Source organism: Trematomus bernacchii, unplaced genomic scaffold (genome assembly GCF_902827165.1).
Source record: "Trematomus bernacchii unplaced genomic scaffold, fTreBer1.1, whole genome shotgun sequence".
Lineage (NCBI taxonomy): Eukaryota > Metazoa > Chordata > Actinopteri > Perciformes > Nototheniidae > Trematomus > Trematomus bernacchii.
This window is the reverse complement of record NW_022988050.1, coordinates 13,835,387-14,092,439: the sequence shown is the minus strand read 5'-3', so window position 1 is coordinate 14,092,439 and position 257,053 is coordinate 13,835,387. Positions and strand designations below refer to the sequence as shown.

At 39.8% G+C, this 257,053-nt stretch overlaps 7 protein-coding genes across 10 annotated transcripts; 5 read left to right on the top strand and 2 right to left on the bottom strand.

The window, feature by feature from the left end:
* Window positions 1-14,874: 14,874 nt before the first annotated feature.
* Window positions 14,875-21,913, top strand: pdk2a (pyruvate dehydrogenase kinase 2a). The gene is made up of 11 exons (XM_034119437.1): window positions 14,875-15,059; window positions 15,548-15,689; window positions 16,154-16,225; window positions 16,919-17,103; window positions 17,895-17,984; window positions 18,083-18,160; window positions 18,572-18,648; window positions 18,746-18,844; window positions 19,647-19,757; window positions 20,398-20,511; window positions 20,684-21,913. Exons 1-11 carry the CDS (start codon window positions 14,942-14,944, stop codon window positions 20,825-20,827), a joined length of 1,230 nt encoding a protein of 409 aa, XP_033975328.1. The 5' UTR covers window positions 14,875-14,941; the 3' UTR covers window positions 20,828-21,913.
* A 9,762-nt stretch (window positions 21,914-31,675) lies between these two features.
* Window positions 31,676-132,098, top strand: myo1d (myosin 1D). 2 transcript variants are annotated; one of them, XR_004555053.1, is made up of 23 exons: window positions 31,676-32,170; window positions 50,412-50,620; window positions 51,817-51,910; window positions 53,700-53,865; window positions 53,995-54,048; window positions 54,400-54,495; window positions 55,213-55,329; window positions 56,312-56,515; window positions 56,925-57,070; window positions 57,259-57,373; window positions 58,061-58,231; window positions 71,813-71,883; window positions 74,530-74,604; window positions 75,283-75,415; window positions 75,569-75,735; window positions 79,174-79,381; window positions 92,548-92,771; window positions 93,489-93,627; window positions 94,831-94,935; window positions 95,119-95,232; window positions 103,551-103,705; window positions 130,707-130,914; window positions 130,945-132,098. XR_004555053.1 is itself a non-coding variant. In XM_034119436.1 (22 exons), the coding sequence occupies exons 1-22, from the start codon at window positions 32,076-32,078 to the stop codon at window positions 130,861-130,863; spliced, it is 3,015 nt and encodes a 1,004-aa protein (XP_033975327.1). In that variant the 5' UTR covers window positions 31,676-32,075; the 3' UTR covers window positions 130,864-132,098. The 2 variants fall into 2 exon arrangements, 1 of the variants encoding a protein (XP_033975327.1); XM_034119436.1 differs by having other exon boundaries at window positions 130,707-132,098.
* A 4,687-nt stretch (window positions 132,099-136,785) lies between these two features.
* cdk5r1b (cyclin-dependent kinase 5, regulatory subunit 1b (p35)) lies at window positions 136,786-142,118 on the bottom strand. Its single transcript, XM_034118916.1, has 2 exons — window positions 141,875-142,118; window positions 136,786-140,678 (listed from the first exon to the last, which is right to left on the bottom strand). Exon 2 carries the CDS (start codon window positions 140,439-140,441, stop codon window positions 139,533-139,535), a length of 909 nt encoding a protein of 302 aa, XP_033974807.1. The 5' UTR covers window positions 140,442-140,678; window positions 141,875-142,118; the 3' UTR covers window positions 136,786-139,532.
* A 1,233-nt stretch (window positions 142,119-143,351) lies between these two features.
* On the top strand, window positions 143,352-153,716 carry psmd11b (proteasome 26S subunit, non-ATPase 11b). Of its 2 annotated transcripts, none has more exons than XM_034119726.1 (13): window positions 143,352-143,487; window positions 144,897-144,998; window positions 145,119-145,315; window positions 146,844-146,901; window positions 147,807-148,001; window positions 149,216-149,360; window positions 149,473-149,533; window positions 149,875-149,937; window positions 151,916-152,041; window positions 152,239-152,274; window positions 152,378-152,429; window positions 152,530-152,672; window positions 152,766-153,716. In XM_034119726.1, exons 1-12 carry the CDS (start codon window positions 143,397-143,399, stop codon window positions 152,670-152,672), a joined length of 1,269 nt encoding a protein of 422 aa, XP_033975617.1. In that variant the 5' UTR covers window positions 143,352-143,396; the 3' UTR covers window positions 152,766-153,716. The 2 variants fall into 2 exon arrangements, with proteins under 2 accessions (XP_033975617.1, XP_033975616.1); XM_034119725.1 differs by having other exon boundaries at window positions 152,761-153,716.
* Window positions 153,717-154,725: 1,009 nt separating this feature from the next.
* On the top strand, window positions 154,726-185,320 carry LOC117473722 (vesicle-fusing ATPase-like). Its single transcript, XM_034119490.1, has 22 exons — window positions 154,726-154,850; window positions 158,704-158,789; window positions 158,885-158,981; window positions 160,377-160,416; window positions 166,667-166,833; window positions 167,186-167,293; window positions 167,502-167,577; window positions 168,314-168,469; window positions 171,202-171,401; window positions 173,113-173,278; window positions 173,451-173,525; window positions 174,004-174,191; window positions 175,269-175,364; window positions 176,007-176,163; window positions 176,307-176,440; window positions 177,077-177,143; window positions 177,243-177,322; window positions 178,524-178,658; window positions 178,946-179,059; window positions 182,848-182,903; window positions 183,109-183,181; window positions 184,839-185,320. The coding sequence occupies exons 1-21, from the start codon at window positions 154,839-154,841 to the stop codon at window positions 183,137-183,139; spliced, it is 2,241 nt and encodes a 746-aa protein (XP_033975381.1). The 5' UTR covers window positions 154,726-154,838; the 3' UTR covers window positions 183,140-183,181; window positions 184,839-185,320.
* Window positions 185,321-187,099: 1,779 nt separating this feature from the next.
* Window positions 187,100-209,791, bottom strand: wnt3 (wingless-type MMTV integration site family, member 3). Its single transcript, XM_034119489.1, has 4 exons — window positions 209,712-209,791; window positions 196,009-196,250; window positions 192,717-192,982; window positions 187,100-189,825 (listed from the first exon to the last, which is right to left on the bottom strand). Exons 1-4 carry the CDS (start codon window positions 209,789-209,791, stop codon window positions 189,346-189,348), a joined length of 1,068 nt encoding a protein of 355 aa, XP_033975380.1. The 3' UTR covers window positions 187,100-189,345.
* Window positions 209,792-224,505: 14,714 nt separating this feature from the next.
* Window positions 224,506-233,978, top strand: ormdl3 (ORMDL sphingolipid biosynthesis regulator 3). Of its 2 annotated transcripts, none has more exons than XM_034120057.1 (4): window positions 224,506-224,774; window positions 225,648-225,907; window positions 226,451-226,602; window positions 231,505-233,978. In XM_034120057.1, exons 2-4 carry the CDS (start codon window positions 225,734-225,736, stop codon window positions 231,638-231,640), a joined length of 462 nt encoding a protein of 153 aa, XP_033975948.1. In that variant the 5' UTR covers window positions 224,506-224,774; window positions 225,648-225,733; the 3' UTR covers window positions 231,641-233,978. The 2 variants fall into 2 exon arrangements, with proteins under 2 accessions (XP_033975948.1, XP_033975947.1); XM_034120056.1 differs by having other exon boundaries at window positions 224,506-224,802.
* Window positions 233,979-257,053: the final 23,075 nt, after the last annotated feature.

Here is a 257,053-nt window from a genome sequence, read left to right as displayed (position 1 = left end):
CAGATATGTTAAGTGGCATGTAATTCAACACAATGCTGCTCACCTCCTTCAGTTGGGAGAAAAGCTGGTTCAGGTTCAGCATTATGGGGGGACAGGGCTGGTGAGCCTAAGGATATATATATACCTAATATATATATATCATTCCAATAACTTGTATATAGACTCATACTGCACTATTCCACATCATAACTTTATTTCATTTTTATAACTATTATTATTTTTGTATTGCTCTTGCTCTTATTGTTATTATGTTATGTTATTATGTTGCATTGTTGGAGAAGCCTGTGACATAAGATTTTCAACTGCATAATTACTCTGTAGCTATGTCAGATTGACAATAAAGAACCTTGAACCTTGAACCTTGAACCTTGGATGGATCTGTTGGTCCTGGCACCAGGGGGAGGGACAACTGATTTAGTATGAATAGCTGCAAAAAATCTACCTGCATTTGTTAAAGCATTGAAATTAAAAACCTCTGCATTTTCTTTATAATTATTAACAGTACTTAAAGGTAGGGTAGGTAAGTTTGAGAAACCGGCTCGAGATACACTTTTTGTTATATTCCATGGAATGCTCTTAACATCCCGATAGCAATGAATATCTTAAGTGCTTTGACAAAAAATCCATAAAAAAATGTCATCTGTGGAAGCCGTAATACTGTAAAAAGCAAGACCAATCATTTTAGCCGGCCCGGCTAAAATAACTGGATGGCCTACCTGCCTGTCAGCCTTCCATCTGTGCACAAACTTATCTCGTGCCCTCATTGGTCATGTGCGCGTTCGTGTGTGTTGGAGGAGGGGCTCTATAAGGAAGTGGCAGATTTTCTCCGGTCGTGTTATTTCAAATTCTAGCGATCTCGAGCCGGTTTCTCAAACTTACCTACCCCACCTTTAATGTCAGCTTAATAAAAAAAACTACATAAAAATTATTATTTACAATGGACTACGCTTAGCTAACAGACTAATTTCCACCACTCATGGACCACACCCACCTTTTCTCTTGAAAAACTGGGTGACATACTGTCGCCCTTTAGTCCCTCTCTCTTTTCTTTCTCTCCTTTCTTTTCTTTTTGAAAGCCTGACTTTGTGAGTCGTTGAGACATGGCACACAGCCACACACGTAAGTACTAGCATCCCTACTCACATGCTCTCACTCTCTGCTAGAAAGTGCCGTTTGGAGGCGGAGGCGGGACCAAACCATTACATGTAAATAGAAGGTTGTGTCCAGAGGCTTTGGATAATTAACTTTTGGAAGAAAATAAGTTAAATGAATTGTAAGTTTAGTGAGTACATTATCAATATAACGTTATATTAATGTTAATTATTGATGAATGATGTTTGGGCCACCGTGTTTGGGGTGGCCAAAAGGGTGGCCAGGATTCAGCTAGGGGTGGCCACGGCCACCCCCAGCCACCCCCCAGCTCCGCCACTGTATATCTGACTTGTACTGCCTTGCTTGACCCTAATTAGGGCAATGCCAAGAATGAGACAGTGTTTCTTCATTTATAAGTCATAATTCAATAAACTCTTTATTTAATTTGGTTAAAATGTTTGCAAATAGTTGTCTAAACCAAAACATTTTTTGTATTTTCTTTACTGGTGGACTCGGAGGGGGATTACGGTGAGTGACACTCCTGTTGTGCCCTGTAGTTTGAAATAAAAGCCACACAAGTGCCCCAGTGATGGAAAAGATGTGATGAAGTGCCCTCTAGAGTGCCCTTCAATAGAAGAAAATGAGATGCAGTATAATATAGGCTGTCCTGCTGTATATGCAAGAAATACTGTGATGCTCCAAATGCTCTGTGCAAGTCAGTCCACTTCTTCATGGGACATTTATTAATGGAGAGGATATTGTCTAAGGGGATCGTCATATTGAAACAGATACGGGACAAACGCAAACTGTTAATATGACAAAGAGCCCAAAAACATCTTCATTTATAGTCTAAATAATTGTATTACTATGTTGCCCACAGAGCAATTGAACATACAATACATACAGAACAATCTTGGAAATTGTCAATTTTAGATGTTTTTTCATGCTAAAATGTCAGAAAATGCTGTTTTCAGCCTCTAAAATGTTGAGATGTCCTGCTTTTCTCTGTTTTATATCATGATGAAGTGAATATCTTTTAGATTTTTGGAAAATAAAAAAACATCATCGTGGACTGGGAAGGACACTTCACTGTTTTCTGAATTTTTTTAAACCAAACGATTAGATTAATATATCTCATAAATCAATAATGAAGTAATCCTTTGTTTTAGCCCTATATACAATTGCATTTAACACTGCAGGTTACTGTACTGTTTGTAATCATATTGCACTGAACCCTAGGGCATTTGTTCCACATACTGCTCTACCCAATATGACCTTTATTTCCACTGCCTAGATGGCATAAAATATTATTTCAACCAATAAAAACTATCCCAAAGCCTGCTGGGAAAATGGGATATTTTGGGCGCAGGATATGAGCTTGGTCAGAGTTACCAGCCTGTCGTAAAAACTCCTGCTCAGCTCATATAATCTTATCTGTCTGCTTAAAAGTACTTAGACTTACAACTGCACAGGAAGCTGGCCAACTCGGACTGATATACTGAATATTATGATATGGACTGTGCAGCTCCATAAACCTTTATGTGTAAGAAATACCATCTTTACTGAAATTGGGAGTAAAATATCTCAATGTGAGCCCCCCAGTGGCGTGCTGTCACTGTTAACTCAGGGGCACTCAGGAGCAGGAGTGATGTCAGCGATAGATTCATGATGGATACTCACCAAGGGTTTTGCCTTTGGGAGACAGCTCTTATCACACCGTTTCACAACTCTCCCTTTGTAAGGATGTGGTGCTATTCTTGTGCATTAAGCTCCAGATAGCTGCGTCATCTGAGAATTTGATGACACTTCTATCTGGGTTCAAGCTTTTGCAGCTGTGTGTATAGCTCGAGCAGGACAAGGAAGCTAGCACTCTTTTAAATCACATGTATGATGACCATTTTTTATTTAAAGAGGACATATTATACTAATGTTCAACTTTCACATTTTTATTTTTTGCCTCTACTGTGACATGTTTCCATTCATGTTAGCAAAGAGGAATGACAAAAGACAACAACAACAACAAGGGGGGATGACAAATGACAAAAATTAAAACAATAAGAAAGAAGGTTCCAGCTATGATCTCACAAAAACAGTTTTCAACATTTATTTTCATTTAGTAAACTCGTTTGCCCTTTGAAAATAGAAGTAAAAACTGTTCCAAGAAATTCTGACATTTTAGGAAGTTCCCTTATTCCATTTCTTGCTTGGTGTGATATGTAAAGATCAATACTAATTTCATATAAGTACAGAGTTGGAGTCTTTAGGAGGTGATTAGTTAAAGGGGCCCATTATACTAATTTTCAGGTTCATATTTATATGTTGTTCCGCTACTGTGACATGTTTTCATGCTTTAATGTTCAAAAAGGTCTTTATTTTTCTCATACTGCTGCAGCACCTCTTTTCCCCCTCAACCCTAAACAAAGGAGTCCATAGCGGCGGATTTTAGCCTTTGCAGACCATTTAAATGCACAAAAACCTATAACACACTACAGGAAAGGCAAAATCCAAAAAGCATAACAGGGCATAAAGTTTAGCTCTAAATATGAAGAAGAAACTGTGGTGGGAGAAGTTTTTAAGTGAGTGTCACATATGCAATTTAAGTAACTCTAATAGTTTTTATGCAGAATTGTACCTTTCAGATCTTTTATATGTTAGATTGATATATTCATTAGTAAAGTGACTGTTAAAATGTGGCTCACATAGGCTAAAACATTTCACTTGTATTGATAACATCTTGTTGTTTGGGGATGTCAGTTTAACTGAATACCAATGCTTTCACATTTAGTGCAATGACATACTGACTGAGCACAAACGCTATGCTGCTCTGGAAATGTCAAGAATTAGCATTATATTAAGAAATGGCTTCTTTTAGAGCATATAGTGCATAGGCCTTCTGTTGAAGAGCCCAGAAACACAACTCCCAGATTAAAATGTGATGCAAAGACATTTACCTGGTTTAGTTTGAAAATCCAGAGAGTCCTGAATATAAATGATTCAGCTTACGAGAATCTCAATGAATACTCGTCTACGTCATCCATTAAATAACATTCTTGTGGGTGTTCCTTATATAACATAACCTACATTTTTTATATTGGGATTTCTTCACATGCATTTCATTCATTCTCCCATGAGGGACTGACATCAATCCTGCACACAGTGGGCAGAAGAGAAGGTAAAACACGTTTTAAAACATCGTTTTGAGCTTATGGGTAAAAACAAAGTAGCAAACAAGCATCTTCAGGTTAAAACATATTTGACAGGTGAAAGCAATTGGTATAGATTTAAGCCTGAACTAAATATGTTTTATTTATTTTAATGTTCGATTGTTGATTTTTTCAAAGATAATAAGCGGTTATGAGAAGTAAATTATTAATAATGGATAACTCCGCTGCAGCCTGTTTTTTTTGTATGCAACGCAACCCCACATTAGTTCAAAATAGAATAGAAATAGATTGAATTTGAAAATAACCATTTATGTTAAGGGAAATAACATTTCAATCTTATTAATGCAGCAGTATGGCATGTTGATGCAAGTTTATAGCTGAATACCAACCTTTCATCTTTTTGGAAAAATATACAACATTTTTATTTTCTGGTCCTTGACATGGGTTTTTATACAGTACGGCCAATATCCATAATTAAATATCAGGAAGCATGCCCTCTTAAATGTCTTATATGTGACATATTTAAACATAACAAATTACTTTTAAATCTCTGGCAATCATTGAAGAAACATGTTGTGTTCATTTTAAATAAGAACTTCTTTAATAACCTGGTCAGGACACATGTAATGTCCATATTTGCATAGTTTTGCGTCCTCACAGTAAAGGTGCCAAGTCTTCTTTTAGATGTTCTTTCACTCATAATTAAATATTAATCCGATGTCAAATCCTTCACATCACCAAGGCGACCTCAATGCTCCTCAATGTGTGACACACTAAGGTGCTGTTTACACGAGAACGCAAACGGTTGTATCCGCTACTTTTCTCTTTCGTATATAGCCCGTTCGTTCACACGAGGCCGTAACGGAAACGCGCAAATGGACCCCGCAAACGATAACGGGTCCCAAGGTGGATAGATCTGCAAACGGAACGCTCTGGGGGGCCAAACGGCTCCGTGTGTACGCCCTATACGATCATTTCCTGATAACGATGAAGCCATAGCCCCACCTCTCCAAACCTCTGCTGCTCACTGCTGTAGCCTGGTCAGTAGCTACTGCTAGTGCTACTGCAACTGACCATGCTACAGATGTTAATGCAAAATCTACAGCTCCTCTACCACAACCATCAGCAACAAGTGGACATGGAGAATTACATGAACTACATGTTGCTAAATTGTTTGTTTGTAGCCTTTATTTAACCAGGTGAAAGCCCCTTGAGATCAAAATATCTATTTTTCAAGGGTGACCTAGCACATTGGTTACACATCTAACATAAAAACAACAGAACAACAATAAGGACGACATACAACATAAATTACAGGGTACAGTTTACAAACTCTATTCACAGTGACGGGTACCATGAGTAGCTATCAAACAGCATGTCACCCAGCCAAGTCTGTTCCAAGTTAGTGGAGCTGCACAACTAAAAGCTTTCTTCCCTAAGACAGTCCTAGCACTTGGCACATTTAATAAAACCACATCATGAGATCTCAGGCAATAAGTACTTTCAATTCGTCGAGAGATCAGAAAGCAGATATAAGAAGGTAGTTTACCCAACATGGCTTTATAGATGAACATGTACCAATGACTGAGCCTCCGTACAGTTAGTGAAGGCAGACCTGCCCTGGCATACAGGGTACAGTGATGAGTAAGTGCTTTACAGTTAGTAACAAATCTCAGAGCACTGTGATACGCGGCATCTAACATCTAATATGATACATATGAATGCAGGTGCATTCATATGTATCAAATCACCATAGTCCAGCACAGGTAAAAAGGTCACAGTGACTAGCCTTTTCCTGGCCTCAAGTGAGAAACAGGACTTGTTTCTGAAAAAGAAACCTAGTCTAACCCTCAGCTTTTTAAGCAGATTAATGACCTGAAGTTTAAAAGTAAGACAATCATCAAGCCAGATACCAAGGTATTTATAACAGATAACCACTTCGAGTACTTGTCCTTGCATAGTAACAATATCCAAAGCAGTCTCTGGAGTCTTTTTAGCTTTTGAAAAGAGCATTACCTCACATTACATTTTAAATCCACCGCGGGGCCTAAACAGAAGGGCAACCATGGCAACCATGCTCGGGGGTCTTCTTCGCTGCTTTTGGTGTATTTTGTGGCCGAAGTACAGCACCACTTACAGGCCCGGCAGATGTACTACAGCGTCTCCAGCGCTCCTGTGGAGGCTATTTTTATATAACATTAGAAAGACTGATTCTTATTATTACATTATAAGCTTATTGTGCTCATTTATGTAGCTGTGACTTTGGAATAAATAGACTCAATCACCCTCCCCCCAAGTTTTGATGGGGAGGATAGGAACGAAGGGAAAAGTCACATGAGAAAGTGTTTGGCTTGCAATATTGAAAGTAGCAAGGTCGAGTGCAGAGACTGAGAGAATACAAAGAGGTAGTCAGAACAGCACATCACACCGGCCTTGAATTGTATGGGAGCCGCGCTCCCACGCAAAGCTAGGAAGCAACATTATGGTTTTCCACTATATCTGAAGAAACGTTGGCGAAAACAAATTACGTATGATGGTGCCAGAGTAGGGAGGGACTTCCACAGGCCGGCCGAATGCTGATTGGAAGGTCGTGTTGCCAAGAGACTCTATCTGAGTCTGTGCACCAACCAAAGAGAACCAAGTCTAAACCATGGTATCTCTTCATCTAGTCTTGACCAATCATAAATGTACGGGCAACGCCCTGTGTAATAAAATGTATTGTCGCACGAAGTTCGAGGCTCTTTACGGATATGGTGGTTACAGATTACAGCTTTGCTGTCTGTGATTGCTATGACGTGACGGAGTCCTTGGCCAAGTGATATATATATTTTGCTCTCTTTACAATAAATAGTTAAACTTAGAAGTTGTCTGTCTTTTCTGGAATTCTGAACCCAACACTCCCGAGCGGTCTCGTGTGAACGGAAGACTTTTTTGATATCGTATTCGTTTCGTTTGCGTTTGCAAAGTGCTTTGAATGCCTAAAAATAAACTTTTAAATGATTTAATCAGGCTTATGAGAAGACACTTGGTAGGAGTGGATTTTGTAAAACAAAATCATCTTTGTCCTTAATTGTTTTGCAGATATTTTCTGGAATTTATCCACCAAAGATCTCCTTTTAGTTTTTTTTAATGTTTGCACTCAAGTGAATAGAAATCAAGCTGGTGTTGAATTATTCATTATAAGAATGGCTTTTATCTGTTTCTGGAAATGAATTCTTCTATTTCCTTATTTTGGTAATAAATACTTAAAGGGGTCCTATTATTCTGTTTTAGAGTTTCCCTTTCCTGTGGTGTGTTATATATAGGTATATATAGGTTTTTGTATCTAAGAATCCCTGTGTTCCCTTCAGAGGGAGTTACTCTCCCACACACTCAACCCTGACCCCCCCCCCCCCCCTGTCTGAAACACCTCCATTGGACTCTCTTGTTTACTTTCGTAACATAGTGACATCAATAAGTAACACTTGCGCTTCTATTGGATAGCGCCCCAACACACTGTACGTGATAGGCTAAGGGGCGGGACATCTTTAAGCGGGCAGTATGAGAAACATTGAATATCTTTTTAACATTGAAGTATTCAAACAGTAAAAACACAACAAACGAATATGAACCGGAAAATGAGCATAATTGGGCCCCTTTAATACGGAATGCCATACGTTTCTTCCTCAATGTCTTTGCGATTATAATTTAGGATTAATAAATATAAATGAAATTCATAGGGGGTCAGAAGAATATAATGGAATTCCTTTATTATCATTTCTCAAAAGACAGCCCAATTAAGTACCAATCCTTATGGTGATAAAATGGTTTGTTCACTCCAAAGTTTTCTTTCCTTTGTTATTTTTTCACAGTCAGCAGTTCCCTTCAATATGACTATAATTACCCTCTAAATGCTCCATTCAAATGCTTGATTAGAGGAACGTTTTCTCTCATTTGCATTCTTGTAGCGCTGCCTTTATTAGTTGCTTCATGAATAGGAACTAAACATATTCTGAATGTTGCAATGATTACGCTCTATAAAAAGTGGGTTTGATTTGAACTTTAATCAGGCAAAATCTTTTGTGATGATGTTTCACCCTGTGAAGTGACTCATTTGTATTTAAATGGAGTTTCTAACTGAAGTGACCCCAGTTCTGCCTAACAGGCCATCAGCAAACCCCCCCCCCCGGAAATTTCCACTGGAGTTGTTGTTGTCTAGTTTCTCACTCTTCTACAAATACGCCACTGACGGACAGAATGCCTAACATTAAGCCTGATACGCCCTGCTGTTTGTTGACAGTGGGGAATTGGAGCTGACTACTGGCAGGAATGCATGATGGAGAGCGGAAAAGTACCAGGGGCCGCCGACAACTGCCCCCACTACACCCCCCTCCCCCCTGCTGACCAGTTAAGCACTCTCCACTAGATGTGTCTCCAGGGTCAGTTTTAAGGCCAGCCTCAGTTTCAGGCTACCACGGAATAACATGTAACGTTTAACTGGAAAGGGTTATTATCTGTCATAGATTCATAATGGGACTTCATATTTGGGGGGGATTGCATTTACTGTTATTCATCAAGGATAACATTCAAAACGTTTTCCTTCCAAATTCAAGAATAATTGATATACAAATGGCCCTTTGGGGGTTGAACGTATCAAAAGTGAAAGTGCTCATTATACAATGCTGAAAATGGCCCTTGGGACTGATATTTAGGAACGCATCGCTGAGTCTTATTCTTGTATGAAATCAATTGTGAGAAAAGTAAACATGCAATGAACTTGCCTGAAAAGCTTTTTAAAAATAAAGAAAAGCCATGTTTTCTGATTTTCTTTACTTTACTGCCCTCAATTTCCTGTGGACCAACACAACTTGATCTCCCCAGGTAATAACTCTAGTGATGACTCAGCAGGAGCTCCTGTATTTGACTGACACATGTTGGCCTCTTGTTCTCTTTCAGAGGACACATCTGCTCGAGAGAAGACATGTTTTTCTGTGCCGAGACAAATTATTCAGTTGCAGACTCAAAGGTATTAAAATCTGGTCTAGACTCCTAGAAAAACATAAAGAAACACCTGGATATAAAAGATGCTGATATTTTGTATCACAGGTGTCCAGCTCTAAATACGGTGAGCTTTAACAGAACATGTTGTAGCTGATATATTACAACATTACTAAACAGCCAAACACCTGACATTTGAAAACAATATGACTAATAATTGTTTTGATATTGTAGCGGGCATCAGCATATTATCTGCTATGAGCTGGCAACAACTGAAATTAACTGTGGTATTTTGAGGTGCAGATTCACTCTCTAATATTGCTTCCATTTGTCATTGCCTCCCACATGCAAGAACAAAAGGTGTAAACCCCTGTTTTGATGGAGAGGCAGGACAGGCTGTCTTTATAAGGACAATCCACACTGTACTGCCGCTGCTGCTTATGTAACGGGAGATTTGACCCAGACACTGTGTTCCCTGACAAAGGCATTTCTATTCAAAACCTGAGGTGGCACGCTTCCAGCGAAACATTCACTGAGGGGGAATTTCTGCCCATCAGGAGAGGAGACAGTAAACAAGGAGCAGAGGGCACTTGGCTGTGTTAACACCCTCATAGGGATGGACGTTTATAATCAACTTTAAACTGCATTACCTCCTAAATCTGTTAGCCAAAGTGACTCCTGAATAAACCCATTACAACTTTATTCAATTGAATGAGGATCTTCAAAAGGCCTTTACAAACTTTCTTTGAACAGCAGAAGTCACTCCATTGATTGATTGATAGCAAATTGACCTATTCAGTGTATATTTGATAATCCATTCATGAATTAATCTAAATTTAGTATCAAATGCAATGTAACTAAATAAAAGAGAAAATAAATATCAATAAGTGTCGTATGTAAGTCAACGGAACAATGTGAACTTAGAAGAAGAAGAAACCAAGATATTTAGTATCTTATTCAGGCAATGAAAACACATACTGTAGTTTAAAAAAGCAGAAATAAAGTCTGAGCTAACAGAAGATGCTCCGTTTTGGTTTATTTAATACATACAGTTAAACTCACACACACTATTTTATGAATATAGGTTCACCTACTGAATTTAAAAAGAACAAATGAACCAAAGACAGTGAGAACCATAAAGCAGATTCAGGCATAGGCGTTTAGACTCACACAAAGTATTAGCCTACAGAAAGTTCAGTTTACAAAGAAGAAATACAATCTGCTCCTTTAACAACAAACACTATACTCTTTTAGTTTTTAGTAACATTGTAATACTTCTACTAAAACTGTAATTTATTGTGTGGGCCCTTAAGGGAGTATATCTTTCCTAGTTTGGTGTTAAAGAACTTGACCGGCCTGCACAGAGCTCTGACCTTAGCCAAATGGTAAACTTTGGGATGAACTTGAACACCAACTGTGAGTCAGACCTGAGGCCTGTACTACGAAGCTGGTTCAACCTAACCTGGATATGTTTGAGTTAGCCGGTTGGCCCAAGCTCTCGCTAAGCTGTACTACGACGCTGGTTATCAAGTGGATCGCTCAAGCCAGCCGTGTCCTATCTAGTTAGGTGCGCGTTCACATGAAAGGGGTGGTATTTGCAGCGATCGACCAATCACAAACATGGACAAGCGTACTGACAGCGCAGCACGTCATACTTCCTGAATGAAAAGTGAACTTTAATATTAGTCAAATATGAAGAAGTTAAACTTTAAACATCCATGACTTAAACACTTTATCCAGGATAAAAGCCACATAGCTGCACCTGCAAGGTGAATACAGCTGGTAAAAGAAAAAGCGTTTGAATGCGTACATTAACAGGTTTATGAAATCACTGCCCCGTCCAAGACACGAGTGGATCTGACTTTAATTACATTTGACTCGAGTGTTTCGTCAACTTAAAGGTGGGGTAGGTATGTTTGAGAAACCGGCTCGAGATACACTTTTTGTTATATTCCATGGAATGCTCTTAACATCCCGATAGCAATGAATATCTTAAGTGCTTTGACAAAAAATCCCTAAAAAAATATCATCTGTGGAAGCCGTAATACTGTAAAAAGCACGACCAATCATTTTAGCCGGCCCGGCTAAAATAACTGGATGGCCTACCTGCCTGTCAGCCTTCCATCTGTGCACAAACTTATCTCGTGCCCTCATTGGTCATGTGCACGTTCGTGTCTGTTGGAGGAGGGGCTCTGTAAGGAAGTGGCAGATTTTTTCCGGCTGTGTATATTCAAATTCTAGCACACTCGAGCTGGTTTCTCCAAAATGACCTACCCCACCTTTAATGTGTTGCTTAAAATAATACTTCTGCATACAGTATGTGACACTGTAAGTGTTGCATGGCTCAAGAAGCTGACTCAAATAAGGAAATATATGATACATTATGATGTGATATGATATGAATGATAATGGGACACATCGACGTCTGCACTCACAGTGCCGCGGACTGTACTTAAAGTGGACCTATCATGCTATATTTGAATAATATAGTGTAGGACCATACCTATATAAGGCATATTTATACTTTTTTTTTTTCAAAATACCAAACAGATCATGCATTTTAGCCATGCCTCATTTTGCTCAATTTGACAATTTATAGCTCTGTTTGTGCAGGGGCAGATTCAGTGAGAACAGCACCATCTACTGGCCTGGCATATGTACTACAGCGTCTCCAGCGCTTTCGAATGGCAATGGCCGTGGCGGTCTCCTCCTGATTGGTGGAGTTGGCCCAATAGCCGTAGCGCCACCGTCCTGACGTCAGGACAGTGTTCAAATCTGGATCAGTTTTTATCAGATCCGTTGCAGCCCCTTTTTTAGAGATTTGGTTATGGAGGAAAATAGAGAGGGTTGTGTTTTCTGACACTTGGTGAGTTCCCTGGAACACCGGGGACACATATTCATGTATAAAAGACGTACAAAAGTGCATTTTGCATGATAGGTCCCCTTTAATGTTACTTTGATCCGGTTACTTATGTTGTGGCAGATATTTAAGTAAGCTTTCTTAACGCTAATGTTATAATAGTAAGATTGCTCTGAAGATGGGAGGGGATATTCTATGAATTTTCACGTTCACACAGTCAGTTGATTTTTGCCGGCCGTCTTTCCTGCAACGGAATTGGAAGAGATCACAGCTGAAATATGCAAACTAAAGTCATGGCTAAACAGTAATAAGTTATCATTAAACTTGAATTAAACAACATTAATCATATTTGGAAATAGCAATACACAAGCATCCATTAAGATAGATGGGATTTTCATTGAGAGAGTTAAAGAACATAAATTCCTTGGAATCACAATTGATGAGAAACTGAGCTGGAAACCACACATAAAACATATTCATTCCAAAGTCTCAAGAAGTATTGCAATATTAAACAAGGCAAAACAGATTCTTGATCAAAATTCCCTCTACATTCTTTACTGTTCATTGGTTTTACCTTATTTAAGTTACTGTGCAGAGGTTTGGGGCAGTAATTATAAAACTACAACACAATCCCTATTTATTCTACAAAAAAGAGCAATAAGAATTATTAAAAATGTCGGCTATAGGGATCATACAAACCCATTATTTTTAGAGCTAAAATTATTAAAACTGTCAGATCTTGTTGAATTCCAAATCGCACAAATCATGTTTAAGGCAAAAAATGTTCAATTACCTGGGAATATTCAGATATTGTTCAATGAAAGACAAGGGAATCATTATTTACGGGGTTCATTTATATTCACTAATGTTAGGGTGCGCACAACAAAGAGAAGTTTTTGTGTTTCTGTTTGTGGGGTGAAGATCTGGAACAATTTGAGTGAAGAGCTAAAGGGATGTCCAAACATAAAACTATTCAAAAAGAGGTATAAAGACACAATTCTCACAAGGTACAGGGATAAAACTGCTAAACCATAACTGTTTGTATTCTTGTTTTGTATTTTATTTATGAATTTGTGTTTGTATGAATTTGTGTATGTATATATATATATATATGTATATATATATAAATATATAGAGACCATTGTCCTAACTTGCCTGTAAATATTATATGAATGATTATATAAATTATTCAAAATTATAAGTATACGTTTATATTGTATGTTAACATATATTAAGATGTAAAAAAATAAAAATAAAAATAAAAATAAAAAAGGGAGAAGGGGTCGGATTAAATAAGTGTAAACTTCTTCCGACCCCTTTTCGGACGTGTAATTAGCTAAAGCTTTATTGTTTATTGTTATTGATATCAGACAATGATACTGCAGATTATTCAATTATTATTTAAATGTTTCGTTTTGTTATTGCATTCATTTGTATTGTACTGTATCATGTCTGTATCACCTTTTGTTTCATTTGTATTTTCTTTGGTTTTACACGCTCGAAAAAAATAAATAAACTAAACTAAACTAAACGGCAGTTTTTCTGTATTTCCTCTATCCTGTAATATGACTTGATAGCTTTAAACTCCGCACACGGAGCTCTGATTGGTCAGCAGGCGGTGCTTTCACTGAGTTGATCTCTTAGCCTGCAACCTAACCTGCTCCGGAGCAGGCTAGCCATTCAGCATAAGTTATCTAGCCCGCTAAAAAGAGAACCAGCTTCGTAGGACCGGAAATCCCTGAAGTTAGCTTGCTAAACGAAAATCCTGATTCGTAGTATAGGCCCCAGGTTAGCCGCTCAGCATAAGTTACCATGGAGATCTAGCCCGCTAAAAAGAGAACCAGCGTCGTAGGACCGGAAAGCCTGAGTTTTCCCTGAAGTTAGCCGGCTAAGCGAAAATCCAGCTTCGTAGTACAGGCCTCAGATCTCCAACACCTCACTAAAGCTCTTTTGGCTGAATTGGATTAAACCCCTGCAGCAGGTTCAACATGTGGTGGAAGACTGAAAACAGAGGAGTGAATCTTGTTACAGCAGCAGATTAATGCTTAGGTTACTTTTGGCCGGTAGTGTTGTTGACCAATTAGCACGCACAGGTAAATAATAAACAAATGTATTCAGAAATAAATGAATTGAAGTAAAATAATAATTGGTTATTAGCAATGAAGCTCCCTCAAACAGCAATCATACACTTTTATATTAAAACATCAGCTAGGAGCTAGATTATAGGAATAAATAATATAGTTTAACATAATATACATATTAAAGCGTTAAAAAGGCTGTTACAAAAAAGGTCCCACACTCAACATCAAACTAAAGTTAAATTCCAAAATGATTAGGCTACTTAAATAATCAAAAGTAAATGTATTTATTTATCCAGAATGGACCTATTTAATATATATTTTTGGATAACAATTAGTGATGCATTAATGCGTACATCCCTTTAAAGTTGCAACTGGTAAAGTAGGAGCTATTTTTAATAACTTGCCGTGTAGTTTCATGTATTTTAATACATCATTGTTAATAAGTTGAATGATTCCTTGTATTAATAATAGAACTGTGAGTACACAGGAACATCTTGTATTGTGTGATGTGTTCATTCATTGAGCTGGTTGTTTTGTACTCCAAGTAGAAACTGAAGGAGTTTCCTGTGATCACCACTAACCCCGCCCCCTGCACTTCCTATTGGCCAGTGTGGAACGTAAATAACCAAGCCCGCACTCCTATTGGCTGGAGCTCGGGGTTACCTCCTCTGTTTTTGATAAGAGGTCCGCGGCGGTCAGTTTACTAGCATAACATCGACGTTGTGGACACTTTATAGCAACAAAGGTTTGGACCATTCAAAGCAATAATGAAGTTCGTAAGGTTTATAATGAAACACGCCGCCTTGGCCAGTGTGCCCAAACACATCGAGCATTTCTCGAAATTCTCTCCTTCACCGCTCTCTATGAAGCAGTTTCTGGATTTCGGTGAGTATTGATAGCCTAACTGACAAGGGAGCCGTGTGCAAAGGGATTGCTCTATTTAACATGATCAGAAATGTGCTGGGATTCAGATACAGACTATAATGCATGTTTGTGTGAACTAGCATCTGCAGCAGCACAGTGCTCATAGTGCAGAGTGTTCCATCAGATGTATTCACTTCTGTCAAGTCAGTGTTATTTGAAAAGTCGGATTAAATCATCACTATATTAGGAAACTAATGATCATTTTTTTAAAAGTGCATATTTTTCATATAGTCAATAAAATGTCAGAATATTGTGAAAAAGGACCAATCAAGAGCAAAAACATATCATTTTTAAATGTATTACCATATGTGTTAAACAAAAGCATAAGCAGCTGGAAAGGGGATTTTTGGCACATCAATTATTCAAATAGTTATTCATTCAGTGTTCTGCCATCAACTATTTAGAAAGTGGTGTCAGCTCTTAAAATTGTTCACTCTACTTTGCTTCAGGTTCCATCAACGCATGTGAGAAGACTTCCTTTGTGTTTTTGAGGCAGGAGCTCCCTGTAAGACTCTCAAACATCATGAAGGAAATTAACCTGTTGCCTGACAGGCTGCTCACAACTCCATCTGTACAGACAGTGCAGAGCTGGTAAGTCAAACCAGAAAAACTGCTTCTTGTGTTTTTAAGATCCAAGTTACGCTACCCTTCAACTGTGACACTTATTATTCCAAAACAAAGGAACAACATGAGACTCTTTCTGCATCTTTTCTAACTCTTTAACACTTTATTTGCTACCAGATGTCCCGCCCCCCTTACAGTCACAGCTGTTGACCGTTAATGTCTAAATAGCAGAACAGTTTGCCAAGTTGAAGTCCTTCCAACTGTGTACAGAGGGGAGGCTCTCAGCTGTGAACTTTACCCTACTTTCTCCTCACATGTCACGTGACTTTGTTTCAGGCTCTGCTTTTCTTCCCTCTGAAAGGAGTCCGCTAAGGCGAAAACAGACTTGCCTTTTTGACTATGAGCTAATAAGATTCCAGCAGACTCACTCAACTGTTTTAAAACATATGTTTATGTGTGTGTGAACATCTTTATTTATTATTTTTTCCCAGGTACATCCAGAGTTTATTAGAAATCCTTGAATTTCTAGACAAGAGTCCTGATGACCACAAAGTTCTTGGAGAGTAAGTTCCTAAAATTCCCAACAATCTCACCTTTTTTCTTGAATTGTGTTCCAGTGACTAGTCAACATATCAATAAGTTAATAATCTGCCACTATTTTATATATTCTATTAAACATTCTTAAAAATGTCACAAAAATGCTGTTTTTCACCTTCAAATATGGAGATATTCTGCTTTTTTCTGTTTTATATTATTAAAGTTAGTATTTTGTGTTTTTCGACTGACAAAACATGACAATCAAAGTCTAACTTTATTTAATATCTGACTTCTTATAGACCTATAATTACTGACAATAATCAGTAGAATTTTCTAGTGAAACAAATGTTATAGATTAGAAGAATTCATTATAAAATGTTTATTAATTAAGAAGAAATGCTTATTAACTATGCACATATCCAGTTTGCATAATTGTTTTTAGGGCTTGAGCTAATTGTAATTTTAATTATTTATTGACATTTTATAGACCAATAATACATTGAAACAATAATTTACAGAGTTATCGATAATATAAATAATCATAAATTGCAGCCCTTATCTGATCCTTCGCTTTTTTGTATTAATAAAGCCATACGTTATTGAAGTTATTTTAGGATGCTTGTTTATGTCAAAAATGTTAAAAATACAATTGTGATTTTTTTGTAATGCTCTTATTACGCGTATTTCCCACTCACTTCTTTATTGTTCTTCCTCCCCAGGTTTGTTGACACCTTGGTCTCCATCAGGAACAGGCACAACGACGTGGTGCCCACCATGGCTCAGGGGATCATAGAGTACAAAGAGGCCTTCTCCCATGACACAGTCACCAACCTGAACATCCAATACTTTCTGGACCGCTTCTACATGAGCCGCATCTCCATCCGCATGCTCATCAACCAGCACAGTGAGTAGGCTTTCACATTTCCCAGGATTTTGAAAACTTAATCTAATTTGTTTTTATACCAGCTTTGTGTCTGAAATGTATATTTTAGTACCAGTGTGAGGTTACTATAAAACTCACTTTGAGCTCTGTCACTCTCTTGTTAGTCAGAGGGAAAAATAAGTCTTTACCCTGCAAAAACATGCAGTCCGCTTTATTGCCACGTTAAAGCTTACAGATTTCCCTTCAGTCACTAATAACAATTAAACAAATATTTATTGCAGTGATTTCCGTTTTTTTGTATTCATATCAATAAATCATATCATCATAAAGGACTCCTTTTACAGCAGATTGCCCGCTCCAGAATGATGACAATATGTTTGTTTTTGCGAGTCCTGTGGAACTAAGATTGCTGAGGGATATCATGTTCTGATAGTGTAATCTCTCTCAACACCAGCTACACGCAGGGGAAACCATGAAGCTTTAATGAATCTACTGTAGAGGCTCATATCGGTTTTATGACTTGTTTTGGTTTTATGACTTACTTAGTATTTATTGTGTTATCACATGACCTTTACAAATGTTGGGTATGAGCTGTAATGGGTCGCAAATACCAAAATTCCGATCAAAAGTCTGGTTTGTTTTGTTGATTTAAATGTAGGAAAAGGATTTTCTACAATGTTTTTCTATAAAGAGTTTCAAACACAAGGATTTTAGTATATAAAATATAATATATTCCAAGGGATCTATTTTAAAAAGTATTAAAGAAATCGAATATAACGTAATTTGTGCTTTATGTCCTTTCTTTCCTGCAGCTCTTATTTTTGATGGTACCCTCAACCCTATCCATCCAACTACCATTGGGTGCATCGACCCTCACTGTGAAGTCGGAGATATAGTCCAGGGTAATTATGCCTTAATATTGGAAAACACATTTAAAAAAATCTATCGATTTTATATTGTTATAACAATTTCTAAATGTATCATCATCCCTTTTTTTCAGATGCATTCCATAGTGCCAAGATGCTGTGTGAGCAGTACTACCTCCGCTCCCCCGACCTGATCCTGCAGGAGATGTGCAGTAAGCTTACATTAATTACATCTGGCAGTTTCAGTACAAACCAAGATCCACTCTTAATGCAGACACCTCAAAGGCCACAAGTCCTTGTTCTTAAAGAGATTTAAAGAAAGAACAAATAAAGCCGTGTCCTCTGTTTGTACACACAGACTGAGTGTTTGTTGGCAAATTAACATACGGCCTGATGGACCTGAGAGGCCCCTCATTATAGCATGGAAGCTAAAGTAAAGGCTAAATGAGCCCCGGCTCACTGCATCAGACAATATTGACACACGGTCCCTTTTCGTCATTATCTTCTTGAAAAGATAATAGCTTAGCAGAATAGTTGCCACAAATGGAAAACATTGAGAGGATAATGGATTTTAAATGAAGTGGGAAGACTTATAAACACTTTTTTGTTTGTTTTCCGTGCAGGCAAGAAGAAGAACCATCCGACGAGCATCGTATACGTGCCCTCTCACCTTTATCACATGCTGTTTGAGCTCTTTAAGGTGCGACACACTCTTAGATAAGAATTATATCCAATGGGAAGTTGATTTAAATACCACTTTAAGATATATGTTATAATATTATATTTCCTTTTTGTAGAATGCCATGAGAGCCACTATTGAGACCCATGACGACAGCAACAACCTCCCACCCATCAAAGTCCTGGTGTCCCTTGGAGACGAGGACATGTCAATCAAGGTAGGGTTGCAAATTAAAATACAGCTTCTTGAAATGGTCAAATAATATACTGTCTTCTTTGTGTGAAATGTTCATATCATTCTTAATAGCAGGTGGATTAGAACTTTAAATGTGTCTTGGTTGTGTTGTTATGTTTGTAAGCTCTGTGTGAACCAGCACATTTTTAACAAGTTCAATTGAGCCTGTTAAGATGAAAAGCTCTCACTAAGCTAATCAGTTAATGACATTAATATCTATAATAATAATTAATTAAACAGCTTGTTGAAAACAGAATTGTTTGCCGTTTTTGTATGAAAAATTACTTCAACGATTGAATTACTAAAATAGTTGGAGTTTATAATTTTGGAGATTATCTTATTGATTGCTCAACTAATCGCTGCCGTTTTAATCTCCATTTTAATTTGATTTCACACACTTTTTACAAAGTTCTTTGAGGGTTTAAACAGGAGGGATAAAGCGTGCATTTGTTTGGTTCGTAATCTCCTTTCAATGCACCCTTATTGTCTGCACTCAGATTTCTATTATTCTATACTTTCTCCAATGTGCATCCTCTAGCTGTGACCTCTTGCACATTTACCATGATGATATGTGCAGTGGACGAACAGAAGGCCACTTAGCTTCTAGTGTTAAGTGGAGGGCATGTGTTGGTGGCAGGCGGGCTCTCGTCTGCCGCATCACCTCTGTCTTTAAAATGTCTCCGTCAGCTCTGTTCAAGGACCTCATGTCACCCTGTCCCTCCTTTATCTGCCTGTCTCATCACTCTGTATCTGCCCCCCCACTCTGTATCTGCCCCCGTCTGCAGGTCAGCGACAAGGGTGGCGGTGTCCCCTTTCGCAAGATGGAGAACCTTTTCAGCTACATGTACTCCACCGCTCCTGCTCCACAGATAGGAGAGCGCACACGGCCCCCACTGGTAAGGAGATAATAGAGATATATTGACTCAATGACACTCCTACATTTATTGGAAAACACTTTTTTCTTTTTATGGTTGTTGGGTTCTTTAATCATCCCATTCTCTCTTATTAATGTCTAGTGGGAATTTCTTCAAATTTGGCAAAAATCACATTCACTTGGACTCAATGATGAACTGGATGAATTTGGTGGACGAAGGACAAAGTCAATTTGACCTTGCAAATTATATATTTGGCTATAAATCCAGAAGTTGGACACTAATTATGACAATTATACTCAAGATAATAGTAGGAGGAAATTATGTAATAATATCATTTTGTACAGGCATATAATGAACTGCAACTTGAGGCATTTATTCCTTTCTAAATACTTTTACAGGTGTAAAGTTGCTGCTTATGCACCAAAAAGCCTACACACATTGAAATGCTCATTTGGCCTTTTCTTTAAACTCTCTTCCCTATTCAAAGATTGAAATCCTGGCATCATTTAGATTCTCCCAAACCGAGTGACTTCTAAAGCAAACTTGACAAAGGACCCGTTTGTTCTGCAGTGATAGAAGGACGCTGCTGCTTGCAGTGTGACAGGGAACAAAGCCTTCTCAAACCCTTCATCCCTCTCTCTCTCTCTCTGTCTGTGTGCAGGCTGGCTTTGGCTACGGTCTGCCCATCTCTCGTCTCTACGCCAAGTACTTCCAGGGGGACCTGCAGCTCTACTCCATGGAGGGTCACGGCACGGAGGCTGTCATCTACTTGAAGGTGAGCCAGACGCGGTGATCATGCATGAAACTGCGACAGGACGCCAACAGTGTGAAAGTCTGCAGCACAGAGAGAAAAACTGCGCTGTGGCACAAGCGCCAAACTCTGCAAACCTGTCGAGCCAGGTATGACAGGATATTTGTAATTACATGTTGTCTTCCTGTCCCTCCAGGCGCTGTCCACTGACTCCATCGAGAGGCTGCCGGTGTACAACAAAACCGCTCTGAAGAACTACAAAGTGAGCCAGGAGGCGGACGACTGGTGCATACCCAGTAAAGAGCCTCTAGATCTGAGCAGATATAAAGTTCCCAAGTGAAAATGTCCCTCAAGCTCACATGTAGTACCATGAAGCCTTCTTCATATTCCCATGGCAACATTTTCCTGCTAAGAGGGTCCTCGCCAGACTAAAGGAGGCAGACTACCCTTTTATCTTTAGTTTTAGAAGTAGCATGACATCCTGAAATGATGTTGCTTTCAATCCCATCGCTCCTTTTTGGGTTCATAGGAAAATACAAACCAATGCATCATAGATCAGGTGCAGGTAGAGACATAGGAAGCACTTGCGACTAAAAACAGTTGGAATAAAAGTGGAGCGACGTAAAGGAGGCTTCAAATATTCCAGTTTAGGACAAAACAAGTGCTGCATGTTTATCACAGCAGGTGTTTGAGGAGCAAGATAAGGAAGTTAAACAGGGCGGACCTGTTGTTGAACAATGTAAGAGTGGGAAATGTCACCCATGCCTTAAAGTAGCTATTTCACCCAAAGGTTCATTTTATTTAAATAACTTAAGTATTTAAAATAATACTTATGCCGCACCGTGTTACATTTACCGTCTGTAGATTTGACAAAATGTATGACTCTGAAAGTGTTTATTGTGCTTATGCATGGGTATTTGTTTGGAGCTTTTGACCTGTAAAGGTTAAGTGACAGTTTTGCGTTAACTGATAAGATACACGGTTATCTTACCATCAGTTTTCTGGACCAGACCGACTCTCTTCTGTGCAATAATTAACATGTTTTACATATGAGAAAGTACAGCACTATAGGGCCCAAGTTCTATTTAATATAGCTTTTACCGCAGACTTGCTTTTTGTTTGGAGTTGCAAAGCTTTTAGCTGAGTTCCATAGAGGCTGGTGTTATTAAACCCCAGAAGGCAATGCATGGGCTCTCTACCAGTCTGTGTTCCAATAACGCAAGGCCAGTCTCAGATTGTTCATCTGTGCCTTGTGAGGAAAGAAATGTGTTTTTGAAAATGTTTTATTTTGTATTAAATGAATCCTTCCTAATCGTACTATAATTTAAAGGTTATTATATTTTATTATAGGCTACACTTTTTGCGACTGAAATGATTGTACATAGTGTGAATAAGTCCAGATAATAAAAAGACAACTTAAATACAACATGCTTCTCCTGTGTTATTTAATACTGCATACTGAGTGTGAGACTAGACTGTTGATTAGCTCTAAAGAGGGATTGATTGTATCAGTCAGTGGAGTCCCTGTGGTCTTCTCTCGCAGCTGTGTTAGAAGAAAGGGAGAGCAAAGTGTGGAGTAAGGCTGTGAATCTGGTGATAAAGAAGGTACCATAATACAGGGGTTATTAAAATGTCTTATATTGTAAGCAAAGTGATATGTTGGAATTTTTGTAATCAAATTTTAGCAGAACATGTAATATGGAAAACACACCGGCATGTGCATTTCATATAAGTTAACTAAGTGAATATAAGTGAATTTTTCTTTTTTGTGCTTTTCCAAGTACTCAAAGACACCTTGCAATTAAAACAACGTTTCATACAAACACATACATACATACATACATGAAAACACAAGTTGCAATAAAATGGATAAGAAAGAAAATATATAGAACAGAATGCAGATAAACCCGCAAAGTCATAAAATGGTGGAGTAGGAGTTTATCAGGAGAAGCAAGTTTGAACAGGTATGTATGGTCATTTGCTCTGATAGTGAGGGGTAGGGCATTCCAAAGGGAGGTGCATTAATTGTAGAGCACAGTACAACAAATATATATAAAAAATACAATTGTTTTACAATCGAGTATCATGAAACTATTACCAAACTGATCTGTGTCGATATGTTTTTAATGTATACCCCAGTTGCTTCCCGTCAGTGTTACTGGATCTGATCTGAAGCTGCTGATGACATCACGTTTTCTTCCCTGTATCCATTCCAGCAGCAGACCGTCAGGCACTAAATACACCTCTTACCGAATACATGGCCGCTGACTGATTTATTTTAGTAAAAGTTTCCACCCCGCTTATGTTCTTCTGCCTGTGGGTACAGTGTGACAAGGTGGGTCACACTTATGATTTTCTTTGGCCCAGAGCCCAATAGGACAGAGGTCCTCATGTGGAGTGTGTGTATCAAAATTATAATATACATTTAAATAAGCTATAACTAAACAAGCCACAACATTAAAATGCTGCTTTATTAATTGATAATTCATGATTTTATTCATATTTACAAGCAAGTCTCAAAGGGGGTATCCTGTTAAAAGAATATTTTGACGTGAGTTTCAGTATTTTAACAGGTAATACTTCTTCGAGGGAAATTTGGGATGTTGTGGTTGTTTTCTTGTCTTTTTTACATTTTCACATAAGTATAGTTTCAGAATCCTTCCACCACTGACCAATGGCATGTACTTAAAGGGAATAATACAATTATACATGAGAAGGATCAGCAATAAACTGTATTTGGTTTAAACTTTTAGTTAACTGTATAATTTTTACTTCTTAAATTCAGTGCCCTTTTCCACCCTAACATTTGAGAGTTATATAAAGTACACACACTATTTCAAGTAGCTTTGACGACTAGAGCATACCAATGACATACTCAATTTCTCTGGGGATGCCCTTCTGTTTTCGTTGATTAATAAAATATCCGTCATGTGGCACACGTCAAGTGAGGATCATTTTACAGTCAGTCTTATGTTTTTACAGGCCAATAAGCTGTCAACAACTGCTCTAGATACAGCCGTACATGTTCACCTCTAGGCTACTACAGCTACATCGAGGAGTGGAAAGAATCCAGAAGTGCCCTTCTCCGTATCTCATACAAATAAAAAAGGCTGATTACCTCTCCATAGCAACAGGAACAACTACTGTACTACAGTACAGTGACAGGAACATCATGTTCAAATCTGCATGTTCGTGTGAACTGTACACAAATATGTTTCATACACAAGGTGGGCAAAGGAACAAATTCAAAGCAATGTTGGTCTCACATCAGTCAGATATCTGGGGGATACTTGTGGAAAATAAAAGTTATGATTTAATAAAAAATCAGTCAGATGTTATGGACAAACCAGGTGTTAAGCAAGCGCACAAAGAAGTTGAGACGGGTTGGCTCAAACAGACTAATAAATGGTTACATTTAGGATCAGTTTAAATAGTTAGCTAATAGTAGGCTAATGAATTAACAAATACAAAATAGGCTAAATTTAAAGGATTATTAGCAAATGGTAATGGATAAGCAGGTGAAAAAGTTATCTAACGTTGTTGAGTTAACAGTAGAAATAGTTAGTATGTCTGTAAAATTGATAGTTAAATAGTTACATTTCATTTTTTTAAAGTGAAGACATTTGAACATAACGGGTAGTGTCGATAGGACGTTCTAACATTTATGTAAGGAGCAGTGGGTGTAGGCCTACGTTGGACAAAACATCTTGGAAACCACCACAATTCAAATAAGAACAGCCAACAGGTTACCTACTCTGATGTATGAGGACAGACAGCTCAGTGAAATCCCTTAATGACCTATGGCCTGGTGTTCCTTGTTACTGATACCAAATATCACAACCTGCCAACAAACTAACTGCCATGCCAAGAATGTGTTTAATTTTGCTGCAAATATCTGTATTGAAGCATGTGTTTGATTTTCCCTTTACTCCTATTTCTCTCAGTCTTCCTGTCTTGAAATCTTTGCTGAAGCTCTGAATAACTATCTTACTCTTTCAAATGTAAAGAGAACTAGATCATTTTTAATGACTTTGGTCAAGTTGGTTTGCGGTAACCTTAAAGTGGTCTACTTGGCAGAGAGAACCACTTTTCCAGGTGGACTAATGAGGGGAATTAGCTGTTTATGAGCTGTGTGGGTGCATATAAGGTAAAGGAAAGACGGAAATAGCATTTGGATTTAAAAGCATACTGTGTGATAAGAATTCAGAGGTCAAAGGAAAGATCATTAAAAGTAATTATTGTTAGTCTCATACAGAATGTAAAATCACACTTTTGCATAATTCTAAAGACAATACACATGTTAACGGCTGATTTACTCTTCACTTTTGTGTGTTTGTTGAGTATTCATTTTGATAATAGAGGCTGTTTATTATAATGGTAACCCTTGCTTTTCACACCTCCTCCCTCCTGTGGACAGTGTGTAGTAACTGTACTAGCAACTTTGACCACTTTGAGCTGACCATACAGAATAAAAACTGCCAATGCCGTTTTAATTTCATGTCTTTATTTGCAACTTGTCCAACAAAAGTAACACCTAAACTAAGTGAGAAAGATGCTGTTAAACGAAAGTATGCAAATTCCCCTGTCTGTGCTTTTACTGAATTTAAGGCTGAGTTCTCATCATGCTGATAAGTAACTACTAACTATGAAGATTATGTTATGAGTGAAATGTTTGCTAACATTTGCATATGATAATATACTTGGAAGATGTCCAGTATTTAACGAGGCTAGTCAGCCAAAATTCATCATTTAAATAATGTATTAGCACTTTCATAGTCTATACCCTGTGAGCTGCTCTACACATGCCCTGGTTAGCACAGGCTGTCAAATAAATTCAAGGTTAGGGGATGATTGGCTCAAATTAATACTGCAGAGAGAAACCTAATATATTCCCCGAATGTAGGCCACAGATTATCCAGGACTAAATGAAAAAAAAGACTTCAGTTCTTTTTATGTAGTTGCTCTCTTCACATGGCCTGGCTGCTGAAAATGAGGATGTAATGTTATAATATATTTATAATTTCACTGTCTTGTTATCTATATATTCATGCTGTCCTATTTGATTATTTTTTCTTGCTATCTTGTTCTTCCTTCTACGCATGTTGGAGGAGCCATCTAGTGGTCACACTTTGCATTTGCCACTGGTGAGTTTATTGCTTTTTTGTTCAGATGGTTGCTATTAACATGTGTTTGCTTTCCCCTTGTGTCAACAGAAGGGGGAACTTAAGAAGGCTGTTAGTGTAGCTACACATGGGTTGTAAGCTCAGCTCTATTTAAACGTGTATAAACAGCCTATGTTTTTAACATTGTACTATGAAATAGCTGTTTAAATGTATGTTTTTTACTGTTTGTCAGAAAAGTGCTTTAGACCTTTCTTCTTTTATAAAGTGTTTATCTTATCCTAACTCATCCGTTCATCTGAGCACTCCTTTAATTTTGTTGTATTTTTTTTGCACCAGGCATTGTTACATAAATGACAAATAATCATCGAAACATGCAGATATTAAAACACAATTGTTCTGTGATTATACAATGAGTAAGCACAAACTATTGTGCAACTGTGTTTTCCTCCCAGATGGTTGTCTTAGCTGTGGCTGTGTTTGTAGCATTGTCATCTTGTGCAATTGGCTGCTCGGGGAACACACATTCAGTGAGCATGAGCAGCTTTGTTCACGGGCTAGAAGGCAGATGGAACTTTAAGATGACAACGCTACAAACACAGCCACAGCTACATTATGCAACAACATGTTCTTATTTTTTCCCAGATGTTATTTAGCACAGACAGAACTGTGCTGAGCTTTTGTCATACTGAACTTTCATAAAGAGAATAGAACATTACATTATACTATATTAAAGCCGTGCACACAAAGTCAGTGACAGACATTTTTTCACACATAGTTCTATTTTTTTTTTCTTCCAGACTGAGCTGCAGCTTTGGAGCATGGCAATCAACCCATGGCTGTTCAACTGTGTTCAAGGTAATATGATATACTCAGTTTAAATAGAGATTAACCCTCCTATTACTTTGGTGTTCGCGGTCAAATTTGACCGGTCCTGTTTTAACTGCTATTACATTAACACAAAAACCATTAATCATCACCAAATTTAATTTAACACCCTTTCAAACTGTAAATATTGTATCAGACTACTGGTATACATGAAAAACTGCAGTAAATATACAAAGAATAGACACTGAACATGTATTGCGTGTGCCAGGTGTGATCCATGTGGGGGGATGGGCACATAAGAGCGGGAAATGTGTCAAATTGTTCTGTGTGTGTGTGTGTGTGTGTGTGTGTGTGTGTGTGTGTGTGTGTGTGTTTGTGTGTGTGTGTGTGTGTGTGTGTGTGTGTGTGTTTGTGTGTGCCAGGTGTGATTCACATGGGGGGATTGGGCACATAAGGGGGGGAACACATCTAGAGTATGTGTGTGTGTGTGGGTGGGTGTTTGTGTGTGTGTTTTTATCCAACCCGGTATCACGGCAAGACGTGAACATGTGACGATCTACCATGCTGGGAGACGTGAATATGTCACGGTTTCGTGCCTTCAAACGTGACAGTTACACGGTATTGTTAACATGGCCCAACCAGTGGAGAAATACCCGGAAGTGCCAAGCAAATGGTCTACCGCGCCTATTGGTCGGTTTTTATTGTCAAAATTAGATGTTTTTAATTTATTTTTTAATCGTCACACTCGATTTCACCGATTTTCTTGTTGCCCTAGCTGGTCGACACCTCTTTTAGCAGAAACAAAGGCTACATTAATGTATTAAATCGATGTTAATCCATGTGTGTGGATCATAGAGTGGCGAAGTCACGCCCATCTACTTCCGCCCCATGGGACCTTATTTCGGAAAAATAATGTATTGAAGTCAATGGAGAGAGAAAACGTATCTTTCGATCCCGTTTGAATTGTGCCATGAATTACACATATGATGTTTGTCAATCTTAAAAAAATAATTTCCATGTCAAAAAAGTCACAGTTTGTCGTAAAACTGTTGAAATAAAAGACTATGAAAAATACGCAACTAGAAAGACTACAAATCCCAGAGTCGCGTAAGTGATGTCACAATTGTTTTCCTCCACTAAGAGATAGCTAAGATCAGCGCCATATAGATATAATCTATCTATATGGCGCTGGCTAAGATAAGATAACTTTAACAAGATGCCTGTGTGCTTAGTACCAGGTTGTTATTATACCAGCAATGGGTCTTGCTCGTTCTTTCGCTTCCCGTCTGATGAAAGGACCAGGAGTACTCTGGATCATGCTAGCTAGTAGCTAGCACGTTAGTTAGCATTACAGCCTTGTCATTTGTATTAGCCTTAACATGAAGTAACATTAAGTAACCCAAAATGTTAAACAGTAAGAGTAATAGTCATATTTCGTGAACCCTTTGAAGAGTACTGTCACCGGTGTGATCATTCTATAATACACCATTTAAGCCCGGGGGAGAAATGCTAACGCTAACACTAGCGATCTTCTCTACTTCATGCTATCTGCACAAATGGTTGACATTAAACATTAAAACGACCAGGCAGTTCAGAGAGAATCAAAGGAAGGCAGGCAGGCAGCTTTGCATGACATTCTTCAGGACGTGTTTCATTGTGGTGATAGTGAGGGTAGTCAATCGTTTTGTTGACAAGACAGTAGTGACGGCCATCTTGGTGACGTGTGTTGTTGACCAGAGATGTAGTTCATTGAGCGTTTCACACAAACAAATGTGTTACTACACAGTTTTACGACACATTTTATTTTTTTTGACTTGCAAAATTATCTTTTAAATTGACAAACATCATATGTGTAATTCGTGGCACAATTCAAACGGGATCGAAAGATAATCTTTCGCTCTCCATTGACTTCAATACATAATTTTTCCGAAATAAGGTCCCATGGAGGTCCACCGGAAAGGGAGGGGAGGGACTTCGCCACTCTATAGAGCGAAGTCCCGCGTTAGCGTTAGCATTTCTCCCCCGGGCTTAAATTGTGTATTATAGAATGATCACACCGGTGACAGTACTCTTCAAAGAGTTCACGAAATATGACTACTACTCTTACTGTTTAACATTTTGGGTTACTTAATGTTACTTCATGTTAAGGCTAATAAAAATGACAAGGCTGTAATGCTAACTAACGTGCTAGCTACTAGCTTCCTTTCATCAGACGGGAAGCGAAAGAACGAGCAAGACCCATTGCTGGTATAATAACAACCTGGTACTAAGCACACAGGCATCTTGTTAAAGTTATCTTATCTTAGCCAGCGCCATATAGATAGATTATATCTATATGGCGCTGATCTTAGCTATCTCTTAGTGGAGGAAAACAATTGTGACATCACTTACGCGACTCTGGGATTTGTAGTCTTTCTAGTTACGTATTTTTCATAGTCTTTTATTTCAACAGTTTTACGACAAACTGTGACTTTTTTGACATGGAAATGATTTTTTAAGATTGACAAACATCATGTGTAATTCATGAATCATGGCACAATTCAAACGGGATCGAAAGATAAGTTTTCTCTCTCCATTGACTTCAATATATTATTTTTCCGAAATAACGTCCCATGGGGCGGAAGTAGATGGGCGTGACTTCGCCACTCTATAACATCTGAAGATGTGTAGTTTTATTCATGTTTGCCTGGCAACGCAATCGCACAACGTCACGTCCGTTAATTCCACATCCACACCAGTCTATGATCCACACACATGGATTAACATCGATTTAATACATTAATGTAGCCTTTGTTTCTGCTAAAAGAGGTGTCGACCAGCTAGGGCAACAAGAAAATCGGCGAAATCGAGTGTGACGATTAAAAAATAAATTAAAAACATCTAATTTTGAAAATAAAAACCGACCAATAGGCGCGGTAGACCATTTGCTTGGCACTTCCGGGTATTTCTCCACTGGTTGGGCCCATGGTTGGGCCATGTTAACAATACCGTGTAACTGTCACGTTTGAAGGCACGAAACCGTGACATATTCACGTCTCCCAGCATGGTAGATCGTCACATGTTCACGTCTTGCCGTGATACCGGGTTGGTTTTATCTGATCCGGATGGTTACTGATTCCTTTTCTTTATGGCGGTCATTTTTGACTGGGAACACCATGGGTGTTACAAAGTTGACTAAGTCATCCAAAATGCAATGAAAGTGGTGATCAGCAATTTTATATGTTCAAATGTCTAATGTGAAGGATATCATAAAGCCTTAATGCAATCGAATCTAAAACAAAAAAGTTAGGATTGATGAAAGTAGTAAATCGGTCAGATTTGACCCGAAGACAACAGGAGGGTTAATCAACCTGCAGAAATTAAATAAAACAGGTAATCTTTCAAGGTCCTTTTTAAGAAATTAAATGAAAACAAATATCTTGTGTCTTGTGTGCCAGAACACTTAAGACATTTTTACATATTTTAGATAACTGGGATTGGTAATTTATAGGCGAAACATTTCCGAAACGATTGCATGAATCGAGAAAACAATTGTCCAATTTGGCAATAATAGACATTGTTGTTGCAAACTTGAGTGGATGGATGATTTGCAAATGTAATTTATTTATGAGGCACATTAGGCTTCACACTTACACAACACCTCGGCCCAGGGCTATAGCAAAAACTATGAAAATCCTGTAAACAAATAGACCAAAAGTGTCTAAGGCCCCTCGAGTGCAACCCAACCCACAAAATGTATGTTTGAAAAGTCACTAAGAAAATCTATTTTTCCGTTTAATATGATTTATTTTTATATTGTATACAGTATGCTGCCAAGGTTATTTCTAGACATTATGTCCTTTTAAAGATTATTATAATAAATATATTATACTTCTAAAGCAATGAAAACACACTTTTTAAAGACACCTGTCAGTTCTAGACTTTACAGTAAAGCTGCACCATCTGAATCACTCATTGTTATGTTAATCTTAAAATATTAAAAGTGTGCCAGAATGTGCTGGCTTTTTTAATGACATTGCAAAATGTAAATCTTATTTCCTTCCAATGGCTGGTACTTCTTCTTTCCCAAAGGTAAGAGTCCCCAGTTGTCTTGGCACCCACTCCCCACTGTGGCATGCAGGGTTTCAGCCAAACAGAAGGGTCGCTGGAAGAACTGCTGCACTTTCTGTTCCACACCTAAGATAAGATAAGATAAGATAAGAAGTACTTTATTGATTCCAATTTGGGAAATGTTTGCGTTGCAGCAGCATAAAAAGACAAGGCATTGTACAAAAGAGAAATTAAAAGAGTCGAAATAAACATCCAAAATGTACCTATCCAAGACAAGAGGTATCAGGGCAGCTGTACTTCTACAAATTCCCAGAATCCTCATGGGGTTATTTGGCTTACTGTGGAGGTTTTAAACAAGAATTGTGTCACTCGTAAAATGTACTATTGATGTGCATTGGTTGGGGTTCTGGGGGCGGCTCTCATGACTCCTCCATATGTGCCTTTTTGTCAGGACAAAAACATATACATACAACATATTCAAGTCTGAATGTTGTACTTATTTTTCTCCAAATTATATTCTATGTAGGATCCAGATAAAATATAAATGCAAATTACAAGCCCACACCTAACCAAACTCATTTTCAGAAAATACCCTTATATGCCAGCCATGCCCCTGATAAATATACAAATGCAAAATCAATCCATCCATCCATCAAACCATCCAAGTTATTCAACCCTATATTTTTAGAGAAGGCATGTGCAGTGCCTGTGTTTTACACAAGGTGGCGCACTGACATCAGTGTAAGCCTGGTGGCAGTGTGTTAATGGTGTTCAGCTTCTTGTACAGTTGTTTTAAAAGAGGAGGACAGGCCTCATCAGAGTGAACATGGGCAGGTCAAATGAACTGATCCCTGAAAGTGTAATTGTTAGTAGTTAGCAGGCTATTTTGCTGCAGTTTCACTGTATCTAATCCATACCTTTCATTCATATCCCACTGAATACATTCTGATGAGACCTTATTTTTCCTTTTATGGTAACAGAGGGCATCCTAAAAGTGAGGCCAAAACATTACGTATTTTTCTCCCTGTGTTTTACAACTTAGAGGTGGCGCGTCATCGCTGAAATATGTATCAGAAACAGTGGGGCTGTGGTCTTTAGAAATATTTCACCAGTCTGACCAACACCTCTCCACAGGAGGGGCGTGGTTAGGAAGAGGCGGCTGCAATCCTATTGGTGGATGGTCGGCCGGGACGACAGGAGAGAAACTCCAGGAAAACGTACGGAGCTCGCGCACGATGTAACGGGAAAGGTTACATTTTTGAGTTAAGAGGAAACTTTGCATGGACATGAGGAATATTTCGGGATAACTTGTTATTTCTAACAGAAAAGCCGGATCTATAAGGAAATATCCAGCATTGTATTCCTCTATTTGAAGCGACAAGGTCTTTTTTAAACAGTTTTTGACCTTACTAAAACATGACTGAATGACAATTTGACGAATGAAAATGCGAATTGAGCACACAGCTGTCCACTGAGGAGAGGAGGTGCTCAGAGAAGCCCGCCAATGCTTACCTTTTGTCGGCACTTCAAAGCAAGTTATTAAAACGTTTTTTTTTTTCGCGAGCTTCAATTAGAAAATAAGGTAACAACATGGCAGAGCACGAGAGCCTGGAGTTTGGAAAAGCAGATTTTGTGCTTTTGGACAACGTGTCTCTGGAAGAATTCATGACTAACTTAAAACTCAGGTAAGCAAACCGCACTGCGGTCATTAACCTTTGTAAATCCACACATGCCCAGGAAAATAGTTTGAACTAAAGAAAACACGTTCAGGTGAGGACAAACATAGCTTGTAGCGTAATTTTAGCCCAAAATGTGTCTAGTTGTTACATTATAGCCGCTCAACAGGTGCAACTTGGCTCATTCAGAGTGTAGTATTCTCTTATATTGTTCGGCATAATATATATGACTGAACAAATCTTGACAAACAATATAGCCTGCCTTTTATGCTAATGTTGTTGTCACTGCACCTGTCACGATACTGCAGTCTTTTTAATTACAATCGTTGGAGTAATGCCACTGCATTCATTTGATGCCTTCTTTCGATCAAACCGGTAATATTCTTGCTGTGTGAGACTCCACCCAAACAACAACAACACACACACACACACACACACACACACACACACACACACACACACACACACACACACACACACACACACACACACACACACACACACACAGGTTTCCATCAGCTGTGTTGTCAGTGGCTCAGTGTCAAGTATGCATTGTGAATGAAGAGAGCTGTTGTGGGTTAACGTGGACTGTGGCTTCACTTTCACCATCTCGGTTCCTCACCTCTGCCATCTGTAATGAAAGTGCAAAAATGATCCCTGATGGCAGTTTGAGAGAGCCTAGAATGACTAGGTGGTTGTGTGGAAAGTCGTGGTACAGTAGATGTCCAAAAGAACATTATAAGTGTAGCTTTCCACAATAGGAAACACATTTGCAATGAGAGAAAGTTTTCTATTTCTGTTTGACAGCAAAGTAAAATGTGATTTAAAAGTAACTAGTTAAGGTGTGAAATTGACATCAATAAAAGAAAGGTATTGTACACATTTGGCAGAAGATATCCTGTCAAAAACACATTTACGGAGATGCGTAGAAAACTAAATTGTCCCTGAATCTTATTACATCTCTCTAATCTAGGAGCCAAAGATATTTTAGGCATTGAGCTGCTTTGCTTTGTGGGAATTGAGTACTATTTTTCTCTGAGCTATGTGGTGAGTTTATAATTACATGGCTTCACCCCAAAATATTCTGGTATAGAGATCATCACAAATTGGAATGGTTGATATATTTTGATATGTTTTAGTTTGCTAAGCTTGTCTCAAAAGCCTGGAAAAGGGCAGGATGGACTATTGACTAAATCATCTTTCTTATATTTTCAAGCTACACTGCTTTATCAGTAATCTATTAGATAAAATCAGACTTGATTCCTGGAGGGGAAAATAACATTACCACAGTACAAGAAAGAGTGATAAGACACAGATAAAGAGCTATACAATAATAAATGACATTCAAGAGCTATGTACATTACAATACCAAGGCCTTAACAGGACTTGAACTGTGTGTATGGAGCTTGGAAGTTGTGGTATGAATCTTATTGTGGACATGATGTTATTCTTTTTATATTTGTATTAGATCTGCTATAGCTTTTTGTTGCAGTGTATTGTAAGCCAATGCAGGCTGGGCATACTGTAGGTGAATGCATGACACACTTGGTGGAGCTCACTTTGTTGATTTTTAAGCCAGTCCCAGTACAACATTCTCGACACACTGCCAGCAGTGAGTTGTAGAATAAATATTTATAGGATTTTAAGGATGCAGGTTTCTCTTTATTGGTTCGTATACTGAATGGTTTCCCTTCTATGGCCAATACAGTGAGCCACAAGGCTTACTTAACTCTTCAAGAAGGATCTCCACACCAACATTTTTGTGATTCTCTTTCAGCCATCAGGGTGATAAATGTAGACGCTATCCATCACCTTGTTTCAAGCCAGTTCCTTCTGCACTGTGGTCATTGCAAGTCTTTTCTTGATACCCTTAAGTTGCACCCCCTGTGTTTCTCCTGGCTCCAGATAGTTTGTGTCCTCTTTTAAAAAATGGTCATACTTTATTTGCATCAAGCTTGTTCGTCATAGTCCCTTTGCTAATGTTTGAGTGTTTAATTAATGCTTAGTAATGTAGAACATCTAGGTCAACAGCAAGGTCTGCCCGTAGGGACATTTTGAAGAGTATATTATGTCCTAAAATGCCATTACACAACAGAAAGGAGGGCTAAGTGTGAATTGGTTCTTGTTTTTGTAAGAACAGATAGTACTTTGTTGACAGTAGGGCTGCTTGTCTTACAGTACAATACATTAAATATATTTTGTGTTTTGGATTGTTGATTAGAAAAAAATACATTTTATTAATGAAATAAATAGTGATAGCCCATTTTCAATCCATCAATATATGTAGAAAGTTATCAGCAGATGATTTGATAATACAAATTATATTAAGTTGTTCCCCTACACTTCTATGCACACATCTAACACATTTAACTGCAGTGTTTCCCCTATATACCATTAGCGGCGGCGCAGCTAAAAATGATTTTTTAAATTTATTTATTTTTATTAAAATAATAATAAGTGGGCGACCATTTTCGATTGTTTGTTATGTGTATTTGTAGTATTTGTGTTACTGTATGTTCAATAAAGGTGTATTTTGCTAAACCTTGAGACATTGCCACTGTATGTAGGCCTCAAGAGCCTTTCTTGTGCTGGCAGACACACAGAAACATATTGGCGGGGCCAGAGTTCCCGTTAGCCGGTAATTACCGGACAATGACCGGTAAAATATGCTGAAGTCCGGCAAATCTAAATCTCTCCGGTCAAAATGTCCGGTCAAAATAATTTTCCCTTAGCGCAATACCGCATCAGTTGCGCCACTTATGTGACAGACAAGAATAGTATGTGACAGACAAAAGAGTATGTGACAGACAAAAATTGTCAATTCTAATGTCTAACACTTAATGTGGAGAAAGAGATGTCCTGTATGGGTTGATTGTGCGTTGATCTGTTGGTAATGCCTCGGGGTTCCGGTGGGCATGTAAACAAATGCATAATGCTGCGCTATACTTTGTGGCCTCATCCGGTTGCATAGCGACGCTTATTGTTTAGGTGTCTTTTAACAAGCAGGTAGTCATATCATTAGCTAGAACTAGCTAGATCTGATCGATATGGACATAAATGCGAGTAAAGTCTAATCTGACAGGAGAGAGAGATCGGCTGCTGCTGACGAGTCGACACGCAGCTCTGCATGATCCCCTGCAGCGGCGAGCAGAGCAAAACACACTTCAGGTTAGAAAATCACACGTAGCTATTTTAATTACCTCTCAAACTACCTAAACTAGTTATAGATATGTTTAGTTTTACTGTCGGGTCACTCATTACTGGATCCGCGAGCTGCATGATACTGACGGGCTGTCAGGAGAAGGAGAGAGCGCTCCGTTTATTATTCCCGCGTTTTTGTAAATTACTGTACACTTTTGAATAATGTAGTTAATCTACTATAATTAGTTTGTTTAATGTCGAATCATATCAATTTGTTTTAAAGCTCAATAAATAACAAAGAAGACCTTTAACCGGCACTTATCTAATTTTGTCCGGAAGATTTCAACTTTAACGGACATGTTGACCGGCAAAAAAATATTCTAACGGGAACTCTGGGCGGGGCGCACTTCGCCCGCGCACACACTAAAGAATTCCACGCGCTCCACGCTCACATTTTGCTGGGTGCCTTAGCACCGCTGCTATGACTCCATCCTAGGGGAAACAATTAACTGTATTAATATGAAGCAGAAAATGTATAAGAGAAAAGAGTTCCAGGTGTGTCTATGTGTCATAGAGGATAAGGCAGTTCTGGTTAACAGTGTTTTTGAGAAAAAAGAGATGAGTTTCTGTGGTGTGCACGGGAGCTCTGGCAGCCAAGCAAGAAGACCTGAGAGCTAGCAGACAGCATGAGGCCCCTTCTCCCATCTCTCTCCCATTTTCTGCATGTTTGTTTTTCTCTTCAGCTAGACAGCTCTGTGCGGACATGGCGTGTGCAGATGCAGTTGAGGGTGTGACCAGCCAGGAGTGCTTCCTTTTTGCTCCTTTGTGGGAGTGGACCACTTGAAGGAGGGGTCCAAAGAGCATGAGGCATCTAATGGTCTCCATTTGTCCTGGTGCAGTTATACAAAACAAGTGAGCTGGCTGGAGCACGTCTGCACATCTCTCCTGGGTGTATTTTACGCTAAATGGGGGAACTGAGTCTTACAGTTAACTGCCTGGCCTAATTAAAGAGACTTTTTGCACACAAAGGTTCTGCTTAACAATATAAATGTATATGATTTTTTTAACAAGTATAATAGATCAATAATAAACCCTCATTGGATTTGGATATTGAAAAGCAGAACTTCCAAAGTAAAGTATTTGAATTTGAAGTGGGTCAAAGGCTGAGCTTTGGTTAGCAGCTATTCATCATGTAGTGACTCCCATTGCCTGAGTTTGATTAGCAACCAACTAAATGATATTGTTGTGCAGGGGATTTCTACTTGTGCCATTAAGTGCTTGCCACGTTGAGAATGTAATCAAGTTCCCAAATGGAGCATGGTTTGGAAAGGTTTGCTGGTTTCCCTAGTTGACATTGACTTTGTTTGACTTGAGGTTGAACTGTGTGGCCTGTTCCCTGTTATGTAGCCTCCCAATCTCTAAATAGAGCCCAGCAGATGCCCAGTTTCTTTATAAAGATGTCTGGTAGGATAAAAGTTCAAGCCAAATTCCTCTAGGGTCTTGGGAATTTGCCTGAATTGACCAGTCGCAGATAAGAATGTTTGGGCTGAAACGGTGCGGACCAAAGAGTATTTATGGAGGGGAATAAACTGATTCAAAATGACGGGAATGGTTTAGAGACTGAAGTCAATTATAGTATCAAAATTCATGTTTTAAAGGTGATTGCTCTCTTGGTTCTCTAAATTGATTTGTAATTGATTCCCCCTGGGATGCCACAAGCCAGACATGGCATCAGAGGAGTTTCGCTAAAAATAGTTCTTGCAGGATGGATGCAAAGAGGGCTTCAGCCACGATGTCCTAATACTAACAGCAGTGAGTGAAGGAAGCTCTCTGTATGTGTGATGGTACTCCAAGCTTACACGTGTGCCAGGCACAGTTTACTGCAGCTAAATGTCTTCATAAGGCAGCGTTGTTTTGACTGTCCCTTGGAATCCAGAATTCCAAATGAATGTCTAATATTCCTGAAAAAACTGACAAGCTCTAGACAACATTTTGACATGTTAAAGTGAAGATGAATAAGAATTGGTAAAAAAAAGAAATGTTGAGGGTCTGAGCTTCACAGGTCTGGATGTTTGTTTCAGTCTTGTTGACATATGATGGGAGGGGCTACTGTCCCATAGCAAAAGACAATAACATCCCAAATATGTGCACTATTTGAAAATTATTTTAGCACACAACAAAGTCTGAATTGCCCAGATAAATATTCAACCAGAGGCTAAGAATTCTTTGCTCAGGAACCCTCTTGTTTTCCCAGTGAGCTATAGATAGAGATTTCAAGATGAATATCTATAGAATATCATGTTTGAATAAGTGATAACATATTCTGAAAGCTCCTGTTTGTTTGACTGTATGAACTGCGCAGAGTGATTTGACCTTTGAACCCATCTATGGGGAGTTAAAGAGGACTTTGAACAGGAAGTCTCCAATAATATGGAGCAGACCAACGGAGCAGGAAAGCTGGCATTTCCCCTCGCCTTTGCTCCTCACATTTCATTGTTTCCTGCCGCTGCTCTTCATAGCCGAGTTGGGAACCCTATGTGCAGACATGTTCTTCAGAGTTATATAACTCACAATTCAGGCCTTCAGATGTAAAGCTGTCACTCTATTTCTGGTGTTTCCTGGATTTGGCGATCAAATTACAGTCAAATTCTTCTCATCTGCTGTTTTAGGGAACAATGGTTCTCCTGTTTTAACTGGTTAACTTGAAGAGGTGTGGTGCAGAAACTCTTTTCTCTCTTTTTCCCGCAGTATAATCGGAGGGATCAAAGTACCCATGTGGCTCAGGTAGAGCTTGTCAGGCAGAGAAACCCAAGGTCAAGGGTCAGACTTTGTACTCTGAGATACGGCTCAATAGCTAAGTCATGTCTTTCTTTTCTGTTTAGCACATTTGGTACTAAACACTTTTTTTTATGTCATAGGATCCTTTAAAGTTTTAGCACTTGCCATCAAAGCCTTTTTTGCCTAGGGTTCTCTCCTTAGTTTCATCTCACATATTGTATTTGTTTATTTGTATCTATCTGTTCATTCCTCACCGATAAAACCATGGGGAGAAGTTCTGAAATACTCTTACCCTGCAGCAAAGATGAAAATGGGTGATACTGTGCAGCAAATGCCTCTAAGAATATTTAATCCCAACCCGCTTATTAAAGTGTTTTCCTCTTAGCGGTGGTCAGGACTGGAAGAGAAATATTTATAGATGATCACTAAGATAGACAGTGTTCGCTCTAAGCTTCCTGCTCATTTGCCCAGTAGCTCTTTTTCTTGGATAGCAGAGTATAATGTCAATTACAATCATAGGCTTAGGGACAGCATCTGGTCAATTGTGCAAGTAAAATATGCTTCTTTCATAACGTACTACTCAAAACTTCAAGAGAACTCTTTATGCTAGTGTTTTTTCAGTTCCTTAGTCTGTCACTCCCAGGAGATTCTGTGCTTATCACAGAAAAAGAGTCTCCCCTGAACTGGCGGACTCATAGAAGGCTTTTTGAGAAATGCCTTGTGGGCCCGCTCCCCTGCAATCCACCAGTGAAAAGTCCAGTCTCGCCACAAGAATTTCCATACGACCGTCTGTAATCTGAAACACATTACCATCCTTATATAAACAGAGGCTGTGCTTGTGTAGCTTCAATACCCTCTAAAATAAGTTCAGCAGCTCCCATAGACGTCTCATTAGTGGACTGCCTGAGCTGGCAGGCAGTGTCAGGACCAAGCCGTTTAGCAGAAGCTCCCGTTATTCTTCTTCTTTTGGTGCCTTTGTGTTTCTTGACTTTCTATTTTGGCACATTCATTTTAGCAGATTACTGAATTGTATTCCTGCTTCCCCATATTAGTTCAAGAGCACATACAAAACGTGTTAATGTGCCTTGTGATGAGACTGTATCTTTGCTAATTCAATATTTTTTAATTTTGGCAAAGTTCTTATACATCTGATTTTGTTAAGACAACATAGATTGTTGCAAGTTTGCCATATTATATTAAAGGCTTAGTGCCCTGATAATATGTACACATCAACATCTGTGTACAGGTGTTGTGTAGTATCACTGCATTTGTGAAATAATCCTATGTAAGTCTTTTTATGGTTCCAGAAATATCAGTTAACAGTGGTTTGGGATGAAGTTGAAGTTTTGAAATCAAAATAAATCTGATGGTGTGGTGTTATGGAACTGAGTTCACCAGAACACTGCTGCAGACTAGGGGCTCCAGGCCCAAAGGTTGCTGTTAAATGACCCTGAGTGGACTAAGGTCAGTTTTTTAATACACTGGAATTGATAATGATTAACCTAAAAGATTCATCTTCACCCATGCTGTTGTTACTGTGTCCATAGAACATTTAGTACTGTTAGGTGACTAACTATCATATCTCATGATTTAACAAGAAACCGCATCCTTTGTTTGCGACATTACCCCAGACACAACACACACACACACACACTCACACACACACACACACACACACACACACACACACACACACTCACACTCACACTCACGCGTTCATGTGGCACGCTTATCTCCTATCTGAACCTCATTTAAGCTTTAACCATTTACTGAGGCAATGAGTGTTTCGTTTTTGGTCAGCCTGCATGAAATCATGTGTGGGAATACCTCATGACGCATGTGACTCAGAAGGCTGACAAATGTGTGTGAGCAAAGGGATGTTTTCTTTGTGTATCCTGAGCTGTGCTTGCTCCAGTGTTGCATTGTGCTCTTGTCCACCTGTTGGAGCTGTGCCCTGAGCCGCGGTGGGGGTGGAGCAGCTTACTCACTTTCACAGCCAGCGCCTCACATCACTTCACACACACACACACACGCACACGCACGCACACACACACACACGCACACGCACACACACGCACACACTGGGCTATATAATTCACTGACACTATCAGGAGCACCATTGTTCCCTTTTAACCATCTTCAGGCACAGGCAAAAGTAACTAAGTGCAATTACAATTTGTAGGTACTTCTACTTTACTTACCTTATTTCAATTTCATGCTTCTTTATACTTCTACTTTACCACATTTCTGAGATAAATGTTGTACTTTCCACTCCATTACGTTTACCTGACAGCTAAAGTTAGCTTATTCTGTTATTATTTTGTTGTTATTTTTACTTAAAAAAATTATAATCTTATACAATCCTTCACAAAACCCCTTACAAATAAAGTGTTTTCTTTCAGTTTGATAAATTGTTAGCGGTTCCAGCGTAGGGTGGTCTTAATATAAATATATATATTTTTTTTCTACAGTATATTCCTCCTTCAGGTGTTCAAATCAAAGTTTCTTACATTGCCAGTGTAAGCCTATCCTTATAAAATAGCATGTTCTGCATATTTTTAATATGCAGAAAATGCTATTTATCTTATATGATAATTTACTTTACATTTTTCCCAAAATAGCTATTTACTGTCAGTGTTTCCCCTAGGATGGAGTCATAGCAGCGGTGCTAAGGCACACAGGCCCAGCAAAATGTGAGGCTCTACAGGTGTATTTGGCTAAATCACCTTTATTGAACATACAGTAACACAAATACTACACATCCACATAACAAACAAAATAAAATGTATGCAATTTAATTATTTTAACCTGCTTTATTTCGGGATGGACCTCACATCCTCTAGGGGGGTCCGGGGGCATGCACCCCCGGGGAGATTTTTTTTTAAATGTTGAAGTTAAATGCATCAATCTGGTGCACTTTGAGCACAAAATGAATTTATGGATACAGCTCTCAACACTCATATGAAAGGGAGCTGTGTACTTTTCAATAATCCAAACATCTTTAGAATATGATCACAACCAATAACAAATCATTTAAACTTGTTTATTCTCATCTTATGTTACCTAGTTAGTATTCTTTATTTTTCTTTATGCATATTTTACTAATCACTCCCCTTTTAAACTGTTTTTTGTACTGTCCTATAGTACACATTGGAATGATTTCTTACTTTATTTTTTACGACTAGGCTATATTAAATAGATAAAGGTGTGCTCTCTCTCGCTCTCTCTCTGTCTCGCTCGCTCACAGAGGCTGGGTGCTCCTCCGTGGCGATGACACGAGCGCCACGTATTATTATTTTAATGTAGAAAAAAAAATTAAATTATTTTTTTGTTACCTGGCTGGCGCCCCGTAGCAGCGGCGCGCATACATGTATATAGGGGAAACACTGACTGTTACCTAATTTGACCTATGGGTATTAAAACATCCAATTGTTTTCTATCCCTTTCCTCTCTGTATTCCATTCTTTGTCCATCTGTCTGTTTTTGTCTTCTTCCCTGCCCTTCTTTTAGCCCCGATTAAAAACATAGTGCCTTCCTGAAATAGCATGTTGAGTAATGTCTGGTTCCTTTGGATAGGTTTCTCTTTATTTCTCTCTCACTCTCTGTTTCTCCACTTATTCCCTTTTTACATGAGCCACTGCTGGTCCATGTGTAAAAGCATAAACAAGTTCTGCTTCAGGCTATCAGCCAGGCCTCAAAACCCCACCACTCCTCCCGTCTTCATTCAACCCGAGAGACATTTTTATTGAATTTTGGAAATGTAATCAGATTGAAATCCTCTCAAATGCGTGTTTCAGTAACAGCTTGGTGGCAGCACTGTTTGTGTGTCTGTGTGTAAAGGGGTGGGGTGGAAGACTGCCATCCCAGTTAGCAAAGAAAGGAGGGTCAGCCACCTGATCTGCAGCCAGGCTGTTTACACATGGCTCCCATTTCCCATAAGTACCTAGACCGGCCATCCTCATGGGAACATCCTGTAGTGTGAATGGTGAACACATGCTGCTCAGTTCTATTCAAGCATGGCCTTATGACTAAGTCTTTGAGTGTGCTTGCTGCAGAGGATTGCTGCACAGTGCAAGATACATGTAATCTTAGCTTAATAATTTTCTTTCACCATTAATGGCTGCAATTATTTTTTTTAAACCATATATATAGATGAATGATACATCTCCCCTTCCTCACACCATACAAAAGTGAAGCCTAACTATTCCAGGTCCCAGAAGACATTTTTTTTACAAACCTATCTCTGCAAGGATGAATCATAATTAAGAAGTTTTCAAGTTCTGGTTAGATATTAAAATGAACGAACACACTATGGTCTAAATAATAATTAGTGACAACACCATTAGTTATTAGACAATAGAGGATTATTCATGTCTCTGTAATCAGGAAATAACTTATATCCATTTTCAAATGCATATTCAGAATTGTTTTAACTTTAGTGTGAGCACAGCAATATGTCTTACATCATGTTACATAATCTTCCTCCATGCTCCATCCTCAGTGCAGAGCAGCTGTGTCGGTAGCAGGGAAACTACCTCTTCTGATTTTGGAAGGAGATTGATGTGGGCCTGAGGGAGGGTGGATGTGTTGTGTTGATGGGCTGCGTCTCCTACGAACAGTCTGGGAGCTGCTGTTTAGCAGTAAGCAGGCGTTACAAAGCAGCGGAAAATCCCCCAATGCAGAGCCCAGATGTCTGATGGCTGCAGACCATGAAGGAGGCCTCTGTCACACTGTACAGTGCATACATGAGTGGAGTAGAGCAACAGTTTTGACTTATTTCTGGTGGGTCCTCAAAATAGAAACAAGAGTGATATGTCGACGACAAAAGCCCAGAGGGATGTTAAACCTCAGCTTTGTTCATACAGCATCTTTACTAGCCTCTCAGGAGCAATAGCTGTCATAAAGAGTTGAAGAATGGATGCAAGGACAAGCCAAGTTTACCCATGATTCAGCAAGACTTCATCTTAATGTCCTTCATGAGCATGTCACAGCTGCTACTGCTCACCTTCGCAGGCAAATCAGTGGGCTTCACTAGAATAACTAACTTCTCGTTGTTTTAAGAATATCTGCATACACCTTTCTCTGACCTCAATCCTTTTTTCTTGTGAGAAATACGTCAAACTTTCTCCACTTCAGGCACCTAGAATGTATTTATATAAAACAATCTAACAAGAAAATAATGTATGATTAAACTGTCATACATCATGTAATGATATTTTTAGGAACCTCTGATTTAAGACAATAGTGAGCTTCTAGCATTGTGTCAACAGTTTGTGTGTTTCCCTTTCCTGTTTGAACATAACAATGCCCCCCTGCCTGCACAAGGTGAATTACATGAGGAAAGGTCCCAGTTTGGAGCTGAAGAATTTGACTGGCCTGCAAAGAGCTCTGACCTCAACCCCATCCAACACCTTAATGATCAAATACAACATTGACTGTCTTCTCTGATATTGTTTTGGACAAAATCCCTGCAGATCAATATATGGGTGTTATGTACACGGAGGTGTGTGGCGCAATGGGTTGTGCGTTTGTGTTCGGATCACGGGGTCACAGGTTCAAACCCCACTGCAGTCAGCATGTCGTTGTGTCCCTGGGTAAGACACTTCACCCCAAATTGCTCCTGTGGGGATTGTCCACAGTATTGAGTATGTAAGTCGCTTTGGATAAAAGTGTCTAACAAGTGACATGTAATGTTTGGTTTGGCTATGTTATATAGGCCATATATGTTTTTTAGACGTCTTTAACAGCCATGTTCAGTGTGCTTTGGCATTGTTTATGCCAATTGTCTGACTTTCAGAATTTTAAAACGTATTATTGCATCTGCCAAAATGCCTAATCCAGTATTTTCTGGCTTCTACTAATCTTTCCCATCCTCAGTGAGTTTATTTGCTGTGACTATAAACTCTTAATCCCTTTAGGATAGAGTGGTGAATAATTAAATTACTCCAGAAAGATGGGTTAAAAAGACAAGTTATTGTGAAACAATTTCATTATAAAATAATCTTTCATCTGCTGCAAGGCATGTTTTGCATATAATGCACAGTATTTCCTTAAAATGTTTTTAATTATAACATTAGAAAAAGAATAAAGCATATTTCAGTCCTGCAGATGAGATGAATAAAAGCACAGAAAAACAAAATGGTATCTAATTAATCTGCTAGTTATTTCTCCAATTAGATATATGTTTTGTCTTTAAAATATCATAGAATTGCTATAAAAACACATTTCGTTATGTTATTCTGGGCGCCTAGGTGGAGTCATGTTTATTTGACCACCCCAACTCTCAGAAATCAAATAATGCTTTTTTTCATATATTTTGAAGACAAGTTAAAAATGCTCCCATATCTAAAGTCGAAAGCAGTCAATATTTTTGCTTGAAAAGTTAATATAACTACATTTGAAATAATAAAAATGCTTAATGATCTGCTTGCTATGTTGCAGTGCTAAAACATTTTTTTGTCATGTTTCATGAGCTTTTCAAAACAACACTTAAGAAAGACTACAGACGAGATGTCCTTTACCCAGCAGCCATGTGGATAAGCCCTCCTGCACATTGCTGTCAATCTAAACAAGAGCAGTGATGGCAATAAACTCCGAGATCAAAGTAGAACAGACACAGATTAACTCCCTTTATAATTCCTACATTGACCCTAAAGTTCAAACCTATAATGATGAGAACACGTGCCGGCTGGATATGGGCCACATATTGCTCCATATAACACATACTACTGATACACAGATTTCTTTATAACCCCAACTTGTATGGGACTGTGTTTAAGTCTAGATACACTTTCTCTGTTGCCTTGAATATCTGCTTTGAATTCAACTTTACTAGCAGAAGCTAACAGTCAGATTTCTTTACGAGGGTTCATCGAGCAGCACTTTTCATTTAGAATTGCTCAGCATAAGTAAGTGAAACATTTTGGTGTTAGAGACAGACAATTATGTTAAATGTCGTAATTACACCAGCGTGTCCAGCCTCAGGGTAGAGATGTTGTGAGGGGAATTTTCATGGGATTATTTGAATCACACTTACCTCTATTCTTTTCTGAAGTTTATTTTCAGTCGGGAATAGGGGAGAGATTGTTGGTGAGAAAATGTCATAAATGGCTCCCGCTCCTCCCTCAGTTAACCATAAAAAAGACCCACCCAAACAAGATTGGAGACAGTGGTTGTGCTCGGCTGTGCTCTGTAATTCACTTCTGAGGGGAGTGTGTTGAATGTTGTGTGGCATTAGGGTTCCTCTGGTATTTTTGGGGCAGAAAAAGTTCCTTGGTAAAACATTTTTCCACTGTATGGCAAGTCTTTGGAGTCACTTTTTAACATGTTTGCATAGTCAGATGTTGGTAGAGATAATAACAGTACTGACAACTTTTAGGAATATAAACAACTCAAGAGTATCAAGAAAAAAACAACAAATCTTAGAGTATAATACTTAAAAGTGTTATTTCCAAACATGGACACAGCTCCCCAGACTCCATTAGCAGCTTCATTTTGATACACTGCAACTAGTTCCTATTGGTCAGACAGTCACACCAGGACCAGATAAACAGGCTAGTTGTCTGTCATGCTCAAATCTCCTATGAGCAAGTATGCTAACATTAGCTGGTTGACCTGATGGAGCTTGTGTATTTTATGAGTACACATGCTCTTATGTTGGCTTTTTAACTATTGCAAAATATAAAAGCGCAAACTTTGTTCAGTTTCTAAAGGCTTAAATATAGGCAGGTCTGAGCATAGACTTGAGTCATTAAAAGATTACAATCAAATTCAATCCTCAATTTAACAACAAATAAACTGAGTATGAATGATCAACAATGTGCAGGATTTTCTGTTTTGTTTTCAGAGCTATTAACAGCCAGAAGATACGGAAAACATGAATGGGTTCATTTTTGGGAAATTCCAGGGACTGTCTTAAACCTCAAACAACGAACAAGCTTTGTTTCTGTTGTAGTATGCAGAGTTCAGAATCTAACAAGCTGCACATAAATAGTCTCATCATCATTTCACACCAGCAGGTCCCTCAGTGGGAGTCAGACTATACATAAATCATCACAGGTCTCACAATATCTGATGTTTCTTGCACGTATGATCTTTCTATCCCCTTTTCTCTACACGCCTACCTCCTCTCTCTGTTTCTGTCTCATTTCCTGGCATCTTTTGGGATGGGTCCTTTCGGAAATAGATCACAGGGCTGCCGGTCAGATCAGTTCGGACACACTTCCCCTCACAGCTGGACAGACAGAAAGATGAAGGAGGGGGGGGGGGATGATGAAGTAAGAGTTGTGCTGTTATACCTCAAAGGATTAATGGACTGGTAAACCTTCCCTCTAGTTTTATGTACTTTCAAACTTAAATTTACATCTCAATCTTAATCTAACATGAAGCTTCAAATTGCCCAATTTATGCTGAAGGTCAAAAAATAACCAAAAGTGTTACTACATTGAAATCTGATTCAGTCTCCATGCAACTATAAATAGCGTTTCTAGGAGACTACTATGACTCATACAGTCCTCTAATCCTGCGTCTATTAAATCCCCTAAATGAGAGTGGAGCAGATGGATCAGCCAACGCTCAATCTCAGTTGACACGCACAAACTGATTGATTCTTCTCTTTTCTCCTCGACGTGGAACCTTTTTTGTCACAAAAATGATGCGATTGTAAATTTAGAGGTGGGGGTAAAAATCCCGGGCACCTCTAGATCTAGATTGTCAGTGATTTGATGATTTAATGTCTGCCTGTGTTGTTCTAAGCTGTGCAGCTTCACAGAGAATCCACACTTTGTGGTATAGTCTGATGCGGTTTGGTTTGTCTAGTGTGTAATGTTTTGTTATTGGGTGGAAAAAATGAAAATTACAATACCAGACTGACACTCCCAATGATAATATTTGTTCAAAAACCCCTTGATGTGTATTTGAATGATGTAATGGTTTGCCTGAACTTCTTGTCCTTTTGGAAACAATTTAGCAACATTGCCTAACTTCAAATAAGTGATAGTTTTTGCACATTTGTGAAAGTGAAAGCCATTCCTTTGATATAAATGAGTCTCTACCTGTCACCTTGTTCAGGGGTGTTTATTAAATCAGCTTGCATTAATTAACATTCAAGTAGTTAACTTTTTGAACTCATGGGGCTGCAGAGTTTGACATAAAATGCAAGCCTTAACATAAATAAACATATTTTAGTCACACAGATTATGTACAAGGGCAACAATACTCCCTTGAGACTGGTTTGCTTTATAATGGTATATTCACGTTGTTAGACATTTTATACCGGTAATGTACAGATAAGAAGAGTTCAACCAATGTCACTTATCATTATTCATCAATAAAGATCTGGATATACAGATGGGTGACACATCTCAATCAAATCCCACAATGGTGAAATACAATCACATATTTGGTATTAACAGTATAGCGGAATGTTTACGTCTCCTTTTATCACTAAACATGAGTGGATTATTTTAATATCTTGCATTTAAACAATATTATTAGGTGTTTATGAGCTTTCCTTTCGTCTGGTTTGGAACCATATAAATTCCCAAGATGAAAAATACCTCCAGATGTTTTCATTTTGGACAGCATACGCCATCACCTCCTTTCTATACATACAGTACGCAGCTGGGACTCCACATACACCCCCCTCCCTTCACCTCAACCATTGTTGAAGATCCCCCAGCAGCTATTGTACATGTACGTTGAGTGGGCAGCTCTCCGTGTTGGCCCATGCAGGGGGCGACGTCTGAGACAAAGACCTCCGATTGACATTTGAACAATGGAGCGGGCACACAGCAGCCTCCTGACTGGGGGGGGGGGGGGGGGGACAATGGCTTTTTCTGTGGCATCAGGATCCGAAGAGCCAGCTAGTTAGCTTAGCTTTTACATTTTCATTATTAATTAATCTGACAAATATTTTCAGAGAAAAGTAAGAACTGTCCATCCCAGTACGTCAAAATCCAAGTGAATGTCTTTTTTAGTCAGTCCTTAACCCAAAGCTTTTTTGGATGATGATATGATATAAAACGGAGTAAATCAGGAAAACGGCATTTTCTGTTTCTTTTGAATATTATTATTTCTCTGCCGATAACAGAAAGTGGCATTATTTACACAAAAGCCTCTTATTCTGCATCTTTATTCTGCCGTCTTCATATCGTCCCATCCTGACCAGGACCATTGGACATCCCAGGTCATTGCCAGCCAGCCGTGCCAGTTTGTGCATGGCCTGACATACAGTAAGATTACTGACATGCAGTATGAACACATAAGGATGAGCTAATCCAGCATGTGTAGTGTGTGTACTGCTGTGGAAAAGCATTGTTGTACCTAGCTGCAACATGAGTCATGTGTTATCCCACCCTATAGCGTTGTGATGTGTACTCAGTATTTCACTTGTAAATTCGATGATAATATTGAGCACTAATTTATTTGACGTTGCCATGCTCAACAATTGGTTACTGTTTTTTTGTTCCCACTAAAATGCACTATTAACATACCTTTTTAAAAGTTCAGTGCGGATAGGATTTATACAAAATGATTGAAAAATGCAAGGTTTAGAAACACTGATAAACAAGAAGAATGTCATGGACATCCATCAACAGCCAGTTGGATGTATGTTAAGGTTGTTTAAGCTGAGTAATAATGCTCTCGTCATTCAGCGCTTGATTTGTAATTCTACCAGTGACTCAGCAATTTCATTCAAATATATGGTAACTCAATATCTGGCAAGTCGTTTTAGCAAATATGAGAGCTTGATTGATTTTTAATCTGGCAATCGCTTCAAACCCACAATCACAAACACTTTACGTGGGCCTGTTAGGACCGTTTTGGAATAATCTGCTTTTGGCTCTGTTTGCAAGGCAGCGGCAGAGGTTTGGCAGCTGTGAAGAAAGAGGCCATTCTTCTGTTGAGAGAAACTGGGCTCCTAGTTCTCTTTGGAGAGGAAGGAAGTCAGGCCTGAGGCTGGGGGAGAGAGACAGAGATCAAAAGATTGTGTGATTTAGAGAGAGATGGGCACAGAAAGTGAGATAGAGCTACTCTGTACCTTTGAAAAATATGTCGATGTCAGAAAAATACGACCATATAAAAAGTTGTAATGACTATGGAAGTTTATTGATATAGCACTCGTCACACAAACCAACCTGCATTCTGCACACATGCAGGAAGGGGTAATTTGTTATACCATCCTTAACAATAGGCATTCATCTGCTGCTGTAATAAACGACACTCCTCTGGTTACAGTCTTTGCACAATATATTGGAACCTGGCTGCAGGGTTTATCCTCCATTCAGCCACACTAGCATCATCAGGTCCAACACTGCTGTTTGGTAATCAGGTTTTGCTCACAGTTGGTGTTTAAAATGCATCTTAGCCATGTTGGATTGGGTTGAAGTCCAAACTTTTCGGGCCAGTCAAGTTCTTCCTGACCAAACAGGAAAACCATGTCTTTATAGAACTGGCTTTGTGCATGGAGGACATTGTCATTTGAAACCGGAAAGGGACAACAAACTCATACTGTTGACATAAAGTTGGAAGCTCACTATTGTTTAGATCTCATTGTATGTTGCAGCACTAACACAATTGAAGGAGGAAGAGAAGCAGAGAGTTGATGTTGTCCCTCAATACAGCATCGGTGACAGATATATTGACTCCCTTATTGACAGTGATAGAGGTTTTGAAAAAGGCTTTGAGCTAGTAACATGCAAACTGAAAGATTGTAACATGCAAACTGAAAGATTGTAACATGCAAAATTGTGCCGCTGGACAGATTGAAAACATCAACTCACAATATATATGGCTTATTTACAGTTTACCAATGTAAATGTCAGATACATTTATTTAAAGTGGCAAATGTTAAGCTGGTTATACAGTTATTGAAATACAATTTCACTTGTGATACAATTAATTTGTTTCCTTTTAGGAAGTTGCTGCATAATGATTGTCATTGTGTGAGTTTGAGTGACAGGCCTTCCCAATCAGTGTGATGTTGCTTTGTATCGGAATGATTTTTAATGCATTGACATTTTTTATTAGAATTTCCTTTTTTCAAATAGTTTCTGGTAATTGCTTGATGCTGGATTCTACAAAAGTATTGACTGATGCAAAACGTTTTAAAGCAGTAGTTTTGTAAATAAAAACACTAGAAAAAAAGTATTTTATTCCTTCTCTGGCAGAGTTTGATTATAAATTCATCCCAAAATATAAATGCTTATAAATGAAGACAGAAAACTCAATGAGTAAATTCGCCTGCTTCACACAAACACAAGATGGGGACAAGTAGAAGGATATTGAACATTTGATAAAACTACTAAAAAGCCACGTTTTGTTCCCTCAGGTTTGAGAAGGGGAGGATCTACACCTACATCGGGGAGGTGGTGGTGTCCGTCAACCCTTACCGTGCCATGAACATCTACGGCCGCGACATGGTGGAGCAGTATAAGGGCCGCGAGCTGTACGAGAGGCCCCCCCACCTGTTCGCCATCGCTGACGCTGCTTACAAGGCCATGAAGAGGAGGAACAAAGACACTTGTATTGTCATCTCAGGTAACACAGAAAGCCCCCCTGCATGGGCCACACCAAGAGAACAAAGATGTTTTACTCTCTCTACATTTCACAAGAAACGACAAGTCAAGGAACACATTTCTTCTGAGAACCTGTTTTTCTTGTCTTTATTTTACAAAATAAATATAAAAAAACACTGTAATCCTCCTTTATTTCCTCTTCTACTCCGGTGTTATCTCTCCTGACCGATGTTCTGGGGCAAATGTCCAGAAAATATTAATATAACCTCTGACCTTTGTTAAGTTAATAAAAGTAATTAATACAAAAGATGTTCTTATGTGGATATAAGCTGTGTGACATGCTGGAGAAGCCATGCAGAGGATGAAGCACCACTTAGTGGTCAGAAGGGGGAACTGAGCATCTTAAAACCATGGTGTCATGAATCCATACTAGGGCTGTACCCGAATATCCGAATATTCGTTCGTTGGAGTACTATTCGGGTTTCAATTTCGTTATTCGGCTATTCGTATTAATTTTTTTTTTTCTCGTATTTTTGTTTTGTACAAATTGAATTGATTGAAATCTCCAATATCAACGTAAGAGCTTGTGCCTCTTCGGGGGGTGCTAACACTTAACCATAAACTTTATCGTTTACTTTCTCCGTCTTTATATGTAGATATGACTTTTCTCCGTTAATCTCCGTCACGTTGTTTCCATAGCAACAACAACTTCCTGTCAACAGCGCTAACATCACTCCCACCCTCATCCACCTACACTGGTTGCCGGTCAAGTCCCGTATATCCTACAAAGTCCTCCTCCTTACCTACAAGTCCCTCCATGCCCTTGCCCCCCAGTACCTATCGGACATCCTTCACCCACATGCCCCACAAAATGAACGCCGTGAATAAAACCGAAATACACGTGTTGAAGCGGTTCGCGCGGGCCGAATATCCGATTATTCGCTACTGATTACTACAGAATATCTGGAGCCCGAAAAATGGTATTCGGGACAGCCCTAATCCATACCCAGACAAAAATATAGTTTGGTCTATTAACTCACTTCAAAATAAAAGTGATGTTGTATACTGAAACATGTTTGTGCAATAAAGTTTCGTTTTTAAAGTATGAAACAGGTTTATTATTCATTTATTTATAAAGCAAACTGCCTAAAAATGACTACTGAAATAAAAATGGATACTTTTAAAGACTCACTGCACTGTGTATTGTTTTCATTGCAGGGGAAAGTGGAGCCGGAAAGACAGAAGCCAGCAAGTACATAATGCAATACATTGCTGCTATCACCAATCCCAATCAGAGGGCTGAAGTTGAAAGGTGAGCTGCTGCTATTGACCCGGTTAACTCGCACTGAAAAGACCGTACACAGGCTTGGTTTGGTGACTAAAACTGCAAATATTATGGGATGGGGAGTGGGTACGGAGGAGTTTTTCTTTGAATTCTTAAAATGGAGTTGTTATGCATGGTTAACCACAAAAACAGTCATACAAATCAAAGAAGTCGCGATACATTGGATAATAACAAATAAAAAGTCATTTAAAACCTGTCTCAAAATCCACCAAAGAATGTTCAGCAATAATCCTCTTCCTCAAATGAGAGTTTCTAGCTGCAGCGAAAGGTCTATTTTAATACGTACATATAAAAGAGCTTCATATCTCATTCTTAATGATCTATTCTCTAGGTCACATTTCTTATCTCGCAGTTATGGTTGATAGAAGCAAGTCATATTCCACAAATGATTACTGCCACAAATCAAAGTCTCAGCTATTAAACCATATGATCCATAACTGACAGCCCACACAAAGTTAAGGTCAGGAATAAAGGTATTTATTTTCATAAATCCTATGTCATCTGGGTATCATTTGGGTCACAGGTCAGTCAGTCTTTATGTGACAGGAGCAATATGTGTTATGTATGTTTTTATTCTTAACAGTACTGCAATATCCATGTCACTGTATAATATATTTGAAACAATAAAAAACCTCTATTAAATGTTCTATACTCCTACCAGCTAAGTCTAAACTTTACAGCTATTCGGACAAAAGCAATACAGTGTTATCTAGGTTCAATAGAGTTTTTAGATTAGGTCATATAGTTTCAATGGTATCATTAGCCCTCAAGTTATGAAACCTGGTAAATAAAAAGCCAGACGTTTCTGAGCAAAAAACGCCTCTTTGAAAAGAGGTTTTTAACAAAATGACAGATTGTAGATATTCGTTTGAAATGATGAATTGATTCTCCTGCAAGAATGTAGCACAGGGTCAAGTCCTACATTGTGTACATGGAGGCAGATCAATCAGTCTTTCTAACTTCTACTGACTGCTCCCAGTTTATTGTCCGTTATCTTTGTGAGTTAGGTATCAGCTAAGATTGTTGCTCTTCCCTCTCAGTTATTAGTGGGTCTCAGGGGAAAGCTTTGCCACGGTTTGCGAGTGGAAACACATTTAAAAACTCCAGCTGCACCTGGTCAAATATCACATACAAACACTGACACAACACATCTGTCTGAATTTATACATGTGGTTTTCTGTTTTAATAATTCTGTACATGGTGATATCTTTTTAACCTGCATTATTCTATTTTTTGTCCACTTGAGGGCAGCAGAACAAGCTATTAACACAACAATGGCACATCATTCACACTTGCATCACTTTATTGTCCACCAATTACATGAAATGGAAATGTGTCTTTGGCCCTGGCATATAAGGCCACACATACCATAAACAAACATACAGTAGGGAACATACAAAGTGCAACACAATTATGTATTTAAAAAGTGGAGGTGACCATGTGGCTTTTATGCAATTAAGTCACATTAGTGCCTATGCTTTCCAGCAGTATTTAAAAATAAATTAGTAAATGTACATGGTTTTCATAATTGTGTCCTGAAATGTGCTTAGGGATAGGTTTCGATCAGATGTGCATGTGGAAGGATCATCATGTTATAAAGTTGATATTGTTAACAAGCTGTTTCCTATTAACTTATTTTAAATGTACTAAGAAGATTTAAAGTAAAAGGCTGTAATGAAACATGTGGGTTTGCTAATTTGACCTGATATATACCCAGCCGACGTCTTAACCTGTTCTATCGTCCTGCCTTACACAGGGTGAAAAACATGCTGCTTAAATCCAACTGTGTCTTGGAGGCCTTCGGGAACGCCAAGACCAGCCGCAACGACAACTCCAGCCGCTTCGGCAAATACATGGACATCAACTTCGACTTCAAGGGAGACCCCATCGGAGGCCACATCAACAACTACCTTCTGGAAAAGGTATTGGAGTAGACATACAGTAGCTCTAATTTAAAGTGTCATAATCCCAACAAATGGGAATAACTGGCTTGTTTGATGCTCCGGGTGGCTTTAAAACTGCTGTTATGTAATGCTCCACTTTTTCCACAGTCCAGGGTCATTTTCCAACAGGAAGGAGAGAGGAGCTTTCATTCATTCTACCAGGTACATATGTAAAGAGCATTTGTACAGTATGTGTTTGTTAATAATGTAAATGACTGAACTCACAACCAGGGAATATGAATCCATGCAGAGTCATCAAGGGGCCTTTTGTACCTACATGTACAGTCGGAGCTCATTGAATTGAAAATGAATAAGCCATATTTATTGGATGTACAGTCATTAAATTCAAATAACATGGACATGCCAATGACTGTAATAAATGATATATGAGTTAAAATGTCATAAATGACAGTTGGTAGAAGTTTGCATAATGACCGTTTAATGATTCAAAAACTCAAGAAGGGGGCTGTGTGTATGTTGTCAGTAATAATGTATGTTTTGTTCCCCCCCTAGCTGCTCAAAGGAGCTCCAGATTCCCTGTTACGTTCTATTCACATCAAAAAGGACGCGACAGCCTACAACTACATCAAAGTTGGAGGCCAAATCAAGGTACTTCTTAAAGTTTAACTTACATTCTAACAAAAGTAGAAGTAGCAAAGAATGAAAACCAGAGAACAAAGGTCTGAGAGAGCATCAGTGTGAGTTTGTCTTCAGTGATATGGATGCAATCAAACACACCACTTACACACAGATGTGTTTCCTCACCACAGTTTACAGATTGTATTAAACAAAACAGTACAAAAGTAATGTATTGCATGTAAAGAGAGTATTGCAGTAATCATCATCCCTGTTACTGTACAGAGGAGTGTTTTTTTATGTAGACCTCAGCTTCGTGCCACAGTCTTTGCATGAGTTAATGAGTTGGAACAAATCCACTTGACAGCAACACAACAACAGCCTGACGTAATGGAATACAACTCAACCAAACAGCTGAGGTAGCGGTTTATACACTGTGTGCCTCAGCGGCTCCTATTTTATAGCCAAACAAAACAGTGGAGCAGCAGTTTTTAATGTCATTAACTGTGGGAAAATTATACCCCTGCTAGTTTAATTGAAAGGGACAGGAAAAGACTGGCTCCGGGACAAAACACTTGTGAAAAATGTATTTGATCCATGTTTATATTTGTTTAAGCAAGATACATTTTTTAAAAGACAAAATGTTCTTAATTTTGAATTACAATGATAAATCCAATCAACTTTAACACTGTTTACTTTCAGTATTTTGTTTGAATCCTTCTCCCAACATTTCCCGTTCTCTCTCTCTAGTCTTCTATCAATGATGGCGCTGATTTCAAAGCTGTGGCTGATGCCATGAAAGTGATCGGTTTCACAGGGGATGAGATTCAGACTGTTTACAAGATCCTGGCCACCATCCTACATCTGGTAATACCCGATAATATCAAAATCCCCGCTCAAGTCTCACGCCAGCTGAGTCCCAATATGGGAGATACTGTGTATAGATTTGAGAGAAATGAGAGCCATATTGGCAAAGTGGGCCAGTATGCTTGCCAGGATAGTAAGTGTATGGATTTGAAATAGCACACATTTGTTTACTCTTTTGTTTGTTTTTGACACTGGGTACTATTTCCAATGCAAAAGCAGCTCATTAAAAAAAAATATATATATATATATATATATACGGTCTATAAGGGTCTATAATTTCCTGAGAATTTCCTAGGCTATTTCTGGTATATAACTATATTATTTCGTACTGACTATAGAGAAACTAGAAGGAAACGATTGGAGTATTATTAGTCATTTTGAGTTTATAAACAGTTTTCAAAGGATAAGTGATATGTAGAAAACTAAGTGAACAGTCATTATTTGTTCATTTGATGTTTGCCTGCAGTAATAAAAAATGCAGCTAAACAGGTGTTCACTGTATAAAATACTCTCTTGTTTAATTTTATTTTTATTATTTATTTGCAATTTTAACTGTCTAAAGAATTTCCGCTGTTACTGTATCGTTATCCTTTTCCAGGAACCTTCCTTTTGGTGAAATGTTCCTATTCTCTTTGTTTGTGTTGAGAAGATGGATATCCCTCTTGTATCTGTATCTTTATGCTTTTCTAAGCTGGAACAGAAGCACCTAGCCTTACATCATTTGTTCACAGACAACAATGTCAAAGTTACACATTTGCTATTATGGATATTCACAAATGGCTACAGCCAGTCATGCCGTTTCCCGGCTACATGCTAAGCTTAGCTAATCACTGCCTCATATTTAGTGACATACATTAAATACATTAAACTGGTATCAATCTTTTCATCAAACTCTTGGCAAGAACGCACATTTGTGTTTTCCAAAATGATGAACTATACCTTATGCACTGCCGAATAATCCATGCATTGTCTTCTCTTCTAGGGCAACCTGACATTCGGGGTGGACGGAGATGTGACTTTGATAGAGAACACAAAGCTGGTGGCTGTGTTTAGCGACCTGCTGTCCACCAAAGAAGAAAATGTGGAGAAGGCCATGCTCTACCGTACCGTGGCCACGGGCCGGGACGTTATTGAGAAGCAGCACACGATGCAGGAGGCCAGCTACGGACGGGACGCTTTAGCCAAGGTAACTGTTTGATAGTTAATTACATGTTGTTGGCCTTTTGTCCAGCAGTACTGCACACAACACTTTCTCTGTATTTGGCCGCACACAAAGAGGGAAAAACACAACCAGCAGATGGCGAGGGGTTGTGACATTTCACCAAGCGCTTGGCGATAGTTTCACTGCAATTCACACTAATTCACACAAGCATGAGTCACAATGTTGTGACTCCAGACAGAGGCTGGAGACTGTGGAGGAGGAAATGTATGTAGGCAGTTTCTAAACCAGCACTGTGGGCTGTGAACAAAGGTCTGACTCACATGTTATGACTCAATGACCCATCTGTGCTGTAATCCTCTCTGCCCTTGAGCAATGCACTTGTTCACCAGCCAATTAGTCTAATGAACCTGTTTTCATATTTTGTCGTCTTTAGGCCATGTACGAGCGACTGTTCTGCTGGATAGTGGGACGAATCAATGACATCATCGAGGTGAAAAACTACGACGCCAGAGTCCACGGGAAGAACACCGTCATCGGGGTGCTGGACATCTACGGGTTTGAGATTTTCCAGAACAACAGGTTAGCATGAGACACAATGTTCCACCAAAACAAAAAGCATCAAAACATCTGCATCCTTTCTAACAGAATGTTACGTTTCTGTCTGTATTTATTAGATTTTCTTGGTTGTAACAAAAACAACAAAGATTACATTTCTCCATATATAATTAAAATGTATGCATAACATTCAATCCCCTCTATTTCTTTAGCTTTGAACAGTTCTGCATCAACTACTGTAATGAAAAGCTGCAGCAACTGTTCATCCAGCTGGTGCTAAAGCAGGAACAGGAAGAGTATCAACGAGAAGGCATCCCATGGAAACATGTAAGGGGGATTGTTGTTTCTGTTTTGTTATGCTTAGTTGCATCATTTTGCATTTCCAATGCCAAATATTTAAAGACAGAGACACAGAGCGGTGGAGTGGAGGGACTTTTGTTAGCCGACCTGGAAATTTGCTTCACAAGGGCTTCCTCATCAAAAAGCAATTGGATTTTTTCATTGGATTTAAGAATATTTCAGAAGATCAGAACATGTGTGGCAATGATGCATGTTTTGTTTAGCTAAACACCAACGTTATGATTTTTTAAGAGTAACTGCAACTGGCAGGACTAAAAAGCTAACGTTAGGAACTTAGGATATAAACTACATCATGGTACCATGGCTGCGCATCACTTACGCTAAGCTAAAGACGGCTAATGTTGGACATGATTACGTCTCATTAGGCCACTTGTTAGCATCTGCCGTTTTCTAGGAAGCTTCCAACATTTATGAGTGGTGTTTTACTGATAGCTTGTGTTTATCAAATGTATTATGTCAGGCGTTTAACCCTAACATGTTTCACCACTTTATTGTCTTATTCTTTCCAAAAAGCTTTGACTTTCTCGAGTCCCAAAGATTTCAGGAGATTAGTTTCACTGCTTCTTTTATTACCTTGTCAAAGTGTACAGCCTGCAGTATATTTCTGTCACTTTGACACAGTGTGACTTTTATTCTCCTGTCTTCTGTTGTCAGATTGATTACTTCAATAATCAGATCATAGTGGACTTGGTGGAGCAGCAGCATAAGGGCATCTTCTCTGTGCTGGACGAGGCCTGTATGAATGTGGGCAAAGTCACAGACGAGGTTTTCCTCCAGGGACTCAACGGCAAGCTGGCCAAACACGCCCACTACACCAGCCGCAAGGTAGGAATCACTATTACAACATGACCCTATATACTATAGAGGACTTGACTTGAGCTAAACAGTCTCTGCTTCTTTAGCTCAAGCACAAGACTCAAATGCTGCTTAGCCTTCTTACCTTGTTATAATGTTTTTTTTAATGTTTTCTTTATATTTATCTGTATCACACAACATACTAATTTCTTCATATTCCCTTTAACTTTCACCATGTACACTTAACCACTTTACAATACTTCTGACACTGATGACAGACACATCTAGAAAACCCCAGTGTTTCAATTGGAGCTGCAGCAATATGTCAATTCATTTGTCCTTTGGTGGAAAATAAATGAGGAACTTTGTCAGTAATAAATCAGCTGTTTAGTGATTTACTATCCAAATAACCCAAATAAGGTTTTAGTTCCACAGATGTGAGAATGTGCTGCTTGTTTAATTCTTGACAACAATATAAACACATTTAATCTGAAACATCACCCATCTATTTTATTTGCAGCCCTAGTCGCACATATCATATTTGTTAAGTCTCTTACAGTCAAAGCTTTGATTCACAGTTGAATTTATCACACATTCATGGCCATCATTTGCAAATATAATGAAACAAGCAAAACAATAAAATGAACAAAAACCTTAATACAGACTTCAAGCAGTATATCATATTCTGCTGGTGCAGGATGTGTCTGCAGTAATTTGAGAACACCAGAGGGCAGATTACAACGTGCAGTAAGTAACCATTAGAGCCTGAACATGATCCTGTTAGTTTTAATAATCAGGAAGGCTTACAGTCTAATTCACTCTAATGGTCTGTAAGCTAGACAAAACATAAGCCAATTTACTCTACACAGCTTCTGTCTGGGATCAGATGACTCGGATAAGGTGAAAGTCACTTGTCATCACCGATCTGGGGTCAGTGTATTTCAGTCTCTCGGCAGATGTTAAACATGTAAATAGGTCATCAGTAGACTTTAAAACCCAAGTTTTAAAATGACTGCTGTTTCCTGTACGACCATAAGGGGGCATCATCTGTCAGAGAGAGCGAGAGTGTGTCTGACTCGACACTTTGCGATGATGTGATGTCACTTCCAGCCAATGGGAGTGTGTGGAGCTGCTGGGTTCATAACGGGTGTTGTAAGGAGGCAGGGAGGTGAAAGGGAATGTATTTACTAATTTACGAGGATAACCAAGCAGAGAGCTGGGGAAAAGAGAAGGAGATGGTTATGCAGTGAAAAGTAAAAAATACTTAAAGCAACAGGCCACAGAGTGAGGCTTCCAGGAAAAGTACACCAACCCATGCAAAATTAAAGAGACCCTATTATGCTTTTTAGGGGCATCCCTTTCCTGTAGTGTGTTATATAGGTTTTTCTGCATGTAAATGGTCTGCAAAGGCTAAACTCCCCAAATCCCCCCCCCCCCCTCCCACCCCACCTGCCTGAAACGCCTTAATTGGACTCCTTTGTTTACTTCTGCAACATAGTGACATCACTATGTAACAATCGCACTTCTTTTGGATAATACTCCAACACATTGTAGAAAAAAGCAGCCTGGGCTCTGGTTTCAGACAGAGGGTGAAAAAGGTGCTGCAGCACAGGCAGTATGAGAAAAATAAAGAGCTTTTTGAACATTAAAGCATGGACACATAACAGTAGATGCACACAAAAAAAGAGTTTGCTCAATGATAATGAACCTGTGAATAAAGCAAGGTTGAGTGGAGATGAGGAAGACAGATTGTAAATGTGCTGCAGGGTTTATTGATCCATAAGGTTCCCTTTCACTTCTATCATCTGTGTGCCGTTATGTTCCTTGCAGCCCCCCCCCCCCCCCCCCCCAATCTGCCCTGCTCCCCTTGAGTCTAAAACACTTCTGGCTTTTAGCTTGAAACTTACAGTGTTCCAGCTGCTACTTCCTGAAACCAATATCAGTTTGAATCAATATTAACCCAAGACCCTTTTTCCCTGTACTGTCTGGAGTCCTGTTGCCAGGCAACATTAACATAATGGACTTTTTTGTCAAGAAGTAGTGTGGATTATTGGGGGCTTTAGTGGATCTCCAGGGTTTTTTGGGGGGTGGAACAGACGTTGTATTACCATTTAAAATAAACAGTCAGGGTTAATTGCGCTGAAGCTTAAGTGCAACGTGTATGTTGTCATTGTTTCAACAGACAGAGAAAGCTCTTATAGGCACTCAATAAAGGTAATACAGGGTTTCTAACACACAGTCATGTGGTTGTAAGCAGCTATAAGAACATCTTTTAACATTAAATGATGCACAGTATTTGTCAATTTTGATAACCTTTCTACAATATCATTATTTGTGGTTTTACTTACACTAGCTTTTATTACAAAATACTAAAAGTAATACAATATATGTGTTGCATGAGAGAAACTATTATTTATGTTTTTTGTTATGAACTACAGGGGAACTGAGTTTTTCATAAAACCTGAAACGATACTGTTGACTTTCATCATGAGAAACAGAGTTATAGCTAACAATGCAGAGTATACATTATCATATCATACATATCATCCAATCATTTGCTTTCCTTATTTTATTGGAATATAAAGAATCCTAGCATCAATGGCACACTGGATTCATACCATTAACACAAAGGAGCCACATGGGTTGAATGAAGCCTTCGACTTGAGCTTTTTTCTTTTTCTTTATTTCTTTATTTTCTCCTTCAGTTCCTTTTTTGTCTGAAGACCTTTGAATATTGTATTGAGATATTGATTGATATTAAGGTAATTCATTTTGATTGAAACAGTGTAGCAAGCGGACTGTCTTGTCTAATTAGACATGGTGTTATCAGCAACACCTAGTGGTCATCATATTATCTGCAGTCGTTTAACCTACCCTATCATTTTTATTTGTGTGCGCTCCTCTTGAGAACAATATGTTTTACACGGTTGTATGTGAAGAATCTAATTTGTGTCACTTGGTTTTGTTTTTAATCATATATTCTATATATTTTGATAGGACTTCTTTCATTTCAGGAGTGCATTGAAGCCTTGAGATTTTGTGAATTACTTTCAGCCAAGGCCAAATATATTCCTCCTCTGTATATTTGGTTAACCCAAAATAGACACCATATCCACCCTCATGATGCAAATAAGGTCTTCGGAAATGTTCTGAAAGTGTGCACGAGCTCTACAGACTTTAAACACACCCATACTGTAGCTCACATCTCTTCATGTCTGTCTGCCAGGATGAAAGTGTGAAGGGTGGAAAAAAGGTGTAGTACCAGAGAGAGAGAGAGAGAGAGAGAGAGAGAGCACAGGGAGGGACTGTGAATTACAATGTGAGAGGAAGAAAACTAAGCACATCAAGGGACAGAAAAGGATTGAGGCAGCATGAAGAAAGAAAGTGTGAAATAAGGGCTAGAATACAGTAATGATGATCGATGTAGCACCTGTATAAGTATATTTTAATGTTTCAAAAATCAATACTTCTTATATTGGCAATGGATTGAAGGACTATGATGTAAACTAGTTCCCTTTTAAGTGAAAGAATCACAGCTTCCCTTGTTCCTTCATTTTGGAGTAATGTACAGTAGCTTATTATTTCTGTTTTCCGATCCAAACTCACCAACCTCATTTCCAGCAGCAGCAGCCAGACGTTTTCAGTGAAAAAGCTCCAATGATCCCACCTTGCATTACCTTCCCAGCACAAAAGGGCACGTATTTTATAGGCCAGAAACATAATTCTAAATGGAAGTCAATGTTATTCCATGTCTTCTAAATGCAAATAAGAAGTATATAGCTTCACCGAAGCTTTCTTTTGAGTGGATTTGTACTTCTCAGTTTTTTCTCAGAGAGTGATGAAACAGTGCTACATACCGAATTATAGATTTAAACATACATTTTGTGAAAATGAAAATGATCAGAACTGCACATGTTATGTAAGTTAGTGGCGTATCAGTATCAGAAAAAACTGTACCATGTTGTTTTGAACCTAGACTGGAAGGTAACTTTGCACGCTGATATCTTCACAAATAGTTGGCACGAATGTGTGATTTTAAACCATGAGAACAATTCTAAAGTTATAAATATATATAATTCTAATCGATAAAATATCTTCACATGGTGACTTTAATGAAAGAAAAAAAAAATCTCTAAATCCTTCAAAAAGATCTCATCACAAGGTCCATCTCAGTTGCCGAGCAACTTCGTTTTCGAGAAAGGATGCAAGCTAGTTGGAAACGAGTACTTTAAATCAAACCTTGAGAGGATTTTTTTTGTAAAGTTGATAAAACTCAGAACAATGAAGCAGAAATTGATTCGAGTATCACTGCCGAGAAAAAGGAGAGATGCATAGGAAGAGTCTGAGTCAGAGTCTATTCTCGGAGATGTTCCTGTAACGCAATCTGAGCTGTGTGTCTCCAGTACTGAAATACTCCTTTTACTTTCAACCGTTCACTAGCCACTGCATGTGCACAGTTAATCACACATGCAGGTTTAATGCACAGCGGACACACTGAGGCACATGTTGCCACAGGCCGGACAAACACTTGATAACAGATCAAACGCAGAAGCAGTACGCTTTAGATTGCTAACACATGCCCTCTGATGTGGCTGCTTCTCTGAGCTTCCTCATCTCCATATGTCATGTTGCTTTGCAGTCTGGTGATGAGAAATTATTTGTACTGGCTTCCAGGCTTCTCAGCCTTGTTAGAAATGAATCCGAAGCTTTTGATGCATGGGAGCCACGGGTTTGTTTACAGAGATGTCTTACCTAAAGGAAAGCTAGAAACTGATGTGGATGATATTTTTTTCGATGGTGCAATTAAATCCAGCTGTTCCCAGATGTATTTCATCAGGTTGTGTATTCCAGACCCTTTACTTTAATCACACTGAAATGTAACATGTTTCATAAATGTTTTATTCTTGGTGACTGCAAGCAAACTGTACTTGTTTTTGATGTCCTTTTTAATTCTCTTTTCGTCTTGTTGCATGATTATAGATTTTTTTTCTCTATGCCATAGAGCTCTATTGTGTTCCAAAAGCAACTGCACAGAAAGCCTGATACATATAGTTAAATACATTAAATATTCAATCATGTTGATAACAAATCCTAAAAAGAGAGACTTTTATAATATAAAATATCAAGATTTTGTCACAATGAATTGCTACTGCAACAAGAAACCTGTAACCTCTCAAGTATAGGCTAGCTCAAATGCATGTTAACTGGGTCCCTTCTGCCTCAAAGTATTGTCTTTAGAGAACATCATTAAGTCCACTATAACACAGTAACAGTATAAAGCGTCTGTAATCCACATTTCTATATTGACAGTCAAACAAAGTACGATTATATGCAATGGGGTCGCTGGTAATCTCATCGGAGTTAATTATCAGCTGATAATTGATAATTGTGTCTTTTAGCTCTTTGTTTTGGTTTCACGTCCCGTAGCTTAACTGTTTTGGTTCTTTCTTGCTACTCTGAACAGCAACAGAATTCATGATATCATTTTTTCTATTTACAGCTTGTTTTGGCTGCCCTTAAGGGGTCAATATTCATATAAATCTAAAAGATTCTTGTAGGACCTAGTAAGCTTGGGATTGCCAGAGAAGGGAAGTATTGAGTGATTGAATGGGATTTGTTTATTGTGCAGTATAACAGTCTTATCCTTTAATCGAAGATTAGCCGTAGCATCAACGTATGTTCGAGCTGACTGTAAAATCTTAAAAATAAATGATTAGATGGTTGCAATTGTCTATTTGCTCATGTTATTTTTATTTGACTCTGCCTTCCTGGCGTCCGTCATCCCGAACACTCTTCATGTTTATATTGCTTTGTTCTTACCAGATGTGCTTTAAACTTTATTTTTGATCATTTACTGACACAGAAGTTTCTTTTATAGCAGCATCTCAGCAGCTTCATTTCCTGCCCTTTGTTTCTCTCTCTTAAGATGTTCCTGTTTCACATACCCTGCCTAGTAGCTCTCTGTTATCTTTGCCTCCTTTTCCACTTTTTATCTGACTCCAAATAAACGTTTCTAACACGTCTAAGCATGTGGCATGTACAGGTGCAGAATTATAATGGATTGGGAAGTCTGTGCACGTGTTTGCTCAGCCTCCTGCCACACGTGCTGCATGTAGGGGGGTTTGCACTCAGTGGTTAAGCTTTTAAGAGCTGTGTGTTGGCAATGCTAATTATTACCAACATATTCTTTTCATTAAATCCTGGAAGGCACGAGGTCAGCAGTGCAGTAGCAGCAAAGAAAAGCCTGGAAGTCTAATGGAGGCAGTAGATAAAGGCTAAAGCAGTAAAGTGCTAAGATGGACAAGTGTTATGTTAGTTTGACTCATAAGCAATGGCTAAATGTAATGTATTATTATTAACCCTATGTACTTAAAGGGGCCCTGTTATACATGTTGGGGGTTTCCCTCTCCTGTAGTGTGTTGTATGTTTTTGTGCATGTAAATGGTCTGCAAAGGCTAAAATCTTCCAGAGGGAGTTTATCTCTTTTTACAACTTGTTATTGCTGCTTTTACTTTAAGTAAAGTGAGTACTTCGTCCACCAATGCCCATACAATAAGGGTGTAGCTCGATATTTAGTGTGTTAATATCCTGACAGCTGCCTCTTTGTGAATCCATCTCCTCATCTGTCGCCTGGATTTGTTCCTGTGGTAACTGCTGTGATTCTGATTCGGTTATGAGACTGTCAGACGCTGCTCATCAGGAGGTCTGGCTCTAGCCCTCGGACTGTAGATGGCTGTTTACTCCAGGGAATGGGGAGCAGGAGGGCACAGGTGACAAACAGGGTTTTTGGAGAAGTGATTACAGGGTCAGATTGATGTGGGAGTGTCTAAATAATACAATATACAACCATTTGATCCACCAGTGAGAAGTCTACAAAGTAACATGTTTGGTTCTGTCTGGAGGGACAGCTGAAGTGTCAGAGACAGTTTTGTGTGTCCTGTAAAGCTGTCTGCACACATTGGAAATGAGAAATTGAGTGGTACACTAAACAGTCAAATACGAGGCCTAGTTCATGGAGTAATAAAGCGATGCAGGGATGATATATTTTGTTAGGCTATTCCGTAAATTTGCTTCACGGTGATTCTCTTAAAGAAGACATATTAAGCTCATTTACAGGTCGGTATTTGTGTTTTGTGCCTTTACTGTGAAATGTTCACATGCTTCAATGTTCAGTGCTTTATTTTTCTCATACTCCATGTGATGCAGCACCTCTTTTCACCCTCTGTCTGAAACCAGAGCCTAGTCTGCTCTGATTGGTTAGGTGGCCAGCCCTGTGATTGGTCAACCCCTTAGAGATCACATACAGCGCGTTGGAGCGCTAGCTAATAGAAGCGCTAGTGTTACATAGAACATTTAAGAGCAAAGAAACCTATACAACACAATACAGGATAGGGCCTCTTTAACGAAAAGCCGATGGGACTTTTCAGATAGACTTTGGATTATTGTAGAAAAGGTGGCAAATAAGACATTTTGTTCAGCAATATAATCTTCACAAATGAACACTTCTGTTGTGATTTTTTTTAAGAACTACACCATTGTTCAAGTTTTTCAGTTGAGAAACCCTCTAGACAATATAACCAGATGGATTTTTCCCTAATCCAATACATAAATGACCTAACAAATGAGGAGGTTTTTCCAACAATGATTCTTTTTTTTAAAGATTTATTTGGGCAACCAGTGCCTTTATTGTGGAGACAGAATTGAAACGGAGAGACAGAGAGGATGACATGCGGCACATGATCCCAGGCTGGATTCAAACCTAGGTCCTCTGCTTGGGACCCAAGCCCCAGTACATGGGCTGCCAGCTCATCCAATTTCTTCAGAAATGTTTTTAGAGATTTGGCGGTTTCAATGCCACAAACAAACTCCACAATTGCTAATATGAAGTTTGCCTGTCCCCTGGTTTCTGTGCTCTCTTTGCTGGTGTTAATATTCAGACAACTATTGTTAAAAAATGTCAGACTGTACAGCTTCCAGTGGACTGATCCGCTGATCACCTCACCTCAACTTCAGAATCTCACAAGTTTACCTTTGAATCCCATCATATCTACTTTTTATTCAGATATTTTTTCTTTAAACATTTGAATCAGGATGTTCAGACAGTATTTGAAGTGGAGGTTACACCTGGCTGCCACTGTCGTGTTCTGCTTCTCAGCCAACAAAGGCGATTTGACATTGAACAGTGGGTATTTTTAGCCTTCAGTTACTTACAAATGTTTGAAGGTTTTTGATTCAATAAGTACATTGTGTACTTGGCCACTGCTGCAGCTTTTGTAGAACTTCATAGCCACACATGTCCTGAACACGCAGCTATTGCTTGAACAAAAGAATAGTCAAAGCAGAGTGCTTCAATTACTATAGTTAAAGTGGGTAGTGGCTGTGGAAGCCTGTTTTTTTATCTGCAAATGTAATCTTAAGACAGGTCACAGTACTGAAAGCTGAAGGGGGAAATGCACAGAAGCATGTTATCATCACCTCTTGTCACTTTAACACCGGGTGCTGCTACACTGTGTACCTGAGACAGTCAGCTCATCATGTTCCTGTTCATTTCTCTCTTCAGTCTCTCGCCTTCTCACCCCTCTTCTCCCTCTCTTCACATTTTTTTCCCCGATTGTTCTCTGCCAATTTCTAAATCACATGTTCCTATCTCCACCCTACCTGCTCGGTCTTGCCTTTGTCTTTATTATATGCATTCAAATGAACACCCTTGTTTTGTAACTACATATTTTACTCAAGCCAATTCCCTTTTTCCAAATGTGTCACCTTACCCTTTTTCTGACTTACATCAGTCTAGTGTCAGTGTGTCATTGTGCCTTAAATGTATTTCTACTTCCTTAATTAATCTGTTGATTTGGCTTTCAGTAATGTGAAGCTATGAAAATAGTCCAACTGAGTTTTTCAAAGTCTAAAGTGATGTCTTGTTTGTCAGCCATAAAATATAGGATATTCTGTTAAATGTGATATCAAACAGAGAAAAGCAGGACATCTCCAAGTAGGACTAAGAAAGGCATTTACTGCCTTATTTCTTGAATGATTACTGTAGTTGAAAATGTAATCGATTATCAATCTATCTATCTATAGGATTTAAGAGAGTCTAAAACATTATTTGATGTGTCCACCAAACAGCCAGAAACCAAGAGATATTTAATAACAATGATTAAAAAAACTGAAAAAGCAACTTATTTAAGAGGCTGGTTACAAATCAAGTTCTGGCTTGTTTAGCTTAATAAAGGACATGTTTATTGAAATTATTTTACATTTCTGAGATTAATAAACATTAACCAGTCAAATCTGGAATAAATGTGTCCATGCTGTACACTATAATATCTGTGAGGAATACATTCTCTCATATAAATAAGCTTGATACATATTAGTAAACGTTTATTGATCAATTATTTATCCTGAATTGTAATGCAATTATCATACAAGTGTCTCTGTCTGTTGGCACATCCTTATTTCCCTCCCTTTCTCATTCATTCTGACCTTGTTCTGTTTCTATTAGTGTGCCCTCCCTCCACACATTCACACACCAACACACACACCACCATCTCCATCACACCCTTGGACTTAACACTAGGCTGAATCCCAAACACAGAGGAGGTGCTAACATTAAAGCTGCCAAGATGTGTGTGTGTGTGTGTGTGTGTGTGTGTGTGTGTGTGTGTGTGTGTGTGTGTGTGTGTGTGTGTGTGTGTGTGTGTGTGTGTGTGTGTGTGTGTGTGTGTGTGTGTGTGTGTGTGTGTGTGTGTGTGTGTGTGTGTGTGTGTGTGTGTGTGTGTGTGTGTGTGTGTGTGTGTGTGTGTGTGTGTGTGTGTGTGTGTGTGTGTGTGTGTGTGTGTGTGTGTGTGTGTGTGTGTGTGTGTGTGTGGTGTGTGTGTGGTGTGTGTGTGTGTGTGTGTGTGTGTGTGTGTGTGTGTGTGTGTGTGTGTGTGTGTGTGTGTGTGTGTGTGTGTGTGTGTGTGTGTGTGTGTTGTGTGTGGGGGTGGTGGGTGGGTGGGTGTATGTGTGTGTGTGTGTGTGTTAGAGTGTGACTGATTGTGATGGATGAGGGTCTGTGTGGCTTCCAGCAGATGCAGGCTGTCTGTCTGACGGTGCATCTGTTTATCTCGCTCTGTGTTTGTTTGTGTGCATTCATGTATTTGTTTTGCTGCAAGTGTGAGCCATATTTCTCCTCTGAAAATGTGATTGTGTTCTTCATTTCCACTTTAGTTATCTCCCTAATCTTGCCACAGTCAAATCTCCATACAGGCTGGAAATACAAATCTTGAGTATTGAGACATTATCCCCATCATTATCTCTAAAGCTAAATTATAACATTATAAATAATCTCACAAATAACATTTTCTCGTTATGTTTGCACATATCTGATGGCAAAACGTCAGGGAATATTACTGGAAGCACTTCAATGCTTCAGTAGGTTTCTAGACTTCCAGAAAGGTACATATTTATTCTCTTGGATCTGCCACAGATTTACTGTGGGGCCCGGTGTGGTTTGGATCCAGGCTTTGGATCTGGATCAAGGCTGACTGATTGATTTAGCTCTCTGATGTAAATCTGTCTGTTTCTAGGAGGCTTTTATTATGTTTGCCATATTCCCTCTTATGCAGAATTGTTCCTTCTGTCACTCTGTTTGTCTTAGAGTCCTCCGATGAGTCACTCAATATTTCAACCAAAAGAGAGAGCAAACGTACTGTGATGGCTGATGGAAATAGCATTTAGATGGAGAGGAATGTTGCTCTAAAAGTTTTGATTGTTGGCTTTGTTTTTTCTTTCTTCTCAACAGTTTTTCGGGTTGATGCAATACTCTGTGGCCAAATGTATGTGGACACCAACACATTTCAACATTATGTTATTGTAGTAACGTCTTGTTCTAAAACCTTGATCATTATTCTGCTGTAATTCCGGCCTCCAAATATTTACAGTAGGAAGACTGTTCATGAGGTTTTCTTAAATGTAGCCAAACAAAATATATTAGGGTGTTATCCAAAGGATGTTGGATGGGTTTAAGGTCAGGATTTCTTATTGAAGCTATGGTATTGTCATGGTTGAAACAAGAACAAATCCAAACAAACTGTTGCAAAAGTCGTATGGTCACTATTGTCTGACATATACTTGTCTGCTGTAGCGTTGGAGAAATAATAAGTGGTGAGACTAGCTTAGCATACACACTAGAGACTTGGGAAAAACTAGCCTAGCTTTGTTTTAAAGTAAAAAACACCTGACCCTACCAGCACCTCTTAACAGCCTCACAACATTACAGGTCTGTTTCGTTGCAGTGAGGTTGCCAGGTTTGATGTCACTCTGTCTGTTCAGAGACTAAACCTTCGTATAGCAGCCTGTGCTATAACAGGCTCATAAATGATGACCGGATGGAAAAATTGTTGTTCATCGGGAAACAATTTAAATGATGTTTACCAACTAGATACACTATGTTAAATTGTCAAGTTAGTAGCTAGACAAAGCTAGGCTAGCTGTTTGCCACCACTTCCAGTCTCTATGCTAATTATCAGTCTTTTTCTCCTCTGCTGCCCTCTGCTATGATATGCTAATCACGTCTCTCTCATTGGGATTGTTATGAGAGTACTGGATCCCCTTTACACTTCTGTCTCCCTCTAATGATACAGTATCTGATGTCTGTATAATTCATTTAGTGAAACACACACACACACACCCACTTTACGACGCTGCACAACACGTCACAAACGTACATGTCATTGGCAGGTTTGCAGATGTGGATGCTCATGAGAACCTGTGATACTCTTTTTCATTCATGCTTCTCTCCTCCCAGTGCTCCTACTAACTGACCTACATACGGGGATCACTATCACACACACACACACTTTATCTGTTAATGTCTCTTCCCATCACAATTCATTCATCTCTCTTCCCTTTTACTCTCCCTCGTCGCTTCATCTCTTCTGTGATACTTTAGCCACCCTGACAGTGTTTTCTGCCCCACTGCATCTGGCCTGCAGTTGCCCTTGCAGTTTTGCAAATCATGAACCAGGATAGAGAAATGACAAGTGGATGCTTAAGAATCTGGATTTTTTGTTTGCGTTTCCATATTTTAACATACTTTTTTCAGAAGGACAATTCACCCAATCGATCCAAGCAAGACGATTCTGAAACTTATGACGGTTCCTTCCAAATAGTAATAACAACACAGTTAAAGCTACATTGGTTACTGACTACAAGGTCATGCTTTTCCTCCTCTACTACAGTGTAGCGGTCCTATTGTCACATTTGTTTAGAAACTACTACCTACTCTTGATCAAACACCATTCTTATGATATTGCTAGAACTGAAAACTTTTTCCAGATGAGCTATCATCTTTGAATGTCAACATAAGAAAAGATAACACCTTAAATACACCCAAATTACAATTATTTTACAAATCATTTTTCTTAGTTTAATATATCCATTAGGGATGGGAACGATTAATCGAATATTCAAAATTATTCAGGTATTCGGTATTTATTTTTTATTTTTTTATTTTTGAGAGGGGTGCCTAAGTTGATTACATATTATCAAATGGAATAATTCAATGTATACAACAGTGCCATAGCTAAATGTGTTAGGTCTAAAGGTGTGTTTTGCTCCGCTCACCGGTCCCTCACAGCGGGCAGAGCTGCAGGTGCTGATCTCTCTCTCTCTCGTGTCCGGTTATACTTCACTCGCGTTTATGTCCAAATCCATCAGAAAACCAAGTTATGTATGTATGTTATGTAAGCATGAAAGCTGTAGGCCTATAGCTGTCAACTGTTCAAACTGTGATCACCAGTTCAATACATTTGACAAATTCGACTTGGTTTCTAAACTTATTTGAACATGTATTTATTAAATATATATATATTTTTTTTTATTTATTTATTTTTTTTTGTAAATTTCTTTCCCACATTTTTTTTTTTTTTAGAAGATATGTACATTTTGGTTAATCGGTTAACCGTTTTTTCGGGGGTCGAATATTCGTATATACATTTGCTTTCAAATTCCCATCCCTAATATCCATCTCTTCTGGCTGAATTGCACATATCGTTGCTTTTGCGTTATAATCATTGTTTGTACAGTCATTTTACTTGCTAAACACCTACTGTATAAACAGCTTGTAATGAAGAAATGATGACATAACTTTAAATAAGATGTTATGCATAATCATGACATTCATACAAGAAACCTCAAAACAGCATGCAGGCTCTAAGGTAATACTTTGGAAACTTGTGTAAATGATTCATAGATCTGTCTAAATATGGAAGTACCTTTTTATCTACAGCACATAAATAATACTATTGACGTAACTTTAATGGTCAACATTTAGAAACCAGATGTGGTTTCTCGTCCTTTATTCATCATACAGCAAAAGGAAGTTTGCTGGAAGATGCGTCATATTTATATGTATTTATTATAAATGACATTCATGGTTGGACATTATTCAGTTCGAAGTGATCAGTACAAGAAAACATCAGGCAAAGGAGGAACATTTTTGTTATTGAAAAAGCAGAACAAGTGAAAAAAATGTGTTGTTAAGTATACAGTATCTCTTTGCTCTTTTCATACTTTATTCTGAGATGTTTTATAATAGCTGACTCACTCTCTTTGTCTTTCTCTTTGCAGCTTTCACCCACGGACAAGAGTCTGGAGTTTGACCGCGACTTCCGCATCCGCCACTACGCAGGAGATGTGGTGTAAGTTAGAAACTACTACCTACTCTTGTAATTCCGTAAAAGCTTTTAACGGTGATTCATGCTCTTTTCCTACATCCATACCCCTTTGAATTGTTCCACCTAACTGCCTACTGAAATCACAGTCATGTACTTTGGCAGCTTAGAGAGCAGATGGGAGTTTGGCTTCCTAATTAAACTTCATGGTTTTTTGGGGATGTGGGAGAACCACTCATTCACAAACATATTTGTTTTCAAAAGGATGGTTTTGAAAAAAACTCTTTACCCTCAGTACACCATGACATCATCGTTTGCTGTAGTTACAGTTGCATTATAGCACAAGTAAGTAGTAAAACACACTTTTGGTGGAACACGGTTTTTCCAACAGATGTTTTAAAAATGCTTACTTGAAGTCTGAAGTATATTGTCTGATATGAAACGATAAACTGAATACATTCTATCAAAGCATCAACATTTTAGAAGCAAACCATTTCTGCCATAGGTATAAACAACATCAAAACACCTACTTCCCACATGGTAAGAGTTTTACAAAAGCATGGGTCGGTGTGTGGATGATGTTTCTATAATTGATTGATGTTATATTCTTGTATTTTTGTATTTATGTATATATTTATTTTATTTTTGTTTGAAAGAAATGAAACTTTGTAACATGTTGAAATGCTTAATGTAGAGTCATCCTAGCATCCTAGCACACACATGTGACAAAAATAGGTTGGCATTGTATTCTGAACAGTAGCAATAAAACACAATTGAATTTCATTAAAATGACCACCATCAATGCCAACAATTGGCCCCCACTTAACATTCACAACTGGAGCACACATGCACACATTTTAACATCATCTTCATAGCAGGCTGTCTCCCAAAATGACAGCACCACTTCCCAATGCCCCAAAGTACTTGGGTACCATTCAAATGAATAAATAACACACGATAAGCCTCCAAAAAGTGCTCTCAGGGAAACGTGTTGAGCCCATTTGTGAGGGCTAGTGTCTGCTGCCCAGGGGAGGACTCAGCCAGAGGAGCCTGACTGGCAGTGTGATTGATCCCTGAGCTACTTATAGCAGGCAGAGGGCTGCTCACAACACACAGCATGGGCTGCTGCAGCTCTGCTTTTATAGCTTAACAGCACACATTAACGTTTACAGGAGGCTGTAAGGTCCAACTTATATTTAGATTAACGGAAACCACAATTTACACATCTAGTGGCCACTTTATTAGGTGTAGTTGTACACCTAGCTGTTTTGTTATGCTATTATATGATCATGTGTCAGACACTCAATGCATGTAGTAATCATACCTGGACAAGAAGTTTACTTGTTAATGCCAGACCTCAGAATCTACTGTAATACCACATTTTCCCTGGGTGTTACGGCATGCAGCTATACTGAACTTATTTTTTTGAATATTTTTTTCGACATGCAAAAGTTGAGGAAAGTACATGATACTGTATGTTTTTGTTCCACCTCAGTGGAAGTTCCAAGCGAGTTTAGACAGTATTAGGGGGTGAAGTTAAAACACTGCAGACCAATGATTGGTCAGAGAAATGCACCAATGCAACACAGGACAATACGTTCCTTTGTAACGCAGCGTGTTACCAGTTGTAGATGGTGTCACAGTATTTCATAAATATATAAATATATAAATAAATAAATACCTCTTCCTCAAAATAAGTCGTGCAAAGCAGAGCCTTACCATGAAGTGGAAACACGGCTTAAATCACTTTGACTTTGCTATGATCTTTGGTGCCACACAAAGGGGTTTGAGTGTCTCAGAAACTCATCTGAGATGTCCTCAGATGTTCACGTACAACGGTCTTCAGAGGAGAAATCAGGGCAGAATAGCCTGACCAGACCAGTTTAAGTTGACCGGAAGGCGATGGTAACTCAAAAAGCATGGCAGCAGTACAACATCATTGAACACACAACACATTAAACCTTGAAGTGATGGACTACAGCCGCTGAAAACCACCACCAGTTCCTCTCCTTTCAAATAAAAAAAGCAATGCTACAGTCTGAACTAGCTCGCACTGGCAACAATTGTTGCCTTGTTTGGTGAATTTCACATTTTCTTTATTGGTCTTATGGTGAAGAAGACATTTTCTTGGCACACCCTTAATACCAATCAAGCCTTATTTTAAAATGCACAGCCTCCTCTGAGTTTTGTTGCTTGCCATGTGCATCCCTTTATGCACACATACTGCCCATCTTTAATGGACATTTTACAACAGTCGTAATGCACCACGCAGTGAATAACGTCTCACAGGTACATCTTATCTCAATCTGATTCCACCAACATGGCACTGAGTTCAAGGTACTCCAATGGCCTCCATAGCCACTAGATCTCAATCTGATAAGGCAGCACTTTTAGTTGTGTTGCAGGAGATTCACAGCATGAATAAGCAGCCGTCAAATCTCCATCAAATGTGTAATGCTATCACCTCAGCACGGAGAAAATAAACATTTCCGGTTCTTCTGGTAGCAGGATTGGAAAAATGTACCTAAAAAGTGGCCAAGTGTAAATAAAAAAATAATCTATAGATAGAATAAGGTAAAAATAATCATCATAGTAATGCTGTTACTTGTCAGAACAATAAGCAAGACATGTGTTTTTGCGAACATTTATTCACCTGCCTCCCTCTCTCCACAGGTACTCAGTGGTGGGTTTCATTGATAAGAACAAAGACACTCTGTTCCAGGATTTCAAGAGGCTGCTGTACAACAGGTGACACACTCAAAAAAACACACACAGAGTAATACACACCTCTTCAATCACCTCTGCACACTTTATTCTCTGTATTCCTGGCAGCACTGTACATGACTATGCTCTGGAACGAACAGTGCAGCACAAGTACAACTAATCTCCTTTCAGCAGGCTTATATCCTGCTCCTCTCCCTGATGTTTTTCCTCCGCTGAAAATAAATGTGAGGTCTAGTAACTGTCTAATGTGCATTTTATGATACTCTTTACTCCTAAGGAGACAATGTGGATAGCAGCCAAAAATGTTTTAACGTGGGTGCTAATAGCCTAATGGGAACACCTACAGTATTTGGGTTGGTGCTGTATTAAGAGTACATTTTTAAAACCAAGGGAATATATTATATTAATGAACTATTGCAGTGCTAGTTTTACGTTAACGATACACTCACATTTTGTCTCCATTTTTGGCGATGTATCTCCTTCTTGCATGTTGTTGTTGTCTGACATAAACTCGTCACTCTTCAAGAGCAAACTTTTTGTCCGACTTTAGGATACACATTTTAATCTTAATAGGTTTTAACCACATTGATAACAATCAGAGAAACAATCTTAGAAACACTGATTATTTTTTTATTTTGTTACTCAATGCTCATTAAAGTGTTTTAATATCTACTTATACAACTCTTCCTTTCATGTTCACAGTTCTAACCCAGTACTGAAGGGCATGTGGCCTGAAGGCAAACTGAGAATCAATGAGGTCACCAAACGGCCACTAACTGCTGCAACGCTCTTCAAAAACTCCATGATCATGTTGGTGGAGAACCTGGCCTGCAAGGTGAGCAGTCTGGATGATAAACCCTTTGTTTTAAACACACACGAACCCTTACATTTTAAAATAACATGCCTGAGAGTTTCAGCACAAAGTCTTGAATGGTGGATCAGAAATAAAACGTGTTCAGTTAGTTATTAACACCGTTTCCCACTCTAGGAACCCTACTATGTGCGCTGCATCAAGCCCAACGAGGTGAAGTCGCCTCTCCTGTTCGAGCAGGAGCGCTGCCGCCACCAGGTGGAGTACCTCGGGCTGCTGGAGAACGTCAGAGTGCGGCGTGCCGGCTTCGCCTACAGACAGACCTACCCTCGCTTCCTACAGAGGTACCTGCCACATATTAATCACTCTTAGCACCTTGGACATGTGATATACCTTGTTTCTGTGATATATAACGTGCTTTTTCTTTTACTTATAACTTGACAAGCTGCAACTGCAAATCATTTATTTGATATTTTTTTTATTGTTTTTTATTTAATCGTTTATTTGGCAGGGACAATGCACAATAATGAACACTTAAAACATTCAAATGTATCAAGCGTAACAGTGCCAGATTTAGCTTTGAGCTAATTTCCATCTAAAAAGCAGATTCTTTAAAAAGAAATTTGTCAATAAAACGTTGAGAAACTACCATTTCAAATCACCAGAGCCCATACTGACATCTTCAAATGCCTCCATTTCTGCATTCAACCTGACAGTACAAAACCCAAATTGATTAACATTACTATCATAAATGACAGAGAAAAGACAAATTCTCACATTTTGGAGTTCATTTCCTTGAAAGATTACCTTGTTTTGTAAAACTTTTACCCAGGACTTGCCTTGCAGTCCTGCAGTAGATTAATGAGATCCTCAGTCGGGCCTTTGAGGAAAAACTACAAATTATTCACATATTTCATAATGTTAGGGTTGTGATTTGAAGTTTTAATGGGTGCTCTGGGACTAACTTTGAAATGTGGGTAGAAGACGTGACTGAGTAACACTTCTTCCCTCACCTCACACACTCTGATCAGACATGCTGAATCCCTGAAGCTGTCCACTCTGCCGCTGTGAAGGATTCCATCTGACAGTTCCTAACTGTGGGGTGTAAAATGTGTTGTGTAACTCCAATCAGCTCACATCCAATCTAATCTCACAGCTAATCAGTTAAATCTCCAGCAGCCATCATAAAAAAACCTTTTTAGTAGTTTGTCAGCTTGCTACAAGCATAATATGACTGTCCTCTGACCTTGAATTAAAAGCTGTCTGCACTCTAATTACTAGGAAAAGACTTTGTTGTGAAACATTTTCAATGTGCTGCAAAACGTACCCTGATTTAATGTGTTGTCGCAAACCCCTAGTAGTCAATGACCTGCGTCAACATCTCATGTTTTATTCAGAAAGACGCTTGACATTAAAAGTCTGTTTGCATAGCAATTAGCACTAATTTGGTTGCAAGCCGAGTGCTGAGAATGGAGTTCTAAGGCTAATGCCAATATTGATATTTAGGAGTTACAAAAATCAGGGCCAATATTTTAAATGTTGGCCCTGAAACACGTAATATAAACAGACATTTCTGATAAGGGTTCCTTCCTTTTGAAAGATGAACTGGACATGACATTAAAACATACCAGAAAAACAACAGCAAACATAACATTAAACAGAATAATTAATAACCAATTAGATGAGTTGATATTAACAGATGAGACTTGAATTTATAAAAGGCAAGTTAAATCATTTCATAATATAACACATTTTTATAAATAAAGGCAATTCAAGGTGCTTTGGATAATGCACTAGAACAAACAGGAAATACATTATTTAACAGGCATACACCATATGAGTAAATACAAGCTAGCTCAACGGGTATCTGTACTGAATTACTTTGAAATGTACTTATTTAATATACTTTTCATGTTCAAGATGTTTTTCATCCAACTAATCATTTATTGATCGTTCATTCAAAGGGTCCTTTTTATGCTCTTTTTCGGGTTCATATTTGTATTTTGTGCCTCGAAATGTTATTCTAATAGAATATTCAATGGAGGGTTGCTCTTGTGTTAGAGTACTGTAACAGTGTGGTTATTATACTTTTAATTAAAGTATCTGATACACTTCATCCCAAACTGATATTCTGGGAGCTTTCCCAGCCCCGGGGTGCAAAACTCCATGCTGCATGTGTTGTCTCGTTAAGACTCTATTCTTCACATTTTAAAAAGAAATCCCCAGGTGGAACTCTTGATATCTTCAATTGTGAACCTGTAGTTTTGCACACAATATGTTTCATAAGACATTCTGTCTCGATAGAGGCTAATATAAAAGGGAAGCAGAAGATAAAGAGTGAGGACAGATGTCAAACAGATCAGGGTTAGGCTTTAGAGACTAGAAATGAACACACATGCATCCTTGGAGTCAAAATGTCACCTCATGTCTCCCTGCAGAGGATGAGTGGCAGTGACTCTGATGTCAATGCACATTATATTAGACCTGGAAAGCTCCACTCACTACATTTTACAAAACTCATCACTCTCTCCATATTTTCCTATGCCCTCGTAGTAAGGGTGGTTGAGGATGCAGGATTAGGCAATGAGTCTTTTGCATAAAATGCTAACAAGCTAATAATTTCGTAAATAAAACGTTTTCCTCTTGAGATTTTTACTGTCAAAACAACTCACACAAATTACAGAAACCTTGCTTTTGTTTAACGCATTCTAATAAAGAAGGGAATTTGATTGCAACTTTGTGCTGTTTTGAAAAATGCATTCTATAATTCATCAGTGTATGACTGAATTTAGACCAAATGCTATTACTTTTAAGGCTTCCACAGGACCTTACAATCCAAACTCTGATCGTTTAGAGAAGGCATATGAAGTCTCATATTTCCATCCAATTATAGCAGTGTAATTTGACCTCTTACCCCATGTAGGTACACTATACAGTAATTACTCCCCTTGTTCATGTCTTGGAGCAGCTGTGGCGTCCAGCCATGGCATCTCCAGTCCACAGGAACAGTTTCACGCTCACATAGCAATTAAGAAGATCTGTACAGCTTCAGCTTTCTTTCTTAAGATATAATATGATGTGAGGGGAAATAAAACACAGAGGACAAACTACAAATATTCAATTACAAAGAATCTGCGCAGTGTCTAGATTTGAAATGGTCCTGTATCAGTATCATTTCTTCCTCGCTGACAGTGTTTGTATGTTTAAATGTTTTATTAACAGAGTAAAAAGCAATACAAGTTTATTAGTGCAACTATTGCTCTGTGAGGTAAATGATAACATTAGCACAAATACAATGTTGACATGCTGATGTTTAGCAGGTTGAATGTTAGCATGCTAACATCTTCTAATTAGCACTAAGCACAAAGTAGCTAAATGCTAATGCTGATGTTAATATCATCAGTTTTGCAGGTCATATACCAAAGTGTTGGACACATTTGATCTGTGGATGGTGCTGGATGATAATTGAAGGGATGAACACGTTTCTGACCATTTATCATAAGGGGAACATGAATGTGATTACCAAATGTTATTGTCATCTAACTAATATTTGTTGAGATATTTTATTAAAAAAAAGAGTTAACTTCAGGGTAACATCAAGAAAGATCAGGATCCCCAAGGTCTGGAGGTTGGGGAACATTTATATATTTGTACTGTTTGCAGAGTGGTAACAAGATAATTGAGTGTAGAAGGATCTACGCAATCTAAATAATCATTTCTTTTTTCTTTTGTTGAGCGATACACTTCAGCATGTTCTGACACGACCTCTGTCCCTCTTCCAGATACAAGATGATCTCAGAGTTTACGTGGCCAAACCATGACTTGCCCTCCGACAAAGAGGCCGTGAAGAAGCTCATGCAGGGGTGTGGATTCGACCACGACGCGGCCTACGGCAAAACCAAGGTCTTCATCCGCACTCCACGTACGCTCTTCAGCCTGGAGGAGCAGCGGGTGGAAATGGTCCAGAGGATCGTCCTCTTCCTCCAGAAGGTGAGACCACCTCACATTCGCTTATGAACCCAGATACTGACAGCTTGAAACTGCAAATTACTGATGCAGTATCGCTCTGAGCTCATGGGAAATGCAGAATTTAGGAAATGTGTTTCGACTTAAATATCAAAAGCATTAAGAAGCTTCTGATTCATTACATTTCTCCCTTTTTTAAAAACATGGTTATCCTCTCCCTGATTTTCCCTTAAATGTAAACCAGGGAACCAAATTAACAACATCCTTTTTTATAGCTCTCATTGAAATTCACTAGCCCTGGCTATGCATATGAATAACCTTGGAGACTAGAACAACTCTACTCAACTCTTTACACAAGTTTTACAGGCGCTGAGGTATTTTTGGAGCTGATATAATCTTGTATTATTAACGGTGGAATGTTATATCTCTCATGGCAAATGTCTCTGCCTCTCCTTCTTTCTGAGTTTCTCCCACGCAGCTCCTGTAAAGTTGTTATGTAGGATAAGTTGAATTTAAATTTAAAAAATGCTCTTTGTAAGTGATTTAAAAAGCTGCAGAGTAACATCATCATCCCAAATCAGTTGATGTCCTTGATTTGACGCCCATTAGGTTAAGCACTCAGACTTCACCTGTTGTGAAAGGATTGTAAATATGATGGTACGAGATAACCTGAGCATATTTTCATTTAAACTAGTAACTGTCAGTGTGGTTAAAGTACAGCATGACTGTGTTTCTTGTATTAATTAGAACAACTGACTAATTCTGATTAAATGTATATATTTGTTTACATCACATCACTTACAGTAAATATGGCTACTGACTTCTATCCAAAGTGACTTAAGATAAGCACATTTAACCTTTTTTAGGGACAACTTAACTATCAAAACAGTGTAGTGTTTACCATTTAATCTTCTCTTCTCATGCTCCAAGAGGCTTGCATTTATGAATATCGAATCAGATTTCTTGTCCAGCCATTTGTAAACTGCGTTTTGGTTTAGAAGCACCAACATCCTGTTCAGCAGAACAGCAAGAATTTGAAATAATGTGTTTAGGCCACGGAATAAACAACGAAGATCTTAAATTATTCATATTTCAACATTATATAAATATAATATGTATTTGTTAACAGTCACGTTTGTGCCTGCTTGCATACTGCCCCCTCCCTTTTGTCTTTGCTCTCCAAAAATAGCTTTTAAAAAAGTGTAATCATCAAGTGTCTCAGTAAGGTGTTCCATCATAAGCATCCAGGACAATTTAGGTTCTCAACTTTTGTGATTTGGAATCATGTTTTTTCTTGATTTTGGTGGGATTTCTTTTATGATCTTTTGATGATTTAAAGATATGGAAATGTTCACGATTCATACAAAGAATGTTTTTTGAGATGATGGCACTTTTTCCTCTGAGTTAATATTGTGTTGGGTGTGGCGGCGGCCACATGCTGTGCATTTTCATACGAGTCCCCCGCTGGATGCTTGTTCTGCTATGAATATCTATCACTCTTTGTGTGTCTCTGTCTTCAGTATTTGGTAACCCCATCATGCATCAGTGGTACGACGACACCTTCAGGCGACAATGTCAGTGTCTCGGTGTGATTATGGTGCATGCTCTGAGATGTGTTGTACTGGCGTGCAGAGCAGACTTGTGTTACTTTGAATAGATGGAGAGAGTGGTTTGTAAACATAGTGTACGCTGTGCCTGCCTGTCACATTTGAAATGCAAGACGCCTGGAAGCTTTAAAATGGCTGACTGACATGCAGTTCTTTCAAAAACATCAACGCTTGTGCATACATCATCTGCTGCGGCTCCTGAGGACTATATTCTACCCCCAGGACCCATATGATTGACACTTTTATAAACCATTATTATTTTAGAATCATGTTTGCACATTCCTCCACACTAAGTCTACCTTTCTCAGGGAGTATCTCCAAGCTCTCGGACATGAAAGGGTTTTCCAGCCAAATTAACTCCTGCAGCAGATTGATTGCTCGACCTTTGTATTGATCTGTGTGACCCGTTGCGGGCTCTTCACACGGACATGTTCCCTCCACCTCTCCCTCAGGAGAATCCTATCTTGCATCTACCAGAATGAGCAGGCATCAATAACCAAGGGAAAGCCCAGAGGAATTTGACGCTTTTCCACCAAAACAAACATCACAGCAGCAGCAGAGGTCTCAGGAGGCAGCGTGTTTTATTTTTCGGTCAATGTTAAGGCCAAACACAAAGTATAGCTTCTCACACATGCTATATATGCACTCACTGACCTGCATTCTTGCAAATGTCCAACAGGGGGCTTCTCCCCTGATGTAAACATTCAAATGTTTAACCCTTGTGTTGTGTTCGAAAGCTGTTACCGTTCATGGTGTTCGCGTGTCAATTTTGACCCATGATTTATCTCAGTCCAAAACACTCAACAATAATGACTATCATCCAATATTGTTTTAGCTACATCATAACTAACTTATTATGCATTCATAACCGTACAATCCTGTTGTAATTTTAATTTATGGCCCCAAAAAACATTACACCACATATTTAAGTAAAACATGTGATTCAATTCACTCATTATATTTCCTATAGTGAAGACAGTGGATCATTACGTTATCTGACTATAATAGACTAATATTAGAATACAATCTCCCCAAAAAAGTTTTAAATGATTGTTACAGTGGATGGGGTGGGGGTGGGGTGTCTAAAGTCAAAGTCACCCCACTTTGGGCCAAATTTGATCCAGAGTCACCCCCAACAATGCTGCAGGGTCTTCACAGACCCGAACACCAAATTATACACTTTTTTTTAGAGACCTTCAGACTTGGCTAAAATGGTCAAAATCAGTTGTTCAGTGTTTATATAGCTGATGTGGAGGATATCATGAAGCCTTGTTCCGTTAAAAAAAAACTAGAGCGTGTTATTATATAATTTGAACTTGAAACGGATCACGGGAGACCCGAACACAACATAAGGGTTAAGTCTACCAACAATTGACCCTACTTCTCAGTGGAATAATTTCCACAGTTTACATTCTTCTGAGGATTTTAGGGTCTCAATCACTAGTTCCAAGTATTCTTCCATGTTTGTAAATTATGACCCAGCTATCTTGTGATTGACAAGTTGCTTCCATGGTTTTGTCAAGTGTGGGTGCCTTGTTTTTGTTTTCCAACTGTTACCCTTTTCAAAGGCAATTGTGGTTTCCTAAAAATGTCTTGTTTATGGCTCAGTTATACTTTACTCCACGCTATAGTCGCTTCTGGTTCCAAAAAGACGTCCATAACGCCAAACTTGAGGCTTCAAAACTGTGTCAGTGACTCTGTCTATTTACTAAATACTGCCTTTAGGTCCCTGACCCACAACATTAAATAGTGGTGTTACGGTAACACTGACTCCTATATCTATTAAACTGTTACTCAAACAAACATCCCAGTGCGAGTCTGAGCTGCTACGCCAAGCAATCCCCTTATCAGCACCTGGCACACCACACAGCATTATGCCAGTTTGGGACCTGCAGTGCCAGGACTGTCAGCCTGTGACTGAAGCTCAGACACACTTCTTGGCCCTCCGTCTGCCTCATGGATTAATAATAATACCACTTAGTTTGCCCCATCAAACAACAAAAAAAACAGATTGAGAATACACTCCCTTCCATAAAGACACATGGAGTTGCCCTTGTAGTGCCACTGTCCACTGCTTGTCTAAAAATAAAACACTGTCCTATTTAACCCGTTTATATTACCATAACCTCTCCTCCTTTGAGAAGGGGTGGAGTAGCTGGGGGCATGGAGAGGATGAGTGTCCTTCACAGCTCCATTTAATCCTGCCATTCTCTCCTTCCTTCAATCACTTCTTCATGTTTATTCCTGATGCGCTATAGCCACGTTCAAATCTCTTAAAGCTCTCTAAATCATTGCCCCTTAAAGAACATTTCAACGGGAAGAATGGCTGAAAAAAGGCACACAATCCAACATAAATACAGATGTTATAAAATATACATAAGCCACCCCCACCTTCGTTCTGTGTTAAAATGAATATTTCATAAATCCAAGCTCAGCCATCCACATCACGAGAAGTGTCGGCGCTTGTCAAAGTAGGTACGATGACGAGAAGATAACCCCCCCCCCCATCCCCTCTCTCGCGTATTCTCAGCCGCCACCTTAATTGCTTTCCAAAGCTTTACATAGTCTCCCTGTAGCGGTGCGTTTAATAGACATGGCGAGTGTCCTTTCACAGCGTGGCCACGTGGGGTTTTGTCTTAAAGGATAAAGAGCATTATTGTTTTTTGTATTGTGTCTTGAGGCAATACAATGTGCAGTAAATCTTGCTTTTGTAGAGTCTGACTGACATGCAAAGGGTGTAGTCTGTGGGTATCTGTGCAGCCTTTTTGTGAGTAGCAGGATACTTAATGCGAGGCCAGCAGTGCTCTTCTCTGCTTAACAGTCCAGGACTGATCTGTCTCCGGCTACACCTCAGCAGAAACATGATCTGTAATCCTCTGATCCCCCTCTGAACCTGCAGAGTTTAAGCTTTCATCTCCTCAAAAAAACTTCAGTAAGAACACGGCCGCAGATCAGAGAGCGGTTTAACTTCTTTGTAACAATTATGCCGCTGGATTTGAACAGAGGAAATGTGCTTCCTCTGTTCTGAGAGAAACTTGTGATGTGATGTTGAAACTAATATATATATATCTTTTTTAAATAATTAAATGAATAAATGTAAAAAATATATTTAAAAGAAAACATAATTATTGGGATAGCTCAGTGGTTAGAGCGGTAACTGCTTCCTAGTAGGCCGGTTCGAATCCATACCCGGCCGAACGATCAGCCAATGTCCTCTCCTCTGTCTCCACTTTTCAACTCTAAGAATCTCTTATAAAGGCCTTCTCTGGCCCAAAAAGACCTTAAACAAATGAACTAAAACATAATTCTAGTCATTTAAAGGGTAGGAAATGTATGATTCTTTTAACGAACGATAAATGTGCTTGTTGGTGATAAAACCTTACACCTGAATGAATAATAAACAACATGGAGAATGAATAAATCCAACAAGTATTCACAAATTAAAGCCCCGGCCACACGAGGACGATAACGCAAACGGACCACAATCGCTATCAAAAAAGTCTTCCGTCCACACGCAATAGGCACCAGAAACGTGTCCGTTCACACGAGACCGCTCGAAAGCGCTGGAGACGCTGTAGTACATATGCCAGGCCTGTAAGTGGCGCTGTAGTCCTGCCACAAAAGCAGCGAAGAAGACTTCCCACACATGGTTGCCATGGTTGCCCTTCTGTTTAGTCTCCGCTGTGGACGCTCTGGCTCTTTTTCTCCCTCCCCGAGGCAAGCGTTTGCTCCTGATGTAAATCTCTCCGGTAGTCCACCAGCAGATGACAAACACCCACCTCTCCGCTTCTTCCAGGGGACGAGGGGACCGTGCAGCAGAGTTTCAGTTAGATTTGTTGCCGCCGGTCAACATGTCCGTTAAAGTTGAAATCTTCCGGACAAAATTAGAAAAGTGCCGGTCAAAGGTCTTCTTTGTTATTTATTGAGCTTTAAAACAAACTCTATATAATAATATAAGAATAAAAAACAGAGCCTCTCTTTTCCTCCCCCTCTTCTGACAGCCCAGCAGCTGATCTCTGAGCAGGACAGGTGGGAGAGGCGGGGCTATTGCTTCAACGTTATCAGGAAATGATCGTATAGGCGTAAACACGGAGCCGTTTGCCCCCCCCAGAGCATTTAGTTTGCAGATCTACCCACCTTGGGACCCGTTATCGTTTTCTGCGTTTCCATGTCGGCCTCGTGTGGCCGAACCGTCTATCTGATAGTGAACTGTAGCAGATACGACCGTTATCGTCCTCGTGTGGCCGGGGCTTAGGAAGCTGGACCTTTTTTTCATGATTAGCTATTCAAATAGTTACAGTTTTTTGGGTTCATATAGGGGTACTGAACACAGGTAGTGCTCTTCAGCAATGTTTAAAAGACTGGGTCCCTGGTTTGAATGGTATCCTGCAACATTTTAAAAGGTTTTCTTTCTTTTAATGCAAATGTTCTACGAGGTACGAAATGCCTCAAGTATACACACAATGCATTGTTGTCTAAAACTCAGAGTATAAATGTTCAGCCCTTCATTTTCTGTCCATCACCTTATCAATGAATCGACTGTTTCAGCTCATGTCAGTTCCTACTTCTTAGTCATTCTTATTCTTAGTCATTAGGTAAAGCAGGACACTCAATAAAGTCAATCATGTATAGACTGTATTGTACAGCACTAATACTAATCTATAAACTAGCTATGCTGATATTTAGAAGCTTATATTTCATGTACATAATACTATGCGCAAGAGATACAGATTCTGCAATGACTAGCTCTTTTACTTTACGGATTTATAGGTTGGATAGTATTCTGTATTCATGCTTTACTTCCTCAATAAGTTGATTTTATTGTGCCATTCAAACATGTTTCTTTAGTGTTTGTTACTTCCAGCATATACTGCTTACGATCACACATTTTCTTCCAATCTATTTTGTCCAGTCTCATCTAATGATGGATGGGCTTCGAGAGTCATCCAACGTTCAATACTGTCCCTTCTCATTGCTGTTGATTGTTCAAGACCATTTTAAGCGCATTCGTTTAACATTATTGAGAGTATTAGCCCAGTGCTAAGGTTTTAAAGTGACATAACACCAGGCGCTATGATTAAAATACTCTTTGTATAGTGGGGCTAGTGTTACTGGTGAGTGTGCTTGGACTTTATTGATTTATGATAATGACTGCTGGCCCGTGCCTGGGCCCAATGTCCCCCTATGACAGGCTGTGGTCAGAGCACGTTGCAGCCCCCCCCCCCCCTCTGCCCACCGCGTGCATCGAGCATGTCACTGGAAAAGCAGCTCAATATCCCCAGAGGATGTGGAAACTCAGGCGTTCAGCAGCGGGCTGCAGTCGAGTGTGTCCATGCTGCAGACCGGCCTATCTGTCACTTCATGGAGGAATTACGTCATGCCTCCACCCCCAACTCCCTATAGGTGACATCAAGGTGAAGGATTGTTTTAGTGTTACAAGGCTCAACAATAATGCTTTCCTGGGGCGAGTAAAATTCCACGAGTAAATCCACCCTTTGTCCCATCGTACACACGTCATTTCTTTCAAGATGATATTTATGCAGTTAGGAGCAAGTATGAGAGCAGGGCAGATACATCATCATCATTTTATAATAACAACTTATAAATAACACCATTTCCATAGGGGCAAGTTTACTTTGTGAAAAGCAGATTTCTAATGTAAACCAGATAAGAATGAACCCTATAAGAACTTTTAAATTGCCAACACTGCAGTTCAGGTAATGGCCTTTAATTAGACATGCAGTCCCAATACTTTTCAGATTAAAAAGATAGCCAGTAATAGGATTTTCTCTCTTTCTCTGCTCTGCTGAACATCGCAACCAACCCAGCTATCACCAGTTGTCCTGGCTCCGGTAATATATGAATGCTTTTACTCAGTGTGCATTTCAAAACCAGCCCCAGCAATCTGTCCCGCTTTGTTGCGACAAAGGATTCCCGATCTGGCTTTGATGAGCTCGTAAATCCTGGGGCCAGGAGCACGGCGAGGGCAGGCTCCATGATGGCAGAGTCTCTAAAAGGATGATCAGATGGCTTTATTGGCCAGGAGAGTGAGGGGGCAGACCGTCAGGGGCCCTGTTATTGGCTTGATTTACGCACATTCCCCCGAGTGTCATCTTCATCAGCTCACCAGCGTCATCGCAGTCTGCTCCACTGGTTGAGAAGCACAAACTGTGTTTATGGTGTGTTTATGCGCCTGTGTGGGCGGTTGGATGGCTAACCTCTCCACCTGTCACACACCTTAATGAGGCTCCAAAGACAGCCGAGACATTTTCTCTGCTCTCATTGTTGCTTTATGGTCTTTTTATTTTATTTTGTGCTCCAGCCCCTGTAGTTCACAGTGTAATTAGTGATTTGTTGCTTAGATCAACACAGTTCTTGATCTGGCAAAGGCCTGTGCACCATGTGGGTATGATCCTGGCAGCATCTTAACCAAGCTCTCACTGAAAATCTAATTTGGCTTCTTTTTGCTTTGTGTATCATATAAGCACATATGGGTTGGGACCGGTTGGGACATTAGGTCTGTGTGAATGGGAAGAGTGTTGGAGAGGGAAGAGGAGTCATTCACTGCTTCAGATACACAGGAATTGGATGCATGTTTGTGACATGTTATGAGTTTTTTACAGATAAGATCTTTGGGAAAGACAGGTCTGGATTCACATGCTTCACGGATGGTACTATTTCCCGAATTAGGAAGTCTATTTTCCGGCCCGCAGTGTAGTATAATGTGTGAACAACATGGAATATATATGTTGTGTTGTATTAGTGCTAAACATTGATTGCTGTTTCTAAGTTGTTTTGACTTTCGAGAAGTCGAGAAGCACATTTTTCAGATTAATTCAGCAAAATGAGGGCAGCCCGGAAGGCCTATATCACAATGTTAACGAAAGGGAAACAAACATTTTGTTTCTGCCCTGTGATTCGTCGAAGGCTCTCCCTTACACCATGTTTCATAAAAGTTGGGCCTCCAGTTTTTTCGTAATCCTGCTAAAAATCAGACAAACCGAAAACATTAAACTCTTGTAGGTAATGAGACAAAAATCGATAGAATGCAAATAAGCAATTTCTTCAACAAGTTGAAATGGAGGTCGGGAATGCAAAAATACCTTGAAGAGAAATCATACACAATTGCAAATCCATCGACATTGTAACCTGCTCAGCTCAACCTCTGCTTTCTATCACAATAATGCAAACAAGAATAATTCAGCTGCTGACATCATGAAGATAAACACAAATCCTGTGAGCTTCACTTTGTACTCAAAGCAAGATTCGGCCGAATAATACGACACTCACATCTCTGTTAATATGCTAGTGCTAAATTGATTGCTAATACTAGTCACGTCCTCCTGTGACACACAAATCCTGTTCCTCCTCATCAACTTACAACCACTATCCATAACTTTAAATGTCCGCTCAGCATAATAGAAATTGGATTTATTTCAGTGTCTGACTTCCCCACACAAATCACATTTTATTCAAGGTTTGCTACAGCTATATTTTTGTTGCATTAAATTATACACTGTAGGTTATCAGCTATCCACTTTTGTTTTCACTCACGCCATAAAACAGGACATTTAGTTTTTAAAGTATGTGAGAAGAATCCTGGATGAAAGTGTAATAAAAAAGCACAATATAAAAACAAGTTAAGTATTAAATAGTAGAGTGTAAAGAGGAGCTCAATCACATAAAAGAGACATAAACAGTATGTTCACTCAAAAATAAAATTATGTATAAATCAGAATGGATGGACATTTCTACAACATGTCTATCTACTATCTTTAAATTGTTTAAATCCCAATTTAAATGCTCTCAAAGTCCAGCATTTACACCAGGGCCATTTTGACAGTTATATTCGAATCCTGCCTGCTCTTGAAGCTCTGCCTAATTTGCCGTAACACTCTGAATACTGTCTGAATTTAAATGAAAGTAGCTTTTAACCTCGCTCACAGAGAAAACTGATTTAGCTGAAGCCTGGGCTGACAGTAAAACCCATTTATTCCTCTCATCGCTGTCACCCTGACCATGTGGGACAGTCATCTCAGGGGTCGATTAGTGATGAATATGTAGTTGCTCCTTCTTTCTCACTCTCATCCATGAAGTATTAAAGAGAGAGCAGTGCGGGGGAAACGTCGCATAAGGTCCTTTCTTTTCACAGGCACATCAAAAATAACACAGGATTAGACAAGCTTATTTTGTTTCTGAATAGATGCTGGTTGCTTTGCATAAACACAAAGAAATCAAAAAGAGCGTGTAGATATAAATGCAGTATGTGCTTTTGTTTGTAGGACGAAGCGCGGTAAATAGAAAAAGGTGATATTAAAGCATGAACTAAAAGAAAACAGCCCTTTTGTCAGCTGTAAGACAGTGTATGCTCAATTGTGTTTTTAAATAGATGGTTTAGCTTTCTGAGTGGCTGAATATCCTCAAGGAGATGCTTCATCCTTAAGAATTGTGTGAAATTGAGTTGGAGCATGTTTTTCAAGAGATAAATGGGGCAGAAAATGCAAACAGTGGGACTTTGGAAAAGGATAGAGCTATGCTATTACTGTCTTATGTTGAATGATCTTTTTTTAACCCTTAGATGCACGAGTGACTGGACCCTACACTCTTCCATAAGTGGGTCTAAAAGGACCCGTATTAGAATAATATGTGTTTTTATGCCATTTTTGTCATTTTGGTTAAGAAAAATCACTTTTTGAACATATTGTCCCAAAGATCTCCGTTATTCTGAGACCCTCACAGTATTCCAGTCCATTTTCAAAACTCATCTCTTCTCCTCTTGTCTACTCATAGCCCCCCCCCCCATCAATCCATGCCGGTTGATCAAGTTTGATAGTCCTATACCCCCCACCCTAACCTTCCCTTATATTGTAAAGCGATTTTGAGTCCTTGAAAAGCCCTATACAAATATAATGTATTATTATTATTATTATTATTATTATTATACTGACGGGTATCAGATCTTGCTGTGTAAAATAATCTTCCTGAGAGGTGTCACTTGTGATGTAGTCTGTGTGGTCTACAGTGAATGTATTCCTGACAGCCACAGTGATAAGAATCAAAGGTTCCCATAGGATTCCATAGAAAATGCATGCGGGTCATTTTTGACCCACTTATGGAAGCTTGGGGTAGAAATACAAAAACTACAATTTCTTAACATTTAAATTTAAAATGTGAATGGCATGATATCCAAAACATGTTTTTTGAGGAATAGCTGGAATATGAAATGATAAAAAAATGTAATTACAAAGATACTTCAAGAAAACCACCTCACCGGGTCCAAAAAGACCCACTTATGCATCTAAGGGTTAAGGTCTCTTCTTAAAAATTATGCGGAAAAATACTATTCTCAGAAGAGTAGAGATGATTTATACCAGATTTAGCTATTGGCTCATTTCTCGCAACTAATCTGCACTCCCTGTAAAGGCACATGCTTTAAAAACTTTATTTTCCTTTACACAATTTTTAACACGGTTCAAAACATGGATCAAAATACTGTATAAATACCAGCACATTTATCAACTTTAAAAATACAATTAATGTCCAATGAAACACTTAAAGTGGACCTATCATGCTATATTTGAATAATAATATGTATACCATACCTATATAAGGCATATTTATACTTTTTTTTTTTCAAAATACCAAACAGATCATGCATTTTAGCCATGCCTCATTTTGCTCAATTTGACATTTTTTAGCTCTGTTTTTGCAAGGGCTGATTCTGTGAGAACAGCACCATCTAGAGGCCTGGCATATGTACTACAGCGTCTCCAGCGCTTGATAGGTCCCCTTTAAATCACTGTCAAAATAATGTTAGCAATACTTTTTCTGTGACCGTTTAGGTTTTAAGCATATTCCAACGCTTTTAGCTGTAAATGAAAAATCAGTTTGTGCAAACACAGTTGGCCTGATGGGATGTTTAAGTCTGTGCTTAATAATGCAGATCATCTAATTCTACTCTTGTAGTAAAATAACGTTTACTTTTTCTTATACAACATTTTCTGCCAATAAAGTTGAAAATAACACTAAAAATATCTAAAATAATAAGAAATAATTTATAAAAAATGCCGAAAAGGGATTACTTAGATAAATGGTTTTAGAACATGATTCAAAAAAGTTTATGGTTTAAAAAGAATCCAGATTAAACTGTCTTTATCTGAGTAACACGGTGACAAGCCTGGCAAGAAGATGAAATGGCTGACTGGCCTTCTTGCTTTGATCTCAGTGTGATTCGGCTGTCCTCTTTCAAGTTCAGAATAAATGCTGTCGAATCAGTTCTCTGGGAAGTATTCAGTTATGTCTCCAGTGTACTCCATATCAAATTCCTTTAGTTAAAAAGTGACGCTTCAAGTTATAACAGAATGCCATAGTGCAACTTGCAGACACGTGTGCGGCTGATATGGTTGCATCATCTTAAAGGATATGAATACAAATGCTGCTTCCATATCCCAGCAGTGCATGACTTATCTCCTTCTTTGCCAATTATTACAGTGGCAGTCTCATCAGGTGAACCTGCCTCTTTTTAGTTTTATTATGCAAATGCAGGAAATCCTTTTCTGTGCCTTGGGCCACCCCCACACTTTGAAGGATTCAATATTCATGATCTCCATCGTTCTATTATATTTGGGAGTGAGCCTATTTTGCTGTACTGCCTTTCATTTGGGACTGTGATGCTCAAACACTGATTATTGAGGATTATTTAGGTTCCATATAGGAAAACAAATGTAAACATAGTGGAGAGAACATACAGCAATAGGGGAGCATATGGTGGTGACTGTAGTGAGGGGGAATCAGGAGTTATGGTTCCCTGGGGACCCACTTACATCTATTATTCATGTTTTAAAGGGTCTGATAGCCTCTCAACCTATGTTTAGTTACAGCCAGGCTTGGGGGTCCTTATTTTAGCCCTTGTTTACATCTGAACCCATGTTTATTCAAACAGTGGATTACAAAAAAACATGTAGGAACAATACGTTCTAATTATGTATGTGAAATGTACATTTCTAAGTTAAGAAACTGGCAGTATGACGGGTTGAAACGCACATTAATATATCAGCTTTAACAGCATAATCTATATTTAGATTTTAATGCACAGTTCGTACTTTTTTATGATGAGCTTTTCACCACCGGAGCAGAAGAGCTTTAAATAGACCAAGTGTTGGATATTCTAGATTCAGCACTTCTAAATGTCCCCTCATAATATATTTATTAGTTAAGATCCTCCAGTGCTAAAGGGGATATTTCTTTGGCACATTAAGGTCAGTTTAAGGAATTGTGTGTAGAAGTGATTTATAAGTATTCTTATTTAAGTTCATATGCTGATTTTCTTTCAGTCAGAATACCTCCAAGCATTGCACGTACACAACGACTTACGTTAACAAAAAACATGGCTGTGTCAAACTGATTTTTTCATGCAAATGTACACACAACTCTTAGCAGAGCAGTTTCCGTTCATAAATAATTTAAACAGTGGAAGGAGAAGACGCATGGGGTAAAGGCTCCATTACCACATTTTATTTTTAATGCACAATATTTAGAAGTTGTAGTTAAATAGATTGTCATGATGTTAATCTGTGTCTCCAGGTGTGGAGGGGCACCATAGCCAGAATGCGGTACCGGCGAATGAGAGCGGCCCTCGTCATCCTGCGGGCGTACCGACGCTACAAGGTGAAGTCGTACATCCGCGAGGTCAACCGCCGCTTCAAAAATGTCCGATCCATGAAGGATCATGGCAGGCACGTGAAGTGGCCAACGCCCCCCAAAGTCCTGCGCAAGTTTGAAGAGGCCCTTAGGAGCATCTATAACAGGTACACTTCTTACATAAGATGACTTCCTCTATTCTGTATATCTGCTGCCTTTTCAAGATTCTAAAAAAAGGTTATTACTTATATTTGTTGCTAATTTGTATCTTTTACAGAACTTATGTAAACAGTTTGCAATACAAGAGAATTGACCCTAAACATAAAGTAAATCTGTAGTTAAATGTTTAAAAATGCATCCATACTGAATGATGTTCTTCAAAACAAAGGCAGATAATGAACCCTATATACAGTATATTGCTTCCTTTTGAAGAAAACCGTTTTCTTGAATAGCCTCAACAAAAACTGGATTTGACCCTAACTGCAGGAGAGAGCGCATGGCCTCCAGTGCTTTCTCCCATCCAGATGAGACCGTTTGAAGCAACTTACACATGTTTCCTTCTGCTTTGGGCTCACACTGGACATTGATTTTCTTCCTCCATCAAACACACATCACCGCCTTTCATCTCAATGTCTGTTTGTTTGCTTTTTTTATTTGAAGCAAGGCACAGTAAGAAAATAGCCTTCCTAGAAAATGATGTTGCCTGTCAGTATGTGTGAGTGAAAGGCCAATAACTGCACTACAGCTGGGGTCTGCTGCAGTCCTGCCTCATCGCCCCGCTGACCCACATATCAAGGCCCAATGCTGCAGTCGCAACGAAGAGAGTCGATATTTCTCTGCTCTTACTTCTCTCTGTGTGTGTGTTTGGATGTGTTTATCTCCAGGTGGTGGGCATGGACCCTGATCAAAGGCCTCTCTCCAGAAGAGACCCTGCAGGTGAGGGCTAAGGTAGCCAGTCTGGAGGCCCTGAAGGGACACAGGGCCGACCTGGGGCTACAGAGAGCCTGGGAAGGAAACTACCTGGTGAGTAGGTGGGAGGAAGTACAGTTATGTACAGTTGTAATATGTTTAAAGAAGAAAACTAAACACAAGAACAGAGAAAACTTGAGAGAATAAACCATGACAACACTTGAAAGGCACATATCTCCAACAAGCTCAATGCTGAATTCACATACGGACTATCCCATTCCTGAGTTGGGAAGCTGTTATCCAGACTTTGGTTTGTTTTTTGGCTGTTATTTGGAAACAACATGTACACTACAAAGAAAATGTTGATTTGATATCCATCCGAGTTGTTGTTTCAACCTAAGGGAGATTTGATCAGTGAGTTAAGTGAATCCTAGTTGGGACCTAATACATTTCTTGAATGCAGTACAAATGCCCTATATTTAAATGCAAATGAAAGTGAATCATCATTTCCAAGTTTCATAAGTAGTTTTTCCGTAGTCTCAATCAGTCAGACAAATAAATCCAGCGGAGATTTGCTAATGCGTGTTTGTTTTTTAATGCAGGCTTATGTTTCCTGTAACTGTGTAGCATGCATGAGCTGTTACTCTCTGGTATTGTGCTTTTAAAATCTATATTAGGGCTGCGTGTCAAACATCAATAAGTCTTTGGTAACTCGTGAAATGTTGTCATCAAATATCTGCTATTAAAACCATTTGTTACCAGTTGCCAGGCAACCAGTGGAGAGTCCAGGAAGTCACTGCTCCTAGCCAACAAATAGTCTGCGACATAGACCAAAGTAAATGAGCAAATTGTCCCACTGCAGTTTGTTCAGGTTAAACAAACAAGGTGCAATAATAGATGAAGGATTATTTTTGTATTTAGACAGAGCCTAGCTTGTAGTTCCCCATGTTTCCAGCCTTATTGCTCAGCCAAACAAACCTGCTTCATATTTACTATACAGACACAAAAGTTTTGATCTTCCAAAAAGCATATTTCCCATAATATTGCATTTTTTAAGTTGCATGGGATTTGAAAAATGTATAAATTGAAAAAAGTAAATTTGGTAGAAGATATTAGATTTATATATGCGCTGTTCAGCTGAAACGCAACGTCAGTGTACAGTAGCTGAGTAATGCTGAGTGCAGCTTTACAGTCTGTATAAAAAAGGATAAATGTCACAACAACCTAATTTCATTTGATGAATACTATACTGTCTTCGAATACTTTAAGATTAGACGAGTGTTCTAACAAGTTTTCTGTGTTTTTCTTGTCCGGCAGAAGCGAGACAGCCCTGACATCGCCTCATCCTTCACACTGGTTTCAAGCGAGCTGCAGCGGAAAGACAAATTCATGAGAGTGTTGTTCTCCTGCAACGTGCGCAAGGTATGAGCCTTTAGCGCATTTATCCTCTAGTAACCACATGCACACACAGTCCCAACATGCATCTGTCTGTACAAACAAACAAACAAACCCAACGGCTCGGGGTTGGAGCCATCGCCCTGCAGGGTGTTTGGATGTGCGCTCTCATCCTGTGGGGTGACTAATGAGGAGCTTTGTGTTTCTCAGATCAACCGTTTCCACAAGGCGGAGGACCGAGCTGTGCTCCTCACTGACCGCCACCTGTACAAGATGGACCCCCTGAAGCAGTACAAGCCCATGAAGAGCATCCCCCTCTACAACGTACGGCACACTCCACTCCTTAAGCAGCACCCTTTATCACAAACACATTAGACACAGGCGTAATAGGATTTAGGTGCAGATTACAAAAGAAGATTAATATAATGGCTGAATACAAGAGGTATCTTCTAGGTGCAATTCAATAAAGCATATAGTTTACATTTATAAGTTCAGGATGAGAAGATGAGCTGAATTTCTTTTGATTTTAATTATATTACATGTTACACACTTGAAATTGAAATGGCTCAAATCTTATTTCCTCAACATCCTTTAACCAAACATAGTCTTGTTGTGATTCACCTAAAATGTAGCCTTATTCATATATGTATAAGAAATACATACGAATAATGTGAATGAAGTAAAAAAAACATAATCTTTTCTATCCCACTTTTGGAAACACAGTCCACTCCATTTTAATGAAACGTAACAATTATCTGATTTTGAAACAATGAAGAATTGCAGGCCTTCTTTACGCAGCGTCCACACGGCGGCGTGCGTTGAAGCTAGAGCTTGTACTGGCATATGATTTGATTGGCTGACGCTTCCGTCGAAGCTTCCAAAGTTGAACATTGCTCAACTTTTGAAGCGAGCAACGCGAGCAAAGCGAAGCGACGGAACCACAATGCAGTTCGGCAAAGCGTGACGTCACCCCATTCAAAGTGGCAGAAGCGTTGAAGCTTTGCACGCCGCCGTGTGGACGGGCCGTTAGACTTCTTGTAGGACAGATTCATTTTATACAACAGCATAACATGAACGATATGGTATTCTTGCTCTGCTGTAAATACTGCTGCCTGTGATAGCAGCTTTGGCAGAGGTGACTGTATTATCTATTATATTATAGTATTCACACATCTCTCCAGTCCTATTGCAACATGTCAATATGTCAAAATCTCATCCAGCTCGACAATTGGCTGCTTTAACTCATGTTCCCACTGTGATAGGCCCATTAAGGCTGCTCAATGCACACAGCTCATGCAGCTGTTTCCATGGCAAGTGTGTCCTTTGTTTGGCTATGTGTTTACTTCATGCTACTTGTTTGCTTCGAGCATTGACACACATTGATTCATCTAAGGTTGCCTTTTTTTTTCATTTCTCGCTCAAATGTATTTTATTTGTTGTCAACCTTTCTCTGCGACATGCTCAGAAGAACACAGTTTTGGGAAATGTGCTTTTTATTTGGCTGTCATCAAAGATGACAACAATGCTAACAATTGATCACCTTTCGTTATGGTACAGATTAAACAAACAGACCGATAACCTACGATTCAGATGGGCAAAGACTAAAATCCTTTGTTGACTTAAAATGTATATAATAACAACCAAGATCCAAAAAGGCATTGTGAAAATATAGCAACAAACTCAATAAAAAGTCTATAAATAACAGCTTCTTTCAAAGAGGATATGTTGCCATTATAGGTGACCAAATAAGCATTTCCTTATTCAAAGTTTCTTATTTCTCGTGGTTTGAAAAAACGTATAAGAAAACGACTTGACAATATCTATAACATAGGTCTATCCTTTTTCCGACATTGTAATGCATAAATGTTACAAATGATGCATTAAAATGTGTAAAAGTCGTAAATATCCTCAAAAATATCATGCACCAACATATTTATGCAGTTGAAGAAACATTTACTGTTCAGGAAAACAAAAAGAGAATAGAAAACAGCATAACACTGAATGCGTGAACAAATTACTCGTGATATTTCTGAGTTAACCACCTCTCCTTGTGCTATTGAGCTATCATACATGCATTGTATTGGACGTGGGGCAGAAACGATACAGGAAGTGAAGGTGTTATGCATTCATCTCCGAGGCTCATACACCCCCGGCATCTAGTGAAATGAGTGAGATATGAGGCTGGTGTGCAGTGACAATTGTGACGAGACACCCCAGTGTTCAATCTGACAAAGTGACAAGAGGGAATTAGAGAGCTGGAGATGGACAACTGGAGCCTGTATCGCTGCACCTGGGGGTGAAATGTGGAGATGGATTTGAGGCAGATGGTGGCAGAGGGAGAGCAGCATGAGTTAAGGAGGTTTTTAGTTATTGTTCATTCAGAGAGAGTGATACACACACACACACGCACACACACACACTGAGCTGATGAGATGAAGCTCAGTCTCATAAACATGGCATATGGAGGGCCTTCAGCGTTGTAGAAGGACATGGAGGGGAGGTACTATGGTTTGCAGCTTTCACACATTGGAAGTGACAGAACAAGAGTCCTACAGCACACACACATTATAGCCAAATGTGTACTTGAGGCAAGATGCATTAACAGCTATTTTAATCCCCTCTTTTTAGCCACAAAACCATATGTTTGTTCCTGCTTTTGTTTTATAAATTAGGAATGTGTTGAATTCTAAAAGTAAAGGTCTGGTAATGATTTAGATTTTTGTTATTTGCAACAAATCCGTTAGAAACTCCTAAAAACGACAGGGAATTAATCCTAGCAACATCCTTGTGTATATCCAAAGCCTGATATAAAACCATTCAAATCACATAAATGTAACACCTTCATTACCATGAAAACAAAAACTCTGTAGTTTGGACCTGCAACCATCAGTCAATGAAATTATAAAATGATTGGCATTGAAATAAAAGCCTAGTATTTGATTAACTGTTAGAAAAATATCACTGGTCACTGGCTTGAGCTTCAATATCAGGATACATGTATTTATTATCCTCTCAAGAATGGAAGTAGTCATCACATACAGAGCATTTGGTACGACTAGTTCCTGAACAGTGTCCTTCACATGCTTATATACAAGAGAGTGTGTATCACAGTCACAAGATGGAGGAATACCTGTTCAAAGCAGTATTCAATGTTTAGTTTAGCTAAGACCCACGTCAGAAAGGATCATGCTTGTCATATCTTTATCTCCATAGAGGCTGAATCATCATGTTAATCGTTGTCACATAGCTATCATATTCCTAAAACAGTGTGTCCTGACGCTCTTCTAGGTAATCATACATCCTGTTACGTACACAGCTACGTAGGGCCTTTGTTATCATGTGCTACTCTGATATTGAAAGAGTACATTCAGTATTTTTCCAACATTAACCAATTAATATTATTTTCATGCAAAAATATATTTGGTTACCATCATATTTTGTAAATATCTTTAGGTTTTGGACTGATAAGACATGTAAAGGCTTTGAAACTGGGGCCCTTTTTTCAGACATTATATAGACTAAGCGATAAATCAAGAAAATAATCGGCATAATAACATCTTCAAATGCAGCCATACTGTAGTTTTTTCCTCAATCCCACATACTGTATTTATGCTGTAGAAACGCAATCGAGCTTAAAATGTGTGTTTATCCACAAAATAAGCCATGTTGTTTCTATACAGGAAAGTGCTTTTGGTTTAGTTATTTCATTGGATTTATTAACTGTGAGAAGTATAGGAAATGGCCGGCCTTATCGTTTAACATCATTTAGTTGTCAGCCCCAAGGTGCCATTCAATCTTCTAGTCACCATCCCTTCAGTGATTAGAACCACTCCCCTGCTGTATCCATAACCCCGGGCCATTTTAAATGTCAAGTATGTTGGTGAGTGAATTGGTCAAGGTGAAAACTTGTTAAGGCAGGTGAGAAGAAGTGTAAAGAGAGAAATGGGGGTGAGAAGGGCGAGATAGAGATGCATAGTAGCCTGAGACCCACGGCAGCGTGACGCGGAGCTATCGATCTGAGAAGGTCAAACGGAGGGGAAAGCAGTTAGCTCGTTGTTGATTAGCATTGATAAGCTAACACCGCTGCATCCCCTCTGCCTGCCCTGTTATTTACTGCTCCTCCCGCAGGGCAGCATAACAGCTGATAGATGGTTACACTGAAGGGCCAACTACTGTCTACCAAATGACTTAAAAGCGAATTAATCCCTGTGCAGCAAAAGTGAGATCATTAAACAAATTCTGGTGAAGAAATGGTGAAAAATCCATTCTGCATCAGTGACTCATCCCACCATCTTTCACTTCCTATTCTTTTCCTACACCCACCCACCCCCACCTCACCCCTCTCCCTATCTAGTGCTGTCTTTCCCCTCTCCCCTCTCCCCTCTCCCCTCTCTCTTCTCCACTTCTCTCCTCCCGCGGTTGTCATGCCGACTTCCCAGGAGACAGCGTTGTCATGGATACCGAGCGGCAGGGCAGATCAGCTGATGTCTGGTGTTGTTCAGGCATGTGCACAAATCGCTCTCCTGCATGTGCGCTCTTTTCCTCCCCTGTTTCCCTGTTTGTGATCCCTGCGGCTCTCCATTTCCTCGCACTCTTTCTCGCCTCGTAGGCTGTTTTTTTTCCTTCATCCGTTGATCCCTTTCACTTCAGCCTGGTTTTTCAGCACCTACAAACCCCACGGCTGCAATGTGGTTGTATAGACTTTGTTTATAAAGACAATATTTCTGATGCAGCCATGACATGTAATTCTTAGGCATATGCTACAGAAATGTAGGTGTCTGTTGTCTGTAATATACAGTCAAATAATGCAAAACATTTGACACAAGATCACAGAGATAACATGGTGAGGCATAATCCTGTTAATAAATTCATACAGAGGCAGGGGGGACAATATTTCTAGGGCTGCAACAAAAATGTCTTCATTATCGATCAATGTGCAGATTATATGTCTCGATTAATAGATTAAAGGGCTCAATTATGCTCATTTTCAGGTTTGTATTTGTATTTTGTGCCTCTACTGTGACATGTTTCCATGCTTTAAAAAGGCACAACAACCTATATAACACACTACAGGAAAGGGGAAACCCCTAAAAGCATAATAGGTCCTTTTTTAATCACTTTGGTCATTAACATGTTCATCCCAGTTTCTCAAGGGCTCAAGTAATGTCTTTAAATGTCGTTTTGTCCGTCCTACAGCTAAATATATTTAATTTAATATGAAATTAAAACATCAAAATGCTGGACATATTCATATTTTAGTGGCCCTTTTTGTGTCAAATTAGTTTCAAGAGTAATCGATTGCTGCAGCTCTGCAGTTGCCTCGTAAACATCCCTTGCTGATGCCCTCATAGCCTTACAAAATGAATAGCTACAGACACTGAAGCTTATTTTCTTATTTTAATTTAATGACCCCACCCTTTGTACCTGCTGCTTTTCTCCCCTTTTATCTTTACAGTACTGTTGGGATGTGTTATATAACCAATAAGCTCTCCCCATAGTAAGTATGCACTGGGAGAACCTGCCGTTTAAATGATGTCTTCAGAGCACTTCACTAAAACATTGTGGTCCAGTCCGCACATTGACAACTCAATTTGCTCATAAGTGCTTTCACCAAAACACACCCTCAGGTGTTGCTGTTTGGGAACATGACATTTATGAATGCAAACGAGACATTAGCAAACTATTTAGTGAAGTCCTCCTGTGTAACACTAACTTGTCCCTTTGTAATAGGGACAAGTTAGCCATTCAGTGTGATTCAAAGAAAGAGCTAGGATAGGATATGCATAGTATTTCCAGATTTTTCATAAATATTTAGAAGTGTAAAAGACTTGTAGAAATCAGAAAACATGTTGCTTTACAACTTTAGAGCATATGACACTTTTTGTCTTAAGAGCCGTGATTTAAGGAAGGAAAACTCTCCCCAAATGTTTTTAAACTAAATAAAGTGCACTAAAGTAATAGGTTGCTAACATACTGTTGGAGTATACGGATCACGGATGACGTAAAGTAAATGAACCATACAACCTGAGTCATACAACCTCCTTTCCATCATGTAGACCTTGAAAGATAAGAGACTACTGAAACACATAACAGGCTAAACATATCCATTCAAACATTTATTAAAAAGGAGAGATAAAAGATCAAAACATGAATTTCCTAAAGGACAATGATCCAAATCTAATCTACTCGTACTCATCCAAAGAATAAACAAATCAAATCATTGAGCTTTGGAAAATAATATTGTATTCTTACATTGTAAGGCTTCTTTCCTGATATCTAGTAATATCTCTAAAAGCCCTTTATAAACTATATTAAAACATTTCAAATCTGTTGGCGGTAATCCCAATCTGTGATCTTTGATGCGTCACGTCATTTCAAAACGTGAAGCTGCCCCTAACCAAGCCAATGTCTTCTAGGTAAACCCTGTGGTCTATAAACTGTCACATCCCATCACTGCAGTAGTAATGTACTAAATTCTAATGTGATGTACACAATTAGCTTTTTTGCCCGCCCAACAGCAAATAACCCAAAGATATTATGTTTAACAGGAGGCAAAGAAAAGCAAAACAATTTTACAGTAAAATGTTCCACCGAAAAAAGGCCTCAAATTTGATATAGTATCGAAAAACACAGATTGGCACCAAGATGTCCTTTTACCCATGTTGCTCAGAGTTGCATGCAATAGGGCTGCAAGATCCCTATTACCTCAGTGTAGGAGTCTTTAGTTATCAACACAAATTACCCCTAATAAGGTGGGCTGCAGTAATGAAATGTATCTTTCTGAAGTTTTCTCAAATTGTGGCTCGGATAGACGCTTGAGCAGATGGCCTGGCAGATAAATGCCTCTAACACGTCTCATACTCAGAGTAAAACTGATTTGGTGAAACAAGACCAAAAATTAGACAAGGAAACGCATCTGAATGTATCATTACCCAACTAATTAACGCTGACTGTGGTTCCAATCAATTAAGCCTTTAATATAAATGTAAATGTAATCGGCTCCATGTAATTAACTGCGGGTGGATTGCTAGACAGAGAGGCATGGCTTTAGGCTTTAATTCATGATGATTGCGTGAAGTGTTTGTTTCCGAAGTCACATGCTTCACGTCGGAGCTAAATCAGCTAGCTTGTTGTTTAGCCGCAGGAAGCATCCTGTCCTCCCCTGATGGAGGAATTTCTCTCAGCTTTGCAGTCTGCTGAGTGGATATTAATGCACCTGACTGGCTGCCCTGCGGCTGTTTCCTCAACATGCCTTAGCTTAGAAAGACAAATTAAGAGAGAAATAAATGGCTGGAAATCTAAGGCAGGGGATGATAAAAGACATGGAGGAAAGCTAGGGAAAAAGGAAGTGAGATAATAGTATAACAGAGAAAGGAATGAGGGTTTAATGAGCTCCACTTTCTCGTGAGATGCGTTTACCTATGAGGATATTGGTTTCTTCCTGTTGTGTCTACTTTGAAGACCTGTAAAGCTAAACAACCCAACCGCAAAACTGGGATTCCCCTCTGAGCCCGGCTGCTTTCCATTCCTACGTCATTTGGGGGTCTGAGTAGGAAAATTCGATTGGACCTTTGGGATTCTGATCAATAAATCTTTACTGCAAGTGCTGATTTAAGCCTTGAGTGGGAGACACCGACAGACACCAGATACTGAGAACACCTCAGCAGTCTTTGCTTCGGTACAGTTTTTACAAGAGCTTCAAAAGCTCTTAACACAAAACGGTATACCGAGACTTAATGTAGCATGCAAATTAGAAACAAATGCATCCTTAAGTAGGTAATCCATGATACGTTAAGTTAAGTTACAATTTATTGTTAGATTTGAATATTGTGGGTGGGTTTTAAAAGGCCCACTGTATGAGATCTATGTTGTTTTGTTTGTGATTTTAACGCCCCTTATTGTGAATTGCCCAGTGCTGTCAACCAATCTTATATCTAAATATATCTAAATGACTTTAAAACGAGGTACGCAATGGTCCTTTTTTTAAAGGATGTACTAAAACAACATGAACTTATAAATAATGGACATAAATATGTACAAATCAATATTTACTGTTGATATCAAACTGTAAAGTCTTACTAACTTGTACTTGCCTATTTTAAGTCGAAATGTATCTGTATCCATTATAAAACAAACTAAATATTTGGCTATATTTAATATGGAAAATTAAGCCTATTGTAAAACGGGAAACCACAGTTTACATTAATTAACTTTAGCTTAAAAGCCTTTATGGAAAATGTAAGAATTAATAAACAATATCCATCAAGTTTAGCATAACCACACTGTTTGGATGACCATCAGTACCTTTTCGTCATGAAGGTTTTTCTTCTCATACTAAAACGAGATGTGCTGAATACTGAAGTTCAGGTTCTCCCTTTAGTTCCAGTAGAGGTTAAATGTGATGAATTATAGCCTGGTTCTTCCTCCCCAGTGAATTCACGTCCTCTGGGGTGCACCAACTTGAATTCCCTGATATGCATCTGCGTCTGTATATGCTCTTCATTTGTGTGTATAGTACAGATGGTTATGTGATCTATTTCTCGACACACATTGCTGCCTTTTCACATGTTTGTGTTCCTCTGTACAGTATGTACATGTTTATCTGTGTTTAATTGTGTGTCCTCTGCCTCTCTTTGTCCCAGGTGACCGGGGTGAGCGTGTCCCCGGGGAAGGACCAGCTGGTGGTGTTCCACACTAAGGACAGCAGGGACCTGGTGGTGTGCCTGCAGGGCATGGTGCCCGCCAATGAGAGCCGCATCGGGGAGCTGGTTGGCACCCTACTTAGCCACTTCAAGAGGTACGTGCTGGGGCAGCAAAGGGCAACAAGCGGTTAAAGGAGCTACATCGGTAGTTTATCGAGAGGTAGCTTGATATTCGTAACTGCTGAAATGATGCTCAAGGTCTTAAATAGCTGGTTCAAGTTGAGGTTAACACAACCTTTTGTTTTTCTAGTTTTGCTCAGATAACCACTTTGACTTAGTAATCATTTTATTTCTCAACTTAAACCAATGCGCTGTATTTAGTTCAGCCTCCAGCAGTATTGCAGATCAAAGGTAGTCTAAAATGACAATTACTTATTTCTGAAGGCAACAGCGCTAGGATTAAGATAAGATAAGATAGTACTTTATTGATCCCAATTTGGGAAATGTTTGCGTTGCAGCAGCATATTACATATATTACATATTACATTATACAGTATATCGCTAATTGACTGAATGATTTTCTTTTCTTTCTTTTCTACATCGCTATTAGGGCACTTCAAACTACATTGCTATAATAAACAATATGTTATTTAGCTCTCCAGAATTATTTAGAGATGTTTGACGTGAAGTGGTATGTCCGCGAACCTTCTCTATAATTCTAACATCACGCATCTCCATTATCTCGCCTTTTGCAGCAGGATTATGAGTCAGATGTAGTGCACGTCACAGATGTCCTCACTTGATTTCCAACATTTAAACTAAGCTTGAGAGTCTCTTAAGGACAGGACATTGTGAAGACTAATGTTCATTATGTTCTCTACCTCTTCAGCAGAGAAAATCATAAATATAGATTCAATCTTTTCATCGTACAGGCACCTTCTCTTACGGTCTATTCACTGAGGTTCACTTCATTCAAATGAACATTAGGTGTGTGAAAAAAGTATTGCATCGTGAACACGAGGTACCATCTCAGTATCTCCTCCTGTGTTTATTGAATTTTAGCTCGGTTCACATGAGGTCTTTCTTACTGCAGCAAATCTACTTGTCATCACCACTTACATCAGAAAGAAATCAAGCACCATCTTCCTTTAACACCAGACTTGTGGTCCTCACTTCACTCTTTTCCCTACATTTTACTAAATGAACCACTCGTCAAGTAAAAGTTTAAGCTTTTGTTTATGTTATAAAATGAGTAGCTGTCACGTGTTATTAATTGTGTAGTATTACAATCTTCAGCCAATGTTAACAAGCACTCTATCCCTGTCATTACAAGCTGCTTACACATGGTTAAGTATCACATCAGCCGGCACTCTTTACTCCTTGAGCTGCTTCTTATTTCAAGCTCCAGCAAAACATTTCTGAATAAAATACATTGAATTCATTCCCACTTTCATCCTGTAATTTAATCCCAGGAGAGGTTGACACTGTCACCTTAGTTTACATTGATGTACACACACAGAAATGGAGGGAAACGGAAATGCTGCTGAAATGTTAGAAAACCCTCACATCAGGAGGCATTTCAAAGCTATGGGGCTGGCTGATGTATTGTAGAGAACTGCATCAGTCCTTCAGGGTCATGTTTGTTGGCAGACATGTCCTGTGTGGAGGTCAGACAAGTCTAGATGTTTGTTTCCATTTACTGCATAGAGAACATCTGCAAGTCCAACCTTTTGTCCCTAGTTTAGCCCAGAGCACTTTGTTTTAATCATTGGAATGTATTGGTGATTAAATCAATCTCTACTGCTAAAATAGCTCCATGTTGTTGGGATTTCTCCTCATTGCCCTCTTGGTTTGTTCTGTGAGCAATACAAGATTTGATTTAGGTCTGTCTAGTGTATTAGTTGGTGCAAAATGTGTTTGCACCAAGCAGGAATCACCATAGTTGAATACCAAAGTCAATGCTAAAGCGGAAGTTCCTCTAATGACTGATAGATGCTCTGATTACCAGGGGTGACAGGGAAAGCGTTGTTCATTTGAAATAGTCATTTGAAAGTAAAGACAGTAAGTTGGGGCAAAGAGGCTATTTCCATCACTGCTTGTGGGATTCAATTACTAGATGGTGTAAAGTTATGGTGTGTTGAAGTGGCTAAATCATTTCTCTCTAATCTTTTGAAAAAATGACGCAACAAATGTTTTGTTTTGGACATTATAGTTTTTATAGCCAATTGCAATTACTTCTAATGTGGATTGTTGTTCTTTCTAGAATACAGTTGTATTAACAGAGGCTGTACTTCACACATTAGCATGCTAACATGCTGATGTTGCATGCTCACCATCTTAGTACCTAGTACTATCTATCGTGCTAAATGTGTGCTAATTATTACTAAACAGAAAGGTGAATTTGGTTTTTGGTATTTAAATACAATTTTGATCAAATTGTTGTGCTGGATGAAAAGTCAGGAACCACAGTGGTAGAATGTACCCTTAGGGGATCATCAATATATATAACAGTTTGTGACAATTCATCCAATAGTTGTTTAAACTGATAATGTCACCTTCATGGTAACGTTAGAAGCAAAGACAGGGGACCACTAAAGTCAATTCATCCTCTGGGGAGCATGAAACATTTCATTGTAATCCATCTCATAGTTGTTGAGAGATACTACCCATCTCTACCAAAATATAGATTTCTGGCTCCTATAGAACAGCACCCATTTCTAAACATCCCTTTAAAAAGAAAATGTCAACAACAAAACTCGAAATGCAAAATAAGAGTTTAATTATACCAAAACAAAATCAAAGAGTAAAACACATTGTAGTCCTTTCAGATATTTTGATGACTATACATCTGCTGTGATTGCTGTTTTGATGAAGCTTTTCACTGATTATTAAATTGACTTCTCCACGATAGTCTGGCACATGTATTGATTCACGTGTTCGTCTTTACCTCTCTTTGTGTGTATAATTATGTGAGAGAGACAGACGGGGTGTGTGCATGCAGACAGATGTGTGTATGCGCGTGCTGCTTCACCTGTGTGTAGGGGAGTTGTGCCTCTGCTCCATCTTTGCCAGTCTGTGATGCTATCTTGTTCCATTGTGGAGCCCATTTTCTCTGTAGGTGTCTGGCTTTGAAAGGCCCCCTGTAATGACCCTCCATGTGCTCCGCATGCCGACTCATCCATCACTCCACAACACCGACAGAACAAAGAGCACATGAGCAAAAATGTGTGTGTTATCCTGATTGGTGAATGTGTGTGTGCATTGGGAGGAATTCCTGCAGGGCTCTCTGCACTCATGCAACTGTGTTTGTGCATCGTGTGCGTGCAGCGTCCGCGCCGCTGCAGCTCCCTGCAGATGAGGCTTTAACCTTTATCTCCCCTTCAGCATGCTGCAGAGTGCAGAATATGCACAATGGCGAGCAGGGAGAAGGGCAGCTTACAGCAGCAACAAAGCAACACGTTATCCTCCTCAAAGTGACAGCGAGGCCAACGCAGAGTGACACCGCTGCTGGGAATAAACCCTTAGCTTTGTGCAGAAACCTCACATTTCTGTGAGGCTGGATTTGTTTTTGACAGTTTCTAAATCCGTATGGCATTAATCTGTTTGTTTTTTTAATGTTATTCTGAATTTTGAGAGTTAGACCAGGCTGTTAGAAAGCAGTAACTTATCAATACCTCAACAAGTTGCCTCATTCTGTAGTGATTCATAGATTTTGGCGACACATACATAAGAAGATAACCTCCTTATGGACCATGACGCTTCAGTTGTCTGAAGAAATCCAGAAATACTTCTTCTTATTTTGCATAAAAGAGTGGGGGGGGGATTAGATTCCCATGCCTTCAGCCTCCCTCCTCCACACTCCATCCTTCCTTCTCCCCTCTCTCTTCTTCGTGCCTTTTTCCTATTTTAGACTACATCCCTTTTGTACTGATCTCAGTCTCAAGAACCCCTCGCAGCCCCCCCTCTCCACTCTCTCCCAATCTTCCCCTTCTTCTCTCCTGGCTCCCCCTTCTTCATTTCTGGAGAGGAGAGGAGGCAATGAAATATTTAAGGCTGTGCTGCTGTGGTCCTATATTTAGATGAGACAGAGCTACCCTCTCTCTCTCTCTCTGACTTGTGTGTGTGTGTGTGTGTGTGTGTGTGTGTGTGTGTGTGTGTGTGTGTGTGTGTGTGTGTGTGTGTGTGTGTGTGTGTGTGTGTGTGTGTGTGTGTGTGTGTGTGTGTGTGTGTGTGTGTGTGTGTGTGTGTGTGTGTGGTGTGTGTGTGTGTGTGTGTGTGTGTGTGTGTGTGTGTGTGTGTGTGTGTGTGTGTGTGTGTGTGTGTGTGTGTGTGTGTGTGTGTGTGTGTGTGTGTGTGTGTGTGTGTGTGTGTGTGTGTGTGTGTGTGTGTGCGTGCGTGCGTGCGTGCGTGCGTGCGTGCGTGCGTGCGTGCGTGCGTGCGTGCGTGCGTGCGTGCGTGCGTGCGTGCGTGCGTGCGTGCGTGCGTGCGTGCGTGCGTGCGTGCGTGCGTGCGTGCGTGCGTGCGTGCGTGCGTGGACATGCGGCCCACGCTGCAGCGACTGCAGCATTCCCACCGTCCGCTGCCAGGATAGCAGAGCAGACACTCTGCATCTGTCACACACACTCAAAATCAATGAGACATTCAGGGGATCCGAAAGACCTTACTATACGTTTCACAAGTTTTCATGCCTGTTGAAAGTATATTTGATATATATTCATATATACTATATTAGACAAGCATTTATTCTTAACCCTGAATCAGATCAGAAATCCTTTATTTGATCGAGAATGTTGAAATGTACATTGTCTCAGCAAAAGGAACAGTGCAGATAAAAGGTTAAATAAAAAGGGTACATTATTATTTGAATAGGCAAGCACTCGTTGATACAAATAAAAATCAAAAAAGGTAAAAAATCCATGGTAAAAAAAATATATATATATAATAAGCAGCACCATAATAAAAATGAACAAATAAAGAGAAAGATTTTAAATGTGAACTATGTATATTTCACCCCCATATTATTAGTAGATGTATTAGGTTAAAATAGGGAAGGTCTCTCTGGTTTCTAATATGTTGGTATTTGAATTAGCTGTTGATACTTTGTGCTGTTTATCAAACTTGTCCCTCCCGACATGTTGTCATTTAAATGTAGGATCATCTCAATTTCGACGGCACGAATTCCATCAGTACAACAACAGACTGAGGTCAGAGTTTCTGTTTTTCTGCTTTCATTATTTATATACTTATCACTTTTACCTTTCCCTTTTATAATCACGGTTAAGCTAATGTCAATGACAACACTTACTGCATAATTGTTAACATTCAAAACTACCCTCAAATATGTGCAGCAAGGGATGTCATGGACACCAGCTTAACACAATTCAAAAAAGGGCAAAGTATGAATGATTTGAATTAATTGATGAATGAAAAACATTATTTCTGTTCAGAAACTCAGAGCAGCAGAATGGTGAGTGTTATTATACTGACTTTTATTTAACTAAAGATTTGCTGTTGTACAAAGACCTTTTTTGCAAGGGAGAGTCCAAAAATACTGAAACAGACATGTAGTCAAATGTAATTGCTGTAAAATATGTTCTGTAGTTGTTTGAATTCCAGTTATCAGCCTGCTTCACTAAATTGTTTCTTTGGACCAATCACATTTTTTAATATTAATATTATACTTAAAGTTAATACATTTTCTTGAAATGTCTTACAATTTATTAGGGCAGCGTTTGTTTGAAGAGACACTTTCATCCCTTTGTGAGTTTAAAATAATGCCTTTATACATACTGGTTATACTCTCTAGTGCTTAGCAAGTAAACATGTATTTATGTACACTTTTCAAAAAAGCACATACAGAAAGTATGCTACCTTCCAATGCCAGATATGCTCTCCCCACACTGTGAGAGCGTGAACAGTTTAAACCTGAGGGCAGACAGGAAAAGTACATTTCTCCACAACAACTGCTGCGCCATCTACTCCGGTAGCAGAGTTGACTGTGGAAACAGTTGAAAAGTGTCACACTGAGGTGTAATACACAACATCTTCAAATGTCTTGCATCTTTACGAAAGCATTTCATTTATTCATCATTCTATTTCTTATTGCTTATTTCTCTATCACATACTTCAACTCTGCTTCACACCTACCCCACTGAGATCTGAATGCAAAAATAGCTTAGTGTTGAATTATTCATCCTCATCCTCGACGCTCTCAGGTGGTACGCTCCATCAAATGTAACAAAACATCACTCTGACGCAGAAATGTTCTTGGTTCTGAGGAAAAGTGGGATGTTTTGACAGGTCAAAGAGATGTGAGGTGTTTTATATCTTGTTATTACAGTATATTTTCTCTCTCCTGTTCTCTCTTTGTGTCAGTCAGGACAAAATGAAACATTTGCCCCATGACCAACACGTGTAAATCCCTGCCCTTTTATAATCTGCTCTGTCTTCCGGTCATTGTAGTGTCTGTGTTGTGTAAGCAGCTGGAATTGGTTTCTTTGAAAAGCACTGTGAATGTTTCTGTAGCAACAGCTTAGGTCAGTCTCCTCCGACTGCTACCACTGCTGTCAGTGTCCACAGCCACAAAGGAAAAACCCTGTGTGTGTGTGTGTGTGTGTGTGTGTGTGTGTGTGTGTGTGTGTGTGTGTGTGTGTGTGTGTGTGTGTGTGTGTGTGTGTGTGTGTGTGTGTGTGTGTGTGTGTGTGTGTGTGTGTGTGTGTGTGTGTGTGTGTGTGTGTGTGTGTGTGTGTGTGTGTGTGTGTGTGTGTGTGTGTGTGTGTGTGTGTGTGTGTGTGTGTGTGTGTGTGTGTGTGTGTGTGTGTGTGTGTGTGTGTGTGTGTGTGTGTGTGTGTGTGTGTGTGTGTGTGTAGTCATTGACAGGATTATATTAACACAAGAGTGCTTTCGTCTGTGTGTGTTTTGGTGCATCGAGTAGATTGATGGTTTTAAAGCTTAATTGGTTAATTGATTAATTGATGGTCAGAAAACAACCATTTTGAAGGTTGACAAATGTTGACTGTGGCAAAATAAAACTTGACGTTAAGTTAAACACCTTGTTTTGAGAAATGTTATAAACCTTTTCTTTTCATATATCAAAAAGAAAAGCAAAAGCCAGAAATTGCAGATTTTTCACATTAATAGTCACATTTTAGTCATTACCAAAAGCATTCAGAGGGTCAGGACCCAGCTTTGATTTTGATGTCAAGATGTCCGCTCAGTTCCCTGTTGTCCCACTGGAGGGAATGTGGCTGCAGCAGAGCTCAGATAAACAATAACAGTACGGACACACAACAAAGGACCACAAGAAGCTCCATACAAAGTTTTAAACAATGTCGAATATATGTTAAATACAATGGACTTTTTTCTTGGTTTCATTACCTTTTAAAGAAAATATTGGATATTCACAGAATATTAACAAATGACTAAGTTGTGAGCCGTAACAATCAACAAGCGATTTCTCTCCATACTTTGTGGCCCTGGAGTTGTAAAACTATGAGGAAACAAAAGTGAGTCTCCAGTCATGTTAGCACTCTGTGAGGCTATACAAAGGCACAGTGGTGTAGGAGAAGGTGTAAGGTTTACTATACTCACCTGCATGTAAGCATGCTAATAGTACATAAAGAGTTATTTTTTGAAAATTGCCTGAGATAAAAAGTCAGGGGATTGTCAAAATATTTACAATTCTTCCTGAGGGCAATATGAATGCCTCTTTAAAATGTTATGGAAATGTATCTAAAACGTATTGAGGTATTACAGTTTGGAATAAAAGGGTGGACTGATGGACAGATACTACCATTTAAAAAAAGTAAATCGTATAATTCTTTGGAGCATTTCTCCTTTTTGAGAATTGTGTTGATTAGAGCGTGTAGCAATTGATTCCAATGAAAACATTCTGTCCCATCCGGCCGTCTTGAGAAATAGCGGCCCGCCCAGCGTCTTTTTCCCTACTATCTGAAGGCGGTGAGTGTGTGACTTTTATTTGATCGTCCTCCTCCCTCACTCTATGGCTGTCAGACTGAGTGGAGAAGCTCATTCATAAAAAGTGTGAGTGCAAGAATGTTCTGGGTGGTGCACACAGTGAAAAAACACTGTCAAGCAAATATATAGTAGCACAAACAGATGATCAAATCCAAGGGGGCGATGATGCTTGTCTGTCTCACTAAAGCAATGATATGTTGTGGAAATATCGTTGGCATAGAAACAATAAAAAAGGTCTAGGAGCGCTTTTCTCATGAAACACTTGGAGGAAACAAGTCATCATTTTGCAACCCCTGACATTCATTTTGTGACCTTGTCCATCATGCCAACCCCAAGTTTGTGGACCGCTGCATTAATCGATTGTTTTTTCTGCCCTCCTGGTGCTTGAGGCCTTCAGTGAGCACATCCTCCCCTTAGCTTCCTTCCTCTTTGTAAACTGTCCACATCTGTCTCCGTGACACACAATAGAGGTTTCTCAATACTCTAATTTCCCCTCCTCGACTCCTATCCTCGAGACTTAGTGCCGCCCACAGGAGATGCGAGCGGAGGACTGAGGAGGGGAACCGAGGAGAGAGGAGGGGAAGCAGCAGGCGGTTAGAGAAATAAGAACTCCTCTCCTCTGAGCGGTCATTTTAAAGAGACGTCCATTAATGATGACAGGAGGCACAGCAGCCCTCTGTCTGATGGACAGATGTGTTCATGACGACTTATATATTTACTTTTAATTCATTGACAGTGCGGTATAATGAGACAATAACAGGCTACAGATGCGGACATATACACACACATATATTTATATAAATATATACAATGTCAGAATCAAACAAGTATGAGAGCACTCTCATAATAACGTAACACAATCAGAGACCCTCCCCCCTCTCTCTGGTCGCTGAAATGGGGAATTGAAATTACGGGCCAAAAGTTGTATTTACAAGTATTAAAAGTAAGCATAGGACACCAAACCAACTGAGACCCGTCTGTCCGCCGCATCAACGCACTATACAACACACACACCTACACACTGTACCACACACACACCTACACACTGTACCACACACACCTACAGCTCCTAAAGCATAATCAGACTACAGCCGTTGTGTATTTTATTATGTGAAGCACTAAATGGTCTTAGAAAAATATCGACTCTTTGTTTGTAGATATCTACTAAACTACAGCATACAAATACAGAGAGTAGTGTAGGCCTGTTATACTGAGTGATATATATTTTACACACTGCTCTGCTTTCTGCACGGACCTCACAGCTGTTCTCACTGGAAACATAGCGTCGCGATGAAAGCAGTTACTAAAATAATATCCAGGGGATGCATGCAGAGCTGTCATTGGCTGAGATAAGTCCGGCCGTGCGTAACGCCTCCACCGTTCCCGGAAATGCATCCGCGGAGGAGCCGTGGAGGACCCATCAGTGTCTCCTCGGTTAGAGCTCCTCCAGAGAGCCTCCTCGATGCTCGATGCTCGGTCCTCGATGTGCATTTAGAGAAATGAGATGTCCTTCAACATGGCGCGCTGAAATTCATTTCCGGGTCACTACCGGAGGACCGAGGAGTCGAGGAGGGGAAATTAGAGTATTGAGAAACCTCTAATGTACCTCATATCCATCTTCAAGCATGGCTACATCCATTCATACTTTCTCTCTCTTACTCTCGCTAACCTCCATCACCGCCTTTTGTCCTTTCCTGCCTCCCTCCCACTCACTCCTTCTCTCCTTGTCCTTCAGCCCCCCCCTCCTCACCCCCCCTACAGTATGAGTCAGCAGGAGTGTGCGTGGTACACAGTCCTTCATTGATCTGTCAGAGTGATGCACTTATATTCTGTTGCTGCCTCCTGCCCCTCTTTCCCTTAAGACCTGAGCGTTTAGCCTCCCACTGTCTGCTCCTGACACTGCAGAAGGGATTTGGGGAAGCGCTAAGCCACACTGCTTCAGGGGATCAAAAAATTGGAGGAAAAAGTGTTAGTAGTGAGTGTGTGTGTCAGGACTAATGTTCTACTGTAAGAGGGGGGAGGTGAGATCAGAGTGGAAGGACAATACTGTAAAACATGCAAACATTGAGAAGGACATCGAGATGTAGAAGGTGTTGTGTTTAGAAAAAGTACTCTTCAGCCAAATGTGATTTACTTCCATAGTCACAGTAGTAAGCTGTTGACTCACTGCAGACATGTTGGCGTCAGTGTGCTCTGCTCACTATCTTCCTTTCAGTTAGTGTTTGAAAAATATGGATGTTTAGTCACATTGTCTGCGTATGTCTTCATCATCTCCTTCCAAAGATTTATTAAAGCACCAGTGTTAGCTTAACTGATGACTGAATGATCGGTTGGTATGTGTGGTATAATTACAAGTTATAGAGATGATTTGGTGTTCTTTCTGTCATACCATGAATATGCAACAAAAAGCACAACAACTCAAATGTGTGATTCCAGTCTGCTCTGATTGGTCAACCGCTTAGAGATGTCCCGCCCCTGAGAGTACAATCATGTACAATAGGTTGGAGCACTAGCCAATAGAAGCGACAGTGTTACATAGTGATGTCAGTTTGTTACTGAAGTAAACAAACTAGTCTAATGGAGGCGTTTCAGGTTAGTGTGGGGGAGACAAACTCTCTCTGGAGGGAACTTTTAGATTGTAGCCTTTGCAGACCATTTACATGCACAAAAACCTATATAACTCACTACAGGAAAAAGAAAACACAAAAAAACACAATAGGGCCCCTTTAATTTAAGATATGTTTACTTTGATGGGTGAAACAAATTGGAATAATTGTATTTTAGGATGGCAGGGACAACTGTGGAACTCATCATGACACAGACAAAAATGTATTTAATGTCGATTGGTCACTTATTGATTGGTGGTTACCTAATCCTCTTTGAAAGGTGTTGGCATCGGTACAGTGTAGATACCTGGAAATGTGGTTTAAAAAACATGTTTCTAGTGGCAAATTGTGATAAGCATGTATTCAACAGGGGCGGTGGTGGCGAAGTCCATAGGGACTTGGCTTGGCAACTGGAAGGTGACCAGTTCAAGTCCCGGAAAGACCAAGTGCTACCGAGGTGTCCCTGAGCAAGGCACTGCTCCCCGGGCGCCGTACATAATGGCAGCCCCCTGCTCCTAACACTAGGATGGGTTAAATGCAGAGAAATCATCGTTACATAGTACCTGTACTACGTAATGACAATAAGTTGAATCTTCAATCTTCTTCTTCTTCAATCTTCTTCAAAAAACATTGGTATGGTCCTTTAATCAAAATAAGCTCATTTATTCATGTCGTTGTTCTCTTCAAAAAGTTAACATCTGTTGCTGAATACTTTAACCACAGAGAGGTGTGAATATTTAATAACAAAAACATGTATTAAATGTGTCAAAGTGTATTTTTTGGTAATAGCTGGAGGTGGCACTAACATCATTTAAAGCAGTGGGATAAGAGGAGGATACAAAAGGGAGAAGAGAAAGCCATGCTGCCTTTGTCTTCCTCTCCAAGGTCACCTTTTCTGCTGAATCAAATGTTTCCCACTGATAGAAGTGGGCTCCTCTCTTCTCCTCTTTCCCTCCATCCCTCCTTCTCTATTTCCTCTTTCTCCATTAATCACCCTCCCCTCTGCAGCCCCCTCCCCCACTTGTTTTTCACTTTATACATTCCTCCTCTCCTCATCCTCCTCCCTCCCTCTCTCTCTGCCTCCCTCCTTTCTGGGGTGCTGCGGATGCAGTTCCCATGGCAACCATTGGATCCATGTTTGTCTGATACAAATGCGATCCATTAATCACCCTGCTGGCTGGAGATAATAGTGGCACATCTCATCCCAGACCGCAGACACAAGAACAAAAGCTAACAGTGTAGAAGAGAGACAATGTGAGAGGAATATGAAGATTAGACGGGATAGAACAGAAGAGGAAGGATGGAATGTGTGTCAGGGAAAATCAGCAACAAGCTTTTGTTAAAGCTTACTGTAGAAAGAAAGACAAAGAGCCAGATATCAGTCCTCTAAACAGGACTATACTTATCTTTTTGTTATTGACTGAAATGTGTTTACAGCATTAAAAACCAAATTGTCTGTAGTTATTTCACATTAAAAACCTCAATTAAGGTTTTTGAATAAAGCTTCAAATGTCATATTTTGATATCAGAACCTTAAGAACTATCCTCAAACAAAACCTTCAATTTTAAATAAAGTATTATTTTGTGATTAAATCAACTTTCTTTAATGAATATAACTTGTCTCTGCGTGCCTCCCTTTGCGTGGGAATCTAGAAAGAAAACAAATGTTTTGATCACAAAGAACTAAACATCAATAAAAGAAGTGGAATATTTCCATGGATGAAAACATATGAATTTTTGAAATTATGACATCAATCTTTTTGATAAATGTTAAAGAATACGTTTGCATCACACAAGTCAAAACAATCTTACACAGCCACCAATGGAATTGAATTCTACAAATAGTATAATACCTATAACATCAGTGTGGCGTAATTTTCAACTTTATCTGGAACAGAGCAGATTTATTACCAGCAAAATACATTACATTACATTTTCAATAAAGCTTTAAAGGTTTGTTAGATTTAGCATTAAGGACTTGGCTTCTTTTGTTTTATGTATATTTTTGGTATAGAATAATAAGTATTGTCTCTGCAAAAGTAATTTATCTTCTTTGTGTAAAACTTGTGCTGCCTTTTGTTTAGTCACCAAAGTGTCTTAAAGGATAATCTAACTGCTTTGTTGTTATATAACTTCCAATTTGGAAAGTCAAATTGTAATTTAAGTTCACAAATTCTCTCACATGCATGAAAGGGACTCTCACTCATGCGGCTTTCACACCAGCGCTTTTCCCTTTCTAGCTCCTAGCTAGAGCTTTTCTGGTTCAGCTCCGGTTTCCCTTTTCAGCTCCCGCTCTGTTCACACCGCCCAGAGCTGCCGCTGCTGCGTCATGACGTCACAGTTTACATCACTGATTTTCTCCCCAACGGAGCTCACAACAACAACAACAACGGGTCGATGATCGTGTTGCTTTTAATCATACGAAGCCAGATTAAATTAAATAACGACTTCTCCAACCTTATACTTTTCTCCAGAGTGCCGTGGTTCATTGTTTATTAATGTGTTTCAGCGGCATTTACCGACCGCTGCAGTGCTGGCTGCTCTTCCACGGGAGTTTATTCTCCCGTTAGCTCCGGGTTAGCTCACACGGCTCTAAAGTATTCACTGTCTGACTGTCACACAAGCAGCTGATACATATCCCCAGTTCCCCTTAAGTGAATGTGTGTCAGTCTGAATTGACGCTGTTTGGCATCACAACGCTGTTATGAAAGTTTCTCTGGTATAACATGGGTGATGTTAGCATAGCAACCGAAGCTAAACTGACTACTTGCTAAGCCGTTTTCTACAGGCACATTTTACCGGCGTATTTTTCATTATGATTCTACTTGTGATAGTCGGACATGACAACCTGTGCAGCCCATGTATTGATTCCATCCGATAGCTGCTATAATAACAAACAAAACTAGAGATGATCCGATCACGTGATCGGGGATCGGAGCCGATCACGTGATTTTGAAAAGATCGGAATCGGGAGAAAAAAATCGGGGATCGGGATTTTTTTTAAATTTTTCTTATAAAATATTTTTATTTTATTTAATGTTACAAAACAAAAATGACCATGTTCACGTCTTAAAGTAATCCTGAGGCCTTAGTTTTGGTTTAAAATTACACATCATGTATGTGTTGCTTCTTTTGGGCTTGTTTTCATAGACCTGGTTGCTTATTTCTCTCAAAACTGGCAACAGAGTGGGCGCAGTGTCTAATAGTAGCAGTAAGCTAACAAGAGGCTACGTTCAGCTGGTGCCTCGGGAGTCGGGACAGAGAAAATGTCAGGAGTTTGGAAGTATTATAAAATTGAAAGCGAAGGCAGTGTAACAGCCAGATGCAATGTTTGCAAGGCGGAGGTTCCGCGTGGTGGAAAGAACAGAGCTACGTTCAACACGACCAATCTAATACAAACACCAACAACAACACGACGAGTACACAGCGGCCACTCAGGTAACGGCACTGAAACAACCGACACTTTCAGAGACTTTTAAAAGGAAAGAGAAACTGCCCCAGAACAGTGAAAAGGCCAAAAAAATAACAGCCAAGATGGTTGAATTCATCGCATTGGATGACCAGCCGTTATCTGTTACCTTTTTTTTCTCTTAATGCATTGCATAAAGATCGGATCGGGAAAAATCTGTATCGGCAGATTGTCAAAATCAAATGATCGGAATCGGATCGGGAGCAAAAAAAGGTGATCGGGACATCCCTAAACAAAACGTCTGCCTGCTCTCCACAATGACCAATAACAGCGAACGGATGGTCAAAGTAAGGTACAAATAAACAGAATCACACGAAGCCTGGTTAGTGTTGCCTGACTTTATAAAGTGTTTTTTTTTTTATAAGTGTGTGGTTGCCTTCTAGTCACTTTGCTCAGCGCTACTGCTTGTAGGCAGGCATGACGAGACTCTTCAGTCGACCCATGTTCAGGGGAGGTGGGTTTAGTTTCCTGCACGCCTCGATGTAAGAGAGACGTAAGCGACGCCGCCTCTAGCTCCGAAGCTCTTGCCTCTAGACCGACAATTTTTTGGAGCTGGAAGTGAACCGCATTCCGGAGCTAAGAGGCGGCGCCGCTGCGGTGTGAACAGGAAAAAACTGTACTTTTCAGGCTCCAGCTCCGAGCCGGAGCTGAAAAAGCGCCGGTGTCATTGTTATGTGGGCCAGCAGGGAGTCCTGCTCCACTCTCTGGCACGCTGCTGCAGCCTGAGGGGGGGAGGCTGGCCGGTGGAGGGATGGATGGAGAGGGGCCAGGCCAGTGTGTGTGTGAGACAGTGAGGATGTGTTTATGTGTAAGCAAACACTAGAGATAAAAAATGTAAAGGCGTGAAAACGTGCAGAGTGCGTCAGAGGCTTTGTATGAATGAAACAGTGTGAATGTGTGACTTGGTCTGACCTAATTTTCCTCAGTAGCCAGCCCTAATCACTGCCAAACAGCCTTACTCAACAATAATTTCTCTCACACTCAGTAAAGTGTGTAAACCATGCTAATAGTTGTGTTTTTAAAGTGTAGCATAACCACACATGCTTAGTGGACAGGTGGAATATAAAGCTTAAACTAACTGAAACTATTACTTTATTAGTCTATTGACAATTTTGTATTGATTCATCCTTTAATCCTAATGCAATTTCACTCTGGGACATAGTGACATCACTATGTAACACTTGTGCTTCTATTGGCTAGCGCTCCAACACATTGTACGTGATAGGCTAAGACCCCATTTACACGCAAATGCATACGAAACGCAAACGAACCGAATACGATATCAAAAAAGTCTTCCGTTCACACGAGACCGCTCGGGAGTGCTGGAGACGCTGTAGTACTTATGCCGGGCCTGTAAGTGGCGCTGCACTTCCGCACGAGACCGCTCGAAAGTGCTGGAGACGCTGTAGTAAGTGGCTGTACTTTCGCCACAAAATACACCAAAAGCAGCGAAGAAGACCCCCGACTATGGTTGCCCTTCTGTTTATGCCCCGCGGTGGATTTAGCAACATGTAGTTCATGTAATTCTCCATGTCCACTTGTTGCTGATGGTTGTGGTAGAGGAGCTGTAGATTTTGCACTAACATCTGTAGCATGGTCAGTAGCAGTAGCACTAGCAGTAGCTACTGACCATGCTACAGCAGTGAGCAGCAGAGGTGGGGAGAGGTGGGGCTATGGCTTCATGGCTTCATCGTTATCAGGAAATGATCGTATAGGGCGTACACACGGAGCTGTTTGGCCCCCCAGAGCGTTCCGTTTGCAGATCTATCCACCTTGGGACCCGTTATCGTTTGCGGGGTCCGTTTCCGCGTTTCCGTTACGGCCTCGTGTGAACGAACGGGCTATACGAAAGAGAAAAGTAGCGGATACAACTGTTTGCGTTCTCGTGTTAACAGCACCTAAGTGACAGGTCATCTCTAAGCATTTGACCAATCACAACAGAGCCAGCCAGCTAACCAATCAGAGCAGACTGGGCTCTGGTTTCAGACAGAGGGTGAAAAGAGGTGCTGCAGCACAGGCAGTTTGAGAAACATAAAGAGCTTTTTGAACATTATGTACACATGTCTCAGTAGAGGCACAAAATACAAATATGAAAATGAGCATAATAGGGTCACTTTAAGTCATTTCGAATTTCAACTTGTCTGCTTCTCTATGAATTTTAAATGTTGTTTAGGTAACTTCAATACATCACCTTGGGTTCTGAGAAATGTAGAATGAGCATTTGACGCTATTTTCTTAGATAAATTGTAAGTGTTACCAAGAAATTGCGAGTAGTTCAGTAGTATCATCTTTCCAGCTGACTCTTCTGAAGATCATAACAACCTACAGAAACGCAATAATGCACCCAATCTCATAATACATACGAACAAAAGTGCTCTCTTGTAATTAGCTCTCACAAATTGGCATATTCTGCCCTCTGTGAGACCTTTATTAAGCCTAATTTCAAATGCGTTCTAATAGAAAGAGATAAAACTGGCCCTGGGTTTACTAAAGTTCACACTCTTTACGAGGATCAGTTTTGCATGGACACTTCTCTGCCTCTGAAGTTTAATTGCAGCCTCTGTCATTATTATAAATATTTGGAAGGCGTTTACTTTTTTAATGAGCATTTCCATTTCAGGATCATTAGGATTTCCTGAGCTTGTTGATCTCAGACAAATCCCATCTGTGAACTTTGCCTTTCAGCCTCTCCCTCAAAAATGCTCAACGCTTTAAAGCAACAGTCCCAGACGCTGATGGTGTAATTAGTTTACGTCTTAGTAAATCAGACACTAATTACAAACAGATTGTGAGCGCAAATTGAATGAAAGGCTCAGCACAAATCTGCCCTGTGCTTTCACGTCAGAGATTAGGCTTTCCTTGTTGTTGTAACTATTACTTTGAATTGTTTTATATTTTATTTTTGCGTGACTGTTTTAAAATGACTATATAGTGAACGGTTTTGTATATCTATATAAATTAAAGGGTATGTATTACTTTTTTATTGATGCAGCTATTTGTGATGGTGTTATTTAGTCTCTTAATTGGTCAACATATTCACAGAGAAATAAATAGTATTGGTTACGTGCCTGCATGGGGGAAAGTACTAAGAGCTGAAACAATTAATACAAATGTGCTAATTCTTTGTCACTTTTCAAGCAAAAAAAAATCTGATTACAGTTTGTGAGGAATGTTAGGATTTTCTAAAAGATGTATGTATTATTAGCTACTCCTGATTTTTTTTTAACACACAGTTTATTGGCTTATTTCAGAACAATATTTATCCAAGTATATATACGTATTTAAATTAGAGGTTGAATAAACTGGTAGAAATAGGAAAATCTACATTATCGACCATCTGACGCTGTGAGCTATACTTAATATGCTCCTCACAGCAGGGTAGGTTTATCTACGTTCCCATAGGATCTTCCCGCATGCTGAGTGTGTGTACAGTATATAATGTATGCACTCTCTGTCATCTACCATCTTACTGTCACTTTAGATAAGAGCTTTAGTTAAGTGCTGTACAGTGAGGTTGATAGGAGCCTTGATATCAGACTGCATCTCTTCAGTGACCTCTACATTTACCACATAACCCCCCCCCCCCCCCCCCCTCCCCCAACACACATGTTCCACCCAGCAACAGCACCACACCATCTCCCGCTGTCAGGCCAATTATGATTAGCCTCAGCACACTCCCTCCTCCATCTCTCTTCTCTTTCTCCCTCCCCTGGTTTTCTGTCCCTACTTCCTTTCTTCATTTCCCACCTGCTATTAATCTTCACACCTAACGTCTTTTCATCATGCTTTTGTAGTCTGCTCCCCACTCCCCATCTCTTCATCTCCTTTACACCCACACTGTAATCTCCTTCACGCCACTCATTCATTACACCTCCTTCCCTGCTTTCTCCCCATATCCTTCCATTCATTAATCCGTCCTTATGTAACACCCAGATCTTAGTCAAATCAACTCTACTGACCAAAGGCGTCTTTTCACAAAGAGATACTTTGATCCAACAAATAGTAAAACCTGTCACTGGACTTCAGACACCATTACAGATTGACTTCAAAGGGACAGTTTATAAATGTCTAAAGGACATTTAGGAAGGCTTTAAAGGCTACCTTTCTGTCTTTAGGAAAGTAGTAGAGAAATAGAAACAATATTTTAGTTTATGCATAGACCTGTTTGGTAGCAGAGTAGAGTCAAACTGATTCACTGTGATTCTGGGTGAAATAAAACTTTATATAAAAGCTATAAATCATGATCAAAAGAGACAATAGCTCAAAAGTACAAACAACACAGTTGAACAGTTGAAATAATATTGCATACAAAGAAATGTTTTGTTGATTATTATTTGTTTTGAGATTGAGGATAGACCCCTCTGTGAATACTTTGACTGACAATGCCTGAAAAAAGCTGATCTATAGTTACATTTATCATGATAATGTAACTTTGGTTGGTCTTAGCACTGGCTCTGAAAGCTCTACATCTCACCACAGCTGTATCGGAGAATGTAAAAGCATGAATTTGTCTTATTTTTATAAAACAGTTTAACAATTTAAACTCGTCAAAACCTAGACCCTCCCAACACAGAAGACGCAGGTCCCTGATGGTGACTCACATCCGAACCTTCCTACCACTGAATAAAAAAGCAGTAAAATGTCAACAGATGAAAACAAATGACCCTTTGATTGACATATTGATTGCCTTTAACAAACAGAATAGGAGGCGCAGCCACTTGAGCAGTAAGTGCAGTCCCTTCAGTAATGAGCAACTAATTGTGGCAGCCTGGCATTGTTTTCTCTTTTGACTCATTGTGCTCCAGCATATTGATTTACCTAATGTGTACTCCATTCAGCCATGAGAGTCCTTCTGAAAGGCTAAACGCACAGCTGATCAGTGAGTAAGGTTTGTCTCACTGGTTACAACACACACACGTACACACGCTTGTTTAACCCCCCTGCTGTGTGGCCATTATGGCTCTGCAGTGCGAGGTAGCCCCCACCATCTGTGGAGCCCCCAGAGGCGGAGGGCTCTGCTTTGTACATTTCCGGTGGTGCTTCATCTCCCACAGATCTCTTAAACAGAGAGGTGTAGAGGTGGGAAGTGTGTCCTTTTGTTTAAGCAGAGCATCTGTCTGCGCTGCACTCCTCAGAGCAGCTTGCATAAGGAGCACTTATTGACCATCATTCACTCTCTGTCCTCTGGGACAAGGGAGAGTTCACCTCCAGATGCCATGCGGACAGACTACCAGTGGTCCGCTCACATGTTGCCGTCCGCTGCATCTTCTGCTTTCCTCAAGGGTATTGCAAGGAACTATGGGTCACAGGAGGTTAATCTTGGCCAGAACAGTGATGTTGGGTAAAGTGGCCACACTTTGTAGTGTCAGAATCAGAATACCTTTATTAGTCTCACAGAGGGGACATTTACGTTGTTACAGCAGAGAAAGAGCCACAGACAGCTTAATGTTACATATGTTACATACTGTATGTTACATGCATCAAAAAGTATTAAAGTAAAAAAAAAAAGTTATGATATAATAAATAAATATATATAATAAAAAAAAATGTAAAAGTTACACAATTTACAAAATACACATCCTGTAACAGTTATTAGGAAAGGAATGGCTTTAACCTATTAATAGTGTATATATAATATATATTACATCACAAACACCCCAATATGTCTCATGTATTTTTATTTGATCCATGAGTTCCATTAGAATTTGAAAAGTAAATAAACCATGGCAATTATTTTATCCCATCACAAGATTGCTCAGATGAAAGCCTTATATACTTGTTTGTGTTATGTGTCTTTTGAGAATCTGTATACAGTCAAGTGGCAATCTGTAAGATTTCAGTCCTGGTGGATTTGGGGATTTTCTATAAATGTAACAAGAACGCGATGTTGCTTGGTACTAAAAGGCCAAAGAATACCTGGGGGAGCTAAACTAATTATTGCTCACCATCACAGTGGAGTTACGAGGAAACTGACCTGACGTGAAGCTTTTACCTATTAAGAACTATTGAGCTGCCATCGCTGAGCATGTTTGTTTTCAGTTTGAGAGATTTTAACTAAAACCTTTAAGCTGGGGAATGTAAAATATTATGCTGTCACATTTAAGGATCACAAAATACATTTAATTCAAAACACCTCAGGGGCCCTCAGAGGCACTTTATAGGCAGCTTCTGCAGCAGCCTGGTTCTTGCTTTCTGTGCATTAAGAAGTGGAAATCCAAGCTAAGCATGTTAACAAAAAGAGCTTATGTTGACTGTTCATGTGAGTTCCAGCTTCAAATGGAGCCTCTTGGGAGTTTAGGAGCCTCATAATATTGTGAAATGGAATGTGTCTTCGGGGAACATGTTTTAGATGGTGATGAATAAGATGTTTTTCAGTGTTTTCCATGGCTCCTGACCTTTTTTCCAGTAGTTTGGGCCTGCAGCAGCATAGATGCTCAGACTCCTATAGCCTCCTTTTGATGTAAGCCTCGCTTAGGCAGCTCGACCTCTGACCTCCACTTCTCCATGGATACTAAAGACCGACCTCTCCCTTTTCTTTTGCTCCTTTCTATTCCTTTCAATACACTTTTTAATCAATACCAGTTTTTGCTGTCAGCGCATTTTCACCCCGTTCTTTAAAATGACCTACTTAGTAATCCCTCCCGTTGTGAGTACGGCTTTTTCTGCTCTGCAGCGAGAAGAAAAGATAACGACTGAGAAAGGGAGCCGACAATTAGAGACGGGGTGAAGCGATATCTATACCCGGATTCACTGCTCTTTCACAGCTTAGTAAATACTGCAAGCAAAAGCTGCCTTTAGGTATAAATGAATGCAGAGTATCTTCTGAAATAACCAAACACGGCTGCTGCAGAAGGGTTTCAGTGCTGCTCTTCATTTGCTCTTTTGGGGCATTGCCTCGAAACATTTTATTCTCTGCAGTTTGCCGCCGTCTTGTCGAGCTCTATAACACTTTATAGGATGCCTTTGGGCAAACTATAAAGGGAAATTGGAAATATGGAGATAGTAAGTTATTAGAAAAGTGTTTATGATACCCTTTTCCACAAACGTAAGTTAAAGGTAGGGTAGGTAAGAATGGAGAAACCAGCTTGAGTGCGCTATATAATTTGAAAGTACGCAGCCGAAAGAAATCTGCCCCTTCCTCCAGACATCCTTACAGAGCCCCTCCTCCAATACACACGAACGCGCACATGACCAATGAGGGCACGAGATAAGTTTGTGCACAGATGGAAGGCTGACAGGCAGGTAGGCCATCCAGTTATTTTAGCCGGGCCGGCTCAGATGATTGGTTGTGCTTTTTACAGCGCCACGGCTTCCACAGATGACATTTTTGTATGTATTTATTGTCAAAGCATTTAATGTATTCATTGCTATCGGGATGTTAAGAGCATTCCATGGAATATAACAAAAAGTGTTTCTGAAGTGAATTACCTACCCTACCTTTAATGCAGTCTTTTTAAACACGGGAAAACCAGCTAAAAATAGGTTAGGTGTAGTTGAGTCAATTCCAAAATGTCAAAAGAGACTGAAACGTTTTTAAAAGTTGTACATTGAGAGGAGAAGAGGGCAACATTCAGTATGCAGAAAAGTCAAGACTTGTTAACCGTGACTATAACTGATATCATCTCTCCACTCTTGAGATCTCCCTCTAGCCCTTTATTAATACTGAGCTAAAGCACCTGTATCATACCACTTTATCTGTATCTTAACTCGGCATGCCATCAAAACAGCTTGAGCTCCATTATTCATGCTCCACATCTGCAGTACTAGCAAAACTGTATAACTTAGGAACAGGGATGCTAATTCAAGAACTGCACCCAGACATCCTCTAAGGCAGTGTGCACTCTTTAAAGTGGGGCAGATGAGGCCAGTAAAGTTCCATCTATTCAAACTGGTGATGTTGCATTGTTTAACAGTCTTGTGATGGTCCCCCAGAATCAAAACTCTCGCCCCCATTAAAGGCCTGTTCAGATGTTGTGCTCCTCACTGCTCTGTGTCTTTCTGCTTCCTCTCCAGTGTGTATGTAGCACACAGGAGCACGTGAGATGTGTGATGCAGCCATGTGAGACTCAGAGAGGGTGTGACTGTGAGAGGAAGCAGGATGCTGTGTCAGGTCTGGTGTTACATGCACATTCATGTGGGTGGCTAAGAAGACAGGGAGAAATGTAGAAACATGCAAGGGGATTAGGAAACATGGACTGAAAACAACTTCTTCTTTTAGTATTTCTTTCATTAAAGTGTGACATTGAACAAAAGCTGATTAATAGTCACAATCCAAATTAGATGCTTAAAAAAACATTTGAATATTGCACAAGCTGCAAGGTATCCTAAAGATGACTCCCCTCACTCTCTTGCAGCACCACTATCTTTTAAATAAACCCGAACCATAGTTAATGATCCACCTTTCCGTAAAGATTGTGTCTCCTCCTGCTGTGTCTGAGGAAATGTGGAGATGCTCTTTTATAATGTGCCCAGGGAGCCTGGAGATAAGCCTGACTCTCCATCAATCATAAAGTGTGTGTGCTCCCTCGCTCCTGCCCCATGCTGCCTGACCTTCACACACACTCACACACAGTATACAGGACATGTTTTGATGCTTTCTCCTCTCTTTGCATTTGCTTTCTTGATCTCAGTGTGGTCTCACCAACTGAAATATTGATGTGAGGAGACTGTAGTTTGTTTTGTTGTTATGTGGAGAAAGTGCCATCCTTTAGTCTGGGCTGTGTGTGGAGGCACTGAGGCTCAGACAGATCAACAGCATGGGTCCATATCCTGCCCCATCTGCATCAACCTGCAGGGGTACAGGTGTCTGTGTGGATCTCTTTTGTATACAGTCCATTCCTTCAGAGTGGAAGAGTTGTGTCCCTGTGTACTCCTGACACAGTCTGCTCTATTCTCTTTTATTTGTACAATCTGTGTCTTGTTTTTCATGCTAATAGCTTCCTTTTTTGATGCATATGTTTACCTCCTACATTAGTCTCCATGAGAACCAAATATTAAGATGACCCATGGAATAGAAATGACATCCCTATATATACAGAATCAGTTGAGGCTGAAATGCTTTTCATGCTTATTTGAAGCACAAAATGTAATAAATAGAAGATGCTCTCTGACCAGATGTTAGATTGGCCTTGCTCATATTCAGGTTCATATTTATATTTTCTGTCTCTTCTGTGACCTGTTTACATGCTTTAATGTTCAAAGGGGTATTTATTTTTTGTCAAACTACCTGTGCTGCAGCACCTCTTTTCACCCTCTGTCTGAAACCAGAGTTTCTCTGTTGTGATTGGTCATCGGCTTAGAGATGTCCCACCCGATAGCCAATCCTGTAAAAGCGCTAGCCAAGAAAAGCGCAATGTTTACAGAGTGATGTCACTATGTTACGGAAGTAAACAAGAGAGTCCAATGGAGGTGTTTCAGGCAGGGGGGGAGTGTGTGGGAGAGAAACTCCCTCTGGAGGGAACTATGGGATCTTAGCCTTTGCAGACATTTGAATGTACAAAACACCTATATAATATGCTACAAGGAAGATAAAACCCCCCCAAAACATAATAGGGCCCCATTAATATAAATCAGATTGCACTGCAAGTTTTTATTTATTATTTAGAGGCAGGTGTGGGGGAAACTTCTGAAGCAATTGGAGTCAGGACTCAGAGAGACACGAGGAGAGCTGGAGCTTTGATGGCAAACACTGAGAGCTTCGGCCGGAGAATTCACAAGACATGTCACGGGCCACGGTTTGACCACACGGTTGAGATGCCACAATCAATTCTCAAGAACTCTTCTGTAGCTTGAGGTTTTAGTTCAGAGTGTAATAATCAACATTCTTCATCAGCGAGACTAAACAAATATGGACCCTGAATCTAACTAGAGCTGTCGTCCATAGAAAAGAATGTGCGCCAGGGAACATGATCACCTGCTTAAAGTCCTGAGTCTTTATACTGTAGCTCATCAGCTTTGCAGAATGCCCCCCCCCCTCCTTCTCCTCCTCCCCCTTGAGCAATCATGTTTTTTTAAACAGCAGAGAGCTTGGGGGAGAGCCAGGTACACTATTAGAGGGATGACTCAGAAGTGGGAGAGAAGGTAATCCTGGCTCTCCGATCTCAAAATATCCCTGCTCGTCCTTTTATTTTGCGGCTTTTCTCCACTCTGATACCTCTCGGCACCGCTCTGAGAATTCTTACCTATCAACTTGTATTTTACAGACCCATCTCGCCACTCTTTCACTCCTGCATTAGCCTCCAAAATGTAGTGTTGTACCTTATTTTTCACTCCTGTTCCTCTTTAAAGTAAAGAGGGTGTACTTTTGGTAGCCAGTGAGCCTGGGCTAGCATGGCATGAAGGGCAAAGACTCACAAAGGCAGCTGGGGGTAGGGAGAAGGAGAGAATTGATTTTCCAGAGAAGTCTGCCCTCGGGGCTCCGACTGGCTCCTGATGGAAAAGGCCAGCCAGTGACCTTAAGGCTCCACTGATCCTATGTTTCTATCCAGAGATGACGTTTTTTTTATTGCAAAGCCAGAGTGTTTATTCAGAGGCAAGCTTCAGCACTGCTGGATCAGAAAGGTGTCAAAGACCTGTGTGGTGCACCCAATGGAAGCTTTGTGATGGTGTTTATACTTAGTGTGTGTGTTGGTGTATTTCTGTGAATGTGAGCGTAACCCTGTTTGCCCTTCACGGAGAGCACAACACCCCCTCTGGCATTTCTGGGAGATGGAGAAGTAACGGGATGAGAGACGCTCGGAGAAACAGACGAATCACAACACACACACACACAGTCCCATCGGCTGGCTGGCAGCCATGACAGATGGGGGAGTTCAGTTCACAGGGGGGGGTTGCCATGGAAACGAGCATCAGTGCTACCCTGAGCCTCTCTGCATAAGCCGAGAGAGATAGAGAGGCTGCAGCGTGGGCAGCCTTTTGCTGCTTGTTTATGACTTATTGTTGCGCAACAAGTCGTCAGGTTCACGACTCATTTCCTAATTTTAGAAGCGAGGGACAGTGATTGGCCACTTGTGCGAATCCTAGTGTTTGCAGTTTATAGATTTGTTTACGAACGACAGCCATGATCAGTAACTGTGTCAGGGAGAAAGTGTGTCACGCCGAGCGGACAGAGGGATATTTCCTCCCCTCCTCTCCTCTCTGCTTCACATTTACATGACATCCTCTCCCTGCCACACAGAGGACGATTATCACATCCATCCTCTCATTCCCCTCTACGTTTACATCACATTACAGTCTCCTCACTCTGAACAGCAGCTTCACACTTTCTGCCCTTTTTCTCCTCGCTCTTTGATTCCTGTCATCGATCCCGTTTAAGAGCAAACGTTGCAGAGCACCAATCGGCCCAGGAGGGGTCTAACTAGATGTGACAGCCGCTAAAGGCCAATCTAGCCCGACAACACCATATGGATCCTTACTTCGACAGCCCTCCTGCTCCATTTCTCCTGTTACTTATCTTCATTTGTTCTTCACATGTGCTGATACATGCACTCAGAGATGATTTTAGAGTATACAGCAGCATAATCATGCACATACACTATTATTCTCTCACACACACACACACCTGTTTCCTCTGCCTTGCACAATCAATGTCATAAAACAACACTCGAAACAACAACAAAAAATGTCCCTTAAATTATTTTGGCTTCTTCAAATGCTCCTTCTAGCGTTAAATGTTTCAAACTATGCCACCGAGCATATACACTATTTTGTTATCAACAAGGCTGTAGGCTAATCTGCAACCTACTGATCAATGAAACCGTCATTTGAAAGGAATTGTTCCACTTTTTTGGAATGAGTTACCTGTATTTGTTTTTTGCAGTTAGATGAGAATATATATAATCCTTTTGTGTTTATGAGGTAAATATGCTAGCTAGCTTAGCCTATTAGCTAATCATATTATAGGCATTTAGGACGACATGATCAGAGCAGCTGGTCACATCATATTTGTTTTAGTCAAATGATTTAATAATATAACCTTATAACCATATTAGATTTGTTAAAGAATTTCCTATATTTTTGAGTAGGCAACAGTTTATACTGACGGCTCTGTGCAGCTATTGTCACAATATCAGATATTCACTACATGACTAAAAGCATTCATCATAACTACATTTGCACAATACCAAATAAAACAAATAAAGCTTACATTTAAATTCACCTTTAACTTTGTTTATCAGGGGCTTTGGGGGAGGGAGAAACGATTAATGATTTAGGGAGCGCTGGATTATTTATACTCTATTAGCATCTGTGTATAATTAACATAATGTATATACTGTATATATGCACATTGACCAATAACGTCTTAAAACAATTCAGATGAATACATACAGTATTTCAAATGGCTTGTGGTGGTTGACTCCAAATGGAAAGTGTAGTTATTTTTCCACTACCTGGTCTACCTGCTGCTGTTTGATTATCATCAAGCTGAGATTTAATGGCATATTTGTCACTTCTTGGCAATCTACACACAGCTCCATCCAAAAGAAACTGGACTATCGGTCTAATCAGCCAGGTCTTAATGTGCTTCTAATCTCATTTAGGGATGTGGGCAGCTGAAGGGTTTTAAACATGTATTAGTTGCCACCTAATCACCTTGGTGACCTCTGAGCCAAGAACTATCTCACATCTCAATATTATCTTTAAACACACTATCCCTTCTCTTCATTCACAAACAAATCATCTCTTACAGTACATACAATATCTCATGTCTGAAAATACTACTGCAAACAGAGTAATGGTATGCGTGTGTAAGAGTGTGAGAATATGCATGAGTGAAAGAGATTGAGTTTATACGAGAGTACGGTGTGTGTATGTGGGATCATGATGACGTGTGTGAGAACAAGTATGATGAATGGCCGGAACAGCCTCTCATACCTCCGCCCTCACACACAGGGGTCACTAATGGATCTGCATATTATATTCCTGTACATTAAACTATGTGAGGATGTAATGCGTGGCAGGCATATATATCACTGTTGTAGTAACTGTATATGGATTAACCTTGATTGTATGTGTGAGTATTCTTCTCCTGTGCTTTACCTAATGTATCCTTACACCTGCCAATAACCTAATCCCCTTTTTCCATCTCTTCTTTCCTCTGTCCAGTGAGAAGAGGAAGCTGCAGGTGAACATCACGAGTCCCATCCAGTGCAGCATGAACGGGAGGAAGTGCACGGTCATCGTCGAGCCCAAGATCAACCAATCACAGCCAGACTTCACCAAGAGCAGATCGGGTTACATCCTGGCTGTTCCTGGCAACTAAAACAAATGGGCCAAATGAAAACCGTGACAGCTGATTTCAGAAGCAGGCCGGGATGATGATGATGATGATGATGATGATGATGATGATGATGATGATGATGATGATGATGATGATGATGATGATTCAGCTCTGATTCACTTCTTTTGTGTCACCAGCATCTGATTGTGTGATGATTTAGATAGCTCTGTAGGAGGGTTGTGGTAATTAAATCCTCCGTATGCAAAGCCATGCCAAATTTGACCTGTTTCGTAGACTTCTATGCAATGTTACTATGAACAGGAAGTGTGCTTTACGCCTACATACAAGATACACAGGTTTTTATAAAATGCACTACAGGATAATCCACCAAAGTGGTGTTCTTTCTTTTTGAAAATCCAAATTTCATATGATTTGCTTTGTGCAATATTTACTTTATCGTAGTAGTTAAGATGAGAGGAGATTAGTGGGGGGGAAATAGAAAAAGGCTCTACAGGAATTTATACTTGGGGCAGCTCCCTGGGTAGTACAAATCTAAACCGGCAGTAAGATGATATTTATGTATGACTGATTCTTCATGAACTTGATTGATTATATGCTCTAAAGTAGAAGAAAACCCCCTTTTTGTGGTATGTATTCTAGGGAATATTAATGAAGACTTACCTACCTACCTGGTAAATGAAAGGAAATGCAGCGTCCACTTTGAGTTATGAAATGTTTACAATCACGTGAGAACAGCGACGTGTGATTCAGTGGTTCAGTCCGTGTCTGAGGCACCGACTCTAAACTCATCGTAGACGCTGACCAGGATGTGTTGAGCATGTCCTGATCAACCTGCTATGCAAAGTGTTACACATCTATTAATTTAAATCCTGCTTTGTATACTCTCTAATGCAATATGTACTTTTATAATCCTCTAATACTGCTTATATATTAAAGATAGAATATACCTTTTGTGACGGCACTTAAACTGCATTAATAGATACTAGATATCCAAAGCATTATATTTTCCAAAGTATATTCAATTCCTAGACTTAAGTTTAGTAACAGAGTGTTGCTGGCCAGTACTGTATAATCCCACGTGAACTCCAGCCCCTGAACGTAGTCTCATTGTCTGTCTTTGTGGTGGGTGAATAGCCTAATGAACTGTAATGTTCCTTAATCCTGTGGAATAGACACATCTCCCACTCATCAGACTGTGTGTGTGTGTGTGTGTGTGTGTGTGTGTGTGTGTGTGTGTGTGTGTGTGTGTGTGTGTGTGTGTGTGTGTGTGTGTGTGTGTGTGTGTGTGTGTGTGTGTGTGTGTGTGTGTGTGTGTGTGTGTGTGTGTGTGTGTGTGTGTGTGTGTGTGTGTGTGTGTGTGTGTGTGTGTGTGTGTGTTGTAGTGTGTGTGTGTGTGTGTGTGTGTGTGTGTGTGTGTTGTGTGTGTGTTCAGTAGCTCCTTGTAGCTCTCCTCTTCTTGGCTCTGAGTGAATGTCCACAGTGAAGGAGTGAAGTCTGGAATCAGACTGCTGGCCTACTTTCCCTCCCTGTCTAATAATGGGTGAGACATTTTGTGACTATTTGGAGACATTGGCTGTGGACGAAGTCTAGTTAGGAAGGTTCCTTACTAAATAATCGCTAGGTAACCGCATGATAAAAGCTGGTGGAATCCTCTTGTTGCTAAGGAAAGATGCTTTAGTACTTTTTATTCCCCAAGTATAACAGACTAGTCCATCCTTCAACATCTATCATTTCTGATTACTGCCTCTTTGCACAGGAAATGCTCATTGTCAAATTTAGAGGGAATGGATTAGTTTGTCTTCATTTCTACATGAAGTTGCTTTATTTTCAGGTCCTCATGATGACTTGACAGTAACTTGTTGGGATGAGAAAAGCAGAGATGTATCATCTCTACCCACAGAGACAAAGAGAAGAGAGACAGGGTTCTGCCCCCCCCCCCCCCCCCCCCCCCCCCTCTCTGTGTCTGGCCCAGTTGGCGAGGCAGAGGCACTCCTGTCGTCTTTACTTCAACAAGAAGGAAAAACTTGTTAACAATCACATGTTAGCGACGGCGCTCTAATTGTTCCCGAGCGTTGTGCAGTCCAGTCGTTTATCTTAATTAGTTTGCAAGTGTCCGTGTCTTTTGGTTTGGAGAAGCAAATCTCCTTCCTTTGCACGCCGCGGCTCTGTGGAGGCTGACCTTGTCCTGACACTTTGATGCAGAAGAGAATTGTTTGGGGAAACTGGTGCATTCATTGTGTGGAGTAAGGACGTGACATTGGTAGCATTAATGGCGCAGAGGTGTGTGTGTGTGTGTGTGTGTGTGTGTGTGTGTGTGTGTGTGTGTGTGTGTGTGTGTGTGTGTGTGTGTGTGTGTGTGTGTGTGTGTGTGTGTGTGTGTGTGTGTGTGTGTGTGTGTGTGTGTGTGTGTGTGTGTGTGTGTGTGTGTGTGTGTGTGTGTGTGTGTGTGTGGACTCTAACACTGCAGCTCTCCATCCCCTCCAGCACAGTAACGTCGCACAGGGCTTCTCCTCTCCTCCTCCTCTGTTCACCGCTCATCGTTAGGATGGACTCCGTGCCACTTCTCACTTCAGCGATTCTCTTTCCTTTTCTTTAGGCAAAAAGGGGGGTGGGTGAACAAAGCCTCGCTTGGCATCCTCTTCTTCTCCACTTCCTTTATGTTCCCCTCCCTCCCTCCCTGCCACACTCTTCTTCCTCTGTCAGATCACTTCTCTTCTCGCCCAGTAGGGCTGTCTGTACTGTGTTTTTTTATTCTTTCCGTCCTATGCCCAGGAGGCGTGGAAATAAAGAGGCGAAATACACCACAACAACACTTCGCAAACAATAGGAGTATTATGCAGCTATGAAAATGAGAAAGACAAAACAAAATGTTTATAAAACAAATGAAATGGAAAAGCTGTGGTTCCAAAACCTGTTAACGGATTAGGATAGTCATTTTCTATTTTTGTTATTATCAAATCCCATGAAAACAAACAACGTGGTATCTGTCTCTCATTACTTTGGGACAGAACATTTGTCCTAAATCTTCAAAAACAGCTGACAATATGTATTTTTCATTAAATTGAAGCTGTTTCTTATAGTAAATGAGTTACTACTTGTTAGGGACTATTTTTTGTAGCGGATGAATCCACATGTTGTGTTCTTGATAATGAAGGACAGTGTTAGCCAGGGAAACAGTGTGCCAGTGATTTGATTTTTTTTTTATGATTCTTTTTGTTGTATTGAGTTCCAATCAGTCAAGATTACATTTGATTCATTATCAGCTTTACCGCAGGTGTAAAAATCACTTTTCCTAATAACGCTTTATAATACTGTAAAAGAATGTCAAATATGAATGTTGACACTATGATATTGTGCCATGTGTTTGTCTCTTGTTCTATAGTGGGATCTTTTCCTCTAGCTTAACTACAACACTAATACCAAGCCTATCCATGTTAGCCAAAGGGTAAAACATTCCAATTTATTTCCCATAATTTATTCCATACTCTGTATACATCATTCAGAATGTGCCTCATTTTATTAAGTTTGTATTTTGCATATTTTGTGATTACGTACCGTAAATATTCTGTCATATCCAGACCAAGTCTAAAGGGACCTTCCCCGTTGTAATATTTTTTTTGCAAATGAACTCCGTATAAATGCAGATTCCATGATGTTCCATAATTAAAAAATATTTCATTAATCATTTTATTAATAAATGTATTTGCATCAATAGCTGCTGTCATTTTCTTCCTAGTGTGTGTGTGTGTGTGTGTGTGTGTGTGTGTGTGTGTGTGTGTGTGTGTGTGTGTGTGTGTGTGTGTGTGTGTGTGGTGTGTGTGTGTGTGTGTGTGTGTGTGTGTGTGTGTGTGTGTGTGTGTGTGTGTGTGTGTGTGTGTGTGTGTGTGTGTGTGTGTGTGTGTGTGTGTGTGTGTGTGGGGTCAGATAAACTGTTGTAATGATGTTATTCTGTCTCTAATGTTTCCCGAGGCCGTACTGTGAGGCTGGAGCTCATCGTTAATCCGCCGACTAACAGCTGTTTCAGCGGGTGACGTGGAAACAGCTCAAAACCCCTGCAGTCGGCATGACAACGTTGCTTCCCACTGCCACTGTGTGAACCATCAGCAGCCTACTCAGCAGGGTGTATAATCCACTGATGGATGACTATCTGCAGAGTGGGACGACTCTGTTTCCCCCGCAGGGAGGTGACTGAGTCAGACAGGACTCACTGACCTGGTGGTTAAATGAATGGGAGTTAATGGAGAGAGAGCGATATGCAAAGAAAACACTGACCCACACTGATCTGCTGTGTGAGGAGATACACACTGATTCACAGGGATGCTTCTTTACATGGGAAGATTCTTGTCGCTATGGAAATAATACATTGATTTTTAAAGATTATTTCCATAGTTGTGTTTTGGACATAAACACGGTTAATTTGATTGACATGTGTATGATGAACACTGGCAGAAAGTTAGAATATTTCTGTTTATATTAATTGTATTTATTTTAAAAGGTGAGACTTCCTGAACCTTCTCGGAAATGAAATTTTGTTGTGTTTTACATGTTTAAACTAAATATCTAAATGTAAACACACACATAGGAATACAGACTGATATGAGGCTGATTTTCCACACCCTCCTCCCATCAGGCGGTCATTTGTAAATGTTAAACAGCTTCTTTGATTGAGAAGGCATAACCACTTAAAAGCAAGGGAGCGTGAAGAAAAGACCGTAAATATATTTTGTAAAACGATCTAAATAATTGTGCAATATATGGTTGGCAAATTCAGTTTCTTCCACTTCAGGTGTCTGTTGTACAAATAATAACAAGCCCAAGATCCTTCTTCGATCCCTCTTAAAGGGACAGTTCACCCCAAAACACAAAATATACTTAACATACCCAACAACCGTACAACTGCCTAGAATGAAAGCGTGCATGAACTCATGGAAGAGTGACAGCGAGAAATGTAAACAATGACATCCTCCTCAGCTGAGCTGTAACGAGAGCTAGCTTTGTCAAAGCATGTTTATTTTCACACATTGATATGGTGGGTGTACTTCAGTAGATAGAATAGGAAGAAAACATTTTCCTAAAAGAAGCTGCTCATAAAAGGGTCTGTGGATGATCTCAAGGGAACAGATCATGGTTTCCTCGAAAGAGAATGTCTTTTTGTTGATTTTACATTTTGTTTCTTTTTAAACACAAGTGCCATTTAGTTCCATTATATTGGAAAGAAGTCAGACATCTCTACATCCGATATCTCCATCACTCAATTCACACCAAGGCCATCTAGACGGATAAATAGCACTACAGGTAACAAGAAATTATTTTATTATTATTTTGTTGCGTACTGTTCCTTTAAGGCTTCTCCCTATCACAATTGGAGAGCGTTATACTGTACAGTGATTAGAGTTTGTGGGCTTAATTCAAGAATGAACTTGACTTGAGTAACCTGGTGTCCTCCCAGTGGCGACTATAAACAATGTTTTCATAAAGGAACTATTTTCTTTCTGCCGATGTACACCTGCAAGCACTGACTTAATTAACTTTAAACCATATCACCAACCAGTATGTTCACCTGCTGGAAGGTTTGTTTGGTAGAAAGACAATTGTTCCTACGTGAACATGCTTATAACAAAGTATCTGTATTTTCTCGAGTAAGTGGACATTTTAACCAGATAGACGCAGACATTGGGAGCAATTTGGCAGTCAATGTCTTTGTTTAGGAACACTGACCCCTTTAGCATCTATAGAAGATCAAACCACCAACCCTACAATTAAGTTGGATTGAGGGGCTGTTGAGCAAAACCCTAACCCCCCCAAGTTAACCATCAAGCACCACCTTTTCTTTTAACATATGTTAAATGTCATATAGTTAGTTTGCAAAGTGCAGATTTGCACATGAGTGCTAATCAGTCAACAGCTGGAGGCACAAAAACACAAATGGCCACCTTCAACGATCAGTGCATTTTATTTTTCCATCACAGTACAAAAATAAATGAAAATAAGCAGAAAACCAACCGAAAAAAAAGGTTCAATTACATTAACAGCTTTTTTGTCTTTTTCAAAAAGAACATTTTTATTGAACAGCATGGACACCCCTCCCTCACCCCCACTGAGGGAAACTGAAATCCTAGTAGCAGTGTGGTTGGTGTATGCTTCATGTCCATAAGAAAAACAACATGTCACACATTCTTCTGTACAAATAAAAAGCTGCCAGTCACTCACACATGCACACACACATTCACGCACACATGCGGCCATCGAATGCCTCCCTTTCTGAAGTTCTTCATCACTGTTTCGTTATTTTTTATCTACAAAGTACGCAACAAGATACAGAAAAAGAATTTGACTTTAACTATCACTTGAGTCTTTTTTCATATTTTATAAGCGTTTTGAAAGTATTTTCTCAAACAAGTACTCAATGATGCAAAGTGGAGAAAAAAATGGCACATTTCGAGTGAATCGGGGGGAAAGTGGACAGAAAGAAAACCAATGGGGGTGTATTCATGAGGCCCTTAACCCCGAAAGCCCTGCTTTTATTCTGCCTGAGCAGAATCCCATCCAAAGTGCATGCCAGTACAAACACTCCAAATGAACTTCCTCCACACAGCAGAGGAGGCTGCTCATTACCTCTGATTCACACTACAGGAGCGAAAAGCCTTCAATCCTCTGGGAACACATTTAAAACATGACAGAGGCATTTTGTTGGCACTACCATTATGCTTGTTTGACAGCTTATTTAGGATTTCTTAGATCGAAATACTGTAGCTTCTCCAGTGATTGTAGTTTTTATATAACATACAAATCGAATTGTTCCTGTTTTGGTTCTCATGTGGTTGCCATTGCAGCCTGTCAGTGTTATTCTGGTGGTTTCTATGATTGAAAGTGTGATTATTCCTATAGAGGTCATCTCCCGCAGCCTCTTGATGAATGTGATGTCACCCTGCATTTGATTTACACAGAGGCGACGCTGATGGAAAATCCTCAAGGTGCTTTTCTGCAGTGAGTGCCTTCAATATAAGGAGAAGTGTGATATGTGGGACAGCAGTTTGCAGAGTAGATGTTTTTTAAGGGCAGTTTTTCAGGTAAACAGATGTGTTTCTGTCAAGGTGTCCTGGATGATGTCACTTTGGTAATGGTCAGATTTGACATTGTTTTTTTCTAATTAGGTGTTCATCGATAAATTCCCGCAACATTCATTTGCATTAACCAGATCAATCTTCATTCCCACCAAAGATAAGCAGGACCCCTCCTCACATCCTTCCCCTTCTCAAAGTCTCTCATCCCGATCCTTCTTTAAAATTAGATGTGCCTAAATAAATACGTAAATGGCAATAAATTAGGTGTCAGTAAGTAGTTAGTAGTAGAGGAAAAACCCATCCCATCTTTCAACAGCTGGACCTGTGGGGTTTTCATCAAAGATATGGCACTGTTATTTTAAACATTTTCTATGCTGAATCATAAGCACGAAATTAAACATCATTCCAAAAATTGAAGAAAGTACAAAAAGAATTTCCCTGGTAAACAAAAAGCCTATTTTAGCAAGCAGAGCTAAATAAACTAGTGTCACTTTGTTCACAGCATTCTCTAATGTAGATGCAGTTGGCTTACAAATCAAGTAAAAATAAGAATATTGTTCCTACCCTCTGTAAATCTCTGTAAAATTGCATGGCACACGTGCAAAACATTACATTTCTAAGTAAAAAAAAAAAAAAAAAATCAAAGAAAACTTGTTTCAGAAAAGCAATAAATAAGCCTCCATAGGTGTACGCCTGTGGGGAGTAAAACATCCATTATTTTTTTCTAGATGAAAATAAGTTAGGTATTTCTGACTGACTCATCAAACGTCCTCTGGCTGTTGTCAAAAAAGTCCCACAATGCAATGTTTGCTTATTGTCAATCCATCTGTTTCCTCTTGTCCAGTGTACAGCCACAAACAGAAAGCCACAAAAATATGGATCCAGCATCGATGGCCCCTGCTGTTCTCTCAGATATGCATCGCAGCAAAAGATGTCCACTCGTATCCGTGTTAATGGAGGGGACGAGGTGTTGGCAAGAGCCACAGTTTGCAGCCGAGTGGGAATGGGAATGGGAATGGGAATGGGGGGGGGGGGGGCTGTTCATCCGTGATGCAGGAAGAAAGCCAGTCAGGCGATGGCCCTCGCCCTCCTGCAGTAGGCAGCACATCACATGGTCAAACAGTCAGAAGGTCACTGGTAGGCTGCCGCAGCATTCGTCCTCTCCACATTCATTGCTGTAGATGTTCCTCTTCTAGTTTTGTCTGCATTGTCTGTTTAAGATTTTCAGTGTTTCATATAGATATATATCTGTACGTTAGCAAAGGATTCACCCCAGGTCTGGCATTTGTATTTTACTATACATCATCCTCGGAAAAAACCCTTTCATTCTCGGGTTTACGGAAAATCCATCCATTGCTTGTTTGAAAAAACATTTTGGCGTTGTCAAATGGATGTCATCGAGTGGCAAAACCCCCATTTTTAGGTGACAAAAATGCAAACGTTTGTAATCTCTCCCCCTCCAGAGTGAAAGATTCAGTCATACTAGTTACAAAGTTGTTATAAATGTTCCTAATTGGCCTAGTCCTACTTCAATTTGGACGATAATAAATAAATAAATAGCATCACAAACCATCTTTCTTTTGAAATGCCAGACTGGTGTTTAACCCCCCCCCCCCCAGCATCCCCTCACCGGTCCAGGCCGATGAGTAGGCGGCTCCTCTCCTCCTCCTTCTGGCTCTCGTTCTTCAGGTCGGCGAACACCTGGGTGAAGTAGTGCGGGTCGGAGTTGATCTGCAGCATCTTGGCGCTCATCAGGTTGATGATGGACAGGCAGCGGTCCCAGAACGTCTCCTTGGAGCTCTCCACCAGGAAGGGCTTCAGGGGGTAGGAGATCTCGTTGCCCATGTAAGAGTAGGACAGGTAGAGGCAGGTGAGCAGCACGGCCTGCAGCTCGTGCTCCGTGGCCACCTCAGATGAGACCACGTCGCGGCACAGCATGTAGACGAAGACCACGTTGGCGGGGGTGATGAAGCCCTGGTCCTGCCAGCCCTGCAGCAGCAGAGAGCGGTCCACGCTGCGCAGCCACAGCACCGGGTCCGTGGGGGACAGGTGTTTGAGCCGGTAGCAGCGCCGGCACAGGAACTCCCCCAGGCAGCGCAGGAGCTCGCTGGTGGAGGCCTGGACTATCACCCTCTTCGGGGTCCCGGGGGCCACGTTGGAGGTGGTGAGAGGAGCCTTCTTCACAGAGGCCACTGTGTTGTTGGAGGCCTTGGTGAGAGCTGGAGTGCTTTGATCCTGGGCGAAGGAGGACAGGTTGGCACATGACTGGGACTTCTTCAGGTTCTCGTTGTTGAGCTGGGTGACGTTGTTCTGGTAGTTCCCATTGGGCTGCACCTTCTTGGAGCCTTTCTTCTTGGCCGACACCGCCACGATGCGCTTCCATGGGAGCACGTTGATGAGCGAGTGGCGCTTCAGGTTCTTGTCTTTGGCGTTCTTGCTGTTCTGGACGGCCGTGTAGTGGCCCACCGTGGCCGGCCCATCCTCAAAGAGGGCCGCCTTTCGGTAGCTAGGGGACAAAGACAGCACGGTTCCCATGGTGACTGTAGGGGGGCTTCCAGGGGCTTGAGCCGCACTGGGTCAGAAGAGGGTCTGCCAGGGGAGATCCTGAGGGGCTCAGAGCCGCTATGCTGCTGGGAGCTGCGAGTCCCGGGCTAGAGGCTGCCGCTGGGCATCTAAGGCCTGGGAGGAAGAGATCCTGCAGCTTTTTGAGAGGAAGAAAATCTCCTCCACTCTGCTGGATTTCAGCTGTCTGTCTGCGTCTCCTGATGGCCACTGCAGGAAGCAGAAAACATCAATATTTAGAAGAATAGCTGGCGAAGGATCAATGACTCTTAGATTATCCATAGGATCTTCAAAAAGCAAATACAATGTATCCAATCTCAGATCAATTCTAGATTATTCAGCTTGCATGTGGTAATATCAGGGTTATCAGTTCTTCAATGTTCTCATGAATGTGTGCTTGAGTGCTTTATCTGACTGCACCTCAGGCTTATTAGCAGTATTGATTTGACTCAGTAAGTGGTGGGATGGATCAGTAAAGCTTATGCTAATTAATTCAAAAAAATATAGAACCCTGCTGCTGCATGATCAATGTAATAAGCATCCTGAATGTACAAACATGTCGGTGTGATGCTGCAGCTGAAATGCATAATCTGCAATGAGCATATGAATGGTGATAATAATATAGGAGATCAAAGATGGGAAGGAATTAGTCCACATTTAATGAAAATGGATATGATGAATATATGAACATATTATAATGAGAGAGACATATTTTATGGGCAATGGCCGACGAGCCACCATGCGCCACCCCCTCACTAAAATGGAAGACTGTAAACGTAAACACCTTAATAGGTGAAGGTCGCCTGCTGCATATACAGTAGCATATTAAAACACAAATCCAAGGTCATTCCACGTCTATTAAAACTAGCAAACAGATGTATGATTCTGTCTTTGCACGACATGTTTTCCTCCTCGCTGCAGTATCTACTGTATGCATACGTCTCTCGATGATCGACTTTGATCGCTTGCGCAGGATCCGAGCCTCCATCTTTCATTCCATCACCCTGTTATCAATCTGATCCATCAAAAATTCCGAAACATCAGTGTTAAATGTCAATTCACTGGGTTTAAAGAGCATGTATTGGGCTTCTTGTTGTGTGATAAGGGCTTGTGTACATCGGGTACTCTCCATGGTGCTGAAACTGAGTGTCTGCGTCGAAATAAAAATGATGGCCGTGATAGGCGGTGGCTAAGATATTAAGAGAACACTCTTATTTTCTTCCAATCTGTAAACATCTTACATATGGTGCTGCATTTAGCTGCCTATATCTAATTTATTTCAATTTATTTCAATTTAGTTCCCTATTTCCCTATTTATATAGCCGCACATCCTCTGTGTTATCCACCAAATATATTTACAATGTGAACGCATGCAACAATATGTACCAAAATGAAAATAAACTCACCAAATGTCCTTCTCAATGAGGATATATTTCGCTGTAACGACGATGCTCCGCGTCCCGAGCCTGTTTTCCTCACAAGACGCGTTAAAAGCGTAAAACCATCTCCAAGAAAAGCAATGAACCCAAGAAAATAATCCGAGTCGAGGCGAAAAATAAAAAAGATCCAGCTGTGGAGGAACACGCCTGGTGTCGGCGATGCGCAGACGATGGGAGGCAGTTGTGGAATGGATGCTTAGATGAAGATGTGCTCCTGGTCCTCCTCGGCCGTGAGATGCGGATGCTGCGAGGGCTGATGTTGTGTTGTGTCACTGGCTCAGTGAGGAGGACTGGCGGAAAGGCGGTGGTGGGGCGCCGCCCTGCGCTCTGTGCGCGCTGCTGCCTCTGCTGGAAACCACTCCGCCTATAGAAGAAGCACAGCATGCAAACTGAACCCGCTGAACTCACAGGATGTTTTTCTTCATGACACCATTATCACCAATAACTCAATCAACAGCATCCACCTATAAGCACCAGTTGATAGGCAAGATCGATCAAAGCCTATACTGAGTAGTACTTTGCAGGCGATTGTGCGATTTTAATCCCCGGATAGGCTTATTTATCTCATCATATAGGCTACTGTATTTATATGTTCCTACAGTCCTCTAGTGGGGGCGTGCCTGTATCTGTGCTACTCCAATATGAGATAGCCCGTCAGACCAATGCATAATTTAATTGGCAGATTGTGTTTCTTTATTCCATTTTTAATTATATCCTCTTATAGACCCCAGATAAATATATATATATTAAAATTGTTGTTAAATTGTTCCTGCTTGGGGAATCACCGTTGTGGATTCGGACGTAAGGATGCTGAAGTTTGATCATAATATATATGGCTTCAGAGGAGTATTGCATCTCGCTTTAGATGACTTAATTCTTAAATGAAAACAGAAAACGTGAAATGGTGTCACATTATCAAGAAAACTATTGAATTTTGGCTTTTGGTAAGCATTTGGGCACGTATCTTTTAAAAATGATAGGTCCCTGTTTTTTAACCCAAATGATTTATTATGATACCAGTATATTTTATGATATTCACCTTGTTGGCCTTTTTTGTTCAGAAATGTATACGCTAATACAGTCTATCTATATGCCAATTATTGGTTTGTTCTTTTTTAAGGTTTTTAAAAGCACATAGCTTACCTAAGGAATTACATGTGTCGATGTGTAGGCTATGTCCATGTTTTAGGCTATAGCCTACATCCTCTGCGATGAGTAACATTACATGAAATAATTCCACCGGGCTTATATTGTCCAACTAACTCAGGAAATATGACTCCTAAAAAGGATAATCGACAACAAATTACATATATACCGTTATATATAGGCTACACGCTTTGTGGAAACACTTACTCAAATTACAGTTTTTCATTGTGACTACATTTCCCATTTGCCTTTAAATCCCAACATGCACGATGTCGTCACACACACGTAAGGTAACGTAGTCGCCTCACGTAATTTTCATTCAGGCAGCATTTGAATAAGGAAGATGGCGGCTGCAGCAGTGGTTGAGTTTCAGAGAGCCCAGTCTCTCATTAGCACGGACCGCAACGCCTCTATCGACATTCTCCACTCAATAGGTAAGTGTTCGTCCGAGGTTTGAGATGGACACTTTTGATACCGAAATAATGTCTCGGTCAGTGTTCAGGCGGCGCGGTTAGCATTCTAGCTAGTGGCGTTGAATAGCAAGAGCCGGCGGTGTGCCTTGCTGACTCACTGTTGAACGCTGGGTAACGGCAAATGCTAGTGGATTTTAGCTAGTTAGCTCGTTAGCACCTATGCTAACTCTAGGCCTGGGCGTGAAATGTGTTAGTAGTTTTCACAAATGTTACGTTTTTTGACTGTGTAATTGGGTATTGTGTTGCTGCGTCATTGACCACAGTTTATAATATAACTATCATTAGCTCAACTTAAGACTGTCATGTTAGCATGATTGCTGTTCAGGCTAACGTCTTTAGCTTGTTGTCAAAAGCCTTTAAACCATTTCGTCAACACAGTGAAAAGAAGCTTTCTGATTCAGTACAATAACAACTACCATTTTTTAATGTAATGGTTGCTAAATGGCCATGGTTTGTTTGTTATTTGTGGCGCATACACGATCTTATGGAAATTGCACAATAATTTAAGTTACTGTACACAGGTCTTACATTTCCTATAGGCATCACTGTCCTCAAATTGCCTTGTCACTTCTGTCCATTAGCTGTCAAACTATCCGGCTACATCTATTCATCCGCTCAAATAATTATGTCGTGACAAAGCATTGATTTTGTTCTCAGTAGTTTAGTTAATCATTTATAAGCAATTTGAGTACTTACAATTATATATAAGTTGTTCTTTCTAGCATAAAGCCAGACATTTGCTCATTCCACCTTTTTATTGGTGCAATTGTATTCAAGCCATGGAATACTCAGGATATAAAACAGTAAAACAATATACAGATGTAACGTTAAGGATTTGTCAACATGAAAGTTGGAGATCATACACCGATTATTTGGATTTGTCCAAAATGTAAGTCATACTGGGAGGGATTCATACAGAAATGTGTATTAAAGTTTGATTCCTTTTTTATTTCCTGACAAAGCAGCCATCTAAAATGAAGATTTGTAATTGTAAAATATGTGGGTTCTGGACTGATGTTCAGACATGGAAAGCTATTTAAAGAAAAAGGAATTTGGGTTAGGGTGACTAATGTAAAATGTGCTTACAATGAGTTGTTGTTTTCATCATCCATAATTGTCATAATAGTAAGTAGACCCAACATTAAGTTATATTGAGGTAATGCAAATAAAACAGATCTTATAGGATTAAAAACGGTATCAAAACAGAAGTGAGTAAGATCATGTTTAAAAGGCATTAAAAGTCAGAGACTCTCACTGATTAAATTAGTGTATCACTGTGGCACCCACACTGTTTATTTACCCATTGCATTAAGTTAGGATAGAATAAGTAAATTGGTTTCTGTTGTCAACTTGTTGTCTTTCTTTATCAGTGAGGAGAGATATCCAGGAGAACGATGAGGAAGCTGTCAGAGTTAAAGAGCAGAGCATCCTGGAGCTGGGGAGTCTGCTGGCCAAGACGGGACAGGCTGCCGGTAAGGATCAACTTTGATTTCCATTCTGTGTCTGTCTCTACTTAACCCAGAAACCTAATGGAACTTATTCTACGTTATGTATGCAATCTCTGAAATATTTCTCTCTCTTTACGTCTACAGAACTAGGTGGTCTGCTGAAATTTGTGAGGCCTTTCCTGATTTCCATCAGCAAGGCGAAGGCGGCCCGGCTGGTCCGCTCTCTGCTGGATCTCTTTCTCGACATGGAGGCAGCGACAGGACAGGAGGTGGAGCTGTGTCTTGAGTGCATTGAATGGGCCAAGACAGAGAAGAGAACCTTCCTACGACAGGCTCTGGAGGTAAAGAGGTCTAGAAAAACCTTGTGGGTGCTTTCTAATGGAATATATGACAATAGGGATGTTTTTCCTTTACCCATATAATTGGATATCACGAAAATATTATAATCAATGGTTTTGCAACAACTTATAGTGCACCAATTAGGCTCTTAAGTGTTTATTATTTGCCTTATCTTTGAGACCTTGATTGCTGATGAGGCAGAAAATGGGAAACAACCCCAGCTGATATATCCGTCCTCTCACCTTACCGTGATTAGCGCCAACACACAACACCTTTAATGATTAATGATAGTATAAACAAAAGCGATAGCCCCAAACATGAATAGCAGCTGTGAGAGGAATCACATTTAACATTTCCTGACTCAGGGAGTGGGAGACGCTTTGATTTCAAACATATTATGGTGGAGAAACTTGCTAAATGTAATAAAGCTTGTGACGAGTTGTAAACTTTGCATTACGAAAGTAAAAAACAAAAGATGCCAACACAGCTACTACACACTGCCATATACGATGACATCACCTTGCTTCATAGCAAAATGACTGCCAGCACACTCACAGCCAGGAATATCTGGAGCTTTTGGCTCAACAACATCTTTTATTACTACAATGTGGCCTACAAAGTGAAGAAGAAAACTATGTAATGAAAGTGGCATGTATGAGTAAGTGAAACCTGAGACGAGGGACGCTCTTAAGACAAGCCACGAGGACAAACATAAGTTATGTGATGGGAGTAATAAAAGAAAAAAAAAAGTTGAATACCATTCAGGAGTCCTCTTGTGATGTATTGGATAAGATTCAGCTTAAAATAGTTAAACACTGTCCTTCAACAGTAGCCTCAGCAGACAGTAATGTGATGCCGCTTCACAATTTTTCATAGATCTAGCTGCCGCCAGTAATTTAGCACGTTCCCAAACGGCTTAACATTTTTAAAAGGCCAGTATCTAAAACGTGCCTATTCCATCATGTGGGCCAACATGCCAGTAATATCATTTTGTGTGTAGAGCATGATCAACGACCAAACATCAGGTTCATGTTGGTTTCTACCTGCCCGGGGGCTTCAAATGAAAATGAGCTCTCAGCTTAATCTATATATGTATGGGATTTATGTTATTTAGTTTTGTTCCTGGCATTACATGTCATTAATATGCTTGTTACAATCTCGGTTTATATCAAGACACGGTGAATGTGTGGGAGTAGAGTTGTAGGGTTGAATGGGAAAACAAGCAAGATGTGTGGAATTTGAGGCCCATTAGGCTACTCTTCCTAGGCCTTTAAAAATATTCTGTAAAGATTAATAATTGCAATTATATGTTTTAGATTTTTACGGAATTATCTAAAATAAAAAAAGATGATCACAAACCAAGTTCAGACTTCTAAATGCCGAGTAGGTCAAAGTAATTTTTGGTGTAACATATATCCGAGAAGTGTGTTTTGTCCTTCTGGTCCATGCTGCATGTTGTGCCTTTAATATAAGGCAATATACTGGCACTGCTGCTGCCTGCTCGTCTAATGGCACACCTTGTTCTTTCAGGCTCGACTGATCGCACTCTATTTTGACACCAAAAGATACCCGGAGGCCTTGGCACTTGGTGAGTGTTTATGGAGACAAACCCTGTTTACCTTTTGCTTTAAAGGAAGCATATGTTCTCTGCTCCAGACACTGGATGGAAAGGCATGCATTGCCAAAAAGTGAAAAATCACCCAGAGGAACAAAAACTAAAAAGATATCCTCTCTAGTTGCAATGTTATTGTATTAAGTGTTAAAAAGTTGTGGTCCTTCTTGGAACATATGTGGTATATTGACTAGGGATGCCAGCGATTTATTCGATTATTCAAATATTCGTTACAGTCTCCATAATCGAAGATTATTTTTAAAATTCGATTTTATTTATATATTTTTTTATTAATATTTATGTTTTTTTTTTTTTCCTGGTTTGGTTTCAACCAAAATATAGACTAATGCTAATAATAGTAATAGTATTAATAATTGTAAATGACCATTGATCACACCACCAGTTTGTTTTACTGTAAACTTGGAGGCAGCGCAGAGTGCAGACTGCTGCTGCAGCCTGCTACACACCGACCCCCCCCCCCAACCACCCCCCTCCGTCACACGTGCGATTGATTTATTGGCGACAGAACAGTGAGAACACAACTAAAGATGAACAGAGCGGCACGTCCACAGAAGAGTTGAAACTACTTCGAACTGACAAGTGCAAATGAAGTCAAATGCAAGCTCTGCGAAAATACTTTTTTTCTCCCGGGGGGGGGGGGGGGGGGTCGAATAATCGATTAATATTCGCCAGGGCTGTCCGATTTTCGATTTTGATCATGGTCAGTTTCTGGCATCCCTAATATTGACATGTTTTAACTTACAATGAGAGGAGAAAGAAAAGCACATATCAGACTGTAGACTGACCCCCCAGCTGTTTACTGAGTTGTTGCAACAGTTAATGTGCATCACATTAACTTTGGTTTATTGTACTACCCACAGGCACCCAGTTGCTCCTGGAGCTGAAGAAGATGGATGACAAAGCTCTGCTGGTGGAGGTGCAGCTGCTGGAGAGTAAGACGTACCACGCTCTCAGTAACCTGCCCAAGGCCCGTGCTGCCCTCACCTCAGCCAGGACCACCGCCAACGGCATCTACTGCCCCCCCAAGCTCCAGGCCGCTCTGGACATGCAGTCAGGTCAGTGTTCAATAGGCTCACTTAATAAGATTACCTGGGCTAAGGTCTTCCCGTTTCAGTGTGTCTGTATGGGGAAACGTATACCAAATAAGAATGTTATTTTCTTGTGATATTTATGAATGCTAAATTACACAAATCAATTCCACAATAGGCAACCCTTGTTAACCGATCATTAAGCATTACAAAACAAGATTAGTGCCTTGTATGCAGGAGTGGTCTTCAAATAAATTGTTAAATGTTGGTAACATTTTAATAGAGAAATTGTGGGATGTTTTTGCACAGGTGTATTCAACTATTTTGTTCTTATTTAGCATGTTTTCATTATTATGGGGCCATAAGGTTTGTAGCAAGATGAGACAAACCCTATTGTCTACATTTTCTCTTTTCTGATAATCCCACTAGGGGGCGCCAGACAAGTCTGTAATATAACATTACATTATACAGCTCTGGAAAACAATTAAGAGACCACTGCAGCATTATCAGTTTCTCTGGTTTTTACTATTTATAGTTATGTGTTTTTAGTTTATTCTATAAACTACTGACAACATTTATCTCTGTAATTCAACAGACACTGGAAAGGAGTGGCTGCCATGCATGTACAGATTGAGATTGAATACAAATTAGGAGTGGTCTCCATGGTACTAGCGTACACTTAATTATGGTAGACATTCCTACAGGAGCAATTTTGGTAGACGCCCATTTAACCCCGGCACGCGTTCAAATTTTAAACAATGTTATTTCCAAAATACTTCAAATGGGTTAATATATAATTAGTATGATACAAAACCTTCTATGAAGCAACCCTTTGTTCTTTACAGCTGCTGGAAAAAAATATATCTTTGTTCTAGAGTGATTGAGTGTTCTTTTATGCTGATAACCATCTCAAAGTCACAGAGTTGTGATACTTGTGTTTAACAGTGAACGCAGACAAGCTGGGATAATATCACTTATTTATGACTATATAACACACAGTGAACAGGAAGGAGAGGCAGCTTGCAGCTAATTGTTTTGGAATTTCCAACATTATTTATTGCAATCTTGTCTGGTCAAAACCCAGTGAAAGCCAGCACACAGTGGTTTTAATATTTGTGTAATCGTACATACCAGCTACCCCCAGCGAGTTTCTCCAGATTTGTTGGTATTTCACATTTCACGATGTCAGAGTTGTTTGACAGACGGTAACTCACTGTCATGCTGTGTCCTCTGTGTTGCAGGGATCATCCACGCAGCTGAGGAGAAGGACTGGAAGACTGCTTACTCTTACTTCTTTGAGGCCTTCGAGGGCTACGACTCCATCAACAGCCCCAGAGCCGTCATATCACTCAAATACATGCTTCTGTGCAAAATTGTCCTCCAAGCGTAAGTAAATCTTAAAACGTGAATGAATTTCCATTACTTGCACACCCTCTTAGTCACTTTGAGTTATTACATTACTGACTTTTATCTCATTATGTTTATTTATCTGTTTCAGCCCAGAGGAGGTTCCAGCTCTGATCAGTGGTAAACTGGGCCTGCGATATACCGGCCGACAGGCAAGTGCTCACTTTTCTACTCATAGCAGATTGGGCTAAGCAGCAATGTCACTTTGTTCAACCTTACATTAAAAGTAGGATTAAGAATAAATGTGATGATGCATACTTTTGGGAAAAAAAGGAAATATAAGCCGTTTTTTTTCTGTTGCCTCTTTCATTCAAACAATTCTATGTTTTTTGTGTCTTGCAATGGAGCCTTTTTGAAGTTACATCTGGTTCTGTCTTGGTCTCCCTAAAATAAACTTGTTTAGTTCCCAGATATCTAGTTTTGTGGATGTAAACGTAATAATTGAATAACTTTCTGTAGAATAACATGTATCTTTTGTCTTTCCTCTTTTTAGACGGATGCATTGAAGTGTGTGGCCCAGGCCTGCAAGAACAGATCATTAGCAGACTTTGAAAAGGTAAGAACTCTTTCAGTCCTACCACATCTGTGTTAACGGTCCCATGTCATGCTTTTCCGGTTATTACCCGTCCCCTTGTGTGTTATGTAGCTTTTTCTGCATGTAAACGGTCTGCAGAGTCACAAACCCTCAAAGTACACCCTGTAGCGAGTAAATCTCTAACACAGAAAAGACCTGTCTATGCTGCCCCAGAACGCCTCGTTGGAGATTTCTCTTTTTCCATTTGTTTCTTCCTGGTCCTTTTGACGTAACGAAGTCCAAATGGACCAATCCGCGGAGCTCCGCACACACACACACACACTCACTCAGCCTTATCTTTTCTCAGCTGCGGTACACTAGGGATGGGAACGATTAATCGAATATTTGAATATTCGAAATTATTCAGGTATTCGAATAGGAGAATAGGAGTTATGAATATCTTTATTGTCATTTTTTTTTGGGGGAGGGGTGATTACATATTATCAAATGGAATAATTCAATGTATACGACAGTGCCATAGCTAAATGTGTTAGGTCTAAAGGTGTGTTTTGCTCCGCTCACCGGTCCCTCACAGCGGGCAGAGCTGCAGGTGCTGATCTCTCTCTCTCGCGTCCGGTTATACTTCACTCGCGTTTATGTCCAAATCCATCAGATCTAGCTAGTTCGAGCTAATGATATGGCTGCTGCCCCTCCCTACACGCAGATCACACCGACTCAAACCTCATCTTATGCCCAAATTCCAGCTGAGAGGGTCTTCTCTACAGCTGGCCTGATTTGTGAATCGCCTCCGCACCCGCCTCTCCCCTGAGTAGACATGCTCATATTCTTAAACAAGAATGAGTATTGAATAGCTGCATTCTGTGCATAGGCCCTGTTATAGGTTATTGATCTCTGTTGTGATAGGGTTACGTTACCCTAACCCGTTATGTTGTTCGTGTATGATCCCTCTTTCATTTAAAAAACAAGTTATGTTTTAAGCATGAAAGCTGTAGGCCTATAGCTGTCAACTGTTCAAACTGTGATCACCAGTTCAATACATTTGACAAATTGGACTTGGTTTCTATACTTATTTAAACATGTTTTTATTTTTTATTTTTTGTAAACATTTTTTATTATTTTATAGGATATGTACATTTCGGTTAATCGGTTAACCGTTTTTTTGGGGGTCGAATATTCGATTATACATTTGCTTTCAAATTCCCATCCCTACGTACGTACGTACGTACGTACGTACACACACACACACACACGGAGCTCAGGCTGTGTGTGTGTGTACGTACGTACGTACGTACGTACGTACGTACGTACGTACGTACGTACGTACGTACACACACACACACACACACGGAGCTCAGGCTGTGTGTGTGTGTACGTACGTACGTACGTACGTACGTACGTACACACACACACACACGGAGCTCAGGCTGTGTGTGTGTGTGTGTGCTCAGGCTGAGCTCCTCGCTGTCTCGCAGACCCCACGCAGCAACCAGGAAACGACACCAGTAATCCAGCTCACACTGTCCGCTCCTCGAGCCTCAAAGGGCGGAGCAGCGAGCCCCGCAACGTCCCGCCAACACGGCACCCAGACCCCACGCAGCATTCTCATCTGTTTGTCATTACTGGTGTCATTTTCTGGTTGCTAACAAACGCCATTGTAAAACATAATCACTGATGTTCCGCTGTAACGGTGGTGGACTCATCAGAACAGAGTGGGCGAGCTGACCAATGTGATTTTGGAACATTGAACAATGTAAATCTATTCTAGTAGACCTCAACAATGGAATTATGATCAGTAGAAATGGCCATGACATGGGACCTTTAACGGATGTTGATGCAGATGGGGCATGAACATCTTCATTTAGCCTTCTGCTCTCGTTTCCTTTTAAGATCCTGGTCCTTTTGCATTTTGTCCCTCACTGTTAGTTTGGATGATAATACCTGCTGATAATATAATGGCCAATTGAAGTTGTTGTTAAACTGAATGGTGTGCATGTTGCAGGCCCTCACAGAGTACAGAGCCGAGCTGAGGGACGACCCCATCATCACCACTCACCTGGCCACGCTGTACGACAACCTGCTGGAGCAGAACCTCATCCGAGTCATTGAACCCTTCTCCAGAGTACAGGTAAGTCCCTGCTAGGCTTATACACTTGAGCCGTTGCTGCATTTGTTACCAATTCCTACATTTGAACTTTTTCCTGTATATCATACAGTTGCATTCTTTCCATATTATAGGCTGACTGTGGGAATCTACCACTGTACTTATTCCTCATCATTGTTTAATGAAATTAATGATTTGATGTTCTCTCCTTCTGTTTTCAGATAGAACACATATCCGGTCTTATCAAACTGTCTAAGGTATGTATATGTGCAGTTAAGAAATGTTTCCTGAGAGTTACAATCATCATTTACAGCTCTTTGAAATGAGGGTTTCATTATTCCTTTCTCTCTTTTTTTATAGGGGGATGTTGAGAGGAAATTATCGCAGATGATTCTGGATACAAAGTTTCACGGTAATAGAAATTGCCGGGTATAAAACATGTACACCTAAAGAATGGAGCAATAGTATATTCAGTGTAGTGTCTAATGTTTTTGTGACATATCTTTGTGCAGGAATCCTGGACCAAGGAGAAGGGGTCTTGATCATTTTCGACGAGCCCCCTGTGGACAAAACATACGGAGCGGCATTGGAAACAATTCAGAACATGAGCAAAGTTGTGGATTCACTTTACAACAAAGCCAAGAAGTTGACATAGGTAAAGAAATAAATCTCATTTTGAAAAAAAATCATTGTTTTCGAGCTCGTTCTTTAGTCTTAACAATACACTTGTCTTTCATCCTCAGAGCAGATAGCCACGGCAGTGCGATGGAGGGACAGTGTGTGTTTGACCAGCGTGTGTAACATTTTAAGAAGGGGGACAAGGGAGAGCGACAAAAGGGTCCCACAAACTGCATCAAACAGGATTCCCCCCATCAAACTCCCCCTTCCTCTCCCCTCAATGGACAATTTCATCACTTCTCTTGTTTGTTTTCTTCCTCTTTAATTTTGATATCTCTTCAGGATTCTGTATAACACTCAGCGGCCAAATCAGGCCATCAGGGAATATTGTACAACCACAATAAAAAGATAAAAAAGGTTTAAGAATACATATACGTTTATATCTGCTTTAAGGTCGGGTTAACTAGCCTTAAGCTGCCTCCAAGGTGCATCGCTGACCTCTGCGGCTCAGACTCTGCTACCAACTGAAAACCAGTCTTTCTTCTTCTCCATTACTTTCAGAAGCACACTGCTCAGTTTTTAAAAGGTTGGGATACTCCTTGGAATACTGAATTTTGGTCGAAGAGCTCCCCCTCATTTATTACTTTTCCCTTTCCATATCAATGCCAACAGTTAAGTCACCACTGTATTTCAGATGTGTATTAAACTCACTTTATTTGTTTTCCGTTTTTGTGTTTTTTGTTTTAAGAAAAAAAGAATTTGGATAGTTGCCACATGCCCGCCCACCCTGGTTATGTTAGTCTTAAGATCAGACAGGATGCCATTTCACCACCAGTGCCACTTTTTGGGCGCTTCTGTTTTGCCTCAGTGTTTGGGTGCAATATGAAATCTGAAGAGGTGGAGATGTATTCATCGCCTCTGAGTTCCCCCTGAGTGAGAAATTCTCCATTATTAGTTCCTAGCACTAGTGTGGAATGCTAGTAACCAAACAATTTGTATGGGTTTGATTTGGATTTGATTTTTTTTTTTTTATGTTTAACTCTTATAAAGACATTTTCAAAATAAATATTTTGTATTTTAAGATTTTTGTCTGGTCTTTTGCAAAAATAATATGCTGATGCTGATTTGACTCTTAACTATCACCGGCCACTCAGCGATGGTATTTATTTTACAGTATGAAGGTGAGAAGACTGGGGGTTTGCATGTTGGAGAGAGTCTGAAATGTGCTCAATAGGGGCCGGGATTAGGTTAGTTTAACCAGAGGACAATTCACAGGGAAGGACATAAACAATTCATCAATAATTCATAGTAAGAAAATACAAGATACTTTCTGCTGCTGCTATTTGTCAGTATTTTGAAAAAGTAACTTTACATGAAGGGCATTAAATCAATTAAACTGAGTTTCTGGATTGTTTTATTTTGTTTTTTTTACACCAACAGGATGATTTCTCCAACCCATTTTGTCAAACTTGGCTTCAGACCTTTTCTTTTTATAACACTTTAAAACCAAGTTAGTCACAAGAGTTAAAGGAGCATCTGTGAACATCACCAATAAAATAAAAATCTATTTATCAAAACTGATAGATGTTTTTATTTCAACACTGTTGAAACTATTGCCACAAAATGCAGGATATGTTTATTTACCTCTGAAGACATTCATATTAACGCACAAGCCTTAAGAAAAATACTTATTTTTTGTACAGGTTTCACTCTTTAATACATTTGCAAAATGTATCTCAAGAAGATATATAAACAATGACAATTTGGCAAAACGTTTTGATTTCCTTGATGCATGTAGTGCTTTTCAAGGTAATTAGTATGAATAATGTTGATGGGACACCTCCTTAATCCTATTCTCTTTTAGATATTCATGAGGAAGCACCTACACCTCTTTCCGCTATACATAATTAACAAGGTGATATGAAATAAAGACAACATCCCTTTGAAAAGGTCACATATCGCTCTATTGTGATGTGTTGTATGTAGAGAGAAGTGTTTTCCTACTGCAGAGTCAGCTGAGGAAAGAGGTGAAGTGCGCATCTACTCATCTGACTTCCCTACGTTTCCTGTGCGTGATGACATCATCTGCGTCAACAGGTCCCGCCTCTCCGAACGTCACTTTCTCAGTTGTGCAGTTGTTCTGTCAGCGGAACGTTTCTGCTGAATTGCACTTGAACCGGAGTTTTAAAAAAAAAGCACAAAGATGACCGACCGGGTGAGTTTCTTTGAAGCAAATATGACAATTTCAACACAACACGAACAGAAACAAGTGAATACTTAACCTAACGTGGACTTGAGGAACGAGAAGCTTTGTTTGTACACGTAAAGTGAGCCAGCACAGCACTTAGCCTGTGTGGCAGAGTCAGATGTCATTCAAAACTTCGTAGCCCGGAAGTGGAATGGAGTATCTTATGACCACTGCTAGCATGTAGTGCTATCACTGATGTTGTTCTAGATAGCCTATAACTTCATATAAGTATCAGCCACAAAGCTGCTAGTCTCGCAAAATGTATGGTCAATATGTACTTTGATGGAAACAAATGATACAGCTCCGTATGAAAGGCTAAACCAATGATTGCATGAAGGAAGTGTTGCTGTATTTAATAAAAGGAACCAGAAGTGCAGTAAGATTAATCGAATTTGTTTTGAATAGTCAACTTACTACCTATAGCAGTGGCCATTTTTAAAGTAGCTGCAGTGTACAGAAAGTCGCAGTGTTTTTAAAATGACTCTATGCCGCAGTCTACGCATACGTTTCAGTTTATTAGCTGCAGACCCAGTGGTGTAAAGTAACTAAGTACATTTACTCAAGTAATGTACTTGAGCTACTTGTACATTACTTGAGTATTTCCATTTTATGCTACTTTTGTACCTCTACTCCACTACAATTCAGAGATAAATAGTGTACTTTTACTCCACAACATTAACGTAGTACCTTTAGTTACTTTGCTGTTAACGATACAAAATATGATCAGTACTTAAATAACACTTTAGTTACATCTAAATTAAATTCACAAGCTACCCAGCATTAAATGAAGTATTTAAAGTTAGTTACTCCTTTACCAGCTGTGATAATCATATTAATACTTCAATAATTATAATAAAAACATGTCATATGATTCTGAAATGGGCCAATCTGCATAATGAGAAGTATTACTTTTGGTACTTTAAGTATATTTATATGCCAATACTGTTTTACTTTTACTTGAATAACATTTGAATGCAGGAATTTTACTTATTCCTACACTCTGGTACTTCTACTTTTACTCAAGTAAATCTCCCACGTCTGTGTACACCTAGTTGAAAGTGAAATGGTTGCAGTTGTTGCAGTCTATTACCGGCATGGATATTTCTAAATTTTCTCGCTTGCATAACATAATAAAGTATATATTTAAGTGTTTAGGACTGACACAACAAGATATTAAAAGACTTCACCTTGGACTGTAAGGAAATAGGATGGAGAGGTTGCACTATTTTGGAGACCAAACCATTAACAGATGATCTAGCAAATAATCACCAGAATGTTCAACAATTTAAATCATATTTAGTTCAGCCAACAGTCTAAAATCCCCCCAAACAATCAGTTTGATATCACAGAAGGCTAATAAAAACAGGTAGTATTAATGTAAGAGAAGCTAGAGCCAATACATTCTTGACACCTGTGTTTAATAGAAGTAACAGAAACAATTTATTGACAATTAAAATGAGTGCTGCAGGATTATTATTTTTTTAGATGGGGTTGAAACTGGTTTGAGAAAAAATGCAAGCCATTCAGATTTCCCCCTGCCTTTGTCACATGAAGGTTCATTAGAATAAACTGCCTCCCATCTTAGAATCTCCCAAAGCTTAAATACTTCCTTTGTAGAAATGCACCACTAAGTGTGTTAGACAGAGGGGGAAACATGTATATTCAGACAGACCATATCAGTCAAATCATTTAGATTTGTTTTACATTAAAAGCATTTAATAATGTCCTAGTAGAAACCAAATATGTAAGTATGAACTACAAAATTGCATAATATATCCCCTTATTTGTCTCTGTTGGAAGCAAGATCCAAAAACCCACATGCAATTTTCTGCTTTATAGCATAATGAAACTGAGAAAAAAGAGGGCACAAAATTGGATATTGCTGAAATGATCATAAACTGAAAAACATGAATCGCCATAAGCTTGATTTGGGTCACTTTCATGCTTGATAAAGTTGAGAAAACAAGTCAATTTAAATTCAGTATGTCCACTGTCTGCAGAACATAATGGTTTCCCTACTTGAGCAGGATTGCATTTCTCAGACCCAATTGTTCCACATTATTGACCATCCCTGCAGTTCATTGAAATATATAGGAAAGACAAAAGGAAACATTTATTCACTCTATTCAAGCAAATACAATGGCTGTAAACCACTTGGACATTACCAATGAAAGCCAGTAGAATACATCAGCAATACACAGAGGAAGCTGAGCGTACACTCCACACACAGGCACTTGACATTTAAAAAAAGAACAGAGTAAGAATTTAAGGAGCATCAGACCTCTCTGGAAGTTTCCAGTGTGCTTAAGCTCTCAGGAGGCTTTAGCAGTGTAAAGAGATCACCATAGCAACATGCGTGTAATGGAGGTTTTGCAAGCATGATCTCTGAGCTAGAGGGGATTGGATGCAAAGTCACAAGCGTGTTGAGCTACAAAAGATCCATGCATACCAACTGTAAACACGGTGAATTGTTTTCCGTAACAGTCCAAAATAGAGTGCTGTAGGGACGGTGTATTTCTGTAGGCCAACCAGGAAGTTAGCATCACCCTGGGTCTATCAACAAAAAGTCAATAGGATTATTCCCTTGGATTATTGTGGAAAAAAGCTCTGTTGCATTCATGAGCGGGAAAAAGACGTGGGGCCTTTTAATGATTTTGCAACTAAAGTACACGCTTTATATTATTTGGTTTTGTCCAGTAAGATGTTCTTTACAAATGGACATAGCGTTAATGCAATCGACAGAAGTCAAAAGCTAACGCTATAAATGAACTACAGTACGCTCGCACAACTTCAACATAAACACCACTAGTTTATCATCTTTGCGCTTTTGAGTTTTAAGGGCCCTGACAACCTCTGTAGTCTCATTTAGCCACTTGCCAACAGCCTTTTTTCAATTGAATAAATAGTTTAAATTCAGGAGTGGATGTATTTCCTGATGTATTGATGTGATAGAACAAAACGTGTCATGTCTTAAGCTTGTATGAACCACAGACCTTATTTTAAAGATCTTACCCAGTGTGCGAAATACGTCCGGGGGAGCTCGACCCCCCTGTTAACACCTGAGCCCCCATGAAAGCCTCAACAGCTACATTTGAGGGGGGTCTCAAATTATAATATTTATTTGCCACTTGCAATGGTCACTAACATGTTTTTAAGCTTACTATGCCCAGTATTCACAATTCAAAACATGTATTCACAAATATCTTCTATTTTGGCTTCAAAAGCATTTCCTCGCATAGAATCGAAAACAGACGGCTCTTTAACGGTCGCGTATTCATTCATTCATATGAACGTCAGAATATAGAATTATTTGACGGCACCCCTGAAGACACCAGACGGTCCCCCGGTTGAGAAACGCTGCTATAGACTACTGATTGTCTTGGCTTGCATCCATGGAATATTGTATAGGAGGCCTACTGCATATTGAGAAATCTTCGACCGGTATATTGCGCAATAAACGGGAGATGGGGACCCCCCCCGATTATTGACGGGTATTTCGCACACTGATCTTACCTAATACCTATTAAAATAAATAACTGACTTCAAAACAAGAGAACAGGAAGTGCAAAAAATGCTGGCTCATTTCCAGGTTTGACCACTCAATACTGCAGCACTTTAAACTAGCTTTCACGTATAGCATCACAGATGCTAGCAAATAAAAAAACAACTTCTTCTAACCAAAACGTATTAATCATATGATTGCTACTTAGTTGAAAGAAAATATCTTACAGCTTTCAAAACCTTAAATCATTGAAATACTGTCAACAGAGACTACCTCCCCAGTCGAGTCACTGTTAACATTTCTCTGCTCTCTTTCCAGTTCATGCAAGCGGCTCGGTGCCCTACAGACGAGCTATCACTGACCAACTGTGCCGTCATCAATGACAAGGAGCCACAGTTTGAACAGTGAGTAGGAACATCTGGAAAAACAGTAACATCTGGGTTGCTATCTCTACTGTATATCACGTTGAATCCTTTGTTCTATTTTTATCTCAATACAGACATGTGACTGTGCGCAATGTAGCCCACATGTACGTGTTCACCTTGAGGAAGCATCCCAGTGTTAACGCCGGGACCATCGCCTTCAGCCTGCCACAGGTACGCCTCACTATTTAATGGCAACATGTTGCCTGCCACATGGTTACTGTGTTGCCTGAGGGTGGCTGTGCATTGCTGCTGAACTGTATTCTGCAGAATGAATCTAAAATATATTGATTTTGTGGGGGGAAATAATAACAATGATTAATTTGACATACTGTAGCTAACCATTTATCTCAGTTGCTTGATGTTACTTGTAGAATAAAATAAATATTAGTCTCATTTAGCATTTTAACTGGGGATTTCCTTAACAAAGCACTGTTCAACACTTGCATGGAGTTGAAAGCTGCAAAATGTATTCAAATATCAGTTTTGCAAACATTATATTATCTTTTTTGTTTTAAACTTGATATCAATATGTGACCTCATATACTCTCTTGTGTGTTTTGCTGTGCGCTCTCTGCTCGGACTTCTCTGTTTGTCTCAATCTGTGTGTTACTGCTTCTTCCTTTTTTGCCTCGCCTTTCTCTGCCTGCTCTTCCGCCGTCTTTAAGGCAGCCACAACGGCACACAGGTACTACTGTAACCTCCTCAACACGGTCTTATTTTACCTCAATAATTCAATAAACACTATATATTGGTTGATTGGCTTATAATTTGACATGACTGCCATCATTGGTCCCCATGTCAGAAACCCAGCTTGTGTGAAATGTCAACAGGCGAATAAAGATGTGTTGTGAAATAAGACCAAGTTGCAGAGGAACGTTACACTGATGTTTCTAAAACACGTCAAGTATAAAGTATAGCTTAAAGTGGACCTATCATGCTATATTTGAATAATATAGTGTAGGACCATACCTATATAAGGCATATTTATACTTTTACTTTTACTTTTTTGTTCAAAATACCAAACAGATCATGCATTTTAGCCATGCCTCATTTTGCTCAATTTGAAATTTTTTAGCTCTGTATTTGCAAGGGCTGATTCAGTGAGAACAGCACCATCTACTGGCCTGGCATATGTACTACAGCGTCTCCAGCGCTTTCGAACGGCAATGGCCGTGGCGGTCTCCTCCTGATTGGTGGAGTTGGCCCAATAGCCGTAGCGCCACCGTCCTGACGTCAGGACAGTGTTCAAATCTGGATCAGTTTTTATCAGATCCGTTGCAGCCCCTTTTTTAGAGATTTGGGTATGGAGGAAAATAGAGAGGGTTGTGTTTTCTGACACTTGGTGAGTTCCCTGGAACACCGGGGACACATATTCATGTTTAAAAGACGTACAAAAGTGCATTTTGCATGATAGGTCCCCTTTAAATCTTCTGGAAAATCTAGTTTCCTTGTTTATGGCAAAATGGTAAAAAATTGCCTTTTTTCTTTGGCAATATTGTGTCTTAATACAAAAAGAAAAAGACGAGACATGCTTCTAAATGAATCACTTGCTTTTCTTCTAAACAGAGAAAATGGGCCGGCCTATCGATTGGACAAGAGGTTAAAGGTAGGCTTCATGTTTATAGCATAAAACTGCTACTTTTTTTGATTATTCCAATCCCAAACAAATCACACAAAAAGACCAAAACCAGCAATGAAGCTTTACTGTTAATAAGCCATACTTGCACTGGGTAATATGTTCCTTTATCACCATGAACACATACTGTAGACTCCATGCTACATACACTGTCATGCATCGATTAATAGTCACTATAGCATCAAATGTATTCAAGTATTTGTTTCCCAAGAGAAACACTACCGTATTTCTTTCTGTTTAAGTAATGCTACCAAAAATGTTGCTAAAAACTACAGTGACCAGATGTTGACAGAACCGTTATAAATTGGGATAATGCTTTGTTTATGACCCACTTTAACAATTTACAGTTGGCACAAATGGTCTAAGAGATGGGTACCAATGATAAGTATTGGGACACTGTTGGTCTTTTCATGGAATTGACTTAATAACTAAATTATATACATTTCCTTGAAATCTGCGTCTTCATGTGTCTTTCCCAACTGAAGACATCACAGTTAATCTACTGCGCTTATAGACTATATTTAAAAAGGTGTTGCTGTTGGTAACAGGGTATCCTTGCCTCACAGACTTCTGATTGTTCCACCACGGCCTTTCAGCCTTTTGTAATGACTGTCATTCATTTGTCATCTTTTGACGAGACGGTCTTTCTCTTTTATCACAAAATATCTTTTGAGTCACAGACACCTGGCTGCAGTAGAAACATTATATACCAACCCTTGCCCTCAGACTACTTCCATGTGACTGACTTTAAAGGCTGCAGTCTGTGAAACGTCTCACCGTGCTGACTTGTGACGGTCATATTCTTCACATTACTAATTAAACGTTGGCTTAGGGGTTTGAGCTTTTATTCAGGTGTCATGAGCGGTGGATTGAACATGCTTTACCCAGCGCAGGGAGAGACGGTAGAACAATATGAGCAGGTGGTGTCACCGCACAGCTGGCCAGCATCCAGAGAAAGAGAATATGATGTTCTTTGATGAAGTATTTTCACTCCGCTCCCTTAGGCCAAACGATGCCCAAAATAATGGGCGCTATTATGATACTGTCTGCATATCAGGAGTGAAAGGGAGGAATGAAAATATAATCCACTGAGTGAAAAAGCCTCATTGTACCTTTTATCTTTTTTGACATGGTCTTAAAAAAAGCCATGGCCCTTTTTTTATCATGTGATCAAAGGAACATCCCCTGTCTCTTTCAGTATAAAGCAAGCATATCAGAATATCTGAACATTAAATGTATAGAATGTTTGTAGCAGTGTCTCCTGCAAGATTATTGAAGCGGTATTGTAAGGGTTATTTGTCTAATTAGCTGGCAGCGGTGGTCTGTCGCGATAATCAATAAATTGACTTATCGTACGATAAATAAAAATGGACTCGATAACTTTTCTGAGCTCGATAAATTGCCGTTTACATAAGGATGTGACCAGCATTTTAGCCCGGCGCGCTGTGAGGGGCGGGTCTCACACATAGCCCATGACACAGCCAAGTCAGGAAACTCCGCGTGCAGCAGTGTAGCAGCCAAATTAATAATATAGAGTGGCGAAGTCCCTCCCCTTCCGGTGGACCTCCATGAGACCTTATTTCGGAAAAATTATGTATTGAAGTCAATGGAGAGAGAAAGATTATTTTTCGATCCCGTTTGAATTGTGCCACGAATTACACATATGATGTTTGTCAATTTAAAAGATAATTTTGCAAGTAAAAAAAAAAAGAATGTGTCGTAAAACTGTGAAGTAACACTTTTTTTTGTGTGAAACGCTCAATGAACTACATCTCTGGTCCCGCACAACAACACACGTCACCAAGATGGCCGTCACTATTGTCTTGCCTAAAAAGGGATTGACTACCCTCACTATCACCACAATGAAACCAGGGTTGCCAACTCTCACGCATCTGGCGTGTGACACACGCTTTCACTCTCAGGTTGAATATTGATTATACTGGTGCTATTTTATTTTTCCATTGACAAGATGTGCTATTCCCGCCTGATGGTTGATATAAATAATATTGCAGAATCAGTTTTCTTCATAGATAACGTGTTTTTCATTGTTTGTTCAGTACTAAAAGGTCCAAGTCCCACAATTGAATTTAATATTCATTTGACATGTTAACTATATAATAAAGCGCTTCATGGGAGTAATTGCGGGATGATAAAATGTTTCCCTTATGCAACATAAAAGTATCACGATATGTATCGGTTGAGTATCGGTATCGTTCAGTGGTATCGGTATCGTAAAAAAGTCAACGATATGCATCCCTAGTCTGCTGCTTATTGTACTAGGCCAAAATAGAGTCAAAGAGTATATGAGAGTGAGAGTGTGTTAATTAATATATTTGGCAGTTTGGAGTAAGTCTGTAGATTTGTTTGTGTGTGTGTGTTTCATGTATAGGCCTCTCACGATAATTAATTTTGTTGGATACATTTTCCCGGAAATTATTGCGATAAACGATAATATTGTCGGCACCGTTGTATGACCATTTTAGACCACTGACATAATGATAATATATAATAATAATTCAAGTACATCCTTTCAAACTGCTAGTCACATCCTCATGTAAATGGCAATTTATCGAGTTCATTTTTATTTATCGTACGATAAGTCAATTAATTGCTTATCGCGACAGGCCTATGCACACAATAAAACAGTGGAAACAAACATGTGTTTGACTTTCATTAGTGAATGAAACTTTGTGCCCTTTATAGTCTGTGTCCAATATTGTGTATTTGTATATATTGTGTATATATATCCTATATATATGCTAAGGTCCCGCTACTGGCACGATAGCAGTCATTTAGTGCGCATATGTGTAATTAAACCCATGATATCAAAGTCTCACTCCAGCCAGGTACCCAAAGTTGGCAACCCTGATGAAACACGTCCAGAAGAATGTCATGCAAAGCTGCCTGCCTTCCTTTGATTCTCTCTGAACTGCCTGATCTTTTTAATGTTTAATGTCAACCATTTGTGCAGATAGCATGAAGTAGAAAAGATCGCCGATGCTAATGTGGCGTTATCGTTAGCATTTCTCCCCCGGTCTTAAATGGTGTATTATAGAATGATCACACCGGTGTGACGGTACTCTTCAAAGGGTTCACGAAATATGACTACTACTCTTACTGTTTAACATTTTGGGTTACTTAATGTTACTTCATGTTAAGGCTAATACAAATGACAAGGCTAAGCCGGCTGTAATGCTAATTAACGTGCTTGCTACTAGCTAGGTAGCTAACTTGATCCAGCCACTCCTGGTCCTTTCATCAGACGGGAAGCGAAAGAACGAGATAGACCCATTGCTGGTATGATAACAACCTGGTACTAAGCACACAGGCATCTTGTTAAAGTTATCTTATCTTAGCTATCTCTTATTTAGTGCAGGAAAACAATTGTGACATCAGTTATGACATCACTTACGCGACTCTGGGATTTGTAGTCTTTCTAGTTGCGTATTTTTCATAGTCTTATATTTCAACAGTTTTACGACAAACTGAGTTTTTTTACATGGAAATGATTTTTTAAGATTGACAAACATCATATGTGTAATTCGTGGCACAATTCAAACGGGATCGAAAGATACGTTTTCTCTCTTCGTTGACTTCAATACATAATTTTTCCGAAATAAGGTCCCATGGACCGGAAGTACATGGGCGTGACTTCGCCACTCTATAGAGAGGCGAAGTCCCTCCCCTTCCGGTTGAGCTCCATGGGACCTTATTTCGGAAAAGTTATGCATTGAAGTCAATGGAGAGAGAAAGATTATCTTTTGATCCCGTTTGAATTGTGCCACGAATTACACATATGATGTTTGTCAATTTAAAAGATAATTTTACAAGTCAAAAAAATTTAAATGTGTCGTAAAACTGTGAAGTAACACTTTTTTTGTGTGAAACCGCTCAATGAACTACATCTCCCGTCTTGCACCACACACCAAGACGGCCGTCACGTTGGCACATTTCACTTCTTTCTTTCAGAATGAGGCGAAAAGTATTATAAGAGGTGAAAATCACTACAAGTCTGGTCATGTTGAGAGCTGTACATACACACAAGGGGAGTTAGTCGGTTCCTAAGAGCCAGCATGTGGGACCGGGATTCTGGGATTTGTAGTCTTTCTAGTTGCGTATTTTTCATAGTCTTATATTTCAACAGTTTTACGACAAACTGTGACTTTTTTGACATGGAAATTATTATTTAAGATTGACAAACATCATATGTGTAATTCGTGGCACAATTCAAATGGGATCGAAAGATAATCTTTCTCTCTCCATTGACTTCAATACAAACTTTTTCCGAAATAAGGTCCCATGAGTCCCACCGGAAGGGGAGGGACTTCGCCTCTCTATAGAGACAAGCAGGAGACAACGTGTGACTTACTCGAGGGGAATTTGAAGTTAAATGGAAGTGGTTGCAAAACCTAATACCACATCTCCGGTGTGGGAATATTTTGGATTTAAGCCAAATCAACGAGACGAACCTACGGACTTGAATGAGCCGGGCGGTGTGTCGCATTTGTTTTAAAAAGGTAGCAACAAAAGCTAGCAATACGACCAACCTTAAACTGCACCTGAAACACAACCTACCCATTCCGTTTTCCCAGCTGGGAGCAAACACGGCAGCTGGAGATGGAGAGCCCCCACCTTCCCTACAGTTTGCAATTAAAGATGCATTTGCCCGACAATGCAAACATGTTGGTGTTCCTTGCTCGAAATCTTTGAAATACAGATTTGGATATGGCCTGTTGAGGCATCTGGGTCTTTGTATGGACAGTGGACTGTACACTTGACTGTTGTTTTAAGGAGGGGTTTTTTGCTTGTTGTTTTGGTTGTGTGTGATTTTAATTAATTTGTTATAATTAAATGTATTTATTTTATTTATTATATATAATTTATATATTTTAATATTATTTCACATTTCATTTGCCATGTTGAATGTTCAATACAAAGTTCTGTTTGAAAGGATGTACTTGAATTATTATTATATATGATCATTATGTCAGTGGTCTAAAATGGTCTTGCAAAGGTGCCGACAATATTATCGTTTATCGCAATAATTTCCGGGAAAATGTATCGTCCAACAAAATTAATTATCGTGACAGACCTAGCGGTGGATACATCATGCTAAACTAGAGACGAGACAATTACAGTATATCTCATTTTCATAATGAGGCGTTAGAAAACACATGCAGAGAATTTGAATGGGGCTCCACAAATCATGTCAAGAACAAGAACTGCATGTTGTGTTGCTGATTTTGGTTTATCGCAGTGAAAGGATTAGATTTAATTAGTGTCTAATTGAACATAATCATACCATAAATCTAAAATAAAATGGTAGATATGTGGGATATTCAGTAGTGATCGGCGATAAAAAGCTTTCTGAAGCCATGAAGTAAACGTACTGGAAATAGTTTTCTGTTTCCATGCATTAACGCCAGTTAAAGTGGCGACATCTGCTGGCAAAACCACTGCGAATGCATTTGTGCGGATGGATAAATGTGAAAGGGTTTCAGTCGGAATGTATTTTGTACAGTAAAGCTTGTTATATTAATCACTTTTTTAAGATTCAGTCTGCAGCTCTGTTTTTAAATACTGTGGAAAATGTACTGGAGCAGGAATGAAAGGAACACATCTAGAGACTTAACAAGGTCTCATTTGCTGTTTTAAAGCTGTGTCGAGAAATCTGTTTTGTGTGCAGTTATTATGTTGAATAAAACGTATTTATTTAAAAGCTGCAGATTGTTATATTAGGAAAAACAATTAGATGACACAGGATCTTCAAATGTAAAGCTGCAGTAAATATTGATAACATTCCAAATTGGTGGTTTGTACTAGAGGCAAACCAACAAATAATAATCACCCTACTTTGCAGTTTCCTCCAGCTCTTTGATGCGCTTTAGCTTCTTATTGTGCATTGTTTTTGTTTTCCGACCCTTAAACTCTACTCTATGCAACTCATTCCGGCAGGAACAATTCTTCATAATATGTCAGATGTTAGTCCTTCAGCTTATTCCTGTTCCCCCAAGTGGCCATAAAAAGAAATGAATGCGGCTTGAATTTCAATTCGACAGCGGGAGAAAGGAAGATATATTCTCGTGAAAACCTAAAGGAAAAAACATGTTGTGAATTGCTAGCCTCTGAAGAGGAATAATTAACCTTCAGTAATATTCTAAATGTGGTTGTTTTATAATACAAAACTCACCATCCATTGTGTTTTTCATCCCTTTTATAGTAACAAACTACAAGTTTGACAAGTCCAAACAGTGTATAAGCACCATGACGGTGGAAATTGACTTCCTGCAGAAGAAGAGTGTGGACAGCAACCCCTACGACTCTGACAACATGGCCTGCGAGTTCATCCAGCACTTCAACAGCCAGGCCTTCAGCGTCGGCCAGCAGGTGCCGGGGGCTTGGAGGGGATAATAATGTGCCATCTGAATATTCATTAAAACCAGACATGCTCCGATATTTGGGAATTACTGACGACCGTTTTGTCGCTGTCAGAATGACGTTAGGATCATACAAGAATGAACAACAGAATGTGATGTTTGTTATCAGCAAAAACACAAACATGCTTAACAAGACCAGCCAAATGAAGTGTTTCAAATGCTTGGGTTTTGTTTATTTACTTAATGTCCCAATACAATAGCACAACTTTGTTCCCTTTGTTTGGATTAATTCAAAGTTTTTGTTCTGTCTTTATCTCGTATGGACTCTAAATGTTGTTTTCTCTCTGTTCTTTATCTTCCAGCTGGTGTTTAGTTTCTGTGATAAGCTGTTTGGCTTGCTGATAAAGGATATCGAGGCCATGGACCCCAGCATCCTGAGAGGAGAGAATGAGTCTGGCAAGAAACCAAAGGTATCACAAAGCGTCTTTTTCCCATGATGTTCATGATATTATTTACCATGCCTAAATACATAGTATTACTAATGTACACAATTTAAACCCCATGTAGTTGAATTTATAAGTGTTTCAACTGGATGTGACTCTTTTTTGTGTATATGTATAGGTTACTGCTCATTGTCCTTTTCCCACATGATAAACCTCCTTCTTTTCTCTTCCCTAGATAGAGATAGGTTTGTTGCTAGGAAACAGTCAGGTGATTTTTGAGAAGTCAGAGACCTCATCCATTACCCTGGTTGGTAAGTATCAACAACATATCTTTGAAACACTTGAAATGTTCTTTCATCATCTTCCAGGAAATTGTTTGTCATTGTCCATTATTCTTTTACAATTTGTTCACAGGTTGAATTAATAAATAACATAGAATAAATAGGCAAAACTTAACCAAATAAACAAATACTTTTTAACAATACTCAGAAACTCTCAACAGTCAAATGTATACATCTTTGAATCTTTAGTGGTTCTAACCTTCATCTTACATCCTGTGCAAATGTTAAATACAGCCACTAAAGCTGACATTAAATTAGAAGATGGTGCCTTTCTGAAATCCCTGCAAACCTCACACTTATTTATGAAATAGAAAAGTGTATTTTTACATTTACCGGCTGTGTGGATTTCCCACAATATCACAAGGGGGCGCTCTTTGCTCTTTTTTCCTCTTACATTTTGTCGAAGTGGCTCAATATACAAGTCTACCTGATGGGCAGTTCACCTTCACATCAATGTTTAATATTGAAAAAGGTTCTGTCTTTATAAATATAACAACAATCTATTCAAAGGTATAACCTTGAACTTACCTTGTGTAAAAGACAACGTTCCTAACCTAACCCTATCTCAGCGAACAATCCTTTTTGCACTCAAAATAACAACAGTATCTGTTCATTTAAAGACAAAATGCAATTTCAATCAGAGAACATAGGGCTTTCTAGTTGATCATAAGTGGATCATTTATTTTCTTTTGTGTCACCCCTTCAGGTAAAGCCAAGACCCGAGGGTCCCGCCAGGCCATCATCAGCCCAGACTGGAACTTTGAGAAGATGGGTATTGGCGGCCTCGACAAAGAGTTTTCTGACATATTCCGCCGAGCCTTCGCCTCCAGAGTCTTCCCTCCGGACATAGTCGAACAGATGGGTGAGTTTCCCTCGTTTCTCTCTAACCAGCCATCACTTATTTATTTGTTTGTGCCTGTTCTTCCTCATTTCAAAGTCGGGATGGAAGGCAGATGAGGATTTTACGAGATTGTCTTGGTGATTTTCATCACTGTGAGGTAATCAGAATCAGATATACTTACATTTTTCCCAGGCGGGGGAATTGGTTTTCGTGAGCGTTGTTCCATTTTAAAATGAATAAAATATAATATATTTTATAAATATAAGAAGTAAGAATGTGCAATAAAAAGATCAAATAAGATATATAAACGTGACAAATTAAAATAATAATAAAAAGGGATGATAATAATTGGGGTTGTGTATTGGCAAAAGTCTGTTGATAGGATAGGTCTTACTATTCAATATATTGCAATACTATAAGCAAGGCAAAATATAGCTATTCAAAAACATTATCTAACTTTAGGAAAGCCGGCATAATATAAAGAACACACCCCTATATGCATAACATTTGAGTCAAGTTTTTTTCCTTTTTTTGCAATACAGTGGAATTTGTGTTCGATGAGTCTCTGCAATACCCAACATAAAAAAAACAATGCAAAATCAAACATTATTCATTAAAATCAATACATTATTTTTGAGAATTGATATAGTCTCACAAAACATAATATATATTTCCAAACACCTCAAACAGGTAAGAGGACAAATGCGTATTTATAATTTTCTGGGTGACCTTTCACGTACAAAACTAATGTATAATTGATATGGCTATTACCTCATCATGCTTTTTTTAACAGCTGCAAGGAGCAGAAAACCACACAATAGTTAAGTTGTGAGAAACACTGGTGTCTCTTCTCTGTCTTTCAGCATTCACAAGATTAGTTATACCTGCCAACAAAATAATCACTGTTTTCAGTTATTATATTTAGCTTGTGGTTAATCCTTACACCAATATTATGACAAACCAAACCATGAATTATTACTTTGACGAATGAATCTTTACCCGAATCAGTGAAACTCAACAATCGACAATAGGCAGATTGTTGTGCCTCGACCATAAATAAAACCCTGCCGGTGATCCCTGCTCATACTCATTAATAGATCTTTGACAGCTGTCAGATTACCGCAGTGATTCACTTTGCAAAGTCCATCAGGTAGTCTTCTTTGTGACTCATACACACAAAAAAAAACTCCTTTCCCACACATACAATCACGTCTGTTCTAATCCTCACTCCTAAGGTCTTGTGAAAACCTGTTGTAAAGACCTCTGAGCTTGGCAAACACACACACTACTTAAATCTGGTGCACATACGCACAGTGCCCGGGGCCTGTGGCAGCGTCCAGCAGTGTGTGAGCTGACCTTTAGCCGCCCGCTTGTGTGCAGCAGTCGGCCTTTGGCTGTGGCCAGCTGGCTGCTGTAATGAGATGGCATGCCCTGATAGAGCGTCCAGCTAAAGGTAAAGCTGTAATTGGCGGGTGGGGGGGAGCGGGTGCTGACGGAGAGGTGGAGTGCGTGTGTGTGTACGCTGCACATTTTGCGTGTACGCTGCACATTTCGCAAAAGTTTTGAGAGTTTCACCTTGTCTCCCCTTTGCTCCCCAGAGAGGTGAAGCAGACAGACAGAAGCTTCAGTGCTTTCTCTCCCAAACACAACCACATCACTTTTACCCCACCTCCACCCCCACCTGTCTGTCAGCCTGCCTGCTTCTCCTTCAGCAGGCCCAAATGGCAGCTCAGATGGTTATCTGGGGCCTCGCAATTAGTCTGGGCTAAATGTCATTAATGCAGGTGCAAAAGGCCATTACAAGACCTACACTGTGAAGTTGTTTGAGTGGAGAGTTTGCAGTCTCCATACTTGATCTTTATGGAGGTTGAATTAAAAAAAGAAGTCAGTAGTGATGAGAATGACTGGAGTAACTCTCCAGATTATGCTACCTTGTATTAAAATCATGGTCTGGACTCTTAGATAGATAGTACTTTATTGATCCCAAATTGGGAAATTGTTGAAATGCGACAACTCTTTATTAGGGCCAAGTAATCTTCAACTACAATTTGGCTTCCAGCCAATACAAAATGTGGATTTAAATGTTTTAGTTTCTTTATTTTATGATGTATGACTTGATTTAAGTGGTTCTCATCACTCACTGCTGAAGGGGGTATGGATTGGTTACGGTGGATAATGCAAATATTTTTTTGGTCACGTCCATGTGTCAACCCATGGAAAGGACAGGGGCATTTAGTCTCCGAGATTCTGGATGTTAAATCTAAAAAAATTGTTTTCACTTTATTGAACCTTGAAAATGTTCAATAAAGTGATCAATCAAAGCGACACATCACTTTTTGAAGATTTTAATAGCAACAATTAAAAAAAGAGAAAATAAATGTAGAGGAAGCCTTATCCACATAATCAATTATTTCGCCTCAATGTAGGAAGTTATTTCCATTGTAGTACAATGTAGTAAAATTAGATTGTTATAATCATCTAGACTTTTAGCAATTTCTCCTAGTTTTTACGTCCAAACTGTACCTGTGACTTTCTTTTTATCCCTTTGTGCTGTTATGTTCCAGCACTCACCTGTTCATAAATAAAAGTTAGTATAAAAAAATAATCTGATTGGGCTTGACCTACAGTAGCAAAGGTTTGAGCCATATAGCTAGTAGAAACATGTTCTGTGTAAGTATAAACAAATTAATAGCCTGTTCTCAGTTTGACTTCCATTCCTCTCTCCCTCGTTGTGTGTGTGTGTGTGTCTCCAGGCTGTAAGCATGTGAAGGGTATCCTGCTGTACGGACCCCCAGGCTGCGGCAAAACCCTGATGGCACGACAGATTGGCAACATGCTTAAGGCCCGGGAGCCGAAGATCGTCAACGGCCCCGAGATCCTCAACAAGTACGTTGGAGAGTCTGAAGCCAACGTCAGGAAGCTGTTTGCAGACGCAGAGGACGAACAGAAGAGGGTGAGGAGGAGGACACATTATAGTATATACTCTCATGCACAAAATAATAGATGAACCCAAATGGCAAAAAACTACAATGTGATGAAGTTTTAATCCAAAGCAATTTACAATAAACTCAGCTTTCAATTAGCCAACCCACCTTAGGAGCTACTGCACTGGCTTCATATAAGTCAAATCTTTCAAACTGTTACATACAGAAATGAATAGTGTATTTATTTATTAAACCAAGGTGCATTCGAAACAGCCGGGTTTTTTCGTCTGCAGTAGTAGATTTTACTTTCTGCAGTCCTAATATCAAACATGAGCTTTTTCTAGCATTTTCAAGCCAGGATAGCAAACAAGTAATGTTTACACCTCCAGGATATGTTAGCCAGACAAGCTCAGCTGGTTTTGACCACATTTGTTGTCCCATTTCGGAAAATACAGAATTAGTTGAGTGTACAGAGACAAAACAATGTGGGCCCAGGAATGAGCCCTGTTGTAGGACAAGCCATGAGAGCGAATTAGTGTACAGAGACAAGAAGAAGCGGACCCAGGACGGAGCCCTGAGGCACCCCAGTAATGAGTTTGACACATACCCTTGGAACAGTATTCTCTCTTCATCCTTATGAAACACAGATCTGCATTGCTATCTAAACAAAAAAAACTAATTTCTCCAGGAGTGGAAAGATCTGCCCTTTAGCCAGACATAGTTGTAATAACTTTGGTAAAATTCTCGTGTGTTTCTGTGTGTGTGTTTTGTAAAGAGGGGTGGCAGTTTTGTACTGAAACACAGCAGTGACGGTGTGTTTGGATGGGGAGACACTCCGATTAAGCCTCACTCGTCACCACTTAATGAGGGGCTGGGCTGTCTTTGACCCCCTATTAGACCTAGCTACAGACACAGACACACACACCATCCAGTGTGTAATAAGGACAGCTCCACACCTGCTTTAAATGCTACGGCTGAGACTGACAGGTCTGTAGATGGAGGGATAACCCCCCACCCTGCTGCTCTCTCAATTCTTCCATATGTCTCTCTGCTGAGGGTCACTGTGGATTCTCAGGTCAGGATGCAAGATACCAAACCAAAGCTAGTCATTGAAAAAGTTGACTGTTTAAAAAACATATCTGCATTTGTAAGGAGAGCCAGTAGATGGTTTTATGTGTTTTCTGTTTCTGTTATTCTGCTTTAGTTGAATTGTAATTAATCACTTAAATGTTGCCTAATTGAATTGCCTAAACGTTTTTGGAATTCAATGGATTTTTACTAACACAGAAGTAATTGTCACATTACTCAAATTCTCAGAATTTTTTGTAATACTATTATAATAACTTCACAAGGTCATGTGAAATCTCCTTTGCAAAATGTCTTTTAGCTACCACATTGTCTAGTTAAATGTAAGGACACTGCTGTGGTACTAAACTCTCAGACTCTCCAAATTTCGAAAAACTGAAATTTAGGATACACATTTATTGTAACACGTTTTAAAAAAAAATGTATATGTATTTTTAAATATTTTCTAATATATATTCTTATTTTTCTGTATCTTTCAACTCCTTTATTGTTATGCACCAAAACACCATGCCATTCTCCTTGCATGTGTAAACCTCCTAGGAAATAAAACTTCTTGATTTAAAAATATAATTTGTCAGAATATTAGGCAAACACACCAATTATGACCTTGAAAAGCAAAATAAAATCATTTTCACTCCTCTCTTTGCTGCACAGCTCGGAGCGAACAGTGGCCTTCACATCATCATATTTGATGAGATCGATGCAATCTGCAAACAGCGTGGCAGCATGGCAGGCAGCACAGGCGTCCACGACACCGTGGTCAACCAGCTGCTTTCTAAGATAGACGGAGTGGAGCAGCTCAACAACATCCTGGTCATAGGTGCTCACACACAAATAAACACACATGTTTTCAACTCCTCTTCCACAAAGTAACACACTTATAGACTCACAGGTGTCATTTCTGAACATCTGCACTCTATTCATCTCACTCATTTATCAGTTTCTTCTGCTTTCCCACCTTTCCACTAACTGTCCATCTGTCCCTCCCTCAGGTATGACCAACAGGCCTGACCTGATAGATGACGCCTTGTTGAGACCTGGAAGACTGGAGGTGAAGATGGAGATTGGTAAGAAGTGAAGAGAGCACTGATAAGGTTTCACTCTTTGATGTTAAATCCATTCTTAGCAGACTTGAAACGGGAATAAAAAAGTATTAATGACAACATAAACGTTTTTACAACGGCACATGAGGGCCAATCGTTGCTAATAAAAATAATAATATGGAGCTCGGGTTTGGGATACATTTTTAAGATTAAAAAATTACCAACTTCTCTGTATCTTTCTGGGTTAAGGTATCACATATTTTTCTTTCTTCACACAGCGCTTCACTTTGCAAAGCTTGATAAACCTCATCGCACCACAGATGCCACCGTTTGCTGTGTATTATGTCTGCAATGGATGATCTAGTCATAGAATACTTTGCAATTGTATTTAACAATAAGCAAATACTCATGATTTATGTCCAATCAGTTTGAGTTGACACATAATAACTCTGTTTGTTGTTGTTGAAGCTGTAAGTCCCCCATTTCCTGTCTCTTCTTCCAGGATTACCTGATGAAAAGGGCCGCGTTCAGATCCTCCAAATCCACACGGCGAGGATGCGTCAGAATGATCTGCTGTCCGCTGATGTTGACGTTAAGGAGCTGGCGGTGGAGACCAAGAACTACAGCGGTGCCGAGCTGGAGGGCCTGGTCCGGGCCGCACAGTCCACGGCCATGAACAGACACATCAAGGTCAGAGTCCTCCGGGGATGTTAAGTACTTTACTGCACACAGTTATTCTCTATTTATTTGTGAGTCCATGTCCATTAACTTTCAATGATTGCCACAGAACAGTTATATGGGTAAGTACTATCAATTACTCTGGCTGTCTGTATTTTATGAATATTCTATAAGAAATCTTTTTAAGATATCCGAAAAAAGTCTAGAAAATTCCCATCAGAAGATATTCATATTTAACCATAGGAGCAGCATATCTTTGAGTTTTAGAAGCCACAGGCACTGAATAGGAATAATAATAAAACATTTTAAGTAACACCATTCCTAAAGGGGGTTAATAGAAGAAAAAAGAGAATTGATTAAAATAAATGCATATACTGTGAATTCAAATCATATCATAAGAGGCAGCAAATAGCAAGAACAGGTAGGCAAGGAACAGCAGAATATGTACAAGATATAAAGAAAGAAAGAAAGAGTAATAGTAAGTTACAAGAAATGCTAAATAAATACATTTAAGAATGTCTGCAAAGCTTGAGTTAGAAAAGGCTGAGCTGTCATGATAAACTGCTCGGAATATTGTTGAAAGCAATCAGAGGAGTAATGCCATGTGTGTTTGTAAGGTGCAGGAATGGTAAACTGTTGTATAGTGCCAGTATAACTAGCCACCCAGGTATGTGTATGTCTGTGTGTCTTCACTTAAGTGTTTTATCAGGTGCATAGGCTCAAATCTATACAGATAAGGTGAATTTCTCATCTGTTAAGTGTTCCTCCCTCCACACAAACACACGGGGCAGCAGATATTAGAGGGTGTTGATAAATGATAGACAAGGGCCTTACACATGTCTGAAGGCCGTGACGCTTCTCTTCACTCCTCCAAACACTTTTTCTTCCCTCCCTCCTCCTCTCGCTCTGACCTTTCTGCTCTGAGGGAGTACATTGTCTCCTGACACATTGTGCAATCTAAATGTGCAATGCTTCATGTAATGGATTTCATTAGCGAGGGCCGTGGAGTTCATCGAGGAATGAAAGTAACTCATTATCAGCTGTCGCTCAACTTGTGTTATGTTTGTGTGTTTGTGTGGTTTGCTGCAGGCCAGTAGCACAGTGGAGGTGAACCTGGAGACAGCAGAGAAGCTGCAGGTCAGCAGATCGGACTTCCTGGGCTCTCTGAATAACGACATCAAACCTGTAAGTTGCTTTGCATCACTATCTCGATTTCTTTCAAATACATTTGATAAAAAAGAGAAGGATACACAATATAATCTACATCCTAATGATATAAATAACCCAATATACAAAACAATTGACTATCCCAACATTTTCCCATCCTCCCTCTGTCCTAGGGACAAACATTTTAAATGAATCCTGATTTTGAGGGCATTCAAGAACTTTGTGAGAGTATACAAGCGGGTAATAAAAAAAAAAAACGCAGGACACCCTGCCTGAAAACACTCCTCTTAAAAGAACTCGGTACTTTGTGAAACTGCACAGAAAGGTATTTTCATTGGACACTCCAAAAAAAGTGATTGGCTTTATTATCCACCCGTTCTAAGTCATTTGGCAAAATGTTACCATGACGTTTCAAATTCGGCCTCAACTCTTGTTCAATAAAGATGTTGAGTATTTCACTGATTATCTGATCAGCAAAACAAAAACGTAATGGATTTTAAATATTTAAAATAACATTATGAGTACAGTTAGTCTGGCTCTATTTCCTGTATTAAAGACCTTCCTATTGGACTTTAATAGAAGGTGAAGGAAAATAAATGTCCTTTTTATTTAACCTCAGACACTCAAAGAAAAGCTCTATCTTTCTCTTCCCCTGTCCAGGCGTTTGGTACCAATCAAGAGGACTACGCCAGCTACATCATGAACGGAATCGTCCGATGGGGCGACCCGGTGTCGGCGGTGCTGGAGGACGGGGAGCTGCTGGTGCAGCAGACCAAGAACAGCGAGCGCACTCCGCTGGTGTCTGTGCTGCTGGAGGGTAGGGCTCCAAGTGATGACCTCATGTATACAGTATACAACAGAGAACACATCATTAACTCTCTTAAAGGCTGTTATATTTCAAGGTTAGCCACTTTTTGTGTTACCATAAACAGCTGATGTTTGATTGATGCTCGCCCTCAGGCCCGCCTAACAGTGGGAAAACAGCGCTGGCTGCTAAGATCGCTGAAGAATCCCAGTTCCCCTTCATCAAGATCTGCTCCCCCGACACAATGATCGGACACTCTGAGATCGCCAAATGCCAGGCCATCAAAAAGGTACAAATTGGCAATTTAAAACATTTAATAAGAAGCATTTTAATATAGAAAACACAAGAAAAATTGCAACAAAGTCTGGATGCCTATTCTGATTAACATTGATAATATACTCAGTGTAACAAACTGGGATTCATGTTGAAGCTGTTTGTTGTTTGTCTCTTCTTTTGTTTTCTCTGTGCGATCTAGCTGTGTGTAATTGATTAATTCTGCTTTGATGTTAAAGGTGGGGTAGGTAATTCACTTCAGAACCACTTGTTATATTCCATGGAATGCTCTTAACATCCCGATAGCAATGAATATATGAAATGCTTTGACTATAAATACATAAAAAAAATGTCATCTGTGGAAGCCGTAGTGCTGTGAAAAGCACAACCAATTATTTTAGCCGGCCCGGCTAAAATAACTGGATGTTCTACCTGCCTGTCAGCCTTCCATCTGTGCACAAACTTATCTCGTGCCCTCATTGGTCATGTGCGCGTTTGTGTGTGTTGGAGGAGGGGCTCTGTAAGGAAGTCTGAAGGAAGGGGCAGATTTTTTTCGGCTGCGTACTTTCAAATTCTAGCGCACTCGAGCTGGTTTCTCCATTCTTACCTTCCCTACCTTTAACCTGTTTTCAATTTGTATTCCCTGTGATAGATATTTGAAGATGCCTACAAGTCCCAGCTGAGCTGTGTGGTTGTGGATGACATTGAGCGTTTGTTGGGTAAGACACCAATCAGAGAGTCACTGTTCAACAAGGCAACGCACACCAAACGTTTTTTATTTGGATCGATACTTAACTGTGAATCTAACATGTCTTTAGACTACGTCCCAATTGGCCCTCGTTTCTCCAACCTGGTGTTACAAGCTCTACTGGTGCTGCTGAAGAAAACTCCTCCAAAGGTAACATACTCCTTGTTGTGATATGTATTTGTTGCATGCTCACTGTTAGATGCTAGACCTGAGGTGGCAGAGAGAGGGCAGCAGATCTTCTGGATGCCAGCGCAGAGTGTTGAGAGGAATTGTTGGAGGTCTTTGGCTGCGACTGGCATGTGTGTGAGCGCCTGTGTGTGTGAGTGTACGGTTATTAAGCGAGTGTTTTGCTCGGGGCCTGTTGTGCTCACAGTGAATGGTGGTGGTAGAGACCCATTTCTCATAGTTCCTTTGCTTGTAGTTAGTGTCTGTTGTTGATGGGTTTGTGAATGAGAGTATAGCCCACTATATGGCTGCATGTGCATGAGAAGTGGCGCGGGGCCGGCTGCTGAATGCTGGCTGCAGTGCTCCTCTGGGGTTGTAAAGCCCTGAGCCCAGCGGGGTGCCTGGGGCCGGGGGAGGCCAGGGGGACAGGGAGGAGAAAGGGCTCTGTGAGAGAGCCAGGACCTGGCAGCACCGCCGCCTGTGTGGCACCTCATCTGCATGCAGCATCACAACCCCCCACGCCATGGGGGGGCAGCCGGCAGCCATAATCCCCCTGTCTACTCGCCACTGCTCTGCCTCTCGTCCCTCGCCGTCTTCCCCTGGTCCTTCTCCAACTTGTCGGCTTAGTGGAGCCACATTTTCCGTCGCTACTCTTCTTTCTTCGCCGCTCTACTGTTGTCTCCCGTTGTGTTTGTGCTCTGTCCTCTCCTGTCTCATGTTATTTTCTATTCTCTGTGCTCTTGTTGTGGCTTAAGGCCATGTACACTGTCAACCTTCATCCCCAAATCAGTAACCTGACGCTGTAGATGGTTTGTTACACAGAACCATCTGAGGAGCCTTCATAGGGAACTATCCAAACCTTTGAAAAAGAGCAGAGTATATCAAAACAATGCTTGGCAGGTGATTGGATGGACCCTCCGTCAATCAAACCCTTGGAGCCACAAACATAATTCAACAATAACCTTTTTCCAAATTAAGAACTATTCTAGGGTTCTGGTTTAACCGCACCAAAGCTAATCTTTTGAGCAGAAGCCATATTTTTTTATTTAGAAGAGCCAAATACCCACAATTCTTGCTTTTTATTCCTGAGTCTTCAGACTATTAAGAAGAACGCAGGTCTGATCTGAACAGTTGAACGGTTTGATAACTGAATAACAGTCTGAGCTCCTGTCTGCTTCTCTTTCAGGGCCGTAAGCTGCTGATCATCGGCACCACAAGTCGGAAAGACGTCCTGCAGGAAATGGAGATGTTGAATGCTTTCAGCACCACCATCCACATTCCCAACATCTCGAGCGGGGAGCAGCTGGTCGAAGCCCTGGAGGTAACACACATACACTCCGAAACTGAAAAACACACACATTGCATACACTGAATACATGTATTGCCTCCTTTAAACTCCAGACTATTTATAACACTGGACATTTACTTTGAGTAAAGGCTTTAATCGTGTTTGTTCAGATCCTATAATGTGCATCACTTCCATGTTGACTCCCTATTGATGATGTTTTACGTTCTGTAGTGTGAACATTGTTTCTCAGAATTCCTAAAAGAGTTTACCAATAGAAATGAATGAACCTCCGTGCTCTTCTTTCTTCGTCTCCTCCTCAGCTGCTGGGCAGTTTTCAGGATGCGGAGCGGGCTGACATAGCCAAACGTGTGAAGGACAAAACTCTGTGGATCGGCGTCAAAAAGCTGCTCATGCTGATTGAAATGTCCATACAGGTGAGAAAGAAATAATATAGTTTGCTTTTACGTTTCTTAGCCGCACAGAAGCAGAATGACCATACTGATGTCGATGTCATTCTAACGGTCTGTCCACCACTTTGATCCAGAAGGAAACTTCTCAACTACTATTTCATGGATTGTCATGAAATGTTGTACATACATTCATAGTTTCCAAAAGATTGATTCGGATCAATTTCACCTCACTTTTCCTAAAGCACTAGAAATTAAGTACACTTTTGTCATAACTACTGAATGGATTACTTTGAAAGTTACATGTGTATATACATTCATGTCTCCTTCAGGATGAGCTGTATAACTGTGATTTATGAACAAATACCTGCTAAATAATAACACTCCCATGAGCCTCAGCTGTACTCGATGTTTTGTGCTGATAAGCGACTGTTTAGGGGCTAAACTAAGATGGTGGACAGGGTTAACGTTATACCATATTATCATTTGGATAACATTTTACTGGCTAAAAGATGTTCTTATAGTTATTGTTATGCTGTCCCCGCTTCATCTGCACAGGTGGGGTTAAATGATAGCAAGGTCAAGTGGACTGCTCGGTGTAAGAAAACGTTTTTAGAGAGTACTTGTCCATGGACAAGTGAGTTTGGCAATTTACTTGTCCGAATACATTTTTGAGCCACTGGAATCTTCTTCTTCTGCATCGTATTTTACATTTTCCCACGGTTTTATGACACCGCTAACGTAAGTGAGCGGTAAGATTTTACTGCATCACACATAGGGTTGGGTATCGTTTGGATTTTAACGATTCCCGGTCTGATTCCGGTTCTTTTCGGTTCTCGATTCCGGTTCTTTGAGAGGGTAAAAATAAGTCCCATGTCAATTTCACTGGGAGAAAAATATATTTATGAAAACATTAAGTCAAATCTGTATTCCTATTTAAAAATCACTTCATACTGTTTAATTTTGTTACGGTTATTAAATAAAATTATATAAAAATGATCTCTGCATTGTTTAGTTAGTTCTAAGTGGTGCAGTTTGAGAATGTACAATTGGCCCAGTCTCCTCTGATGTTACACTGCAACCTGCCTGTGAGACAGAGTCCAACCACACACTCTCTGTCCAACACATGTCCTGCAACACACATGCTGCAGCTGCCCAGCTGCTCAGTGTTTGTAAAAGTAAATAAATAGTATTTTCATTTCAATAATGTACTTTCTATATCCTGCTTCATAAACAATACTGACATCCCTGTGCTCCTCCGAGTCTGTCTCATAGTCCATAGTCTCATAGATCAGCTGATCCGGAGCATAGAGAGAGAGAGCTGCGGTACGCGGGGCTTGGCCTCAGCCTCCTGGCCTCCGCCTCCTGTCCTCACAACTCTTATTAATCCCGGTACCGGACAATTGTTATTTGTTCTTACTCGGAACCGAGTTTTGCGTCCCAACCCTGCCACTGTGCTACAGGTGCCGCCCCGCCCCCGTCCAACAGTACAGAAAGCAGCGAGATGCATTTCCTTAGGAATCGACAAGCAGAACCGAAACTAACATTTATGGGCGAAAAACGTCACTTGTCTGTCGGACAAGTCAATGGAAAGATGTACTTGTCCGATATTGTAAATAACACGTCCCGGACGATCGGACGTGTGCTTTTTCGCACACTGCTGCTGTAAAGGCAAGGTATCCTTGTGTTTCTGCTTACATTTTTCTTATTTCGAAGCAGAAACAACATCGGCTCCTATCTTATTGTTTTGGTAATCATATGTTGTGAGCTTGTGCAGCCTGTCCCTCCTCTTCCTCCACATCTGGCCGGCACTCTCAACAGGGAACAGAATCTGCCTCCGTCACGATAAACTGTCATCCAAAAGCTGGAAGGAGAATCTGTGTGGCTTTCCTGATGATTTGTTGAGCAGAAGGATCCAGTACTTCTCTAGTTCGCAAAACCCTTCTCCAAACTTCAGGTCCAATACATTCATTGTTAATGAAACCATGTTCTGCTCAGCCTTCCAAGTTACATGCACATGTTCTGAATCAGAGGGAAGCTACTCATGAGAACAATCATACTCACCCCGTGGTTTTAGTAACAGTAACAGTCATCCGACACATATGGCAGGTATATTAAATCCAACTGTGGAAGCGCAGAAAAACCTTAAAACCACCAACTCACAGCAGAGTCTTGGCTTCCTGTCAACACATCAGTTGTACCTATGTAGATGAGAGCAGTTGGTATACTAAACCTTTGAAGTTGTCTTTAGGGGTTTTGTGGTTTGGCCTCAGAGTTATGTTTGCATGTTTCTTAGAACTGTTGACATTGCTTAAGTTCTTTCAGTGTTCCCAGTACCCGAATGATTTACTTGCAAATCCTTGTTGAAGGCCCTGACCCTGTCATGTAAAACATAATCAATACAATTGGTTCTGTGAAAGTTAGCCATACATAACTCGCTGAGAGGCAGCATTCTCCGGAAACGTGTTGTTTCTTTTGCTTGAAAAAAAGCTGCCTTTAACACAATTATGCGCTTTCTTTAAAAATAACAATATAGCATTTGATTTTACATAAATCACCTTCACCTAAACACACCAACACAACCTGTATTCTTTTCAACTTTGATGGTGAATGGAATTCATTACGGGAACATAGATGGTCAGTTTACTGCAAAATGATACGGTGTTAGAAGCTCAGTGACGTTGGAAGTTATCGCAGGGCTTTTTAGTAAACACCTGTTGCTTAACATGGTTTATTCGACAAGATTAAATATTTGTTGATGGTATTAAGCTCTGTGATCCATCTTTAGTTGAGTGATTCCATTGAAATGAATGTATTGTTTAACGTGCCTTAAAAGCTGGGATAGGCAGAATATTTTCGGGGGGCATTGAGCAAGATTTCCTTATAATAATAATAATAATAATAATAATAATAATAATAATAATAATAAATAATAATTTGTGGGAGTTGTTGGATTTAATGATATTCGGTATTATCAGGGACTAAAAGTTAGATGTTTTGGACATTTCATGCATAGATTTAAAACGCTTTCTTTTAATTTATTTAAAAGGTTTTCCTTTAAAGCTTAAAAACAATTTATTTAGTTTGATCTTGAGCAGACATAAAAACATGAACAGTTACATCAAATTCCAACTGCATGATCCAAAGATGCTGTGTTTCTTCTGCAATGCTCCCAAGAAAATAATATTGGGTCCGATGTTGCCATTTCATCTTAAAAAATCAACACAAAACGGGTAGCAGACATGCTGCAGCAGAAAGTGACTTCAATCTCCCCGGTGTTAATTCTCCTCTTGACTGTGTGTCTGTGGTATGTTGATGATGTGTACCGCCTGTTTGTTGAGGCTGGATGCTGTGTAATTGCTGTGGTATGCACAAATGCAGCCATGTTCTGCAAACCCTCCCCCCAACACCCCACCATGAGCCTGAAGAAGTATGAACCTGTGTTTGCCGAGACATGCAGCAAACATACACACACACACACACACACACACACACACACACACACACACACACACACACACACACACACAGTCTGTCTTCTCTATCTTTTTTCCTCTCATTCCGATGTTTCTGACTGCTCTCATGTCTTAACTCTAGTAGCTACAGGCGATTCCAGACGTACTGTAAGTTATTGCATAGGTTGCCATTAATTTTACTTCCTCTCCCCCTCCCCTTCTCCACGATCCCGTCAGCGTGAACTCCAGGACCTGCACACTCATGTTTCAACACCTTGCTTCTGAATTCTCAATCAAACAGATGCTTGTTAGCAAATGTACCTTTATGAAATGAAATGAAGAAGAAGTAATGTTTTTCAGGTGGATTCTGGCTACAGAGTGAACAAGTTCATGAGTCTACTGAAGGAAGTAGGAGCGTAAGTATTCTTCTCCTATTTCCATGTGGACTACTTTGAGTAAATCCGATTGTCGGTGACACTGAACACTCACACCGCGCACACATCTGTCACTTTTACTACTCAAATGTAGCAGACATGGGAAGAATGGAAGCACAAAATATTTACATTTTGATCTAGTAGCAAGTGTGATTAATTATAGACATTTTGTCCCTTTTCCCTGCAGACTGGATTCTGATATGTTAATGGCAATCTAGACTCAGCGGAGCCACATAGTGAGAAAGAGGCATCCTTCAACGGTAAGACTGCAGGGCCGGCATCAGGCGACACGCTCATTTCCTGTCCAGTGTGAAGAGAGCTAGCATAGAAATCTGTAAACTGGGGGTTCTGTTTAGTAGTGTATTCCCTTAACGTTTGGTTTCTTGCGTCAAATCAACTGTTTACAAGTTGTGTTAGGCAGAAATCAAAGAGTAATAAAGGCTGTAAGCCTCATTACAATGTGTTAGCTCTTGGTGTCGCTGTACTGTATATATACATCTCACTTTTATGGGTAAATGTGCGAGTAATCTACTTAGAAAAATGTTTTTTTTATGTATAGATATGTTGTTTTGTGATGAAGATTCCATTATAAGATGTTGTTTTATTGCATTGTATACATAAAAGTAGTATTTATGTCACACGTTCAAATCACCGAAATGCCTTAATAGATCAACATTTGTGTATTTGCTTTCTTGCTCAGTGTTGGATGAGAAGGTCAATGCCATATTTATGGTAAATGCAAAGTTAGAGCTAACATGTTAGCTTAGTTTAGCACCTGAACAGCTTAGCATACAAAAGTTAAAGAATCAAAACAAACCGGTGTGTATATTGTGGGGAGCTACTGGCACATTCTAACTGCTACGGCTCTACTCGAATGGACTCGGCTCTTTTGAGTTTTTTAGCTTGCGATAGCACCTTGTACCTGGTCCATGTTTCAGTATCACCTCAGCCTGGTTCCAAGCCACCAATAATAAAACACTGATGCAAAAACACTGCATACCACTGATTGGTAGGCGACATCCTACACGGTACAATGGTGTTTGTAATTTTTATATTTCACGTAACAAAGATTACAAATATATGGCAGCTGGCAAAAATATGCCTTACATTTGTGGAAGTGCAGACAATCCAGTGTTTACCAATGAAAGGATTTAGCAAGTCTCCTGTTTACGCCCATTGGCGTTGTTACAGCGAACAGCTGATCGCCCAGCCTACACTTTTTCATATTGTCCGCAATGGAAAATAAAATTCTGTGAGTCATACCCAGTTTAATCGAGTCGTACCCTGCGGTTAAAATACTCCAGCAGTCATTTCTACACTTCTATTTTTGTATGGATTAACCACATTTAATTATCAAACAGTATTTGTGCTAAGCTAAGCTAACCAGTTGCAAACTATTGGCACCAAAGTAAATGTTTCTCAAATGATTGTTTGACTGTTTTATTTTCCTGATGTCTCTGGGTAGCCATAGACTGAAGTAAAGATATGTTAACTCTATTTTCAATGAGGACTATTTATTCACATAAAACAATGAGTATTAGCGCATTCTGCAGCACTGTCATGGGGGATTTTCACAAAACAGGATTAGAACTTTTTTTAGATAACTGTAAAAATGTTCCTATTTCTGCATGTTGAAAATGGCAGAAGAGATGTTCTCTTTCTTAAATTATCTGGCTTACTAGCTAATCTTGCCTTGTTGGATTCAGCCTCAGGATAGGCTGCCAAGGTGAGGATGAAGAACAAAAACTTGAACACCTTTTCAACTTGCAAGCCTACACTTTGCTTCTCACTTTGCCTTAGAGACTTATGGTATAGCTAGCGCGCGGCGTCGTGTCTAAAAATAGGTGGACCAGACAGGTGCTCTCCTGTGGCAGCATGCCTGTCTCTACTCACTTTTATTTGTCTCTGATCACTCAGTTGCTGAGGAACAGCGCCTGAGAGAGGCTGGCAGGAAGAAGCAGGCAGGAGATAGTTTCCATCTCTCTCTCTGCAGCCTTCCCTCCTATCCCTGAAGCTCTTGTCTCCTCTGCACTGCAGCAGCATCCTCCTCTTCTTCAGCGCTATGTGAGCATGTGAAATAAGAGAAATGAGCTGTGTTTGTTGTATCTGTGTATATTGCATTTGCAGACAAACTAATGCTGTAATCTCCATGTCATGCCTCACACTCCATCAGGATTTTATAAGTAAAAGAGTCCAGGCAGAAGATATGTCTCTATGGCAAGTGCATGCACAAACACTACTCATAACAGTTTGTTGATATTGGCCTTATGTGTATGCACAGATTGATCATTCCAGGATATCCATGACTTAAAGATCTCACTTTATTCTTATTATGTTATGTATCTGCTTGTGTGTGACCTTTATATTTTATGAATAAATTAATTCTATTACTAACAAAATACTGTAGTATTTGGCATTAATGAGGCAATGAATGTGCACCAAATGTTAAAAATGAAGTTACTTTACAACAGGGGGCTAAAAAGAGAAGAGCTGCAACCCGTAATCTATTGACAGAAAAAATATGTTTTTAAAGGAGCCCTATTATGCTTTTGGGGGTTTCCCCTGTTCTGTAGTGTGTTATAAAGGTTTCTGTCTGCAAAGGATAACATTCCACATTTCACACCAGAGGGAGTTTCTCTCCTACACACTCCCATGTTGTCACATGTTTTCAGACCCTTTTCAAAACGGAAAGGTCTTGTTTTACTCTGTTTTATATAATTGTAAAGATAATATCTTTAATATTATATGAAAGGTTTGACAAAAGAAGAAATGTAAACACATTATCTTGGTCTACGAGAAACTTGGATGGTTATTGTCACTATGTTCTGGCCATTTTTAAACCAAATGATTGATAGATTAATTTAGAAAATGATCTGTAGATTAAATGATAATTAAAATAATCATTACGCCTTCTCCAAAACTTTTCTCACTTTACCAGTCATTATGTAAACCCTTGGGCCACACAAGAAGAAAGACAACAATGTACCACCAGTTGTTTTAATTATCATGTTGAAATCATAAAGAGGGTCTTTATAATCATGATCTGTCATAATTATCATTTAATTATGAGAAATGTGACATCTCGTAACGAGTTGAACCTTCTCAGACATTCGCGGTTAACCTCCACAGCGTTGATGTTGTGCAATTACTGCTCAGCGCAACAAGTAAACACAGTTAACCGTTTACACAGTAGCTACTGCACCAGGTCTGTACGCTGCAGTGGATGTAGGTTTTCTAGGCAAAGGACTATTTAACAAATCCCACAAAAAGACCAATACGATGTGTCAATTCAATAAAAGTTTAGTTTTTTAAAGGCTTAGTTATTTCCTTAAACACCTGGCCACAGTAATTTTTGTATCAAACGTTAATTAAAACATTTGTTTGGTTGATTTTCCCATATTAGGGCCCATATTATGCTCTTTTTCAGGTTCATATTTAGTGCCTCTACTGTGACATGTCTCCATGCTTTAATGTTCAAAAAGCTCTTTATTTTTCTCATGCTGCCTGTGCTGCAGCACCTCTTTTCACCCTCTGTCTGAAACCAGAGCCCAGTCTGCTCCGATTGGTTATCTGGTCAGCTCTGTTGTGATTGGTCAACAGCTTAGAGATGTCCCGCTCCTTAGCCTATATGTACAATGTGTTGGAGCGCTAGCCAATAGATGCACCAGTGTTGCATAGTGATGTCACAATGTTACTAAAGTAAACAAAGGAGTCCAATGATGTCTCCCTTTCCCCTCCCAAACAAACATTTCACTTTAACAAAATTGTCCCTCCTTACAGTCAAGATGGAGGCAGAAGTGAACAAAAACTTGGATTTATTCATCTTGTAGTATGCCTAACTTGATATTTGGTAATGAAGAAAAAAAGTCTTGAAACAGACAAGGTAAGACTAGTTTATATACTTATGCTACTGAAACAGTTGTTGATGACTTGCTGCCCAAACTGGCTTTTTAAAAGGAAGCTATAACGCAATGAAAAAGAACATGACACAGATTTGTTGTTCAAATATATAATCTTAGTTCAGTCATACAGATATATACATTGTATAATAAATAATATTTATAAAAACATAACATTTACGATTATAAAATAAAAAGGGAATTATTCACTTTAAAACATTTGTACAAAACTTTGGATATAGCGGGGGAAGTGGTGGGGGGGGGGGGGGGGTACTGAACATAGGAAGGTAGGCCCAGGTAGGCAGGGCTGTGTAGAACATGACACAAATGCTAAGCTATGTCGCAAAGAGAGTACAGCCTACACACTACTGGGTATGTTTGTTGAATATAATTAATAGGAAGCAGGTGGGACTGTCAGAACATGTTGTGTGGAAACTTCTCACAGTGTGAATCCTGCCATCCATCCGTCCAACCATCCGTCTTTTTTCCATTCACCACTGTCACAGGCAGCCGTCATTCACACACACATCCACATCTTGCAGACATAAATCATCTTCTTATGAAGTTTCCTAACGCTCTTTTGCTTTAGGGAATGTTCACCCCAAAACCAAAAATACAATTTCTCCCTCTACATCGTTTTGGTGTTGGTACTGAAATGGAAGTATTGACCACCTTCTCTACAACTAGGTGGCATTTAAAAAAAAAACCTGCAGTGATTTGTCTAAAGAACTACATCAGCCAACCACATCACCACACAAAATGACGTGTGCATCCACTCATGTAGTTCGGTAGAAATAGTCCCTCTGGAGCTTTGAGCACTGTACGAGTGCCATCTAGTTGAATTATATTTTAAATAAGATAAACATCTCTGTGGCCAATATCTCCAACACTTACTACCGAACCAAAACAATCTATGTTGATTAAAAGTACCACTGGTACGAGTGTAAAATATATATTTATGATTTTGGGGTGAACTGTCCCTTTAGTGTCTTGAAGTATTTTCTGTCGACCAAAAAATCACACCTATCAAAAAGATAAAATAATAACTCAACTAGGCCGATGCCTCTCAATAAGCAGGGTTAGATTAAATAATAGTATTTTCTTCCAATATCTCCATTTCCAAATCTTTGAGGCAGGTGTGTTTTTGGGGTCTTCTGACAATAGTAAAAACCTCAACGTAGAGAAAACTCATAGAGAAGGAAGGCCGGGTGTAAAAGCCAATCGGAACCCACTCTAGGCTCCACATGTCGTCACATGTCCCCCTTCTCCATTTTTACAGTGAAAGATTTGAGTCGTACAAAAGTCTCTAAGATGGACCTGGTGAATGCAAGAAGAGTTGAATTAATAAGATCTCCCAATAATCACTTTGCTCATAAGACCAGAATTAATAATAAAAAGCATGCTGAAACTTGACCCACACTTGATGCATACATTTATAAATGAGACAGCCACAAATGATCTTTTACTTGGACATATCATTTGAACCCTGGTAGTTGTCATTCCTTATAATAATGATGTATGACTGCGTTGCATCACATGTGTGGAAATTATGAGCAATTTACAGTATGCAGGAAGAAAGTCATAATTCACAACAACTTGTAACGACTGAGAATTTGCTCGCATAAACAATGCTCACATTTTTCCCACCTGGAGTAGCTGAATAGTGCATAAATATACATGTGTAGGGTTGTTAGTTGGTGGAATGAGCATGCTTGTTCACACACATGCTGCATACCTCCAGTCCCAGCCCAATGGTAATATTTCAGAAATGCAGGGCTATAAAATCCGACTGTAGCATATATCTTCCAGGTTGACTGGTGCGGTCGAGTCAGTCAGCGGGGAGAGAAGCAACACTGAGGATTTCATCAGCTCAGTAGTTTACAAAAGACAGGACGGGGGCACTTCCAGCACCTGTTCAGTTCAGTAGTTACAAAGTGATGCTTTCCTGGGGCTGTTCAGTGTCACTTACCGCGGAGTGACGGTGTAGAGGTTGGTTTAGTCTAAAAAACTAAAAGGTAAACCAGCCGGGATGGAAGTGAGGTGTTAGTTAGACATTGCTTTGTTTCAAAAGCAAAGAGAGTTTTTTTTTACTGCATTATTCTCCCAGGTAAAAAGTGTTACTGTACATGCCACAGACATTATGTTGGCATGGAGGGGGGAAATAAATAAAGACGAGGGGGAAGGTGGGGGCCGATGCCGCAGGGAAAGGAAGAAGTGGCACAACTCCTTGACCTCAGATTAGAGATCAGCCGGGTCAACACAGGACGCTTTCTGCCTCCGATTTTATGGTAATGTAGTGGTTTGGATTCAAGGAAGGGTTTTTACAAAAAATAAAGGTATAGAAGTATCCATAGCTGATGTGCCATAACCCATTAGGGCCTGAGTGTGTGTGCTGATGAATATGTTTTTGCTTGAGATGCAGAGTCTGTGTTTGGGGATGCGGGGAAAGTCGTGCAGGAAGTGAAAGAGTTGAAGTGTGGATGGGCAGCACTTGTAGTCCAGTTTTTTCTGAAAGCACCGGCCTCTCACTTGCACGTGTGGACGTCGTAGACGCGCACGCACTCCTGACAGCTGACGTAGCAGCACCAGTGGAAGATGCAGTGGCACTTCTCTTTGCGTTTCTCAGTCCGGGTGTTGTGTCCGCGGCCGCAGCACAGCAGGTCACAGCCCTCGATGCCGTGCGACGACACGTTGCAGGCCCGGTCGCGCGTCCCGAAGGAGCCGGTCTCCTGGTTGGGCTCGCAGAAGTTTGGCGAGCCCTCGTAGTAGACCAGGTCGCGCTCGGTGGGGTGCTTGAAGAAGTTGTACTTGACCCGCAGCGTCTCAACCCAGCCTCTGGACTCGCGGTGCTTCTCCACCACCATCTCCGAGGCGCTGTCGTACTTGTCCTTCAGGTAGTCGCCCAGCATGCGGAAGTCCGGCTGCGCCCACCAGCAGGTCTTCACCTCGCAGCTCCCCGACAGGCCGTGACACTTACAGCGCAGGTGCATGTGGTCCAGGATGGTCTGAGAAACACACAAGACACTTTTATTTTCACCTTGTAGGAATATTTAAAGCTTATATCTGCTCTCCTGGTTTAAACAAATTAGGCCTACAAATTCACCTTCTGATGTTTGTGACCATTATGCTACCTTTGTTAGCTAGCAGGAGACACTTGGAGAATACAAGCATGGAAGACATGAAAGAAAGTAAACAGTTGACGGACTGTGATGTGATAAAGCTTTTAAGTATAATAATGGTTAAACTGTACGTTTTAGTATTATCATCCCAGTGCACACCAACTTAAAAATGAACGCTTAAACGTTGACTTCATTGGCCTCCATGTTTACTCCTGCACGACAGCATTTGACATCTTTTCCACACATGGGTCAGTTCAGGACTATCAAGTTCACACTGGAACCTTCAATTGGCCACCATTTAACGAATAATGTGAACAGCCAAACCCAAAAAAATGGGATCATAGTGATAAGGCCAATATGGCATTGATATCATCCTGGCAAGCATCCAACTTGTAAGCCTTCATAACGCATTTCCTCATGATCCCTTTAAGCAGTTCTCAACTAAAAATATATCTAAAGAGTCAATGCCTGCAGGCTTTAAAGGTGGATCTGAAGCTTGCTCCATCAGCTTGGATTTACTGTATAGTTACAAGGGAATCCAGTGTCATGACACAAAGATATAGAATATAACTTCTTAAATGCATAAACCACTTCGGCCTTAGCCAAGAAATCCCTGAATACACCTCTCTTGGCAGAGCTTCTGGAGTGAGGTGGTGAGAAGTGTCTTTGGAGGTTTTGACATTTGTTTGCTGCGTCTGTTACCACTGGAATCCCCTTAAGCTGCTGTGAATTCAAGCTGACTACGCCCACTATCCTCTGGGACCAAGGCCTACAGGCAGTGAGAATTTGATACTAAAAAGCTCGATTTTTTATGGTGGAGTATTCCTTTAAAGTGCAATTAACCAAAAATGTAGTGGTCTTAATTTGATAGGTGACTCAATGCTTGTGGGGCAGGTAAGTCGGTCAACATCAAGCAAGATCTGTTGGAATTTTTATGGTCAGAAATGTGCAGGTAATTAGGTAATGCAGACCACTGAAGACTCACAGAGCAGGCCAAGAAAAACAATATGTCAATGGCTGCAATTTATTTAAGTGTCATGCAGCTGTGAAGTACAGAGGCTCTTCTGCTGCCGCTAATTCTCTCTGAAGTCACTGGCTCACATCATGAGTGTTTCGCCGCAGGGCTTATTTTACCTTTGTGTTTTGATTTTTTTTCTTTTTGTGCTTTAATTCAACAGCTATATTTAGCTGCCGAATTCCCCCAGCTGGGGCGGAAGGCAGGTGGCTGTGGCACCTCTGGCTAAAGTAAGGGAGAGTGGGGCTGAGGAAGGGGGGGGGGGGGGGGGGGGGGGGGGGGGGCTTGTAGTGACATCATCCTGTGAGCTTGTCATGCCAACATCAAGTCCCAAAGGCCCTTGAGGCTAAATAATGGAGCGTGAGAGGGCCAGGTGGAGAGGAGACTCCTGACAGTGCTGCTGTTCAGCTAGCTCCTGTGGTCTCCCTGCTCCTGTGTGCTCACATCAAAGGGCCCTCTTGTTGCCGTGTGGTCCCTCCATTTGCCCCTCAGCGAGCAGCCGGGGAGCCTATTTCTTTTTCTTAGCGGTGACAGCAGCCAGTGATGTTTTAAGTCTGGGCTGATTTCCTCTCTTTTCCCCTCAACTCACTCGGGTTATTTGACTGTCAGGGAATTTTCTCATTGGGATGCAAGGCATGGAAGGTGAGGTGGGAGGGTGCTGCTTAGATGAGTAATTAACCAGTCATTCAAAGTCAAGTGCTCATTTATAGGTGGAAATTCAGAAATATGCAGACAAGTCAAATACCAAATCCCTGTCAGTCACACGAACAATTAGTAATTCCACACTGTAATGTTGTCGGGGTAAATTCTCTCCTTTAGCAGCACAGTCAGACCGTTGTCCATTGTTGACTGCATCTCCGTGTCTGTTTTCCACTTTTGCTGAAATCAGTTGTACAAAGTGGATACGAAAAATATTTTTTCACTGGGGCATTTGGCTTTGGCGTAGGTCTGCGCTCTCCCAGTGACCTTCCAGTTAATGTGATGTATTACAGTGACTTAAAGTACTATCAAAAAATGTGCTCAACAATGCAACCTTCTTCTCTATTGAGTCAGTTGTACAGTTATTGAACCAGTGCTTTTCAATCACTTAATCCTTGTGGTAATTGCTTTTGTGTCTGGACAAAAGTATGTGGACTGACCACCTCTGATTAAGCTTGGCTTCTTGGTTTAAGTGAAAGGATATTTTGATCAGTTCTCAATCCAAACTTATTACAAACAGATGCTTACATTAGAGTTATTTGAATGCTTGATGCAATTCATACATATGCAAAATGCTGCTTTGTGAATTGGTATCAGACTGAAGAATGGGCTGGAAATGTTAATGCTGCAGCATAGAGCTTCCAAAAGTTTGTGTTTGTCCCTTGCCTGTTTCAACATGACAACTCCCAGCTCCATAAGGAAATGGTTTTCCCAGTTTGGTGTGAAAGAACTTGACTAGTCTGACCTGAGCCCTGACCTCAACCCTTTCCAACACCTTCAAGATGACCTGGAATTCTCACAGTGAGCCAGACCTGATCAGCTGTCGTCAGTGTAGTATATCTTGTGGTTAAATCCATTCAATAATACCTTCACGAAATCTTGTGGTAAGCTTTCCCAGACAATTGAAGGCTGATATAGCAGAAGATGTTTGCCTATGAATTTGGAACTATCAAATAGGAGTGTGATGTTCAGATGGGTACATACTTTTGACAATATGTGAATATGGAATACAGAAACCTAACAGACATTGGCACATTCCTCATATGTGTCTAAATGTATTTACCGAGCGTCCTGCCTCGTTGTTGTGGCGGTTCATCGCCGAGCGAGCGTCTGGGCGATTCTCTCTGGCGTCTGCAAACTCCCTGGACACCAGCACCCCAAACTCTGCATCCTCACTGCAGCCGCCCCACTTCCAGCCCTCCCCGGGGGGTCCCTTGTGGTGGGAGTCACAGCCGCACATGGTGGAGGTGCCTTCGGCGCAGGAGCGCGTCACCGCAAACGCCACACCTGCTGAAGCTATGGCGTGGACAAATGCTGACTCTCTGGTTGCTGAGAGAGACGGATGAAGACAGACAGAGAGGAGACAGATATAGAGAGTGTGTCAATCTTGTGTTTAACACGGACCCGGCAATCTTTACTGCTGCCAACATCCAGACAGAAGTATTGAAAGGGACACCCCCAGGCAACTACCTTTTAACACAGCATTTCATCTTTGAGAAGGCACATTTATGTACGACTGTGAAAAACAAGAAGCCTTATATGGAGAAAGAAATGAGAACCCTCTTTTTTTACAATACGTAAACATGGTTCAGAGTGTTTACCATATAATCACCATCAGCGCTGAGGAAGGACATGAAGGAGCAAAAAAAAACAGAGTCCCTGCAGTGACATCAGCCCATTGTGGTTGTGTCAGGAGGGCCTAACGCTCAGTGGGATCTCAGTGACCTCCTGTCATCCCTGAGGTGTGCTGTTTAGCATCTGGATAGTGTTTCAGGAATGTTGTCACCCCCTCCTCCTCCTACACGTCCCTGTTCAGGGCCCAAGGCCTTCTGTTGAAACCTAGCAGTGTGTCGGCCTGTTTCTTTTTTACACACTGAAGGATGGAGTTACGCCTCCTTTGAAGGCAACAGCTTATTATGTAACCAGACACCATTGTTTCACAATCATAGCACACTTACCGTGGCTCACCCATTACACTCCACTAGCTGTGTAACACACACACACATACACATACACACACACACACACACACATATACACATACACATACACACACACACACAGGTACTGTAAGGGAAGGAGTCCTTAAGCAGTGGTTTTACTTCTCAAGAGCATTGAGTGGCCTGAGTTTGTGATGCGTCATATGAGTTTTTTGTACGGACACGACCAGAAAATTAAACCAGTCGTTTGTAGACCACAGTGGCTTCTAAAGCCAAACATTCCTGACCAGTTTCACTGCCAATGAGGATTTTGAGACCCGTTCAGACTACTTTACAAGCCACAGACAGTTTACTAATGTTTGGCTGGAGGCTAGTCATATTTTCCCACCCTGAAGATATCTGCAAGCATAGTTTCAAAAACAAAAACATGTTAGCTTGTTATGATTCCCCAAGGGACAATATCTGTGCTGTTATGTTTCTTTTTTCAATATATCCGTATTTCTGATGCTAATAATTGAGATTACAGATGCTAAGATTATCATCTTTTAGGGTCTTTATGAAATTCTGTAAATCACAGCTTTATTCAAATACATATTCAACCAACATGTTAACAATGTCCTTTTTTTGAATTCCCTTATTAAATCTAACAATGAAAAAGTAACTTTACTCTTGCATCTTTATCTCATCATTCATCCATAGTAAAGTTATTTTGTTCAAAAATGACCATTCACACCTTAATCATGCATGAATGTCCCCATGTGGTACAACATAACAGATCATAGCTTTAGGCTTATTGGCATCTGTAGTTTGTTGGCTGTTCAAAACAAAGATACCAGTCGTAAATACTTAATACAATGTTATACATGAAAAAACGTACAAGACATGTACGTTTATGGGACTTGAGCTTCAATTTCAAGGCAATTAATGATAAGTAGCAAAAAATGGTTGTGTTAAGTTGGTTTTGGATACTGTTTTGATCAATATCCCTATGATCCTTGCATGACTGGATGCCACTCCGTCCGCAGGTTGGGCATCCCTGCTCGCCCTGGCAAGCCGCTCTGGGCCATCCACAACAGGGGCCTGTGAGCCCTAGGCCCCTGGAGCTCTGGCTGTTAGCCATGGCTAGCGCTGCTTCTGCTACCTGCTGGGTCCATCAATCCGCCTTTGTTTCCCTTGTGTCACACTGTATTACCCACACAAAGGGCCCAGCGACTCGCGCCCCCACAGCCCCGCTCTGCCCGGAGCTGGCATTCCCTAAACTCCCTAACCCCCCTCTCTCTCCAGCCACCCCTCCGCCAACACCCTGAGCTGAAATCCCATACACCACCACCCACCACAGGAGCTCAACCCCCCACTTCCCCCATGGCATCCACCAACTGCACCACCATGGCCAACACGCAGCCCAAGGTGGCTGGGGCTGGTGGTTGCTAGCTCTTGCTTCCCTTCCATTTATCATTTCCCAAAGTGAGACGCTACCTTTCCTCCTTCCTTCCTTCCTTTCTTTCTTCCTTCACTTCCCTATCCCTGAAGTGTTCAGCCGGGCTAGGTTGGGAGAGATCCCCTTTCAGCCTGTTTTCATGACAGAGTCAAAAGGGCGTGTGAATGGGGTGTCCGTGGGAGCTGGACTGTGTGAGGCGCGCACTGGTCTTCATGCACAGTAGGGGTTTTGCGGAGCCCCCCGTCCCTTTTCTATTGCCTGTAATCTCATTTGGTCTCCCTTCTCCCTTCTCCCTTTTATTTGACTGAGGAGCTTGGACTGCTCACACTGCCCATTTCTGCCCAGATTCCTTCCCCTCTGACACACAGGGTAATTCATTTCCAATCACGACACACAAACTCCTACCTTTATAATTAGGGTTTGCAGGGCCTTAAGCAGGACACCTGTGCCTATTGTCCTAGGTTTAGCAGGATTGTTTAAAGAACACAGTTAGTGTGGAGACATCTTACAATTAGTATTCTGCGTGTGAAGCGCCTGATGGATGTCTCCAGTATATCAGCCCTACTTGTCAGGCTTTGTTGATGGAGTTACCGAGCTGACCCTCTTTCATGCCTGAGAGTGTAAACACGGTTGGGAAATCCGAAATATAGGTCTGAAGACAAATGTGATACTGAAGGTAAAGATGGATGGAAGTTGAATAATGTGTCAGTGCTTGTACCTGCGCTCATTTCTCACTGCAGCCGGGAAAGGTGTATATTATTGTAATTGCCATAGTTTGTCAGTAAAGCCCAACAATCAGACAGTGCGAAGCCTAAGGGTTTATTAGCTTGCAATAGCCTCTGTCATAGTTTTAACAGTAGCGAGATGTTTGGCACAGATCATTTAAATCGATATTTATTTTCAGCTCCTTATACATATTTACATTGTTACAAAATGCATGCCTTTTTTCTAAGTCTAAGTGCCTCTAGATAATGTACCTTTATCTAGCACAGGGCCGAAGATGGCCAGGTTGTCCTTGATGGTGGTACAGTTCCATCGCCGGCCCCTAAACTGGTGCTGGCACTCCTGGATCCCCAGCTTGACGCCTTCTGCGACGCTGGGCATGATCTCTATGTAGTTGCGACAGAAACGCAGCTGCTTGGGCACCAGGCCGGGGATGGAGCCACACAGGATGGGTTGGGAGCCCAGAGACGAGTACTGCTGCCCAAGGGCCAGGGACCTGCGACACACAGAGAGGATTAACAGAGAACTGCGGGAGATAAACACATCTCTGCATTCTGGTTAAAGGTATGATATGCAACATTTCCCCATTTATATTTCTGAAAACAACTTGGCCTATGTTATATTTTGTTTATGTATTTTGAGTAGTGTACTTGCATTATCCAACGTTTTTTCCAGCTATTTTAGAATGTATTGGAAACCATTTGGTAGCCTGTAATACTGTTGACATTGGACAACTTTGGACATCCATGACATATATGTCACTGGATGTCTGGATCTAAGTAAATGTTAGCATTTAGCTTGAATCGTATGCATCCTGTGTTTACTGGGTGAACACTCATTTTGACTTTAACATTTTACAGGTATTAAACACCATGTCCTTTTGTTTTGGATTAGGAGGAGATTTCTGCACATAATTTGGCTCTTGTTATATCCTGAATGTTGGAAACTTCCGAAACAAACCGAGATAAGTTGACTGCAATGACAAACTCCCATGCTACTTTGTAATGCCACCAAACTTTGACTTCTGTCAATCAAAAGATTGAGAATACCCTTAGTGGTTGAAAATGACATATCAAGCATTTAAGCACAATAGCGGACAAGAAATAGAAAGAACTGCATCATGGTCAAGGGAGGTTTGTCACAGCAATCACTGCCAAACAGGCTCAATTCAGATTACATACAATTGTAACTTTTAAAATGTTTAGAGTACATATTGTACCTCAATACTTTTTTGGTATTGGCTGAAATAATTTGAATCAACAACTATCAGGAGGTGAAAGCTGACATCGGGATATCTGTCAGATTAGTAATAAAAAATAAGGTAAGACAAACGTTATGTATGCCAAGGGATGTACATTCTTTGTTCAGATAGTTCTTGATTTATATCAACATTTTGCCAATTTTTGAGGATTTTGTTTAGGTTGAAGAGGGAGGACGGCACAGATTTAATCATTCTCTATTTATTTCAACAGCTTAGTGCTGAATCAATGAATCACCTTAATGTTATTTGTTTTAGGGCAAAGTATTGTATTGATGCTTGTGTTGAGACAACATTTACAATTTGATCATTTTGGCTTTGTTCGTCTTACGAACCTATTTCGTAGGATGTAGCAAGTAAGACTGTCTGCGTCACAGTTCAAGTCTGTGCCTTACTTGAGCTCAGCCCCACAATAGAAACGATTGTTACCTGCCATGGAGGCTCTTCGTCTGTTTTCATTCATCTGAGGTTTAACTGTAAGCCTAGCTCTGTGACAGTACAGTGATTTATACTGGAGTGCTTTATTGACTTATCTGTTTAATGTAGTTATACTAGAGCTCTTGTTTATTTGGTCTTTTTCTCTCCAGCAGGAGAGGGGGGGCTAATAGGCCCACTTCAGGGCAGGGATACAAGCTATTAGCACTGACTTTTCAAAGTGTTCCCACTTGTTAGCATACACAGATCAGCAGATCTAACAGATAACACACAAGAACCTGTCTGCTAAGGTTGGGGAAAATTCCCTGATACATATCAAATATATGAAAACACCTGCCTCTCCAGTTCCATTTTAATTTGTGGCTTTCCTTGGTATCTGATTTGATAACAATGACAGCGATTACAGCTTGGCTTGCTGTTGGACAAAAACAGCATATCTGAACATTTGTGCCTCACCAGTAGGCTCGTGCAGATGTGCCTTAGCACCACAACACGGCGGCCAAGATCAGCTTGTGATGCCAGAAACAATTATAGTTTCACTCTGGTAATTAATTTTAATTGCTTTCTATTTCTCTTGGAATAATAGACAGAGAGACTGAAAATATGTTTGCCATGCCCATGTTTTAACATGCTTTTTGTTATGACAAGCTCAAACAAAACTGTGCGGTGTCTTCCAGAGAGTCATGCATCTACTGTTGGATGTCAGACACAAATGTCTTGTTGATGTATATCCAGGCATACAGTGTATCACCTGAAGAACCATACATATACAGGTCTGCCTTTTTAAAGATTTTGATTTGCCTATCAATTACTCCACCCCTGTTTTCTTGAATTTGAGAAGAAAACTTTTTTCGCATGCCTCTTGATCAAATAATTTCAAAGGGTAAGTCTTGAGAAATTCATGAAAATGGTGACTGGTTTTAACAACAGCAAAAACATTCATTTACAAACCCTCGCGCAAGTAGTGCAGTATAATCAAAGTCTAATTCATTGTCATATGCTCACTACTTCCAAAACACATGAATTTTAAAACACTGTAATCTACCAGACTCGCATGAATGACAATTGCGCCTGTGAAAGCGTGAGACTGCTTATGCCGTCGTGTTTTTCCTGTTGTTAAACGCAGCCCCTACTTACTACAAATCCTCAACACTTTTCTCCGTTTTGTGATTCCTTGTCTACCTTGAAGGCTTGCCATAAAAGGGTTTCTTCAAGAATGTAAGGGTAACACAAAGTAAGTAATATATATAAGATATATAAATTGTCATTTCTGGGGTAATGAATGCAAGAAAAATGTCCTTTGGCTTGACAATAAATGTGTGTGATTTTGGTGTTTACAGGGTTAGGGATTTGAAGAGCTGTTGCCAACATTTATAAGAAAAGAGCTTCACCAGTGTCGAGCAGTCTCTCCAGCACTTGGCTGAGTCTGGGCGAACAACGTGACGCTGGAGGCCATGAGAGGATCATGGGGGAACAATTGACGCTGATCAGATCAGAGCGCCACTCAGGATGACCTCAGGACCCCCGCAGGGTGCAACCCAATCACAGCAGCCACTGACTGTGACAGATGAGTGCAGCGCAGTGCCCCACCCCAACACAAAAGTCAAACCATTGAAGTCACTGGGGAAAAAATCCCCCCTTAGATAGGTTCACAGCTCATGTGCGCTTTTGCTTTCTACATATGGCTACCACCAAAACCCTACCCCCACAAAACCTCGCAAACAATGTTTTTGATCTCAGGAGTGCATTGTTGCAAAAGGCTCCCAGGTATCAAGTTGTTTTGCTTTTACAGCTGTTGCAAATATAATATATTAAGATTACATAATCAGCTATGAGCCACATGTGTATTTAGCAGCAGCTTCCTGATTGACACTGACAACAAACAATTCTAAATATGAAATCCCGTCCGATCGCAGTTCCTCAAAAAGTAAAATTACGTCAAACTATTTAACTTTCAAACACTGTTATGCACAGGGAAAAAATAAGTGTCTTCTCTTTTATATCCAACTTAATAATTCAAACCTAAAAATGCTGTTTTGCCCAATTTCATGTTCCCATGCTGAAATGTAAGAGTGCTCATCATTCTCATTCATGTTCTTGTCTCAAGTTTACCCAAGCGAAGTTAGCCACATTAGCTCATCTGCCAGTCCCAATCCCTCCAACATCACTGAGTTCAAGTGTTGCTGACTTCACTCTGTCTGGTGACTGAGTGACTAAGGGCCTTAATTACACTGTCTACTAGCTCGGTTACTGCCCATTAATCTCTTAGTCAAAGGGTGGACCAGAGTGAGTGCTGCCCTGCACGGAGTTTGAATTTGAACCCTGGTGTCACATGCTCGCCAACAACATCAGTAAGAAAACTCAAACTCTTTATTGAGACCTCTGTGCCAACCTCTGATATTTCGGGTTTAATACAGGACAGCTAAACCTCTTGCCCACCACTCTGACATGCAGGCTTAGCAAGTGAACTTAGGATTTCTGATGGAATCAATTATAAAACCGCATGGGACTTTGTGGTGGACATAGCATGTTTAGACTACAGTCTGTGGGTCTGTCAGGCTATTTGTCTTTGTTTGCAAATGATGTGCCTCACTTGATCCATACTGTATGGATAGATGAGATGAAAGGGATATCTTTTTTGGCTAGGTGCTAATGAGAGTCTTAACCCTTAGGGGTTATGAGGCGTATCGTGCAAACAGACACACACATAAGATGCATGCATGCAGACCACATGCTGATCCTGCCTGCTCTGCCTCACTTCTCGGAAGCCATGAGCAACGTGTCTCAACCGAGTGAGGGAGCAGCAGACGCAGAGACCTCCACAGAGGCAGAATGCCGGGGGAATCTGCTGCAGGGGACGAGACAAGCAGCAGAGCAGCAGCGAGCGGCAGGGCTTGGCAGGTGCATGCCCAGGCAGGTCCGTATGGGGCCTCTACTGGCCTGGGGGGGGTTTACGGCTTGGTCGGGGGTTTTCTCAGTATCTGAACTGGGCTGATGTGAAAGTATGACGGGCTGCTGGAAACCACAAAAATGAAGCAGAGGAAACAAAGGGATTCCACCACACACCTTGCTGAAGAGTGGAAATTCACGCAATCAAGAAGCACTGTAAACAAATACTTTTGGCTCAACCCCTCCCAATGCAATACAGTATGCACTCTGCTGCTAGGATGGAAAAGTGAAGTGGCAGCATCTTATAGAAGTCTTTGAGAAGCAATGTGTTATATGTTTCAGCTGCTATTGTTGGAGGTCTGCATTACAGGGGTCAGTGTGTAGCACATGTCTGTGCACAGATGAGCTTTCTTTGTGTGACAGCCTCATATGTCCTGAGGCACAAATAGTACCAGGTGACCCTCTGAACCTGTTGAGCAGAACATGACATCTGACCTCACTGCCTTAAGCTTGATGGTCTACAGAAACAGTTTGAAGTTCATGACCAGGGCCTGTATACAAGTATTTAAAGACAGGGGTGCTGATCTATGGCTTTGCCTCATTAATCATTAGTTATATTAACCAAGTGCATCCTCATATTTAGATTTTACAGTTGTTCAAACTTGACGTGTCAGAGATGCTGCTTATCTTAAAGTGAAGAAAATCTATATTAACATCTATATTTTTGGGCCAACCTGATCTTGGTCCTCTACACACTATTTTGGTTCCTGGTCCTTACCTTGTTGTGAAACACGTTTAATACTGAAAAACTGCCTTAAATTGCACGAAAACAACCTTGCAATGGCTTGTGACCTCCACACATAGGCATGCACTCAAATGAACATTGTACATGTGATTACATTACTTTAAGGAATCATTTCATGCATTTAACTTTCATTAATGTTTTGCTTAGCCTCAGTATGTGCCTCATATAATGTTTACATTTTCAATATGGAATTATTAAACTATTTAAATTATTAGGCACAAATATCTAGAATGTGATTGTTTTTTCTATGATTGCATTTTTATTTTAATATTAATTAAATGTTGCTTTTTTGTATTTAAGTCAAACATTGACAATGTGTTGACAATGTAACAAATGCTCATGGTAGGCCTACATTTAACTACCAAATCATTGTTCATATGTCACTTCCGGCTGCCATCTTTGGTCAGAATGTAGATTACTTTGCTTCTTCATCTTCTCTTTCCTAACAGTTAACTTTTTGGAAAACATCAAAAGACTCTCAGGAATCTGGACATGTCTTCAAAATAGAGGTAAGTGTTCTTGAACAACCTGCTGACTTGTTTAAAGCAACGTTCAAATTATAATGTATGTGTTTACGTTAGCCTTCAGATGAAAACGGAAGTAGCGGTAGGTTAACAATAGCCCTTCTTCAAATGTAGCGTTATATTTTTAATATCAAATGTAGTTTTGATGCATGACGATTTCCTCAAACATTGCTAACATGTCTTTTGAAACATTTTGCGTTTTAATTTCGTATCCTGAATATTATAGCACATATAACTACACATAGTAGCCTACTCCTTAATAATGCCTCGCGCACCCGGTCCTTAATTAATGACAAGTGACGTGAATTACGCTAAATAATATTTTGTATCGGGCTTCTAGCTACTTTGCTAAAGTACATCAGCAAAACCACAACATAGAAACATTTCCATTCAGATACTTCACTAATATAGAACTCATGGAGGCAAAAAGTCTTCTGCTGTTGTTTAATTTATTAAATTCGTTTTTTATAAGCAAATCACATGCAGTCAAATCTGAGCTTGCGATAATAACTATGCCTTTAGCTGTGAAATTGCTATAATGAAGTAAAAAGTACTATGTTTCCTTCTAAAAAATAGTTGTGTAGTAATTGAAGGAAACATACATTGGAAAATATACTAGTTAAGAAATATTGATATCTCAAAACGGGATCTAGTGACATTTGTTTCCATTAATTTCAGCTGTAATTACTAACCTTGTATACTGGTCAGAAAGGCACACATTGAAATATGCTTTACCTTCAGGGTGTTCTTACTGAGTTTTTTAGTGGTTTGTTGTTTAGAACAAATTGGAGTGTTAAAGTGGCAACCGAAGTATGAGGGTGAAGCAGGGAGGAAAAGCGAGGGATTAGAGAGCCTGTCACAATCCATCCCTCCATGCATTATTCCTTAGGCACTGTTCAAAAACCTATGGAAACCTGCATGCATGTATGAAGGCAGAAAGAGCTACCTGGTTCTGTTGGTACTTGTACATTCCCACTTCCAACAAGGTTATCACTGAGATGATGGCAAGAGGTGGGACGCCTTATTAGTATTGCTCATTCTGGGCAACCATTGTAATTGTGTTAATTTTGCACCAGGTTTGCATGCTTGTTGCACGACATGCTGAAAACTGCTTACACATGATGATATAATCCATTATGTTTCATCACAAGCTGGGACACTGGGATGTGTTTTTAGGTGATGTGGAATTAGGGTTTCTATGTTAGTTCACTTTTATTTTAGTAGCAAAGAGCATTATATAAAAAGTATTACTTGCAGATATTTTAAAGAATACAGATAAGTAGATTTAACAAGGAATTTGAAATAATTAATTCTTTAGTAGGGCTGCATGTTATGAGAAACACATCTGTTAATGTAAAATTGCAAAAATAATTGCAATACCAATATTAATTATGATAAACAAACACATATGAAAATGGTAGTTCTGTCTTTCCGCTGCTTTAAGTATATTGCTTGAATACAAAAAAGTTGTATCCAATATTATTTAATAAACAAAGTGAACATCGAACTAAACACAAAAAACACTAATAAAAGAAAAGTGTTTACAGTTACATAGTGCAGTTTAGGTCTCTTTTAAAAACGTGTGCGATATTGCCCTGCGGGTTATTGGGAAAGTTAATATTGTGATAATGATTTAAAACACTATTTTGTGCAGCCCTAGTCTTGAGTAACATATTTGATCCTATTTGATAAGTGCTATAACATTCCAATGTATTTGCTATTGTGGATGATGGTGCCAGTCGTTCTCAGCCATGTCTGAACAAGGAAACTTATTTCATTAAAGATAAATTAATAATGTTAGCTTATGCTTGGTTTGTGCCTTAAGCGCTGAGTTCTCCTGAGTGTGTTCTGTGACTTTCTCTGTGAGAGCCAGGCTCCTGAAAAGGCCTCTGCAGAATATGTTAAATATATATATATATATATATTAAACTCTAATCTACCTCTAATTTACCTCTATATGTTGCCGCTGCAGCTCAACTTGTCAGATTCGCCCCGAGGACATCGTGTTGCTAAAAGAGAGCAGTCAGAAGCGTGCATTGAGAACATTGCCTTCCCAACCTTTTGGGATTTATAAATCCCACAACAGCGTCCGCAGAGACATACAGACACTCGGAAGAGAGTAAGTGGGCCAAGGAAAGTTGCCGGCTTTGCCCGAGGATGGGACTTTTCCTGGTGGAGGATGGAATGCAAAGCTCCTGTCTGTGTTTTGTTGTCTTCTCTCTTTTTTCTGCACACTTTTGATTTGTAGTCCAACAGCTCCTGGCTGATCAGATAAAAAATGACAGGACCCCTGAAAAATGTTCCAACCTGTTCTTTGTTTTTTACCTCTGTTACCTCCCCTTCTTTCCCCTCTCTGCAGACTGTTGCAAAGAGTGTGGAGTTGGGACAAGGAAGCCCTGCAGTCACAAGTATGGAGACGTGAAGAAGGAAGCTTAACAGGGTGTACACTTGTGAACCTGCCTGTCAGAAAGTGAATGAGAGCAGCAGTAGCTCTGCGGAGAACAAGGCACCGACAAATGAGCGTCAGACTGTAAGCTCTGTGTCTGTAGGTGGACACTACAGAGTCTGATCTGTTGTCTTGAAAGGATGGAGCTGGTTTGAATGAGAGTCTTGAGGGACTGTGTGAATGAACCACACATTCAAACAGTGCATTGTTCCCTGCCACTGCTCATTAGGGCCAGCTTGTTGGCCCTGCTGCTTGAATTGTCAGCAGTAATGCATTCTATGCAAATCATAACTCGTGGTGGATTGTCTGGAATCTTCCTTTGTATGTCTGGAATTTCTTTGTCGCAATTTCAAACACCACATTGTGTGTTTGATAGTACTTAAAAACCTAATTGCTCTTGACTTTCGCACGCTTAGGTAATTTGGAAACATAAAAAAAAGCTGTGGAGTGATTCCATATTGATGGGGTCGAACCCGGTGAAATGAGCTTGCCAGTCTGCAGATATTTCTCTAACAGGCAGCATGTCAAAGAATGAATGAAATGTCATGCATGCTTTTGCCTCTCCCTTTTATTGCTCTGAATCCCTCTGCAGGGCTGGGTGTTGTGCATCAAAACATTTTCGGTGCAGGCTGAACTGTACCAAACTTTCCAGTTTCCACAAAGCTTGCTGCAAGGCTAAGCAGATAAGCAATCGTTGTCTCGTAATCAGTGATCTGATTCTACCTGATTTAAATGAAAAGAAAAGCAAGGTTGCTTGTTCTAAGAAAAAAATAATGATTTTGAGATCCAGGCTTTTTTTTTTTCATATTCTATTTGTAAAAATATAGTTCTATTTTCTGACTATTTAAACCTTATTCCCTGTAATTGAGCGACTTTGAATGATGGCCCTGTCTTCCTTTCTTCACTGCACTCTGATTTGTTGTTTGGTTGACCTGGTCAGTGGCCTGAGGGCTTCCACTGAACATAGGCTGTACAGGTGTGAGCAACACATCTCTGTCAGTGACCCTGTGTGTTAGAGACATTGCTTTCTGCTAATAATTAACCTCTGAAACAAGCCATACAGGTGAGATCAGTCAGGTAATGAAGACTTTAAATATTGTGTGTGTGTGCCTCCACACGTGTGTGTCCCCTAATGATCTCTTTGCCTCTGGCCGTTGCAGTTTTCCCTTTGAGGAACTGCCCTGGCCTGTGTTTTAGTGCAGCTAATAGCTGTGCACTGGGGGACTTTGTCATTTCCTACAAGAGCCCATTGCGTGTCCTTTGATAGTGTGTGAAGATTAGAACTCACCTTCGCTGCTTTGAAATACCACTCTCCTTTGAACCTCTTGCCTAGCTTGGGTTTGACTGTAATGTCATCCCACATGCTTGTTCAGTGACGACAGTTTTGTTAGTTTGTTTTGTCACGAAACATGTTTGTTGAGAACATGAAGGTAACTCTCACTGACCGTACAGTTAAAGACTGGTGCAGGTTTTAGTGCATAAGACAAAAGGTAACATTTATTCATGCTGAACTTGCACAAACTCTCAATTCTAGTTGACTTTATGTTAGTTTATAACTAACAAATTCAAGTTATACAAAGTAAATGCTTAATGTGACCAATAACATTGTTAGACTGAGGCTCAGTGCCAATTTTAGAAAAAAAGAAAATAAACACTGTAGAACTGGTGTTTTGTTTAATTTGTCGACCAATCAAACAATATTGCTTCCCACAACTTTGACTTGGTGTGAAGGAATATTGCCCATCTAGATCTAGCTTCTTTTGTTGAAAGAAACATTTTAAAAAGTTGATCTTTGGGAGTTGTCAATCAAATAAGAATCTAATAAGAGAATACGCTTTCATTTAGCAATATTAATAATAGTATAACTCTCAAAGAAGGTAGGGAACATTTTACTGCACAATGTGTACTTCACTTCCGAAAGGTTTCGAATGCGGGACTTGTGATTATTTTCACAGTAGTACTACTTTACCTACGTAAATAATCTGATTTATTTTAATTTTTTCAACAAATGTCTAAGTCATAAATGTTTTTGAGGAATTGCTTCCATATCTCCTGTATCCCTGTGGATGTCTCTTTCTGCGGAGACGTTTTTCTTTGGCTTTAGCCCAAAATTGCCTTTGACCCTGGCCCTATGGCGGCCCTCAGCCATTCATAATGGAACCCCAAAGTGTCTTATGAATGACATTCTTCTGGACTTTCCTGCTCCTTTCTCTATACCTTCCACCGCAATGCTGAGAATAATACCCGAACATCCTTGATCTTTTCACACAAGGCGGCAGACAGAGGATTTTCCCGCAGTAAGAATCATTTAAGTGATCCCTTTTCCAATGGTAGGGGTTTTTGGGGTTGAAGATTGGATTGAAGATTGGAGGCGGGGGGTGTCACAGTCAGATAATGACATTCCTGAGACCCAGAGATGGACTCTAGAGCCCCATTTAAGCCGCTCAGGTTGAACTGGATAGGTCTGTGTATAGACTTGGCAGTTTGGTAAATCTAGATAGCTTTGCGTGAGATTTTCCGAGAGGTATGACAATATTAAGGCTACTCCAAGACGGCGAACACAATGTTAGTCAGGAAGCCGTATTTAGGCTTATACGTGCTTCAAATTTTAATTAAAGGATGTTGAAATTGATCCTTGAAAGTAAAAGAAATGCACAGGGCCTAATTTTACAATAGTATTTACACTGGTCAAATTGTTTTTCTTCAGATTTGGCAAATGGTAAAACTAGATTTTGTCCATGATGTCGAGTTACTTGCTAACAGTTTTGACTTCCTCATATTTCTTGTGTTTCCTACTCAGACTGGCAATCTTGTTTCTCCTCAGTGAGTGGAAGTAAAACAAAGCCCTGTCTGGTGCACTAATCCAAGAAACTTTGGATGATCAGGACTGCATCCTTTGCCTATTAAAGCTGATAATGTATGCTGACATTATCTCAAAAGAAGACAAAATAGCTTTGTGGTTTAAAACATTTGAAAGCAAATAACCCTTGCGCCATTTTTTTTTAATCCGCCTTTGTCTTCTTTATCCCTCCTATTAACCGCACTTATCTACATTTTAAGTTTAAGCATTTGAAATATTTGTGAGGAAAATTGATGGCCCTACTTTAAATTGCAAACCAATGTACATCAAGTGTATTATGTCTCTGATTTAACAGTTGTGATAACAGAGGGTAAAGAGAATAACAGTTATTGGATTTAACCATTTAGTGGCTGTGATATGACAGAGTTAAAGCCATGATCTCTGCCGTTGCTCGATGTTTGGCATCGAAGTAAATTGAGCTGAGGTAATTCCTTGCTGAAAGTGACTGTCATCATTCACTTACAACCGCTGCTGTTTACGCAAAGAACACAAACACACAGCTGGCTGACAGAGTGGCTTAAGCTGCTCTGAAAATAGTTTATCAGTTAAGCCACACGGGCTTAATACAATATTAGACGAGACTTTTATAAACAACGCTTATGTCATAGTCCTCAGCAAGTTCTCAGATATTCTTTGATTTTTAAATGCAGGTTAAAAGGTGAATAACAGCAATACGTCCAAAAAACAGATATCTTTTTCATTCCCTAACCAAACAGGCTGTATGGTGTTGTCAGATAATTGGACAGAGACCTGTGGATTATGTAGGGATGCTGTCATAAATTCTCGCAAACTTTGTTGTTTAAAGCTGCCATTTCCCCAGCATTCTTGCATTTCAAGGAGGCAATTTACTGCTCAGTCGCGCCTTTTCCAAACCCACCTCATTAGCTTTCTGTGTCTTTCTACTACACCTCATTTTCCTCCACGCATATGTGCATATCAGCGGAGTTATTTATGCTCTGTTTTGTTTTCAACACCCCATCTTGTTAAAGCAAAGCTGCCAGGCATAAAGCAGTCAAAAGTGCTCTTCCCTCCAACCCGTCCCACCTTGGCTGGAGAATTTATGGCCAAGTCCTCGCCCCTGAGACAGAAGCTGAGAGGAGCCTGCTCGGGCCCTGGCTGGCTGAAACTCGGCACCCTGTTGTTTGACGCAACATGTTATTTTGTCTCTTTTCGGACACCGCAGGGTGACGCCACTGACAGCGCTGTTTGACATCAATTCCTCAGCACCTGCCCAGTCACCTGGAGCTACGGCTACTGCTTTTCATCCCTCCACCCTTACAGTAACCCATTCCATGGCCTACACTTCAAAATCCTCTACCCAAATCAAAGGTGGTGCGCTTTGTTGAGGTTCGAACATTACACCAGTGTCATGTAAGCTCCTTGAACAGAACAGCTGCAGGTAATTCACAGAGAGAGAATCCCAAGCTCTTTGTCACTGTTGTCTGATGGGTCCTGCTGAAGCCAGCAGTGGGTGTAAAGTCCTCTCTGCCATTAACACTTCAGCCCTGTGGCCTGTGTGCTTGGCAGCTGCCTGCTCTGTAAATGAAACCAGAAGATGCTCGTGGTTTGGACAGCACTACGGTGGGACCACATGCTTGTTGGGCTACTAAAAGTGCAGTGGCTCTGACAAGTATTGTGTTGTGAGCCAAAAGAGCTTTGTCATACGCCCTCGCAAATATCTCCAAAATACAAGCTTTATGTTACAAAAGAAGACCAGGAGCTATGAGGTCAGCTGCATGTAGCTGAATTTGTAATGAGATAAACCTCTACATTTCAGTTACTGGTGCCAAAAGCGATCTGGGATAATTTAACAAAGAATAAAACCCTGCGGCACCTAAACATATTGTCTCCTGGCAAATCCGTAGTGGAGGGGGTGAATTGTGGTGCAATTGAAAAGCAAACTGTAAAGCTTAACTGTTTAAAAAAAAAGGATTAATTTAATTACAGCCGATACCTCAGCAGATTGCAAATTTGTTGTATTTTTTTTTATTGTGTTCATGTTTATCACTGGCAAAAATGTTTGTACAACACATGAATCTACCAAAAAAAGGCAAATATAATTCAGATTGAAATTAGTGCAATTTTTGGGAGCTGCCGGCCTGAATGTAGAACAGTGACGCACAATAGCTAACAAAACAAAATGACGCTCATCTTATAAGTCATGATTGTTCTACTCCCTGAGGCTCTCCTAAAATGATATGGTTGTACTTCAAGAAATAAATTGATTATGGTTTAGAAAAAAGAGCCTCTTTTGAGGCTTTGTTGAGTTTTCACGAGCAACAACAGCGTTGTCATCATCGGAGAGCGATATCTACAATTTATGTAAAAATGAATGATCTGATGAGTTATTGTTGTGGCTGAAAAGCCTCATAAGTCCTTACAGTGCTGTTGACAATTCATATCAACATGGCAACCTCTTCGCCAAAGTATTTTTCCTTAAATAAAAAAAACCCTCCATATTTTTTAATTATCTAAAGGCTCACAAACTAAAAAAATCATCCCCTTTGCATCAAAACATACTCCAAAATGATAAATGGATCTGAGTATAGAGGGGAAAAGGACGGAGAGCCTTTTCCGTTGCACTAGAATTTGAGGTTAAGATTCTTTGGACTGGGCCGGAACATTTTTCCACTCTAAAAGTGCACATTCTGCCCCCTCAGAAATAATCATTTGACCCAAAAAACAAAATCTCTCTGTATGCGTCTAGGGTCTGATGCTGAAACTGTGGATTTGTACTCACCACCAGATGGGATAGCCTCCAAGCACCCGTGAGCTGGACAACCACACACACATCAAATATCCAATCAGATACAAATCCATGAGGTAAGCCTTGTAGTGTGTGAGAGGGATCAATACATAGAACTTCCAGCAGGCAATGAAGAAGAGTTTCCAGGAAGAGAAGCTTGATGGTTGAATGATGGGAAGATTTAAGTGATATTGAGAAAAAAAGAAATCTTCCTCCTGTTTTCCCCCCTTCTTTGAGTCGGGCCAGGAAAGTGTGTCTGTCTCCTAGTAGTTAAGAGAATAAGTGTCTCTTACACACATGCACACACGCTCCTACCCGTCCTCTCCTTCCCTCCCTCTCTCTGAGGTTCTTCCCTAAGGTAGATATCTTTTTCTCTCTCTCTACTTTTTTCTCCCTGAGGATGCCTCATCCACAGGCCCAATATTAAAGGGGGGGAGAGGCGGGGGGAATGAGGTTTGGAGATGTCAGCTGGCAAGCCAATCACAGGAGATGGCCTTAGGTTACGAAAAAAAAATTATTATTCGTTCCCATCTGTCAATCACACGCCACCCCCTGGTAATGTGGAAAAGAAAGGAAAGAGTGAAAAGAGGGAGGGAGGGAGGGAAATGAGAGAGGGAGGGACACATGAAGAAAGGTAGAGCAGAGTTGTTACTCAACTTGTTTCATGTGTGATCATTGAAAAAAAATAGTGGCTGGAGGTGAAGAGATGCAGGCCAGTTTCTCTTTTTCTCTTCGATACGGGGTTTGACGTTCGTTCTGACACATTGATTTTTAGGGGTTGCGCCCTGACTAATTGATTCGGATATATATGCACACACACACACGCATAATCTCTGTCCGACTCACAGGGACATATACAGTGAATTTTCTAAATTGTTGTCCTCCCACCCCAACAGGGGGGGACATAAAAGGGGACACAATAAAGCCATAAACTGTGGTGGTGGCTGGGCCAGGCATGCAGGGTTATATGCTTCAGCGGCCCAAAGGCGACACATTTTACATCAATACTATTGTCATTCTGATGGGCTGCGGGGCGAGCAGCCGTGGGACGGGGGGGGGAGAGGATAGGGAGGCAGATAGAGTGAAGGAGGAGGGTGGGACACTTGTGATGGACTTAGCCTGAAGTGAGCATGCATTTGATTCACACACAAGGAAACTGATCAGGACGAATACAAACAAGATAGCCGGCAGAGATCAAAGAGAGCCAGACGTAGTGATAACAATCTTGAGAGTTTTGTCTCAAAGGATTAGCACTCATGGAAAGAATGACCACTAACAACCACTGCTGGAGACAGTTTGAAGCCAGTAATGAAGGGGTTCATCAGAATAAAGTTCATACATCACAGAACATAACTTTTGATGATCCGTGAGGCTCTGACACTTCTCTCACATCAGGATTATTCAGATGTATCGGCCAGTTTTCTACTAGTTTCTTTGCCCTTAAGAGACTTATGTCAGGGGTAGCAGAGAACTCTGCTTTTTGATTTCATTCATTCAATTTGCACTACACTTTAAGGCTTTTTAAACCACATATTTAAAACATGTGACACTCATTGGAAATACATTAACAAGTAACTAGACCAGATGGACTACCTGACCGATTTGTAGATTAAGTGTGTGCAGCCATGTGGAAGCCAGCCTTTGGGAGATCTGTTTCCAAGTGAGGAAAGTCATGATAAGTTCAGTAACATAGTAAGAGATGTTTTGTTGGTGTCATCCTGATTTAATATTGTAGCAACAAAAAAAAATGAATGAGATATTATTTGTTGACTTTCAGGAAACATTTCACCCGTACACAATTACAAACATTTGATACCTGTACACCTTTGCAACTGAAGGTTATTTGACTAATTCAGTTCAGTATGCTGTTAGAGTGACAGGTGACTCAAATATCGCACGTTCACTGTTGTTTTAACTGTTTCAGCAGTATTTATACTTGAAATAAAAAATATCCCCCTTGTCTGTCCCTCTGTTGTGTGTTGCCTGGGGGCCGCGATCTTTCTGCTGAGGATCTCCAGGGCGTGAGGGAGCCTCGGTGGACTGAGGGGGCTGGAAGGTCGCTCAGCAGGGGCTGGGAGCGTGCACTCTGCAGAGAGGAGGCTGAGTGCCCACCGTGGGGAGAGGGCTCAGTGACCACAGTCTGGAGGTCAGTAGTGGAGGGCCCCCCTTCAACCGCCCCTTCTGTGTTTTATTCCTCCGTAACAAAGAAGATAGGGAAACAGGCAGTGAGTGAGCAGCACTCGACCTACCGCCCTGTTTGAGAGGGGAGGGGGGGGGGGTCCTCCGAGCCTCTAAATGTGACAATAATTGATCGATATCTTTGTGGAGCTCCTATGAAGCCTGCACTGTTGCCAGTCGTGGTGGGGAGTCTTCTGCATTATACCAATAAAGATGGCTTTTCTATGCCTCGAGTCAAGATGTCATCGCGGTGCTGACAATGAGGCAGGTCTGTTTCCCATCATAAACATTGTCATGTGTTACAGCATCGCCAGAAATGTGCCGAGCTCAGCTCTGGGATTTGGACGACACTTGCTCTGCAGGAGCTATAGACGGTGCGCAGGGCCAGGGATGGATGGGGGGGAATGTGACATTGGTCTAATTTATGAGCACAGGCAGAGGAATCAGTCTGCGGTCTACATCGGAGCAACATTGAAACCACGTTTCCCAGGTCGAGGCCACAAGTGCAACACAAACTGTCTGGAAAGTCAACAGCAATTAAAGGGATAGTTGGGATGTTTTTGTGGGGTTGAATGGGATACAATCCATTGATGGTGGTCACAGACAGGTGAACCAACATCGAAGGAAAGCAATGTACTTTATTGCTGTGGAGGGGAACAGCACCAGCAACATTACCTTTCTAAAGAAAACCCCACCAACAAAACATCTATACTGGTTTAACTTTACGCTATATTTCTTATATTGACATCACTTTAGCTTGCTGCGACTGTCCTTTCTAATGGGAACTTAAGCAGTTTAATTTGCTCTCTTTAATGCAACCAAACTCAGTTGACACATACAGTAATTTAACAACACAAAACACAGGAGTTGCTGGTCTACTGGTGCCTGGACCGGTTAGTTTGACTGTGACTGGTTTGGGTTTTCAATGGAATGTGGTGGCTTTGGAAAGGCTGTCTGACAGCGTAAAACTGTACAAATATTCAAAATATTGAATGCACTTAACTTTTTTGTCTTTACTGGGCCTTTCTTTTAGGTGTCTAAAATACGCTTGGCTGCGCCCCCCTCCACAGCTGTACATTGTGTGCTAACTCTGCTGACCACTATCTACTGTAGGTAAAACACTGACTATAAGTAACTCATACAACCCCACTTAAAAACATCCAAACTATCCATTTCAGTTGTGAACTCCAGGGACTGATCCTAAAATGAACAGTCCTCAACAACACTTGTTGTGTTTTGTACAAACCTCTGCAAGTGAAGGCCTTGTTCTGTGTGTCTGCATCAGTAGGTGTACAGGGGGGGGCACTGCGCACCCCTACTGAGCTGGTTTCTACGGTTACCTGAGAAAAGGCCGTAACCAGGTCCGGCTCTTTCTCAGGCCTAATCAGCGTATTACCACAAAGAAGGACATGTGTTTGCCCCCCCCACCACTCTACCCTCCCTACTCAATCCGACCAGCATGGCTGGACACAGGCAGCCAATAAAACCAGGATTAGGAGGGTATCTACACACACTGGGCTGTAGCGAAAAAGTTTCTGAACACGCCCAATCCCGCCCTGCTCCCTTCACAAACTTCTTTTCATTCTTCTCCGTCTCGTTCCCTCCATCTTTCACTTTATTTCACTTGCCTCCATGTTTATATCCTTCCTTTGCCTCTTCCTTTCAGAGCCCTCACCCTGTAAGCTCTTCACACAATAGGGCATCCAGAAATTACTCATTTTGCCGGAGCAGTTTGCAAATTCCCAATGCCTCTCCTATTATTCTCTGGATCCTGTGGGTTTCTATTTGTTGCTGCTATGATAATGAAATGTGCTCCATCACAATGACAAAGCTGTTCATCTGTTTGGCTGCGTTTATGAGTTGCATTTATTTAAATGTACGCTCCTTTACATATTTTTGCATGAATTCCCGCTTCTGGCAAATTTAAATCTCCCATTCTAATTGCATGACCACGAACCAGATTTTCATTTGGCTCCATCTGTGAAGTAATTGCCTGATAAATGAATACCAGATAATCATAATGACCCAGTGTGCTATGTGCTCCGTCTGCACAGGAAGTGCATCGTGTTTAATGTCATGATTTGTCTGGAGAGAATTTGGAAGTCATGCGGTAGCAGAGGGACTGCTGCCTCACCTCAGCATCCTCGCTAATGTGTCCTGGAAATGGGAGAGTGTTAGGGATAATATCAACGCCTTTGTCAGGACTTTTTAAGACGGGGGACAAAGACGACAAGAGCTGTTCCCCCCCAAATAAACCTTTTTCATTAGAGCAGCAAACACTTCATCCCTGCGCTGTGTGAGGGAAGCTGTATGAGCCGCTCAGCGAGGTCCCACAGGGAAGAGCCTAAAACCCTCAGCGGTCTTCAGCCGGACACTGAGGCGGCCTAATTAAAGGGCACTTAAGCCCCACAATGTGCGGCGGTGCAGGTTGGAGGTGGTGGGGGTCCCCGCCGAGAGGGACAGAATTCATGGCACTCGTAAACAAGGGAGTCCAGGACAGAGGGACAGAAGAGGGCTATGTGCCAGAGACTTTGTTCACACAAGATGAAGAGTCAACAGCCTTCCCCATCCCTCACCCCTCCTTAGCCATCCCCCCTAATAACCACCTTCTTCAGAGGAGCTGCGAACACAATGCCGTCCCACTCCCCTCCTCTTGCTCTCAATCACTGTTGGGACAATGAGGGGGACCCCCCCAACCCCAACCCACCACCATCCTTCTGCCCCTCCCCGACCCCCAAACAGACACTTCTTTTATTGAAATTCTTTGGTGTTCTAATCCTCAGCTTCCTCCAGGGGCAATAATGGACTCCCTGCGTCAGCCTTTTCCAGCGGGGCTATCATCCAAGTCTGCCTGGGTCACAAGTCCACTGTCCTGTTGGAGAGACCTGCCTGGCCCTGTCTCTGCTGTAGCATGCAGCGTATCTGCAGGCCTCACAAGCCCACATGCCCCTGAGCGTAAGGAATCATTTGTTTGAATATCCTTAAAGATTTTTATATTTTCAAGCAACGTTCTCTGCAGCACTGCCCAATGATAGCTGGTAATCGTTCCCATAATCTGATGCCTTACCCTTTAGATTTACAGAACAAGTTGGATTGGGAACATTTCACATTTTCTATGCCAAAATAAAGAATGGCAATATTTAGTTAATTATTCTTTTTTTTTTAAATGTTTTGCATATACAATTTAAGAAAATAGTTTAAAATGTCCATGATAGTTTCTCAAAATCCAATGCGATGTCTATAAATTGATATGGCAGTCCATAATCAGAGATATTTACTTAGGCGATTAAATCAAGATATGAGCATGATATAAAACAAAGATAAGCAAGAAATCTAATTTGTATTAGTTTGTCAAAGATCTTTCTGTGGGTTGATTTGTCAGCTCACCATTGTCATGTGGAAAGTGCCGTTTATTTTGATTGTTAAACCAGATATCACCTTGTCTAACCTTTTTAATATAGAGGATGTTACCCTCCTGGACATAAACGGGATAAGACAACAGCAGCACAAGATATAGTGATCATAAAGTAGAATCTAATCCTCTTAATCATATTTTCATCAAAGACTGCACATTTAAACTTTAATAGAAGGAGGTGTTGAATGAAGCCAGTACTGTGTATGGCACTCCATCAGAACTGAAGCATTCATTCAGCATTGCAACACATTAGGTTCAATATATTTGGTATGGTCTGATTTCGACCATTAACATTCATATATTGATAATTTTGTCATTGTGAATGATGCTGAATTATCCTCATTTGATATGTATATAGAACAAACTGGCACATCTTAATCTTTGACCTTACATACATGCACTTATATAAATGTACAGGAAAGAAATAGAAAAGAGGAGAGTGAGCTTGACTGAACTATCATACGTTTGAAGTTGACTGCCCCACTGCTTGTGTCTAAGCCACTCACTGAAGGTGTTTGAGTTCAGACTCCAGGATGGCAGCAGCCATTAAAAGTGTGTTGATGCTGACATCTGCTGGTCACACAGTCAGGAGGTCAAGTACATGTCAAATAAATACCTTATAAACATGGAGCAATGATCTAGTTATGTGGCAAAACAACTAACGCTAAATAATAACAAATGTTTGACATTATTTACCAGAATGCAATATGATGTCTACAGAACGTTTTATTGACTGTTGGCATGTAGATGCCAACAGTCAATAAAACGTATATATAAAAAACAGCATCTTTTAAATCTTTAATCTTTTTTATGGATTTTTTGTCAAAGCACTTAAGATATTCATTGCTATCGGGATGTTAAGAGCATTCCATGGAATATAACAAAAAGTGTATCTCGAGCCGGTTTCTCAAACTTACCTACCCCACCTTTAAGTATGAAATGCTTTTGGAGCAGTATTATAGCAACCAGTTCATCAAATTAAAAGAAAACAAAGATGAGTATGAAAGTCATGGTTCACATGTTGGTTTTATTCCTCCATAAAATGAATGCTTGTTAGGAACAGTGTTATGGTTGTAGTAGATAATTAGATACAAGTGTATTGAATAGTCAGATATCCCTTCTAGTCTAAGCCACTGATGCCAGAACAAAGTAGAACATGAAATGTATCTGATCATTAAAAGCTTTGATTACTGGCATGAGTCCTTCTAATGGAATCACATTGCTTCTGAAAGGCTTAGCCACATGACCTGCAGGCATTATCCAAAGCATCAAGAAATGTAGTCCATATCCAAACGCCTATTAAATGTGTGGTTGTGTGAGAAATGAAGAAGACTGCAGGACTTTGTTGGCTGAGACTAGGTATTTGTAAAGATAGGTGCTGTCTGACAAAACATACAAGCAACACTCTGTAAACCAAGGCATTTTGATTAAAAATGTTTTATTACAAATCATATATATTCTCCTCAAAATTACACAAGTTATAGTTTATTGCAACTTTACAATATTTAAAAATAATTACTGCATAGCATCGTCATTTTATTCCAAAACTTAGAATCTCTTCTGTTCAGCCTCTTTCCTCGTCTCTTCACATCTCCTCTTCTTTAACCCTTTCTTCTCTCCTTAATTCTGTACAAAAACAAAACAAATAAAATCTCCAGAAAAAAATGAACAGATGAGTTATCCAACCACATTCATTTTAATAAAATATGAAATACATTGTTATTTACTTGTTACAAAAGACTGCCCTTCATATTGCCCTCCACCTCCTCTCCTCTCCCTTTCTCCCTCTAAAAACTAAAATAATAATTAAAAACTTAAAAGTCGTACAGATGAACTCAATTCAACGAAACGTGGTGATAACATGAAATGATTCATACCTTTTTTTGTGAGAGGTCAAACTTAATTATTGCCTCCCACCTCCTCCCTTCCTCTCAGGTCTCTAAAAGATAAAAGGAAAACATGTTCAAATCTTCAAATAACACGTGAACAGAACTTTGTGAAATCTAGTATCAGTATTTGACCTTCTTTACATGAGAAGTCATGCCTAGTTTTGCCCCTCCACCTCCTCTCCTACCCTCTCCTCTCTATAAAAAATAAAAACAAGTGATGTTAGAATCTTCAAATAGCGTGTGAACAGATGAACTGAACTTCCTGAAATCTAGAAAATAAGATTGAATAACTTGGTTTTTACCTTCGATGCATGTGAAGTTCTGTACAAACGTAAATAACTTCTAGAAATCTAGAAATGATATTGGATATCTTGATTATTACCATTTTGTTTGTGAGATGTCACTCTTAATTTTGCCTCCCTCCTCCTCCCCTCTTCACTTCTTTCCTCCCCTCTTTGCTCCTCTCTGGAAAAACAACATCACATGCAAACACTGTTAAAAACAAGTAGTACTAATGGAAATGTTCAAATGATATTTACCTTTAATAATGAGAGGGTTCCCATATGCCCCTCTCTTATATGTTCTCCTCTCTTATTCCTGGTCTTCCCTGTTTCTGTTTCTTCTGGTCTCTTCTTCTCATCTCTCCGCTGTGCTCTTTACACCTTATTTCTGATTGAATAACCCTTTTATCCCATTTGACCACCCTTTCAATGTTTGTTTTTTACCATTTTTAAACACCTTGTTGCTGATCTTACTATCACAGTTTGTACCACTACAGTGACTCTCCCCCCCCCCCCCCTCCTTTCCCCAGTGTGGCCCCTGCCCTGAGGCCCGTGTCTCTGCAGACTCTTCTTGGCTGGGGTGGCCCTCGACAGACATATGGACCGCTATGACATGGTGTCGCCATCCTTTTCCTTCTCTGCACAGGGGGGCTTCACTGAGGGGGTGAAACACGTTGGAGGTTCACACTGTCCCCCCCAGATCCCCCCCCACTCTGTGCAGACACCCTGCCTGAGTAATGGACCGGCAACAAGGATTCTAACCAGAGCAGGGTCCTTACATCTGATACACTTTCATTTAATTCAGTTCAATCCAATACTTACCGTTCACATTTAAAAATAGTTCATGTCAAAGCAGTGCAATTTAAAAAATATGAATTCATCAAATTTAAATATTTTTAGGTTTAAAGCTATTTATATTCAAATCATTTCGACTGAATTGAGCTCAATTAAATGAAAAAACACTTACCCGTTCAAATCATTTAAACAAAAACAAAACATTTTTTAATTATTCAATTAAATTTGAACAGCTTACATTTAGATAAATGTAATTCAATTTAATTAAAATCTATTAAAAATAAATCCAATTCAATTAACTCAAATTCAAATCAAATCAATTTTAAGAAATACAATATAAACAAATGTTACTCTATTTAGCCGGGGGGAAAAGACCATGTAGAAATTAAGTGGAAGGACAGAAGCGCTTAGCAGCACCGTTACCTGCAGCCTCAGCTCCTCTCTTGCGCCACCTGCTGCCCACCTGGCTCCTCTTCTTCATCAGAAGTCGGGCGCTCTTCATCCACTGCTGCTCCGGGACCCTCCTCACCGGCAGAGGCTCACGGGGGAGCTCTGGTCGGGGGGAGGAGCCAGACTGCTGCGACCACTGGAGGACGATCCTGGTGGGATGAGCACACGGCACCAGAGACCAGCCCTCCTCGGGAACAGGTGGGGGGGGTCTGCAGGAGAGGTCAGGGGAGGAGGGGCAAGAGGAGGAGCAAGAGGAAGAGCTAGAGCGAGAGGAGGAGCAAGAGAAGCGAGAGGAAGAGGAGGAGGAGGAGGAGGAGGAGGAGGAGGAGGAGGAGGAGGAGGAGGAGGAGGAGGAGGAGGAGGAGGAGGAGGAGGGGTCAGGGTCAGACTTACCTTCATCTTCAGCGCCTCTCCTGCTCCCCCCACTGCCAGCCTGGTCCCTCCTCTTCATCAGAAGCCTCAGGTTCGTCTTCCACTTCGGCTCAGGGGCGGGGCCAGCTGGGGGGCCAAGGTGGGAGCCGGGGGAGGAGCTGCAGACGGCCCTGAAGGGGGTGCGAGAAGAAGAAGTGTTAGATCCAGAGGCAGCTGTACCTGGGGAGCCAGGTGAGGAGCCACTCTGGGAGGGGGGGGCTGGGGTCCTGCGCAGGATGAGGCGGGGTCCACTGGGGTCTGGCAGGAGGACCGCTGTCCACTTGTAGTGCCGGTCCATCTGAAGGTAGAAATAAAAACAACAATCAGACCACTGCTCCACGTCATGACGACACACCAGGGAGGGTTACACAATCATCACTCTCTCATCACATACTGAATTAAAAGGAGGACGATGCAATAATACATTGTTCAACAAACGCTGCATAAAGTGAAACACACGAGAGCATTTTACTGCAATATGAGCTAAAGAAAGGAAGCTTGCAAGAAACAGCCATGGCTGTAATGTGCAAACTTTTAAAAACATGTCTTGCCTTTACTTTTCTCAAGGACAATGTGTTTATAGTAATTGTGTAAAATGTGTGATGTTTAGCTTCTGGAAAATGTGCGCCCTTCTTACCGTGGCTCTCAGTGGACTGAATGAAGCAGAGCCAGGTGAGGAGCCAAGTGCTGCTGGGATCCTGCGAAGGATGAGCTGTCCACTTGTTTGCTTGGACCAACTGAAGGTGATAAACACAACACATCAGGTTAATATACCATGGAGTGTTACACCAGAATCACTTCCACGTATTGAATTCAAAGGATCAATATTGCAATGCCAAAACATAAAGAACATGCACGAAAACTAAACACGAGCAAGAGTAAAGAGTGTTTGCAGTATAAAATAGTAGCAAAGTCCCAAATGGATGCATTTGTTTCACACTTTCTTTGCATTGCCTTACAAATGTTAACATGTGTTGCTGGAACAAGGCATAAAGAAAGCAAACTGAAAAATATTCATGCTTCAGGCTGGAAAAAGGACTCAAGAATGCACCAACTTGTGTCTCAATAAATCTGAATTTATGAAAACATATTTACGTAGATGCACACAATGTTATTTATAATCCTAGTTTGTAGGCTACTGCTATCTCTCAATGCTTTTTTACAGTGAGGTTTACATTAAGCAGGCTTATATGACTTTCACAGAGGCAAAATTACGCCACAATTTCTTCAGCAATATGTTAATTTATGCTCTCCTACTAATTGACAATAGCATGTAAATATAAATCTATTTCTGTTGCAGTTATTTCACTTAATCTACTTTGTAATGATCAAGAAACGAGGAAAATCGTGAATATCAGTCATATTCAATAAAAAGGATAAAATAATGTTGTAACTTGTAAGCTTGTTTCAGTTAGGTTTGTAGCACTAAAAATAAAAGGTAAAATAAACATAGCCTACGTTAGCATGCTAACTTTTTCAACAGGTGAAACGGTTGGTCAGTATTTTGTCACAGCAGGATTATTACACTCTAATTTGATTAATTAACAATAAAAATAGAAGAATTTGTCAATATCTTCAGATATATCGGTGATTTTGTACGGGGTTTGGAGAGCGTCAGTGGTAAAATGCATTGAAAACAACATGGGTGAAAAAAGTGAATAAATCATGTCACATCTAACCCGAAAAACGTCCTGTACGTCTTGACAGTAGGGTTTAGGGAGAGGTCCGGAAGCAAAAAGTATCAGGTTTATGGGTTTGTTTTCAGAGAAATTGTCGAGTGAGAGCAGAAATGTTGAGTTTCTGACCGTCAGGAAGTTTGTGTTTGTTCAAACTAAGAGCATTAACCTGGAGAGCCTGCATAGCAACCATGGAACCCTCAAGTCTCGCTCAGAGCTCTCGTGAGGCCAGGTCAACCTATATTGTTGTTACATTTAATTTAATATAACTATAATAGAAATATCTATTATCATATTTTTTACGCGTAGGAGCATCACGTAAAAAAACTCCTTGAACTAGATTTCGACTCATGGTCTCCTGATATAAAAGAAACTAAAGACTATGTGCACAAGCAAAGTTTAACAAATCTGAAAAATAATGCGACCTCGACCATGAATAAATGAGCCACTTATTGCAAAAACAATGTTCGTTTGAATGAATATCACTAACCTTGATCCTTTAGTGTCCATGACAGCACGTGGGCCTCCTGTAATACAGTTTCCTCCAATGATACAGTTTGAGAAACACACTAGCCGATTTGGAGAGTAAGTGAAAAAAAATAACACATTCTTATCTGCCGTATGTTGACTGGTCCGCATTTAGTCTTTCTTCACTTACATGTGAACATAGATTAGATCTACATGGTGAAAATAGTTTTTTTCCTTAGAATACACCTTTAAACACTTCAAAGTATCTAGTGAAGTCTGTTCAAAGAGATAATCTTCAAAATATATTTTCTCTGCTGGTATTTTGAGTCCTTGAAATCGTTGTATTGTTTGTGCTTTGTACGAACTGTAAAAAAGTACGGAATATGTTAATATAACACGATAAATGGCATGGGTAATTTTTAGGAAGTGAAGGCACTTATTTGTAGTGTAATGTCGCCCCCCTTTGGCGTCAGTGCGTTATTACTACTGTTTTTTTTTCTGTACTACACTTAACAGTTTAGTTGACAGTTTAATATCAGTCGCTGCAGCTGATAAAAAAACAAGTAACACATTAAACTCAAATGTATCATTACAGAGCATCATTAACTTTTCCTTTTATAATGTGTTAATCATCCTAATAACTTTGCATTATGGATAACATTAATTTAGAGAGTATTTACAATCAGAATATCAAACATATATACAAACACAAATAATGAATAAGTATTATAAACCCATACTGCGAGTAGAAAATATGCCATGTGTGTCTGGGAAGGACACAGAATACAGATCAGAGTGAAGGCTGTTACTCGTGTGCAGTGCAGGTGTTCGTTAAAGGCTGCTGCAGTAATACACATTGACCCAGGAATGTTGTTGTTTTTTTTACAGAAAAACGAATATAACAGGAGGGTCAACAAATATGTTTAGTGTGTGTAGTGTAACTGCACTTTAAAATGTAGCTATCACACTTTTTTTTATTTTACCTTTTGTCCTAATTTTCAATTAGTTTAAAGATGTTTTTCTTTTAGGTTTAACTAGAAAGGTTTCTTGTGTATATTAGCAGTGTACTGAAAGCAGTATAAAAGGAGAACAGAGTGCACTTAGGTATCCGTTTATTTCTCGTAAAATAAGCATCATTATCATTACTTTTCAGACTGAAAATAATTATTCTGTATATTTTTTTTTAAATCCCTTTAATTGTCTCTCAATGATGAACATACTCAGGTGACGTCTTGTTTATGTGTCATCTGAAGACGTCATCATTTCCCCCCTACCTGAGGTCTGTTTTATCAATGTCATGGGTTTGGCCTTTGTTCCTGTGCCAGCAATGATCTCACAGCACTGTCATCCATGGTTCGCATTAGTACAGAGCTCTAGGTTTACATAGCTATCACAGCTAGAGCACCCAAGGCTATGAGCATCAGAGAAAGTCCAAACCTGTTTCATGCCGTTCATCACAGAGGTACCCTTAAAAACAGTGGGGGTGTAAGGTAACATCGCATGCAGGTAGAGCACAGCTGACCCCTTTGGCCTCGGGCTACTGTGAGCCTAAATTAGTATCACGACTTATCTTAAGATCTATAACATGACACTGTTGGTCTTTGATTTTGGGACCAGAGAATCTGCCCGTCAGTCATACTTCATTGCCTCCAGCAGGTCTTCTCTCACCTAGGGTACATTAGTAGTCAAGGGCCTCCTTTTGTACTTTGCTATGAAGGGCTAACCGATGTCTGAGCCAGATGCTGTTAGAATTAAACAGAAATGTACTTAAAAAGTTAATTTGATTTAGATCTGAATAACCCTAACCTTGATTGGAATAAAGAGTTGTATGGTTGTTCAGTCAGTGGTTTGGCCCAGACCAAGACGTTTCACCATGTATTCAATGGATTGCCGTGACATTTAGTAAAGACATTCTTGTCTCCCTCAGGATGACATCTATTTTTCTCTAGCGATGATATTAAACATGATTTTGGGTACGCACATCCAAACCAAAACATTCTAACAAAAGATCCACAAACTATATTTAAAGCCCTTGACAAGTTTATTTATTTAGCCAATAATTTAGTGTGTGACCATACATGTGCGACAAGAATTGTATGAGTGGTTGTGTATCGCTCGGTGTTTTTGGTGGAGGTCAGAGTAAAAAAAGACCATGCCCATTGTTCATTCCCTGTCTGTTACTAGCTGGGGTGATTGAAGGTTTGATCATTTTCAAGATTCAATTCAAGGCTTTATTGTCATATGCACAGTAGCTATAGTGTAGATATGGCAATGACAAACGTAACCTCCAACAATGCAACATGAATATATATGGGACATAAAACAGATACAACCAATAGGAATAGTGCAAGAAATAACAGAATAGAAATAAAATAGTGCAAGAGAATGTTGCAAGATGTGCAAGTAAATACAAATAAAATAGAATAATACAATTTTGCACTCTATTGCAATAAATTCATTTATGTTATTCATTAGGGACAATTCATTTGATTATAGGCAACATAAGGTACAGTTCATGATCATAAAACCACAATAGGCCTACATTACAAATATTCTGTAGATATACATTAAAATACACATTACACAATACATTCACACCATACACCAATATATCTAAATGGCAATAAACAGCGCCATTTTTGAAAAATGGGTACAGCTGTCGTTTATATATATAGTGCAGAGAACAACTTTCTCTTTATATTACATATTATTTCTAACTGCACATGTTGCAATATGTACACATTTTTTATATATCAAAATATATATAAGTTAGGACAAATACATGTTTTTTTATTATTATTATTTTTGCACACAAATAAGATCATAAGAGAGGTCATAGGCCACAGGCTGTTAAAACGGACATTTTTAACTAACAAGGAAATAAATAAGCTAACATCACATGTACAAAGAATGTTTGGAAAATTCATGCCTATAAAAGTTTTTTTAAAGGATTTTTCACAAAACATACCCACAATTTGGTAAATGTTTCAAACGACTACTGTACAGCTTCTATTTTTTTCTCTATCAATTCCCAAGTGTCATTCATGCCCGTTTCCTCTGATCCCGCCTACGATGTGACGTCCAAAGGGGGAGTGTAACACGTTTCATTTAAAAACGCATTAAATCCAGATTGGCCAGCTCTGGCCACGTGATCTACAAAAACCAATCACTTCAGAATGCGAAGAGTAAAAAAACTCACCCTAAATATGGGGCCGTGAAAGCGAATAGCGGTGACGTTACATCATGAACTGTGCTGTGTTGTCACCAGCTGTTGTCTGGAAGACGAAGAGAAAAAGTGGAAGTGTGTCTCCATTGATAGTGAGCCTCCACGAGCACACCCTCAGCGCTAAGCAGCACGTTTGAAGCCGAAAGATGGTCACCGGATGACTGATGAAAGCCCTGGAGCCTCGCTGGTCCCCCGGTGATAGAACCAGTTACATAACTGAAGGCATCGATAAAACAAAAACTGTGATAACGGACTAGTGCCAATACAGGTCGGAGTTGAAGCCATTTTTCTCTGCTGTGAGTGCAATGATTTACTCACCTATAATTGAAATGATAAGAATATTTGAATCCCAGTATTGTTTGCTAGTCCACTTGTGGATCTGTTTAGCCACGTTATGGATAACTGTGTAGCCAGTTAGATTTTAGGCAACTCACAAGGCAGCATGCTGGATTGACCAACGCTTGCTACATTGTTTACTTTTGTCAATCAGTTGCTGTGGAACAGGCATACTGACTCCATCAGCAGTTTTTCTTCCATTTTTAGCTCACTCTTATCTCATTTTAGCCTTATTTGTGCTTTATTTCTATCTATTTCTATGCACACACAATTATGTATGTTGATTGGCTGATATGTGCCCACTAAAATCTTCATATTGTGCTTTATTGCTGTATTCAGGGGCTTTGGGGATTAAATAAAAGAACATATACCATGTTGAAATTAATATTGTAACTATAATAACTTATTTTCATGCTTAACGGTATTCAAAATATAGTAAACTATTCAATCGATGTAAAGTAAAGTACACTGACATTTTCACTGTTATATGTGTAATACATGTATGTATACCCCAGGAGGAATAGCTATTGTTATGAAAATAGATAGATAGATTATTTATCTCTGAAGAGGGGAAGTTCTCTATAGCCTTCAGAGTTTTAAATAAATTAAATGGTAAATATTTGTATGTATTTCTTGCTGAGCCTTATATGAAAGTGTATATTTTACCTGAAGAACTTGGAGCCAGTAGGCCATGAATGTTAACAGTATACTGTACAATCACACTTATGATAATTGCCATAAATCTTAATAGCCCTGAAGATAATGACTTGAATAATCAGGAAACCTCTCTCTGTTTATCTTACAGTAGACAGTCACGCCAGCTCGGGTCAAACCAAGACCGTTTGTACGATTATACGGTAGGTAGAGCGCTCTGAGGAGACAGACACCATCATGAACGTGGGCACGGCGCACAGCGAGGTGAACCCCAACACCCGAGTGATGAACAGCAGAGGAATGTGGCTGACTTACATCCTGGGCATCGGCCTCCTGCACGTCATCATACTCAGCATTCCCTTCGCCAGCGTGCCCGTGGTCTGGACCCTCACCAACCTCATTCACAATCTGGTGAGTGGTTAAAGTTTCCCTGAACATCTGTCGAATGAGTCGGGTCAGAGGAGGACACAGACAGTGAAGCCTGGTGAAAGACTTGGGGAGTGTTGAGTAAGAGGGTTACAAATCTCTGAACTAAGGAATCTAAGAAGAAAGATACTTTTTATTTGCTGTGTCACTGCACTTAGTCATGTTCTTGGTTAATAAATGGGTGCCAGAAATGTTATAACCAGCATTTAATTAAAAGAGCTGAGGTATTACTCAGTCTTGCATCATATATTTTGATAACCTAAGACTCCTCTAGCCTTGAAGAGTACAATATTATCTTCAATGTGATCTTTGAGCACCACAAGTGCCATCTAGTTCCATCAAGCTACTACAAGTAAGGAGGAAAACATGTATTTTTGGGTAGAACCCACTTGTTGCTCCCAGACTTCCTGATGGCTTTGAGGTCAATTAATCCAGACTATTATAAGAATGTATCACCCAACATTGATCTGTTATTGATATGTAAAATCCCCTTTTTGTCTCTGACTATGTGTGCCTTGTCTGTTGCAGTGCATGTACCTGCTTCTCCACACGGTCAAAGGGACGCCGTTTGAGACCCCAGATCAGGGCAAGGCTCGCCTCCTCACATACTGGGAGCAGATGGACTATGGGGTGCAGTTCACTGCGTCACGCAAGTTCCTCACCATCACACCTATTGTCCTGTAAGTGGCTCCACTGAACCCAATGCTAGGCCTTTAGTTGTGTAGGGCGCAGCTGATCATAAGGGATGGATCTGAACTCAAAAAGAGAGTAGAGGAGGATTGCACCTTTTGGAGAACCAAAGCTTGGTATTGGTTAGGTGTCAACAGAAGAAGAGAGTGTGGATAGCCCAGCCAGAATAACGTGATCACTCACTGGCCTCCCATCCACAGGCACCAGTAGTTTGTGTGGATCTCTATGGAAGTGGGTAATTTCCCCCCTGGGCCAACCGATGCTTTAATCAGTGTGCTACCAAATGATGCATATTTACCTATAACTCTGTGCAAAGTTGTACTATTTTGGGAAGCAGTCGCTATATCTGTAGGGAAACTGAGGGTTGCTGGTTCAATTCCCCAAATGGACCAAGTACAGAGTGTGGACTTGTACTTTTAGAGGTGCCAGTTTAACTACTGGTAAAGGCAAGAGCAAGGCACCGGACCCCCACACTGCAGGTGCTTTGCATATATAATAGTCAGTACGAGACGGGTCTTCTGTTTCACTTCATTTTGACAATGAGTGAAACTGTACCTTTCCTTTCCAGTTGTCCTCCCCTTGCACCTCTTTTTTTTAATGTTACTTGATATCCCTGCTGGCCAAGCTCACAAATTGTTAAGGGTCTTAGTATTTGCAGCAGTCCTATTTGCTGATTTCATGCTCTTTGCTTTCCTTATTAACTGACAGAGTTCAGTTTACAGGAAGCACTCTGGTTCCCTGGGGTTGAATTGCCGGCTCAGCTCAAACATTGTAGTGATGGCAGTTTTTGCAGGTGTACACTTTTCTTGTTACTTTCAAAGCCTCTTGTGTTGCAACCAGTGCCAGCAGCAGGAGACATGTGGTCAGGATCGAGGCTCCAGATGGAAAAGAAAAACGTCTTGGAAAGTCTCTTGAGCCTTTATTACACGTCCTCACTTGATGAGCAGAGAACAGGGTTCCTCAATCTTAGCCGATAGAAAATCTTTAACTAGTGTGTACAGTTAATTCTAAAAATGTTGTTTACAACAGATCAGAGTAGTTTCTTATTGACTTGTGTCTCACCAGGAACATCTGTGCTTCCTCTGCCAGCGTGTAGCTAAAATAAGGTCAGGGTTCATGCAGGAAGTGCTGGGAACTCACTATAGAAGCATATCTGAATGTTTGTCTCGTTCCATGTCTGTTGATTTGGATGTTCTTCATTAAAGATGAGCTTTATAGATTTGTAGATTAGCATTACATCATCACATTTGCATATTCAATTTCAATGAATTCATGCTGCAATCCTGTTGTTCGGCGTGTTGAAGCTGTGCTAAAGATTAATGTGTTTGCACTGTGAGAGCTCCGAGGTGATAAACATTTGTCTGCGATTGTCAGAGGACAAATAAGTGAAAGTGTTATTGCATACATAAAGACACACAAAGTAGGATTTTCTTTAAAACAACAATAATGTATAGACTGAGACTTATACTAAAATAATCTTTCTTAATGATAACTTATGACTCTCTTCTCTTTCTCCAAACGTTGTGATTACCAACAGCAACCATCAAATCCTTCTGATTGTAGTGATGTTTTGACAGCTTTCATTTAAATCTTTTGATTTTAGTTTTCCTTTAAAGGGCCCATGTCATGGCCATTTCCACTGATCATAATTCCATTGTTGAGGTATACTAAAATAGATTTATACTGTGCAATTTTCGAAACTCACATTGGTTTCGCATACAGCATCTCTGTAAAGTATGTGTATTCACCGGTGTTCACTCTCTGTCCTAAATGGCTCGTTGCAGCTCTTGCCCCCCCCTCCCTGTGAGCCCAGTGTGCTCCGATTGGTCAGCTCGGCCACTCTGTTCTGATTAGTCAACCACCAGAGAGGCTCCGCCCATGTCTAACACAGTGCTTTTTTTGGCTCTGAGCGGAACATCAACAATGATATGTCATAGGAGCAAATCATTCAGGGAAGAAAGGCTACTAAGTATTTCCATCAAACTTTATTTTTAGAAATGTACAAAATGTGTAAATATATACACTGTATATCATCCATTCCTCCCCTTATAGGCGTTTTCGGCATCTTGCCTATCGCAGCTTTGTAAGCTGGTGCTGGGGCTTTTTAGGACGAGGCATCAGAGTGGTCATCCCGTCATGTGTTGTCCGCCGGATACGCCAGGAGTTTCCTGATCTGGCTGGACGAAATCAAATGCAAATTACAAAATATTAGAGAAACTTAGTTGTTTTAGGTGCGTTAGCTTGCCAGCTAGATTAAAGTGGACCTGTTATGCTATATTGGAAAAATATATTGTAGGGCCATACCTATACAAAACATGTACTGTGAAGTTTTTTGCTTAAAATACCAAACAGTTCACCCATTGTAGCCATGCCTCATACTGCTCAAACCCCTCTTTTAAAGCCCTGTTGGAGAAACGCAGATTTTGGGTCCTTAGCTTTAAAAAAAAAAAAAAAAAAAGAGGAGGCGGAGCTAATGCCTGATCAGAATTCTACCGGAGATAAAGTTAAATTCTGCTGTGATAAAACGCCATCCTGTTCTAAACCACATCAAAGATTATTTCTGAAACAGTATGGAGCTCAAATGCTTTTTCTCTTGTGGGTTTATCACAAGGTCAGTTCCTTTTTTTATTTCCTGCTTTTTAAACACATGTGCTCTACAGCAGCGGTTTTCAAAGTGTGAGGCGCGCCTCCCCTGGGGGGCGCCTTAGAGCTTCAGGGGAGGCGCAGCGTGAGAAAAAAATAACGAGAAACAGTGAAATCTAGCTAGTTAACTTCAGCTAACTTTATGCGAGCGGCAACATGGATCGATATTTAGTGAAGTTACCTAAAGTGAAAGAGGAGACAGCGTCTGGCAGAAAACGTCAGCTTTGTTTTGAAATAAAAGTTGTGGCTCATCGGACATTTATGAGAGAAAATCCCTAATGTCCGAGTGCAAGTGAATGCAGCACAAGACGCGAGCCGCCTTGTAACCCCTCCCCCGGCCCTGGCACGAGCGAGGAAATGTGATTGGCGGCGATTTAATTTGAACGGGACGGCGCATTCGGACCCAAGTGCACGGAAGGAATGAGGTATTTGCGGTCTACAATGACAGAGAAGAGACTGTCAAGTTTGGCTGTACTCAGCATTGAATCCAAACGCACTAAAGCTTTAGATCTTAATAAGTTTGTGAGGCGTTTTGCTGAACAAGATGGTAATCGCCGCATTCAGCTGCAATAGGCATGCCAACTTGATGCTCTGCTCACGGATAACTCGATGAGCATAACAAACTGTTAAGATGATGACCTTACATGTGTAAATATATTTTTCTTTGTGGGGGTCTGCCCCCAAAAAACTGTTTTAAGTCCTGAGAAAGTCAAATAAGACGGTGTGTAAAACTACACTGCCCAGCCAAAAAAAAGTAACCACTTTGATTTAACTAGGCCAGTAGGTAAGGACATTCCACTGGATAATAATACCCCTGCATTATAGCAACAACAACAATAATAATAATAGCAATAATAATTGGGAGGGGGGGGCGCGGCTGTTCTTATGTTCTCTGAGGGGAGGCTCACCTTCCCACACTTTGAAAACCCCTGCTCTACAGTACAGGTTAGCTCTGAGTGTTAGCGAGACTTGCTAATGTAAACAAAGACGAGATTACGTCCAAAACACGTCAGGCATTGTTTCTGATAGCAATTTTCTGTGGGTCCGCTGCCGATTTGACGTCAGATCGGCAGCAAATCTGTATCCGCTCGTTGTACCCCTGTTTTTAAAAGATTTGGGTACGGAGGAAAAGAGAGAGGGTTTTATTTTCTGACGCTGCGTGAGTTCCCCGACGCACCGGGGACACATATTTATGTATAAAATACATCACAAAGTGCATTTTGCATGATAGGTCCCCTTTTAATATGCTAGTTGTTCAGTGTAATATGCCAACCTACTATGAACAACAGCTAATGGTTCATATTAGGCTAGCAAGAACATGTTTACAATTGCAATCTTATACGGGTAGTCTGCTACGTTCGGTCATTCATTGTAGCTGGCATAAAAACAATGTTTTCCCTAGCAAACTCATGTCTAGCTCTTGGTAGCCTTCTTTTTTAGCTCGGTAGCATACACGCTAGGAACGCCAACTATAATGTAATTAAGTTTCGCGACTGACCGTACGGTAAATCACCCGGAGTATACTGTCTATGAGTATTTCGTGTGTGTGAATGCAGACATTCTCCTGCTATGAGATACATGTAAGGCCATCTGCTGACATTGGAGTTGATATATGGAAACGCTAGCAACTTAGTTTGCCCAGTTAGCACTGTGTCAATGGCTTAGCAGCCCGAAAAACGTTTACCCATTTAAACAGTCATGGTAGATACCTTGTTTGTTTTAAACATCATAAATACACAAACAACAATGAATACTTACAGGTTGTGTACCCGAATCTCCCGCTGGTCCAAACAAAGTAGGAACAGCATCGTTCTTCAGTGCCCTACGCTGTACATATCCGGCATGAATCGCTGAGAGGTTTGTGAAGCTTTGTTTCGTGAAATGCTGGCAGAGGGTGTGGCCTCTGGGTATTCACACGTCACAGTACCCAGGAAGTAAACAATGGCAAATGAGAAATCTCCAACGAGGCGTTTTGGTGCAGCATAGACTGTGTTAGAGTTTTACTCCCTACAGGGTGTACTTTGAGGGTTTTTGACTCTGCAGACCGTTTACATGCATAAAAACCTTCATAACACACAAGGGGACGGGTAATAACCGGAAAAGCATGACATGGGCCCTTTAACTAAGATCTTGTTGTGTTCTTCAGGCTTGTTATCAAAATGACAACAGACAACCCAGACATAAACACTGTTTATCTGTTTAACCCTCGTAATCATTACTTATTCCTCTCCTTTTTGTCTCTGATTTAGGTACATACTAACCAGCTTCTACACCAAGTACGATCGGGTCCATTTTGTGGTCAACACTGTTTCCTTGCTCACTGTCCTCATCCCCAAGCTGCCCCAGCTGCACGGCGTGAGGATCTTTGGGATTAATAAGTACTGACAAGGCTGAAGAGGACTCCTCCTTCCCCTAAAGTCCCTGTGGACTGCTGAGAGCACACAGAGTATCAGGCCTCGGATTTGGCCGCAGATCAACAAAGATCCGTGGCTCTCTGGCTGCAGACTCTGCTGAGCAGCACTCTAAGTGAAGCCTAGTGGACCAAACACCTGGAAAGAGACTCAATATACTTTTCAGAGAAGGGAAAGTGTGCTGTTGTGATTGTTGGCAGACAATTTTCTTTTGAGGTACAGGTTTTTCTGAGACTCTTTGTAGAAAAGGGAGTATTATGATCCTTTTTTTGCTGAAACGATGTCAGAGGCAGACGACAATGTAGTCGCAACTATTTTAAGTGCCATTTCACACCCACTGGCGCACTTAGGCTGTAATCAAAAAGTTATTTTGTAGGTAATGATACACTGCTGTATTTATTCAGCTGCACTCCAACAAGAAGCTTCCTCTTTCTTGAGGTTTCTGGCCTTAGAGTAACAATACTTTAATTAAACACTAAGGAGGCGAGGCACGGGAAACCACAAGGTTTTATATCTAACCCCTTGCTGTTCTGGGCCAAGAATGGGCAGTTATTACAACACTTATTTTTATCTGAACATTTCCGTATTTGGTCTCCTCTTGTCCTGGTTTGTGTCACAGTAAGCCTCCCCCTGCAGAGACATCTGGCCTGAGTGCAGAAAGTATGCGCAAGAGCATTCTTTTGATTCAACAAAATCCTGGAATTTAGGTTAAAGGATTATTATAGTACATAGTTACATGTGGGGACTCATGCTTGTAATTAAAAGTCTCAGGACCCATGACATTAGCATGGGCCTGTGTGGCTGCATCTTAGTTTGTAATCCAGACTCAAAATACACACTGGGTTACCATTTTATGAGGTACGCCTGAACAATCAAATTCCTTAAAATAGTAGCTCCAGTAGATAAGGGGCAGAATGTTAGAAATCACTCAATGTAATCTCTTTTTTTTGGGATCAAAGAGATTTCAGTTATACTGAAGTATGTGCTAAAGGGATTCTGAGTTATGTTACAAAGTTGTTGTTGAGAGAATGTCTAAAAGGTAGGAAACATTTTTATTTAAAAGTTGTACCATTTGCTAGTGTAATGCATGTGTAGCATCCATGAAGCATGTCATCATGGCAGTTCTTATCTTTAATTAGTCAATTCGATTTTAACGTGAAGGGATAATATTAAATTGTTGGGAAAACTACGATTTGATTCAGTAATGATAGCCAAAACTGTATAGACATAAAGAAAATGTTATATTTCATTGTTAACTCTCCTACAAATGAAAAACTGATTTTTATAGAATATTCCAAAATAGCTAAATATGTTCTTTTTTTAATTGAAAATTCATTTTTGAATTATGTTTACAGATTTTAGCCCTAATATAAGGTGGACGACAAGTGCAAACGCGCTACACGGCCCAAAACATCTCCGTTAGGGGAGAAACGCTCTGCATTTTCAATAACGCAAAAGCATTTATAAAACATTCCCCTACTTCACTACTTCACACTGCAAATACAAAATGCTAGAAGCTGAAAACCGACAGAAACTGGGACACTAAAAAGTGATGCACACAGCGGGGACCGGAGCACTTGTTGACATTTGGAGATTATAAAGTTAGAAATAAACGCTGCGCATGTTTCGTCAAGTTGGTGACGATGTTCCTTCGTTTGCATGTGTTAAGGCACATTTGTGTTTGTTTTTGAAAGTGTGTTTCGCCTAATGGAAGTGTTTTTGGCCACTCTAACGCATTTGCACCTGTTGGCCACCGTACGAACAGTGTTGGCCTCACATCATTCTCCCAGTAGTAGTAAGAGCAGTAAGCAGCATGTTTATGTAACTGACAGTGGCAGCAGAAGTAATAGTAGAGGTGACAATACCAGTTTCAATTATTGCGATCCATGATGTATTAGAGCTGAACTACAGTAGAAACAGTTCTATTCAGTTTTTTCTTGAAGCAAATTGATGTAATGAATTGGCATACTTTAGAATTGAGGCTTTGATCCAACCAACGACAAATGGGACCAAAGAATTGGAGTTGTAAATACTGATCTGCTGCAGCTGTCAGCATCATGATGTCTAGAAATGTTCACCATAAAGGGCTTTGCTTTAACGACATGCTTTCATATTTCAGTGATAATGCATTTTTCATGTTTTTCTTTTTTAGGACAACTGTTTATTTTTAAAGAAGGTTAAATTGAATGTTAAATGTGAAACAGTGTCTTTGGTTTGTATCAGTGTTTTTGAAGGAAATGTCAATGTGATGCTCTGAAAGAGTGCTTGACCCAAAATACAGTATTTTTTAAATATCACCTTAAAATTCTATATTGCTGCTTTAGTATTTTTTAGTGCCTGAGGTTGTATTTAAAGGAAATGGACGAGAAACGCTAGATTTATTAATATATCTGCCAAGAATATTTGGTTTTATGTTCCGATTGTTTGTCAGCAGGATTATGGGAGATACAGTACAACCGGCCTGTTTTCTTGTTGGAAGAGCGTAGCATGGGCCAAGGAAGAGCTGATCCCAATCACAGGTGCGGAAAACTGTTGCACCGGCCTTGGCTGAGTGCCTGTCTAGGTTAGATACATCCACTTCTCTGCTTTGTTGGTTAATAGTTGGTGAAAGCCTGTTGAGGACTTTGAAACCTGTAGGAGCCTCCTGCCTTTTTCTTTTTACTTTATTAGTAAAAATCTTGAAGGCTCAGCATGAAATTGAAACATAGATTTAAAGATCCGATGGGGCGCTGTTTATCTTAACTCCCAGGCTTTATTTAGAACATGGGGAAATTGAGTTGAAGCGCTTGTTTCTAAAAGTTAGGTCCAAAAAAAGGCATTATTTTTTCAAGTGTGCACAATGAGACAGTCTTTCAATACTTCAGTAGACAAATATGCGGAAAACAAATATGACAAATGTTAGAAAACCTACATAGCTTAAACGTTGCTGCTTTGTGCTCCCTGCCAATTCTAGCTGGTAGCAACTTCACATCTAAAATGTAATCCTTGGTCTTTATTTGGACATTGCAAGCTGAGCCTCTGTCTGTTACACAACACCGGGGGCTTGTTAAACATTGATTAAGTGAAAGTAATGAGTGAATATAACAGGGTATCGTGTTGTTTCGCTGTGAAACGCATAGATCTGGAACCCCGACGTCTGTGCAGAGGTGTGTTTTATTTTAGTTTTATAGTGAAAATGAGTGTCGGAGTGCACAACACTATTACATATGTAACTCTGCGTTCATGAGTCATAGGACTGTTGAAGGTTACCCTTTTTGATTTCTTTAAATATTTCAAGTGAAAAACCCTTGAATTAAGAGTAGGAAGGTGGATAGAGTCCATCAATATGCAGGCTAATGATAGAAAATATTGGAAGTCAGGACACGTGAAAATATAAAAATGGTCAAAATGTAATATTATCTTTTGCTGTCATCGCAGTTTTGAAACATCACATCCTGAATTACAAACTTAAGTTAATTATTGTTTGTCATGTTGTGTTCCACACTGCAGTTAGTGTTTTTTTTTAGGATCATGTTGGACATTAAGTTATGAGAGCCTTGTTAATACAGAAATGATAATGTTTTTTTTGTGTCTAGTAGATTTCCATACAAGGAATTAGCTTTGGTGAATTTGTGCTAACATGAACATAAAAAGAGTAAAAATAACTTCAAATAAAAGCAAGTACTGCAAAAATCAAGAAACACAAGTAAAGAATAGAAAAACATTACAACACAAATATGAAAATAAACATAATATATGTGGACAATGTGGATATTGAATACATGTGCATTTGTTGGGGTAACTGTGCATAAATTATAAAATTGGCAAGGAACGATCAATTGCTTACAGTACGAAATATGCAATATACAGAGATGTCTAGTCCCAAATTGTGTGGTAATTTCTAACTATTTTTTTAGTAACATTGATCTGTTTGGAGTTGTCAATCATAGTCTGGTACACGTCTTTTAATGGAAGTTAAATATGTGTTAACTCTTAACCCAGTTCCAAAACATCTGTAGTGATTTAAGTCTGAAATTGAATTAATGTTTAATTTCCGCCTTGAATTAAATGTAAAGTAACATTGCTTATCTCATTATATTCATTTATATAACGGCTATTCAGAGAACACACAGAGGCAGCCATGTTTGTGTCATTATCTCTTTCTGATCATATCTAATGTAACTTTATTTAATGAAATTTTGTAATTGAATAGATTTTAAGCCTGATTACCCTTCCCCTCACGATGCAATGCACAATCTTGCATTTTCATAATAGTGTTAGTTAGTCCTTTGAGCATTGACGGACCGAAGCCTTAGGCTAATTTGAATATGCATTTGTGAACGGGAATTCCTGGTCCAATTTACTGAATTACATCCCATGCCATGTGATGATTTGAGGCATGTGGTCCAACATATTGTGTGTGCTTTATTGTTATTCTATAGTTAGTTGATCATTATTGATATTAAACTTGATACATATAAAAGGATTTGGAGTTAGTTCACAGAATACTGTAAAAATATGTATTATTACGTTTTCTCTCCAACAGAGGGCAGCAAACGTCTGCCATTGAATTTAATCTGAAGCGCGCTTTAAGGGAGAGATTATTTGTCTTTCCTCACGTCTTTTTGTCCATTTGCTTTTTAAGGCATATCCAGAATAGCAGTCTACGGGGAGTTAATGCAATACTCCTAAATATCAAAACACATGAGCCAGGATTTGAGCGTAATATAACTTTAAACATTAAGGTTTAGCACAAGCAGAACGTGTTCACCACCTGACTAATAAAAAAGAAACATTAAAAATGTGTTTTATTATGGGTTATGATGTTTATTGCTAGTTATCCCTGTTTGTAACTACCCACACATACATTTTATGCAGGATACTATGCAAGATAATTGTTGGAGCCAATAGTATGTGGAGAATTGGCTGCAAATACATTTACAGTATATCTGCCATCCATTGAGATTTAAATATGTGCCAGAACGATATAAAAATTCTGTATTATATTTAATAGCTTTTTTTCCCTTTGATATTTAAAATATCATTACACCATTACGCTCCCACATGATTTCTATATTCAATATTTTATTTACTGCACTGCCTTCCAAATCACACTCATACCCTCTGTTTGCTCCACCTGGACCAACTCAAACATTCTGCATACGCATTAAGACACGAGCAATTATAATCTTGTAATATATTATATAGTTTTACACACACTGACATTTGTCAGCATTATATTTTCCTTATAGTACTTGTTAGAGAAGTAACAACTTAAGATTAATCATTTTTACAATAACATTAATGTTTATCATTGTTGTGTTTGTATTTAAATGTATGTCAAGGCCCTTTACATGTTATTATAAACAGTAACTGTTGCAGGCAAGAATCTTTACAATGTTGGTTAAGTACTTTTATATATCTTCTGCAGAACATGTTTTTTTACTTTTATACTTTTTTAAATGTTTCCGATAACTCTTCGGTACTTTGACTTGTGTAGTTTACATTGTTGTATTGGTATTTAGTATTTATTTTACTTAGATCATGATTTTATTACTTTTTCCATTGAGCATACAGTTGTCCTAATTTTAGTAGCACATTTTGGTAACACCTTCTATGACATTCATGTCTTTAATGTCTTATAAACAGACTTGAAATGCTTTAATCGACTAAGCACTATAATTAAAGTTCTGAACACTTGTAAACATTCCTAATCCTTTAAGACAATATTAATTACAGATACATTATAACGCATATATTTTGACAAAAGGTAAAGGATTATAATTGCTGCTAACACTGACATTCTTCTTTATTATAAAAGTACTTATAATGCTATGTGTAATTGTTCTGCATGCAATATTTGATTGAAATGCATTACGAACAGATTGTATTATAATGCAACTATGAGAATATACATAATATATCCTTGCAAAAAATGTCACTGGATGATGAAGTCTTATGGTATTTGACTCTGTTATTCATAATAGAATGCAGTATATTGTTTTATGACCATTGTTATAAAGCATTACAAATATACGAGTGCATTTATCTTAAGCTATGGAGTGCTATAAACAAACAAAATTCATTTAAAGTATGTTATTGCTCTATAGACATGGGTGTCAAAGCAACAATATTTAAATGTCCTTTCATCCATTAAAGGTTTGTGCAGAGCAGGCAGCAGGCTCTCTTGAAGGAAAACAAAGTCACATGGCTGCCTCACTACCAACAACATCATTCAATATGAAAGACACCCCAGCAGGAGAGAAAGCGCCCCCACCCCTCATCGAGCCCCTAGCAACCACGTGGCAATGCCATCGACTCAGATCGAGCGTTTGAAATATGCATGCCTCGTGTAGTGAGGCTCCCGCAGCGTGATATGTGTTGTGGAAATGAGAGAAAACACAACAAACTATACACTCATTTTCTCAGTAACCTGCTGTGACATTAACAAAGCTGACCTAATAATGAAGTGCTTGTTCACGAGTGTTGAGTGTTTCATGTAGAAGGAGAGGAAGAAGTGTTACTATACGGAAGCGGTCGACTATAAATAGAATCACACACAAATGTGATCAATTAATTATGAGCTCTTGATGCCCCACAGGGTTTTCAAAGCCAAGGGCAGGACTGATGACGGGAGACAGCGTTCCCTAGAAGCTGCTGTTGTGTCACTGAAATGCATTGTGGGCCCTCTGAGAGCAGACTGTGGACTTTCTTAAGGTCAGTCTTCTGTTTTATGGATGTTCTGCCAAACCCAGGAAGATCTCATGTGCCGTATAAAGTCTTGTTAAAAGTAAAAACAGATGTGGTATGAGGCAGAACAGACAGTACAGTATGTTGATTATATGTTGGTGTATGGCAGCATGGTTGCAATATATAAATGTATATCTTTTCCCTCCAGACTCAAAACTTAAACTGGTGCTATAAAATGAGCATTTACATTTTTGTTTTGTTTTTCTCTGCTGCTGAAGTATTTGTGCTAGCAGGAAAACTATAAAATAAATTATGTTTTTATTGCTTTCAGACATGGAAGGGTTTTATACTAAACAAAACCAAACAAACGGCATATTTAAAAAACAAAAATACTTTTTACATTTCTCTGAGGTTAACCATGTCTTATACAAAATAAAAAGTCCACATTGAATTGGATACATAATCATATTTATGGTGGTCGACCCGTGCAAATGCGCTTCAACGACCCAAAACATTTACCATAGGAGGAACGCTCTACAATTGCAAATAAAAAAACACAAATATGCCAAAACACATGAAGAAACATCTTCACCAACTTGCCCAGCATTTAGAAAACATCCAGCAACTTGACGAAACATACGCAACGTTTACTAAAAGCACTGCATTAATGAAACGCTACAAAATATAAAACACTGCAAATACAAAACGCTGCTAGGCGCTCCAAACACGGAAACAGGGACACTCAAAAGGGATGCTCGAAGCTGGGACCAGAACACTTCTTGACGTTCGGGGATAATAAAGTTAAAACGGTTGCAGCGCGATTGCACATGTCGTCCACCGTACATATTACTGAGAAAAATGTATAAATGTTTGGAATGCTACCATCTGATCTTGCTTGCGTAATTAAGCAATAGCTCACGACAGGCCGTGGTATATGGTCATTATATCACAGCTAAGGGGCGTTGTTCGGCCCGACGCAAAGCCTGAAGTGAGCTATTGCTTTTATAAAACGGTTACCAAGTGTGGCAATATGAAAGAAAAATACACACTACAATTTCAATCGTTTTTATTAGTAAATAATGATGTTCAAAATAAAATAGTCCCTCCCGTTGCCTTCTGCACAAAACGTGGTGGTTGCTATGCAACAACACTAACAGCTAGCGAACATATTAGACAGACAGCATTGATCGATTATTTGGCTATTATTATTTGACAGTTGCATAGAAATCTCTCAACATGTTATTGAGCTGCTGTTTTGTCGACGTCTGAAAGTCTATGACCACAGCTTTATTCTGACACCTGTCTTCAAAGCACTTAACTGCCCATTTTGTTTGCTTCACGGTGTTCTGTTCGTTTCTGTTTTTTTCCAGTGGGTCTACCTGCTCTTCACGTAGCTCTGCATGTCGTTGTTTAGGTGCTTTTTTTTTTCTGGAGATAGGCACTGCTCAATCCACTCCTCCATAGTAAGGCCACCCCGGAGGTCGAAGTTAACCTTAAATGTTTCCATCTTAAGCTTTGTTAGTTAGTTTCGTAACGGACGTAATGTAACAGTTGTAACGGTTGTAGCTTTTTCTCAGACGCAGAGGGATACTGACTTGTGAAAAGTAACTACAATTCTACCCGTGATATACGCTCATTATATCATGGCTAAGAACCAATCAGATTGCTTGATTTGACTTATCCGTTTTATAATTAAGCAATAGCTCACGACAGGCCGTCGTCATTATATCACAGTTTAAGGTGGGGTATGTAATTTATTTCAGAAACACTTTTTGTTATATTCCATGGAATGCTCTTAACATCAGCAATGAATACATTAAATGCTTTGACAATAAATACATAAAAAAATGTCATCTGTGGAAGCCGTAGCGCTGTAAAAAGCACGGCCCGGCTAAAATAACTGGATGGCCTACCTGCCTGTCAGCCTTCCATCTGTGCACAAACTTATCTCGTGCCCTCATTGGTCATGTGTGCGTTCGTGTGTGTTGGAGGAGGGGCTCTGTAAGGAAGTGGCAGATTTTTTCCGGTTGTGTATTTTCAAATTCTAGCGCACTCGAGCTGGTTTCTCAAAAATTACACGTGGTTCGTGTTTGTGTGAAACATATTTTGTCCTATATTAAGGTTGCACTTCTAAACAGTTGTACTGTATATGAAAACAAAACAAAACTCCACAAAACTAAGTGGTTATGTTTAGAGAAAGATCAAGGTTTGGCTTGAAATAAATATGTGTCTAATATTATTGAACAACTCAGTGGGGACTTTTGTTTTAGTTTAGGACATCTGGGAAAAAATTCTCATTCATCAAAAACAAATGTAATCCTAGAAAAATAAATGTTTCAACAAATAAAACACAATGGAGTTTTATTGTATTATAACCTAATCAGAGCTGTTATACATAATGCAAGTATTGGTTTCCAAGAAACCTTTGGGTTGCCAGTATCCAATCAAATGCTATCAACTATGTAAACAGGAAACTGCTATGGAAAGGACAGCAAACTTAAGGCCCTAATCCGTCTCCTCTTCCTTCCTTGTGTATATGTTGAACAGTCCACTGCCCTCTGGGCTTTCATGCACTGATGCTCCTTGTTGTTGTATCTTGATGTTTATACAACTATAGGCATAACATCAACCCTAATATGTTCCACATGATGTAAAGATGCTCTGGGTTAAAGCAAATCTTGGTGTTTTTCTACGTAACGTAGTTAATATTCATGTCTAAATTAAAAGGATGTGCCAATTGTCTTTTTTGAACCTATAGCTTCTATTGATGTTATTTAACTAAGCTTTTAATGTCTTTCATCACATTCTATGAGGTCAACTACCTAAAAAAAGAAATAAAAAAACTCTTGATTAAAATTCTCAATTTGAATATAGTGATAATGGATATAATGAGTTTGTCAGTTTTGGTCTAATGAGCTGCTAGTTGTTTTTTTTCAGGCTAATCCAAAAAAGGACATACAATAAAATTGAAATAATGATTGTGCCCTGCTTATAGCAACATTATGCTACAACAGAGTTTTTTTTAAACTCAAATTCTGCATAGTGCTGTGCAGTATCAATGTCACAAACTAGCCTACTGTAAACTGATAAATAAGAATGGTCTCCCTGATCTTGACTATATAAATGAAGTCAATCCTTTCCTTTCAAACCTGTGGACTTGTCAGAAGAAATAAAGCTGCATTCAAATATTGATTTATAAATCACAAACCTTCAGTTTTGGTCATGTATCAGATTTGATTGACAAGGACCTGTCAATATCAGCAACCACCACACTAACATCCGATTTAGTTTTAATGTTGCAAATATTATATTGATGCATCACCACCTTTTCCAAAAAAGGCCCCGCCCACTTTAAATCATCGATAAGAGCAAATAAGAAATAAAAAATACGATAAGATCCCATGTAAAATAACAAAATACTTTACAAACTCCGGCAGAAAACTGTGAGTCCATGTAGGATCCCATCTGTCGTAAGATGGTAGCCCTCTTCTTTTTTTTAGGGCCTTCGAGTCTGTGGGACCCTTTTTCATTATTTAGCAAAAAAAAATGATATGATAAATTATTTTTTCAAACCCACACTCAATGGCCTTGAGCTTATTTTCTGTGAAGAACACTTTCAGAACACATTTTCAATGAGTGTGTGTGTGTTTTGTGTTTCTGCCCCTGCCATTCCCGCACAAGGTTGCAACAAATTCAGCAATTGTAGGTCGTGTTTGTGTGTGTGTTTTGTGTTTCTGCCCCTGCCATTCCCGCACAAGGTTGCAACAAATTCAGCACGGACACCCGTCTGCTCTCACATTCCCGCATTATGTTTTGCGGGAACCAATCTTTATTTTTTTCCCACTCTATCCCAGCTGCAAATTTGGGGCGAGACACAATAAATAAAGCTTTGCCAGTTTGGGTCCTTATAACAGCTGATCAAGATGGCCAAACGATTCTCTGCTCAGAGGGCCTTGCAAATGATTTTGGAAGAGAGAGAACCATTTGATGATGATGATGTAGAGGAAGAGGAAGAGGTTTCAGAATGTGAGGATCACATTTCTGAGAATTCTGAGTCTGACAGTGACTTTGAAGAAGAGGATGAGATTGAGCATCAGCTAGTTACAAAGAACAGACGAGCCACAGGACCAGCCGGTCAGCGGGCAAAAAAACGAGTTGCACTTTAATTCATGAATGTGATCTAACAAATATAAAAGGGCCAATATGAACCATATATGCTGCTTATATTGCTTGTAATTGAGATGAAGTAAACATCTGTTGAGTATTTTAACATAAAATAGTTTGATTGTGTTGAATTGAAGCCCAAAAAGGCAGCGGGTCCACCAGACCCACGAACACTGGCTGAGTAACAACAATATGAACACCACACAAGGGTTAAAAAAGATGTAATGCTCCCAGCAGGCTACAGTTTATCTCAATTGTTGCCTCGAGTGTGCTCAAAATAATGTTACTCCTTTAAAAAATAAAAAATGATAACATGGTTGGATGTAGAACTTTTGGAAGTCTCACAGAACCCAAACTGTTATGAACGGAAAACCAATTTAGTTCTCCTACAGACACAGATAAGACAGTCTGTGGGTGACACCTTAAAATGAAGAATAGCCTTTAAGCAGGAGCTATCTGCTGAGGGCGGAGCCATAAGCCAACTCATTAAGCCTTAACCACATCTATCATGGGAGCCATGAATATTCATAAACTGCTCTTGTTTTACATTATTAACATACTCATTCCACCCAATAATAAGATTTATGATTGCTCAGTGACATCCAGAGTTTGAAACCAGTGGTGTAAAATTCTCCGGTCACCATGGTAGTCTGGCACAAATTGAGAAGACGCTCCAGAAATGCAGTCATAAATAAAACACAGACAGGCCTAATTAGCTTTCACTGCGCAGCACTTTAGCAATGCACTGCTGGGTAGTAAGCCAAGACTCAATCGGAATATTCCTAATTAATTGCCTAGGGTTTACTGAGCATTTTGCATTGGCTTTGTGTTATTTTGTTTTACTTTCCCTTTTCAAGGACAGCCAGCTCTATTGTTTTTAGTAGTGCTGGTCTGTAAGTGTGTGGGTGTGTGTTGGCTTGTGGTGTTTTAATATCTTTTTATGTCAATTTATTGAACATGTCAGAAACAAAACATACATCAATACTAATAATAATATATATTGCTTCTTCCTTTTCTTCCTTCTCACTCATAATAATAATAATTATACCAAAGTACAATAAAATAAATAATAATGATAATGCAAAAAAAGAAATAAAAAGAAACAACAACAATAAATCTTAAATTAGTCTCTGTCGTGTTCAACAGGGGCAAGAAGAAGCTTAAAAAACTTTTCTGGTCCTACCCCTTCTAGCGTACATTTTCCTTGCAGTATAAATGAAGTAATTAGGTCATCGTCATCAGCGACATGTTTGTCTTGATACTTTTTGAGAGTACAAAAGCAATCAGGAAGTAATTACTTTTACAATTACAGGAAATAACAAAAGGAATTTTTACAGGTACTGTTCATAACCACTAATGGTTCTTGAATAATACTTTCATTTTATATAAAGTTGTACAATTCTTCAGTGCATCACTACATTTATTCCACAGACTAACACCTTTTGATGAGATGCAATGAAGTTTGGCATTTGTACGTACGGGTGGTTTTTTGAAAATGCAGTTTCCTCTCAACATGTGCATGCCTTCTCTCCGTGTAAAAAGTCCCTGGACACCATGAGGCAAATGATGATTTGCGGCCTTGTACATAATTTGAATGGTTTTATAGTCAACCAGGTCTTGTAGTTTTAGTGTTTTTAGTTTGATAAATAATTTATTTGTTGGTTCTCTGTACGAAGTTTTGTGTATAACTCGTATTGCTCTTTTTTGCAGGATGAAGATAGGATGTGTATTTGTTTTGTATGTGTTCCCCCAAACCTCCACACAATACATCATGTATGGAAGTATGAAGGAGCAGTACAGCATAAACAAGGAAGCTTGATTAACTAGGTATTTGGCTTTATTTAGAATTGCTATTGATTTCGATATTTTGGCTTTGATATAGCTTATATGTGGTTTCCAACTTAATTTATTGTCTATGATTATTCCAAGGAATTTTATTTCCGTTACTCTTTCTAGTTGGACGCCATTTATAGTGAGTTTCTTCTCTGTATTGGTCGACCGATTCCCAAATATTATGAGTTTGGTTTTGCTTGCGTTCAATGTTAATTTATTTTGGTCAAACCAGATCTTCATCCTGCTCAGTTCCTTTTCCATTGTGACCAATAGCTGTTCTAGATTGTCCCCACAGCAGAGTAGACTTGTGTCATCTGCAAAAAGAATGGTTTTAACAGTTTTTGATACTTCACATATGTTGTTAATATACAGAATAAATAATAATGGCCCCAAGACTGAGCCTTGAGGCACCCCGCATGTAACCTGTAGTAGTTGTGATGTATGACTTTGTATTTCAACGTACTGATTCCTGTTATGTAGGTAGCTGGATAGCCATGATAGTGCAACACCTCTAATTCCATATCTCTGTAGTTTTTTTAATAATAGTTCATGGTCAACCGTGTCAAATGCTTTTTTAAGGTCCAGAAATATCCCTATTGCATATTCTTTCTTTTCTATTGCCTTAGTAATGTGTTCCATAAATTCTATAACTGCAAATGATGTGGTTCTGTTTGCTCTGAAACCATATTGTTGTTCATAGAGTATGTTATGTTTGGTGAAGAAGTCATTTAGTCTTACATAGTAGATTTTTTCCAGTATTTTAGAAAACTGTGGGAGCAATGAAAATAAAACAAATCATTTGCAGGAGAGGATGAGAAGAGAAAGGAAAATATATGTGAATCAGGGCTGTAGTATTGACTCTCACTCTAGTGAGGCCATGTGGGTTTGTAATGCTGTTTTCAATACATTTTTTACACCTCATATCTTTAGATTTCATTACTTTTTAAAAATAAAACAAAGAAAGGGATTCAATATTTATCCCTGTACAATAAGTAATGGAAGCCAAGTGAGAAAAAGAAATACAAATCTGGTGATGGATGTTGAAATCTTAACAAGGCGTAAAAAATATCTTTCTATATAAATCTTTTTTTTTTCATTACGTTTTTTCTCATTTATATTAACTATTTGGTCCAGGGTTACTTTTTATTCTCATGTTTTTGCTGTTATACTCACGGCTACAAGAGGCTCAAGTGCACAATACTCCATACAATAATTATGCCTCTTAAGGTCATTGCACTTGCACAACCAACATGAGAATTACAAACAACAAACACACACAAAAAAGACAAAAATAGTTAAGCTGCCCAAACTTAATATTATTAACAAGGAATACAAAATGATCGTGGCAAAACCTTTTTTTCCACCTATTTTAAGTAACAGGAGAGAACCATTTATATCTCATCAGTACATGAATTACCATATTTGTATTCTTCTAACTTCCCTTTTCAGGGCTTCCGTAATTAGTAAAGGCATTGAAAAATATTTAAACAACTTTTATTAAATGAATTACAAACCTACACCCCACTGATATAGATATATACTGTATATATATGATTTTTAAAAAAAGGCTCCCACCTTTTATATGTATTTATTTTTTAACCGAGGAGTTTTGGACAGTACGATGTATGGTTCGAGAGGGCAGAACAAATACTTGTAGGTCTTCCGTTTCTGTTTACACTTTTGAGCATTCAATCTTAATGCTTCCAATCGCTAGAATAAAATAAGATTTAAAATAGGAGAAATGTTTTGTCCTTTGTGTCGCTTATCAAACATTTATTTGTAAGGATCTGGATGAATGAGTATTTCTTTGTCCAGCCCTTGAATGTGTGCAGACTCCTGAGTGTTCCTCTTCACTGTGATGTCATTACGAGTACCTCCTGAAGGATGCAGTGATTTCCTTTAGTGGAGCACAATTACATTACTCTGAAACCACTTTGAGCCTGAAGGATGAAAGCTCACACTGAAAGCCTCTCGTCAGGCACAAAGACATTTCCATGGTGTTAGAAAGACATGTGACACACTGGCGTTACATATGTCTCTCTTACTGACACTCTTGTATCAGTCTGACCTTATCGTTTCTTTGTAATCTCCTTAAGTGATCGGGTCAAGGAGAGAACATCTGATAACAATACCCCAGTACTGAAGAAGAAGTGTGCACGTTTAGTCAAATAGAAAAAATGATGAAACCTTCCTACCTTGCTAGTTGGCACCAACAATTCTACTTGATTATATGTATGTAGACAGAGACATTATTTGGACTGAAATGTCATGTCTCTTAAGTCAAATGTAGCTGTATATTAAGTAGCTTTATTATAAGAGCTGGGGACCTGCATCCTTCATGTAAAATATGAGTGTACATATGCTCAGCTTGACAGTTGTGAAGATGATTAGGAGAGGACTCATTGCCAACTTACTTTACAAAGATGACATTTTATGTAAAGAAATGCGTGGATTATTATTGATGTGCTAAAATGAGTGTGAATAGATTAATTTAGATGATTGCAACAAAAAAGTATAATTTTTGACTGAAGTCCTCGATAGAAAAATGGTCACACAAAAATGTAGCCATTAGTTACTAATGTTATCATCGCCTATTTCAATAGCCCTTTTTTTTTTTAAAAGGCAATATTTTGACTAGTGTTTAAACAGTGTACACTTTTGACAGTTTCGTTAGTGTTTGCTTACATTAAGTTTGCAATTATCTTTAAAAGTTAGAGCAATATGTCATTAGGAAAACCCTAGGGAGTAGTGACCTTCTCATATCATTTATTAATGTAAAAGTAGCAAAACAGAGAAATACTCAAGTCATTAAAGTAAACAATATTACTTTGAAAAGCTAAAGTAAATCTAAGCATTTTGCAGAAAAGCCAGTTTCAGAATACTATATTATATTTATTGATTGTGTAAATAGATAAATGTGGGGCTATTTTTGTATCTGTTTTATAATTATATATAATTTATATATAAGATAATAATATGAATCCCTGTATTTATATATTACTTATTGTACATGTTCCCCTGGGGTGAATGTCTTATTAATATAAGAATGTAATGTATTCTTTGATAACTTTCTGTATTGTCAATTTTAAGGTTTTCAAATAAATAGATACAACATTTCTGTCGTGGAGTAGAAGTATTGCAGACAATCTATATAGTACAAGTATAAGTACATGACATTTTAACAAAAGTATAGAACCTGATTAAATAATTCATTACTTTCTACCAGTGGATTCAACCCACAATGCACATCTGCAGCCACTTATATATGGATTTCTGCTTCACTGAAAGAGGGGTACACAAATAAAAATATTTGACTCACTCCAATTTGATCAAGAGTAACTAATGCATGGCATTTCTATGATATTGAACTGTCTGTCTTTAGGTTTCACTTCAGTGTGTGAACATATGGGTTAGACATGTTCCCTACAGAATAGACTAGACTGCAATGTGGAATGTAAATCATTTAATTTAAATAATTCCTAACAATCCTATAACTTGAACCAATGACTTTGGTATGCAAAGTTAAGCCCCTTTTTGCATTTGAATGTTCAGAGTTTCACTGGTAAAAGAAGCTGAGTATTAATCATTGAATCTATTTCAGGCTTTTTTATTCAAACTCAGGTTCTGTATTTCTTTAACATCAAATGCTGCTTCTTCCCCTGTGTTATTACGCAGTCTCATTGACAGCTGCTGCCTGAGGCCAAGTTAGATCCAAAAAATAATTAGATGGGATTCTACTTTGAACTTTGTTGCATTCAAAACGTTTTTTAAAGAGGTTCAGGGTTACTGAACTTTAAAAAATATATAGTTTGTTCTTTTTTAACAAGATCCTCCGAGAAGAATTACATATTTTCTTTCCTTCTGGAAAAATCATACAATCTGGTTTAAAGCTCTCAGGCCGACACATGACCTCTCTGAGTCATTTGTTAAAGGAACCTTGGAGATGTACTCTAGCAGTGAATGAAATACATGATTCATAAAGTGATACTAGTTTTCTATGGTATTAGAGAGAATCTTTCAGAGCATGGTACAAAACAAGTCTGACCTCATTTTAATTCAGACATTCCTACATCTAATAGCAGGAAAATAATTGCTGTTATTCATAACCTTGATAAGAACTGCAGTCCATTATTCTGGCCCTTTTCCTGGCCCTGTGCATGCTTGATTTCTGGGAAACTGACCCCTCATTAATAGTATAACAATTATTTATTACGGCTGGTGTGACAAATTAAATGTCTGCTGTGAAAACAGGTCTAAAATATGTTGGGTTCTAATTCCATAATGGAATAGTGTATTATGGCAGGCAGTTTAAGTATTTAATCAAAATCCTTTATATTAGTTGGCAGTTTCCTCCTATAGTTCACCAAGTGTGAGCCAAAATGCTCATTAGTTAATTGGTAGAATTATCTTTTGACTTTTGACTAGTTCAAAACACTAGCTTGAAGGCAACAGCTTTACTTATTAACATGTTAAAGCCTCTTTGTTGACTTAAAACTAGTGAGGCTACAAGTGTTTAGTGAAAGCCAAAATGTGCACTATGTACACTACTTACATGTAATACTTATCAGTCGGTGAATTGAGGTTTTTTATTGGCTCTCCAGTTCAAAATAAAAAATAAAAAGTCAGAACAGACTGCTTGCATTTTTCACTCTAGTTTACATGTTGGACTAAGGAAATGGCACTTTTTAATTTGGGCATAAATTCTAATCATCAACATTTGGAATTTGACCTCTTAGGCGCACCTGCACATAGTTGAAAACTGACCAAGGAAAATCTTTGTCCTTAGATTAATTTGCATACTAGGGGCACGTTCATCCGACGCCCCACCCACTAATTTGCTCCACTCCAAGTCTGCCGCAATCTGCTGCCCCCTGCTGCGGTAACTGAGACCTCTGCCGTTGATTTAGCATCTCACGACTAAGCTTAACCATTTCAAATAAAGAATTATGCTTCAGGACACATTTATGGAGATAATTATCCACATTTTCGGCCTTAAATGGTGGACTTTCTCTCCGAAATGACGGCAAAGGAGAACATATGGCGGCTACAGGTAACAAACTAGCTAGCTAAAACAACCAAGTATATGGAGATATGACGTTTTTGTTTAGCTTTCCACTGCTAGGACATTGATAGCAACATGCCTTTTGAATTAATACCAGAAAAAGGTGTCTGTTATTGAATAACAATTGCTGTTTCTATTTAAACAAAGTTATAAAATACAGTTAATAAAATACATGACCATTTTATTTAATTATCCCAGTTTTCTTAATGTGCAACTCTAATAAATCATTAGTTTCATTCCAAATACTCGAGGTAGCTAAGAGTTAGACCTACACATTTCCAAATGCATAACATAAATGTATTAGATTAAACTTTATTGTCATTGCAAAGAGTAAAACTAAATGCAGTTTACATCCAACCAGAAAGTGCAACAAGTAGTAAAAGTGCATTAGGTTTCAATAAATTCACATAACAAGCAATTTTGTAGTAATTGTGCATACATGTAAAGATATGAATACATATATCTGGATAAGGTTCAGATTTAGAAGCGTATACATACTGTATAAGGTGCAGGGTTAAGGCTTAATATAAGTTAAATACAGTTGTAATGAATATTAAATACAGACTTCATAAGTGTGTCACAAGGAGTAAAATGTCCCTGAGTGTGAGGTGCTGTGGGTTGGAGCCCCATTACATTGGGTATTGGGTGGTGGGCTGGTACTGTAGTTTGAGGATAATGGCGGGGGAGGGAGAGTGTTTGAGTTTGAGAGTTCTGGATGGTTATGGTGTTGTGGAAAAAGCTGTTAAAAAAGCCTGCTGGGTCGGGATCTAATCTAAAGTTCCTGTTCCGCGTACTTGATGGGAGGAGGGCTAACAGTCCATAGTTTGGATGTGAGGGGTCTTTTTTATTATTATTACTGGACCGTTCCTCTTTTGTATCCGAATAAATAGGCTCTGTTTATCATATCAGAAATGCCTTGGAAGGGTAAACAGTAACTCTATAACTATTAGATTCTGAAACGACCCACACACATTTTGACTTCAAATGTTCCAAAAGTGATAACCTAATGTTTGGTTTCAGGTGAATAGTAAGAAGTTTACTGTCTGTTTAAGGGTGAATGGACACATTTAAAACATTTTTATATTTTCAAAGTTGACAGCGAAAGTGTCTGCTTATCATTAAACTCTATAAGGTTCAGACCTCAAGGAAACTCCCACACGTTAGACATGTTAACATGTTTCATATAAACTCCTATAAAAGTCCTGTTTACTGCTCCATATGTGCAGTTTACTGGAAGGCAGCCAGAGTTGTTTGTGGTTTTTTCTTTTTTGCATTGATTTGAATGACTAACATCCATTTACAGTAATGTATAAGAATGTTTACCCGCAACAGATGGAAAATGTGAACATTACACATTCTTTAAAACCAGCCAGAGCCATTGTGCACAGCAAGAACACTCAATAGGGAACCAGAATATTATAGTTCATAATGTGAGATAAGATTAGCTGTACTCTGCCAAACTTCCAGGCCTCAGCAGCCTCTTAACGTGTCACACCTGGATCTAGTTTATAATAACGACCCGCTGCATCACCACATCTTAATCAAATGTACTATATAAGGCCTACAGCATAGGTTTACTGCACGGCAACAGCAAATAAATATAGAACAATGCCAACAATGCTAACAATACCTTATGTGGACTGTTTGTACTCTAGAGTTGAGGCTTTTCTCTGGCTGATGGGACGTTCCGGGTGGAAACTGATTCAGTGCCAGTGCTTTTTTGGTTATTTTGATTCAGAGAAACACAACGCCTTTAAAACTGTGAGTATGTGCAGTAGAAAATGTCCTGTATAAAATAAAACATATGAAGAATTTCAAAACTTTATTATCACAACACATTATATATCATGATATTCTTGATTCATTTGTAAGATCCATTATTCAATGCCGCTACACATTGTTGTTGGTTACATGCTGGTTATTTTTAAAGTTTCCTCAAATTGTTTATTTACCGTTATGGACAGATGACTGGAAGCTGCTATGGGCCAACGATGTGGATTGGATCAAAGTCAGGACAGCAGCATTAAAGTAAGACTTTTATTGTTACACTAATGTTAATTATTCCACAGGTTCATAATAGGAAATATAGATTTTTTCTGGTAATTTCAAACTCATAACGATGGGTCTATTCTGAAAATGTGGGAATCGTTTTCAGGTAAGTAGTCGGGCTGCTTCTGACTAGTATGTTCCTTCTCGATTAATCGTTTGGTCTATATAATGTCAGAAACATTTTTGAAAAGTGGCTAACCCAGTCCACGATGATGTCTTCAAATGTCTGGTTTTGCAAGTCCAACTCCTAAAGATATAAAGTTTAATATCATAAAAAAAAACAGAAAAGAGCAGCTAATCTCCATGTTTAAGAGGCTTTAGACAGCATGTTCTGACATTTAAAAAAACGTTCATTATTAATCTATTCCCAAAATGGATGGCGATTATGTTTCTGCCGGTTTTGGTTTTAATGGATAGCTCCAGCAAAGGGTGCAACAAAGGACTTGAACACAGGGTCTTTGTGGGTCATTGTTAGCACCTTGATCCCTAAGCAACAGGGACACACGCGTTTAGTAAGAGCGCAATTAATGCTCCATATTAAACATCTTTTACTGTTAATACCATGTGCTCAAGATCTCATCATTCTTTATTTATTCATCAAACCTTGATATTTACAGATCCTGGAAATGTCAAGGTTCGAAATATCAAAATATGTTTTGCCGTATTGCTTTGCACTTTTGGTGTAATGAGATGTGTGAAGGACAGGGAGTTGGTGATATCGTAAAATTACATCGATCCACAACCAAGTAATATCTGGATTATCAAAATGATAAATCCTTCAGCTATCAGTGCCATGTGTGCAATATCTCTCATCTAACAATCTGTGACACGATAACAGCACAGAAGCTGATCACACTCTCGTTAGGACATGACAGCTGCACTGTGTTTACAGAGAGCTTTTTCCACATCTCCGCTCTTTATTTAAATATATCTAGAAGATGCCAATATTGATGGCCAAAACAAGATTCTGTTGTATGTATCACTGATTTACTGTGGGCGGCAATGCTCCAACATGAGACTCATTGTGTACGCCGTAGCTATTTTTCTTGGCTGATGGTCCACTAAAGCTTCCACTAGCATTTTAAAAATGTTCTCATGAAGAGTAGGTATTGTACCTTTTTGTACTATAGGGATGCGCAATGTATACCGTGATGATAAATTACCTACTGATAATGGGAATGTATAGCCTGTAAATGATTGGCCAATCATTTGAAAGCCTTATTGAATTGATTTAACAAAGTAGCAGCTACACACTGGATGGATGGCGATATGCACCATAAAGTTGGTTTGCAATCAGCCAATAAACACAGAAGAAAAAGGCAACCACAGCATACCGACTAGACGCCAGACATGTCATTGCTGCTGTGGAACATTGGCCACCATGTACCACTACAGTATGTTTACTTTTTTCAGAGTCTAATTTAGCCCGAGCTGCTCATTATTGACCTCTAGGTCAATGTTTCCCTTCAGAAAGACGGGACCATACTTTATGGATAATCATCAGAATCATTATTTTAATAATTCATAGGTGATGGCATGCAAATGATGAGCACTGTAAGTCACCCTGGATGAATCTGGTGCTGCGATGAATAATGTAGACTGCAGCAGGATCCCAGGACACTGGACACAGCCCCCCCCCCCTCCTTTCATGGTCAGCCTTTCTTTCATCCATGCCTCCTTTTTACTGTGACTTTATGTATCATCACGTTTCTCCTCCTCTCCTCTTTCTCTTTGTCTCAGTCCTTATTTGCTCTCTGTCTCACTATCATCCATTTCAACTTCTCAATGTCTCTGTCCTTCTAGCTCCCCTCCCTCTCCCAGAGCCTTCCCCTACCACCTCCTTGTTCCTCTGTGAAAGCATTAAGAAATTATTCACAGTGATTTTTTTCTTTTCTTTTTTCCCCCCTCCCTTGGTTTGAGCTGAGTGCTCGGCTGATTCAAGAGGAGCACCAAGGTCAGCCACAGTGGCTGCTGCTGCTGCTGCTGCTAGTACATCTCCCCATTACCTCCTACATACATTTATGCAGGAACATTTCCTGTCTACATGGCCTCGAGGAAGCACGGCAACACAGGCAACACACTTTGTATCATGTGTGGCTGTAAAACCTATTTTATTGAGCTTTAAAACTAATTGATAACGACTCTATATAATAATAAAAAACGGAGCCTCTCTTTTCCTCCCCCTCTTCTGACAGCCCAGCAGCTGATCTCTGAGCAGGAGAGGTGGGAGAGGCGGGGCTATTGCTTCAACATCAGGAAATGATCGTATAGGCGTAAACACGGAGCCGTTTGCCCCCCCAGAGCGTTTAGTTTGCAGATCTACCCACCTTGGGACCCGTTATCGTTATCGTTTTATGCGTTTCCATGTCGGCCTTGTGTGGCCGAACCGTCTATATGATAGAGAACTGTAGAGGATATGACCGTTATCGTCCTCGTGTGGCCGGGGCCTAAGTCAAGAGGTGGCATGGCATATCATCTTTATAGTATAGGTGTGAGGATTTATCAATGCTTTGAGTATTTGCAAAAAAAGAGTAGTAGCATTGTAGGCCTGCAAATACCTACAACATACTGTACAATGTAGCATACTTTTGAAAAAACGTTGAGACTGTTTTTATCAAACTGTGGTGCGGTTTAATTGGAGTCTTGCAGGCGCAATAATTGCATTCTGGTTAAATGAGCTTGGCCTTTTTCGAAGCAAACTCTAGCACAGCTCGATTGCAGAAGTCTGATGTTTTCTTGATATTTGGGCTGAAGAGAACATGCATAATATGAAAGGCAAATGTATCTGCTCTGTTGTTGTCTCCCTGAGTTTCTGAAATGTCTGGCCAATAAGTAATACTTCAGGAGGAACATCTTGGTCCTTCATAAATGGCCCTTTTAAAATATTTTATCCACTTTTTTATCTGCACTGTAAAATAAATAAATAATAGAAAACAAACCAAAAAGTGCCTTAAAACCCATTTAAAAAAGACTGTATCGTGAGCAAACACTCATCTGAATAGATTATACGGAGTCATACTGTCTCAAGTGAATTAAAAGTTGCTTCTGATTTCCAGAGTCCGTGCGATGAGTTCTAATCTGCCAGTTGCAAAATCAGTAGTATACATTTCAAGTTCATATAAATGTAATCTCACTTTGGTTGCAACTGCATTTACGTCAGTGAATACTGACAGTGTATATCTCACCTCCAGCTGGACCTCCTGCTCTGCCCCATGACTTTGTCTCTCCAGCTGCCGGGATGGGTGTGAGTCATTTGTATGTATTTGATGACTCATATTATGTAACTCTGTTTCCTTTTCATTCCAAGTGGACCTCGCATCATGACTCCTATGACATTTGAATTATGTAAATCAGGTTTTTCTGTCCAACGCCTCTCTCCCTCCTCGGCCCCGTCGGGATTCTGTGCAAATTGGAGGGTTTAAGTCTTGGATCAAAGACAATTGTGCCAAAAGTCTTGTAATCTTTCCTAGCCCTAAAGGTTCACAAAATAAATCATACGGGTCACAAGATAAATAACATTTATCATGCTCAAAATTAGACGTATTTCTTCAGAGGTTACTCTAATCTTTGTTTATTTTCATGTGAATCACTGGATGATTTTCCTCAACAGGCCTTTTACAAAGTGATGCAAATAAAATGTGGGCAAAATGGTCAAAGTTGGTTGACTTATCTAACTGTTGAAGATGAATCACAAGCAGACATTTTCTTTTAAGTTTTCACAAACCCATTTGGTTGGGAACACCTAAACCAGTGCGCTGAGAAAAAACCCTGTCATTTTAATTCCATATTCATAGTAATGCAAACTTGCATGATATTGTTCTACATTGAAGTTTAACTGAGTTTAAAAGTGGAACATTTTACTGAATTTGGTCATTTTAAAATCACTACACAAACATATTTTGGGTTGCAAAATGTATTTCTGGTTACCTGCACGCTAAAGAAGTTGGAGCTAGTTCATAGTTTTCAATTCGCAGTTAGTTAAAGCCCCTTATAGGTTTGCTTTTATAAGTCGACTTTTAATATAGCTTCTCTGATTAAACCCCAAGATTAACTGATGTTGCATTTGTGTACTGGAAAAAAAATATTACCCTTCTACATGATCGATTGGGCTGATCTTATCTGCCACCTTTCCAATATTGTGGAAAGATATCATCAGTAGACTCACTAATACCCCATTCACACCAACGGTGTTTCAGGGCCGGTTCGGAGCTGGAGCTTGAAAAGCACCGGGTTTTCCTGTTCACACCGCAGCGGAGCAGCCTCTAAGCTCCGGAATCCGGTTCGTTTCGAGCACCAAAAAGTTGTCCGTCTAGAAGCAAGAACCGCATACGTCACGCTTACGTCGGAGTAGGGCGAGATTAACCTGAGCAGTAGCGCTGAGCAAAGTGACTAGAACGCAACCACACACTTGTAAAAAAAAAACACGCTTTATAAAGTCAGGCAACACTAACCAGGCTTCGTGTGATTCTGTTTATTTGTACCTTACTTTGACCATCCGTTCGCTGTTATTGATCATTGTGGAGAGCAGGCAGACGTTTTGTTTGTTATTATAGCAGCTATCGGATGGAATCAATACATGGGCTGCACAGGTTGTCATGTCCGACTATCACAAGTAGAATCATAATGAAAAATACGCCGGTAAAATGTGCCTGTAGAAAACGGCTTAGCAAGTAGTCAGTTTAGCTTCGGTTGCTATGCTAACATCACCCATGTTATACCAGAGAAACTTTCATAACAGCGTTGTGATGCCAAACAGCGTCAATTCAGACTGACACCAAACAGCGTCAATTCAGACTGACACACATTCACTTAAGGGGAACTGGGGATATGTATCAGCTGCTTGTGTGACAGTCAGACAGTGAATACTTTAGAGCCGTGTGAGCTAACCCGGAGCTAACGGGAGAATAAACTCCCGTGGAAGAGCAGCCAGCACTGCAGCGGTCGGTAAATGCCGCTGAAACACATTAATAAACAATGAACCACGGCACTCTGGAGAAAAGTATAAGGTTGGAGAAGTCGTTATTTTATTTAATCTGGCTTCGTATGATTAAAAGCAACACGATCATCGACCCGACGCAGTCCCCGGCCCGTTGTTGTGAGGTGAGCTCCGTTGGGGAGAAAATCAGCGACGTAAACTGTGACGTCATGACGCAGCAGCGGCAGCACCAGTCGAGCTCTGAGCGGTGTGAAAAGAGCCGGCGCTAAACCGAAGAACCGGTTCTGAACCAGAAAAGCTCTAGCACGGAGCTAGAACGGGAAAAGCCTTGGTGTGAAAGGGGTATAAGCAGGGCTTTTCTCTTTGGCTACTTTTTACATATTACTTCAACGAGTAGAATATTGCTAAGACTTTTAAAGTCAATACATTTTAAGAGCCTATCCAAATGCCGATAATCTACAGTTGTGGGCAGTGAGCCTGCTTATGAATCGTGGCGCTGCACCAAAGATGCTCGTGCCTTTTTAGAGGGGCCATACGTTTGATTATAAATGTATGTGCATAACCATAACTGCAACACTTAGCCATAACCACAGCACTCGCCCTGTCCCCTGTGGGAAGTTCAATGGAATATTACAGAGTAGGGTGAGGGGGGGGGGGGATATGTATGTATTTAT

Excerpts from the sequence above, each read along its gene's own strand:
- pdk2a (XM_034119437.1), top strand. The coding sequence starts at position 14,942 with ATGAAGTTCGTAAGGTTTATAATGAAACACGCCGCCTTGGCCAGTGTG. Across the intron at positions 15,060-15,547 it reads GAAGCAGTTTCTGGATTTCG|GTTCCATCAACGCATGTGAG; the intron begins GTGAGTATTGAT and ends ACTTTGCTTCAG. Across the intron at positions 20,512-20,683 it reads AGGCTGTCATCTACTTGAAG|GCGCTGTCCACTGACTCCAT; the intron begins GTGAGCCAGACG and ends CTGTCCCTCCAG.
- myo1d (XM_034119436.1), top strand. The coding sequence starts at position 32,076 with ATGGCAGAGCACGAGAGCCTGGAGTTTGGAAAAGCAGATTTTGTGCTT. Across the intron at positions 32,171-50,411 it reads ATGACTAACTTAAAACTCAG|GTTTGAGAAGGGGAGGATCT; the intron begins GTAAGCAAACCG and ends TTGTTCCCTCAG. Across the intron at positions 74,605-75,282 it reads AAGAGGCTGCTGTACAACAG|TTCTAACCCAGTACTGAAGG; the intron begins GTGACACACTCA and ends TCATGTTCACAG.
- psmd11b (XM_034119726.1), top strand. The coding sequence starts at position 143,397 with ATGGCGGCTGCAGCAGTGGTTGAGTTTCAGAGAGCCCAGTCTCTCATT. Across the intron at positions 149,534-149,874 it reads TGCGATATACCGGCCGACAG|ACGGATGCATTGAAGTGTGT; the intron begins GCAAGTGCTCAC and ends TCCTCTTTTTAG. Across the intron at positions 152,430-152,529 it reads TCTGGATACAAAGTTTCACG|GAATCCTGGACCAAGGAGAA; the intron begins GTAATAGAAATT and ends ATCTTTGTGCAG.
- cdk5r1b (XM_034118916.1), bottom strand. The coding sequence starts at position 140,441 with ATGGGAACCGTGCTGTCTTTGTCCCCTAGCTACCGAAAGGCGGCCCTC.
- wnt3 (XM_034119489.1), bottom strand. The coding sequence starts at position 209,791 with ATGGATTTGTATCTGATTGGATATTTGATGTGTGTGTGGTTGTCCAGC. Across the intron at positions 192,983-196,008 it reads CGGCCCTGTGCTAGATAAAG|CAACCAGAGAGTCAGCATTT; the intron begins GTACATTATCTA and ends CGTCTCTCTCAG. Across the intron at positions 189,826-192,716 it reads ACAACGAGGCAGGACGCTCG|ACCATCCTGGACCACATGCA; the intron begins GTAAATACATTT and ends TGTGTTTCTCAG.
- LOC117473722 (XM_034119490.1), top strand. Across the intron at positions 173,526-174,003 it reads GGAGGTGAAGATGGAGATTG|GATTACCTGATGAAAAGGGC; the intron begins GTAAGAAGTGAA and ends CTCTTCTTCCAG. Across the intron at positions 174,192-175,268 it reads CCATGAACAGACACATCAAG|GCCAGTAGCACAGTGGAGGT; the intron begins GTCAGAGTCCTC and ends GGTTTGCTGCAG.
- ormdl3 (XM_034120057.1), top strand. The coding sequence starts at position 225,734 with ATGAACGTGGGCACGGCGCACAGCGAGGTGAACCCCAACACCCGAGTG. Across the intron at positions 225,908-226,450 it reads CCAACCTCATTCACAATCTG|TGCATGTACCTGCTTCTCCA; the intron begins GTGAGTGGTTAA and ends TGTCTGTTGCAG. Across the intron at positions 226,603-231,504 it reads ACCATCACACCTATTGTCCT|GTACATACTAACCAGCTTCT; the intron begins GTAAGTGGCTCC and ends TCTCTGATTTAG.